The 203,078-nt window shown below is 40.8% G+C and overlaps 5 protein-coding genes, 2 long non-coding RNA genes and 1 other non-coding gene across 13 annotated transcripts; 4 read left to right on the top strand and 4 right to left on the bottom strand.

The window, feature by feature from the left end:
- Window positions 1–553: 553 nt before the first annotated feature.
- Window positions 554–17,192, top strand: SLC25A51 (solute carrier family 25 member 51). 4 transcript variants are annotated; one of them, XR_010382737.1, is made up of 4 exons: window positions 1,091–1,471; window positions 4,690–4,812; window positions 12,711–15,645; window positions 16,027–17,192. XR_010382737.1 is itself a non-coding variant. In XM_031450053.2 (3 exons), the coding sequence occupies exon 3, from the start codon at window positions 12,754–12,756 to the stop codon at window positions 13,645–13,647; it is 894 nt and encodes a 297-aa protein (XP_031305913.1). In that variant the 5' UTR covers window positions 554–852; window positions 4,690–4,812; window positions 12,711–12,753; the 3' UTR covers window positions 13,648–15,992. The 4 variants fall into 4 exon arrangements, 2 of the variants coding, with proteins under 2 accessions (XP_031305913.1, XP_010993842.1); XR_010382738.1 differs by lacking the exon at window positions 16,027–17,192 and having other exon boundaries at window positions 12,711–14,547; window positions 15,447–15,992; XM_031450053.2 differs by lacking the exons at window positions 1,091–1,471; window positions 16,027–17,192 and adding an exon at window positions 554–852 and having other exon boundaries at window positions 12,711–15,992.
- A 5,935-nt stretch (window positions 17,193–23,127) lies between these two features.
- Window positions 23,128–66,277, bottom strand: DCAF10 (DDB1 and CUL4 associated factor 10). Its single transcript, XM_010995541.3, has 7 exons — window positions 65,639–66,277; window positions 55,913–56,026; window positions 42,350–42,547; window positions 35,169–35,371; window positions 33,422–33,535; window positions 30,579–30,724; window positions 23,128–29,672 (listed from the first exon to the last, which is right to left on the bottom strand). The coding sequence occupies exons 1-7, from the start codon at window positions 66,187–66,189 to the stop codon at window positions 29,304–29,306; spliced, it is 1,695 nt and encodes a 564-aa protein (XP_010993843.2). The 5' UTR covers window positions 66,190–66,277; the 3' UTR covers window positions 23,128–29,303.
- LOC105102252 (uncharacterized) lies at window positions 65,658–77,253 on the top strand. The gene is made up of 3 exons (XR_838361.3): window positions 65,658–65,727; window positions 74,249–74,572; window positions 76,689–77,253. It is a non-coding gene; the product is annotated as an uncharacterized LOC105102252 (long non-coding RNA).
- LOC135322283 (uncharacterized) lies at window positions 67,689–74,329 on the bottom strand. The gene is made up of 4 exons (XR_010382739.1): window positions 74,264–74,329; window positions 72,247–72,346; window positions 70,391–70,521; window positions 67,689–68,756 (listed from the first exon to the last, which is right to left on the bottom strand). It is a non-coding gene; the product is annotated as an uncharacterized LOC135322283 (long non-coding RNA).
- Window positions 77,254–79,644: 2,391 nt separating the features above from the next.
- Window positions 79,645–84,791, top strand: EXOSC3 (exosome component 3). Of its 2 annotated transcripts, XM_031450054.2 has the most exons (4): window positions 79,665–80,223; window positions 81,151–81,300; window positions 83,097–83,248; window positions 84,332–84,791. In XM_031450054.2, exons 1-4 carry the CDS (start codon window positions 79,903–79,905, stop codon window positions 84,531–84,533), a joined length of 825 nt encoding a protein of 274 aa, XP_031305914.1. In that variant the 5' UTR covers window positions 79,665–79,902; the 3' UTR covers window positions 84,534–84,791. The 2 variants fall into 2 exon arrangements, with proteins under 2 accessions (XP_031305915.1, XP_031305914.1); XM_031450055.2 differs by lacking the exon at window positions 83,097–83,248 and having other exon boundaries at window positions 79,645–80,223; window positions 84,332–84,500.
- A 1,320-nt stretch (window positions 84,792–86,111) lies between these two features.
- Window positions 86,112–97,807, bottom strand: TRMT10B (tRNA methyltransferase 10B). Of its 2 annotated transcripts, XM_010995544.3 has the most exons (9): window positions 97,759–97,807; window positions 94,184–94,386; window positions 93,623–93,731; window positions 92,970–93,094; window positions 91,188–91,340; window positions 90,004–90,082; window positions 89,282–89,349; window positions 87,038–87,161; window positions 86,112–86,472 (listed from the first exon to the last, which is right to left on the bottom strand). In XM_010995544.3, exons 2-9 carry the CDS (start codon window positions 94,373–94,375, stop codon window positions 86,366–86,368), a joined length of 957 nt encoding a protein of 318 aa, XP_010993846.1. In that variant the 5' UTR covers window positions 94,376–94,386; window positions 97,759–97,807; the 3' UTR covers window positions 86,112–86,365. The 2 variants fall into 2 exon arrangements, with proteins under 2 accessions (XP_010993846.1, XP_010993848.1); XM_010995546.3 differs by lacking the exons at window positions 86,112–86,472; window positions 87,038–87,161 and adding an exon at window positions 87,168–88,995.
- Window positions 97,808–101,690: 3,883 nt separating this feature from the next.
- Window positions 101,691–178,964, bottom strand: FRMPD1 (FERM and PDZ domain containing 1). The gene is made up of 16 exons (XM_031450050.2): window positions 178,881–178,964; window positions 139,515–139,619; window positions 130,256–130,413; window positions 129,295–129,397; window positions 126,933–126,978; window positions 124,155–124,262; window positions 120,410–120,505; window positions 116,069–116,194; window positions 114,772–114,891; window positions 113,745–113,881; window positions 112,584–112,710; window positions 112,342–112,437; window positions 110,419–110,601; window positions 109,460–109,607; window positions 106,617–107,405; window positions 101,691–104,206 (listed from the first exon to the last, which is right to left on the bottom strand). Exons 2-16 carry the CDS (start codon window positions 139,613–139,615, stop codon window positions 101,826–101,828), a joined length of 4,719 nt encoding a protein of 1,572 aa, XP_031305910.1. The 5' UTR covers window positions 139,616–139,619; window positions 178,881–178,964; the 3' UTR covers window positions 101,691–101,825.
- Window positions 148,094–148,166, top strand: TRNAS-ACU (transfer RNA serine (anticodon ACU)). The gene has a single exon. It is a non-coding gene; the product is annotated as a tRNA-Ser (tRNA).
- Window positions 178,965–203,078: the final 24,114 nt, after the last annotated feature.

The raw sequence follows: 203,078 nt of genomic DNA, 5'->3' as shown, positions 1-203,078 counted from the left end.
TCTCCAGGATGACCTATCGGTTTGCTTCAACCCCTCACATCTGTGTGCCTTTCACTTTACAAGTTAGAGGCAGCCAGACAATTATTCCCAGTGATTCTTACAAGGGCCAAAGAATGCATGCAAGGCAGGCGTTACTTTTCAGACATCTGGGGCTCAGGGGCCAGAGACTTGTCCAAGGTCACTCCCAGGATGGGTCAGGGCTATGACTTGACCTAGGCCCCCTAACTCCCGGTGCAGTGAAATCCAAGTCCTGTAAGTTGTTTGAGGTTGAAGGGAAACAGGGTTTAAAAGTGATTTGTACAGTCCAAAGCATACAGGTGTTCTTCTGTGAACTGCAGTGTCAGTAGCTGACAAAATGCGACTCCGAAGGTTTGACGAAATCTAACCAAGGTTACAAAGGGGAGCTAGGCTGCGCCTTCTCAAGTCTTCTGCGCACGCGCTTGCCACCCACAACTGCCAATTCCCAAGGGTCCGCCCGCAGACAGCACTAGAGAACGCGTTGGCTGTTTATGGCAAGGCCGGGCCACCGTACGGCACCAAGGATACGGTATTCCTTATAGTGGAGCCCCATGGCTTTAAGACAGGTGTAATGAGTGACCCTACACCTGCCTTGCCGCGGCGAACCGCTGCCAGGAGTTGGTAGGCGTCTCCTGCTGCGGGTTTAGGGCGAGGCGGCGCGGCGGCGTCTGCCTCACGTGATCGGTCTCGGCGGCGTCGAGTGCGTCACGCTCCGCCTCGCGCTTCGGGGGTCGGTCAAGGTCTGCGCCTGCGCTGGCGCCGGCTCGCGGGCTCGCGGGCTCGCGAACCTGCGGGCGGCTACCGAGCGTGGAGCCGGGCGCCCGCGGCGATGGGGTGAGTGCGGGAGGCGGGCGAGAGGGAAGCACGGGGCTCCCCAAGCCTCTGCGTGGAGATAGTGGAAGCACGAAGGAGGGTCTGAGGAGGGCGCCTGTCCGGCCCTCTGGCGCGGCCGCTGGGGGCACATCCCTCTCCGCGCGCGCGCACTGCGCCCCCTCTGCGCTCCTCGTCGCTCCCGCGCGCGTTGTCCCGGGTGGGGCCCGCCTCCGCCGCCTCCTCCGCCGCCTCCGCCGCCTCCTCCGCCTCCTCCGCCGCAGGGGCTGGCGCTCGGCTCCCGGCTCTGCTGCCTGCCGCCGGGCTTCACTGGGCCGTGGGCGCCGTCCGGCTCCTGGAGCGAGCCTTTCCGGCTGAGCAGGCAGTGCGTTCATTTGGGCGCGCCCCAGGCGGGGAGGTGCCTCCTGGCGTTCACCAAGAACGGGGCGGGGAGGGGTCGGGGTTTCCTGCGCCCGGGGACCGTGGCGCTGGGACGGCGGAAGGGCCGCTGCCCGCTCGGGGTCTGGAATTTCGGGACCGTTGACTGGGTCGAATGTCAGAGACGGAAGGGGCCTTGGTGATCCCGTTCACCATACTCCCCTCCCCCTTACCACTGGTCTGGGAAATGGATGCCTGGAGAGCGGTAAGTTAAGCCACCTAGCCAGACAATGCTTTTTCTGCGACACCATGTTGCATCGCGTTGTAGGAAACTCGGTTGTTCAAGGCTTTGAGGAGGGTGGGGGCGGGCAGGGGGCCTAATTGTAAATCTCTGTACCAGTTATGTTGTATTAGGCTTATCTAGGTGGAATGTGTCGATGGCTCAGCTATATTTACTCCTTTACCCCCTCCCCTTTTTTTTGCCCCTTAACAGCTGTACGCAGCTGGTCAGCTTAACAGCTGGTCTTAATTCCCACCTTCTGTTTCTCTGCATATAAGCTGTGAAGCAGAAGTAGCTGTGCAGTAACCTTGCCAGTCTGAGCCTCCTCTGCCCTTGTTTTGAAAGGATTCCATAAAATCAGATGTTAGGACTGGTCGAGTTCGCTAGTGGTTCTAGAGCAAAGGTTAGGTGCTTTGGATTTGCAGTCATCTTCAGTGCATCTTGTGGAAAGATCACAAGCTGTTATCTTTAAGAGGAATGGACTTACTCTGTCTCTCCTTTGGTAGGTGAGGCCCAGAAAAGTGGATTTTTAAATTAAAGACATTGCTTTGTATTTATAGTAGCGAGATAGTGTCCTTCCTAGGACTAGAACCCAGATTAATCTTGTTTTGAATGCTGACTCAGACCTGCTGACTTGTGGGAGTTAATATCCTTTGAGAGTTAACCATGCCTTCTTCCCAGTTTTTGCACAAGACCTTTGTGCCGGGATCACATGTGGGTATTATCCATGTGGGATATAAATTGCAGTGGTAAGTATTTAGATTTTACACTGTTTTCTTAGGCTACAAAAGCTTGACTCTTGCGGTTGCTTGAAAGTCAGCTTAATTTTGCTTCCTAGTGTTGACATATGTTGGGTGTTTTGGTGGCAAACAAAGTAAAATTATGGTAAATAAATTTTGCAATAAATTACAAAGAATTACTATCCATGTTAAAGAGGTTAAATATAGAGATTTGTTTAGCAAAGAAATTTAGCCACGTTCACAGTGTAGCTAAACATGCAGAATTTTAAATTCCATTGCCACAGAAAACTGCACACTATCCTTCCTGCTATTGCTAAATTAAGAACCTATTCACACAGTTCTGGTGTGTAGGATGAGATGAAGGGGAAAGCTTTAAATTCTGTGAAGTCTGTGAGGGATTCATTACATTCCTTTTTTCTGTGTCCAGGCCTATTTTTAAAAATGTGCAACTCTAAATGTACAGTAATGTTCTTAAAATTTCTTAAAGTAGTTCAGTAAGTGACTGGCTGACTTCTGCTAGCCACAGTTTTCCATTTGTCTAATAACAGTCCCTGTTATTACAGACTTATGACAAAACTAGATGAAGTAACTTTAATTTGCAAAATTTTGGAAAGTAGTGCAAATACCATTTTAGTATAAATTAAAGGTGAACGTGGACAAAATTTTGTTGTTCAAGCCTGCAAATGACTTGGTTTGTGTTATCAAGGAACATATATTGTTAAAGAGCTTGTAGGTGATGGCTTTGGAATTTAAAATATTGGTATGTGTTCAGTATGTAAAAATGAAATTATTTTGTCAATTGTCACAATGTGTTGTACAATCACATACATAAATCTGAGTATTTTTATTGATCTTAACATTGTTTAGTTCTAAAACTCTGAAGAAGAGCAAAGCATTACATAGATACAAAGCATTTCTATGCTAACTTGTTTTTAAATGTTGATTAATCATAGATTGGCAAGTATGGTACTAGTAAGAGTTTTTAAACTCATGTCTGGCATCTGAAACAATATGAAGTGAGGATGTGGAAAACTAAATGATTAATAATCATCTAACTCTATACCCTGCCAAACTTCTCAAGCATCAGTAGAACAGTTTCTTTTTTTTCGTTTTAAGCTAGAGATGCCATTGGCTCCCTTAATTGGTTAAGAGCACAGAAGGTAACAGGCGGAAGGTCTGCTTTAAACAAATTAAAAAGCTGTTTTTTTCCCCCAATTCTCCCTAAGTCAGATTATGCACACCCACAAAGTGGTGTGTAAAGGACAGCTGTTGTGCACAAGTTGTTGTATCCTGAATTAAGGGGAACAGCTATTGAAACAAGAATTAGCACAATTATCAACAGGTTATCAAGTTTAAAAATTGAGTCTTCAAATGCTCCATGGCAGAATGTACTATATAAAGTACTTCGAGTATGAAGGAGGAAATCTGTACAGCTTTTAACAAAAATGCTTTTCCAGAAAATCAAAACAACGCAGTCAGGGTCAAGGAGGCTATAACAGCTAGGTATCAGAGCTACAGCTTCTTATATCTGCGCTGGAAAATCCTATTTATCATGAATGGATTAAAAGTTCAGAACAAAAAGAACATTTTAAACATTTCTCTCTTTATTCATTTTAAGATCTCAGTTTCTTTCCTCCTCACCCTGTATTTCAGCATGATCCAGCAGAAAGATGGCTACTTTTAGAAGTGGCTATTTTATTTTTCTTCCTGTGGCGAGACTGTTGTGGGGCATGGATACTTCAGGCTCGTATGTATCCATGACCAGCCTCCCACTGTGGTCAAAAAACTTAGCAGTGGACTTTGTGCACCCAGCTGCCTGCTGCTGCCTTGTCCTCCCACCAACAATGGTCAGCTTCAGGGTGTATTTATCATTGAACCTTTTGAGGCTAGAGGATAGTTGTCGAATATCAGAATCCATCCCTGTAGGATCTTTCCTGTGGGCCACGAGAAAGGTGCTCTGCTCCTAAGCATTCATTAAAGAAATGTGATGTGTGAAGCCCAAGCAGGCCTGGACTCTGGAAAGGGTACAGGTCATCCCAAATCAGAGCCACTGTGGCAAGGGCACAGGAGATGGTACAGATAGTGAGGTGACCGCCAGTTAGACCAAAATTCTCCATAGAATTTCTTAAAAGGTAATAGTGAAAGTTTTGCTTAAAGGAAAATACATAGACTTAAACACTCAAATTATGAAACAAAGAATAAATAAGAATTTTCTCTTCAAGAAATTGGAAGAAATGCAACCTAGACAAAGCAGGAGAAATGAGATAATAAAGAGGAAAAACAAATTTAAAAACTAAAAAACAGTAAAATTGGTAAATTCAAGAGCTGATTCTTCGCTGGGTTGGGAGGAATGTCAATTAGGTAAACTGGTGACCCTGCTCAAGAAAAGAGAATGTAAACACACAAAATTAGAAGTATATTTTAAGCAGCAAGTGCTTTATAAGACTTTTTTTTTTTTTTAAGGAAATCCAGTTGTCAAAATTGACTGCAGAAGAGAACCTAACAGACAAGTGAAAATGGAAGAAATTGAGAAAGTTATCAAAAAGCTGCCATCCCCCAGAACACCAGGTCCACATGGTGTTTCAGGTGAATTCTTTTAACTTTCAAGAAAAAGATAATTTTGGTAAGATTTAAATTGTTAAATAAAGAAGGAAAAATGAGAGATTCCTTGTACAAAGCCAGTGGAACATTGACACCTGAAAGTGATGTGAAGGTAGTGCTGAAATTGAAAACTTGGTGTGTTATGAGTAGTGATGTGAAATTAAAGAATAAAATATTAGCAAACTGTATTCAGTGATACATTAAAGGGGTATTTCACTGTGGCCAAGTAGGATTCATCCCTGTATTGCAAGGGTGAGTAGGTACCAAGAAATTTGCAAATGTATATGTGAAATAAATACATCCAAAAAGAACAGTAGTAATAGTTCATCCTTGCTGAGCCACCGACTGCTCTAGACTGCTCTCCTGGGTGCTTTACATGTATGAGGCTGGTGTATGAGGTAGGTAACATCGTTATTTAAAAAAAATTTTTTTTTGCAAGGGGTAGGTAATTGGGTTTATTTCTTTATTTTAGTGTTTTCAATGGAAGTACCTGGGTATTGAACCCAGGACCTCATGCATACTAAGCATGTGCTCTGCCACTTGAGCTATACCCTCCCCCCACAACATCCTTATTTTATAAATGAGGAAACTACGCCATTGAGTAACTTGGTGAAGGTCACACCATAACTATGTGGGGGAGCCAGAAGTTGAACCCAGTCAATTAGCTGTGTCTGTCAAATGTTACTCTGGCTCTATCTCTAGTATCCATACAGTCTTCTCAGTAGCTTTCTAAAAGCATCTGACCAAGGATAGATTCCTGATTTAGTGGTAGTGGGAAGGGGTGGAGGTGGTAGTAAAACAGGAATAAATACGTAGTCCCTTCCCATGTTTGAAAACTGTAATAAAAGGCCCTTATTATCAGTTGATCATTAGTCCCAGGAAAATGAAATCTATTTCTAATGGGAAACAATTTCCTAGTAAATAAGCAGGGGGTAGGGGCCTAACTTATAACTGCAGATATTCTAATTCTTAGGATGAATGCAGAATGAAATTTTGGAGATTATACTGTAATTCGTCAGATGAGATTATATGCCAGCACAGGGGAGGCACGCTTCACTTCATGTTTGCAGCACAGTCCTAAGATGGGCAGGGATCGATGTCAACAGGGAAGGTTACTTGAGTGGGAACAAATTTTATATGGGCCATTTGATCAGTGAGTATTTTGGTGTCACGATGGTTTGTCTCCTGGTGTAAACTTGAAACTGCTAGGACTTGGATTATGAGCACTCACATGACAGGAACTTCCTGTTTCTCAAACCAAAAGCCAATGTCATGCTTGACAGTTAATCCCTAGCAGAGTTTTCACAAATGTCAAGAACAATATAAGAATGTTCACTATTACCATAATTTAACTTTGTTCAGGAAGAATTTCTTAATCCAATAAGATAGAAGGAAGAAAGATACATACTATAAAGGAGAAGGCAAAATTATTTGTGATACTTTATATAGCAGAAACAAATAAGTCCACCAAAGATCTGAGAAACACAGGGCTTTGTAAGTTGGCTGTTTCTAACCTTAATGCATAGGAATTGGTAGCTTTTTCATACGCAGACAGAAAGCAGTTAGAAAATTAATTGGAGGGAGACAACCTACTCGTAATAAGGACTGTAAAGGAAAAAATCTAGACATAAGAAATATTCAAGGTCTGTATGAAAGAAATTCTAAATGTTACCAAGGTCTGTAAAAACAAGTAAATAGGAAGATACCACATCCTTGTATAGTAAGATTCAGTTTTAATAAAGTGACAGTTCCTTAAATTTGTCTATAAAGTCATTTCTGCTATAAAATACCAAAAAGATTTTTGGGAAGAATATGACAAAAATACACTAAAGTTTGCCTAGAAAAATGAGAGCCAGGAAAACTGGTACTTCTGATAAGAGTAAAAAGGAAAGTCCTACTAGATAATGAAATCTTTTCTGATGCTACGGTAGATTAAAACCGGTTGGTACTAGAGAAGAAATCCTAGGCCACTGCAGAATGGAATGGAGTGCAGAAATCAACGTACTTGCCTGTGAGTATTTAGATTATGCTAACCCGTGATGAAAAGTAAGCTCAGCAGTCAGTTTCTAGGCAAGCTCTTAACTTTGGTTCATTCCTTATAGTGAAACTCCAGAGAAATTACAATACAGATAGCAAATAAAATTGTAGAAGTTGTAGAAGGAAGCATGGATTACTTGTTTATAATTTTAGAACAGTGAAGGCCTTCTAAGGAGGACAGAAAACCTAGAAGCCAAGATCGATAGATTTAATATCCATGTTAAGAACCTTCAGGATCACAAAAAATGATGCAAAGTGGGGAAAGTATTTGCCATAATTGGATTAATACAATTAGGATTGGTGTTCTTCATATATAATGACATTTTACAAATCAAGAAAAAAATGAGTGCCTGTAGAAAAATGGGTAACCTGAAAATTTACAGTAAAAGAAACGCAGATGGTCAATAAAATTTTTTAAATGCTGAATTTGATTTAAAAAATATTAAATGACAAAACAAGATTCTTTTTTCTTCACCCATCAGATTGGTGGAAATTACAGTTTAATACCTGATGCTGGAAATGGTAGGGGAACACTGGTAAATTGTAGTCAGTTTTCTGGGGGCAGTGTGGAGTAGCTATTGAATTAAAGTATATTGCTGTTTGAGCCAGCTGTCCATTCTAAAGATTTACCCTACGGATAAACTTGTGAGAGTTCACCAGGTGTAGGTGCAAAGTTGCCCATTGCAATATTGTTTAAAAGAGAAAAAAGAAAAAAAAACCAAACCAAAACAAAAAACAGCAACCATAAATAGGAGATAGAATAAATTACATACAGTACATGCGTTTGATAGACTACTGTGTAACCATTCAAAACATTGGGGTATCTGCACTGTTGTACACCTTGCTTTTTCACTAAATAGTGTGTTCTTTTTATGTTTTTTTTTGAGGTATTGTCAGTTCACAGTGTTGTGTCAGTTTCTTTTTGTGTATTTTTTAAATGGTGGGTAGGTTGGTGAGGATGGAGTGGAGTGTGACTTGAGTCAGGCTGACTAGTAAAGAGGCTTTGGCACTGGTCAGACAGGAGATGAAGAGGACCCGGGCTGGGGCGGCAAGCCTAGAGGAGAGGATGTGTGCATATTTAATTGGTTTAATTGTATTTTTCTTTTAAAAAAAAATGCATGTCTTTTTAAAAAATGTGTATTTTAATATGTAATATGAACAAAGTAATATACATTTCTTTTGTGAATTTTTGTTTAAGTGAGTCATTTGTTGTTTTTTTGGATCTGCAAGCAGTCCAACTCCAAGGAATCTGGCCTCTTGGTCAAGCACACCAGTGACTTCCTAATCTAACTGCTTTAGTCCCTGACAAAATTAGGAATAATTCCTCTCTGTGAATCAGGCCTTTCCTTTGGTTATTTAAATTGCAGTGGAGCAAATTTTCAGAATGGCAGGGGACACTTTTTACTGGCCCTCTATTCCCCATCATGGTAGTGCTAAGCAGCATTCAGATGTAAGTCCTGCTCCTCCAGCCTCTGCCAAAGGTGAGGTCTCTTCAAGTGAACGAAGCATTATGGCCCCCAGGGTGGTGTGGCTGCCCTGGTCGTAGGGGTGGGCAGTGAATGATTGGAGCCTTGGTATCGTCTAGCTCTATAGGTGTGAGCAGGTGGCAGCGAGGAGAAGAGTTTCCTGACCCCTTTGATTACCTTCTGGAGGGCAGGCTTTGGTCCTGCAGTGATTTCCAGTCATGATTCTTCTCAACTGAGGGTACATTTGTCTTTTCTAATAGAAATGTGGTAGCAAGTCCGCTCCAGCTGCAGACAGAGAGGCTTTGGGCCAAAGTGTATAGATGTTACATTTTCTTAATATAGTCTGTCTTCTGGGAAAAGGGCATACAGGGACCTTGGTGTAACATGCTTAAGTTGAAAATAGTTTGTTTCCAATTGTACACGTGAAAAAGGGAAAAAATAGTATATAGTAGCTTCAGAGGGTCTTGGGATTATCCTGAGGGTCTCAGATGCCAGTCCTAGCCTGCTTCTCCATCCTTGTCTCCCACCCATCTGTCTCCCATTAAGCTCCAGCAGGATACACTCCTCATGAGTGTGATGCTGCTGCTGCATTGACACAGGGCCAGCACCTTAGCCTGTGCTGCCTTTGGCTAAAATGTGCTTCACCTTTAGGTACATCCGAGTCCTACTCGGCTTTCAGAGCCCTGCCCGTACCTGTCATTCCCTCCAGACAGCTAGTTAATGACCCCTACCTCTGTGGGGCCTCGTACGCATTTCTGTGGCTGCATTTATCACTCTCTAGTCTAACGATTTGCTTGTCTTATCTCCAGTGAGGTGAGGGTCCTTATTTATCTCTACTCTCTGACACCTAGGGGAGTGCCTGAAACTCTAGAGGAGCTGAGTAAGTTGGTCGAATTAAAAATCTCTTAGTATACTGAGGGGCCAGTGTAAGAGCAGGCAAAGAAGAAGAAATCCCCAACGAAAGTAAATGAAAGTCTTCTTGACAGTGCCATCCTGTGAGTCTCAAAGAAGCAAATACAAAAACATTTTTATTTAAAAGAAATCAGGGAGGAAGGAAACAGCTGCGTAGGCTGACACATGCTGAGTGGACTCTGCAGTGCTCAGCGTGTCCCCAGCGCGGTGCTGGGGCCTGATGCACCATACTCTTCAGCTGACTTCCACTCCAGCCTGCAGGTTGGGTGGCATTGGCCGGTTGTGAGTGTGGAAACAGTCTCAGGGAGGTATAGCAATTTGCCTTCAGTCACTTAGGAACTTGGTCTCACCCTGTCACTGTTGGCCTTTTGTTGTCTGGGTGAGACCTTCATTACTGTGACTGTCTCCAACTTCTGAATGCAGAGTTCAGTAGATTGAGAAAATTCAAGTTGAAAAATGTAGAAAAGGAAATAATGGCATTATTATAAAATTAGAAAATATAAACTGCTCACTTTGGCTTTTTGTATGTATATTGATAGAAACAGGATTGTGCCATGTCAATAAAAGTATTCTTAATTTTTTTTTCTGTAACACTTTATTGATCAAAAAAAAATGACTCACTGCTATCTAAAACTTCATTAACACCATTAAAAATTCAAAATTAGTATACTGAACCTTAAATACTCTTATTTTTAATACCCATATGATATCCCATCAGGTGGATACATCTCCATTTAGGCAGCAGGTCCTTTACTGTTAAGCATTTAATTTTTACTAAGTATTTCTGTTAAGAGCATTATTGTAGTTGTCCTGTAGTTGAGTTTTTGTGTAGTCTTTTGTTAATTATTTCCCTTGACTGTATTTCTAGAAGGAAAGTTATGGTCATGTATGTACATGTTCCATATTTTATGTTACAGACCTGTGGCTCCTGCACATACGAGCTTTGCAAGGACCGATGCTTTCTGATTCTTTTCTGTGCTTCACTCTGCTTCACCTTCACAGTGATGACATTTCTCCTTCACGTATTTTGTCCTGAGTGCTTAACGGTTCACAGCAGCATGTGTGGTATGGGGAGGAAAGAAACAGAAGGAACTTGGTTTGTTTACTTTTTGTCTTAGGTCAAAGACCTAGATGGTTTATCTGACTTTTTTTTTTTTTTTTTTTTACTTATTTATAATTGAAACCCTTACATATAGTCTTTTTGTGTGTATGTGTGTGTGTTTTTAAAAAGATCTTAAGATTTATCATCTTAACCAATTTTAAGTATGTAGTTCAATAAAGTTTAAATGTATTTACATTGTTATAAAACAGATCTCCAGAAATTTTTCATCTGACAGGATTGAAACTATACCCATTAAACAGTAATTCTGTTTCCACCTCCCCTAGCGCTTGGTAACCATCATTCTACTTTCTGTCTGTGAATTTGACTGCTTTAAGTACCTCATATAAGTGGAATTGCACAGTATCTGTCCTGCTGTGACTTGCTTATTTCACTTGTCCTCAAGGTTCATCCATGTTGTAGCATGTGATAAGATTTCCTTCCTTTTTAAGGTCACATAATATTCCATTGTATGTATATACTCTGTTTTGTTTATCTGTTCATTCATTAGTGGACACTTGGGTTGCTTCCACCTTTTGGCTATTTGTGAATAGTTCTGCTGTGAACATGGATGTGCAGGTATCTCTGGAGATCCTGCATTCAGTTCTTTTGGTTATATACCTAGAAATGGGATTGATGGATCATATGGTAGTTCTATTTTTCATTTTTGAAGAATCGCCATACTGTTATCCATAATGGTTGCACTGTTTAGCATCCCCACTAACACTTGTTATTTTCTGGGCTTTTTAAATGGTAGCTGTCCCAGTGGGTATGAGGTGATACCTCATTGTGGCTTTGATTTGCATTTCTGTGATAATAAGTGATGTTGACCATCTTTTTACATGCCTGTTGGCATTTTGTATATCTACTTTGGAGAAATGTCTGTTTGAGGCATTTGCTCATTTTTAAATCAAGTTATTTAATTTTTTTGTTGTTCTTAAATGTAGCTTCTTACTGTTGAGGAATAAGATCAATTTAAAAATATTTAGCCTGATATGTCTAAAATATAATAAAAAAATTACCATATATTCCCCAAATAAAGGTACTTTCTTGGCCTATTTCTAGGATGTGGGAATTGTTCTGGATGATCTGACTATTTGGATCCTTTTGGGGAAAGTCATACTTAGATGACTGGCAGTTTAGAAAGCAGATGTAGTCTAGGGATAGGACATTGCCCTCGTTCCACTCAGTGGGCTAAGCTCAAATCTTTTTCAGCACGGTCTGGTACAGCCACCCTTTGTCTCAGGGCAGCCTCTCAAAGTCAGTGCCATCTGTGGTGTGACAGCAGGAGCATGAACTCTGAAATCAGACTTCATTTCAAGATGTCAGCTCCACCAGTTACTAACTGTACCTTGGACAAAGGAGAGTATGGGTTTTTTTCATTTGTAAAACTGAGAAAATAATGTTTATGTTATGGAGTTGTTTTGAGAATGAAGTATGTGAAAATATAATGTATAGTACATACCTGCGGGCCTTCCTCGACCCTGTCCTCCCAGCCTCCACCTGCCAGAGTGCAGGCTCAGTGTCCCTTCCTGTGTGCCCACAGTGCGTATTTATCACAAATGGTTTTACACTGTGAGGTGATTGTTTGCCTTGGCAGCGTCTTCTGTTAGATTGCAGTTCCTCGTTTTTGACTCTCTAGCACTTAGCAGAGGGCCTAGTTCAGAGGAGACACTAAGAGTTAGTGAACAGAATGATGGAATGCATGTCTTGCTATTTTATTTCTCGTGGAAGGACTTTGAATCTGTTTCAGAAGGATAATAGTGTATACCATTATGTAATTGTAGGCATTACGTATGAACTAGTCCAGTGGTTCTCAAATTGTTTGGTTTCAGGACTGCTTCCTTTACACTTAAAATTTTTTGTGGGCCCCAGGAGCCTTTATTTGTATGGATTAATATGCATGGTCTTAGAAATTAAAATAAAAGTTTTAAATATTTATTAATTTACTTTAAAATAACAATGATAAACCCATTACATGTTAACATAACAATTTCATGGAAAGTATTTTCCAAAAAAAAAATTAATGAGAAGTGTGTTTTACAGTTTTGTAAGTCTCTTTAATGTCTAACTTAAAAGATAAGTGAAGTCTCATATGTGCTTCTGCACTTGGTCTGTTGTGATAAATTGTTTTGGTTGAAGTATATGCAGAAAATCCAGCCTCACATAGGTATGTAACTGGAGAAGAGAGGGCCTCCTAGATCCCTGAAAGGGCCTCAGGGACATTAAAAATACTTTTAAGAACTATTGATCTAACCTAAAAGGGAAAATGCAGTAAAGTCCAGAAATTGGAGAAAGGATTAGGAGGAAGTTTCATGTGTTTAGTACAGTATATAAAGGTTTACTTATTGTCATTTTATCATTTGTAGGTTAAAAAAACATCCTTCATGAAGAAAAAAGATCTTAAGCAACATGATGGATTCAGAAGCTCATGAAAAGAGGCCGCCCATCCTAGCATCTTCAAAACAAGATATATCACCTCATATTGCCAATGTTAGTGAAGTGAAGCATTACTTGTGTGGCTGCTGTGCAGCTTTCAACAATGTAGCCATCACGTTTCCCATTCAGAAGGTCCTCTTTAGGCAACAGCTGTATGGCATCAAAACCCGGGATGCTGTACTTCAGTTGAGGAGGGATGGATTTCGAAACTTGTATCGCGGAATCCTTCCCCCATTAATGCAGAAGACAACCACACTGGCACTTATGTTTGGTCTTTATGAGGACTTATCTTGCCTTCTCCGTAAGCATGTCAGTACCCCGGAGTTTGCAACCCGTAGCATGGCAGCAGCACTCGCAGGGACAACAGAAGCAATCTTCACTCCATTGGAAAGAGTTCAGACATTGCTTCAAGACCACAAGCATCATGACAAATTTACAAACACTTACCAGGCTTTCAAGGCACTGAAATGCCATGGAATTAGAGAGTATTATCGAGGCTTGGTGCCCATTCTTTTCCGTAACGGATTCAGCAATGTCCTTTTTTTTGGCCTTCGAGGTCCCATCAAGGAGCACCTGCCCACGGCGACAACTCACAGTGCTCATTTGGTCAATGATTTTATCTGCGGAGGCCTTTTGGGTGCCATGTTGGGAATCTTGTTTTTTCCAGTTAATGTTGTAAAAACTCGCATGCAGTCTCAGATTGGTGGGGAATTTCAGTCTTTCCCCAAGGTTTTCCAAAAAATCTGGCTTGAAAGGGACAGGAAATTGACAAATCTTTTCAGAGGTGCCCATCTGAATTACCATCGGTCCCTCATCTCTTGGGGCATAATTAATGCGACTTATGAATTCCTGTTAAAGATTATATGAAAGAAATTAGTTGAGTGCCATTTATCAACTGAATAGACCTAAAAAGAATTCAGTTTGGCATCGTTCCTAATTGGCCAAGTACAAGTTGGTGTCGTAAGTTCAGGGCACAATGAATTATGGGCAAAGCTGTTTTCCTTAAGCACCAACAAATGCAGAATAAAAGGTTTCAGTAGGAAATTTTAAAGGTTTTTTTGGGTTTGTTTCTATTTTTAAAAAATCATTATCTGAGAACTTTAGGCTAATTGCCAGATTAATAGCTGTCTAGTTGATGGCTTTTGACAAGGAAACTAACAGACAAGATATGATTCTTTTTTCCAGAAGTCTTCTGTGTCTAAACATAAGTGGCCATGACCAGCCAGAGAAAAGACTCTTAGAGTCCCATGAATTCTCAGGCTTACTTCTATTACTCCATTTCTTGCTTCTCTGCTCTTAGGAGGAGTTGCAAAGGCAGTTTTTGTTCACTTAAGCATATCCGTGGTAGGACAGAGGGACAGAATAGAGATGAAAAACAGATGATTATTTGTAGGCTTTTCGTGATAAGTTGTGTTTGTTTTGAAACTGAGCACCTGCTGGGATGGTCATTATCCAAGCAACTAATGAAATCTCCCAAATGGAGAGGTTTTGCTTTCTAGGGTTGAAAGTTTTCTCTGTAGTTCTAAATGTGACCGTGAACCTTTCCAAAATATTTTTATGTTAATTTCTCTCATTGCATTGCCAAAAGATGGCGGGACTTAAATTTTGTTAATGGTGTTTCATCCCACTAGGAGGTTTTGTGTTACAGGTATCTCCCACTTTTCCAGTTTCCTTTATGCCACTTCACTTTTACAAAAGACCTATATCAGTACCTGTCTTCACTAACTGAAAGAAATCCAAAGAGGATTTTTGCTTTTACGAAAAAAGGTAATTGCTTCTCACTCTACCCCATTTCGGCTTATGAAAGGTTCCACAGGAATATGTGGGAAACCTGTAATTGCATACAGGTCCAACTCTGTTTAGCTCTGTGTCTTTGAATTATTGTTGCCAACTTAGTTAAGAGCTTTGGAGTTGGTTTTTTTTTTTCCTTTGAGTAATAGTTTGTCCTATTCAAATGTCCTATTTGCGTGAAATTCCCTTGAGGAAAAAAACAACAAAAATGCTGCTATAAAGTTTTATTTTGGAAGTCTCTTAATAGGATCTCAGTTTTTTTGGTTTCTAAATGTTACTTGGAAGGGAAAAAAGATCTCAGGATAGCTTTCACCCCACAGTGTTAGCTTTTTAAATGAATTTTATTCATGGGAATAGACTTCTATTAGGATTTTTACATTTTGGAAACCCAATTTTAACCATTTCATCATTTAAACAATAAAACAGTTTGGGAGGGTAAGACCTAAATAAAAATAATCGGAAGGGTTAGTTTGAAATTCTGGAAATTGGTAATTATTGGATAGCATACCTGTCCCTCACCTAACAGACAAAAACTTACTTGTCAAAGGGATCAGATTTTAAAATAATTTTTTCCAGATAAATAAGGCAGAATGACTCCTACACCAATTGAATGAATAACTAATATATGACATCCTAGAAAAGTGGTTTATCAATCTTTACGTAATCCACATCTGTATATACTATGTAGTTAAACTTGTGTCCCAGCATCTGACACGGCAGAGCACGTAGGTTTCTTAATACCAGTCTTTCAGCGTTCTGGGTAATTGCATGTGAATACGTGCACATGCTGACCAAAATAAAACCAGGATCTCAATTGGTAGTTTACTCAGTTTCTGGACAGACAGTCCAAAAAAGATGTTTACCTCTCAATGCAGGGTGGCTGGTCAGATGGCACGAGTGTCCTTCCAGCTGCAGAGGATTCGGAGGCGTGGACAAGAGTTTGCCAGGCGGTAATGAGGCGCAGTAGCTTTACAGCGGTTCTGTTTGACAGCGTTGTGCTGGGAATGGCAGTTTATTCTGGAAACCAAGGTGCAGATGTCAGGATTTGAGAAAACAATTTGACACCAAATAAATGTGAGTAGCATCCTTTGGCCTATTGAATAGAGTCAGAACTTGAAGCGGGTTGAGTTTCAGAAATGAGTGGCAAAGGCCCGGCGCTGCCTGACCCCTCGTTCCTGTGTATGTCCCCGAGCACCTTAGCCTGGGGTCGTGCCTGGCCCTGGGAGTGGGCTCTGTGGACCTTCAGATCCACGGGGCTTCCTTTTGTCTGTACACTCCATGTAGGTGTTAGAAATCTAAGTTCTAAAGCACTTCTGTGAAATACAAGTGAAGTGAGAATTTGAAGGTGGGTGCTTTGCTTTCTGCTGTCTCAAACGTGGCATTTAAAAACAATAAATATTTTTAATGATTTTAACTCATAATATTTTGGGATTTTTTTTTTGTCACTTTTTATAGCTTTTGAAGACCAAACTGCAAATGCATTACCAGGAATGGTTTTGTGTTGTCCTGTGGATTTCTTAATTTGACAGAAAACTCAACAGAACTTATGGTAGCCAACAGCTTTGTCTGAACTCTGAAATAAGTAAAAATGTGTTATTAGTAAGAGATTCTAACTATTGCTTTCACCTTCAGTGTGAACTAGTGTGGTAGTAATTTTGAAAAGACAAACATTATTGAATAACTTTATCTGGAAAGCTTTAAAAGTGGCCTTTCTGTTATATACGTGGCACTGACGGCTCGTGAGTGCAGGGCACTTCTTTCTGGTCTTGCCTCCACTACTTCAGGTCTGATGCCACCAGAAATCTGTTATGGATTCTACATTTAACACACTTAGAGTGGTACAGACCCCCAGGACTGCACCATAGAGTAAACACAACCTCCATATGGTGGCAAGCATGTGTGTCTTTGTTTCGTTTGTGGTTGAAGACAAAGTTGATGTTTTTATCTCAATAGTCGATATTCATCTTACTTTATGGTTCTTTATATAATCACCTGCTGTATATTGTGAACTGTGCAATAAGTCAGAATTGTATATATAATCATCTTTGGAGACCTGAAATCCCCTGCTTGAGTACAGTGGTAATACTCAGTTACAAGGCTGTGCAGACGTGTAAGGGGGTAATAACGGGTGGTGCTAGTGGGCCTCATGGTGGGCCGGTCTTGTTGACCAGCACTGGTTCATTGTGGGTGAAGTACTGCTGTCAAAGGGGGTGCAGTCAGGATGGAGTTGAGACAGGAGATCACATTTAAAGAAAGTGTAAGCACTCAGACTTGATCTCTCTTAAAATAATCTTTGTTTTCTCACGTGTTTATAAATACATATCAAAGACTTGAACAGGTGTTCTTAAATTTGAGGATTTTTAGTTTTTAATGCTGTCTTTTTGCCTGATATTGAATATTTGCTTGCCTGAATGGCTCCCAAATTGTGGGGAGTCTCTACATGTTTCCTTTTTTAAAGTTTCATTATTAGAAGTGGTTAAGCACACAAAGCTGTTTTTGTTTGATATTTTGAGTTTATTGTGACTGTATGAGTTTAAATGCCATCTGTTAAATGTTCTAGAATTAACATGCTTTTGGTAATTCTGTCTGGAATAAAGTTTTTTGTTTGTTTTTTTTTTTAAGTGCATTCATGTTGGTCTTCTCTTGCCGTTGGGTTAGGGTTACCAGCGCTTCCCTTTTTGTGGTAGATTAGTCTGTTAGTCTTTTTGCTGATGGAACATTTAGCACACAACTTTGACTCTTAGTAACTTCACCTGATAAGTTTGTAGGCAGGAAAATTCTGCATTTATCCATCTTGTTTGCTCAAGAGAAGTTCCAGATAAGTTAATTTTCTAGATAGCTTAACTGCAAAGCATTTTGTTTTGTTTTGTTTTTAAAGGTTTTGCTTAAATGTAATAAACTTCTCCCCACTGGGTGTAAACGGTCTTGGTAAATTCAGCTTTATCAGTACTTGCTGTTGTAACAGTGTGCCTTCAGCTCATGCCTTCCCCCAAGCTAAATGGTCTGGATGTTTGTGCTTTCTGAGTTTTTTTATATCTGTTTTTGACTTCATAGCTGTTCGTTTCTGTTAGGAGACTGTGAAATCATATTAGGAAACTGTTGGTTTACACATTAAATTGTAAGGTGCCCGTGACCTGGGATTGTTGAGGTTGCCTAATGAGGACCGCCAAGTAAGGGAGCAGTTAACCATACAATACTTCTAAAGCACTCTAGTTTTAGAAGTATTTTAGAAATTCATTATAAAAGTGAGTATCCTGAACTCCAGAATTGATAAAAGGGGCATTTTACATATCATCTAATGAAATGTTGCTGTCTCCTTCCGTAGCAGTCTGTTCTCCTGGGAGTGAGGGGGCCATTGATGGGTAATTGACCGGGATGGGGGAGCTGTACTCCAGTCTCCAGACCCTGGTCCCAACTCAGTTGTTTCAGCATCTCGTTTCCAGAAGTGAGCTTTCTCTCCAGATAAGCATATCTGATTTTGAAGTAAAATTGAGGCTAAAATAGAACTTACCCAAATTCTCATCTGCCTTCAATCCATTCTTCATGTTCCTCTGAGTAATTTTTTTGGGTTTTCAGATCGGCCCTGTCCCCCTTATTGTCATGTCCAGCTAGACCGCCCTGCCCAGCCACTGCTGCCAGGACTTGAGTGCTCTAACCTCCCGCCTCACCCCCGCCAGGTCCCGCCACTGAACAGCTCCTTCTCCCTGGCTCACTTGGTAACTCCTCCTGAGGCCTTCAGATCTCAGCTCAAATGTCACTTCCTCGGGGAAGCAGGCTCCCACTTTCCAGGCCAAGTCAGGTTCCCCTCTTAGATACTCTTGTGCTGTTTTCACAGCACTTGCCTATCTTAATTATAGGTAATCATAAATATTTGATGCCTTTTGCCCTTTCAAATGTTAGCTCCATAAAATGGGACTCTGCTCTCCTTTTCACAGTTTCAGGTGCCTGGCACAGTGCCTGACACCTGTAGATGTCTGATAAATGTCTTTAAGAATCAAGAGTAAAGGGACACGTGGAAACTCAGGATCACAGCATTCTGGAGTCTCCTGTCTGACTCATCCCTGATGGGTCATGGAGGTTGTTTCAGAAAAAAATTTTAACACTGCTCAGGCCACCATAGATTAAATGTCTCGAACAACAGACATTTCTCACAGTTGCAGACACCAGGAAGTCCAAGATCCAGGTGCTGGCAGATCTGGTTCCTGGTGAGAGGCCTCTTGGCGTGCAGACTCCTCACTGTGTGTTCACGTGGCCGAGAGACAACCTCCTGAGCTCATCTAAACCTGATCACACAAACATTGAGCCCCTAACATATATGAGCCAGAAGGTGCGACTGTTCTTTCCTCTCCTCCTTTACTCAGAAATACCCGGCCAACTTGATATAGAAAGTCTCTACATGAGTCAGGATTCGAATGTACAGGCACTCTATTTTTCTTACTCTTCCTTGCACTGTTTGTTAAATTGTGGAACGCAGCCAAAGAGCTGACTGAGAAGGGCAAGGAGAAAGTGTTCCTTAAAATAAACAGTGTGTCGTTGATGGCCGCCTTGGTCCTGTTGTGCCACGAAGGCAGTGTTTGTTTAGAGCAGTCTGCCTCAGTAGTTGCTCTGCCTTTCACATCAGCATTTAGTCAGGTTCTCCTGTCAGTCAGCAGTTACTTGCTCCTGACAGAGAGCACAGCAGAGAGGGGAGTGCATTCAGTTCCACCAAGATGCTCTATGCCTTTTTGTTTCAGATGATAATAGGAAAGAGAAACTAATTTCTTTCAAGGGTCATCACATCTCTAGTAATAGGTGGCTCCTGGTGTATAGATTTCTCCTTTCCTTTTGGCAAAATGAAGCTTCAAAAAGCTTCCTTTACCCCTCTCATACTTTGCTGGGGAAAGAGTGATTAAACAAATTTGGGGGTTTTCTTGAGTGTTGCACACCTCACTCCCCACTGAAAAAAACAGCCATAGAGTTTTGAAGACAGTAGGGAAAAGTGGGTATATATGGGAACCAGTACTTTTCATTTATAATTTGTGTGTAAAATATGAAGATAACGAGTGAAGAAGTTAGGGGGTGAGGGCCTGAACTGGGAGATGTAATTGGTGTGATAAGCCTTGAGAAAGCTCAGGTGAAGTCCGACAACGTTGAAAGCTTTGCTGTTGCAGTTTGACACCCTTCAAAGCTTCTGTCACGTGTGGTCCAGGAACAAAAAAGCATGTTGTTTTTATGTTTGGGAGCAATACTAAATATACCTAAGGTGATATCAACTCAAACTAGAGAAAAACAGGATCCCTTATTTCAACTTGTGCCTTTTATAGTTTCTTCTTTATGCTGTTCAGCAGATTTACCTTACATCTGCTCAGTACTGTAAAACTGCCCTTTTAAGGGCAAATCATTTTGAGTTAGAAGACTCTAGACTTGTGGATAATATAGAGCATCGGCTGCCCGAGACAAGTTCCAAAGTAGAACTTTAAATTTCCCTTGATTCCTGCTGGCTCCCAGGCTGGATTAGGTCTCTGGTGGCATGGGATCACCGCCTCAGCCCTGGCTCTCTGGCCACAATGTTTGTGCTGTATGTGTGAACACCTTGAGGACAGTGACTGTCTTTCTGAGCTTTGCATCCACAGACTAGAGGTTCTCATAGTAAATATCTATTTAGTGAATGAATCATAGTCTGATCCCAGATGTCTTTACCACTGTTACTCTCCCTGTTTCAGAGACACTTTGAATTTCTTAGGAATTTATCTTTTAAAAATTATCAAGGGGGAACACATAATGTGTGATTCCACTTATATGAAGTTCTAGAAGTGGCAAATCTACGGTGGAAAGAGAAAACAGTGATTGCCTCTGGGAAGGAGCATGAAGGAACTTTCTGGGGTGATGGTAGTAATCTATCTTGTTAGGCATCTAGGTTACGTTTGCCTAACAGCAAACGTGCCATTAATATTTGTGCACTTTATTATATGGGACTTTTACAACAAAAAGAGAAAATACTGAACTTCAGTTAGTTAATGGTATGTATTGCTGAGGATTTTTAGAAGGATGGGTATAGATACCTGCAATTTATTCATCAAAATACGTTGAAAATTAAGATGGATTAATGGATAGAGTATTAGATAATTGATAAAACAAGCTTAGTAAAATGTTAATGGTAGAATCTTGGTAAATAGATGTTCCCTGTAAAATTCTTTCAACTTTGCTGTGTCTTTGAACATTTCATAATAAAATGTTCAGAAAAATCATTAGGGTGTTTATCACAATATTTGGTGTCAGCAGTATTTGACTCAGTTTAGTTCTTTTAGTATGCTTGTTCTCAGAATGCCACTGAGCCTTAGGACGCTGCAGAAATGCCTGCTGCAGGGAAGGACAAGCCTAGGCATGTTATTCGCTTATCCTCCCCACTAGCCCTGATGGCCCAGTGATGTGGCAGCCACCTCCCTCTCCTTAAGCCCAGAATACCCCCCAGATTGTGACAGGGCTGGTGGGTAAAACAGGCTAATCAACTGAAGGGTTTTTTTTTTTTTGAGACTGCCTCAAAAGTGAGTGGTCTTCTCACCCCCTGAAGGGACCATGATTTTCCTGCCAGTACTCTGCAACTTTCATTAAAGGCCAGGAAATCCTTTTTCATACATTTATTAAGTACACACACAAAAACCTCTTCAGGTAGTAACTGTTTAAGAATAAATACAGTGTATTCAGAACAGATTCTATACCCTGTATTTAACTTTTATAAAGTAATACTTTCACAATGAAATTTGGATCCTTCATTTTATCCAGACAAAAATTAATCTTTTATAGTGACGGGCTTTTGCAAGTTAATGTAAACACTGTGGTCTCGTATACCCATAATTTAAATGGCTTTCAATGGAGAGAGCTATTTCCCACCCCAAAAGGGATTAAAAGCTGTTCTGAGTGGCCTGTGCCCTGGTTGGCGCTTCTGTTCCTGTTCTGGATTTGTCCACGAGTTGCAGGCTGTTTGGCGCTCACACCAGTGTTTCTGTAGCAGCTCCCCTTGTAGAGTTAGAAGATAAGCCACACAGCACCCGGTCTGTCTGTTCCTGAGAAGATAAGATGATCTTAGTGTAATTTACTGCTCAGTAACTTAAATGCCATGTTAAAACGGGAGCCTCGGCTCTGGCTGGAGAAGGATGGCGCAGCTGGTGGGATGCATGGTGGTTCATCTGTCAACCTCCAAGGTTAAGATGTTCTCTGAACTGGCTTCTTTGATCTACACAGAGATCCATGGAGCTGTCATCCATGAAAAATCTAACCCCTCATTACATTTTTCTATATCCCTAGTTCTCAAACTGTGGTCCCCAGACCTACAGCATCAACTAAAAACTGGTTAGAAATACAAAATGGGGGCTCCCACCCTAGACCTGTGAAATCAGCTCCGGATGTTAACCCAGCAGTCTCTGTTTTAACAAGCCCTCTGGGTGATTCTAGTGCCTGCTAGATCTTGCGCACCACTTTTCATGTCTTCTGCCAGAGAGAAGGGCCTGGGAGGAAAACTCATTGGACACAAATTTGTGTTGTTTTAACCATTAAGATAGGTAATTTGTTACATCAGTAATAGGAAACTAATATAAGTCATTAATTAATCAGTATTAATGCATGGCAAATCATTTCCTTTTAAATAAAAAAATATTTTTAATAGCCCAAAATATGTCAGTTATATTTCAGAAATAACTGAAATAGTGATAATTAGTGCTATGGTTTGTTAAATTAGTTTATCTATATGACTAATTTCACAAAATAATCTGAATTGAAAGGGATTCACCCTATTTTCCTCTTCGATGTCTTACCAAAAAAATTAGCATTCCAAGTATCATACTCATTTTTCTAGTAAATTTAAAATAGTATGGCAAAATGAACCCTTAATCACACTGTTAAATAATACAAGAAAATGTCATTCTAGGGAACAATGTGAAAAATAGCATGTTCTAAATTTATCCATATGAGAACCAATCCCAGTGTACAGCTTGACAAACAAAAATTTATCTTTTCTTCCTATTGGTATGAATAATTTTCACTCAATAAATAAATAATTTATAAAGCTCTACACACATAATTCATATTGAATAAACTTGCAAATGGCTAGAACATTAGTCAACAGATGTGAATGCTTCATATCTTAATGTGTTTTCAGTGTAGAGGGGGAGAGTACAGCTCAGTGGTGGAGTGCGTGCTTAGCATGCATGAGGTCCTGGGTTCAATCCCCAGTACCTCCATTAAGAGAAGAAAAAAAAAAGTGTTTTCAGTGAAAAATACCAATTCTGTGTTTTAGAACAGCAGCCTTCACAAAATGAAGTGTACATGTACCAGTGGAAGGACACAGTGATCCCTTGAAGTACAGGAGGTAATGTAGAAGTTTGATTTTTTAAAAATCTTATTCTTTAAATTTTCCTTCTTTCTCTCTATATGTTTTATAATGTACATGATAGATCAGTATGATAATATGTATATAATTTATAAATAATCAAAACTTGGAATGTATTCTCTAATTTTTTCTGATAAGAGTTATGTGATCGAAAAAGTTTAGAGTATCACTAACAAGAATCACCAGGCCACTGCCTCTGTCACAGCGTTATGCTTTATTCTGGTCTAAAAATGAACACCAAGATGATTTAAACAAAAATTTTCAAACTACTACTAAATGCAAGTTTGCCATCAACCTTTTAAATAGGTTAACCACACTCAGAGTGTGTCAGATGTTTCAAAGTAGCATTTATTTTTTTAAAAGCACATTATGAGGTAAACTTATACCAAAATACTCAGTGCATATATTAATAAAAGGTTTATTAAAATCTTAAAGTTGTATGTAGGTGTATATGTAGATAAAATAAATTCACCTACAATTCTGTCATCCATTTGAAAAGCAAAACAACTCAGTTGAAAAAGTGAAGTCAATTACATGTTTAGAAAGCTTTTCTAATTCTGAAATGAATAACATTTGATCTATTAAAAAATTTGCGGGAGGGAAGTAGTTTTGTTTTAGATTTTAGATTTTAGGGGTTATTTTACTAAATCATTCACTTTATGGCTAGTTTTCAGTGGATGTGAATATCTTTGCTAGGAAGTAGGTAAAAGATGACTATAATGCTTATTATTGTTTCCACCATGTCAAAATGATAATATCCAAGCAGGATCAGCTACATCATTTGTGAGCCGAGTGCAGAATAAAAATGCGGGCCCCTTGTTCAGAAAATTAAGAATTTCAAGATGGCTTCAGCAAAGCATTAAACCAAGCACAGGATTTTTCTCAGAGCAAGGCCCTTGTATGACTGCATAGGTCACACACCCATGAAGCCAGCCCTGCATCTAAGTCTATCTCAACTGCAGCTGTAGAAATACCAAAACCTTATTTATCTTTGTCCCTTGAGCTCTAGTACTGGACTAGGCATTTATAATAGGGATTCAAATGTTTGTTTCTTGCAGTTTCCCAAATTAGTGAGAAATGCTTTCTGACCTATGGTCAGAAAAAAAATCTTATTCTGATGAATATAGTCCATTCATTATAATAAATGATGGATTCCTCTAGTAGTGAATAATTTGCACATCACATTCTGGCTTCATGGAAACTCGGGGCCACGTATCGTGAAGATTTATTTGATTCATTCAGTAAAAATTTATTGATCCTGCTGGGCCCTGGAAATACAAGAATAAATAAGACACTCCCTGCCCTCAAGGAGCTTACAGTCTAGCATAAGAATTTACAGCACCTCAGAATCTAATGAGAAATCTTTTTGGTGTCTAGTATGTGGAACACTCCAGATTTCCTGAAAAGGAGAATCTAAAATTTATCAGAAAACACAGTTCGGAAATGAAAGATGCAGTGAAATTTTGAAGGAAATTCAAATATTCAACCTTTAATGTAAAAACCATGAAATCTAAATGAGGAAGAAACAGAAAAGCTGAAAATTCTATCTATTTTAAATACTTGGGACCAGATTTAAATTTTAAAAATTATTTTATTATCTTTGGGTGACATTTTCACTTATAGTGACATTATATACACATACCTACAGGAGGTGTATGCATGTGAGATGTATTCCTTGGAGTTTTTGATAAAAACCCATTTTTCTATCACTAATTCATTTACAACTAAAGAAAGCAGGATACATGCAAATTTGAGACTTTTTGATAATCATTTCCATTTGAATGGGAGAAATTCTTCAGAATTGTTTTTAGGGTATAAATTTCAGTACAGTCTTATTGTGCACTGAGACTGAACTGTGTCTTTGTACAATATGTGATAATTTAAGCATATATTTTAATAGTTATTGACAAAGTTTAATGGCATCAAAAATACTCAAGTCTGTCTGGAATTTATTTTCATTGTTTTTTCCCCCACACTCTTCTTTTTTTCTTAAAACCATGAAAGACCCCTGTGCGAACACAGAGCCTTTGTTGTTGCTTCCCTGTCCTTTGGTTCATTGCTGTTCCTTAGTCTAGCAGCATCCTTAGTTTGTAGTATTTTACTTAGTGGCAACTGAAAAAATCACTAGCCTGGGCTTTAACTGGGAAGTTCTGTTATCCTGACGGTTATTGTGAACCTGTCAGGAAGGTGGTAAGCAACCAAAACATCTGTCTCACAGACGGTGCACACAGAGCTCTTCAGCTCTTTAGACACTAAGCAGGCTTGGTTTTCTCATGTCCCAGCTCATAACAGATGAATCAGCACATTAGAAGGAAGTGGGGAGCCTGTTAGAGGCAGGCATACTGATAGTGTGGTAGGGAGACCACCCTGTAAGCAAAACAAATTGCTTAGCAGATATAAAATTTTTAAATTAAAAAAAAAAAAAAAACACACACCAGGATTCTGAGGCCAATGATTATATATACCTCAGGGCTGAGGGAATCACTTTATAATAATTGATATTATCTATATGTTATGTAGCCCTTAAAATTTTATGAAGTATTTTACATACATCAGAGCTCATTGGATATTTGTAATAACACACGACTATAACGTTTTCTTTTCATCATGGAAAAATGAATTGTACTGAACATGCTGTTTAAGAAGGCAGGTAGGTATACTAACATATCTGAAAGACTTGCATCAAAAATAATTATGAGTTTAAATTTTTGGCACTTAAGATATATGCATTAATTATCCGAAAATTAATATACATGCTTTCCTTCATGACCAACACAAGGTGTTACTGAATTTTCACAGCTCTCAGTGACTGCTGGTCATTAAATGGGGATGATTGTCATCAGTAAGTTATCAGAATATTTCTCCTGTTAAACACAAGCTTAACAGGTATTTATGGATGCCAATATCATATATTCTAATATGGGAAACACTAGGCTTCTAATAGATTCTCAAGAGTGTTTTTCCTATATTGCACTTTTTAGAAAACAAAGCTTTAACAATGATATAATGTGATCTTGGCTCAAGACATAGGAGCAGGGAACATGTGATTTAGTTTTTCCTTGCTTGTTTTCCTAAAATTTGGTATAACCTCTTCTTGGGGGTGTTAACAAGGAGAAATAACAAAATATACACGTTCTTTGGGCTTCTGAGGAAAAAGACCACCCACATTTTCAAAAGATTAAAATAGAAGCCTCTTCTGCATTAGCCACTTCATTTTCACAACTAAAAATAAGGAACTACTGTATATTTGATGTTCCTAAACTCAATTAACATAGCTTTGCCATAAATAAACCGTTCCGTCAAAAGCTCTTTAAAATAGAAGTACAATTTATACTATACTTACCAACAGTTATACTGTATTATCGGTTATACATTTACCAATTATCATGAATAAAAATGACTAAATAAAAGTTAGCGCTAAAAGCACGAGATTAGATTTTATACTCGAAGTGAAATGGGATGGTAAAATTTTAACTAATTTCCTCCAGTAGTATAGAATTCCTCATGCCCTTTAATTCCTTTATCCGCAGTATTGAGCAGATGACTTTTTAATTATGAGCATACCTCATAGAGGACAAAGATTTTGTTGAACTTACTGGTGGTTAATTTTTAATTCTAATCTATGTGGCTCTGTTTTTATACAAGGCTATTTATCCTCCATTTTTCTATGTCTTACAGCTGCTTATCCTGCTGGAGGTTTTTTTAGTTAGGAATGGACTGTATATATGCCCTGCAATTTATGGTATCCTAATGGAAATTGTCAATCTTGTAATTGTTCTTTTACGTGGTACAGAAGATAAGCCAACTCGAACTTGCAGAGGATGCTAAACAAGTAAATTAACAGGCTAGTTCACCACCCTTTACAAAATGGTAGAGTAGTAAAGCACAGGCTTGGGACTAAAACAGACCTGGGTTTGAATCCCAGTGCTGCTAACCAGTGCCAGCTCTGCGATCTAAGACAAATCACTTAAATTTTCTGACCCTCCATCTCTTCAAAAGTCAATTGATGCTCATGCCACCTATCTTACAGTTTTTGTGAAGGTTTGTAGTAAAGTATGTACATTATTTGACACGTGATAGGTTTTCTACAGTGGTTAAAGAATCGTGGACTGAAATTTAGAGTCGGGCAACATTTGGGCCCAGCATCTGACACGGAGCTCTCTCCAAAAGAGAGGCAGTATATGGAACCTTCTTTTGATTATCAATACAATCATTGTACTTAGTAGCTTATTTTGAATGTCAACATTAGGTATTTTTGTCTCTAAAACTTTGCTTTCTTTTAAATATGTGTTTTTAAAAGTTTATGGCAAACTTGTGTTTTCACCGTGGTAATTTTTTTTTTGATGACTAAAAAACTTTGAATTTTTTAAAATATCCATGATAAAATGATCTAAGTTTTAAAAAAATCTGTCCTAGAGATAACATTGTTCCAAGTGAGATGTAACCTCTAGACACATGTGTGAATGGCTGTCTGATAGGTCCTACAAAGAAATGTCATTTTTATTCATGTAGTTGGGTTGTCTAAATATTTCTATAAGATTTCACTTTTCTTCTTATGACATCTTGAATTCTCAGCATCTTGATACTCCCACACTTTCCTTTTCAGTCTACTGGCCAGTTTAAGGGTATTCACAATAATACAACTTAAAGACAGAATAAAAGTGTTCATAAGTCATTGTTTTAACAGCCAGCATAATACAGTAGAAATTGCCCTGAGCAAGGAATTAAGAGACTTGAATTCAAGTCCTGGCTCTGCCACTAATTTTGCAGGATGACTTTAGGCAAGTCACTTAACTTCTCTTATTCATCAAATAATGAGATTGAGTCCATTTTGTTACTTTCTACTGGTAAAATTACTTTCATTTACTTATTTTTTTTTAAATAATCAGAACATCTTCTGGGATTGGGTTAAGCACCTGATGGGTACTATTTACTGATGTTTAAGGTAGTATGTTCCAAGCTGTGATCCAGGAACCACCTGAGTAAAGATTACTTGGGGTTCTTGTTAAAAATACAGGAACCTGTCCTCTCCCTGGCTGAATGAGAATCTCCTAAGGTGAGGGCCAAGTTTCTGTATTTTTCACAAGCTCTTCAATAGTTATAATGCACCCTAATGTTTGAGAACCACTGGCCGAAGAGAATGTGATCTAAGAGGGAAAGAGCTAGCCTGTGGCTCGAATTACTTCAGCCTCTGGCAAATCCCTTCTAAAGGACTCCACCATTCAAAGTAAGAAAGCTGCTTACTTCAGAGCAGTCAGCCTTGTGCTTGGCCCCTGCTTAAGGCTTTTTACTTGCTGTGTTCCATAACAAAACACAACAGAAGGGCTTAGTCTTGACATCCAAGTCACTGACCACCACAGTTACGAAAGCAGCCTGAAGACAGCTGCAGTTCTCCTGTCATTAATGGTATGAGAGTTGAGCTGAAGGAAAAAAGATGAGAAAAACACAGCCTCTTTACTCTTGAGTCTCCCTCCACCCATCATCCTGTGTGCTTCAAATAATCTGGCAGAGAAAACAGAAAATGTAAGCCATATTGCTCTCATCACTCTGTGGCCAGAGAGTGTACTAATCTAATAAATAAATCCTCTTCCATACAATAGAAATGACCAAAGCCCATTCCATCTCCTCTTTTCCTTTCTAATGCTGTTGACAGGAACAAAATATCAAGTAAGGACACATGCTAGGAATTTTTAAATTCATACAAGTAAATTACAAAGAGAGGAGGTAATATTTTTTCTAGAATTTCACAACAAAATCCATCTCACAGTGAAAAAATATGTATAATTTTAACAGGAAACTTAAAAGACATTTTGTTGCAAGACTGTAACAGTTATAAGAATAATGCCAGTATCTGTGCTCATTGTAGAGGAACATAACACCAACTTTAAAAAACCAAGTATACTGATAAGTGAAGATGAAATTTCTTTTCAGCAACCAGTATGCCAACATCAAACTGCTGGATTTTATTCAACCCTAGCGTTACGAGTTTCTCCTAACCCAACCAAAACTCCTGCCAAATGTCCACAAAACTCACACCAAAATCAAAAAACAGAAAAGAGAATTAAAAGAAAGAAACTTGACAAGAGCTACCATGCAAAAAACCAGCAGAACTGGAGTTCAGTGGCACAGATAAGCAGGAGCAGAGAGGAATGCTGCAAAAGATGATGCCGCCTGGAGTCTAACTTGGCGATGCCCCTGTGATGCTGGACAATCAAGTACACAGGTCACAGGTGGTGTTCATGGACCCATAAGAACCAGGATCTTGACCCAAACGTTTAAGATCTTCTAAAAAGAAAATACTTCACCTAAATTGAAGTAATATGTAAGTCAAACACCAGAAGAGTTCCTTATTTGATGTAAGTTGTGCCTAAAACTTTGGCTGATACAAAGAAACCCGTCCACTAAGGCACCCAGAGGCGATCTGACAATGTGTGGGAGAGAACTTTGTTGTCAGTACCACATCATTATGAGAGTACAGAGAACGGATCACCCGCAGGGGACTGGCTTCTTTGGGCAAACAGTCAATAAGTTCACTGCACTGTTTGTCAAATCCCAACAAGCGAATCCCATAGCCATGTGGGGAAGAAATCATTCGCCCATCAGGACTGAAGCAAAGTTCTTTGATATAACCTCTGCCTACATTGGCTTCTTCAATGTAATGAGTCAGTCGTAGAGAACAGCGAGGTGAGACAGGCCGCACGGGAGCTCCTTCTTGGAATTCATACACACAAGTCCACTAGGGGAGAGGAGAGAGACAAAGTTATAGAGCACTGTAAATGAAGTATAACCTTTAAAAATTATGAATAACTATATTGTACACCTGTAACATAATACTGTTGTACAGCAACTATACTTAAATTTTTAAAAATTAAAAACCCTATTATAGAGCTCCAAACAGTGCTATAATCCTTTAAAAAAAAAAAAGCTCAGCAGAATGCCAAAGGTGCAGAATTGTTACAAGAAATCATTCAGATGAATGCTACTCCTCTTCCAGCTAACAAAACTTGTAGGCCCCATACCATCTTATCTTCATTCATATCAAGGTTATTCTGTACTATGGCACTTTAAAGACTTTTATTCCCTGAGGCCACTGTGACTTTTGTAGTAATAATTCCCTTTTCTGAGAGTAACAACAATCTTGATATTTGCAAAATTCTAGGGTTAAGACATCCACTAGAATATCTCCTACACACTTCAAAGGCTCTTCTGTCCTATTCGTTGTGGCTTCTAGAGCTAGTGAGATCCTTGGAAGACTCCTGCTTTCCAGAGTAATGAGAATTATAAGGTCCTATAAGACCTTTTCCCCTCATCAGTTCGGTCCCTGCCTTTCCCAAAGCTTCCCCTGGTTTTTAACAAGATAAAATCATAATAAGTTGGCTTAGCAAAACCTCCCAGTTAGCCAACTTAGCTGAAACATCTCAGTCCTATCTTTTCTATATAAGGGATTTTTTACTATGAGATAAAGGAGGCAAGAATTAAAAAGCTGTGCACAGTGTGAACTGATGACTGCTTTAAGGTAATTCCCTGCTTGCCACACCCAGGGCAGAGAGGAGGAAAACGGCTTTCAAAGGAAGAAGACACCATGAGCACACATGGCAGTGGAAATCTGTTCAGTCAGCCCTGGTGAGGGTGCTGCCCGTACCTCCTGATCATCAGTGTTGCTTGAGCACCGAAGAAGAGTGGCCCAGCCTTTTGGGTGCAGCTGTAAGGATGTGATGCAGTTTCCACGGTCTCTCTCCCCAGGAACTTCAGGGGTTAAGACTTCAAGACTATTTCGTGGTGAAACTCCTGACATACAAGAAAATTAGGATGTAGAATTTGTATTATCAAAGGACTAAGGCAGCTCATCAAAGCTTTGATTTCTGGCAGCCACCCTCATGTCTTCCTCCATCTGTCCTTTATGCTACCACATAAAATCATGGTGCCCCTCAATGTATGGGGTGTGAGTGTGTCTGTGGGGTGGGGGTAGGGGGAAAGGGTGTGATTAGAACTAAAGAATCCAAGTTTCTGCAGCAGGAATCAACCAATGACCCTTTAAGGCAAAGGCATTAAAGCTAATGAGGACTCCTTTCGATTTGGACCTAACATCTCAGAAAGCTCTTTATTTAAGTAACAAAGTTACGTGACATGAAAAGAATCTGGAAAAATAAAAGATAACAATTCTCATCTCAGAGGACCTGGCGCTCTCTAGTCCAGAGAAGGAAATACTTGGAAGCCATGAGGATTGCTATTTTGTGTGCAAGGAGCAGGACTTATGACCCCTAAGGACAATACTATCAATAAGTCAACCTATAATTTTCGAGGCTAAGGGAGCACAACTCACACAGAGACATGTGAACACAAGTGGTGGGAGACACTGCCAATGGTAAGTATTCCTGGTACTCTGCTGTAGCCAGTCATTTCTTTCTACCTCGCCCCAGTGAAAGTGACTGCAACCGTGAACCATAGTTACTAATGGGAGTGTGTCATATCCCTCAAGTATGTGGAGAACCACTTTCATAGACATTGTGAGGAAGCAGCTTAGACATTTACTATCCAGAGAAATATTTCGACACTTCTCTGCCTGTGGAAGTAGTTGCTTTCAAGATAATAAGCTCCCTCTGTCAGACCATTTGTGAATTATTTCTTGCTTAGATGTATCTTTTAAAAGATTCCCTTTAGATTAGTACAGCATTAACAGAAACCAGTGAAGTTCTAAGTTACACTGTTACAACCAAATTATACCCAAATAACTATTTCACATATGATTGAACTTTAATAACAATTTTAGGGGGAAAAACCCTATTACAAGAATTAATTTTGAAAATCTATAAAAGAAAGCAGAAAGGAAACTCATTCTGAGTAAGTAAGTAGTGGTTTTTGAGCTGTGCTCCTTGGCGGTTCCTCAAAAGCTGGGAAAGGGGAGGAAACATATGGGGCCAGGGTGGAGATGGGGTGTGGAAGACTGGAGGGTCAAGGGCCTCCCTAATTTCACTTGAACAGTTACTCCACTTTTACTTACGCTACATCCCTAAGAATCCACAGCAGATTTCATGTCAAAAATAGAGTTTGAATCCTGAAATGAATTTGAAAGCCTCTGCTCTATACAGCTATTATATCTGCAAAGTAGGGTGCTAACATAATCTGACACCTGAAGATCCAGGATTTCCAACGTTCAGTGCAGCTTTACTTATAAGCGCCACCTTCTCTTTCCAAGCCCCAATTTGCTTCCTCTCTCTGCCCAAGCTCCCCATACATCATCTTTTCTCCCATTCCCAACTCTCTATAGCATGAAACTGCTGTATAGTTTTGGTTTGGGGTTTACCACTGCAACGAGTAAGCATGTTAACTGTTCTTAAATTAAGTTTCTTTTTCTCATTGGTGGTTTAATTAATTGATGAAGATTTTTCTCAATGATTATTAAGACCCTTGGCTTGTTTCCTATAGTCAACGTAGGAGGAGGAGAACAGGTAAATCTGTAAGAAGTGTCTGCTACACATCAAGGGAGAAATGTTACACATTCAGGCAAAAATCTCCAAGAGGAGGAAATTTAACCTTAAGGTGAGACATCACAGTCTTCAACATTCAGAGGACAGGATGGGGCATAGGCTATAGGTTAGGTTAGGAAGGGCTCTCGAACCATTCTACTAACCCAAGTAGTCATGCAGAATAATCAAATATGCATTTACTGAGCATTTACCAGGTGAGGCCACTCAGGGAAAACATTAATTAAAAGTGTAACGTATAGTCCTCGCTTTAAATATCTGGGTAGGAGATATGTTTATTTCCAATAGGTGATACAAAATTATAAAAAAAAAAAACTATTTGGCCATCAGTCCACAAAGAGTAGAACAAACAAAAAGTGCTGTAAGAGCTTAGATGTGGATTAGTAATGAGAGGGATGGTGGGTGAAATTTGCATACATGGAAAGCATTTCAATTAGTGGGTAGAAGGAATAGTTTAAGCAACTAGTTCTACCACAGTGGCTGGGGGAAAACTGGCAAGCAACTAGTTCTACCACAGTGGCTGGGGGAAAACTGGCAAAAGCAGAATGGGGCCAGGTCGTAGTGTACTTTATCCCACAACCCCTCTGAGGCTGCCAGGCATTGCTGAGATAAGGAAGGCAGAGCAAAAAGCCTTCTGGGCTGGAACCAGGAGACTTTCACAAGCACCTGATAAACTCATCCCCTTATATTTACATAGCAGTCACATGCATAATCTCATTTAATTTCCATAATAACCTTGATTGGAGTCTGCATTTCCCAACTACTCCCTCTCAGACTAAACCAAACTAAATCTAGGAAATAAAACCAAAATTAAAATTCCAACAAAGATTTAAGCCCAAGATATTCAGCCCCAGAGACTCTGATTAGCTTTTTGAAAATGATGACTGAGGGGCAAGGAATAGCCTCATCTCTTTATTTTTATGGATTAAAACCAAACCAAAGAAAGCTATTTTGGTAGAATTTTTTGTTGCAAGATTATAAAATCTAACTTTCAACCTACCTTCTCTTTGAGAGGCCCGTGACATATGTTTCTCAGAAGATGAATTAGAATCACTGTGATGACAAGGTGAATTAGAAACTCTAGGACCAGATGAACTCGACGAAGTGGTAAGATCTTGAAAATACAAAACATTCCGACAGTAAACTCTGGGAGTGCCCCTTAACATCTATTTGAACCATACTGTTAAAATCCATCTGAAACATGGCAAGTACATATCCACTTAAAGTTGGCCTATAACTAACACTGAGGCGGGCAGGATAGCTCTTTGGAGTGTTCTAAGGCCTAGCTCCTTTCTAAAACCCTTTAGACCAATGACTTCCTTAAGTGAAATAAAAATGAAAAACTGAATAAACATAGGAGCATCTCTGGTTTCCCATCATTTCTGTAGTGAAATGGAACAGGAAAATTCAGCAATGAAAACTGGGCTGTTCAGCTGTTGTTGAATGTTAGAATAGCATCTAAACAACAGGCCCATTATTGAGAACACAAACAGATCCTTAAAGCATACCAACAACTTTTATCATTCCTACTGAAATTATGTGACTACTATCTCTGAAATGCAATACAAGCTTAACATTGAAATCTGTGGGAAAGTAAAATGAATATGAGATAGTCGAGTCTGATGTATTACTCCAAATAGCAGTCTCTATTCCACACTTTTCTGTGGGCCCACACTTCTATGGGGACTTCTTATTAACCTAATTCCCTTTGATGGTATTAAGTAACAGACCACCCTTAGAAGACAGAAAACCTTGGTTTTTAAGCAAAGCATGACTACTAGACCTTCTAAATCACTACTTATCACTGAGCTAAGGTTCATTATTAATGTTCAATTTTTTTTAATTCTGAAATTAAAAGGACTATACTTGGATATTTATGAAATCCCTTTCTTGCAAATAACTTGGTAAAACTTAAATTTCTACTTTTAGTGGTGAAGTTGGGCAACCACAGTACAATGAGGCCTGCAGACTCCCAAAGAGGTCTTCAGAAGTGGCCCTGTGTATAAAGGAGAAAGATTCCAACCATTTGAAGCTGATTTTTAATACCAATTTATGAACATTAGGTGTTCCAGATACCTAAGTCTTTTTTATTCGGATCTTGTTCATAAACACAGTATTATAAACAATGGATATGTTTCTGTATCAGCTCTTTTTCCTAAAGGTAGATAAAGTATCACATAATGTAGTGCATAATTTCTCCTGAGCCACAATTTCACTTAAGTCTAATGGAACTGGCAACAGGAAAAGGAACAGGGCTTTAGCAAGAGGATGTTTAAGGGTCATGAGATAAGATGGCACCAGCCACCTGTGTCTGAACATCTGAAAGTCTAGGATGCAGTATAGACTTAAAGCTAAAGTTCTATATAGACTATAATTTAAAAGCTCTGCTGGGTTCCAGAAGGACTTAAAAAGACTGACACTACCTTGGCCCTTCACTAATTTTTGAGATAATGACAATTTACAAATACTGATGAAAGATCTTCTGGCTGGCGGAGAGCTGAAAAAAAGTATTTTTAGAGTTAGCAGTTACTCTTACTAGATCATTTGTGATACAGAGGCACAAATTAATGCTATGTTAAGAGATACACACAGATCATTATACTTCCTTGGGATAAAACTCTGACTAAGCTTTCTAAAGAATGCCTTTTAATTTTCTTTCCTTCTTGCTGTCATTCTTAGATAGAAATGTACCATCCCTATATCTGAGATTCTTTGGAAAACTCTTTAATCAAAAAAGGAAAGCTTACCTGAACTTGATGTAGTTCTTCTTGCTCTCAAAATGGGATAGCTGCCTACTTCTAAAGACTTGGTTAAGTCAAGATCATGCAAAATCAAAAGATATCCGGAGGACGTTGAGATCAACATTTTGGAACAATCTGGTGTTAATCTCATTCGCATGAGAAAACGTGTGTGAAAGAATTTCTTATGCGGACACCCATCTTCTGTACACCTACCGAAGAAATCAACAAAACCTAGTTATCATAAATAAAAGTACTCGATGATAGTCATATTTTTGCCCTTCAAACTAGAATTGATACTCAAGGTGTACTCAAAGACAAGAAATTATTTTGCTTACCATTCCTTCTTTCATCTTAAACTTTTTTTTTAGATTATTCTTTCTGAAGTATATTAAGTAAGACTTTGTTGAGGTAAACTCCCATTTTTTTATTCTGAAAATCTTTCACTCTTTTTGATTAAAGGCTTAACTGAGCCTATAACTTTAGATTTCTTTCTGAATGTTGAGAATAGTATTCCAGAGCTCTGGCTTCCATTGTTGCTATTTTTATGTCTAATTGTTACTTTGAATAATTTTTTTCCCTTGGCTGATCTTTGTCTTTGGAGTATTGCAGTTTCAGTCTGAAATGTGTAAACTTGGATTTGTCTGCACTGGGATTCATTTGACTTTCTAAATCCTAAGATTCATATCATTCTTATTTCTGGAAAATTCTCCATCATTATCCCAGTATTGCCTCTTGCCTATTTTCTCTATTCTTTTGGAGCTCCAGAAAGACATCTGAAACATTCCCATTTGACTCTCTTTGTCTTATAACTGCCCTTTGATGTTTTCTATTCCTCATTTCTTTATGTTGCATTCTGGGTAATTTTTCAATATCTATCTTAATCTATTTTTTTAAGCTGTGTCTAATCTGCTACTTGACCAGTCCTATGTTTTTATAAATTTCCATAGTTGTATTTTTTCACTTTGCTAAGTTCTGTTTGGCTTTTTCAAATATGTCGGTCTTTTGGATAGATTTTTATTCCTTGCCTATGTTTTTTATTCCTCATTTTATTTCCTTTTTTGTAATTATTTTTAAATGGTGAAACATATCATACCTACAGAAAAGTACATAAATAAGACATACGTATAAAGAAAAATGAACACCTGTGGTGCATCATCCATGTTAAGAAGTAGAACAGTAGCAGTACTTTAATAAAAGTGCCTTGCTTCTCTCCTGTTGCATCCTTCCGTCAGCATGCAGTGCTTCAAGTATTTGACAGTGTCTTTTTTTTTGATCTCTCTGAGGCTATTGATAGGTTTTTTTTAATTTCAAGTTTTCTTCTCCCTATGTAGTCTCTACTTTTTCCAAAATATCCCCCCATTTGTGTAGGTCTTTATATTAGAAGCTTTTATCAACTGTTTGATTACCTTTGGCTGTCTGCTCATAATTAAGAGTGGAGAACTAAAAGTTGACTGGGAAGGGTGAGTGCAAGGGTAGGGCTTGAGCTTCACTAAAGAGAATGAAGCTATTTTTTGAGGAACTCCTAATGTCAGTATCTTTTGTTCTTTAACCAGAAGGCTAAAGATCTCTGAATTCAGTATTCAGTGTGCTATGGTCACTCAAATTCCCTGATTTTGGTAAGGTACCCAAGCCTTCAACTGTGTCTGGCATCCTTTTATACAGAGATTTTCTGTTTTACTCTTTAGAGAATAATATTCAAATCTTTATATATTACAGTCCTTAGTTATTTTACTGTACCAGCTTGGACCCTACCTCCCTCCACCCCAAAACAATAGTGAACAGCAATAGTGATAGAGTACGTTCTCCTCCGTATTTATAGAGAAAACTTCTAAAGTTTCACCATTTAAAAATGTGCTATCGGTTTTAGTGCAAACTTTTGATGAGTTTCCTTCTATCTAGTTAATTAACAGTTTGGTTTTTCTAAAACAGTTTTATTGAGGTATAATTTACATAAAATAAATTCACTAATTTTAAGTGTACAGTTAAATGATTTTTAGTAAATTTACAAAGTTGTGCAGTCATCAACACAATCCAATTTTAGAACATTTTTGTCACTCTAAAAAAATCCCTCCTGCCCATTAGCAGTCACTCCCCTTCTTACTCCCAGCCACAGGCAACCACTACTTTCTGTCTCTATAGATCTGCCTATTGTTGACATTTCATATAAACAGAATCATGTAAGAAGTTGTCTGTTGGTTTGGCTTTTTCACTTAGCTTAATTTTCTTTGAGTTTCATCCATGTTGTAGCACATAAATAGTACTTTGTTCTTTTTCACTACCACATAGTATTCTCTTGGATAGGTATATCACAGTTTGTTTATTCATTTACCAGTTGATAAATATTTGGATTGGTTCTATTTTTTGCTATTATGAGTACTACTCCTATAAGCATTCTTTGTGTGGACATGTATGTTCATTTCTCTTGGGTAGATATCTATAAGTAGAATTGCTGGGACATATGGCAATTCTATGTTTAACATTTTAAGAAGCTACCAAACTATTTTCTAAAGTGGCTGTACCATTTTACATTCCTACCAGCAATATATGAGGTTCCAGTTTCTCCATACTCTTGCCAATATTTGTTGCTGTCTTAGTAGGTGTCAAGTGGTGTCTTATTTGGGTTTTCATTTGCATTTCCGTTAAGACTAATGATGTCAAACATTTTCTTATGTGCTTATTAATCATTTGTATATCTCCCTCCAGGAAATTTCTATGTAAATTTTGGTCATTTTAAAATTGGGTTTTTGTGTTATGTGTAAGTGTGATTTTTATATATTAATTTTGTATCTCTTATGACCTTGATGAACTTACTAGTTCTAGTAGTTTTGTGAATTCAAGATTTTTTCTATATAAGGTCATATCTTCTACATAAGAAAATAGTTTTACTTCTTTCTTTCCAATCTGTTATTTTTCTTGACGGATTGTACTTCCAGTGCAATTGCCCCTCCATCCAGTACAATGTTAAATAAAAGTGGTGAGAGCAGACATCCTTGCCTTGTTCCCAGTCTTAGGGGGAATGTATTTAGTCTTTCAACATTAAGTATGATTTTAACTGTAGGTTTTTCATAGATGCCCTTTATCAGGTTGAGGAAGTTTCCTGTTCCTAGTTTTATTCAAATGGGTATTGGATTTTGTCAAGTGCTTTTCCTGCCTTTATTGAGATGATATATTTATAGACTTTATTAATGTGATATATTAATTGATTTTTAGATGTTAAACCAAACTTGCCTGTATTCCTGGGATAAATTCGACTTTGTTGTGACATACGATCCTTTCTATATGTTGCTAGGTTTGATTTGCTAGTATTTTGTTGAGGATTTTTATCGATTTTTTTTGAGGGATATTGGGCTGTAGTTTCCTTTTCTTATTATGTTTGTCTGGTTTGGTATCATAGTAATTACTAGCCGCAAAAAATGATTTGGGAATTGTTCTCCCCTCTCTTTTCTGTAAGAGTTTGTGAAGGACTGATATTATTTATTCTGTAAATGGTAAAATTCACCAGTGGAGCCTTTTGGGCCTGGGTTTTTTATTGTGGGAAGATTTTTAAATTACCAGTTCAGTTTCTTTATTTGCTATAGATCTGTAGGTCTACAGATTTTATATTTGCTCTTGAGTCAGTTTAAGTAATTTGTATTTGTTTATCTAAGTTGTCTAATTTGTTGCCATAAAGTTGTTCATTATATTCCTTTGTAATCCTTTTAATTCCTATAAGGTTGATATTGTCTCCTCAACACCACTTTTTGATGGGGGAAGTAATTAGATTGACTTATTTACTTTTAGAGGTGGTACTGGGGATTGAACCCAGGACCTTGTGCACAAGACCTTGTGCATGCTAAGCTTGCACTCTACCGTTTGAGCTATACCCTCCCCCTCCCTTTTTTTGTTTTTAATTATGATTGAATGTTGAATTTTATTCTTCAGTTGAGACGTCATATGGATTTATCTATTTAAGCTGTTAATGTGATAAATTAATAGAATTTCTATTAATAAATACTTTCATTCCTAGAATAAACCCAACTTGGTCATGATCTTTTAATTAATATCTTACAGGATCCAATTGCCCTTTTTCAGACTATTCACGTCTCCATTCATATTACACAGATTGACCTTTCAAATTTAGGCATCAAGCTTCATATCTGAGGTAATGAGAATTCCATTTTTCTGGAATCTAAACAATTTAATAAAATTGTAATGTTCTTTTTCTTGTAATATTTGGTAGAAGTCACCTGTAAAACTGATAGCTGCTATTTTATTAATAGATAGGTTTTAATTGGTATTTTTCATTTCTCTAATGGCTAAAGCAGAGGTGATATTCAGAATATTTAAATAACCAGCGCTGCATGAAAACTAGTCAGTCAGAGTTGATGCAGGTGGCAGTGCTGGAACTGGGTTCTGGAATTACTCTACTATGTAAGGGGGACTGTAGCTACTAGATCATAGGGACATCTTGAGGGAGGTATCCCTAGCAGAGGGGCCTGGGTAGCTAGAAGGTGCCATGATATGGCACCTGGGGGTGATTCAGGATAGTGACTGTTCATCAGTTAGTATGGAAGAAGTTCAATCTTAACAACCGTTTCAGCTGAACTAGTGCATAATGGTTAAATATCAGTCCTGGTAACAGGTCTACTTCAGGTTTTTTATTTCTTCCTTGATCAGTTTTGCAAAGGTGTATTTTTTTGAGTAAACTATCCATTTCATCCAAGTTTTCAAGTATTTTGACATAAAGCTGATCTTGTTATCTTTCTCTATATTTTTTGTCTCCTTTCTCATTGCTAAGATTATTTATTTGCATCCTCTCTTTCTTCTCTTGATGTCTCTTACCAGAGAATTGCATATTCAATTAGCTTTTCAAAGAACAGGCTTTAAAAAAATCTTTATTGTACTTTCATTTTCTATTTCATTAATTTCTGCTTTGATCATTTTCATACATTTACTTTCAATGGGTTTACCCTTCTTTATCTTTTTCCAATTTTTTAAGTAAGATGTTTAGTTCATTAATTTTCAGTTTATCACTATGATTTTTTTCTTAATGGTCGCCCAACATGGGAATTTTTTTTACCTGTGGTTAAATTATACTAAAGTCAGGGAAAATGGTTTGTCTGATAATTCTTTGATATTGGTTGAGACTTACTTTGTAGTCCAATACATGCTCAATTTTTGTACATGTTCAAAGTTTGCTTCAGAGGATGTATTCACTATTTGGGAACAGAATTCTACATATGCTTACTAGATCAAGCTTATTAATAAAATTAAAATTTTCTAATAGACTTACTAATTTTTAGTCTATTTTATCTATTAGTAAGTGAAACAATGGTGTTAATATTTTCAAGAGAGATGGAGATTTTTTTTCTTGTCCATTTGTGCTTTTTATGGTTTGAGGCTGTTATTAGATACATATAAGAAAAGAATTTTTATGTTCTAGTGAAATAAACCTTTTAATATAATACCTTTATCACTAATAATGCTTTATGCCTTAAACTCTATTTTGTCTGCTATTAATGTAGATAAAACTTTTTCCTTGCTTGGATATGCTTCTTACAAAGAGCATATAGTCTGTTTTTGTTTTTCAGTCCAATCTAATACTATCTATTAACTAGGTACATTAATCTATATACACTTACTATAATAATTATTGATATTTGGATTATCTGCCTACCATATTTTTGTGCTTCCTAATTTACCTTTTTGTTGTTGTTGTTGTTGAAGTATAGTTGATTTACAGTGTTGTGTTTGTTAGTTTCAGGTGTACAGCAAAGTGACTCAATTATATATAAAATTATTTTTCAGATTCTTTTCCATTATAGATTACATTATATATTACAAGGTCATATTGAGTATAGTTCCCTGTGCTATATAGTAGTTTCTTGTTGCTTGTTTTTTGTTGTTGTTGTTTTTTTGCCAGCAGACATTATCTATATTTATTTTTGCTCTTTCCATTGTTCTTTCTTCCCTCTTAATGTTCCAAGAGTGCTGCTTTTATCATTTTTGTTTAGGAAACTTACTTCAGTCATTTTTTAAAAAGGCTGGCATCTAATTCTCTTAGTTGTCTTTCATCTGAAAATGACTTGATTCCCTTTCATTCCTGAAAGATGTTACCACAAGATACAGTATTCTGGGTCAATAGTTCTTTTCTCTCACTACTTGAAAAATGTGTGTCACTTCTTTCTGGCATCCATGGTTTCTGATGAGAGCTTTTTTTTTTTTTTAATTTAAAAAAAAAATTAAAGTATAGCTGATTTAGACAACTTGTTTATTGATCTTTTTCTTTTTAGATTTTATCCTTCTACTAATTTGGAAGTTATCACTTGTAATCTTACTAAGTTTTATTTCTAACTAAAAATAATTAGCTCTAAATATGAACAGTTATGCTTGTCTTAGTTTAAAGATAATCAGTAGTTCTATGCTTTGCTCAAACAATATGATAGCTAGAAACCTTTAAGACTGTCCCCTCTATTTTTACATATAAGCTCTAAAAAGAATATTTCAGAAATGATCTTGGTGTATTACTGTATCATCATTTCACCAAAGCTAGCAACAGGAATATTTCAATTATTTCTCAAACTTCAACTCTTTAGATTCTATATAAGGAGATATTCTGTTGATGTGTTTCACAACACAGGCATTACTGACATTTTCAATGGGATGACTAGTCAGTCCACTGGGCAAACTGTTCCATGCACTGCAGGATGTTTAGAAACTCTGGATCCCTGTTGACTAAATACCGGCAGAAATCCTCTCTTCTCTTGTAGTGACAACTAAAACTGCACCAAACATTCCCCTAAGGATCAGTACCACTCCAACTGAGAAACTACTCTTTTAATGCATGAAAACAAAGTGCCAAAATTACAAAATAAACAGATTTAGAATTAAAGGGCCAAAGACTGCAAAACATTTCAGTTCCACAAAGGAAACAAAAATATTTTTCCTTAAATTCAGGAAACTCATAAACCAGTTTTCATCATTAATTATACTACTTGATCCCCTTTCCACATAATTTTTTTCAAATATTTTAGTCACAATATATGACTAAGTGCAAGTAACAACATGGAATCACTTCCTGGTTGTTTTCCCAAAGCCAGTTTTTCTCCTAAAGAGATATGAGAGATAAAACAGAATGCTGAATTTGTTTACCATCTTAAAAAATTTTTTTGTTGTTCATAATCCAACATGGTTTCCTATTCACAAACCTGTTGGTGTCCCAAATAATGACATTTCCATCAAATCCTGACGTTACTAAGAGTCTTGTATTAGTATCATATTCGATGTTCTTCACCCAGCTAGTGTGACCATGTAAAGTGCATACTTTGGTGTTCAATTTTCTCAGATCCCATAGTGCTATTGTAGTGTCATCAGAGCAGGTAGCAAACAGCCGGTTATCAAGAAATCTACAAAGCAGAAAAGAAAAACTAGTTTATTTAATATCTTATTAAAGAAAACTTGAGAAACAGTCTCTGTATTACCTAATGAAGAAAACAAACCAAAAAAGGACTGTAAACTCACTGTATAAACCCAGCAATTCTGATATATAATAAATAGTAAGTATAATTCACATAATCATAGAGGATACTATGATTTAATGAGGGCCACGTTGCAGTTTTACCCATTTGCTTTACATTATTGATTTTTATTTGAAACTGGAGATAGGGGTGGGTGTTTGGAGAACAGTGCTAGAGAGAAGGAATTTTAGAATCTGTATAGGAAACAAATGATGAGAAACAATTTAATAGGAGACAAGAGATTTTGAAGACTTAATTGCCATGGGAGACATGTTAAACATAAAGTTATGAGAAATATTTACTCTGCTACAAATAGCATCTCTTTCAATTTAGAGTACATTTCTATATAGAATACAATTATGTAGAAAACTTGCTATTAAAATGCCATAATTTTTAATCTATTAATTCAAAGGCATTCCCCAATCTCACTTCTAGGACAACCTAGAAGAAAGTGACAAATTCTTAGAAAGTACAATCTCTCAAGACCGAACCAGGGAGAAATAGAAAATATAAACAGACCAATTGCCAGTGATGAAAGTGAATCAGTAATTTTAAAACTCCCAACAAACAAAAGTCCAGGACCAGATGGCTTCACAGGTGAATTCTACTAAACATTTAGAGAAGAGTTGACACCTATCCTTTTTTAACTATTCCAAAATATTGGAGAGGAAGAAACACTTCCAAACTCTTTCTATGAGGCCAGCAACACCCTAATATCAAAATCAGACAAAGCTATCACAACAAAGAAAAGTAAAGGCCAATATCTCTGATGAACATAGATGCAAAAATCCAACAAGATATTAGCAAACTAAATCTAACTGTACATTAAAACAATCAAATATGATCAAGTGGGATTTATCCTAGGGATACAAGGATTTTTCAGTATTCGCAAATCAATCAATATTATGCACCACATTAACAAACTGAAGACTAAAGACCATATGATCATCTCAATAGATGCAGAAAAAGCTTTTGATAAAGTTCAAATCCATTTATGATTAAAAACTCTTCAGAAAGTGGGCACAGAGGGAACATACCTCAACATAATAAAGGCCATGTATGACAAATCCACAACTAACATCAAACTTAATGGTGAAAAGCATTTCAAGAAGCATTTTAAGAAGACAAGGATGCCCTCTCTTGCCACTTTTATTCAACATAGTATTGGAAGTCCTAGCCACAGCAGAGAAGAAAAAGAAGTAAAAGGAAGTCAAACTGTCACTGTTTGCAGAGGATGTGATACTATGCATAGAAAATCCTAGATACTACCAGAAGACCACTAGAGCTCATCAATGAACTCCATAAAATTGCAGGATACAAAATTAATATACATTGCTATACACTAACAATGAACTATCAGAAATTAAGGGAACAGTCCCATTTGTCATCACATCAAAAAGAATAAAACACCTAGTAATGTATCTGCCTAAGGAGGCAAAAGACCTGCACTCAGAAAACTATAAGACACCAATGAAAGAAATTAATGACACAAACAGATGGAAAGATACACCATGTTCTCAGACTAGAATAATTAATACTGTTAAAGTGACCATACTACCTAATGCAATCTACAGATTCAATGCAATCTCTATCAAAATACCAATGGCATTTTTCATAGAACTAGAACAAATAATTTCAAAATTTGTATGGAAACACAAAAGACCCCAAATAGCCAAAACAATCTTGAGAAAAAAAATAACAGAGCTGGAGGAATCACACTCTGACTTCACGCTATACTACAAAGCTACAGAAAACTGGCACTCGTACTGGCACAAAAAACAGACATAAATATCAGTGGAACAGAATGGAGAGCCCAGAAATAAACCCACACACTTATTGTCAGTTAATCATGACAAAGGAGGCAAGAATATACAATGGAGAAAAGACAGTCTCTTCAATAAGTGGTGCTGGGGAAACTGGGCAGATACATGTAAAAGAATGAAGTTAGAACATTCTCTAACATCATATACAAAACTATACGCAAAATGGATTAAAAATCTAAATGTAAGACTGGATACTATAAAACTCCTAGAGGAAAACATAGGCAGAACATTCTTTGACATAAATCGCAGCAGAACTTTTCTGGATGTTTCATAAATCAAGGGAAACAAAAGCAAAAGTAAACAAATGGGACCTAACTAAACTTAACAGCTTTTACACAGTAAAGGGAACCATTAATAAAATGAAAACACAACCTACTGAATAGAAGAAGATATTTGCAAATGGTATGACTGATAAGAGGTTAACATCCAACATATATAAACAGCTGATATAACTCAACATCAAAAAAGAAAAAAACCACACGTACACAACCTGATTAAAAAAATGGGCAGAACTGAATAGAAATTTTTCCAAAGAGGAAATGCAGATGGTCAACAGGTACATGAAAAGATGTTCAACACTGCTAATCATCAGGGAAATGTAAATCAAAACCACAGTGAGATATCACTTCACACCAGTCAGAATGGCTATCATCAAAAAGAACACAACGATTGCTGGCAAGGATGTGAAGAAAAGGGAACCTTCATACACTGTTGGTCGGAATGTAAACTGGTGTAGCCACTATGGAAAACAGTATAGAGGTTTCTCAAAAAACTAAAAATAGAACTACCATATGACCCAGCAATTCCCCTCCTGGATATAAATCCAAGAAAACCAAAAACATTAATTTGAAAAGATACATGCACCCCAACGTTCATAGCAGCATTATTTACAATTGCCAAGATATGGAAGCAACCTAAGTGTCCATCAACAGATGAATGGATAAAGATGTGACATATACATACACACACACACACACACACACACACACACACACACAATGGAATACTACACAGCCGTAAAAAGAATGAAATTTTGCCATTTGCAGCAACATGGATGGACTCAGAGGGCATTAAGCTAAGTGCAATAAGTCAGACACAGAAAGACAAACAGTATATGATATCACTTATATGTGGAATCTAAAAAATACAACAAACTAGTGAACGAAACAAAAAAGCAGACTCAGATATAGAAAACAAACTAGTGATTATCAGTGGGGGAAGGGGAAGGGACAATACAGGAGGGAAAAATGGAGTTCTTATGAAATCATCTGTGTGAAGCTTTTGAAAGTTGTAAGGCACTACAGAATTTAAAGAACTTTTCATTCTATTTTTTAGAAAGGAAAAAAGTCATCATTTCTAATCTACTAATTCAGAAGAGTTATTCCCCAAATAATCTCACTTAACGTTTTATTAGGACCACTCAAGATTACAAAATAGACACAATTAAAATACTCTATAGTTCAGATTTTTATTTTACACTAATTTCTCAATCCTAGTGAAAATATATTTTTATACAAATACTAAAAAAAAAATAACAACCTACCTATCACATTTTAATTTCTGCCTAAATCAACATTAGCATGCCTTCTCTAACATATGCTGTTATATATAACTTCCTAATCTCTTGCAGATTAAATGAATTCTGGAGCTTCTTCCAAGATAAAATTATATGTAGTTATTTTCTATCAGAAATCAGTCTCAGTATGCACAAACACCAAACATCATGGCCTTCCTGAAACTTAACGTGATTTTAAAATTCCAGGCTTCTTGACCTGGATAACACTTCCATTCTTTTTAATAGTGAGCTATTATCCACTCCCGGTAGCCTTCTCTCTCTGTCCAGCCTGGGCCAGATTTGCCAATTTTCTAATCTCCCAGAGCACTCTACACTTCTATCGTAACACCTAATATTATAGTGTAAGGAATAACTTTACAATGCTATAAACTCCTTGAAGGTAGGGGGAACCTATCTGCATAGTTCAGGATTAGATCTGCAGTACTCAATGCATGCACTGCAAATCACAAATATTTATTAAATTAATGAATGAGGTAGGAGTTCACTGACTAGTGGAGAAGACATTATAAATACAGTTAGACAAAATAAATGTGTGGAATAAACAAAGAAAAGAGGATGATTAGGAAAGACTTCACGGTGTTGTCATTTGAACTGAATTTAAAAGATGAGCAAGAACTTCCTAAGTGGCCAAGGGGTAAGCAAAGTTACAGAGATACGTATGGGGATGGTGCACTTTGAGAGTCAACAGTAGTCAGAAGTGCTGTGTGTGGAAAAGTAGAGATAAGCAGAGAATATATCATGAAATTTTTTTTATAGTGATGCCCAATAACTACTTCTTAATTACAAATACATGCCCACTGAAAATATTTTTTAACAGAAAAAAATCCACCACCAAAAACAACCATAGTTTTGATACTTAGCCTAATTCCTGTATTTCAAGCCTAAAATTATTTCATAAATATTTTGCCATGTCATTAAAGATTAACAAAATAATTCTTAAGGGCCGAATAGCATTCACTGTATGAATGAACCATAATCTTTTTTCTTTTTTAAACCAACATACAATTATTAGATGTTTAGATTGCTTCCAATTTATTACTATTAAAAAACACTATGATGAACATCCTAACAGCCAAATATTAATCATATTCCTAGTTATTTTTCTAAGTACATTTCCAGAAAAATATATTGCTAAGTAAAAAATTTTTTTAAATGTAAGGCTTTTGATACATATAGCCAAATTGTCCTCAAAAGAACATACCAATATCAAGTTCCACCAGCAGTTAGGAGAGTGTCCATTTCTCCAGACCCTTGCCACACAGGTATTTTTTTTAATTCTGCTAAGTGCTAGGAAAAAAATATCATCTTGTGTTAGGTTGAAACTTCTATTTTTAGTAAAGTTGCACCATTTCATATGAATTGGAGTATTATATTTCTTTTGGGAATTGCTATTCATGTTCCGTGTTGATTTTCTTGCAGTATTATTTTTATTATTGAATTACAAAATCCTTTTATAGTGAGTATAATATACTTTAGTTTTTCAAATACAGTATTTTGAATATGTTTTCTATACATTTCTTTCAATTCGGTTTATATATTTTCTTACCATACAAAAAAAATTTAATTATTGTATTGTCACATCCATTTTTTTCCCTTACAGTTTTACGTTTACTGATGAGGCTTTTTAAAGTAAAAATATTTCAGTGACTTCCACATCTGACAGGAACTATACGATTGAAAAAAATACAAAATGACAAAAGGCTACTGGAAAGTCAGTCCAACTTTTAAAATAAATTGATCATCATAAGAACATCTTTATACATTGAGTAATTCAGGAAAAAATAACTAAGATATTTATTTAGTATACAAAAATACTTAATGCACATATGGATTCAAAACCCCAATGGTTCACCCTGAAAAGTTTTAAGCAAGAGAGTGACATGATTGGTTAAGAATTTCAGAAGGCTCTCTGACCTGGGTTCCAAAACTCTCAGATTCTCATAAAAAATGAAGTGGAGGATCACTTAAAAATTATAAAAATTTCAAAAATTTTTGTCAATAAGGCCACTGAAAACAATTACCATTGTTGTATGAAAGGATATTTTAATACCAGTAATGTAGAAAATATAATGGAGCAAAAGCTAATAGATTTGAATTGGATTAGTTTAATGAAAAATTCAATATTTTGACTTTAGTTTTCTCATTTGTGCCTTAAAGTATTACCTGTTAAAAATTTTGGTATTGGAGAATCACTGGTAAAAAGAGTAGAGTAGATAAATTATAGAAAATTAAGAATGTAGACTAGGAGACCAGTTAAAGCACCTACAACAATTCTTATCCCAAAGTAAGAAGACACTGAAAATGTAGTGTTAAGTCCTTAGAGTTCTGGCCCAGTCCTCTCAAATTAAAATTTAGTCTAGCCTAATAATAATTATTAAGTATTTTTAACTCTATAGTCTCCAATAAGCAGGAGACTCTCCACACACTGATATCTATGAGTTTCTGAATTATAGGCCTTTTCTATATGTCCCCCATTAAACCCCAACATATGACTATAACAGCTCTGGATAAATTGACATCTGGATGAATTCAGGTCTTCATTATCAAAGGATGATTGGTAAAGGATAATAGCAATTGAAATTGAATTTTCTTAAAACAGGTACCAACATTTCATTGTACTAGGGAAAGAAAGTGTTGAATCTTAAAAAATAAAACCTTAAAAATCATGAAAATAAGCCTTTTCATATTTATTTAACTATATGCAAATCTCAGAATAAGAATAAAGTGTGTGGGTTTTTTGCATAATCTTTCCAATGAAATTATGACAGCAGAATACCACATCCTTACTTCATATCTGAATTTTGTATTATAATAAAAAAGGCCATTTCTGTATAATATTCAGGGTCTTTATCAATTTTCCCAAAGCCCTTTCCTTAGTCCTATAAGAAAACCATCTAATTCTTTGAAGTTTCTATCATGTCATCATTTCTGTCATTTTCTTCTAATTGATAACTAGTCTAACTCTATCAGATCCTCATTTGCCAATGATTTTATATGTAATTGACCAGTTCTCTAACATCACTCTCAGGGCTTTACAAAATTTTACATCGTTTGAAACATCAGAAATTTCATGTTCCCTGTGATAAGCACTGTACTTATGTTATATTGTTTGAAATATAACAATCAGGAAAAGACCAACAAAGACAGTGGGGGGAAGGCAGATCCTGGAATATTTAAATAGGCACTAATTTTTAAACTGCCATATCGCTAAGAAAATATTCTTACGACAACAGCAGTTACCCCTGTAACCTCACAACCAGGGGACCTGGATTATTAAATGGATTCTTGAATCCTCATACAGAGTCCTCATGAATGAGAAGTAAGCCTGTATAATGGGCTTAAGAATTTAAATTGTATATATTTTTCCTTTTATATGAAGCAACAGAAAACACTCTCCATAACTATCAAGATAAGCAAATCTCAAAACTGAGAAATGAACTAGAAGACTTATACTAAGTACGTGCAAAATTACTATCTGGAACAAAACCAGGAAATGCATGTCTACATCTCTGAACAGTGAAGCAAGGTGGTCTAATGAAACTGAGTATGAATTCCAGTTCTACAACTTACTATATATAAGACCCTGAGCATATCTTTTTATCTGAGTTGCAGTTTCTTCATTCCTTATAATGGGTACAATACCTGTCTCATATCTGGATACTGTAAGGATTAAACAACATAATGTATTAAAAGTGCTTTGCAAAAGGTTTGGCACGTGGTAGGCACTCAAAAAATGAAAGTTAGTATTATTAATAAGTAATGCACACTGAAGCTCATGTCGGAGGACCCTTGAGATCCTCACTCAAAACACTTAAGTGACATGTACTTTTAAATAGCTTCAAAATCTGTTCTTCTAACCAACAGATAAGCAAATTCAAATTTGTAGGTGTTGGGTAGTAGGGCAGGCACACTGATAGCAGCAAATGAGAGCTGATATTGATAAAGAACACAAATTCTAACAACAGATTAGTCAGAGATCATTTTGATTAGGGGTAAACCTTTGACATGTCTTTTTAAGGTAAGAAAATTTTAGATTGTAAAATATTAGAAACATAAAGAAAATTATGAAGAATATAACAAACACCTGTGATACCCACCACCCAGCTTTATCAAATTTTAACATTTGGTTATCTTTCAGATTTTTTCTGAACATTACAAACACAATTGAAGTACCCTGTATATCCCTCCCCAATCCCATTCCCCTCCCTCCCTCCCTCTCCAGAGGGAACCACTATCCAATTGTTGTCACTCCCCTTGCAAGTTTTTAATACTATGAATTCATAAATATGTATCCATAAACAATTTATAGTTTTGTTTTGCATTCAATTTATTCTGTAAATATTTAATAAGCACCCACTACATGGCATAGTTCTAGGTGCTGGGGATAGAGCAGAGAACAAACAAATACAGGCCCTCATCAAGTTTATGTTTATATATTTTAAAATTTTATATAAATGGTATCACACTGTACAGCTTATTCTGTAGTTTCCTTTTCTGGCTCGACCCTGAATTTCTGAGATGCATCTCAGATACTGATGCTTCTAGTTCATTTATTTTAACTGATGTATAGTATTCCATTGTGTGAGTATATAATTTATCTTCCCCTTAATGGAGATTTGTTTCCAGCTTCTGTTACTAACAATGCTATAATGAACATTCTTTACACATCTCCTTGTTCACATGTGCTTTATTTCTTTTAAACAACTGTTTTCAGTTTTACCAGATATTGCTAAATTGCTCAAAATAATTTTACCAATTTATACTCCATAATAATGCCTAAGAGTTTCTATTTCTCAACATTTTCACCAATACTTTATATTTCTTGTTATTTTTATTTGCATTTCCATGATAACTAGTAAGCTTGAAAAATCTTTCCATATTTATTGCTCATTTTAGTTTCTCTTATGTAACTCTCTGCCTATTTTGCTCCAGGGTAATTGTTTTATATATTCTGGATACGAATTCTTTTTTTGGCTATGAGCATTGAAATGATCTTCTCCCACTAGTCTATAGCTTATCTTCTCACACTGTTATGTCTATAGTTACAATGAAGTTTTAAATTTTAACGCCGTTGAACTTACCAACTCTTAATGGTTTATGCTTTTCGCGTCTTAAAAAATCCTTTCTCATACTTAGAACATAAATATATTCTCTTTCTTCTAAAACTTTAAAGATTTGCTTTCATAATTAGGTCTTTAAGTGGCAGTTATTTTTAGCTATGGTATGAGACAGAAATCTGATTTTCTTTTCTTTTTTCATATACATAGAACCAATTCTCTTTTCCATTTCTCCACACTGGTTTGTAATGCCCCTGCTGTCATATAGCAAATTTTCATATATGCATGGGTCTGTTTCTGGAAGCTCTATTCCATTCTATCAGTCACTTAATCTATCCCTGTCCTAAGACTATATTTGATATCTGGAGAAGTGAGTACTCCTATCACCTTAGTCATCTTCAAAATTGTCTCAGATATTCTTGGCACTTTGCTGTTCTATATGAATTTTAAAATCAAGTTTTTAAAAAAAATGTTGGTATTCTGATAAAAACTACACTAAATTCATAGACTAATTTGGGAAGAACTGACTTCTTTATAATACTGAGTTTTCTCCTCTCAGGGAAGATTTGCATTTGTTTTTGCAGGTACCTGGCAGCACTACCAACCTGGATCTAACTTAAAATTGCTGGCTGGAGGGTTTTGGACCATATGGTATTGTGAAGCTGCATGAAGGCTGGCTTGTGGTTGGTAATTCAGAGATTTTCTGACATCCCTCTATCCAATGCCAGTCTAGATGAACAAGGTAGTTTATTACTAGATCATCTTTATGCTGAAAGTACATACAGCCCTCTGGAGTCCTCAGCCTTATTCACAGTTTTCTACTAGACTTTTCCTCACTAGAATTAAGTCTCCTGTTCTTTGTACTCCCCATACCTGTCAAAACAAACTCAAGAGTCACCAGCATTTGGCAGATGCCTCCAGGGTAAAGCCAGCTGAGTACGTGTTTACTTCTTTGCATTCCTGCTTCCACTTCATTTTTGCCCCTAGGATTGATTCGTTTCTATCAGCTCAACTATAGATTAAAAAAACTTTTTAAAATTTATCCACCATTTCTATTTTTAGTAGAAAGGTTGTTCAAGATATTTTAATATCTTCTACAGCCTAATTTTTATCTGCTAGATTTACTAGTTTTGGACAGAACTGTATTAAAATCTCTTACTATGATTATAGACATGTAATTCCTTATTAGTCTCTTTTTGTTTTATATATTTCAAGTTGCATACAAGTTCAAGATTATATTTTCTTGGTGGATTTTTCCTTTGTTAATATGTACTATTGTACTTTATCCTTATTAAAGCCTTTGGTCTTCCATCTGTCCAGTAATGATAATCTACATCAGTTCTCTTTTCCCATTTCTAGGTAGTTTTATTTTTGCTATACTCTATAAAGAGTATATAGGTGATTTTGTTTTTTATTCAGATTGTCATCTCTGTGTCTTTTAATAAAGATCAATCCATTTATACTGTGAGCTATTAATATATTTGGAACTATTTCTACTTCTTGTTTTCTGTTTATCATCCCTTTCTTTTGCTTTTAAAATTTTTTAAGCTTTCCCATTAATCAAGTTTTCAGTATTCTCTTATCACACACACCCGCCCCCTGCTTTGCTAATGTGGAAGCTATAAACTGTATTTTTATTATTTTATTTTAGTGAGAATTTTTTTTGGGGGGGTAATTAGGTTTATTTTTTTTTAATGAAGGTATTGGAGATTGAACCCAGGACCTCATGCATGCTAAGAAGCATACAGTCTGCCACTGAGCTATACCCTCCCACCTATTTTACTTCAGTTTTTTTTCATCATATATATTTATTATACATTGTTCTGAAAGAGTCTGAAATTACTTAATATTTCTATTCTCTCCCTGAACATGATATGGACTTTAAATGTTACACCTTTTCACTGAACAAAACGCCCCCATAGATACAACCTATTTGTTGTTACTATCCATAGCTACACTGTGCAGTTTGGTAACCATTAGCCACATGTGGCTTTCAAGTCCTTAATATTTGGCCATTCTGCATAGAAATGTGCTCTAAGTGTAAAATACACACTGGATTTTGAAGATTTAGCATGAAAAAAATGAAAGTAAAATATTTCAATATTTTTATCCTCATTACATGTTGAAATGATAACATTTTAGACATACTGGAGTAAATAAAATACATTATTAAAAATTAATTTCATGTGTTTCTTTTTTAATGTGACTACTAGCAAATTTAAAATTTTAAATCATAATTATATTGGATAGTGCTAGAGTTTTCATCTTAACTTTGTTTTAAATGTACCCTCCCCGCCAAAAATTCTAAATTATTATCTTTTTGCTATAACATTTACCATTTCACCTAATTAAAATTCTTTATTTTAGAATAACAATTTACCTGGATATGAAATGGTACTGAACATTACTTTACCTTAGTATTTAAGATATTACTCCATTTTCTCCTAACATCAACTGTTGTTGATAAGAAATCTGTTACTTTAATTATCATACCTCTGTAAGTAATCTGGCTTCTAACTTTGGTAGCTTTTAAGATTTTCTCTTTATCTTTGATATTCTAGAGTTTCATCACAACCTGTCTAGATGTGGATTTATCTTTGTTTAACCCATAGGACATTCTAGAGTTTACTTTCGATTCAAGGATTCAGGTCCTTCTTTAATGCTAAAACTTCTCAAACTTTGTGTCTTTAAAATTTAGTTCTCCTCCAATCTCTGCACTTCTTTTTTCTGTATCTCAATTAATCTGGGTAATTTTTTTAGTAATATTTTCCAACCCATTCTCTCATCAGTGGTGTAATGGGTAATATTCATCCCATCTTTTAAGTTTTTTTTTAAATATACCAACTACATTTTTAATTTACAAGAGTTCTAGTTGATTCTTTTCTACAATAACCTATTCTTGTTTCCATCTCTTTGTTTCATAATTTTAAGCTCTCTATAAATGGAAAGTATCCCTTATTTCTTTGAGCATCCTAAAAATGCTTTAAAGTTTCTTCCAATCAATGGAATACTATGCAGCCGTTAAAAAGAATAAAATTATCCCATGGGTATGAATATGGAACAATCTCTAAATATGTCATTAAGTGAAAAGGTCAAGGCATATGTGTAGAATGCTACCATTTATATAAAAGTGTATGTATATGTGTATATGCTTGTACATGCATAAACTATCTCAGCATAGTAAGAAACTGGTAATAGTGGTTGCCTCTGGGGAGGGGAACTGGGTGGCTAGGGGACAGAGGTGGGAGATAGACTTACTTTTCACTGTTTACCCTTTTGTACCTTTGAATTTTGTACCACGTGCATGTATTACCTAGTCAAAAAAAATAAATAAAAGAATTCATTTTTAAAAATAAAGTCTTTGTTGGACTACTCCATAAAATTAATTTCATCCAGAGAAAATACCTATTCTAGTTACTGATTTTGTTATGATATTAATATCAGATGTCTTCATGAGTTTGGAAATTTTGGTTATAGGCTTACTTTGAGTAAGAAAGATTTTTAATTTCTCTCTCTCTTTTCCTATTTATGAGTTTATGGTTGCCCTCATTTTGATTTCTGGACCCCTAATCCACTACTAGATCTTTTAATGACATTAAGGCCTCCAGTTTCATGATGATACTGGAGCTATCACATACATACATTCAATCACTGACTCAGCAATGGCTTCATTCAATTCCTGGTCATGAGGCTGTGTATCAGCTAAAACCTATATCCCCAGGTAATTAATGGCTTTTTCCTTTTTTTAGCTTTTCACAAGTGAGACAGACATTCCAACCAAATCCCTGGCTTCATGTAGTAATTCGGGCTCTGGTTCCTGCACTTAGCATTTTTGATTCCTGACAGAAGCTAAACTACCACATGGCAGTGCCAGACTGAAAACCTAGAGGGCTTGTGGTTTCAACACTAACAGCTTTGTGTCCGTGTTCTGGTCTGGCCCGTAAAGATGTTTATGTTGTTTCAGAGCCTAGATATATTTTTTTGTGCTATTTAAACTACTGTTCTATATGTTTGGGGCATAGAGATTATATCAAAATTCAGTATGTCACCTTGACTAGAAGAAATTCCCTTATTTCTTTTTTTTGAACATTAAAAGTAATCACTATAAAATATAATCTCATTACATAAAATTTAGAAAATAGAAAATTACTAATAATCCATCCATTCTAACTTGTTCACTGTTAGCATTTTAAAATGTTTCCTTCTAAGCTTTTTCTTCTGCATCATATTTATACAATTTTTATCATGATTTTCACCTGTATTATCCCAAGCATTTGTTCATGTTGATATGTAGTCTCTGTGACCATCGTTTTAATGACTGCATATTAGTCCACCAAGCTGTTCAACTGTTACTTACTTCCCACATTATTGAGAACTTAAGGAGCTTCTAACAATGCTATAAAGAAGTTTTCTATGCATATGTGTTTTTTCCCCTCAATAGTTTGGATTTGAGGGCCAGTGGTGAAGGAGGTGAAGCAATGGGATGGCCATAATTCTATACAGATTATTAGCCCAAAGGTATTACAGGATTATCATGATACATGGCTGAGGTTCATAATGATGACCCTAATACATGAAGAGAAAAGGTAAAATCATATGGAAGTGAAAATGCATTTCAGAAAGATTCCAATCCAAAATGGTTAACAGTAAGTTTTGTAATTAAAGGGATAAGTTTCACAATTCACAAATGTATATCATCTAGCACTGCTGGACAAGGCGTTATAGATTTTCACTAACTTCCAAAACAGAGTATTTTGGGTCACACTAATCAAGTTCACTTTTTCACTATAATACTAACCTTATATTATTTACACAGTCTTCATGAGCTTCAGAAAGTGTTTTTATGTGCTTTGAAGATATAGGATCAAAAAGAAGAACTTCAGTCTGTTCACAAGCAACTGTCAGCACTGACCTGAAAGCAAATGACACATTTCTCTTATTTAGTTTTTGAGCATTCTCTGGTTATTGATATTTATCTATTTGTAATTACATAAACTATAGATGAATAACCTCCTTTTGTCCATGTTAGTAACAAATATTTAAAAGTTCGACACTATTTGCTGTTGGAAGTAGTAGTAGGGAATGGTACTCTCATACGTTATGGTGGAGGGTAAGCCAGTGTGGTTTGTTTGAAGAGTACCATTATCTATCAAAATTTAAACATGCCTACCTTTCAACTCAGCAGTTTTTTTCTGGGAATTCAATCTAGAGAAATAATCATTTCTAAATACAAAGAAGCATATATAAAGAGATACTTCATTTTAAGGAGAAATGGAAAGTAACCTAAATGTACATGAAAGAAGGAATGACATTATATAGTATATAATACTTTGCAATATGGTACTTTAAAAAGAAAGGGATGTTACATGGATATGAAGAATTCTAAAACATATTTTTAAATGAGAAAAGCTGGTTGCAGAAAAACATGCATAGATGAGGCAACTTAGGAAAAAAATCATATGCAACAAAATTACGTATTTCTTCATCAGTATCTATTAAAATGCTTGGAAGAGGTCTAGCGTATATCCTACTAAATTGGCTAGATATAGTCAAGCAGTCTTTTCCTTTATGGATTTTTAGTTTTGTCTCTTGTTTCAGAACTTCCCTATTATGAAGTGTTTATATATATATTTAATGTGAACAAGTATCAAAACTTTTATTCAATTAAATTAAATGGTGAGGGAGCCAGTAAGATTTAATAACTGACTCCAAGGAGAGTTCAAAGAACAGACACGTATACAGGCAATCAAGAATGTTGAAATGAATTTGCTGAAACGATGCAAAACTGGTCAATAGCCAGAGGCAATCACTGACAATCACTCATCCCCCGCGACAATCACAGACATTACTATCATTTTTCTACAACTTACAGAGTTGGAAATTAGTTCAAGAACAATCAATAAAAGAAAATTCCTGGGAGAGAGCACCAGTGAGAATACTGTGATTATATTTTTACCATTTCCAATGCCTCTCAATGCGCCCATTACAAAAGGCTGAGTAAATCTATTAAAAGGGGTCAATCACCAAAGGTAATGTTTGATAAATTGTTACAAAAAGGGGCTATATTTTTATAAACCTTTTACAAATTCTATTTTGATTTCTGAAAATCTGTTGTCTTTTACTTATTTTGTTAAGTGTTAGTTTTCTGTGGGCACTGATCTTTCAAATTCATATCTAGCAAATGAAATGCTGAGTCTTTAAAACTGTAGGTCTTCCCAATTTATAGGCATTTTTACACTTTAAGATGAAAGTGCATAAGATAGAATTTTAAATAGCCAAACTTTTCTATTCAGAACAAAGTTTTAAGATAAAGTGCGACAGGGAGCTTTATTCAGTATCTTGTAATATTAATGAAAAAGAATATGAATACAAATATGTGTGTGTGTGTTTGTGTGTATATATATATATATATATATATATATATACACATTGTGCATTATGTACATTATGCTGTACACCAGAAATTGACACATTATAGCTGACTATACGCACTATACTTCGACTATACTTCAGTTAAAAAAAATAATAATGCAGGGAAGGAAAAAATCTAGTAAATTGAAATCCTTTCCGTATTTAGTAATCACGAAATTATCCTTTAAAGGGTATCTGCATAAACCCTTTTGTGAGATATCTGGACTTCAAAAATTTAATATCTGAAGGATTTTTGTGTTGACTATCGTGAGTAAAGGTATTCAAATTAATATCTGTAATTTTAGAAGATATATTAATTATTATTTCTGTCTCTCAGAAAAGTCATGAAATGAACTTTTCTCCTTTTTGTGCATAAAAGTAAATGAATCAGTGATTCTGGGAGAGTCAATCTTAAACACTGTAAACAAGAGAACTATAAGACAGATAGGCTTTTTTAAAAATTTAATTCAATTACAATCTATTTTTGTACATGGCATGATCTGTAACGTTTTAAAATGGCTATCATTTATGCCAGCATCAAAGACTACACTTCTCACGTTGGTTTGAAATGCCATCTTTATCATATATAAGTTTTTTGGGGGGACTCTTCTGTTTTTTTCTCTGTAATACTACTACACTATTTTAATTTCTAAAAGGTTTGACATGTGGCAAAGTGAGATCCCCTCACTGCTCTATAAACATTTTTTGGGGGTACTAATATCATACTTTCTCTTCCAAATGAATTTTAGATATAGCATATCAGGTCCTATTAAAAATCTTGTTGGTTTTTTTTATTGGGATGCAGTGACTTTACAAATTAATTTGGTAGAATTTATATCATACAATATTGAATCATTCCAACAGTAATATGCATACTTTCCCACATATTCAAGATTTTCTTAGAGTATTGTAACAACCCTTGGACCTTTGAACATCCTTATACATTTATAGTCAACTTATCAAGTTATGTATACACACACACTCACACACATAGAGCCACCTGTGGATTTTGAGACTGTAATAGAGCTATAGAAAAGTTTGCATAGAATTGACATCTTTACAATATGGAGTCTTTCAATCCTTGAACATTGCATATCTCCATTTACAATGGAGATTTTCTCCACATAGGTCATGCTTGTCTTTTGTTTGATTTATTCTTGGGTACTTGGGATTTTTTTTCATGCTTTTGTAAATGTTCTTTTAAAAAATTTATTTCATTTGTTGCTGGTGTACAGAAGGGCAACTGATTTTTTAAATATTTATCCATCAATCTTGCTATTTACTTTATCTGTAGGTTATTTTTGATTTTCTTTGTCGATAATCTTATCTACAAACAATTGCTTTGCTCTTTTTAAAAACTTTTTGTCCTTTGCTGCACTGGCTAGGACTTTCAGTACAACGCTGAATAGAAATGTTAATATAGCAGGCATTCTTATCTTGTTCCTGATCTTCAAGAATACATTTACCATTTCATTGTTAAGCACAATGTTTACTGTAGTTTTTTTGGTAGATTCCTACTATTAGATTAAGAAAGTTCTCTTCTACTTCAAACTTGCTAAGTTTTTTTTTCCATTAAATTAAATATATAAAACATTTCCTAACATTTATTGAAATTATCCTGTATTTTTCATTCAATGTTAATGAGTGATTTACATCCATTTATTTTCTAATCTCAAATCAACCTTTCATTTCTACCAGATTCCTAGATTCAGTTGGCTAAAATGAAGGGTTCATATCTCTGGCCTCCCTCCTTCTGCAGATCTTAGCCCTGCAATTTCCTCATAGCCTCAATTATCCTATCCCTTCAAACAAAATTTTTTTTACATCTTACATTAGATATTTATATTTTCTCTAGCTTTTCTAATTACTTTCAGTTGAAGGGCTGGTCAAAATCACCTACTCTGCTACTTCTGGAGAGGTACAATCTTCACTTCTTGCATCTGAACTTATGTCCCCCTTTTATTCTGAATATTGTCTATTTGAGTATTCTCTTGATCAATCTAATGAATGTTTTTTATTTTTATCTTTTCAAAGATAAATCTGTTGAGTATTTCTACTGAAGTTTTAGAACTTCACTAATTTTACTCTTCAAGGCTGAATTTCCTTCCTTCTGCTTTCTTCAGATTTACTTTGTTGTAACTTCACTATTCTTTTACTCGTTCTTGAGATGGATACTTAGGTAATTAAGTTTGTCTTCCTTTCTGGTTTATTAAAAACTAGAATTTTCCTACTAAGTGCTGATTTACTTATATCACACAACTTTTGAGACATGTGGTACTTTCATTATATTTAGTTCTAAATATTTCTAGTTTCCATTATCATTTCTCCTTTGGCCTATGAGTCATTTATAAATGTTTGTTAACTTTAAAATACATGAGGTTTTTCTAGTTATCTTTTTGTTATTAATTTCTAGCAATCACAGTGTACTGAGAAACTATTTGATAATCTTTTAAAATATATGGCCTTGTAAGACAAAAATTTTTAACTCTTCCTTGTGTGTTTGAAAAAAACAGGCATGAGGCAGCTGTTATATATAGTGAAGTGTGGTATTCAAAAATATTAAACATTTAATAGTAATATAAACTAACATAAGAATAAAAATTTTAGAAAACATTTTAAAAATAAAATAACCTATAGGTTATAAAAATGCTAGCCAACTGGTATTAGTTCCAAATCAAATTGTTCATCAAATTATTCTGGTAATTTCCAATCATTTATTAAATGCTGGAAATGGTAGCCATAATCACTTTTTAACCTAGATGCTCTTATCTGAACCATGAACTACCATAGGAAACTGCATAAAGCCCCTCTAAGAATTTCCACATTAAATAGGGAGGCATTTATAAAAAAACATATGGTTACCAAAGGGAGAAGGGAAGGAAGGAGGGATAAATTAAGAGTATGGGATTAACAGATACAAACTACTATATATAAAATAGATAAAATAAAGCAATAAGGATTTACTGTATAGCCCAAGGAATTACATTCAATATTTTGAATAACCTATGATGGAAATAATCTGAAAAAAATTATATATAACAATCACTTTGCTGTACACCTGAAACTAACACAATACTTAAATCAACTATACTTCAATTTTTAAAAATTCCTAATAGGTAGTCATCAAGTAACCTGTAATCTTGATAAGTAAAAAAATTACTCTTATCAGCAACAAAGTGGTTCATGGGACTGAATCGTCTTTTTAGCTTTTGCTGCAGTAAGTATATAAAAGTTTCTCTAGCCTTTATAATGCTTGCTGTTTATTTTTTATATTCAATTATATTAATAAGTCACAAAATAATTTACTGATACATCATATTTAATGATATCAAACCTAACCACTCAGCCCAGAATGTAATAAGCCAGGGTACAAATCCTTTGTGTTTAATGACCTTTCTGCTTTTCAGTTCCCTCAACTAAATATGCCTAGTATAGAGAAGACTATGTTGGTGGTCATTTTCATTAATAAAATTAGTGTTATTAATGCCCATGGTGGGCACGTCTTCAGTGGTTTTGGTAAACTTATCCCACTAAATAACGGTGAATTTCAACAAGAAAGATGAAATTAGGTCTCTGCATCCCACAAGTCATTCATCCATAAACCATCCCCATAGGCCTCATTCATCTGTCATGTATTCTATCCTGCCATGGGTGTGCACCCTTTGCCAAGAGAATTAGTGTTTGGATGGGTAGTGCCATTACTCTCATCTGACTGCCCTTTTCATCTCTCTGGACCTCCCTAGAGGCTGCTGAGAATGACTGGGAGACTGCCTGAGAAAGGCCACAGCCCCACACTACGGGGAACCAAATGGTCACTGGGCATTTGCCTATGGCTTTTGGAGGTGGGGAGGGTACCTGGCATAGGTGAGGGGAGATTAGAACAGACGCTAAAGCTGTCTAGTGAGATGTTTGATGGCAGCTTGCTGGGCCAGTTCTTAATTCTTTAGTTGCTATATATTGGGTTACTCTGGGAGATCCCATGGGAGATGCTGAAGCACTAGGAGGGCACTCAGTGGGCTTGGGGCAGTAACTACTCAACCACTATGGACATATATTAATATTTCAACAATTGGCATATTTGAATGAACGTGTACTAGCTGAATATGAGGCCTGAATGCAGTATTCTATATATGCCCTTTAAAGCAAGATTTTAAGTGGTGGTATTTCTATATTGTGTACCCTTCTTATGTTTGTATCTGCCTGATTAACTGAGGTATGCTATGATGTATATTAAAATCATCCCCTGTGATAATAAGGTTTTCTATTTTCTCCTCGAAGTTATCAATTTTTGATGTATATAAATTAAAAAACTCATTCAAGTTAGAACTGTTTTATCTTCCAGGTGAACTGCGCTCTTATCATTATGAAGTGACTTTCTATCTCTAGTAATTTTTTTTTGCCTTAAAGCCTATTTTATATGATACTAATATAGCTCACCAGCTTTCCTTTGTTTAGAATTTTTTTGATGTTTTCCTCTATCCTTTTAGAATGTGTTTGATATACCCTATCTTATGTACAAGAAGTATATTTAGTACTTTTATAATTAGTAATATTTGGATTTATTTTCAGCCATTCTTTGTATTTTTTGTTAAAACTTTCTACTTTCCCCCCTTTCCTTTTCTTGTCTTCTAAAAATTTCTCATTCCAAATTTTTTTCCTCTACTAATTTGGAAATAATATATTTACTTGTCTTTTGGTGGTGACCCTGCAAGTTTTAATATGCATATATTAAAGCCTAAAGTTAATATATCACAATTCTCCCTCAAAGAAAAAGGAATTTAAAGTAACCTTTCATAATTTACATGCTATTGTTGTCTTCTATTTTAGCTCCATCTTTGCTAATCCCAAAAGACAAAATTAAATTTAGTTTTACATACAAATTTTCTAACTTCTTTGTTCTTTATTCCTTCTAGTATCTCAGACCTTACAGTTAAAGACACTTTCTTCTCTCTGAACTTAGAGTTCCATTCAGTGGTAAACTCACTGAATTTTGATTGGGTGCATATGTATTTATTTCATCTTCGTTTTGACCAGAACAAAGAACCCATCTTGCTGGGTATAGACATTTAGATTGGCAGTTTTTTCCAGCATACTAAAAAATAATCACCACTGTCCTCTAATGTACACTATTATTGATGGCTAATTGGCTTTCACCCTCATAGTCACTTCTTTGAAGGTCTTTTTTCTCTAGCTTTTATATTTGTTGTCCTGTAATTTCACTATATGGCTAGGGAGAATTCCTGCTTGGGGTATGCTGGGCTTCTTAAATCATGGTTTGGTACCTTTCTTTAATTCTGGAAAGCTCTCAGCTAGTACTGCTTCAAATTTGTTTTACCCCATTATCTACCTCATTTTCTTCAGTAACTGACCAAATACATGGTATGCTCTATGCTCCATGTCACTAAACCTCTTTCATATTTTCAATCTCTCTGTCTCCCTTGTCTGTATTCTGACTTCTTCACTTCTATTTTCCAGTATACTAATTCTCCCTACAGCAGTGCCTAATGTGTTCTCATAGAGGATAGGTTAAGAAGGTCCCATATTATCTAGTCTATTAACATGATCAAATTTCCTTTTTCAAAAGGTCACTTTAGGAGGTGATACACTTATTTTAACAAAGTTGCTATTGCCTAAAACATTTTTGGAAGTTTTTAGAAATTATCTTCTAGTCCATGTATCCTTTTATCTCTTTTTTAGTGCCTAATTCTTTCTAGGCTGGTCTCTATCAAATTCACAATTTTAATTCTTACCTTCTGTATCACCTCTCCTTTCTGTACTGAGAAGTCCTTGTGACAGTGGTTACAGTATCCAGTATGCTGATTTAATGCATTTGCAACTGAAGGATATGAGAAATTATCTCATTTAATACAGATTTGTCATTTTATATACAACTATTTTAAGTCCTATAAAAATTGGGGGCATATTGGTAGATGTATTAAGAAAAATAAAAAATTAAAACACAACTATTTTCACCTGTCACCTTGACATAAATGAAAAAAGAATGGCAATGTGCAATACTGGCAAGGGTATGGGAAGACAAGCACTTTCACAAGGAACTGATAGGAATGAGAACTGGTACAGCCTTCACAGAGGGCAATTTAATAATAAGTACCCAAAATCTTCATAATCTTTGACCCATTCTAGGGATTTACTATAAGGACTTAAACCAAAAATATTTGTTTAAAGAGGTTTTATTTAAACTAATGAAAGATTTTAAATAATGTTGCAGAAATATATTCATGAACCTAGATAATTTGCAATATATTGTATGACAAAAGGCAGGCTACAAAATAGTAGATTCCATCTTTATGTTAAAAGAAAAAGTTTCCTTATCCATTCAATCTCTGGGATCATAAGTGATGTTTAGCTTCTTTTAGTTCATTTATTGCCTAGGTTTTCTATGATAAGTACATATTAATTGCATAATTACATATTACTGAATTATTTTAAGTACTAGAGTACCTAACCACCTTTTACAAAAATGTTACTATGGGAAAATGTAGTCCTACCAGTGATATACTACTCACTTAATAGCACTGGCAATGAGAATTCCTTCTTCATAACTCATTCTATCCCTCTCACCCTCTACCTAAAATCTCACTTCCAAAGAGTAGAAACAGCTACTCTTGAAGGCCTGACAGAACAGATAGAAGTTTGGGAGGAGAGGAGCTGGGATATATTGAAGAAGGAACTGAAGGTTTATGAGAAACAGACTCCTGGTATTTTGGGAGAAGCTTTAGGAATAGGGCTTGGTTGGAGGAAGGAGTAGGGAGAAGAGATTCCATGGATAAACTTCTGCAAAAATAGTTTCTTCTCTCACCAGTTCTCCTTGTATTCAGGTGCACATTCACTGCTACAAGTTCCACCCAACTGCTATAGGGAGAAACTCCAGAGATCTCAGCACCGAGTCTGATTAGGAATAAACATCTGCAACAGTGAAATGGAATAAGGTGTACCTGCTCACAGTAATTCCAGATTTTATGTCTTTCTTCAGTAATTTTTTTTTGTTAACCTATCATTTTTCACCTTCTCTAAAATGGCACGCTGCCCCTCCAACCTCTGACATATCAGTTCCTCTCTCTGAAATATTTCTATCCCCTTCCCAACCCTATCTTGACTAATTCATCTTCTAATCATTTTTCTATCTTGGTTAAGTGTCACTTTCTCAGGGAAACCTTGAACACCCTAGTCCACAGCAGGTTCTTTCAAGCCTTTATCTCAATTTGAAAATATGCATTATGAAATTATTTAGAATGGTTATTAACATCTAGTTGCACCAACTGGCCCCAAAACCAATGAAAATGGTGCCATTAGCTATGGTGCTCCCCACTGCCACCTCTGTATCTGGAACATAGCAGATGCTCAACAAATATCTGCTGAATAAGAGGATGAATGAATGAACAACTAAGCAATGACTAGGAATCCAGAGACCTTGATCAGGGGAGTTGTATTATCTATATCCTCTCATGGTAGAACTGTATGTACATTTCTTCCTTTGATTGTTGTTGAACTTGTTCGTGTACTCATAAAACAAAGCATATCTATCTATCTACCTATCTCACTCTGAAAAGGCTGGATAACTTTATCCAGCCTGGGAACTTCACAGATGCCCCACATCACAAGATGTCTCTCTGCAGCGTCTTACTGGACCAAAGGCAGAAAGGAACGCACACTTGTCCCTTCAGGGCAAGTGAGGCACAGGGCACAGGGAGTGTGCAAGCTCCCTATCCCTGACCAAGCTTAGGTGGGAAAAATACAAGCCTACGGTGACAGAGAAAGCCTACGGTGACAGGGTATTTATTCAAAGTGTATTTATTGAGCATCTAAAGGGTACCAGAAAATTCTAGCTCTGGACTAGCTCTGACAGACCTGCCAGGGAGCTTCTGGCACAGAGCTCCGTGTCCTGAAGGTGAGCAAATGAGTCCCGGGCCCGCCAGCCTCCAAGGGCCGGGCGGGGCCTCCAACAGTGACAGAGCGCTTCACAAAAAGCCAGGGGCATGAAGGCCGGCCGCCCCAAACGGACTCGCAAACCCCGGTACGGACCGAGCGAGCGGGCCCTGGGCAGCCGCGCCAGGCGGAGGCGGCTTCCCGCCCTCCGAGGGGCCGCGCTTACCCGTCGGGCGAGTACTCGAGGTTGAAGACGGCCCCGTGGGTGCGAGTGCTGAGGTACACCGAGTCCGCAGGATGGATGGAACCATAGAGGTTAGTCATGGTGCGGAAATTGTCCCGCGCCGGGTCCACGAACAGCCCGCGGCCCAAGCTGCGCTCTCTTAGCCACCCGAACAGCCCGGCGCCAGGGCCGCCCAGGCCGGCGCTAAGGCCGTGCCAGCCCCGGCTCCCGACCCGGCCGTCTGGCCCCTGTAGCCAGAGCGGCGGGGAGGGCGGTGGCGACTCTCCCTTGGGCGAAGCGACTGAGGATTCTAGAGCCCCGGGCGACCCGAGCGCCCCCGAGCGCCCGGCGGGGGGCAGCGATTGGGCGCGCGGGCGTCTAGGGCTCCCGCAGGGCGACGGGGGAGGGGCTGCGTCAGCCTCGGGCTGTGGCTGCGCCGGCGGGGAAGGGAGCGGCCCAGCGGCTGCTTCCTGCCCTTCGTGGAGTGCCGGCTCCTCAGCCCGGGCTCCGGCCGCCCCTTCCCCTCCGGGGCTACGGGGCCCGAAGGGAAACATCACCAACGCCCCCGCCCCCCGCTCCGGGCCGCTGCCCCGCCGGCCGACACCTCAGCGGTCCCGCTCCAGCCGCCACTTCCGGCGTGCGGCGGCCTAACCCCGCCGGCTGGGAAACCCGCGCCGCCCCTCGGCCGTCATCCGCCGGGGACCAAGAAAGTGGGGACACCGCCCGACTCGGGTGCAGCCGCAGCCTGGGGAGTTGGAGGTCGGGAGTTACTAAGATGTATTTGTGCGCAACTGAGGATGCTCACGGTCTGGGCTGCATAGGGTGGTGGCATCTGGGCACCGCGTGCGACATTGTCAGTATGTGGTTGTCACTGACCGGACTGTGTCCTTGGGGATGACAGGGCCTGACTAGTCAGTCTAAGAGGCTGGGTATGATTATGTGCTGTTTACATAATCATCCCTACTTTACACTGAGCTCAGAAAAAGGAGACATGACCATATTACGTGCTGCTCACACACAGTAAATTGCATGGTGTACTGCCTACTCGGCCTGGGAATCTAGGGACTCATCAACTTATGCGCTAAAAAACCCTGGTTTGTACAGTGCCTGGAAAATTGGCCTACTGGTGCCTTGGATATCTGCCCAACTCCCTAACCTGACCTACTGGCCAAAGCCGTCCTCTACGCACGAAGGAGCATGTATCCAGCCAGGAGTCACAGAAGGTAGCTGGAGATGTGAGTTAATCCAACCATACAAACAACAGAGTCGAGGGTCAATCCTGCTTATGTCTGCCAAGCAGGGTATGGAGCGCATAACAGATGCAAGGCCCCCAAGGGCCTCAAAAGGTTAACTGGAACTGGGATGTTTCTTGATGAGGGAAGGAGTCTTCTGTGAAGGGAAGTTTGAGGTACAAGAAGAGGCAGATATAAGAACTGACAACTCTTCTAGGCCTTGATCAAGAAATAAGTTGAAAAGCTCCCATCTGGTGACTGTCCAGGATAGATCTGAAGGATCTCTGGAAGAAAGGAATGGGATTCAGAGAGAGCTCAACTTTCAGCAGGTCCTCCCACCAGCAAAGTTATTAGTTATTCTGCTCTCCTGTCCACCAGCTGACTGAAAAAAGGGCAAGAAGCAAGCATCCTGTGTTCAGAGAACATCGAGGTAGCCATTCCTCTAGAGATATTCCCCATGTAAGAGGCAGAGGTTTGTTTTATGACCTTAGTGACCCACAACTTTTGACTGCAGCAAATGCTTAATAAACACCCTCTGCTTGATTCCCAAGTTATGGTCAATGGCTAAAATTTTTTTGGTTTATAAAACCTTGACTGTGATAGTTTTACCAATGTTATTAACTTTCTCAATAAGTAAAATAAAACTCAGTTTTAAAAGGCTACATATTCCAAGGAATTTAAGATATGATTCCACAGAAAAACACACTCTGTAACAAAAGTTTGTGCTATCTCAAGATAATCAGATTTCACCATTCAGGCAACTCAGAATTAACACACTAGAGCCCCCAAACTGATTAAGAACTTAGCAATTTACAGAATCTAAAGAAGCTAAGTGGGAGCCAAAACATTTTGTAGGTTTGCAAGTACCTCTATCAGTTAGATAATGAAAATGATTCTTGAAAAGTTAAGATAGCCACAAACTTCAGGCAGTGGTGGTTGTCACACACAGAACAAGTCATTTAGTAATGTCAGGGGTTTTTTTTTCTTATGCTTCTACTTAAAATGTGCGTGCTCTCTTGTTCCAAATATTTTTACTAAAACCTAAAATAAGAATAAACTGAATAAGGACTAAGATTCTATTGAGATGACTATGATAGAACCCTTCAGTTAAAAAAAAATCACTGGAGGTTAACGAAAAAGGCATTAAAGATAGAACAACTTTGCACCTGCTTCTATTTACCCACTGCCTGTGAGAGCCTTTAAGTACAACCATGTTAACAAGGAATTGATTTCAAACCAGTCTATATAGACCAATATTTATGAAACATTATTTTTGAAAGCTAAAAAATTTTCAACCTCAGTTGCTGAAATTCACAGATATCAGTTCATCAGAAATGCCCAAAGCATTCTCTGAACTCCTTTGCCCCCTGATGCTCCTTCCAGATCACAGCAAGAGTGAAATATTGGCAAAGGTTTCCCCTAGGCCCAAGTATCACATGCATGTCCCTTAGGATCTATCTCATCAAGCAAGCAGGGAATAAATTTATTTACTTTTTTCCCTATCCATTGACTAAACATTTTTAAATTTAACTCCCAACTGATATCTTATAATGCAATGGTCCTGAATGTAAACACGGGCCTTTCTGTCCAGGCTTTTATACTTTGGGAGCAGCAGGTTCACTCCTTATGTCTCTGACATTATTGGTTCTACCCATCAAATAGAATTCTTTTTGGGGGAACAAGATTGACAAACTGAGCAAGACAGTTTGACATGGCATAAAAAGCTGAAATTGCAGCTATATCCCAGGCATCTTCTGGTTGAAGCCATGCATCGTGAGCTTTTTGGAATGATCATCTGTTATTTCATCAGCTCAGGAAACAGCAAGTGCAAACTCCAGCATCGCCTTTTCCCGGGCAGGGAGGTCAGACTTTCTCCAGTTCACACAGACCTCCAAGAAAACACACAGTCAGAAGCAGAATCTCTGTTCATTACAATGCAGCCAATGAAACACAAGGCCTAACGAAATAGGCATTAATGAAAAAACCCAAGGTTAGAGTAAAGGGGCAAAGTCAAGCCAATATAAACTTTCTAGACAGATAAGTATCTTGGTCAAGTCCAGTGTAATACAAACCTGAATTCTAGCTCAACACCACCTCTACCAGGAAATCTTTGCTCACTCAGACTACAAGCACTTCTCTCTCCTCCAAACACCTGTGGCATCAAAATCCTCAGAACCAAGACTCAGAGACTCTTAATACATAAGGACCCCAAATCCCAGCCTTTTCATATTAGAAAAGGGAAGTTCAGATAATTATCCCTTTGTCCTCACTTAATCCCAAATAAGACACAGTATTTGCAAAATTAATAGCTGACACTTAAGCAATTACTATGTGCCAAGAATGTGTTCAGTGCTTCATATTCATTATCTTATGTAATTCTTGTAAAATCCTAGGAAGTAGTACTTTTATTGTCACCCCCAATTTTATTGGCAAAGAAACTGAAGCTTGGAGAGGTGAAATGACTTACCCAAGGTTACAAAGCTAGAGAGTGGCAGAGGTGGGATCTGAATCCAAGTGTACTGGATTCCAATGACTATACTAATAATCATTACCCTTGCTGAAGCAAAATACTGGAAACCACTAACCACCTAAAAACAGGAAGAACAGTTCCAGCAAACCATGGTGTAACAGCACATCCTATGGTCACAAGGGAGACAATGCCGGAGAGACTGATCCTGGGTGAGGCCTGGTGGCTAGGCAGGAGGCTCTCAGCAGGCCAAGGAGATGATGTACCTGTCTTGTTTTGCTTCAGGCTGGCAAAGGAAGCCCTCAGGGAATAATTTTCAAGGGCTCCATTCAGGTGGGGTCAGGAGGGAAGATGACCCTCCCTCAGGAATAAGTGCAGAGAACAGATGTTTCTGTTCTTTGGCCCAGAGGATCAGGAATTTCACAGTAGGGATCAGTAGGATTTTGTAAGCATGGTGACAAACCCACATTTGCTGCGTCTTTATCTTCAGTCCATTCTCTGGGAAGAATTAGCATGACCTCTGGCACCCAAAGAGCCTGACTTTGGATGAAACAAAGAGAGGGTAAGCTGTTGGCTTGGGGACTGAGACCCATTTCACTACCAGTCTTGTTGGGAAAGGGTTGGTAGAGGCAGCTCCAGAATGGGAGGCTGACTGGGCCAGGCCTGGGCAACCCAGCAGTAAGAAATAAAAGGAATCCTAAGAAACTGGTTTGGGCCCATTAGGAATAAGTAGTGGATAGACTATAAATTCACACTGGGAAATGCAAACAGTATAATGTAGCAGAAAGAGTGTAAGCTTTGAAAAGGGACTCGGCCACATTCTAGTTGTATGCCCCACATTAAGCTCCAGCTCTGCACCTGCAAGGTAAAATGCTTGTAATAAGGCTCAACTTAGACAGGGAGTTGGGTGCATTCAAGAGAACGTCTGCCGAGTATCCAATACCAGGTCTGGCATGAAGCTGCAGCTTAGCTAACCACTGGTCCTAACTATCAGGTACACACAGAAGCAGGTGGGCACAGGGATGGGAAACTGGCAGAGGAGAGGTAGACACTCACCTGGTCAGAGAGCACTGGGTTCTTTAAGAAGACCCTGTACCGAGCACTGTGGACAGCCACGCTGTATGGACACCTATTGGCTAGGCTGGTCTTCACAATGATGAGTTCTTTGTCAGCTCTGCTGAGCTGGCCTGGGAAGGGAGAGGAGAGGAGAGGAGAGCTGCCATAAGCCCTGGACAGCAGCTCAGAAGAACCTAGACAGGCGCCACCATATTTTAGCAGGTTGCCCATCCACCTATGCACCCACCCATTCACTCATGCATTCATTCCCAGTCCCTTGCTCCTAGCTACCCTGTTTTACTTTCTTCATGATACTTAACACTTTCTGAAGTCAACTTATCCTTTTATCTTATTTGGTTGTTCACTGTTTTCTTCTCTCTAGGATATGTTTGAAAGTCTAGGCGTTTTCTGACTTGTTCACCACTATCTCCCCAGAGGAATGCCTGACATATAGTGGTTGCTCAGAAAAATATGTGCTAAATGAATGACTAAATTCAAGAAATATTTTCTGAGGCCCATCAGGTACTGGACTAACACTTTTTTAAAAGGTCCTAACCTCAGGGGACCTGCTCCTTAGGGGTCAGCAGAGGCAGAGAAGAAGGGAATCCACGTTGGTACCTGGCACCATTCTGGGAACTTTACATAATCCTCACCCCAGCTCTGCAGAGTGAGTATTAATGCCATTTTACTAGTAAGAAAACCAAGGCTTTGGGACATTTACATACTTTGCTGAAGTTCACGTGCATGATTTATGGCAGCATCAGATTTGAACACAGGACCCGTCTCTTCCCACTGAGATGGAGAAGCTGTGGCAGCTGGGGAAAGGTAAAGCAGTGGGCACTCAGCATGCCACTGAAGAAGGACAGATGAAGGAGGCTGTGGAGTTCAGTGGAGGAAGAGGCCCTTGTAAGTGAAGGCAGATGAGATGGACTTTGGAGGAAAGTTCAGATTCACAAAGCGTGGACAGGATAAAAGGCATCCCAGAGGCACAGTGAAGTGTGAGCCAAGTTAAAGAGGGGCGATATCATGAGACCTGAGTGCTCTGAAGAGTAAAATGTAGCTCACCTTGACTGGTCAGAACATAAAGAGGGGCTAGAGGAAATGAGACTGGGAAGGCAAGCTGGTGTTAGGCCATGGAGAATCATTGTGACAGATATCTCCCAGTCCCTGCTTCCCCCTCTTCTTTTAATAATAGAATCCCTTAATTTTAGCTGGGCACGTGACCACACAGCTTCCCTGACAGCTAGATGTAATGAAGTTCTAGCTAATGGGATGTAAATGGAAGTGATGAGTGTGACCTCCATGTCATGACCTTAAAGGGAAGGAATGTGTGCCCACAAGTGTCCATCTGTCTCTTTCTGCTGGTGGCAGTAGTGAGCCAGCATGAACATGTAACCAAGAGCAATCTCAGACAGCAAACAACACTGTGATGCCCCTCAACAGCTCACACAGGACTATAGGTGAGAGAGAGGAAAAAAACATCTTATTTAAACCAATGTGTCTTTGGATCTGGCTAACAGCAGCCTAACCTGAACCCTAAGTAAGAAATGCATTATTGCCAGTCTAAAATCCCTGAACTTTATTATCTAGGGGGGTGTAGGGAGCCAGAGGGATTTTTAGAACAAAATTAGAAAGATGAGCCAGAGTTATTACCAAACTTATTTCAGTTCCATACATATAACCGTAAAGTTGCATTCAGACCCCAGCCTCAGAATCTGGAGGCTGTCTCAGCCAACTACAGTCTTTCTGGGCTTCTTCCTAGCTCCACAGTGATCTGGGACTATGTGGGAAGGACCTCTAGCAAGCAGGCCCCTGAATCTTATCCAAGAATGATTTAGCACTGTTTTTCCACTAACCTGTTTCTTTGTTGCAGATGGCATTGTAATAAGAAAAGAAGGCTCTGAATTCCAATGGCCGATAAGGCAACACTTGAAATATATTTGGTAAAAACCCTGTCTGCAGAGAAGAAAAAAACAAGGAAAGATAAAATGACAGCTTAGAGCAGGATAGGCAAACAATAACTGGTAGTTCCCATACTGTCTGCTGAATGCCAGATGCAATCTTAGGAAGCCACAGCCTTGTGAAAAGCACAGTCCACACATATGTTCACCTTTTAGGGTATTTTAAGTGTTACTTCTAAAGGTGATTTCTTTTTGGTAAGTCATTTTATAAAACTTAGAGAGTGAATTTGTAAGTAAACCAAATGACGCTTCTTAGAATTTAGATTTTACTGATTTCCTCCCTTTTCACAGAGGGGTTGGTGGTGCTTGTTTATTTCTAAGAATTAAATCAGTAACAAGTCTTGATATTAGTAAAGTACTTTGTAAAGTTCTTTCATACATCCAATCTCATTCTTCCTTCTCCACAACTCTGTAAGGTAGTAAGGCAGGTATCATTATCCCCAGTTTATAGATAAGAAAACTGAGGCCTGGAGAGGTTCAGTGACTTGCCCTAGGCCATACCAAATGTAAGAGGCAGCCTTGGGAGTTTGACATTGGGTTTTCAGTATGTTTTCTAATGGGATGTTATGGCAGATGTTATGTTGGCTGCTACCCAGCAGCCATTTCTTCCCTTTTCCCTTGACAACTGAACCTGGCTGTTGTTCAGATATCAGATTGCCATGGGCCCCAGGGAAGGCCAAGCCCTTTCCCAACTCTAGTGGGTGAATCCTGATTGGTCTAAACCAACTATAGTGATTCTATTCTACTTGTCAGTGATTGGCCTAGGAATGGGCATGTGATACCATTGTGCCCAATGAGAAACAGGGAAATCAGCTAGGAGCCTTCTCTCTCCAAAAGGAATATGAGAAAAGGGTGTAGCCTCCATGTCCCTTCCATTACATCCAGGGGTTGTGCAGGGATGTAATGTTTGCTGCTGCTATAGCCATGGAGAGACCAGGAGGTCCCAAGTCTGAGCACAGAGTCATCACATTAAGGAAGACAGAGCCAAAAAATGCAAAGAACTTGATCTTTGACTGTATCACTGAGCCACTGGATTCACTCTGTGTCTGGACCTGCTGTTATGTGAGACTCTGAATTGTCCTTACTGTTATACCAACTGAATTGGATTTTCTCTTACTTGTAGCTGAAAGTGCCCTGATAATAGATGGTACAGGTTCATTACTGGTCTAGAACACATGGTAGAAAGAATCATTTATATCAGCCATAGCAGGGGCTGGGGAGGAGGTGAGGAAGTGAGGAGGTGTGGACAGGTACTGAGAAAGAGGCTGAGGGTTCCAAACCTTTCCCATCAGACCATTTGGGTTTTTATCTTTTCTTCTTCATCTTCTTTTTTTTAAATGGAGGTACTGGGGATTGAACCCAGGACCTTGTGCATGCTAAGCAGGCACTCTACCACTGAGCTATATCCTCTCTTCTATCTTTTCTATATAATGGATTTCTACACAAGATTTTGTTTGGAAAAAATCCACAAAGTACCAGCACCAAGGTTGAAAAACAAAAGTTTAAAGCAAACATCTGTGTTCAAAGAAGGGTTTTATAATTTGGCAATATAAAGCACCAGCTTTAAAAAGTACCCTCAAGAAATAATTCAGGGATGTTCAAAAAGATATACGCATAAACATGTTACAAGTCCTTAATTTCCAAGATTGGGAGATTGCTGAAATAAATTAAAATATCTCTATTAGCAATGCTATATCATGCAGTCACTAAACATCACATTGACCTAGAAAAATCTTCATACCATGATCTCATTAAAAAAAAAGTTACATGTATATTTATACAAAGAAAATAGGGAAGAAAAATGCTAGCAGTGGCTGACTTTGGTGGAATGAGGTAATTTTTATTTTTTAATTTTCTGCTTATTTAATTTTTCTAATTTTTCAACATGTAATTGCAGGAAAGAGCAAGGTACCTCTCACACTTGTTGAAGCAGCTGGCACGTATCTCATGGGTCTATCTTCACACCATGCTATGGTGCCAAAGGGAACTACAGCACCCACCTCAGTGAGCAGAGAACTGAGTGACAAAGAGGAGTCTCAGAACTTAACAAGCCGTGCCTAAGAAAGAGGAAAAAAATGCACGTCCGTCTGACTGGGATACAACTGGATCCCAAAGGAAGGGTTCATCCACAGGAGGAACTTGGGCAGACTGGGACAACCAGTTCCAGGGATTTATACTCTAGCAGACAAAGGTCTGCACTGGCTGTGACTCCCTGCATAAGGTGAGTGTCTCACATTCTTTTCTATCTCCTCCATGAGCTCTACAATGTCAAAAGATAGGTCCTTTTTGTAGGGAGTAGGGTAATGGCTGATGGGTTTGGACTTCTCTTCCTGCTGAGTCTCATAAAGGTGCAAGTTCAGGGTCACCACAGGTAACTTTTTCCAAAATCTACTTGTCACAAGGTGAAGAAGACACTGAAAGGAAACAAAGACAGGTTTGGATGGGCTACCAAAGGAATGGCCTGGATAGCTAGTTTGTATATCTGGGCTTAAATGAAAGATGGTACCTCCTGGTCCAACTCCCACTGATTACAAGTCCCCTTGAGCAATCATGAAAAGGATTCTGGGCTCAACAAGAAACAAAAAAAGTACTTAAAATTATTTTTTAAAAACCTGTGGGACAAATACACACAAAAACTTCTACAAGCTGTTAGCTTGCATCTGCTAGCTTAAAAAGCCAGTTGATGAAACCATCTGAGGTATGTACCCAGGCACAGGGCTTGACGTTAGGTGAGTGTATAAATGACAGTTACTATTGGCCAACTAGAGTTTAAAATTTTTTGTTTTGTTTTGTAGAAATACCAGACACTTCATGATTTTGAAATACACAGACTGGGTTCCACCACCAGTCTTCATACTACAGCACAATCCAAAAAAACTTTTCACACTGAACATTATCAAAATTAGAAACATGCTTCAAAAGATACCATTATGAAAATGGAAAGACAGTTCACAGACTCATAAAAAATATTTGCAAATCATATACCTCATAAAGAATTTATATCCAGAATACATTTTAAAACATTTTATAACTCAATAAGAAGACAACATACTTTAAAAATGGGTAAAATATCTAAACAGACATTTCACCAAATTAGACATACAGATGGCCATTAAGTACATGCAAAGATGCTCAACATCACTCTTAGGGAAATTCAAATTAAAACCACAATGAGATAACACTTCACACTTGGTGTAATAAAAAAGACAATAACAAGTATTGGTGAGGATGTAGAGAAACTGGAACCTTTATGGTGGTGGAAATGTAAAGTGGTGCTGCAACTTTAGAAAAGTTTGGCAGTTTCTTGAAAAGTTAAATATAAATTTATCACAGAGCCCAGCAGTTCTTTCCCAGAGAAATGAACTCATACATCCACAAAAAGACTTGTATGCAATTGTTAATTGCATTGTTCACAGGAGCCAAAAAGTGAAAACCTGAATGGATAAACAAAATGTAGTGTATCCATACAACAGAATACTACTCAGAAATAAAAAGTAATGAGCTTCTAATGCATGCTACAAACATAGATGAATTTTAAAAACATCAAGGTAAGTGAACGAAGCCAGAACAAAAACACTATAAGTTGTATGATTCCATCTGTATGGAATGTCCAGAAAAGGCTTATAGCCTATGAGACAGAAAGTAGATTAGTGGTTATGTGGAGCTGGGGTGGGAACGGGAGTTGATTGCAAATGGGCATGAGGGATCTTTTTAGGGTCACTAAAGTGTTCTAAAACTGGATTTTGGTGATGGTTGCACAATTAATAAGTTTACCAAAAATAACTATATTTGAAGTGTCTGAAATATATAGTGTGTAAAGCAGTTTTTAAAATGCTGCATGTATGGGGGGGTAAAGTATCATTTTTGGTTTTAGAGTGAGATTTGGGGTAGGTTTCAGAAGCATGAAGAAGAGCTAACCTCTACCCTGTCACAGTTGTTTTAAGACTGACAACTAAGTGATGCCTAGAGCCTGACCCAGGTGTATGGAAGATACTGAGTTTTTTTTCCTATGATATCTTTGCTTTTGATATCAGGTTAATACTGGCCTCAAAGAATGAGTTGGGATATGCTCCCTCCTCTCCTATTTTTTAGGAAGAGTTTGTGAAGAAGGGGTATTAATTCTTTAAATATTTGGTGCAATTAGTCAGTGAAGACACCTGGGCCTGGGCAGACTCTACCCTACTGCTGTTACTGATGAATTTGTTGATCTTACAACCTCATACGACCTTGGGCCAGTTATCAGTGTACTGCCATTCAGCTCTAAACTCACCCTTCACTGCCTACTCTGAGAAAATAGATCTTGGTGTTAAAAATATTTTTCCTTTGTTATCTATCAGGAAGACAAGCTGTGTAGATAGAAAGCCCTGCAGAGGCACTGAAAGAGGAGAGTTTTGCTTCGTGGTTCCAGTGCGCTATCTAGTATACTTCTGCAGCACCACACCTTCTCCAGCACCTGCTCCTGCTTTGTTTGGGGGCCAGAAGCACCCAGCAGCCAACAGTTCTCCCTAGCACCTACGGGGCTGTTTTGTAACAGAGGCTTCCAGGAGACATTTCCGCAGGAATAGCTTTCCCCAGCACCCTAGAAGTGCCAGCAGGTTCTGTAGGGTGGATTTCTAGCAAGTTCCACTACCACAGATTCCCACTGACTTCTTGCCATTTAATGAGCCATGACTGTGTCCTTCCTCTCTATCAAGGTCTCAATCAGTCCTGGCCAGTGGAGAGAGGCTTTTCCTTGGGTGAGCTAAGTACTAGGGGTAATGGCAGTTCCTTATATCTGCTTTTCTTATACCCTTTAAAGTGCTCTAGTTCTTACTAGCCATGATCATTTGTAATTAAAAACATCTGTACCAAGTGGACTCTCACTTGTGCAGTGATAATCGTGAGTATTTTCATTAAAGATATTAACACTTCCATGGATTCTTTTACTATTAATTTCTGTTTATAAATCAGCATGCAGTTCATTTGTACTTTTTAGAAACCAGTGAACTAAGAAATTTTAAAGGTTCAGTCAAATACTACCTCTTTTGGGACACCTAACCTGACTCCTACCTTCCTCCCACATAGAAGTAACCATTTCGTCCTTTGTACTCCCCGGGGCTGACCTTCTAATCAGACAGGTTGTTACAAACAAGATAACATTTGGTATTTTCATATGGCAACAGTGAATTCCCCTAGCGCAGGGACCATGATTCAGCTAACTACCTGGCTCAATTACCCAGCTCAATTCCTGGCTCACAGCAAATGCTCAACTAGTTTCGTTAATTGAAAGCTACAAAAACGCCCAACTTCACCAGTCAACAAAGAAAAGCAACCCCGAGATGCCACTTTTCCAACTTCTCAAGTAGAAAAGATTTCGAAAGAGGAAGTCTGGGGAAACAGTCCAGAAGGCCGCGGTCTGGTCCAACCTTTCCGAAGGGCAATGTCATTTCCCCAAGGGAAATACTGAAGCATGAGGAGATGTATCCCAGAGGCAGTCGAGGGCAGCATCGCCCCTACTGCGCTGGCTCTAGGCCGGCAAGACCCCTAAAGAAGAGGTCTAATCTACCCGGACTGATCCCCCAGGATCCCCCACGCGCAGGCCGAAATCAAGGCATGTTCTCGACATAGGTGCGCCGCCGACTGCTCGCCCAGGCCTCCTCTGCAATCCCCAGTCGCCCTCGGCCACTTTCACACCCAGAAAAAGCTGCACGACCCGTTCAGAAAAGTGAATTTCGCAACCGCGACCCAACCGGACTCCAACGCCGCCTTAGTCCAGGTCCGCGGCTCAGAGCCGGGCCCCGCACGCTCGCTTGCGGTCTTAGTTTCCCACCCACCCGCACGCGGCGGACCTCCGCGTCCCCTGGTCAGCCAGCCGCCCGACCCCGGCAGTATGTGCGCACTTACCAGCTGTCGCACGACGCCGAGCCCGCGAACCACAGAAGTAGCGGCACGCGGCGCAGCGGCCAGGCAGCATTCCCGCGCGCCGCGTCCCCTGGGCCCGCCCCTCGGGGCGTGCCGCATAGGGCTCCGCCCGCGAGGTGCTTTCGACCCCGCCCCTGCAGGCCTGAGTTTCCGGTCTCAGGTGGCTGCTCTTCTCCAGGCGTCCGCCATAGTCTGTGGACTTGGGAATGAGCCAGACGGATGCCCATGTGTCGCCCCCACAGGAAAGTGTCCTTGATAGGCCTCCTCAGCCAGGTTTGGGCCGAGTTTCTGAGGAGACTCCTCTACCCACGTCGGGGTAATACAGGAATCATTTCCCGACCTCTCACTCTGCCTGGCCGGGACCCTAGGTCATTGAGCACCATTCAGGCATGGCCTTGGGCCAGCCACGATCGAGGTAGTCTTGGTCATCGAATACCTATTGGTTCCAGGCCCTCTGGAATGGGGTTGGAGTGGGGAGGAGAGAAAAAGAATCTACACCATCTCTTCTGCAAAGGTAACCGGCCAAGAACAGTTCTTAAAACAATGACTGCAAAACAACAAAACTTACATTTCATTTGGCCTCTGTTATCTTACTCAGTTGGCTCACCAGCACTTGGCAAAATTTGAAGGGTATCTTAGAGCTAGTCTGTCTTAAACAGCCTAAAAATCTGAAAATTCAGGTTGGATGTAGATGCCTTAAAGAAGTGGGCAGTAGAAATGGAGGACGGCTAAAAGCCAAGCCTTCTCAGTACCCAGGAGCTTTGATTCCTACTGGCGCTAGCTGGATGTGCCAGTTGACAGAGGAAACTGATTTCAAGTGAGAGCCCCAAAACTCAGAAGAGCATACCTGGCGTGATATTGATTTGGAATTCAGCTGCTTCTCACATGGGCAACTAAATGCTCCAGGGGAAGCAGTAGCAAGGATTTAACTGCAGTTACTGATTTTCCCGGGCCACGTAGTATCGATAGCTCAATTTTGTCGAGCTGTTCATGTGATATGTATATATTTGCAGGGGGGAAAAAGCCAGGGACACCTATGCACACCAAAATGTTAACATTCATTACCTATTTCGTGTCAGAACCTACACTACAAAGAATGAGAACTAGCTGACAGCCTAGCAAGTGAGACAACGGGGTAAGGGAGAAGACTAGTAAGTTTTATTATCTTTTAGTCTTCTCTGTTTTCCACTGTGTGGACAGACATCTTCTCTAGCAACAACCAAAAAGGTTTCACATTGTAAAAGAAAATACTTTTTCTGGTAAAAGGTCAGCCGTCCTTTTGAGGGCGGAGTCAGAAGAGAGAGCCAACTCCTGAAGGCCCTCTGTTTAGTTCTCAAGGTTCCCACGGAACGAAAAGTGGCGGCGTCACGTATCCCAGCGTGCGACCCGAGACACCGGCAGTGGAAGCACCGCTACTGACGGAAGCTGGGCGTTTCTCCTGCCGATCCGCGGACAGACTGCAGGGTAGAAGGCCGGCTAGAGACACAATCATAGCCACCCTCGGGGAATCCGCCTACCCACAGCTGTTAGGCTTCACAGGCGAGAGGTTCAAGTCCCACACACCGGTGCTGCCGGAAACGGAAAGCCTTGGGCGAGCAGGCGATTGGACACAGAACCGGAAGTCGGAAACTGTGTGTGGCGGCGTCCGCGATGGCTGAGGCGGCGGGTGTTGCAGCGGAATTCTTTGCGAGCAACAGGGCCCGGGCGGCGCGCGCGGTTCTAGATCAGGTGGTGTTACCGGGTGAAGAGCTGCTGCTGCCGGAGCAGGAGGACGGAGAAGGCCCAGGGGGTGCAGGGGAGCGACCGCTGCGTCTGAACGCCGGGGCGCGCTCCCGTGTGCGCGTGGTTTGCGGCCCAGGCTTGCGGCGCTGTGGCGACCGGCTGCTGGTCACCAAGTGCGGCCGCCTCCGTCACAGAGAGCCCGGCGGCGGCGGTGGTGGCGTTTACTGGGTGGACTCGCAGCAGAAGCGGGTGAGCTGGAACTTCGGAGGGGTGGTACGGCCGGGAGAAGTCTGGGGAGATTCCTCGAAAGAAGCAGCGAAGGGGCCCAGGAGCTCTCCTTTCTTAAGGCTAGCCTAGAGCCCCCGCAGCCTTGAGCTTACCTCTGCATCTCCTTTAGAGGGACTGTGAACAACTGGAACGTGGCCCGAGATGGGCGATCAGGAGAGAAAGGAGCCCTGAAATCATGGCATATAAGGAGATAAGGACTGTGAGACATGGCCAGTCTTCAAAACCCCAAAGGTCAGGGAGCAGCAGAGTTGTCTTTCAGGGTCTCAAAGAACTAGGCTTTATCAGTAGATGTCACAGGGAGTTAAATTTCTCTTAGAATAAATAAGAACTCATGTAGGAAAAGGTTGCCCAACAATGGAATGGCCTTCCTTGGTTGTGAGGACCCCCTGTGCCACTGGACTCATGCAAACAGAAGTTAGGGAGTTCCTGATAAGGATACAGAAGAGGTATGGGATACTGACTTAAATGAACAGACTATTGGAAGCTGCAAATCTGAGAGTTTATCATGTGATTGTTTTTTCTTTTACTGAAAGTGGCATATGACCAAGTTTGTTGTAAGATTTGTATTGATTTGGGGTAGAGTATAGCCCAAGTGGTAGAGCGACTGCTTAGCATGCACAAGGTCCTGGGTTTGATCCCTGGTACCTCCTCAAAAAATAAACAAAATAAATTGCCTCCCCTGGCAAAAAGGAAAAAAAAGTAAATAAGTAAAAATAACTTTAATTACATCCCCCCCCAATTTGTATTGATTTGTACACTTGGATTTCAAAATATTTTCTAAATATCTCTACTGACAAACATAATAAAGTAACCGCTAAGGGCTTGCTGAAGATGTCTTCAGAATGACTGTCATTTATGGTTGTTCTCTCATTCTGTTTTCTTTTGTAGTATGTCCCAGTGAAAGGAGACCATGTGATTGGCATAGTGACAGCTAAGTCTGGAGATATTTTCAAAGTTGATGTTGGAGGGAGTGAGCCAGCTTCTTTGTCTTACTTGGCATTTGAAGGTGCAACTAAAAGAAACAGACCAAATGTGCAGGTAATGACAGAACCTTTGGTTTCAAAAGTAAGAAAAATATCCATTCCCTAAATACTCAAATATCCAGAAGGCTACTTAAATTGTCCTATTTTCCCAGTTCTATAGGATGATCTTGGGGCATCTGTGTAATCACTCCAGGCTTCAAGAGTTCCTTCCGCTGTTCCAGCTCTGGGACCAGAGTCTGTACTTATTTTACATTTGCTGTGTTGGGGGATGTTTTCATCTTTACTGAGTTGAAAGGTTATATCTGTTCTCTCCATTGTTATTTGTTATGCCTGTATACACTGGACAAGGAAGGAAGCCATAGGCTCAGGGAGGAAGGAGGGAAAAGCAGTGCAAATTGCTGTTTTATCAGCCATCCATCTACTCTGGATGTGGGTCCCAGGACTGGCATCTCACAGCTTCAGTCACATCACTGTTTGCCAACAATCCAGCTGACAGGAGCAGTCTTGTTACCCCAAGTTTTTAATTTGGACTTTTTAGGTAGCATGGCCACACTCTTCCTATCCATCCAGACCAGAAATTCGTTTGTTTCTTTGCCCTTGCTCACTCACCTTTCTTGTGTCTTTAGTTGCTTAATCTTATTAATCCTTTTTGAGTCTCTCTCTGATCTTCCACATGTCCACCCTTTTATCTCCACTTTGCAAGTTCAGGCTTTAGCTATTTCTTGACTGGATTTAGTCAGTGACCTCCTTATTAACGTCCTGCCTGTACACTTTTGCTCTTCATCCAGGCTTTTACGAGCTGACATCCTCACACTCTCCTTCCTCGAAAAAATTCCTTCAAAGCCTACATATGTTCTTGGTATTTATACTCCAGAGGTTTTCCCTCATCCATAATTACAGCCTCCATATGGCCCTGCCTAAACCACACCAAACTATTTAACAGCACTACTGAATTCATAATTTCTTTCCCTTGTACTCTTGTTCCCTCTGTCTGGATTGCTCTATCCCCTTCTCAACCTGTGGAACACATGGTCATCCTTTAAGACCCAGGCTGAACACCACCACTTCTGTAAAAACATCCCTGATTTTCAGTCACTTTACTTACTAGATTCAGCCTTGAATGAAGTTTGTTGTCTATATATATATCTCCATTGCCCTCCGAGACCAAATGCTTCTAAAAGGCAGGGAATGTTTTGTTCCTCTCTAGTTCCTATAGTCACCAACAAATAGGAGGTACTTAATGGAATAAGTTTACTCTCCATTTCCTTAGTTTCATCATTTTGAAGTTCAACTCTTTGAGGTTTTTAAGGTAAATCTTGCACGGAGAGGTGTCAACGAATTACCAGTATTCCATTTTGCTTTGTATAATTTGCACGTCAGGAGTTTCTGTAATTCCCTAGAGCAGTGCTGTCCAATAAGACTTTCTGTGGTGACGCTCATGTTTCATATATGCACTGACTAGTATGGTAGCCACTAGACACACGTGGCTGTTGAGCACTTGAAATGTGGATAGTGCAAATGAGAAACTGAATTTTACATATATAACTTTAATTAATTTAAATATAAGTTTAACTACATGTGGGTAGTGGCTACCATATTGGACAGTGCAATCCTAGAAGGTTTTCTCTGGCTTTGAGATGACTCCCAGTTTTAGGATTTTCTGGTGGGTGAAGGGTAACAGTATATGTACTAATTTTGCCATCTTTTAAGATTCAGCTCCAGAGTGTGGGAATCCTGGAGTGTAGTCAGTCCCTGAGCCACAGAACTGTAGATGGCTGGAGAGAATCAGTAGCAGCACCTATAGCATGGTTTGCTGAGAGGAAATGACCTATCTTTCAATTATCATCGTAGGTTGGCGATCTCATCTATGGCCAATTTGTAGTTGCTAATAAAGATATGGAACCAGAGATGGTCTGTATTGACAGCTGTGGACGAGCCAACGGAATGGGTGTGATTGGACAGGATGGTCTGCTTTTTAAAGTGACTTTGGGCTTAATTAGAAAGTAAGTCCTGATGCCTTCTGGCTTGCCTGTCGTCTTTTATAGTATGCCTTCCTAGAAAGCTGACCAATCTTTGGGATCTGGATTCTTCACAACGTCTTTATCTCCTCAAAGTTAAAAATCAGTATCTCTTTAGCACACTTGTAAACTCACACACTTAGCCCCTCCTCCCAGTGTGAATACATCAAGTTCAGATGTATTTGGCATTACAGTTTGTGTTGATGTGGAGTCTGGCTTCTCTGCCGGAAGGCCTGCTGTTCCTTAGAGCTGATATATTCAGCCTAAATGTGAAAACTGGCCTTCCCCCTTTCTAAGTCACTTGAATACAAATGCAATTTACAATCATACAAAATCACCAAATTTCTCTTATAATGGGAGTTAAATGTAATTAGGCTGATGTCATCCTTATGCAGACATTCACAGAAAGCTCCTGCTTTTCTGTCCTGGTAGATTTAAGTTCCCAGAGGCATATTCTTTCTCTGTTAGGTGTTTAGACCTTTACTTTCCCAAAGCTGTGCCCTATTAAAGTGCTTTACTCCTAGAGTCACTGAGGTTCAGAGCTATTTTGCATGTCTCTTTTTTCTACTTATTCTGCAGATTTGGAGAATTCAAGATGTTAAAGAAGCATGTTACTAACCAAGCAGCACACTCTTTGTGCTTTGACAGTCAATGCTCCTCTCCAAGTATTGAATTTAATACCAGGGAAAAACTTATGTGGTCAGGAAAATAAGTTTAAAGTGTTCTTTTAGCACCACAGATAATTAAAAAGCTACAGTTCTAAAGTCTAGAATTAAGGTGCTCTGATAATGTCAAGGAAGAACTTCATACATTTTTTGTAAAGTTGACCCAAGGAGTTTGATTTCTTTGTAGAGGATAGCCAATTGTTGTTACTTCTGGTATATCTATTAGTGTAAAGCTTCTTGGAAGAAGCAGGCAGCAAATATTGTCATGTGCCTTGTTCTTGGGATGATGTTGGTTGAGCTTTGAATAACTGTGGAGAACTGCCCAGAAAAGGAGTCTCCTAAAGGAAAGTCAGGTCACACCCCACCACTTTAAGTTTTAATATTCTTTCTTCTTCCTTACCAGGCTGCTAGCTCCAGACTGTGAAATCCTACAAGAAGTGGGAAAACTCTACCCACTGGAGATAGTATTTGGAATGAATGGGAGAATATGGGTTAAGGCAAAAACCATTCAGCAGACTTTGATTTTGGCAAACATTTTAGAAGCTTGTGAACACATGACAGCAGATCAAAGAAAACAGATCTTCTCCAGATTGGCAGAAAGTTGATCTTTGTGGGCATTTTTATGTGTCAGTTGAGCCAAGAGACAATGGGTTTTCTAGGGGAAATGTTTCTCAGGTGAACCTCTCTCCATTAAATCTTCAGAAGACAAGATGTGAATGTACGTATTGTCTTATGAGTCCTAAATAAAATATTTTTATAAAAAAGTTACTGGTTGCCACCCATGTTCTTGTGAGTGGGAAAGTCATTATAAAATAATGATGTGGTTTTTTGTTTTTTACAGTGAAGTTTACTAAAAGTTACTATTTGATGTTAACTCCCTTAGTTACGCTAGAGTACAGCTTCTATAATAAACTGGAGGTGACCATTAAAATAATTAATTTTCTGATGACAGTAAAACATGTTCACTAAAGAAAATGTAGAATACATAAAAAATAGCAAACACAAACCACCTGTAATCCCACTGTTTAGTGGGTGAGTATGTAATAGCCAACAATTACCGTGTGCATTATGTTGTTCAATAAGTAACTATGATGAAGATCTCTGATTCCAAGTCCAACCAAATCTTATTTTGTTAGTATCATTTCCTAGAAGCCAAACAAAAGACTACCTGCCTAGGTTCTGAAAAATCAGCAGAGGTTTGTGATGGAATTTGAGAGGAAATTTGCATTTTTAAGCAAAGTGTTTAAAGGTGAAAATGGACCCTGGCTGATGATGATCCACGTCAGTGGTTCTGGGGTCAGAGACCTCCCTGAGAATGTAAGAAAGAGCTACAGACCCCTGAAGCCTATCCATAGGAGGCCCTTTGGGATGACAGATTATAGAACTCATTCAATATGTTGTTAAAGACCAAGGAGCATTTTGTATTCCTAAAGATGTTTCCTGAAGACTGGGTCATTTTTAAGTAGTAAAAAGACACACATAACTTATCAAGCAATCATAGCTCTTGAGGGATTAAATTGTGAAGGAGAGGGGACAGAACACAGAAGTAATCTTTTGGTTCTTTTGAGATATAGAACACATTTTCTGAATTTGCTAGCAGCTTAGTTATCAAGTTTACTAACCCAAACTGGCCAGAGTAACTGAAGCAACTCCACCTGACTAGGACATGACAAAAGGGTCACTGAGGTTTTAGGTTATAACATGCTCATGTCAGATGCAATGTATTTTCTGGATATTTTCAAGTTAGGCTTAATACTGTGTTTCTGCTTTTCAGTTTGATCTGTTAATTGCAAGTATATATGAAGACTCTAGTTTGCACAAGGCTCAGAAGGATATAGAGATACTCCCACAAATTATTAGGAGGCTCCAGCTAGGAAGAGAGAAGCCCACCATGCCCATACTCAGAACAGGGGAGACAGAGTAGGAGTCACAGATGGGAACAAAGTGCTGCTGGGCTTAAAGTAGGGCTAAGTTAGGACAGGCTGATCCTGCAAAGCATACATACAGCTTACTACTGAGTAGGGGAAAATCAGCATGATCGAAGTGGCTGGAGAAAGTCAACTTTATGATGCTGGTGTAGTGAAAATTAAACTCTTGATATAACAATAACTGAGTATTTAAGCTATCTCTATCATCTTCATAAGTAAGTGTACAAAACATGAATTAACACATCCAAAGCCATGTAGTTTTAGGGCTAATTCATTGTTATGTAAACTTTTTACTTAGCATATATCTGGGCACTTCCTGTGAGCCAGGCACTATGGGAGATACAAAAGAGCACAAAATGTGGTTGGTCCCTGTTAGTAACTCCTATCCTAGTGAAGAGTCCAGATGTCAAGTAAAGGCAAGTGAATGCCGCCAACATCCTCTGCTCTGCTCTTTGGTCAAGGCACCTGCAACAACTTCGCCTCCTGCAGCTGCAACCTTAGGCTGTCCATCATTCCACTGAGTTCTGAAGAACATAGCCTTTTCTGGAAGAAACTCCTTTCTTCAATGCTTCAGGCCAGTTTTGAGTATCAAAGTAAGTGGATAGGATATCAAATACTGTTAGAAAGGTAAACAAAACAGAGTTACCATAAAGAAGAAAAAGAACTAGCAAATGAGGAAAAAGGTGTTCTGGAATATTTCATTCAACAGATTTACTCTGTACCACACAAGTTACTAGATCCCTGCTTGCCTACAAAGGACCTCAGTTTACACTGAGAGATACAGGCTTGTGAATGAACAGTGCTGCAACCGAAAGGAACACAGTACAATGGGAACACAACAGAGGGGCCCTGATGTGGCCTGGGATGGGGAAGGGAGCAGCCAAGATGCCTGGAAACTGAATCCCGAAGGACAAAGCCAGTGATGGGTTGAAGGCATGGCAGTTAGGACAAGGGAACAATTTCAATTATCTTTAACGTAATTGTGAACCAGGAAGAAAATGAAAAATGCCTGAGAGGAAGAAAATGAAAAGTGCTTGAGAGGCCAGAATACATGCATACAATAAAGTCCAAGCACATCAGTCACATGGGAGACTGCTTCAAGAGCCTTTTATACTTAAACACTATGCAAAGCAGCAGCACCAGAACTAACACATATTAAGTGTGGGCCGTGTGAGGAGTACCTTGATTGATGGCCAAGATCTCTGAATGATAGTTTTTCTCATTCTGGCGTCTGACCATGTATTCCTGGATTGGCAAGCGGGCGGTCTTGACTGAATGTTCTTGGGCCTTTTGAAATGTCACCTTCTGTAAATCACAGTTACATATTATTCTTATAAAAATAATACATGAAGATATTCTCATTGTAATATGCAGAGTAAATTGTGAGAATCCTCATTTACTGCCTCAATTTCCATCTGTAATCATAATTAAATGATAAGTATATTAAAATTAAGTAGCCTATGGTAGAGTGGAAGAAACTATAGATAATGAAGAGTATTTACTTGTGGCAAGTAAGAAATGGCTTGTGCAGCAACACCTCACTCATCTATCCACTAGCTTTCACTCACTACTACTTAACAATCAAGAAGGAAATAAGTAAAAAGAAGCATATCTGCAGCCACAGTCTGCATCCAAAAATCCAAGTCTAATCAATCAGTGGAGAATACTCCTGGCCCTAACTCAGTAAGACCCAATTCTGGAGTTTTCAGTCACATTGAACTGGTAGCAGCAAATTAGAAATAAGGGAGACAGGATTCGAGTCAGATACACCACCAGCAATAAGACAGCATTAATGTATGAGAGCATACAGCTCAAAGGAAGGGAAAGGCTCTGAAAACCACAAAAAGGAGACAGAATTCAAGAAGTCCAACAATCTGAGGCCATGTAGTGTCAGAGTACAGTAACTAACGTTCCTTTAAAGATAACCCTGAGTCATGGACTGATGTTTAAATTATGTTCACTACCTCGTAAGAAGCTCTGGGAAGGTCAACTACCTGCTTCAAAAAAAAGGATGTCACTGTGCTGTGGGAGACGGCATTTGGCTCTTACGTCTTATTAATCTCTTTTAATCTAAAATAGTCCCTGTGACTATTTCCGTTTTCATTACATTGACTTTTTTCAAAGTCTGGCCCAGTTGTCTTGCAGAATGTCCCATACGGATCTGTTTATGATTAAATTCAGTTTAAACATTTTCTAGCAAGAATACTTCACAGGTGAGAGTCCATCACATTGGGAGGCACACTGGTGATTCTAAGTTTGATCATTTGTCAAGATGCTGACCTCCAGATCATTTCATTGTAATGGTACATTTTTGCCTTTGTAATCTGTGGGGTGGTACTTTAGGACCACATGAATAGTCAGTTCCCTCACAATCTTTCATTCAGTTCCCTGAGTCAGTTATTACCCTGGGAGTGACAAAATGAAAATTTTAAAATTCTATCATGCATTTCTTATTTATTAGCTGACATTCTTTAGAGCTCCCCATGCACCCCCCTGCTAATGTTTTAGTTTATCACTATGGAGTCATGGAACACTGACTTTTTTAGAATAAATGCAATTCAGTTAAGTATCACCTGTATTCAATATGTGTATATATCTCATATATATATATATATATGAAAAAGATATACTCACATACATGAAAAAAAATATATAAAATATACCCATAAACATATACTGTGTGATCACAGAATATATCAAGAAGGATACATAAGAAAATCATGGTTGCCATAGGCAGCAGACACTAGGAGACAAGGATGAGGGAGACTTACTTTTCACTGTACTCCTTTTTATACATTTTAACTATATGTGTGTGTATATATACATATATATATACACACACACACACATATATATATAATTGTCTATACAATGTTATTTAGTAAATATAAACAAGGTTATCTCAACTAATATTTATATAATAGAAACCTATTTCAAAATGCCAATTTTTCCAATAAAATTCCAATTCAACAAAAGAAATCTGGACAGTCCTATTGAGGCTGAGATTATGGGGTAAGACGTCTGTTAATAGGGAAGATGACCTAAGAAGGAACAAGCTACTCTTTCACAAAGAACAAATAGCTGGTAAGAATGTTGAGTCAAAGCTCCCTTGGTCAAAATCAGAGTTATTCCTGCAGACCTGAAGAGAATAGAGAAAAAAGGAAATCAATAATGGCTGTTTATATAATTACCAAATACTCCCCATTCCAGCTCCTGACTGGATTCCATCAGGTCAGGGTTGCTGACACTGCTGAGGAGAGAGGGAACCCCGCCTGTGGGAGGGCCAACCTAGGCAGAAAAGGTTCCTTCTTCCTATTCCCTCCTAGTTTTTAGGCCTTTTGGGTAAGATTATGACAGGGCAGGTGCCTCTAAAAGTAAGCACCACTTTTCAAAATGTAGTTGTTGGACCTAAAATGTGCACTTACCTTCTGAACACTCTCATCCACAAGTCCACCAAGGATGTAAACTTTGTTTAGATCAACATCTTCAAGAGCTAATGAAAAAATGAAAGCCATTGAGATCAATCTATTTTATCATTTCTAAATCCAAAGAATATAAAAAGAAAGAATTATTAATGATAGAAGTAGAAATTTAATGACATAGAAAACAAAAAAATAGTAGACTTGCTAACTCTCTGAAAAGACCAATTAAATAGATAACCTTTAGCATATCTTGTCATGAAAAAAAGGTAGCAGATTCAAATCATCATTAGAATTCAGAAAAGAGACAAAATCTGAGAGGAATGTAAAATAACTAGAAGAGCATACTGAGATCAACTTAATACAACAAAATTGAAAACTATGTGAAACAGATGATTTTCTGGGGAAAAAAATATATATATATCTAACACTGATCCAAAAAGGGTCAATGTGGAGAGGTGACTAGGGAAACCGAGAAGGTTTACCAAGTACCTCATAAGGTCCTTCTGAAGATGGGAGACTCTAAATCTGTGCAGCTGTGTGCACACAGTAGGACAAATACTAAGTATCCAGTGAGGTCTCTGTCCATAAGAGGTGTGCAATTAATGTCCATTCCTTTTTTTTCTTGGATACACCTTGGGTGGCTTTAACAAATTCTGATACTGGGAATAATGAAATAAAGGGCTAGAAGCAATGTTCTACATGAATGCATGCAGTAAAGTACATACCATGTTCTGAGTCTGGAGTCAGGTACACAAGGGTTTCCAGAGGAAATAAGCTAAAGCAGTCTTCTTCTGTTATGTCTAGCTAAAAAATGTAAATAATCCAACGTAGCATGAACTAGGTTAAGACATAGCCCACACTACAGCAACCAGTTACGGGGCACCTAGCTTCTATCAGGCATGGCTCCAGGTGCATCAAGGGGAAGTATGTCAGACAACCTGTTCTCAGAAAGTGCTGAGTTGGGGACGAGAAGCAGAAAGGTACAGACATTCAGCCTGACAAAATGAGACAGAAAGTGATATGAGGCCCTAACAGATGTACAGGGATCATGCCCCACGACCACGGAGAGGGAATGACAACAGCAGGGACAACCTTCTAGTGAAGGGAATGCTGGGATTTGGTTTCTGAAGAGGCAAGATAGACACATACAAAAAGAAGTATTCAAAGTGGAGGGAATCACCTAAGAAAAGCATGAAGACAAGGGGACGGGACTACGTGGCCCTGAGAGTGGGTCTGTTTGGCTCACATATAGGAATCATAAAATGTGTACAGAACAGTAAAGCTAGAAATGGCTGCATTACAAGAGGGATTGTTCAGGTAACAGCAAACATGACTAACTGTGTGGCACTACACAGGGCGCTTTTCCACACTCCGTGTCAGCTACATAATGCAAACACACAAAGGTATTTTCAGTGGCATTTCTTAGGCAATGATCTGGATTCTTGCCTGTATATCAATCACTACATTTAAGAGATCCTAGGGAAAGTGCTGAAAGTAACTTAGTACTCCCTAAAACTCATCTTAAATCTGTATTACTCCCATAGGAATTCTCTCTTCCCCTCAAAACTCATGTTGCCTAACTCTGCGCTACTAAAAACAAGAAAGGAGTCATACCATTTCCCTAGAACACTGCTAGAGCACACAGTCTAGCATACAATACACTGGATACAAAATACAGTCCTAGTTGCCGGTAATGTTAGTTTGCCAGTGCAGTGGAAGGATGAAAATTAGAAAATATAAGAACTGATTAGAGGTTATAAATTCTTTAAGACTGTAATAGTGAAAACATATAATTTATATATAAATATATCTTTTTTACATCAAAATATGAAAAAGTTAAAAAAAAAACCTATTACCCACCCCAACCTACTTTTTAGATGGCAATTCAAATATATAAAATGAGGCTTACCAGATAACTAGAAAATCCATCATTCATCCTCAAACATTCTTCATACAGGGGACTGTCTGTGGTGAATCCAGTGAGGCAGATCCAAAATGGCCTGTCAGCTTTTTTATTTGAACCATACAACCTTCCGATCTGTCCAGCTAGTCTACTTAATTCCTTCAAAGAAGTAAGGACAACTTAGGGTGGAAACAGGCCCACTCTTTCTGGATGCATTATCAACAAATGGTTACTCAGGAAGTTCACTGAATACTACTCTGGGAAATCTCATGAACTAGAATGGCCCCTTTTACTCCAGGAGTACATGCATGTATGTGTGTATGTTACACCCCATGGCATCATACCTTATAGATGAAAGTTAAGGTAATGACACTAACCCAGAATTAGCAAGTTAATGGAAAAATTGAGACCTCTTCCTTCCTCTGGATCTGCTATAATTTTTCTTTTAGCTTTCATTCTAAAATCTTACCATGTGATGTTTACTATTAAAAAGAGGTTAGATTACTGTACAGACATTTTTATACTCCACCAGTTAAACTTGGCACTTTTCCCTAACTCCAGATGTCATAGGCTTGGAAGTTTTAACTTTCCATCCTAATTCAGAGACATCATCCTTATAGAAAGGTAGTTTCACAATCTGCCCTGATTTGGTTCAGTACAGGAAAAAAAAAAAAAAAGCTTTGGGTTTGTTTGAATCTGACATCGCAATACAAAGAATAGAAAATTCTTGGTTCATCTTTTCAAAGGGCTATAGTAGGTTCCATGTAAGAACTCTAGGTCTTCAGTTTTCCTAATTTCTCTGAAAAAAAAATACAAACACTAGCACATACAACAGGGATGTTGGAACATAAAGGTTTGTTTTGTGGTGTAAGGCTTAACATCAGGGACCAATACTGTGTGCTGCCTTGATATCTGGTGAAAACCAGGAAGGCCTTGAATGGCTTAACTGCAAGTTCCCCTCTCAATTCTGCTCCCACAGATAAGGTCCACTAGCTAAACAATCCTTTTAATCAAAGAGATTCCTTTGATAAAGCGTTCCTGCTTATCCCTAAATAGTAGGTTTCAATTCCCTGCCAGTCCACAGAAGTATTCCAAAAAACTAATCATGTCTCTTGCAGGAATTAGGAAGCACCCCACCTTGTTGTTATTACAAAGTCTGCTCCCCACAGCCCCTGCTTGTTCATTCTGTTCCCGACTGTAGCCCCATGTAGCCCTGCATAGCATGCAGTGTCATCCTCCCCTCGGCTGAGTACATGTGACTAATAAACTGCTATCAGTCTTAACTGCCCAGGGTTGAGTGCTGTGTGTTCAGTCATCGCCATATCTAGGGTGAAAAATCCCTCCTTCACTAATAGGGTCAGTGGGAGGCCTTTTAAAACACATTCTTTGCAGAAAGACCTCCCACCAGGTAATCTCCCCTCAGTACGCAACCAGGCAAATATTCCTTTCACCAGCAGAAGGCCAAAGATTTCATCTCTGGAGAATTAAATCCAAAAGGCTCCATCTAGACTGGGGACACCATGAACACAGAGGCAAAGAAAGGTATTGGGCTCAAAACAGAAGATAAGGTAAAAAATTTTAAACTAAACCAGAGGATGTACGTCTATTCTCATCATGATTCCTTCTAACAGTCATCTCAGAACTTACTAGCCACGTGTAGAAAACTAAATATATTTGCTGGTTTACAGGAGAATCACAGAAGCTGGAGCAGGTCATATTTTATGTGAAGCTGCTCCCCCTGGAACTCCCTCATGTGAGCAGGAACTCAGAATTTAATGGATGTTCTACCTTCTTAGACATGTGATTGGTCATACTCAAATCGATACAGAGTCTTGGTCCCGAGTGTTTGGCTTCCAAAAGTCTTTCCTTGGTTAAGGATTTCAGAAAACGTTTGCTGTGCTGGGGGCAGATGCCTAGAGTAGAAATATCAGAAAGGAATAAGCGGGAAAACAGAATAATATTCAGTAAGAAACAAATCTCCCCAGCCAGGTGAGAACTTTTTGCATATGAAGAGAAACTTGAAGCTCATGCCAGGCGTTCATTCATTATGCAGTCTAGGTATAGCAGAATGGTTAAGTGTGGGCTCTGAAGCGCACTGCTGGGACTAAATCAGAGTTCAATTTGTTCATTTACTACCTATATGACCTTGGGAATGTTATTCAATTTCTTTGAGCCTCAATCTCTTCACCTACAAAATGGGGATATTACAAGTACCAACCCCTTACAGTAATCCATGTAAAATTCTTAGCACTGAACCTAGCATGAAAGGTAGTCTTAAATTTGCTTTGACATTTTGATTCCCAATAAAATAGGACAATAGGTCCTACTTCCCAGATGTTTGTTTTTACTTAAGAACTATATTCCTATTCTCCTAGGAACATGCAGATACCAGTTTGCTAAGAAATAACTATAATTACACCAGCCATCTGATTTACTGTTACCTGAATTTTCTACACGATTAGCTTTTCTTCTTTCTTTTTCTTGTTTTCTTTTACTCTTCTTTGCTGCAACTGTCTTTTCCCAGCGTCTCTGTTTTCTTTGGACATTTTTCTTATGTTATCCAGAAAACAAAATTGTTTGAGAACTTCATAAGCACCAAAAAGGAAAATGAATATTAGAAATAGTTACTTAATTATTTTTTAAATTTAAACATAAAGTTAGGAGAGAAAAGGGAGACTAACCTTTAAAACAAAAATGGACTAGATTGTGTTTAGAGAAAGCAGTACCCCAGAAAACAAATGTGACATGCCCATGGTCATGGTAAATTTACTAGGGACAGAGTTGAGATTTCCTGACCCTTCTGATTCCTCTGGAACTTCATTTACTTTTTTTTTTGACTCAAATGGAAATGAAACCTCAAACCAGTTAACAGGAAATTCATCCCTTGGAATACACCAAACTCATTCCCAGTCTTTTTGTCACCAGTATCTGTCCTTAGAAGAGGGGTCTCTGGGACATTCCATCATCTGAAAGCCCATGACCAGACAACTCACTACACTCACCGAGCACCACACTGCATTGCCTGTGGGCAGGGTCTCCCCGTCCTGATGCTCACATTCCACATCAATCTGTAGAAGCTGGAAGCTTTCAGAGATACCATCTTCGCCTGTGCCCTCTAGGGTGACTTCTTGCTCCTGCAGCACATGTGACTCTGTTTTCTGAGCACTCCGTTCCAATTTCCAGTCCATGTACATAGTCCTCTGCCCTTTTCAACCAGATTAGGAAAAGTCACAATTATGTGAGATGTTACATTATTTCACTTGCAGGGGCATTTCCCTATATCCAAATGACAAAATAGTGTTATTGTGTTACTGAAGAAGTAGAAGTGTGTAAAATACTAACATAGACTTACTGAATGGATAAGCATGTGTATCTTCCAGAGAAATGAGTCAACACAGAAACATTTCATTAGTAAGGAAGCCGACTCCACTTCTTAGAATACAAGCACAACTCCTGACACCTCCAAGCAATCAGTGATTCTTCATTGCTCCAGTGACACAGATAAGCTCACTTACTGTGTTCTGTGAAATGCATGTATGACTTGAGAGTGAGATAGAGACGGCAAAATCCACCTATCTCATTATGCTTCCGTTTATTTTCAAAATCATTCCTTTAGCAAATATTTACTAAGCATCTACTCTATGCAAAGTCCTATACTAGAAACATCCTGGGAGGGTTAGAGCTAGCCAAAAATTATGGTAAAGAGTGGCCCCAAACCAACCAAGAACTCTAAGTTGCTAGTGATATATCAGAATTCATTTTTCCAAACTACCTATTCCCTCCCCTAACTCAGTTAAATAGCACTGAAGCAGAAAGCCATAGTCACAGTGAAAACGTTTAATATTCATCAGAAGTGCTGAGGTAGAAGAATATGAAGAACCACTGTTACAGCACACTTGACAAATGTCATAATTTCAAAGTGGTGTTCAAAATCTCTGAGGGAGATATGAGTAAGAAGTGCTCTAGTCTACAGTTAAGTGTCACAGAGAATGGTATTACCATTGCTCACGGCTGCTCCTCTGAGTCCAATGTGCTACCAACATCTTAGGAGAAGTACATCTTTGAGAAAGTAAATCTATGTAATATGATCCTTGCATGTGGTAAAAAGACCTATTTATAATGAAAAGTAATGATCCTCCCTCCCTTTCACCTCTAGAGGGGCAACCCTTGTTAACCAGGTATTTTCAGTTCTGGTAATTAACTTCTTAACCTGAAATCATATGCTTACACCATTACTTCTTAATTTCAATTTATTTTGGGAGGGGGGAGGTAACTAGGCTTATTCATTCATTTATATTTGGAGGAGGTACTGGGGATTGAACCCAGGACCCCGTGCATGTTAAGCAAACACTCTACCACATGAGCTATACCCTCCCCTACACTATTACTTCTTGATTCATCAACTTTCCCTATGAAACAATAAAATTCAGATCAGTTAAGGTAACCCTCTTATTTTGAATTCTTCTGTTAATTACTTTGACTTTAATTATTTCTGTTAATTAAGTTCTTTTGAGATATAATTTACACAAAGAAAATGCCAAGATTTTAAAGGTATAGCTCAGTGAGTTTGTGTGTGTGTGTGTGGCAGGTCAAGGGTAGGAATATATCAGCTCAATGAGTTTCTCACAAGCACACAGTGTTACCCACACCTCTATCAAGATACAGAACATTTCCATCACTCCAGAAAGTTCCCTTTCTTCTGCACTCTCCAAGTCAATCTCCATCCCATTCCCACTGCCTTCCAAAAGAAATGTGTTCTTTTTCTATAACCATAGATTAGTTGTGCTTTACAAAATGTTATTTAAATGGATTCAGTGTGTACTCTTTGAAAGTGACATTTTGCCCCACATGTTTTTGAGATTCATACATATTGCTTCATGTACCAGTCATTCGTTCTTTTTTATTGCTGAGCAGTATTCCATGCCTGAATATACCACAATTTTTTAAATTCCTCTGTTGACAGACATTTGAAATTTTTCCAGTTTGGGGCTATTAGGAATAAAGCTGCCAAGAAGAAGTGAAATTCTCATACAAGTGTTTTCGTGGACATATGCTTTAATATCTATTTGCCAAGTACTAACAGTAGAATTGTTGGGTCATAAGACGGATGCTATTTAACTCATAAGAAACCACCATCAGCTTCCCAGAGTAACTGCACCATTTTACACTGCTGTCAGCAGTGTTTAAGAGCTCTAGATGCTCTGTATCATCCCCAACATTTGCTGTTGTCAGGGTTCTTAATCTTAGCCATTTTTGTGTAGTGGAACCTCATTGGGTTTTAATTTGAATTTCTTTGATTATTAATGATATTCAGTTTTTTTATGCAACTTACAGGTAATTCATAATATATCTCTGTGAGATATCTGCTTAAGTTGATGACAAATTGAAATTATAATGGAGTATTTAATGTTCAGGCATACAAAAATGGAGTTGGGCAGCCACTGAACATCTGGTCTCAAAAATGTCTCTGCACCACTGAGAACCTCAACTCTCTCTGAGCTGTACCAGACCCAAGGACACCATCAGCCATATTCAGAACACCTGCCAGCTGCAACATTTCAGTCCCAAGGCCTCCCTATGTAACTATGCAGCCATTTCAGACGCCAACCAATCCTTGTTTAACAAGCACCCTTACTTCTTGCCAGCTCCAATTATAATTCTTGATAAATAACTCATGTAACTAACTATAACCTTGCAGTTTTTGCCTTTATAAGCCTCCCCTATTCTGCAGTCCAGTGGAATTCAAGTGCTTCTTGAATCTATGTCTCCCAGGCTATAATTCTCTGTTTGGCTCAGATAAAACCCCCTTCTATTTCTGTCATAGATTGTTTATTGATCCTTGTCTCAACACTTACAGTGGCCTATACTGATTATCCATCGTTCTCTATACTGTCTGGTCTGCTTGCTGTTGCTGGGTTTTTTTGTTTTTTGTTTTTTTGTTCTTAACATACCAAGGATATGCCCACCTTAGGACTTTTGCATTTGCTGTTCTCTTTACCGCCAACCTCCTCCCCCAGATAATTATGACTACCTTCATCACGTCATTCAGATTTTCACTATCCAACATGGCACACGTTTTACTCATTTTTTTGTCTGAACTTTCCCATTCCTGTAATGTAAGCAAGTGTTCTGATTGCTTTGTTCACTATATCCTCTATGTCTAGGAATGGGCTTGGTACATAACACACGCTCAATAAAGACTTGCTGAATTAATAAAGCCTCCTCCACCCACCCTCCTCAGAATTTTTCTAAGCTAAGTGATGAACCAAACTGTTTGCACGCTTCTCTCATCCCCTCATTCAAAGTTTTAGCCACAAGCTGGCTCCACTCCTCTGGGACCTTCAGCACTAGAACCCCCGACCCCTGGCTCGAGAGTTCCCCGCGAGTACCCGCCGTCTGGCCCACAGGCTGTGAGTGCGAGGGGAAGCAACAGTACTAAGAAGGTGGGGCACACGAGCCCATACGACTGCTGGGCAGGCGTCTGCTTCCCAGGTGTCTGTCCCGCCCGCGAACGAGGCGGTAGTCCCAGGGGTACTCCCCCAGTCCCTCCCCACCTCGGCAACAAGCCCCGGCGTACCTGAAAACTTCCCCTCACGCAGCGGCGGCAGCGTCCGACAGGCCCCGCCTCCGACCTCACTTCCGGTTCCTGCCCCTCTCAGAAAGGCATTCTGGGAGTTGCCGTTTTCCGCCTGGCCCGTCTGTGTGCACCGTCCAGGCGAGGCTTCGGCTTCGGCTCCCACGCTCCTCCGTGATACCAAGGAGCCGTGTCCCGCTGGAAGGTTGGCGCGCCTAGCTGAGCCTCCGTTTCCTCACATGTTAGCTGGGCATACAGTCTCAGCCGCTTGGCCACCGCAGAGGGCTGCTGCAGGTGACCAGGCGTCTTGATGGCTGTCAATGGCTAGAGACAGCGAAACTGGGCTGAAACTGGACTCAGACCGCCCCTCCTCTCTCATCCCGGGGGCTTTGCACTCCTCTGGGCTTCCCCACAACCAGCAGAGCCCACAAGCTGACACAGCACCCCTTACCACTACCTGGCCGTCAAGGATCATAACAGATATCCCGGCTTGGACAGGTCACGAGTGAGTCTAGAGTCTGGCCACTCTCCCTCCTCCATCTCGCCTCACATATCCACGGGGAAACTGAGTCTCAGGGAGCTGAAGAGACTTGCCCAAGCCTTGGCCTGATTAAAAAAAAAAAAAACAAAACCACTATCGGCCACTTTCCCTTTTATTCCTGCAGACCTACCAGTAATGAGCCTGAAATACCTCCTGCATCAGAAACCACAGCCTTGTTGGATCCGTCTTTGGCCTCACAATTTTCCCCCGGAGACTTTAATTTCCACAGCTTCTCCAGCACCTCCCACCTCGTCCCCAGTCCACGCTTAATCCATCCTTTACCTGCTACTGGAGCAGCTTGTAAAATACTAAAACTAAACATGCTTTCCTCCCCAGAAGGCTCAGAAGCTAGCCTCAGCTTCCCACTCAATAGGACTTGCAAAGTGGCTCAGATGGTCTTCAGTGACTCCCACCACACCTAACCAGTCCCTGCACCTCGCACTCAGCTGTACCGAATACCTCTCCTCCCTCTCTGTCACTTCTCCTTTGAATGAGCTCATGACCACTTCCCCACAGAAAAGGCCACTCAGCTGGTTTCACTGCCCACCCTTTGCCAGACCCCAACCATTTACCAGATGGTTATGTCTCTATTACTCCAACCTCTCAGTGGCTTCCCATTGCACTTGGATGTAAAATCTAACCTTCCCAAGGCCTTGCATGGGTGGTTCCTGGCTACCCCTCCGACCTCATCTATCACTCTTCTTCCAGCTTGCTGTATTCCAGTCACATCCGTCTTCTTGAAATGCTTTAAACACACCAAAAGCCTTTGCAGATACTGTTCCCTCTCCTCTCATTTTTACCCTGGGCTGTCTTCTTCTTACCCTGTAGGCTTCAGCTTAAACCTTCCCTCTTCAGAGCAGATTTTACTGACTACCTTAGGGAAGATTGGCTCATCCCAGTCCTATCCTGACACTGTTCATTTTCTTTATTTCACCTTCACCCATCAGTAATCTTTTTATGTGTGTGTCTTTCCTACCAATTATAAGTTCCTAGAGGGAGACTATATCTATTACATTGATGATTGTATTCCCAGTGCCACTGCACAGTAAATATTTGTCAAAGAATAAGCAAACATGTGATTTTTTTCCTTTTTTGAGAAACTTTCCTTCCCATCTACCAAAGCCTGGCCTGACACCCAGTAGCTACTCAATAAATACTTCTTGACATACTAGTTCTAATTAATGCTATCTCCTACCTTCCTGCCTTCCCTGATCACTCTTCCCCCCTGCCCAACACCCCCAAATTACTTCTTTTTGAGCTCTCACAGCACCTTATCTGTTCTCTTTGGTGGCCATGAGCATACCATGCTTTATATTGTCTTTCTCCATCTCTGTTATCTTATCTCTTGTATCAGGAGCCCTTGAAGACAAGATTCTCACCCAATTAATTATATCCATAATCCTACCTCAGGTGCTCTGGCATGGGTGTAAAATGAATGTTTGTTTAAAGAAATGAATCCACCAATGTGATAATGGGTGGGAAAGGAAGGAGTGTACATACATATCCAGTAGCTTCTCAGCCATTAAACAGTTGATTCTTGGGGAGTAGGCAGTCTCATCCTGCCTGTCTCATAGGGGGGGCTGTGTATCTCAGAGAAAGTGCCAAACATGGCAAACCCTCTGTACTTTAGCTTCTTAAAAAGCCATGAGGGGTTTCTCAGAACTTCCATGAGTATTCATGTCTCACAATAATGCTGAATGTATATTTTATAACAGTCTCTAACTGGGGGGTTATTGCGTTGATAAGAAAATGTATTCAAAGTATCTAAATAAGGCATCTGGCACACTGTAGGCCCTCTAAATGAGACTAGTGTTATTTCCTTTCATCATTTGAGGTCCAGAGATGTGCCTATAACAACACTGCCAGGATTCAAGCCCTGATTGTGTTGAAGTCCTGAGCTCCTTCCCTAACCTGGTGACCACACAGATTGTGTTCACATACGTAAGTTATGTAGCTCTTCATAGCTTTCTACTTGTAAAAGTATTCAAGTCCTGTGTAACATCCTATGATTTTTATTATTTAAGTGTCTTATTGTTCCTATTTTTCATTGCCATGAAATCACTTCAAATCTGTTTTCAAGAACCTTATTTCAATTTTATTCAAAATATTCTGTGAAAAGAAACAAGCCTCTAAGAAAATAAATCCCTTCCTGGCACAAGTAACTGGTAACAGGGGGTGGGAATGTTCTCTTCTCTTCTCCAAGTATTGCTTTCCTTCTGATCAGCAAGAACTTGGGTATGTGGCTTAACACCCTCCCCGTCGGCTCCTACTTTTGCTAAGTGAAGGAGAGGAATTAGGGGGTCTTGGAGGAGATGAACTGCAAACGAAGAACTAAGCCCACAACTGATCAGGAGCCCCAGAGGGAGAGAGGGACCCCTTGCATGAACTCTAATAGCCCAAAATGAGTGTCTAAGCCACCCCTGGCCTGGACAGAGAAGCCAGGGGGAAAAGGCATCCCAAGGGTATCTTGAAATCAGTCTTCCTGGAGTCTGAAAACAAAATGCAAGGAAGGGTTTCAGACTAGGAGAGGTGTCCATAAAGTTTGAGGATTATTACTAACTTTTATTGAGTATTTACTAGATTTCTACCCTACAAAGCAGGCACTATTAGTAACCTGAATATTCAGAAGAGAAGACCTAAGTCCTAAGAGGTTAAGTAGCTTGTCCAAGGTCCCACCAAGATCAATGGGGATTAACTGGCTCAAGTGGGATTAGTAAGAAAGGTACTGAATATATTTCTTTTGCTCTAATATTATTCTTAAAAAGGCAAATCTAGTCCAGGGCTTCAGTGTTTGCCTTTTTAGATAGGTAAAACGGATAGAAGGTGCAGGATTCAGGAAGTGCAGTCCATGTCAGAGAAAGCACAGAGCACACCTAGGGGCAGGGGAGCAAGACATGCAACTAAAAGGAGCTTACTGCCACCTAGTGGCAACCTATGCTTGTCTCAGCGAGGTCGCCAAGAATACCAGGCATCCAGGTGCAGGCGCTGCAAACCAAAACTTGTGAAGGGTAGAATCTATCAAATATCACATGTACTTACTCCTGTTTTCGAAGTTTATTTTCAAATCAGTGTGATATGAGAAGTGAAGACTGTTTTTCAGTGACCTCACCTTATCCCCTCATCCCTGCTTTTTTGGGACAGTTTGTGACTTCCTCTTGCTTCCACGCCCTCAGGGTATGCTCCTCCTAGGGTACACACATTACTGATGGCAATCTGCATATCTGTACCCACCCACAGGGGTTGTGAACATCCTGACTGGGCGCAGGGACTTGTCTTACTCATCTTTATGAATAAACTCCTAGCACAGGGCCTGGCCCAGAGTAGGTATCCAGTGAATGTTTATTGAACAAATACGAGTGAATGCTTTTGACCCGAACTTATCATCACTGTGTGATTCAGGCAAAGATTAAGCAGCAGTTTATTTGAATACTCTAAATAGTAAACATTTGAGAGGGGCGGGTGGAGGAATGGCAGGGGCTTCTCAGGGAAGTGTCCAGGGCAGGGCAGGGAGTCTGGGCAACTGGCCTGCTCACAAGGCAGTGGATGCCCGGAACTTCTGGGTCAAACAGAACACGGCGGCCGTAAGGGCCGTGCACTGACGGGCCAAGAGTTTCACACTCAGGTCGTGGTAGCCTCTCTCGCAGGTCAGCTTAGCGGCCTCCACAAACTGGTGATAGGTATACACCACATCCCTCAGGTTCCCCGCCGCTTCCCTGTGCCGGGTGGAGCAGCGACTGCAGTCTGTGAACTGGAAGCATAGGCCGGCCAGCTGAACCAAGTGCTGGAAGGTGTCGCGTATGGCACTCTGCATCTCGTCGGGGGACTGGTCCATCCTGATCACGTGCTGACAGCTCGACAGGAGCTTTTGGGAGCCCAAGCAGAGGCGGCTCCGGCTTTCAGAAAAGTGCCAGGTGCACTTCTCGGGGGGGTGTTTATTTCCATTTCCCCAGGAAGCTTCTAAGATGTCCTGTAATTCCAGCAAGCTCTCCATGAGTTGAATGAAGCCCTCAGGGTTGCTGGCAGGGGCAGCTTTCAGCTGTCTCAGAGCCCGGGAGCAGTACTCCGGCCAGATGTGGCTGTTCCTCGACAGGGGCTCTGTGCTGCAGCTGTGGGCCCGGGCGGGTCTCTGGGGCAGGGCCAGCCAGCTTCCGGGTGAGGGCGGTGAGGTGAGGGGGACTGTGGGGTATGCTTCCAAGTCCCTGTCTTCCTCCTCTGTCTCCGGCTGCAGGCCACGGAAGCACGTGGCATAGGAGAGCTGGCAGCTGCACTGCTCCATCCCAATCCTGGGGGCCACTGTCTCATTCACGCCTGCAAACCCCGAAGACGTGGCCAACCTGAGACTGGCAGAAACTTTAGGATGGCTTTCTGGGGCAAAGCACAGGAAAGACTTCTCAGCGGGAAGGCAGATGCTAGGGCTTTTGTCTTTACTTTCTGGCAGCAAACAATGGTTTGAACCTTCTAAGTAGGGCTCCTCTTGGGGACACGGTAGTGGCTCTGGCAGACAAGGCCCTGGATTCAAACAGACCTGCTCGGGAGTGTCCTGAGGGTCAGTGTCTTTCCCTATCACATGGTTAAGTGGCTCTGCCTTGACCTCCTCCAGAGGGAAGGCTGATGGAATGGTCTGGTCCCTAAGCAAGTAATCTGAGTCTAAATCCAGCTCTGCCAGTTTTTGTTCTTGGGCCTGATGGGCTTGGCCTGGGGTTTCTCTGCTGTGTCCTTGGGGGTCTGTGGGGGAATGTGGTGGGGTCTGCTCAGTCCCTGTTACAGGAGTCTCCAAGGAGAGGGAGGCTATTTTTTTACCTGCTGGGGGACTGACACCAGTAGTCTGTGGAACAGCATTTGGCACGTCACCCTTGGGGTCACCCGAATCCTTCCCAGACTCATCATGAAATAAACTGGTGCCGTTTTTGTCTGTAACTTCTCTATCATGCTCCAGAGAGAGCTGTCCTTGTTGCTCGTCCTTTGTAGGGAAAGCAGCCACCTTCTCTTCTGAGTTTATCCCATTTTCACCACTTCTAGGCCTGTCTCGAGGAGACAACGAAGGCTCTGTGTCCTGGGGGGCAGGTTCTTGCATATGATGTGTAAACAGGTGTCCCCATCCTGTTTCCAGCTGGACTCCTCCCAGCTCTCGTGTGTCTCCCCGAGAGACATCATGTGGCCCTGGGCTGATGGTCAGGCAGACTCTGTCTGGGTTTGGGTCAGCATTGAAGAGGCAGGGGGTGCTGTTCCCAAGCTCCATGGCAAGTTCTCTGGGGGCACTGCCAACAGAGTTTTGAAATGTAGATAAGGTTTGGGAGGGCCCTTCCTGAGCAGTATCTGGACCAGATGATCCTGGGTTGTGACAGTGAGCCGTGTTTCCTGGGGAACTGGCAACTGTGGTGGTCAGAGGGGCAATCCCAGAATTCTCTTTGTGGTTGGGGTCAATCCGGAGGCGAATGGCAGAAATAGAAGACACTCGAGAGTCGATGACTGACTTGGTTTCCATGGTCTCGGGCTCCATCTCCATGGCCCGGGAGGCTGGGTTTTTGCTCTGAGTCTCCCTCAGGGGAGCCAGCAGCCCCAGGGCCTTGGTCTCCAGGAGGCCAGGCTCACCTTGCACATCCTGCAGAGAGGACACAGTTGGGGAGGGTGCACCGAGGGCCAGGTAGGGCTCTCGGTTGTAGTAGCAAACGTCATCCACACTCTCCAGGGAGGCTGACGGCACCAGGGGAAATGAAACCTGACAGGTGTAGTCAGTCTGTAGGAAAGACCTTCTTTTCCTCAGGGTCTTGGCATACTTCTTCACTCCTCCCCTTCTGCTTGGCTCTCTCCCATCTGGCCCAGGATTCAAGCTGCCCTCAGGGCTGCAAGTGTTGCCCTTATTCTGCAAGCTTGTGGCACTGGGTTCTGCAGCAGAAGCTGCTCCAGGTCCTGAGAATCAACAAAGGAAAAAGTACATGAAAAGCAGGAAAAAAGGAACTCAGAGATCTTGGGCTCAGGACTCAGGGTTGCCTGGGTTCAAATCCCGGCAGAGCTGCGTCAACTTGGGCATGTTAAATCTTGATCTCCTCAATCTGAAAGATGACGATGATCATTGTGGCAGACAAGTTTTTATTCTTGTTTGCCCAAGATCCATTGCCTTGTCTTTTGGTTACAGTACCCCAACTTCCTTTCAGGGAATGACATCTCCCCAGTGGTTACAGTCTGCTGGACTTATTAACGAAGAGATCCAATCCATGTCAGCCAAGTGGTCAGATTTATGACCTAGGAAGTCAATCACAACATTTCCTAGAATTTCAAACTCAAACATATTGATTTAAAAAAAAAAGGAGAGCCCATTCTTTGCAGCCACAGTATCCTGACAGTACAATGAGGAATCCTGCTACTCAGCCTCCTGGTCTGGTTGCTGCCTGTGTCTGAACCCGGTCTTCACCTCTGCTGGCAATTCTCTAAGCTATTTTATATCCTTCTGACACTTTCTCTTTGTGTGTACGTTAACCCTAGTTATTCAGTACCAGTGGTGCCAATCAGCACTGCTGTGCTGGTTAGATGACTTAGTACATATCCAGTTCCTGGAACAAGGTCTGTGCCTAATGGGTGTTCACTAAAGGGAGCTGCCACAGCTGCTGGTATTATCATCACTATATGTGTGATGGTTCCAAAGGAGCTTTCATTTGACAAAAAAGTGGCTATGACTCTCAGTCACTGGTGTGAGGGGTCTGGTGCATAACAGGGCTGATCTTTCTGAGAGAAGAAACACTTTTGTGGTGCAGTCCCAGGAAGCAGCCAAAAGGAATTAGGATCATAGCCTAGCACTTGAGAATCAGCGGGCTCTTAGACTCAGATCAGTTTTTTCCCAACCTGGCTGTACCTTGTTAAAAACCTGATCAAGTCCTAGGCTGCTTCTCACACCTCCTGAATCAGAATCTGTGAGAGTGCAATCAAGGAATTTATAGATTTAAGCCAGGTTACTTAGGTGATTCTGATGCCTTGCTAAATTTTGAAGCTGATGTCCTAGGCCACCTTCAGCCACTGATCAAGGGTGTTTCTCAAGCCACAAACAGAGTGGCTCCCACAGTGAATCAGGGGCCAGGCTAGACCCCAGGCTCAAGAGTCCCAGGTCTGGGCTGTCTCCACAGCACCTCATTGGCTCATTGCAAAAAAGGGAGTGTCCAGTGTGGACCTTATATCCTTGACTGGACTATCATAAAGAAAGGCCTTGACTAATGATCAGCTGCACCCCCATTTTGCTCTCAGCACAAAGGCTGGTCCAGCAGGGCAAGGCTGGTGGCATGGATTGCAGTTGGCTGGGTTCTCTGGGGAGCAGGGCACAATCTGGCCATGGGTTTCTACTTAGGGGCACAGTCAGTTAATGAATTCAGGGTAGATGGTGGAGAATTCATTCATTCATTTGGGAACAAATGCCAGGCACTCTGTGCCAGAACACAGAGATGAGTGTGAATGCACAGTTCCTGCACTCAAAGGAGTTTTCGGTTTAGTGAAGGAGAGAAACATCAACGTAAAAGTTCCACAAATAAATATACAATTACAGGCAGTGCTAAGTGCCAGGCAGGAAGCACCCACAGTGCTGCAAGGCATGTGACAGGAATGGGGACACCTGGCCTAGTCTTGGTGGTCTGTTTAATATTCCCAGAAGTGAGTTTCCAGGTGGGGCCAGATGGATGAATGGGCATCAGCAGCCAAAGATCAGGGTGAGGAACGTTTCAGATGGAAAGAGCAGCATGTGCAAAGCCAGAGGTAGGAAAGAGCTGGGCACAATTAAAGAATGGCAAGGAGGCCTGTGTGGCAGGCATGCAGGGAGAAGGCTCAGGGGAAGGACAGTGACAGGCAGAGGACATGTCACAGAGGAATCTGGAAGAAATATGACCAGTGGATCCCCTGCCGCCTTATGTCAGAGTCCCTTAAGGGCCACCAACAGCCTGTCAGTTAGGTTCCCCTTGCTTCAAGGCCTCATTTAATGTAGCTTAAGGGTCAGTAATGATACGACCCCCTCCCTCTGCTGGGCACCCGTTAAACCCTTTTCTTTCTGTGTAAATTTTGTTCATCTCACAAAGCCTGGCCCAGGTGCCACCTCTTCTGGGAAGCCTTCCCTGATTCCCACTGTTGAATTAATGCCTCTTTTTTCTGCTTGCCCACAGTTCTCTGAACTTCCTTTGCAGCCCTGACTTGAAGTCACGACACGTATAATTTGGTCCACTGAGCCCAGGCGGCCCTCCACAGGAGAGGACAAGGACCCTGCTTTACTCATGTGTCTTCCTTCAATCCTGGCTCCTGTTCCTGGTGGGCACCGAGAAGCTGCCCGCACAGTACACAGGCTCACCTGAGAGGGTGTCTGGGGGTGTGAGCTTGTCAGCTGCATCATAGTATTCCTCATCCGAACTGCCATCCTCCAAGGCCAGGGCTTCCAGCGTGGAGCTGGGCTGTGCCTCAGTCCCGCCCCGCTGGTCCCAGGCTGCCACGCCCCCGCCCTGGCGGGAGGCTGCGCTGTCCGAGCTATCGCTCAGTCGGCTGGCCGGGGAGACACTGGAGCGCAGGCTGTAGTAGTCGGTCAGGCTGTCCTCGTACAGCCTGGGGTCCAGCCTGACTGTGCTCAGTTCTGGTCCCCAGCTGAAGGTCCCAGGAGCAGGACTCTCAGAAAACTCTGCCTTCTGGCACTGAGGGTTGGCTTTCTGGGTCAGGTCCAGGAGACAGAGGAGGCCACTGGTTTCCATACTGCTCCTGTCCTCTTGGCTGTCAGAATCAAGACTCTCTGGGAAGCCTGGTGAGCCCAAGTGGAAGAAGCCAGACCTGCCGGAGGAGCAGGCGTCCAGGTCGTCCTCTTCCAGGGCATCCATGGACTCGCTCGAGCCGCTGGTCCTGCAGCCTCGGCTCTCAGTGTTGGCCGAGTCAGACGCCTCGGACTCAGCACTGTCTGTCATGCTGTTGGTCCCACAAGTGCTAGGGCCTTTCCTGGCCACCTCTGGCGTGGTGCTGTCCTCAGGAGGCTGCTCTTCCTCTCCAAGTGGCCTGCAGGGGCCCAGCTTCAGCAGGCGTCTGTCAGAGAGAGGCTCCAGCACGCAGTCCACTTCAGAGGACTCCTCAGAGTCACTGCACGCCCTGGATTCGTAGCCTGCAACCCCGGAGACACCAAGAGTTACAAGACAGTATTCGGGGAATGTCAGATGCTTACGTGTCCTCTGGCCCCCACTCTGGACCCCACTGAGGTCCAAAAGGGTGACAGGCCCAGATCATGCTGCACTGACACAGGATCCAGATTCCATGTTCTCCCCACAATATCAAGTCTCCTATCCCATGTCTATCTGAGCCACCTAAAGGAGACAGGGTTACATCCATCTCCAAGGAGAGCTATCTGTTCACGGAAACGTGTGGGCATTTAGTTGGATTTCACTTTGCTGTGGGCAGCATCACCCAGATTTGCTAAGCCCCTCCTAAAAAACTCAGCTCTGTCCTGACTGGGCATCAAAATCAGATAGAGAATCATATTTAAAAAAAAATAAAACAGATCCTTGGATCTAGCCCTGATGTACTAAGTCTAATATTTAGGGAGTGGGGCCTGAGAATCTGTATTTTTAGTGACATTATGGGGGATTCTGGGGCTGCTAGGCTGGCATCATTCTGAAGCCTGGCCTAGGGACCTACTGGTGGTACAGAGCTTTTAGGAACATGAGAAGCCTCCACCAGTGGTACTCGAGAAGGATTCATGGTGAGAGGGTAGGGGGACAGGTCTCCAATCGCTCCTGCACCATTAGCCTGCAGGCATGATCTTCCTAAAAACTCTCTGATCACATCACAGAGATTAAACCCTTTGATGGTTTCTTTTGCCTACAGGGAAGAGCCTGAGCTCTCCTACTAAGGTTAGGACTTCTCCCAGGATGGCCCTGACCCCTCAGCAGCCTGGTCACCCTCCCCCAGGATGGCCCTGACCCCTCAGCAGCCGGGTCACCCTCTCCCAGGATGGCCCTGACTCCTCAGGAGCCTGGTCACCTGCTGCAGCCTTCCCGCGCTCCAGCCACTACAGAGAGCTTCTCACAGATCACGACCTTCCTTCCCTTTTGTGTCACGCTTCCACTGTGTCCCCTCTGCTTCAAATGATCTCTCCTCCCTTCCTTGCCTGGTTAACTCCAGCATGTTCTTCACTGCCCATCTCAAATACCTCCGCTCCGGAGGCCCCCTCTGACCACGGCCGCCTGCCCTGGCAGAGGCTGCACCCCATCCCAGGCCTCCACAGCAGCCCGCTCCCCTGGGCGCTGTCTCCCTGACCAGACTCCCGGGTATCAGCCCTTGTTCATAAATTGTGTTAAAGACAAAGGTAACAAATACGTAAGACTCAACACTTCCAATTATTTCACTTTAGTTTACTGTCATGTACTCTCTTGAGGGTGCTTGCGCCGATGTTATCCCTCTGGAGGAAACGCCACATGGCGGAGTGCTGCTCGCCTCACCTCCACGTTCAGGGACAGCACGTCCATAGCTTGAAGCTAGCCATGGTGGGAGTGTTTATACCATGGACGTAGGCAACTGCTTTAAATTAGGGTTCTGTTTTGTTTTGCTTTTTCCCTGCAGAGACAGTTGTTAGATATTTTTCAGTAAACCACTGGGACAGCACTGCATCAGTAGTGCTGAAGCAAAAGCCTGGTAGAACTGGGGAGATGGCCTGGTAAAACATTCCCCTCATCCGGCCTCCTGCTTCATTCCTTACATCATATGATTCTGAGTCCCTTCTACCTCCATGTACCTCTTTCTTCTAAACATGTAGGGTTGAGAAGTTTTATCATAATTCAAGAGAATGCAAAAGAGTACATAGGTATGGGATGAGAAGCTAGGTCATCTGGACTTTCTGAACAAATATGTGGCATCTCGTTTTCCTAGCAAAGAAAGATAAAATACAGTGGATCTTAGAGATGATTTTAGGAAATACTACAGGGAATCAGAGATCTTGAATAGCATGCCTTTGCTTTAGGGGACTTTCAGGTACAAAGAAACTTCTCTATTTAGGATTTTGGAAAGGTCAACTGTTTACCAGGAAATAGATGGAGAAACGGCTCTCATCCACCTGAGTGGAAGCCTCAGCTCCACTCAGTGCACCACGTCCTTTTGGACTGCCCTGACCTACAGGGCAGTGACGTGAGCCTGTCCCTACTGGGGCATGTCCCGGTGCCTCACCTTCTTCAGCAGATACCCGGTGCACCTGTTGTTTGTTTCCCGGCCAGAGGAAAATGGAGGTAACTGGGTCAACAAACAGCCTGTAGTACCCAGCAATCAGGCAGGCTAGGTCTTTTGCACTGTTGGATTCCAGCAGCAAAGTCAGAACCTTTGAAGGTAAAGAGAGCTCTTATGATTATAAAGGGCTAAGGGATAGTCTGAAGACTGGCAGCAAGGCCATGTGAGGCCAATAAAAGTTTCCGGGAAAATCCAGTGATGGTCCACAGGCAGGCCCCCTGGTGTCCCATATTCTCACCTACAAGACTTGAAATGAGTGAGCACGCGTGGACACACACACAACTATACATGTATGCACACGTACTCACACATGCACGGTGGGTTCCTCCCGTCAAATCTCCACAGGGTCTTCTGACCCTCTTCCCTCAACCTCAGCCCCCATCCCAACCACCCAACCCTGCTCATTCATACAACAGGGCCCCTCCAAGATCTGACCTAGAAGAGGGAAAGGAGCAGGAGTCAGTGGAGAAGGAGGGAGTCGGGGATAAGAAGAAGGAAGCACCATCCCTGAGCATGTTGGGATTAAATCAAAGAAAGGCAGGACAAATGGAGACCTTCCAGAGAGGCTCAGGAAGTACCCTGCATCATTTACCCATTTTCATTGCTGCCACTCAAAATCTTGGGCAGCCAGTCTGGTCCCATGCATGTGACAAACCCTCTGGTGCTTTCATCTAAGCTTCTGAACCCATCAGGAAAGTACATAGTCCAGCTCAGCTTTTCCTAGGACCTGCCTAGGAAAATGCATCCTGCTCATCATTTTCCCTTTGATGGGACAGGATGGATGATTCAGTCTCTTAAGCAATGTTGGCCTTGTTAATGTCCAAACTCATATAAACTACCCTAGAATAATTTAGCCCCAAATTCCAGAAGCTGGATTCAAAAATCTCTTCCCTGTGTGTTACCTTGATGTCCTGAAGATACACTTTGACCACGCTCACTTTCTCAGACTCTTCCATCAGTTCTACACGGCTGATGCTTGCAAACTCTGCCAACGTGGACGTGATGTTGAGTTTGCTATTGATAATTTGGCTAATGCCATACTTGGCTCCAACCAGAAGGGCAATACAGGATTCTCTATCCTGTAACTGCAGAAGAGTGAATGGGGAATTAGTTTCCATTCATGAGCTCATGAAAATACATTGCACATGTGATGTGATACTCTCTCTGCAAACCCCTTGATTCCTACTTCAGGTCCTCACCACCACTCCCCTAGACTATCAAGTTAGGCAACAACCTAAGCTGGGCCTCATCTACAGAGAAATTAAGTATAAATGTATCTCCCGTAAGACCCTTCACAATAGAGAATCAACCCACAGGACTGTTAACCTATTCCGTAAACACAACCTGTACTTTCACAACTATGTGCCTGTGCTCATGCTATGCCCTCCTTTTGGAATCCCTTGCCTGCCAACGTTACCTACTGAAACACCGAACCTTCTTTAAAAGCTTCCATCAAAACCTACTGCCTACAGAAAACATCTGCCTGATCTGTCTCCTCAAACTAGAACAGTCCTTTTCCTCTGCGTTCTTCCCACACCACTTCGTCTGTACTTCTCTGATAGCACTGAACTAGGGCTTTTATCATTTGTATTCCAGTCTCATGTTCCACGTGAAGATCCCTGACAACAGGGTCTGTATGTTCCTACATGTGTAACCCCCAGTGCCCAGCAAGCACCCTGAGCCAGTTCACTGTGGCTGGTTTCTTCTCCCATTACCAGTTCTTTCCTTAGGGAGGAAAGGTAAAGAGGGACTGGGGGTGAGAACTAGACAGTTGGCAGAGGGCAGGTTTAACCCTTGGGAAAAGCGGGATGTTTTTCTTGTACCGTCAAGTTTTCCTTTCCATGATCGAGTCTCTTTTTCACCCTTTAGTCATCTACTTGTACAAAGACTGAATGTATTTCTCCTTCCCCTAACTATGTGATGCTCTTCCTTTCTCTCGAAACATTGATTCTCTTTTTCCATGTACATTGTTAGGTTCGCAGTCTTATGAAATTGACCCACTGCTGTAAATGACTGAGCAGCACACCAAATCCACTGAAAGGAGCGTTGCTATTATTTTTTTTAAAAAAAGTCTCTAACTGCTAAATTGTCTGGCTTTGTGCTGGAGAGCTCTGGGGCTGACTGAGGGGTCCGAGAGCTCCCTTAAGCCACACTCCCAATCACTGACTGCTGCAAAGCACAATGCTCTAGGCCCAGGCTCCAAAAAGCAAGCCAGAGGAGGAATGGGTAACAGAGCAGAAGGCTCTTTTTTTTCTCTTTTCCCTTCTTAAGCCCACCCCTCACTACCTCCTTTCTAAACAATCAGGGCCTGGCAGTTAGTCTAACATTCTTCTCTTTCCTTCATGATTTCCAGTTTCTCCTCTTCACCTTCATACACCCAAAGCTCCAGGGTAAACTGCTTATGGTGTGCTGCCCTCAGAATGCCTTTACTTTGGACTGAAATCTGGCCAAATTCAACCTTCTCACCTTTCCTTCATCCCTTCTCCTTCCACACTCAACCTGAAGCCAGCAGCGGTGGCCTTCAAACCCCCAGCAATGGCCCTGTGCCTCTCGTGGCTTTGCTCTGTCTTGCTGGGTGCCCTGTTTCAGTATCTGAGGGTGGGAGTCATGTCTTATTCAGCTCTGCCTCCCCCAGCATCCGTTAGAGGGCTGGCACCAAGGAACAGCATGATGGACACTCCCCGATGGCGTAATATTTATTTTCCCAAACAAGTTCTAGTACATGACAGAATCATCAGGGACTCTAGGCTAAACGATATACTGATCTTCAGAGGACCTCTAGCGTCCCTTATAAGAGCAGGACCCGATAGTTCTTTACTACATACCATTAAAGTAGCATTAAAGATTTTCCCACCATACGTCTTGAGTTCTCCAAGGATCTGCAGATAATTTAAACGTAGCTGGGCAGCAGAAATAAGTTGCTTAAATTAGGGAGAAAGAAAAAAAGAAAAAGACCATTGAAGTCAGAGTTATTCATTTGCCTAAAATGCAGGCAGTGTTGAAAATTCTTTCCCTGAGGTTTTACAACAAACAGCTATGTGGTCAGCAGGGGCCATGGTTACATTACCTTCTGTCGGGGTTCCAGCAAATTCTGGTTCCTCTTCATGTGGAAGCTAATGGCTTTCTTGATGTCTTTTCCTTTCATGTTCCGTAGTAAAGTTGGAGATATGAAGTTCTCTATTCCCCAGTCCTTCCTGCCATGAGATATTGGAGACAAGGAGTCCCATTTTTACAGTGCGCTTGACTCTAATGAAGGACATAATTACACTTGACTCAGTACTTAGTGTTCTGAGAATACTGCAATTATGACCCTCTTTCTCAACAGGAAAAAATACACACACAGCTGGTTTTGTGGAGCATGTGTAAATATATTTATGGTGTGCGTTAGTATAAAACACAAACACACACACACACACACTGTCTCTCTCCACAAAAACCAGCCATTCAGGAATTAAACCCCATGATCATTCTAGAAGCTCCCTATTCATCACACATGGACAGCCCACTCACATGGGGCAACGCACAGACAGCACCTGTCAGTTCCTGAGGCCATGCTTCAGGATGGTGCCAGCCTAACAGCCTCAAAGTCTCTCAACAAACTAGGTAAAAGCATAGATTCTCAGATCCTACTCCCAAGAGATTTGACCCAGTATATCAGGGGTAAGGCCAAGGATTTTTTTTTATTTTCTAAAAATATAATTCCTCATCTGGTTTTGATGCCCAGGCAAAACAGAGCTGAGATTTGGTGAGCAGGTGAGCAAATCTGGATGATACTGCCCAGAGAAAAGTGAAATTTTAAGCTAAGAGTCAGGAGGTGTCTGAATCCCAGGACTTGAAACTACTCTAATAGGAATGTGATGCAGCACAATTTTGTTCACACCAAATTTATTTCTGAGGGATTCCCACCCTCAGAAGAGCTTTATGCTAAAGCTGTCGACTGATTTCCCGAGACATCATCCCAGGAACTGGGAATTTACAAAGGGATCCGGTGTCATTCCATCTGGAATTGGCTTCTGCCCCAGAGGGCGCAGCTAGGTTCTGACATCTGGGAAAGCCAGGCTGGGACAGAGATGGTGGGGAGGGACGTGAATGGAGAGACAAGGGACAGATGGGCAGGTAGATGAATATCAGCTTTCTGTGGAATCTGGCCCTCCTGGCCCAGGGTCAGTCAAGTTATAAATGCAAAGCAGCTGCTGCTGGTGGGACACAGACGTCCCCTGCCACTCACTCTATGTACTTCAGAGAGATCTTCTGCGGCTGGGCACATGCATAGATCCGCTCCTGGATGTGCAGGGCTGCGAGCCGGAGCGCAGAGCTGCATTTCATTTCTACAGCAAAGCGCTCCTGGAGCACGTCGCTGCAGCTCTGGAAGAGATTAGATGAGAGGAACTGGGAAACAAGAACGGGTGGATTGTGTTCCTAGTTCTCTCAGGCAAAAGGCAGCAAGACCAGGAGCTCAGCTTTGAGACCTGGCTCTGCCACTTCTTGCTTTTGTGATTTTGGGTCCTTTTTACTAAGACTCTCTGAACACTGGTACTGCCCCTCGCTAAATGAGGAAAGGCAAGACTACCTGACGTGGTTTCTGTGAGGTTTAAATGAGAGGATGCGTTTGAAAGCAGTACAGAGACACGCTGTTACACAAAAATAAACCACTGCTGCTGTTAGACTTGTTATTTGCTGCTACCATTTTTGTAAGACTTTGGGCTGGGCTAGTCAATACACCTAGTTGGAGTGATCTCATCTGTAAAATGGTGATGTCTCCCAAATGATTTTTTTTTTCCAAATGATTTTTTTATCAGAATAAAAATGACATAATAAGCCTCACCCAAGGAGGTAAAGTCACGGGAGCACCAGGCTAGGAGGTCAAGGAATCTATTTTTGGCTCCCCCACCAAATGCGTGACCCAGGCAAATTATGTGACCTTTCCAAGACTCAGTATCATCATTTCTGAAATAAGGCTTTGAAGCACTAATGTCCTTTTTAGCAACAAACACTGTAACTCTAAAGATCCTAAATGGCATTAGAAAATTTATCGTCTACATCGAGGACTAAGCCTTAATTTCATTAATACATTGCAAATCTCCTAACACAGCAACTCAGTGACATTAAAAGGAATAATCAGGCCCATTCTCCCTCAGATAAAGATAATCCCTACCAGGGAGTTGCTTAATTGCCTTGAGCTCATGTTCAAAATAACCCAATGTGCCATCTTTGAGAACAATCACTGTTATTTTAGGAAGGGCAGACTGGGTCACCTGCAGATAGAGATATTCAAAGGCCACAGGGTCTTCTTTCAGGAGGTCCAGGGGGTCCTTGGGAACAAAACACACCCTGAAGAGGCAGCGGTAGTCATGTGACTCCTCCCTTTCTACCACCTGTGATGGGTAAGAGAGATACAATTCATCTTCTGCCTTTGTTCTCACAGTTATTCCACAAAACAACTTTAAAAAAAGACACTGATGTGGGGAGAAGCAAATGCAATTTATTGTAACATATTTAAAAAAGACAATGAAAGACAAGCCCCGGAGATTTCAGTTTTAGTGCTTCCCAAGACAGCACAGACCTTTGCCCCTAACTTGCCTTTCCCATGGGTATAAGATGTAAAAGGCTCAAAAGAGCAACCTTCCCATTGATCCCATCAACCTGTTCCCTCTTCCAGAAGAAATCTCTGCATCTGGTTTCTTATTTGCCTTTCCAGAGACAGTCTATCTATATCCATGATCCTATAAATCTACATTCTTTTCTTTTCCACAAATAATAGTATAGTATATATTATACATCTATATATATTCTGCACCTTACTTTTTCTTTTACTTCAACTATCTTAGCGATTTAATTTGATTTCTTTTTCCAATGCTAACAGAGTAGAAGTGATAAAAAAAAAAAAAAGTTTGCAAGCAGCAGTACTAGAAGGTGAGTGACCCGGGTAAGAATTCATCTGTAATGAGGAAGGCTGAGAGCAGCTTCCACAACCTCATGCCTTGCTCATGCTGTTCCTCTTAAAAGCCCCTTCTCCTTTTCCAGTTGTTGAAATCCTGCTCATCTTTGTAATAGTACACACTCAACAAGGATTTCTTGAACTGACCTGTGTTTGGCTTTAAAAAGCTGGTACAACAAATCACTGAATGGAGGGAAGATTGAGTGGTACAGACGGACTGACTGTGTTAGCCCTGTCCTGTCGCCAGGGACCAGATCGGGGCAAGTCTCACAAAAAGGCCTTAGGCGCAGCAACATATGCTTTCCTGACATCTCAGAGGCAGCAGTTTCAGGGGAAGATCACCAGGGCTGGAAGCAAAAGTTGGGGTGCTATGGGCTGTGTTACCTTGAGGAAGCTCCTTACCCTCTAAGCCTCCGTCTCCTTGTCTGCAAAATGGGGGCCTGCCTACCTGCCTACCTCATACAAATACCAGGCTGTGTGAGCTGTGCGCCTTCTGGCCACAAACAAGTGCATCCAACCTGCAGACGCACCGAGCCCTACCCCCAAACGTTCCAGCTGAGGCGTGCAGTCTGCCCAACCCAGATCTCCTAATCAGGAGCAGAAGCAGGTGATACCTGCTGGATGAGTTCCTCCTCGTGCAGCAGGTGCAGCCGTGAGATGCTGTACTGCTCCTCCAGGACCAGTGCGAAGTACTCCATGCTTCGGATGGACAGCTTCTCCTTCACCGTGAGGATGATGTCCTGCGGGCACAGAGAGGTATAAGGGTCACCGAGGAGCAGGCCAGCCCTCACGTTCAGGCACAGAGCAGGGAGGACCTCCCCGACTTTCACTCTGTTCCTAAGTGCCACCAGGGAGAGAAAGGCCTGTGCTGACTGGGTCAACTGCCAACTCCGGCAGCTGGATCTTGATGGGCCACGTGTGAGACTTCTCATCACCCCGCACGGCCCTACACCCACTGCTGCCCCCTCCTCAGGGTTCCAGCGCCATCCATACGGACACCCTCTCTTGCTTTACTTGGAAGGTGGAAGCCACCCCTTGGGGCCTAATGCCTCTCTTCAAGGTCCCCAGAGTCATCCTTTCTTTGGAGTCTGCATCATCAACTGCTTACCAGACAGAATCCTGCCACCTACCCTCTATGCACCTGTGGGAAATCAACCTGACGTTTCTGAACCTCATTTCGTCCCTGAAAAACGGGAGGATAATGATGCTTATTTAGAGGGGCTGATAGGATGAAATGACAATTAAAACTGTGCCATTGGAGTTGCCATGCCACATTCTTCTCATTCACTACAGTGGCCCTTTGTCATCACAAGGTCTCTGCTGCCTTGGTGTATTTGCACATGCTATCCCCTCTGCCTGGCACACTTTCCCCGTTCTCTTCAAAAGGCTGTTTCTTTCTCTTCAGAGAGGCCTTCTCTGGTCACTGAATCTACATGTGATTGCCCCTGTTATTCCCTCTCCCAGGGTCCTGCTGATTTCTTTCATCACTATTGGATATGATCTTCTTCCATGGCTGCTATGTCCATTAGTAAGAGACAGTACAGTCAAGTTAAGTGAGGGGGTTCTAGACCCAAACTACTACTCATTAGCTGTGTGTCTCTGGGTAAAGTGCTTACTCTCTCTGTGCCTCAGTATTTTCATCTGTAAAATGGTCATAATATCCACACCTCTCTCAAGGGTTGTTGCGTGCATTAAAATAATTTCCCCATATACAGCATTTAGAATAGCATCTGGCAGGTGGCAAGTGTTCAATACATGCCAGCTGCTATCTGTTTTCTTGCTTATTGTCATTTATGCCACTAGATGCTAAACTCGCCCAGAATGTGAACTTTGTTTGTCTTGTGTTCCATTATATCCCCAAAGCTTGGCACTCAGTGATGCTCCATAAATTTCACTTGATGAATAAATAACCATCATAGACTCATCATAGATGTCCTGCCAGAACCTCAGATTTAGTAAGTGCCAAACCATCAGGTGCTACCTGCTCCCCATGACTCCCAATTCTGAATCCTCTTTCCACTTGCGCCATCACCCTCCATAACTAACTACTAAGTCCTGAAAAGTCTGCTTCTGTAACTCAGCAACATTAATGCAATGCCCACTGTGTGCTGGCCATGACACAGAGCCCCTCTCCAGACTCTGTCCCCTCTCTCCATTTGGCCTGAGTTCAACATTTCTCCTGGCTTTGTTGAGTGGTGCCCTAAGGACCCCCCTGTGACCCAGCTGACCTCCACCTCATATCTAGAGCAGGGGCTGGCAAACCATAGCCTGTGGGCCAAATCTGGTCCACTGCTTGTTTTTGTAATTAAAGTTACATGGGAACATGGCTGCACCCATTCTCTACAGCAGCAGACTTGAGCATCCAGGACGGAAACCCCATGGCCTGCAAAAAAAAAACCCTAAAATATTCACTATCTGGCTCTTTACAGAAAAAGTTCACTGACCCCTGATCTAGAGGAACTTGTCTAAGCCTTGTAGTGCTCATGCTCTCTCTTGTTCAAGAATATTCAGTGGCTCCCCAGAGCCTACTAGCCTAGGTCCAAATTCCTCAGCTTAACGTTCGAGGCTCTCAAGTATCAGGTGCCAACCCCTCTCTCCCGCTTCACTGTCTGCTGCTTCTTCCAGTGCACCCTGCTCACAAGCCCCATACACTTGCCAGGCTTTCCCATCACTGGTTCTTTGTTGATGTCATTCTCCAAGCCTGGGAAGCCATCTTCCCATATCACTCCTGGCCCATTCTTGTCAAAGGCCTGGCCATCTTTCCAAGTCAGCCACCTGGGGGCCCTTCCTTGCCACCCAGCTGGAAGCTCTCTCTCCCTGGAGCCCACACCACACCGTTTTCATGTCCTGCTTTCCTGGTTCTGAGCACACTGCACTGCCCATCGTTGCCTAGTGAGTTATCCCCAGGTCTCATCTCCTCACGCCAGTCCTGCCCCGAGACTCTGGGCTCCCTAAGAGAGTGACCCTGGGTAATTTATTTCTGTATCACCAATAGCTTTGCTGGCATACAAAAAGTGTCACTAAATATTCACTGGATCAAATGAAATATTTTCCTTGATTTAGAGAAAGAGGGTTTTTTTTAATATAAGAACTTTGCTTCTCTTGGTGAGGGAGTAGGGATGAGAAGTCACTGATGAACTGATGGTTTTTCCCTTTTGTTCCATAGGATTTGTTCTTATCCCCATCTCTTTCTCTGTCATAAGGAGCTAAAAGATTTGTTTTAAAAATTTGGCTACTACAGATAAGCAATATTAACCAGGATCATACCAGCGAAGTCCTTGCTCATTTCCCCAACTCCATCTGTCATTTTGGCTTTAATTCCCTTGCAGTGTGTGCTTTTATTACAAATCATCTCAAAGTTTCTTTAGCCACCAAAGGGGGACTCCCTTTAATCAAATCATCCCTTCCATGCCAATGCACTTTGCTCAGATGACAGAAGTAGAAACTTTGTGTAATGCATTTGCAAAACTTCTATGCAGATGGCAGCCTGGCAAGTGCCAACGCAGGGTTCAGAAACAGCAGACCAAGTTGGAAGCCAGTTATGAGCTAGCTGACCTGGACAAGTTTTGGATCTCTTAGGCCAGTGTTCTCATCTGAAAAGTGGGTTAACATTTGTTACTTCACAAGGTTACTGGGGAAATTAAATCAGATAGTAGGCAAGGAAGTGCCCAGGAGAGTGCCAGGCATGCACTGAACACTGAACAAATCTCTCCCTCCCCTTCCTCCTCTGGGCTTGGGCTTCCCAGGTTCGGAGAGACCTTCTCCAGCTTCAGTCGTGCTGAGGTAAGAATGGGATAGGGCATTTGGGGCAGCCCTAGGAATTGCCAAAGGAAGATGCCCGGGAACACTGGCCATGTGCCCGTGTGTGTGTGCATTGTGTGTGTGTGTGTGTGCGCACATGTGTGCGCACACGTGCATGTGCATATATGTGAATGAACGTGTGTGTGTCTTGGCTACTGTCAGTTACCTATGGCTGCACCTGCGCACCTGAACCTGCTCTTCCCCAGTGTCAGAAGAGCTGGGCTCAGTGTTGACTCTTACACAAAGTTTAATGTTTGAACAACTCCTGTGTTTGCTTCTTCCCTGAAGCCTCCCTCTAAGACTATTTGCTACCTTGTTCAGAAACTGTAGTGCCATCCCTTATTGTCTATGGATAAAATCTGAACTCCATTGCCTGTCCCCTTACTGGCTCTCTGCCTTAGTCCATGGGATTCTCTCAGACTGATGTGCACCCACCAACCCTCAACAGCCCTGTCCCCACCTGCCCTTGTTGAATTTTTAGTCACCCTCCAAAGCTCAGCTCAGGTCCCGCTTCTACCCAGAGCCTTCTCTTAGGTTCTGACAGGACGGAACAGATGGTGCTCTTTCCCTCGCATGCAAAGCACTTCCCTGTCCCTCTCTTGACAGCCCTTACTTCATCCTGCCCTGGACTATTGGGAGCTCCTTGAATGTCCATCCTCCATCAACTAGACTGCAAACTCCTGGGAGACAGAGATCACTTTTCACCTCAGTCTGTACCACCTGTATCAGAGCATCTCCCAGGGGGAACTGGATAAATGTAAGATGAACTGACTTTAACCTAGAGCAGAATATGCAGGGGCCTGGACCTGCCCTGACACCTTGCCTGGTATTTAGTGGCTCTAGTCTTTTGGGTAGCAGGTGAAGTCACATACCAGAGGCAGGGAAGTCCAGTGGTTAAGGGTGAGGCTTATGAGTTATATTATGACCTTGACTACTTCATCTCGCTGAGCCCTGACTTCCTCCCCTGCAAGATGATAATAAAAATACCATCTTGCTGGGTGTTGGTACTACTGAGGTAACAGAGTGATTGGCTTACTGCAGGTGCTTAGACCATGGTGTCTGTGAGACCACCAAGGCAGCTACAGGCAAGATGCCTAGGGATACTGGGAGCCAGCAAATTCTCTGGGAAAGAGATTCAGGTTTCCTCTGAATACCTTTACAGTCGTGTGTGCCTCAAACTTGAACGCTTTGGTCTGTCCATTCTCCAAGTACACCTTGAGCACGTTGGGCATACACAGCAGAGAATTACCCTGGAAAACACAAGAGTGGTGTTAAAACTGGCCATTCTGTCCCCAGGTATGACAGATCCACAGCTTCCCTGGCCCTTTCTGATGTGGAGAGCAGGATTCTCTCCAACATCCACATCAAGTCGTAAGTTGCTTCTTGGGCAGATTTTTTTAAATGGAGGTACTTTGGATTGAATCCAGGACCTTGTGCATGCTAAGCATGTGCTCTACCACTGAGCTATATCCTCCTCTAACTCTATGATTCTTGACATTCAGAGAGTTCAGTGGATGAGGTCTATGCCACACAGATACAGGTATGCTTTGTTCCAGGGAACTGCTAGACAGGAGAGATGATGGTGAAGAATGAGCCCCGCCATGAGCACATCGAAAGCACTGAACAAGCCTGAACGATGTAACGCAGCTGTCAGCTGATACTTCACAGTTGGCTGCCCACCTTATGGTATGCAGTCTGGCAAGTCAGATGACAAGCATGCCATTGTCCCAAATGGGCCTTTCTGAGATTCTTGCACTGTGCCTTGTGGGGTTGGGTGGAATGAGGGGTAGGATGCTCCTTCAACATTGTACTGCTGCATTCTCTGTAGTGAAGCATCACCAAAGGGCAGAGGGCTGCTCTCCACCTCCACTCATCCCAACCATCACCCTGGATTTGCAGGATGGCCTAAGGGACTCTGCTACTCTTGGAGGGCTTTTGGGGAAGGAGGCACAAGACTGGTCTGTGTTATGTGATGCACGGCCAGCCAGAATTTCATGGGGTGGAACAATTCCCTTTAGGTTTGGAGAATCCCCCCAAGGCCAGCTCTCATAAAAAGTGACCTCTGAGTGTTTAGTTGCAGATAAAGAAGGCCCTTGGGGCTGGCATCCTCCAGAACCTGTGAGAGCGTCTAGAGTTCCCAGGATTTGAGCTAGAACCACGTCCAGCTCTAATCTCTGCAAAGAGTTTGGGTATGGAGCCCACTTGGGTTAGAAGCGTGCCATCTTTTTTCAAAAACCAGATAGCCTTTTCAAATGAGAATTCTGTGATATCATATCTTCTAAATATAAGGGCAGTTGTATCTTTTAAGCAAGATGCACATTCATCACTCTCTATAACTTTTTTTTTTAAAGCTACAGTACTTTTACAAAAGAGAAAGGAGTATGTTCACACGCCAGTGCCACCTCACACTCAGTCAGGGAGGAGGGATTTCAAACTGCTCCTCTGCTGTCATCTCACTTCTCTGGTTTCGGGTGTTTAGAAATCTTCATCTTTGGACTTCCCAAGTGCAAAATGTTTTCCTTGGGACCTTATTATTCGTGATTTACAAAAAAATACATCCCTAATAACATTATATAACTAATGCCATATACTCCCAATTTTTATTTCTACCTGGAAATAATTTTTAGAAAGTTGTTCTCATAAAACATGTACAATTCTATATGCATTTTTACTCAACACATAGACACTTCTTCATGTGGCTTTAACATTTATAATTTTAAGGGACTTATTAATATTGTATTGAGTTGAAATATTAGAATTTATTTAACCATTCCCCTGCCCTAGGTATTTAACATTTTTTTCAAATTTTTTGCAATTTATATATTGGTATTAGAGATATCTTTAAACACACAGATTTTTGCATTGAAATTATTTTATAGGCTAAATTAATAAGAATGTGATCCTTGGACCACTTTTATGGCATTCATTAAGTTTTGTTTTTTTTCTACTCCCGAAGATTAAATCAACTGACAAAGCCGCCAAGCCACCAATTAGTATGAGTGTAGCTACTTTCTCAATTTCAGCGCTTACATTTTTCTTTATTTGTGCTCATTTACTAAGTATAAAGTGGCACTTCTTAATGTTTTCCTTTGCATTTCTTTAATGGTTAGCAAAGTTAAGCATGTTTCAATTGTTGGTTTCCTTAAGTGAGACAAAGACAAATACTGTATGATGTCACTTATAGGTGAAATCTAAAAAAAATGAGACAAATTTGTGAATATAATAAGATAGAAACAGACTTACAGTTACAGAGAATGGACTAAGTGGTTACCAGTGGGTAAAGGGAGGAGGGGAGGAACAAAATTTGGGTAGAGGATTAGGAGGTACAAATTACTATGTATAAAATTGATAAGCTACAAGGATATATTGTACAGCACAGAGAATATAGCCAAAATTTTTAAATAACTATAAACGGAGTGTACAACTTTTAAAAATTGTGAATCACTATGTTGTACCCCTGAAACTTATGTAATATTATATATCAACTCTACCTCAGAAAAAAAATCCCCAAATGTTCATTTCCTGTTTCAGATCCTTCTAAGGTCTTAGTATGTTTCAAGCGAGAAAGCTTAGCAACTGACTTTATCATCTTTTAAACACTTGAGAGGCTGAAGGGCTCGGTCACAAGGATTAGCTCTCACTGGCTCAGCTGTCTCTGCCTTATGCAGCTGATAGAGACGTGGTACCCTGAGCTGCAAGTCTCCCCAGGGGATCTGATCACATCTACAGAACCCTTATTCTCTACCAGGCCTGTTAGTTGGGTCTAGACCCTCTTTCTCATTACTGTGCACTATCTTCAAAACACTCATTGAATAAAAATTTAACTTGCTAAAGAGATTTGATCTATTTTCACAAACATGAAAACAGAGAGACTCAATAGATTGCTGATCTTTTGTGATTAATGCACTATGCCTCCCACTAGCCCCTTCCTAAAACAAATTCACCTTTTACTCTCAAGTCTAACTGAAGGTGGGGTCTGTTAAGTAGCAGGACAAGAAGAAAATAAGGGCTCTCCAGACGTGAACCAGATCACCTGGCTCCTGTGTTAAAATGGCCATGACTCCCCATTAGATGGGCCTCTACAGTGAGAAGACCAGATAAGGACAAGCTCTGATTTGGAAGTTTCAAAGTATAATATTGATCACTGAATTCAGAATGGCAATAGTTATAGACCATCAGGGGAAAAATATTTAAATAATGAATATGTAAGTCTTTTATCCAGCAGTCACATTAAAAACATCAAATTCTAGCTAACATTTTCCCTTTACAAATTTGTCTTCTGAAACCCCATATCAAACCATACCAACCCTGGGTATTTCCATACCAAAAAGGATACCACAGTAGAAAAGAGAAGAACTAAAGTCACATCTGTGCCCCTGTATTTTCTAGCTCTGTGATCTCAGAGGTTAAGTTAATTCTCTTAACCTCTCCAAGCCTCTGCCTCCTCTTTTGTTAAAATACCTCCCTTGTAGGGTATTGTGATGACTAAGTATTATGTACCCAACATGTTTAGGGTCACATAATAGAGGTTCAATAGCTAAGAGGCTCTTTTAAAAAGAAAGCAACCCCACCACCACTGCCATCACTACTGTCAACGCACCAACTTCAGAGGGAATACTAAATCTGAAGATTCAGAATGAGAAATGAATAATTGGAATCTGTGGAAATTTCAAGGGCAGGAAAATGGAGTCACAGGATGACAGAGAGCCAAACCCAGTGTTTCTCTCCCCATCCATGGTTTGCAGGTGCCTTACTAAGGGTACGCAGAGCCTCCAGCAAGCCCAATGCACTCCCCCTGCGTCCTCTCCACGCTGCGGATTCCAGAGTCCCTGGGAGACAAGTGCAGGAGGCAGCTTGCCTGCTTCATGCAGTCATTTAATCCCTTGACCAGGGACACACCTGGCTGTGTCCGCTGACAAGCACTTCCTCCGCAAAGTGCACCTTCACGGGGTTGGTCTTCAGCCTCGCCCTCTTCTCCTCCGTCAGGAAGGAGGACTTGGGGACTCCCTGCAAAATATTAACAGGACACAATTTAGAACAGGACTTTCAGACAAGCATCTTCTCATTTCTCAAAAAACAAAAGCAAAAACTCTGACAGCTGTTGAGAATTCAATTAAAACCCACAGAGAATGATGGCATCCTACTAAAGACCACTTTTCATAAAATCCATGGCTCTCAACATAGACTTGTCTGAGAACAACTGAACATTCAATATGGTGGCCAAAGGCTGTGGTATGAGGAAGACAAAGAAAACTGGCCTGTGAACAAGCAGACCTGAATTCCAACACAAGTTCTGCTACTCAACAGTTGCGAGAACTACTTCAAATGCAAATTCTTATGGAAGTAAACCAATTGTGTGTGTGTGTGTGTATGTGTGTGTACATTGCCTCTCTTTGGCTTTCAGTCTTCTCTTATGCACAATATGGGGGTTGGACCAGAACATCCCCACAGGGCTCTCTGAAGCTCTGACTCCTCTGATTTATCCTTGGCCCTTCTTTGCTCTGCTCATCTTTTGGGTGGTGCCCTCTTTCTCCACAGGTAAAAAGAGTTATCACAGGTTGGTATGAGTCTGTGGTGAAGCCCTTGGCCTCGACCATATCAGGCTAAATTGTGACACTTAACGAATAGCAACTTGCATGATTTAGACCAACAGGATGTGATCTTCCTGGAAATCCTGATATGCTATTTCTAAGCCTGGCATCCTATGTTTCCTTGGTCTGGATAGTCCTTCAGGCCAGCCTCTAGAATGTTTACATGTATAACAGCCCCAGGATGGAGCTCTGAGCCACAATCTGTGTGGCTGAAGAAAGAGAAACACAACAGAAGTCAAAGAAACTGCTGGAAAAAATGCTCATAGACTCAGATAACACCAGGCCCCTGCCATGAAGAACATGAAGTAAACAAGTTACCTTGAGATTTTAACTCAAGAAGATAAATGTGATTTGTGGGTAACTGGAACCTTGGTGTGACAGAGGTCATGACTATGATTTAGTATCTCAAATACATAGTTTGCTTTAAAAAATTTAGTAGAAGGAGAGGGGGAAATAGCAGTGTTTCCGGAGAAGTAACGTGTGTGGTAATCCCTCCACTGGAGAAATTACTTAACCTCAATTTGCTTTCTTTTTCAATCAATCAGAAGAGATTGATGGAATAAGGCAAAGAGAAAGTTACAACCTAAAATTAAGCAATGAGACTATCAGACTGCTTTGAATGAGTTCAAAACTCATACCTGTGAATCGAGGGGGCTGATGGGCCTATTATATGAAACAATTGGCATCATCCACAGAACAGAGAATGGAGGAAATACTAGGAGACTAAAGATGATTAAGTATAAATTTCCCAGAAAATGAATATAGAAGAGTCAGGAAAACACATATGGGTATGTTTGTCTTTAATTCTTGGCAAAATCCAAGACAAGATAGGGTCAGAAAGCTTTCAGACACTGATCACTAATAACCAACATAAAGGGAGGGTATAGCTCAGTGACAGAGCACATGCTTAGCGTGCATGAGGTCCCGGGTTCAATTCCCAGTACTTTAACTGAAAAAAATAAAAATAAATTTAAAAATTTTAAAAACTAATATGGAATTACTAAGATTTTAGATTTTAAGTTTTATCATTTTCTTTATTCTGCTTTATGTTTGTGTTATTAGCCTTTCTTTCCTACTTCTTGCACTGACTGGACCTATTTCCTTATTAAATAATAAAATCACTTTTAAGGCTATGAATTTTACTCAGAGTATAGTTTCAACTGCATATAATAAGTTCTAAGAAGTAGAGTTCTAAATTTTAATTATTTTCTAACCAGTCTATTATAATATTTTTGCTTTTCTATTTGACTCCATCTTTAGTTAGATAGCATTTTTATTCCAAATGGGTAGTTTTAATTACATTTTTGATAGTTATCAATTTGTATTTTATTATATTCTGGGAAAGGGAATTATAGAGTTGCTTATCTAAGGAATTTATTGAGTTTTTATTTTGGTAGCCGGGGATGCGGTCAATTAGATTAAACTGTTAAATGCATTATTAAAATTCTCCAAACCCCTATTTATTTTTTTGTCTATTTGTGGCTAAGGCTAAGAGGTACGTACTAAAGTCTCTCAGAAAGAATTTTCTGTCAACTTTCCCTCCTTGGTAGTCTTCTCTTACAGTTTGATTATGTATAGTTCCTTGTATCACACAGAAAGGACACCCAGGCCTGTGGTGGTTCAGGATGGCTGTGGCCTCCCTGTGCATCATCTCTGCCACACTTTGCCATGTGCTGAACCTCACAGCTGATCAGACACGTTCATGTCCAGCACCTTGCTCATAACAACCCATTAGATACACAAGGCAGTTATTGTTGCCATCCCTGTTTTACAGATGACTTCTCCACAGTGACACCACTCAGATCTGTCTTGAAACTCCTAGTTTGGTACCCTGGTCATCCCACTCTGCATAATCACGAGTCTGTCTCCTTAGCTGGACCATGAGTTCTTGAAGCCTGGACCCACATCTGTTTCCTCCACAACACTGGCACAGAGGCGGTCCTCAGGCAACACCGACTGCCCCGGCAGCTGTCCCCTGTGCCCTTTGCCTTCCCCGTTTATTCTATGACAGATATTCCACTAGGGGTACAGAGTCTTGGGGCCAAGGAGGGTGAAACTAACACACAGGAAATAGAAAGAGATTTACCGACGTGCAGCGAACAACTGTGATTGAAAGAGAATCTTCAGCTTCCCTGAAAAAAAGAATAAAGACAAAAAAAGTCATTCTGGGTGATACATCTGTGTGTGTGTGTGTGTGTGTGTGTGTTAGGGTCAAAAAGACTGGCAGAATTACAAAGCAGCGTCTCTTGCCTCAGCTTTTTTTGACTCAGCAAAATTGAGAAGGATGTTGAGAAAGAAGGACCTGATCTGTGAAGGAACATGAGCTGTCCTGAGTGCCGCTTCTTCCTGGAGAAAATCTTCAGATACTTGCCTCTGTCATCTAGTCTATACCTACAGCCACTAAATTAAGTCACTTAGCCTTAATTTAGTCTATATGATGGAAAACTCATCCAGTTGCTATGACCCCGAGCTAGGTTTATGTCCAAAAAAAATTTTTTAAGAGAAAACATAGCAATAATACAGATCAGGGAAATATGCTACTTCAGAAAACAGACTAAACATTCACTAAATAGAATGAATGAATGTGCATAACATTTATCAGAAAAAAGCCAACCATTTTCTGGTGTTTGGGCACAAAGTCAGTATCATGAGCCCAACCATGTAATCAAATATTAGGCATTTTCATTTTCTTATCATTTCCTAGATTCCCAGAGCGATCAAATCAACCAGATAAGTGCCAAACTTCCACTTCGTATTAGAAGATAGAACTGAAATATTGATTTGTATACTCCTTTTTCTTTGCCACTGCTACACAGAGAAGCAGTGTGCAAAATAATTTCATTTGACTTCTCACAATATGAACATTTAGGCCAATTGCTGCCAGTGTGTTACTTCCTCAAACAGATAAACTCAACACAAGATTTCTAAGTGTCTGGGGATCACCTCTTTTCCATTTTACAGAAGAACAGACCTCTTCCAAGAGAATTCACAACAAACCAATATCCAGGTGCTCTCAAATGGACAGCCTGGCCTCACAGAGAGTTGGAGGAATTAGAGACATTTTATTGGGTTTTTTGTTTTGCTTGGTCTTAGAAGTGGTGATGACACTGGGAACTAAGCTAAAAAAATAAGCAGTCCCAGCATTTCCACACGCGGCTTATGGCAGAGAGCACAGATTCAAGACTCAAACTGGCTAGCAAGTCTTTAATGGCTCACCCTTCCAGGAGGAGAATAACCCCTGAACTTACCGTGTCAGCACCAAGACCCTCCATCATCTGGGCCTCACTTCCCATAGGCATCGATGCCTTACACAAATTGAAGTGCTCAGCGCCTGCTACTCCCCTCCCAGTCACTCCTGCTTATCACTTTGCCTGGACCACTCTCTACCTCCATCTTTGTGGGCCAAATTCTACTCAGCATTAAAGGGACATCTGAAATACTTCTGGACTCTTCTCTGGTTTTTTTGTTTGTTTGTTTGTTTTATGGGAGAGAGGTCATCAAGGTTTATTTACTTATTAATGGAGGTTCTGGGGATTGAACCCAGGACCTTGTGCATGCTAGGCATGCGCTCTACTACTGAGCTATACCCTCCTCTCAGACTATTCTCTGTTTTGTCAAACCACAACTTCCTCACAAGTTGGGGAATCGCCAGTGTTTACAGCCCCTGTCCTCTGTTTCTCCTGATGCACTGTCTCCCCTCAATCTCAGTGGGGTGTGCACCAGCTGTAGCTGCACCTCTAGCCTGTACAAGTCCAGGAAGTGGAGTCCCTTGGCACCACAGGGTTCCTTGCCCAGAGAAGGTGCTTAATGAAGAGATCAGGGTTCACGTTCCCTAGACACCCCAATTCTGGTCTACTGCTTTTAATTGTAAAGACTTTTGCTCATTAGTCAGAGTTGGATCTAGCCTGACAGAGATATTAGTAGCAGTGAAAATCTAAAATTCGTTTGCTGGAATTGATCATCTTTGAGAAAATCACCTAATAATTTGGACAGTAAACTGCATGATTTCCATAACCATATTTCATTTTTGTAAAATAAAATCACCACGTCCTTTCCTAGCTGCCCCACCCAACCACCCACCTTATTCTCTGGCAGTCCTGAAGCGAGATTAGGTGTGGTTGAGAGGATTCTATTTTCTACACTCTGATGGATTCTCTGCAATCTTGAGCTGTATGTGTGTGTGTGTGTGTGTGTGTGTGTGTGTGTGTGTGTGTCACTGCAAGGGACTGATAAATATAGCACCTGTGCCTCCCAATCACGTCTGTAGGCAGGTGAGAGAGAGCAGATAGTAACCAAGATGGAATTCTAAAATGAGGCTGTTGCTACTGCTTTAAAGGAGACTGGATCTTACTTAAATCACAGGGAGATCAGTTAAGGCATTTCTGTCACCCATCTTTGCTCTACAATAATCTGTGCAACTCTGTGGATGATGGAAGACAATTTAGTACCTCAGAATATCGACTGCTCGTTCACAGGAAAGGTCTTCGGCGGGCTCATCGTTCATTTGGAGGATCTGATCACCAGGGAAAAGCTTGCCGTGAGCGGAACCTCCTGTTGGACAGAAAAGAAGTCACTGGTGCTTGTGCCAGGGGGGCCCAGGCCCCACGTGTCACTGCAGCACACCTAAATGGCAGCCTGATCCAGTCTCCAGGGCACCAGCTCGCCCTACCCCTAGTCAGGCTTGGGCTCACGGGGATCTCAGTTTTCCCGTTTACAAATCACGGATAATGTACTACAATCCATCACCTTCAAGGGATTGTTAGGAGACTGTCTGGGGAAAGAAGACTAGCAGAAACCCTCTGAATCAACAGAGCTGGCCAGCAAATCCACTACATTCATCTCTAAAGAACTCTCGGATGTGTGTGTGTGTGTGTGTGTGTGTGTGTGTGTGTGTGTGAGTGCACATTTAAATTAATAGATTTTTAACTAGTCCCAGATATAACATCAATACACAGCTGAAGCATGAAAACAAACACTAGACCCTTCCAGTCTGCTCCTCTTCACCCTGATGCAGCCTAAATTTTAGAGACTCAAGTGAAAACAAATCAATAATTTCTATTACTGTCTGACCAGAAACTCTCCCCAGCTCAGAGCATGCAGGGTTCAGAGAGGAGAGCCTGATGATCCAAATACTGTCACCATCCCTGAGACTGGCTGGGGGCGGCACGGGTGGGCAAAGCCCTGGCTGAAGCTGTGGAGCAGGGGTGCAAACAGCAAGTGGGCCCCTCCCTCCCAGCACCATAGGAAGGTGCAAAGTCCAAGAGAATTAGGTCAAAATTACTGCCCTTTCTAACCTTTTTAGGGTAGCATTTTCTGCATTATGTTAAAGCACAGAGAGATGGGAAGAGAACCGGGGCTATTTCCCCACAAGAAGCCAGAATCCTTTCTTGTTTCCCAGGCAGCCCCTACCTGCTGTGACGGCCACCACTGTTAGGGGAAGGGTCTCAGAAATGTGAAATCCATAGTCTTGGAGGAGGGCATCTTTGTCTATTTTTACTGTGTGTTTGACAGGGATGAGGGTCTGGGTTGGGATCCCGGGCGGCCCATCAGCTGCAGCAACTTTAGCCCTGGAAGAGAAGGAGAATGTAAAAAAAGACAGAGAGAGGATTCTAGTTGGTGGCCACAAACTGGGTCAGCCCCTCCTCCTGGAGAAGGAAGATGCAGAGCTAGCTGAGTGGGCACCAGCTCTTCTCTTGGGAGAGAGAAGACACAAACACCAGTAGATAAAATAGTAGGACACAGCACCATGCTCTAAATAAAAGAGAAGTCATGAAGTGCAATGGGTACTCAGAGAAAGCAGAGAGCAGTTTTAACTTTGTTGGGGAGGGGAGAAGGAATCAGGGAAGCATTTGCTACCTGGAAGAGGTGGCAGCTGAGAGATGCTGAGGGTATACCTACATAGCCCAAATCCTGGCACACAGAAGATATTCAGTAATTGCTGATGAGTCAATGTATGCATAGATGTATAGATGGGTAGGTGGATGGATGCACACATGATAGATGGATGGATGCATGGATTCATAGATGGATAGATGCATGGATGGAGGCATGGGTGTTTGCATAGATGGATAGATGCATGGATACATGGATGCATGGATGGATGGATGGGTGGGTACATGGATGGCTAGATGGGTGGATGAATGGATAGATGGACAGGCATTCCAGGCAGAAGGCACTGCTTCAGCAGAGGTATAGAAGAGGAAACACATGGACTGTGAATGAAAACCAGGAGTTGCTCAGTTTGGATGTCTGATGATGATTAATTTTATAGGTAGATGATTTCTTTGGTGATTTTTTTCTGTTTTTCTTTATGATGAAAGTTGCTTCCCCTTCAACTTTGTAACTGTGAGCATTCCAATATAAAATCCCAGATAGCAAGAACTTCCTCTGTATTAATTGTTAAAAACATGGATGTTCTCTCTATATATAAAAGCAGGTAACTTGAAAGTTGTATTTTCTATCTCTCAACACCACATAGTGAATTTACGAGCTAGGTTTCATTTATCTGTAGCAAATGATTTTTACCCCCATAAGAGTCAGTGGTTCTTTCTAAGGAAGGTCAAATAGTGATGGGATAAGGTGTTTACTGTCCTTATAAACAACAGATGTGGAGGAGTAACAGCACCCTCTGCATTCTGCAGTTAAGGTCTTTTATTCTCATCCATTTACCAAACACTGTCAGGAACTCTGCCTAATGCATTAGGACCCCACTTATCTGAAAATCACCTCTCTGTCATTTATAATAATCTCAAGTTTCAACAAGGACCAGGAAATATTTTAAAAAACTGCTTCATGGAGCCAAAATGCAAGTGACAAGTCCAAGTACAAAGCCTCATGCATGTTATCCATCAAGGAGCTCCCTTAGGAGCAAGGACAGGATTTCTTCTAGGCAAGAACATGGGTAATACTGAGAAGAGCTGGAAGACAGACCTAACAAGAGGGAAAAAGCAGAAAATTCTGAAAATTTATACTGAATAAAACCCATAGGTATTCCTGATTTAAAAAAAAAAACTATAAAGCTCTGAAAGGAACTTTCTAAATATAATAAATAATATATTACACTGAAGGGCAAAAATCAACATTTGCATTCTTTCATAAAAAGCAACAGGAAGGATACCCTAGACATTACTCCTATTTACTGTAGCAGGAAAAATGCCTGGAATAGTTACCAGAGAAGGAAAAATGATGAGGAATAATAAGCATAGGAAATGGAAAAGTACTACCTTTTATTTTTCAAACAGATGATGATCTACATCTAGAAAATGATCACAAAGAGAATTACTAGTGCTTAAAAAAATAAACTTAGTGGAGCTGCAGGATAAACACACAAAACATAGCCAGAAAAAGCATCCAACAGTTCATTAAAAACAGAGTAGCTGAATGTGTATTAGGCGCTAGGCGCTCTTAATGAGCTGATGCAATAAAGGAAGACGCACGTAAAACTGATGCTGGATTTCTGGTTGGGAAGATTACATGAAAAGAAGTCCTGAACAAAAATACAGATTTGATGGAAATCCAGATTAAAAAAACAAAAACAAAAAACTTGGTAATAGCAGCAGTAACAACAACAATAATCATTAATGGCATTTACTGAGCACTAACCATGTACTGGGGGGTGATCTCACTTACTTTCATAGCTCACTTGACCCTCATAACAAACCTGTGAGACAGGGATGATTATTACCCCTATTTTATAGATGAGGCTGAATCTTGCTTTGAGAGACTTTAACTTGCTTAAAGTCACATAGCTGGGGAGGGAGTTTCAAAGTGGGGAGATTTTCTTCGAGGGTAGTGTAGCACCACTTCTGGAGCAGTGCTGATCAAATGAAGGATAATACAAGCCACATTTGTAAGCGTAAGTTTTCTAACAGCCACCTGAAAACTGGGGTGGAGGAGGGGGAAGCAAGTGATTTTTAATACATTTTTATTTAACCCAATGTATCCAAAATACTATCCTTTCAACATGTAATCAATAAAAATAAAAATCATTGATGAGATATTTTGCACCCTTTTTTTCATATTAAGTCTTCAAAATCCAGCGTGTATTTTATACTTTCAAAATGTATCAAGTGAATTAAGTCAGAGAAAGGCAAATACCACTTCTCCTTCCAGTGGGGAGGGTACAGCTCAGTGGTAGAGTGCCTGCTTAGCATGCATGAGGTCCTGCGTTAAATCCCTAGTACCTCCAAAAATAACCAAAAACCAAAAAACAAAACAAAAAAACTCTTCCAGAGCATCTTCTAAACTGTGGTTCAAACTCCTTCCTAAGGAAGAATTCAGATTATTCTGCCCCAACAGCTCCCCATTACCCTCAGGATAAGAAGTTTAACTCCTCAACCTTATCCTCATGGCCCTATGTCTTTAGGTCTCAGGCCCTGGCCAACATTCCCCACCACTCCCCTTCCCAGGCCTTCACACCAGCCTAATCTTACCTGCTGCACCAGTTTTACATCTGGACCTCAGTTCATGCAGCTGCCTCACAGGAAAATATGAGGCCGATCAAAGCCTAGCTCAAGTGCCACCACTTCCAAAAAGCCTTCTCTGATTTCCAAGCCAGATACAAGTTCTCTCATCTCAGAGCTCCAACTCTCTCTTATGGCTCAGAGCACCTCAGCCTTCAGTAATAGCTATCTGATTCCATGTACCACTGCCTCTAATAGACTGTAAATTCTTGGAATGCAGGAACCATTTTTATCCACCTTTGTATTTCTCAGAGTGCTGAGTGAAGCGCTTTGCCCACAGAAAGCATCTGTGCTTATTAGGTGAATACATGAGTAATACGCTGTATAAAGGGAGCATGATATAAATTAGCACCTCTAATATGATTAGCAAAGGTGGAAAATGTATATATAACCACTAATAAACAGCAGACGATTTGCATATTTGAATTTAAGTAAGAGTTCAATGTTTGCCATTTGTCAAGTTTGCTTAATTTGATATGCAGCTCAGCCTTATGACCATCGTCCTAATCAGGACCATCTTCTCCATGTCCCAGAGCTCAGTAAATTGTATCAGGAAGATAATGCTCAGTTTCTCAAGCCAGACTCCTGGGAGTCATCCTTGACTTTACCCTGCTCTCACCCCTAATATCCTATCAGTCACTACTCCAAAAGATCTCCAAAGATGTCCATTTCTCTCTCTCTCCATGGCCACCATTCTATTTCAGGACCCTGCCTCCTGTCCTGAAGACAGATTTCTGCAACAGTCTCCTACCTGGTCTCCCCACTTTTCATTCTTATCTCACCTGAATGATTCTCCATCCAGCAGCCAGACTGATTTCATAAACACAACCCTGCTCACATGTCTGCCCTGACTGAATGACCTAATCCCAAATCCTTACCATGGCTTAATACACCCCTGCCCACTACTCTAGCCTCTACAACCAAGACATTTGTTCTCTCAGTATTTTTGTTCCAGCCAAACAAGTCTCCTTTGAGTGCTTCAAGTACACAAGCTCTTCCCTATGCTGAGAACATCCCCCAATCCCTGACCTTCACACTCTCTAGAGATTTCCCAAAACACCCAACCATACGCTTTACCTGCCCAACTCTACTCTATCTTCTGGTTTTGGCAGACATCTCTCTGTCTCTGTGATGAACACACCCACAAAACCTATGCATCCCTTTTTGAAATATACATCATATTTGTAATGACCAGTGTGAAGTCTCTTACCCTCTCTAGACTAAAGCTCATATGGCAAAAAACATGTCTTTCTTGCCCCGTGTGCTGAACTCAATGCTAGGCATAGAGTAAGGCTTAACAAGTGTTTGGAGAACAAAAGAAAAACACAAACCTTACCCCATGGTTAAGACAGAGTCCATGTGGATGCTTTTCAAATGGGTAGGCTTCATTTGTCTGACTTGTCCATCTGGAAGGGTTTGTTCCTCAACAGTGGTAGACAAACGAGGCCCCACTGTGTTGACTAATCTCTGGACAGTGTCAGCAGCTTTGGCCCAAAGTCTGGATTTGACATTTTCCCCAAAGGCCACATTTCAGCTTTTGTTTGGAAAAGGATTGCTTAAGAACAGGAGGCCTCTCCTCACAAAGAATGTTCAATATTTGACAAGGAACTGAAGGAAATGATCTCTGTAGCAAAATTTCCTCCTCTGTAGAATCTTATAAATATCAAACTAAGTGCTGACAATCCAAAAACCTATGTCTGCTGCCTTTGTAATGGTTTCAAATCACAAATCTCAGGTCATTCCTTTGACTTTACATTGGCTCAGTATAAGACCTGCGGCTACACTAATGGAATTTCTGTCAGATATGTGGATCAAGCCCAAGGTAGAACTAAGAAAAATGTTAAATTTATCATGAAAATAGCCTTGTGTAGACTAATTCTATATTTTATGGGTCATAAGTTCATATTGAGATTAATAACATTGAAAAAGAAAAATACCAGATGGAGATAGATTATGCTTCATTCTTTATCTGCTCTCTGATAGGCTGGAAAATATATTTTTGCTTCTATCTTGTAACAACAAAGAATTCACTTTTGCATTCCAGCAGGATGTGGAGAAACTATTTTGAATCTATGTTTAAACACTGTATTATGTTTAGCTTAAGTGATTTTAAAAGCTAAAGTCTGATATAAGCTGGATTTTTAATCTAAAGTTTATTCAGTGAAAGAAGAAATAGAAGTGGCAGTCTGTACCAGAAAGAAATGTATCATGTAGTCATAATCACAGGACTATGCTCGTGGCTGTGACAGTCTCTAGGGGACCACTGAATGTGCATATTGTGAGCAGAGCACTACTGGGCGAAGGCCTACGGTTGAAAGGAGGAGAAATCATTCCATTATTACTTTAAAAAGGAGGTTTAGAAGACAATGGCAACTCTGCAGATGCAGTGAAGGAGGCTTCTAACCTGTTCTCCTCGAATCTTTCCACTTTTGCCCACCAGTTGAAAAGCAATAAAATAACTGGTACCAGAAATGGTCTTTTTAGATCATTAGGAGTATTAGAAAGATCAAAATACCATTCCTATTATTTTTTTTTATTTTTTAATCAAAGTATAGTCAGTTTACAATGTTGCATCAATTTTTGATGTACGGCATAATCATTCCTATAATTAGTAAAGAGTATTTATGGTTGAAATAAACAAGTCAATTTAGAAAGAGTGTAAAATCAATAGCGAGGGCTTCTGACACCGAGATGCCATGATGCATGTGTGTGCGCATGTGCACAGTGTGCATAGGTATGCCTATGAGTACATCTATGGGTGTGTGCATGTGTGTGCAGACACGTGCATGTGTGCTCATTAGTATTAAGAGTCAAGATAAATTGAAAGAAATCTTTTTAAGCCCTTTAAAACCAAGCACCAAGAAGAAGGCATCAAATTCATTAAGTTCTTTATGTTTCTTTAAATCTTGCTCTATAAAACCAACACTTCCAGATTAAGAATAAGAGAATTCAGTAAATCTTATGTAGAACTGTTTTAATAACACAATAAAATCATTATAAAGTTCAAATGGAAGAAAAGGCAGGTAAGAGTGAAAAAATGGAAAATGAAGAGTAATAAAAGTCTAGTTTAATAGATAATAAATGTAGTTTTAATACAAATGTTTTAAAACAGGCAATTAGATCAATGGAATAAAATAGCTAGCCTAGGAAGAGATACAATTTCTCACTCACAGACATATGAATTTCATATATGATCAAAGAAGGGTCGTAAGTCAGTGAAGAAAGGAAAGCTCACAGTTAATGGTAATGCAAATAGCACTTATTATTTTGGAAAAAATCAAGTTAGAGTTATAGTATATTTATATTTATATTATATTGTATATAATATATTATCTACATAGTATATTGTCTATAATATATTATATTGTCTATATAATATATTTAATTATATATTATACTTAATTATATATATATCATGTTGTATGTATTATATTTACATATAACAAAATATTATAATATATTATAATGTATTTATATTAAATATTAAATATCTTAAACTATCAAATTGAAAATTAATTAATTAAATTAATTACTAAGTGAGGATTTTCTAAGCTTAGAAGCAATCAATCACCAAGAGAATAAAAATAGAAACTTGTAGGAGAGAAAAAAATGGTATAATTAAGTGAGAAAGTATTCTATAATGTGTCTTTGTCATTTTATCACCTCCCTAGTTATACAAAGCTGTTAAGAAGATGACAATTTAGCTCCAAGCAAAATGGTTAAAAATTAGTTCATAACATAATGTCACTTTGTTGCAACTTTTATTAAGTAGTTTGTATTACATTCTTTATACAGAAATTCAAAACATGTCACAGAGACCTTTTGGGGAGTTAGCTATTTCTAAAAGAGCGCTGATATTGTAAATGTTATTTTTATACTGGAATGCAAAATTAAGTGGTGAGAGAGTAGTCATTTTAATAATCTGAGTAATGTTGCATTTCTACAATTAGAGGTTATCACTAGGCTTGTAACCTACCTAAGCGCACGCACACACACAAGCACATTCAAACTGAGTACCATTATCTGAATTTGACTAGTGATTATAGCAATAACCACCCACTGAAAATTTATTTAAAATTCAAGAAATCAAAGCAACTTTGAAAGTTGACACTCCTCCCCAGAAAAACACCCATTTTAAGATGCATTATAAAGCTCTAACATTACCCAGGTTCATAAAAGTTATCAATATGTTTAATAACGTTTGGAAATGAAAATCATCATTTTTGACTACTTGGCTCCTAGACAATTCAATTCGTGTCACAGATAAAATTTAACTTTTATGGAAAAAATGACAATTACAAGTAAAGTAAGTATAGCTGGCTGAAATGACTGGAAGCTCTTAACAGTCTAAAAGAAATAATAGGATTGCTAAAAGATGCATGTAAAATTCTATGACTGCAGATTAACTTCTATGTTTCCTTTTTCTGGACTATAGAAGAACATTTCAATGTACTTTTTCATTTCTTGACCTGGCTATCAGGGAACTCAGAGACAATGCTGATACTCAAATGCTAAATCCTACATCTAATTTTTGGCAACCTATTTACAGAATTTCAAGAGAGAAGATAGATATTAGAGAGTTCTAAGGTCAAATGTTCAGGCAAAGTCAAGTTAAAGTTACACGGATCTCTTTTCTGCAGGACTTCTCAGAGCCTTTAATGTGCTAAAATGCACTGAGTCATCAAGAGTGGGTGGGTAGGAGTGAGACATCGGCTGCATCACTTCCTAAACTTATGTGGCCATGGAGCCTTTTTAGTAGAGCAGCATCACACAGGACTAGGTTTTACAGAACCCATTTTAGGAAACAATGTGCCTAGAATTTTTCCCGTTCGTTTCCCAAGAACTACCCAATCACTTGCAATCTCCTGGAACTCAATCACCTCTGGGCTATGAGATGAGGCTGATATCTGAGCTCATAGAGCCTGTGGTCTAGAAGAAAAAGGGATGTGCTCAAATGTAAGCGGAACACACCAAAAGAAGCACAGTGCTGATGCTACAAACCAAATACTATGGGATCTCTTGGGAGAGGTTAATTCTGACTGTGGGCTGAGGAACACTTCATAGATGATTGAGCGTTTCAGCCAGAATTTGAACCATGCGTGGGTTCTGGACACATGGAGATGGAAAGGAAGTGATCTGGCACAGGAACCCAGTCTAGGGGATGAGAGTAGAAGAGGGGTGCTTATAATAGCAGTGAGTAGGTCATTTTAGGGGGAGTCTGTTGTGAATGAGGCAAAACAGTAAGACAAATAGCTGTAAAGGATTGTGGGTCAATCATGGAAAGCCTTAAATGTCAAACAAAAATGTTTCAACTCATCCTATAAGAGAGGAGGACCCATCAAAGGTTTTGGAGCAGGGAGTGGGGATGGTCCTAAACAAGTCATTCTCGGAGCCTCGGGTTTTCAACTGTAAAATGGGGCTAATTCTCCCAGCCTTGTCTTATCGCAGTATGTGAGGATCGGAGCACTTGTCTGCAGGGCAGTGCAACCCTGAGCAAGGTTTATTGCTCAGCAGTAGAACAGCTATTTCCAGTTCCTTCAGAAGAATGTGTGTCTCAGAAACACCTGACATGTGATATTTCATCTCTGCGTCAGGGCCAGACGGGAAATCTGAGATGGAAAATGAGTGCTTCACAACAAAACATAATTTAAGTTCTCTTGTAGCAGTCAAATCAGATCTGTATTTGATTTCATTTCATTTTGTTTAGAATGAAACAGGGACTGTAAGGAACAGCTGCTGGAAACAAAGACAGGGAAAGAGTATAAACAGCAGATTGCCTGACACTGAGTACTAAGACAAGGGGTTGTGTGAGACAGAGAGAAACTGAGAGAGAAACTTATGTGAGGTGTGTTCAAAAGAGTATATGTGTGAGTGTGTGTTCCAGAGAGCGTACAAGCTCACGTGTGCAAGTATGTGGGTACGAGTTTGTCTGTGTGTATGTCTGTGTGTGAATGTGTGTATCTCTGTAAAGCATGTATGACTTTGGTGTGAGTGTGTCTGTGGGCGCCCACTGAAGGACGCAGAGGGAGGAGCTGGAAGGGGACAGAGATAAAGGCACTCCAGCAAAACTGCTGACCCATTTACACTTCTCCCATCACAGGGTGTAAGAACAGTGATCCCCAGGCACTGCCAAGACTGCAAAATCTCCTCCCACGGGGACACTGAACCCTTGCAGCCAGAAATCCCTGCCAGCCCAGGAGCCTTACCGGGCCGAGCTGTCCCGGGAGCGCCGGAGCCATCTTGCCACCATTTGTTCTATTCTGTGTGCTTTCCGTGTCTGGAATAAACTGCTCTCCAGCTCTTCCATTTACCTAAAAGGAAGAAGAGTTCTTTTAAGAAGCTTACCAAAATATTTATTTGGAAGAGCATTTTGACAAATCACTATGATGCTGCCTGTATTTGCCAATTTTAGGATAAGCTGATCAAATAACTAGGTCTCTCTTTTTATCTGAAATTAACATAAACAGGTGCTCAGTGTCCATAGAGGGAACAACTATAGCAGCCTGCTGCCTGAAGGAGTCCACAGTCTTGTGGTAAAAAGACTGGCTTTATGTCTTAAATGGTTAAACGTAGGATTAGGGAATGAAATAGATAAGGCTTCTCAAACTGTGACTGTGACCCACTGGCAGAGACACCCCTTGCTGCGTGATACTGCCCCCCCGCCCCACCCCCCGCAACTATGTGCACATCCCTGGATAGCAAAGCTCAGCTTTGCCTGCATCAGGAACCACATGGACATGGAATCATTCTCGTCAAACTGTGCCTGTTCTTCTGAGTGCTGCTTCTCTTGTTCAATGTCTTATATCTAATTTTTTGAATAGGTAATTCAAATTTTTGAATAGGTAATTTTGAATTTGTATAATCCAAACCCTAGATTGTAAAAAAAAAAAAAAAGGAAGAAAAAGGATATACAGTTACTGTATTGTGCACTTACAAATTGTTAAGAGGGAAGATCTCATGTTAAGTGTGTTCTTACCATAATTTAAAAAATAATATACAGTGAAAGGTCTTTCCTCTAACCTTACCTGTCCCTATCTACCTACTTCCCTCATGCATACATAATCATCTCTCTCCTTGAGATATTTGTCTTTCCAGAGTTTTTGTATGTCTATACAAACAAATGCAAATATTTTATATACCCTCTTCTTAACACAAAGGACAGCACATCATATACACTCTTCTGCACCAGGCTTTCTTCTCCCTAGAATATATACCCTTGATATTTTTCCACATAAATACATAGAATGCCTCTTTATTCTGTTTGACAACTACTGAGTATTACACTATATGAATGTACTGTAATTTAAAAAATAGTCCTCCCTTGATTGACATTTGATAGCCAATCTTTTGCTATTACAAATAATACTGCAATGAGTTATGTTGCACATGTATCAATTCTGCATATATGCAATTATATATTTGGATAAGCTTCCAGACATTGAATCTCTAGGTCAGAACTTATATGCGTTTGTGCTTTGAAAGATATTATCAGGTTACCAAGAAAAATAGTATATGTGTTTGAGATTAAAATTTCATAAAATAATTTATATTTTTCTATTCTAGTCTATTTCACTTCTAAAAATACTGTTCTCAATTCACCAAATTAACTTCACAACCTAAAAAATAATGACACAAAATAAGACATGACATTGGCAAATAACCATGGATACAGAGAAAATAAAAAAGAATTATAAGAGATTATGTTGTTTAACATTACACAAACACATTTGAAAACCTGAAGGATATGGATGGGTTTCAAGGAAAATATGAGTAAGATGACCCTAGAAGATGTAGAAAATCTAAAAAGACAATTACCATAGAAGAGAAAGTTATTAAACAGCTACTACCCCCCGCCTCAAAAAATTCCAGGTACAGATAGGTTCAAAGATAAATTCTCACAAATTTATAAGATGTAGCCCACCCAGACAATTTTTGTTTTAAATATAAACTTTTAATTTTTGAATAATTTTAGGTGTATAAAAAGGTTACAAAGATAATACAGAGAGTTCCAATATACCATCCATCCAGCTTTCCTTGATAGCATGTTACAAAATCATTGTACCCTTGTCAAAACTAAGAAATTAACACTGGTGCAGTCTTGCTAGCTAAACTGCAAATTTTATTCAGATTTCATCAGTTCTTCCACTAATGCTCCTTTTCTGTTCCAGGATCCAACCCAGGATATCGTGTTGCTCTTAGCCAGCTTAGTTTACTTCCCCCCAATGCTATTTCAGCTGTTCTAGAGCATAAAGAAGGAAAGCTTCCAAATTCTTTTCAAGCAGCCAGTATAGCATTGATACTGATTCTGATAAAAATAATACAGTAAAGCAGAGATACAATCTCTCTTATGAATGTCAAAATAAATATCCCAAATAAAATATTAGCAAATAGAATCTATCAGTAATCAACAGAATAACAGGGAGATCTATACTACAGTACGCTAACCATTTTCATACAAAAATGAAAGTGGGGCACCCAAACTCATCACTTTGGAAAACTAGAGACTTAAGTTTTTCATCAAATGGTAGCCACATACAAATTAATGGTGTAAAACATAGGCTTCAACCAAAAATAAATTCTATTTAGATCAAGGGATGTGTCAATCTAGCTTTTTTCTATCATGGGAACAGCAGGCCTGAACACTGTCTTCAGTTCTACATGGCTCACTTTTTAAAACTATAAAAATGAGGGAGAGTAGATTTCTGGTTAAACATGGTGAATTGAAATAATGTGAATCGAAATAATAATTGCCTCTCTTTCCTAAATAAACCTTATAAATTACAGTAAAGAAATAAAAAGGGGATAAACCCATTGGATAAAGAGAAGAGAGAAGACAGTGGATGAGAGATGTTGACAGTGTTTGAAAGATAGAAACTGTTTTGAGGAGAGAGAACTGAGCAGAGCAAAGGAAACAGAAACCTACGTGCTTGCAGAAGGAGACACTGACAAAAATGAGCTGATGTGCCCTATGATGGCTCAGGAATTAGAGGCAGTAGGTTCAGGAGAAAGCAGGGATGAGGCATAGGGCTGAAAAAATGGAAACAGGTCTCTATAAAGCAGCAATTATATTCACAGGCCCCTTCCCACTACACCTGCCCACCTAGACAACCATCCCTTCCCCATCCTCCTGGAGACAAGAGGCTTATTCTTTACAGAATCAAACAAGAGAGGCTGGAGACTTAGGGAGACTGGGTACAAAAGGGTATAGGAATGAAAACAGAAGGATTAAGAAAAACTCATTTTACTAAAGGTCAAGACCTCCTTTGCCCAGTTCCCAGAATACTGGCAGTTAGGAATTTATGTGCAAAGTAAGAGTTTAGAGAATCCTTTTCTGGGGAATTAAATAGCACCTGAGAAAAGACCTTCAAATATTGAAACTTCTGGCAACTTACTTCCAGGTTATCCTGCTCTGAAATCTACTAGTCAGTGAGCCCCATCCACTGTACAAAGCTTCCAGCCATTTGTTTTAGTGCCTCACTCTTACACATGAATGGATATTTGAGGAAAACCTATATTATGAGAAACAGATTAAAACAAACAGAACTCAGAAGAAACAGAGACAATGCAGGAAACAGAAGAAAAAAGTGTTACTCTATAATTCAGACTCTCAAAAAGATAATACATCCATGAAATAAGAAAAGAATTTTCTTTGAAAAAGAACAGAGAATAAGAATGAACACTCGGAAATTAAAAATAAGATAACTGGAATAAAAATTCAATTAAAACGTTGAGAAATGTAGTCAATGAACTATTACAGAAAGAGTAACCAAAAGCCAAAGTTGGGATAACAGAAAAAAGTTAGAAATGTATAGTTATCAACTCAGGAGGTCCAATATTCATCCAGCATGAGGTCTATGAAGAGAGAGCAAAGGAAATGGAGGTAAGGAAATTGTTAAATAAGTCAATAAAGTTTCCCTGAAAAACCTAAGTTTCCAGATTAAGAACATCTGCTAATTATCCAGAATAATTAATGAAAGAAGACCCAAACCAAGAAATAACATCTTAAAATTTCAGAAACTAGAAACAGAGTATCTTCAAAGCTTTGAGAGAAAAAAAAAAAACAGATCACAAACGAATAATTGAGAATAAAAATGGCATTAGACGTCTCAGTATCAACAATGGAAGCCTGAAGACATTGAAGCCATGCTTTCAAATTTCTGAACAAAAATAATTTTCAATCTAGAATTGCATATCAACCCAAACTACCAATCAAATAGTAGACATTTTCAAATGTTTAGGTCTCAAAAAATTTACCTGTCATATACCCTTTCTCAGAATGCTACTAGAGTATGTACCCCAGCAAAATAAGGAAGTAAATAAATAAAGATGAGATCTAGGAAATTGGGGACAAAATACAGACAAGAGACAAAGAGAACATCGAGGATGACCATGAAGGAGTATAATATGCTAATGCCCGTATATAAGAACTAGGGAACCTGTACAGACTGGTGCATGAAGACACAGATCTTAGGGGAAACACATAAGAGTGGATAGATTTTCTAATGTGTTTGTGCAGAAAATTTCACTGAGAAGTTTGGAAAGTATTAGCAATAAGTACATGGAAAACTAAGCAAATCAAAGACAAGGAGAATGTTGTATAAGAAAGGAAACAAAATTATAGTTCATTACTTGGCTCAACAATGAACAATATTTACACTGCAGTAATTGTAATGTAAACACTGAAAAATGATTTCTCAAAAGAGTGATATAACAATGTCAGGAGAACATGGTGAAGGAAAACTAGTGTAGTGGTACAAGAGCTAAATCCTCACCTACCAAAATAATTCGATAATGTACAAAACTATTTAATAAGTTAAGAAATAGTAACTCAAGCATATTTCTCAGAAATATGGAAGAATAAAACAGAGGAAACAGAGGAAAATTGAAAGTTGCTTCTAAGATAAGAAATTAGAGGCTGAGAAGGAGCGGGGCCAGGACTGCTGATTCTACTATAAGCCCTTAGTACTATTTTTTAAAACTTTTTAACTACTTTTAATTATTTAATTTAAAGAATTGAATATATGCATATAGTAAAACACACAGAAAAATATATAAGTAAAATCACCTGTAATCCTACCTGTCAGAGTTATCAATTGTTAATTTTCATTCTTTTTCTATATTATGCTATATATATTTATTAAAATGAGATATTATACATTTCCCACTTAATATTTCATGAACAATATCCCATATTAATATTTAAGCATTTATAGCATTTAAAACTGCTATGTAGTATCATTTTCTTTGGTCATATCATAATTTATTCAATAAATCTATCATTGGATATTTGTGCTGTTTCCAAGTTTTCACTATTATAAAAGCTTTACAATGAACATCCTTATTCATGGTATATGGCTACTTCCCAGGTATTTTCTTGGGATAAATTCCTAGAAATAAAATTACTGGATTTAAGCATATGTTCATTTTTAAGAATTTGGATATGTATGATTAAATTGCTTCCAAGGTACCAATTTGCACTCGTGCCAGGACAGACCTTTGTAAATACTGAACATTACCATTTAAAAAATACTTGCTAACAGAATGGAAAATGGTGCCTAATTATGATTTAAATGTTTATATTTTGAAAAATACAGAAGACAAAAATAAGTAAAATGCACGTTTGCATAAATACTGTGTATTATTTAAAAATATTTGCTAATGGAATGGAAAGTAGCATTTAATTATGAGGTTAAAATACATTTTTTGAAAAATATAGGAAATTAAGTAAATGTCATATATAATTCCATCACATTACAATTATATAAATTGAATATCTTTCTTGAAACATCCAGTCCAGTCCCTCAGAAGTTAACAATTTAATGGGTATTCACGCTAACTTTGCCCTAAATCTACAGAGACCTATATTATTTATATTAAAATATATAGGCCAAAAAAATAGGATCATGCTATACTCAATGGTCTGCACCTTGTATTTTCAACTGGTGAATATACCCTGGACATCTTTACACATCAGAAATCATTACAGTTTTGATTTGAAGTTATTTGATTACTTGTACATCTGAACATTTTTCATGCGCTATCGCCATTTATATTTCTTTTTTTGGTACTTTCCTATTTCTGTTTTTTCCTTATCTTTCCACTAGAATGTCTACCTTCTTGTTATTTTAAAAGCTCTTATAATAAGAATTATTTAATGTCCCCTTGCCAAGGACACAAAACCACATCATATTTCTGTGGGGACTTACTATGGAGTGTTAAGAATGTGGGTTCTAGTGTCTTGACAACACAGAAACTAATCACAAGGACAGGAGAACAAACATCCAGCAAAGCCCACAGGATATAGTTTCCAAATATCAATTGCCTCAGTCAGGCCCTTAACAGGAGTGAGTAGTTGCCATTTCTAGGATATGGATATTAACTTGATTTGTCCTATGTCTGAGCATCACACTCTTAGCACCTTTCTATAGGGATCTAGGATGGTAAAGCGACTTAAAATCAGGCCATATGAAGAATCATTAAAAAAAATCAAAGCATGTTTATTCAACAAAGACTTGGATGTGGCATATGTGATTATGGTTTACAAACGGTCAAAAGGCCACCAGGTACAAGAGACATATGCCACATGATTTTGGGGTGCAGAGCCAAGATTAATGGGGGAATGCTACAGAGAGCGAGACACCAGGTCAGGCTAAAGCTAGGCCTCCCTAGTGGTTCCTAGGGATCCAAGGATGGAATGAATTTTCTCAAGAATTAGCAAGATCCTGGTCACTGAAGGCAGTCAAGCAGAGGCTGAATGAATAACTAACACTGCATGGACATGGAAGGGACATTACAATAGAACACAGGGACTGGATGACTTCTGCAGTTCCTTCCTTCCATGCAACCTGAGGTCTCTACTAGATCTAAGAAGCAGGCAAGATGATATTTACTGTGCTCTGTCTCAAAATTCAAAGACCCACATCCCCTGGAGTAGCTGGAAATCCTGAAGTCACCACAGGACTGGAAGATACAAAATCTCTGACCACTATGTTGTTTCAGTCTCCAAATGACTGCAGAGTTGTCAGGGATCTCAAGCTCATCCATGATGACATTCCATTCCTTTCAAAGGTCATCAAACTGCTGTGGTTACTTGCAGGGGACTGTTACAAAACCTCTGCCAAATACAAATTAGCTAACTGATTTATATAAATATATATAGCTCTAATTAAAATAATTAACTTGCATTATATATCTGGACTGTGAGTAGGCACATGTCTTCAGCCAGGGATTCCCCAAAGACCAAATAAATGACATCAACCAAGCCACTGAAAGTGTTCCCTGACTGAGCAAAGCCTTAACAGGAAAGTTTAAAATCAAGAAAATGACCTGCTAATGTTTTTAATATTAGCCTCTGGACTTCTGGGTCAACGGAAGAAAATAAGAGCCCAGGAAATTCCCAAACATTTGAATCTTCTCTACAGTCCCATTGCCAAGAAGTCATCTTGCCTCTAATTGTTCTGTCATTCACTGTTGGACCTATCTTATTGCTAGAAAATTTCTTTACATAAAGCTGAATTCTACCTCTCCAGAGCTTCGGTCCTCCGCAGTAGTGCTGCCCTCAGAGCACCGTCCCTTGCCCCACACTATCACACCATTCAGAATAAATCAGCCCTCCTTCTATATATCAGCTTTTCTGGACCTGAATATAGCAATCTTAACTCCTCTGCCCCAGACCAAACATCCTCATTTCCTTCAACAGATCTTCATATGACAGGTTCACTTTAGATCACCCTCCTATGAGCACACACCAATTTAGCAAAATCCCTTAAAGGGCATGAATCTCGAAACAACACATTTCTGGTTGTCTGGAACAAGGTACCATGAAAGGACAAATTCTCTCAAAATATTTTGCAAATGGAAAAGAAGACTAAATATATCAGAGTGATAACTATCTTACAAAGTAAATAGACAAGGATATAAACCCTTCAAAAGGAATATAAGAAGTGACGATAAATTTTAGGAAACTATTAACTGCTAATGAGAAATGAAAAATATAGAAGGAGGCAGCAATGGATAGAAGAGGAACTGAAGAGCTAAAAATCACTTATACTAAATTGAAATTTGAAAATAAAACTAGATAGGAATTCAAGTGAGACTGTCATACCAAGAATCAGACTGAGGAGATTCAACTTGCAGATAATAGGAGCTAGCGGAGAAAAGAGAAAAGGAATGCACAAAATTGTAATCAAAGAAAGAGTTAATGGTACATTTCTTGAGCTGGAAAATATGTTTCAAATATATAGTGCACAAAAAGCAATTCTCAGATATATGCCTCAAGGAAGGCTCCTTACACATCAGCTCAAGTTCTTAAATGTCAAATATTAAAGAATCATCCTTAAAATCTGTTTTAAAAGAGGAAAAGAATACGATCATTTGAAAAAGAAAAGATTAGGCTCATACATTTTGCAGCATATTATTTAGGTATAGACATAGACTCAGTTCATTATTTCTCTCTCTGAGGAAGGTAAAAGCTTTACAAGTGATATTCGAGACTCTGTTCTTGAAAGATATCACTGGGAGTCATTCTGTGATTTTTTTAAAACCTGCTAGTGAAGGTCTTCTGTTAGGTTTTGTGGGTTTTTTTCTTTCACTATTTCTTTTCTTATTACACTGTCAGCAACTTGAGCATAGAGAACCAGTCTTACCCCTTTTTATTTTCTTTCAGGACCTGTCACATAGGCTCAATAAATGTTTGTTGAATGACTGGATGAACAAAATTAAAATAAAAGTAGGAATAACATGGAAAATTAGACTAACATTCCACTTAATAAAGACAGAGCTGGGGGGAGGGTATACCTCAATGGTAGAGTGCATGCTTACTCTGCATGACGTCCTGGGTTCAATCCCCAGTACCTCCAATAAGTAAGTAAATAAATAAATGAATCTAATTACCTCCCCCACCAAAAAAAAAAAAAAAAAAAAAGACAAAGTTAATGTGGGTTCTTAAAGATTCACAAAACCAATAAACCACTGGTACAAGTTATTATTAACAAAATGAGAAATGAGTAAAGACAAACATTAGTGGGAAAAAAACACTACAGAGTGCTATACATGTTATACACAAGCAATTTAGCTAAGCTAAGTAATACGGATGGATTTGGTGGATTTTGGAAGATAAATTAGGGATATATCTTTCTAGAGTCTTCCTGGTAAGTCCTTTAATTTTCCTGAGCAGGTAGACTCATCGGTAACAAGGTCAGCCTCACAGAATAGTGTCTCCCAAGATCTCCATATCAACCCTTTGGTATGTATGTACATTCTTACCTGTGAAGGGATTTCGTGGGCATAGTGGAAGAAATACTCTCCATGTAGGGTATTAAAAGGAGAAGACTCTAAGACCTATACTGGAGGATGAAAATAAGTTCTCACTAATAAAACACCCTGGTAGCCTCTGGGGACCCAAGATGTTGGTCTTTCCTGGATGTGCTGAAGATATCATTTATTTAAAAAGAAATCCAATTCATCAAACACTCACTGAAAAAACACTCACTGCAAGTAACCAAGAATGAGAGATGAGTAAGATGCAGCCCCTGCTTCAGGAAAGGGTCAGCCTTCTTTCTGTTCTCTATCTGGTGGTAAGAGATGCTTGGCAAGGTGGTCAGTGTATTTGGTTCATTTATCCTATGGTATCCATGAATTACTTTTCTCTTCAGCTACCCTAAGGCTGATCAACTTCATGAAACTTAAATACTTTAACACCTTTATCCCACAAAGCAGAGAACCAGAACCAAATAAATAAATAAATAAATAAATAAATAAATAAATAAATAAATAAATAAATAAATAAAGTAAATCTCTACCTGCAGAAGAAATTTAGAAAGTGAATTTTTTAACAATGTGTTTTAAAAATCCACATAGAACTCGGTGTGTTATTGTGTTTATCAAAGAATTACTTCAAACACTCTCTCAAAAATTAATAGACAATATTCTTCAACAGAGGAAAATGATGAAAGGCTACCAAGTTCTGCTACCAAGTTCTTCTAATAATGCAAAGATAGCCCTGAATTTAAAATCTGCCCAAGCTTACACTAAAATGGGACATAAACACCAATCTCACTCATGAAATACAAAATTCCTAAATAAAATCCTAGCCAGAAAATGTTAATAATTCTTGAAGCTAGGAGATGGGTATTTAAAGTTCATTTTACTATTCTCTATACTTTTGTATATATTTAAGATTCTTCTTAATAAACTTGTTTTTTGATTTTAAAAAAATTACCTCCAGCAAAATCCAGCAATAACATATTATAAGATAGCAGTACACTATAATCAAGTTGGATTTATCTTAAGAAAGAAAAGTTCAATTTAAGGAAAACTATTAATATATTTTAGCTCATAAATAGAAAAAAATAATAAAGTAGATGATCATAAGATGCTAGAAAATACTTTGTTCTATGTAATCTAATCTTCTTGTTTTGACTTTTTTAAAGCAGAAATACTAGGAAATTCAATATTATTTTAGAAAGAAAAATAAAAGCATTCCACTTAAAAAGAAGAAAATAAAATGACAATGTTCATTACATTAGAGTCATTGGCTAGTGTGATACAACATGAAAGAGAAATGAGAAATAAATACAGCAAAGGAACTTAAACCACCAGGTCCTACAGGTGGCATGACTGCATATGGGCCTCAATTTCAAAGTATCAGAGATAATAAATAACCTGAGCAAAACTATTCAGTTGTGAAGACTTAGGAAACCTTACGAACAATCACAAGTATTGGATTGGACTATAGGTGTAAAAGGACTCTAAACTTGTTCTGAATGGTCCTGAAGTAACAATTTATCTAAGCTCAAGAAGACAAATTTGATTCAATATAAACACTTTTTCTCTTTAATTTTTCTTAAGGAAATTTTGAAGCATACACAAAAGTAGACAAAATAGAATCATGAACCTCTGTGCACCCATGGAGTTAGCTTTAACATGTATCCATTTTGCCTATCTTAAAAAAATTTTTCATTATCAGAGCTGTCAAAATGGCACTGGACCACCCAGGTGGAGAGAGAGCTTTTCATCACCAAGGTGTGCAAGAAATCAAAAGATACCAGCAGGTCAGGGATCCTATAAGAGACAGTCGAAATTGGATGAGGATTAGATCAACATGTGCCTTCCCAGCTTGAGAGCCTATGATTTAGGAGGTGGGATGAATTCAAATTGTGCACTGGTCTGAGCCAGATCATAAACAACTTGAAAGCAGGGCTTTTTCTCTTAGTCATCTTTGTATCTCCAGTTCCCAACATAAGTAGACATTCAATAAATTCAATAATTGTTTGTTAAATGAATTAATGACAAATGAATGAACACAAAATGCAGTGGTGGAACTGCTACGTACCAGTAATAAACTATATATATCTTCTTGTAATACCTAATCTCCAATATTCACAAGGTCCAAGGGTATAAACCAACTTATGACACAAGAAAAAACACAAACAAGAAACCACTAATGGATATTGAAAATAAAAGTGACATGACTAGGATTACATTATGTCATTTTGGCAGCCATAGCAAACATCCAGCCTTTTAAATAATGAGAGAAATAAATTAACCAAACTAGCAAACTACCAAACAGAAATGTTAAAACTCCTTGACCCTCCTTCTTTGGCTCCTTTGACACCTGCTCCTCGTTTTCCTCCAGCCTCTCAGACTACACCTACTCACGTGTTCCCCTTCCCTCTGTCATATAATTCTAGGTTCTGGTTCTCTGCTCCCTTCTCATCTAAATAAATGGTACCTATCATTTCTAAACCAGTGGTTCCCAAACTTTGTGACACATTAGAATCACCTAGGCGGCTTTTAACAATCCCAGGTCATACCCTAGACCAATTAAATCAAAATGTTTGAGGGGACAAGCCCAACATTGGTCGTTTTTAAAGACCCTCCTTGGCCCCTGCCCCAGTGATTCCAAGATACAACAAAGCTTCAGGCTCACTGCTCTAAACACTCTCCACGGTTGATGTCATTTACTCCCCGAGTTTCAGCTGCTTTGAGAATCAACTGTCTTTTTAGCATCTCTACCAAAATGTCCCATAAAGCACTTGAGCCAGTTCTATCTGAAACAGAATTCGCTATTTTTCTTTGCTCCACTCCTCAAATCCTTTCCTCCAAGGTAGGACATCTTGAAGGAGACTACTGTTTAACTTTGTAACTTCCCAAGTCAAAAGTCATTCTTGAGCTTCCCCACCTGTTTCATGCCCCACAGTGAGCCAGTCACCAAGTGCTATTGACTTTGCTCTCAATTAATCTCCTTAATCTCTCACCTCTTCTCCTTTCTTGGTGCTACAGCCACTGTTGAAACTTTGATCCTGTCTGAAATACTGTAATAATCTCCCAGCCGGTCTCCAGGTTTCTAGATTTACCCTCCATGAATCTATCCTCCATAAAGCTGCCAAAATGATAGAACATAATTCTAATCATGTCACTTTTATTTTCACAGTCCTTCAGTGGATCCCTTTCATCTTTAGGATAACGTCTGAGCTCAAGAATTACAATAATATTAATAACACAACCACATTAACATACTACCATTTATTATGTGCCAGGCACTGTTATTTAATGCTTACCACAATCTTCACTTATAAAAAGAAATCGAGGCATGAAGAAGTTAAGTAATTTGGCCAAAAGCAAATAGCAAGGAAGTGGCAGAACTGGAATTCCAAATCAGATTAGCTTGTTCGTCTCTGGAGCTGGACCCAACCGTCCATCCCACTGCCTCCCCTCCTGGCCTTGGAGCAGCAGTCAAAGCATTCTGAGATGTGGCCCCTGCCTCCCTGTCTGTCTCACCTCCCTCACACTGTACACTCCATCAGAACTGAAATACCACTGTCCTCCAGGCAGACTTCTCACACTGTCATGTCTTCTGAAGATGCTGTTTCCTCTGTTGAGTCCACATGCCCTGTCACCCACCAAATTCCTACCTGCACTTGAATGGGGCACAGCAGTACACTGGATAAGCACAAACACTTCCCTCTCTGGCTTGTTTTCTTGTCTGTAAGAACAATTACAATGATCCCTGACCAGCTATGTTCCACGGTTGGTTAAAGGTTTACATTCCATTATGTTGTGACAATTCTTTGAACACTCTAAAGTTCTATGCAAATGTGCCCAAGAGAAACCTCTTTTTCTGAGGTAAAGCTCAGTTGTATGACCAAACCTATCTGAGATAAAAGTTTGAAGTGTATCTCAGCCATAAAAAAGAATGAAGTCCTGATACACTCTACACATGGATGAACCTTGAACACATCATACAGAGTGGAAGAAGCCAGACACAAAAGGCCATGTATTATATGATTCCATTTATATGAAATGCCCAGAATGGGCAAATCCACAGAGACAGAATATTGATTAGTGGTTGCCAGGGGCTGTGGAAAAGGGAAAAGGAGGATATCCTAATGGATAAGGGGTGTATTTTGGGAGTGATAAATGTTCTGGAATTAGACAGTGGTGATGGTTGCATAACCTTGTGAATATACAAAAACCCACTGAATTATACACTTTAGAAGAGTGAATTTTATGGTACATGAGTTATATCTCAATTTTTTTTTAAAAAGAAGTTTCTCTCTGGCACCCAGCTTCACCCTTCTGTCCCCTTTCCCTTGGTGGTTAAGTGGTACCCCAACTCCCATAAGGAGTCAATCTTTCCTCATACCCTTCCCCGCTACTCTTTCTTAGTAAAACCGAGAACACTGGTTTCCTAAAAACATCAGAAGCATCTGGAGGGCTGGTTAGAACACAACTTGTTGGGGCCCCAGCGTTTCTGATTCAGTAAGTCTAGAGTAGGGCCCAAGAATCTGCATTTGTAACATCCCTCTAGATAAAACCCAGGGAATCTCAAAAAAGCACTGAACTAAAAGTCAAGAGACCTGGATTCTCTTCCTGACTTTGACTCTAATTAAGCCTGGAATTGCACAAGTCACCAAACCTCTGGTTATCTCTTTTATCTTAACATTGAACTTCTCTAAGAATCTGCCAATTCTAAAACTGTAATATCTCATCAGTTCCCTCCTTAAATCCTCCAAGGGCTTCCCATCCCTAATATCCAACTTCTGCCCAGATGTCCAACTCAATCTCCTACCACTGCTCTCCTGACAAATTTGGAGAAGGAAGGAAACTAACATATATATAACCTCTAGCATGTCATTTACTCCTCATGACAGCCCGTGTGGTGAGAATCCATAACTCCATTTTGAGGACAAGGAAGCTGTCTTGAAGAGGTTGAAGAACTTCCTTAAATACTACTCAGCCATAAAAAAGAATAAAATAATGCCATTTGCAGCAACATGGATGCACCTGGAGATTGTTATACAAAGTGAAGTAAGCCAGAAAGAGAAAGAAAAATACCACATGATATCACTCATATATGGAATCTTTTTTAAAAAATGACACAGATGAACTTATTTACAAAACAGAAACAGACTCACAGACAAAGAAAACAAACTTGTAGGTACCGTGGGGGAAAGGGGATGGGAAGGGATTAATTGGGAGTTCGAGATTTGCAGATACTAACTACTATATATAAAATAAATAAACGAGTTTCTACTGTATAGCACAGGGAATTATATCCAATATCTTGTAGTTACCTATAATGAAAAAGGATATGAAAACGAATACATGTATGTACATGTATGACTGAAACATTATGCTGTACACCAGAAATTGACACAACATTGTAAACTGACTACACTTCAATTAAAAAAAAAAAAAAAAAAAAGAACTTCCTTAAAGTGGCTGAAGGGACCCAAGGCCTCATCTTCCTTCAATCATGTAGTTCTCTGTTCCAACATTCTCCATCCCTCTAAACAGCCCTAGGTAGCCCCTCCTGTGCATTTGCTCATGATCTCCTCACTCCCTGAGCCTTACTCAAATCCTATCTAACCTTCAAAACCCAGCTCCAGCTCCACCACGTCCAGGATGGATTCTCGGCTACCAGTGCCCCCAACTGCTGAGTTGTTGTGTCTTACTCCTCTATCCAGCCCATGACCTCCTTGTCTATGCTCTTTTTCAGGGGGGCAGGAGAGGGAGGTAATTAGGTTATTTATTTGTTTATTTTTATTATTTTATTTTTAGAGGAGGTACTGGGAATTGAACCCAGGACCTTGGGCATGCTAAGCATGTGCTCTACCACTTGAGCTATACCCTCCCCTCTCCTTGTTTATGTTCTTGTCTTGTGTTTCCTAACTTCATATGGATTCATGTCTTGTATTTTGCTCCCTAGATTGTAAACTCCTTGAAAGCAGGAGAAAGGTGTCCTGTTTCCTTACAATCCCTGCAGGGTCCAGCAGAATGCCTTCAGCTCAACTGACATTTGCTGAATTAATAATGGCAGGTAATGGATGTCTGAAATGCTATGGTAAGCTCAGAACACTAGAGCAATAAGCAGCTTTAATTCTAGAAGTTCTAAGCCGAAAGAAAAAGTTATTTGCAAATATTTTAGGGAAACTCATTTTTATGTTTCTATGTCAATCATTTGATGTTGCCTTGTTTCATTACAGGGATCATAGCTCAGTGAGAGATCATGGGCTCGTGTCTCACACCTGCATTAATTTTCTAAAAGGAATTCAGATTAAGATGATGCTTTATCAGGAAAATGACAGCTCTGAGGAAGTGAGAAAGGCAGGGGGATCGTGTCAGCAAATTGCCAGACCACCACACCTGTTACATACACAGTCTGCATCAACAGGGTTCTATGGTATGGTGCTTCCTACTTTACCTTCATCCTAAATGATAATATTCATTAAATTTCAGGTCTGATCATACCAGATATGATTTTTTTCCTGGGACATATTAAAATAAATATACAACTATTTAAAGAAAAATGTTTGTTCACATATCACCTAAAACTATCTTGGGTGCCACATGGTACAAAAACAAGCCTTTGGAAAACATGGGTTCAGGGCATGGCCATGCCACTCAGATTTCACGTCTGCCTAACAGGATTAGACGTCTCTTAGGAAGGGCACAGCTTCTTATCTAGCTCAGTGCAGATGGCCACTACATGGCCCTCTGGGAGCGACAAGGCGGCAGCAGGAACAGTCAGCACGAAGGGGGCCCAGGCTGCACCTTTCTCTTGCTAGTGATCTGAGGGCCCAGGAGCCCAGGCGACCCCAAGCAGGAGACTGTAAACTGGTCACACAAGACATCTACTTTATCATATGGACAGTGAGCACAGGAGAGAAAATGGGGAAAAGCTGACACTAACAATGACGCTATCTGCACGGCCTCTCCTCACCACGGCTATGATTGAAGGGGCCCTGTAGGCACCCTCATAGGTGGATGGCTAAAATGACATTGCTGAGTTGGCTGTGGCCACTGAGCCTCTTGGCTACACCCTGGGCAGGAACAGAAGCACTGGACAGGGAGACAGGAGACAGTCAGGTTCCTACTTTGCTACTGGCAGGACACATGACCTAAGTCACGAACATTCCCTCTCTGAGTCTCAATTTCCCTGCTTGTAAAGTTACGGGCCAAGCATGGATGTACCTTGAAAACAATGTACCAAGTGAAAGGAGCCAGTCACCAAGGACGACATATTACATGGTTCCATCCATAAGAAAGTATAGGAGAGGCAAATCTATGGTGACAGAAAGGAATTAGTGCTTGCTGAGGTTGGCTGACTCGGGGAAAGAGGAATATAGCAAGACAGACAAAACTGATTACCTTCATGAAGCTTACATTCTACTGGAAACTCTCACTAGACAAGACATGGCAAACATAACTAAGGAAATTAATTAATAATGTTAAAAACTGCTAAGTGCTAGGGAGAAAAAGAGAGAATTAGATTATCAGTGCCATGAGCTAGAAGTCAGGAGTCAGGCTGAAGTTCATTCACTGTGAGATCTGGTTACAGGCTCTGCCACTCATATCTCCAGGAGGCCACCAAGTCCCTTTCTTTCTTTCCAATTCTCTAAGTCAAATTTCTCGTCAAGCTCTTGGCTGTGACTCACCTGCACGGATATCACCATGGCTCCTGTTTCCCTTTCTTCCTCTCTGACTCAATGCTAGCATTCACACGCATTCAAGAAACACTTACTGACCAGCAACAATGTGCCAGGTCGGGGGCTGAAGGGGACACTGAGACAAGCAAGCACAGTTCTCACCCTCAAGAAGTCTGTAATTCACCAGGAGAATCAGAGCTATAAACACCTAATTGTAATTCAGAGCAGAATGGAAGTAGCCATCTGCTGGAGAGACACAAGCAAAGTTTGCAAGGGTTTTACACCGTCCGTTGCAGTTTTCAAAGCACTCTCATGGCATGGATGATCTCAGGTCACATCCTGATCCCCTCCTTCCGTGCTCTGACAGCACTGCTGGGCTCAAGGCTCTTCTCCAGTGACCTCTCATGTCAAGTGCACAGGCCTGGACATGACCTGGCACCAATCCCAACTCTCACTAACCATGTACTACCACACATCTTTCGACAGGTACCTTAGCCTCCCTGAACCTGTGGTCTGTGAAGTGGGCCGACTTTACCTACCTCCCAGTAAATTAGATAATATATATGCACGGCACAAAGAAAGTCCTCAACAGAGGTAGTTATGATAATGTTGTTGTTAATTTCAGGTTATCCTTTTGTCTATATTGTTACTTATCTGTTTCATTGATGTCTTTTTTGTTCTCCTAACATAATTCCTAGACAGTATTTCTGTCCAACTGCCCTCAGTCCTAACTACTGGGCAACGCATTACTGAATAAATGAATCAATCACGTGGAATTGGAACAGGAAAGAGAAAAACGGCGCAGATAACTTGGGCTTCTGGTTTGGATGGCTGGAGAGGGTGGTCCTTTTCATCGAAGGAGAAAACACTGGGAGAAGAGCATGTTTGAGAGGAAAGATAGAGTTTGGCTGGGACCAGGTGAATATGAGGTACTTGAAGAATGAACATTCATGAGTATGTCCATTAGATAGGTGGAGCTGAAAATAAAAGGTCAACAGTCAGGTTGAAACCATAAGAATGAATGATTATCCTGAGAGAAGCTGCATGTCAAAATCACTGAGATACTTTAAATAACATCAGTGCCCAGGCTCCATCTATCCAGAGATGCTGATTTAACTGGTCTAGGGTGGGGCCTGGGCAGGGTTTGTTAAAGGAGCCCCTGTAATTGTAACGTACAGTGAGAGTTAAGCAAAAACAGGGTAGGATAAGTTGAGCTAGAAAAGGAATGAACAATCCTGGGTGGCGCTATCATTTCAGGGGCTGAAGACTCAGGGGTACCATGAAGGAAACTGAGCAGAAATGGTCAGAGAAGCCTGAGAGCAACCAGAGGAGCCTAGGGAGAAGAAAGATTCAAAACGGGCTGTGTAAACAGTCTGGTGATTCTTCAGTAAGTTCAACTTAGAATTACCATTAACTCAGCGATTCCACTCCCAGGTATGCACCCAAAAGAGCTGAAAGTAGATGTTCAAACAAAAGCTTGTACACAGATGTTCATAGCAACACTATGTACAACATCCAAAATATGGAAACAATCTGAAAGTTCACCACTGGATGAATCAAGAAACAAACTGTGGTATATCCATACAATGAAATATTATTCAGACATGAAAAAGAATAAAATACTGACACATACTACAACATGGATAAGCCTCAAAAACATTATGCTAAGTGAAAGAAGACAGACACAAAAGGTCACATGTTGTATGATTCCATTTATATGAAATATCCAGAATAGGTAAGTCTGTAGAGACAGAAAACAAATTAGTGGTTGCCAGGGGCTTATGGGAGGAGGGAATAGGTTGTATTTGTTTGATGGGTACAGGGTTTCCTTTTGGGGTGATGGAAATTCTGAAACTAGAAAGTAGTAATGGTAGCACAACATTCTGAATATACCTAATGCCACTGAATTGTGCACTTAAAAATGACTTTTTTTAAGGTAAATGTTATATTCTATATATTTTGCCCCCCAACACACACACACCAACCATTTCAAATACAGTCAAGATCGCCAAAAGATCCATCCTGAAAAGGGGCCAAAGACTTGGCTATTGGGACCTTCATGATAACACATTCTCCCTGGGGCCACCTGCTGCTACACAATATCCAGGTGCTGGACTGGAAGCCCATTAGGGCCTTTCCAGCTCAGAGATAATATGATCCTGAAGCCTTTAGTACCCCCATGACATTCAACATGAAGTTCTTTCCCTCTCCATGGACTTGTTGGTTATTACAAATGCCCTGAACCTGCTAAGAACCTTTAGACAACCATCTGGATATGATTCAACAAAATTGTGGAATGTAGGCTCAATGGCTAGATTTGTTATTTTTACTATCAAATGAGCCATCAAAAGTCATCACATGCCATCACATGCCAACTAATTTTCAGTAGCATCTGGGCATATTTGATACCACAGGACCAAAAATAAAACCCACAGCAAGTACAGTGCTTGGGAAGTTCAGACTGACCGAGGACTCCCAGAACTGCTCAAATGAAGCAGCCTGCCACCCTGATGGACTGAGATTTGGCTCCATATGTCTGTGTCTTGGGAAGGAAGGCAGCATTCCAAATCTGTCATGCTAAAAACAAAACAAAACAAAACAAAACAAGCAAACAAAAAAACAGTAACAATCACAACTACAGCACAAGAAACTAGGAATGGTTTCAAAAGCTGGGCCCGGGACATGCTTCCCAGAGCTCCTTCCCCATGACCTATGACATCAGGCTCTGTCCTGGCCAGAGAGATCGTGAGGTCTTCTCTAAAAGTCTCCACCCTTCCCATAGACTTGATACTGGCCACGAGCTTGTGGGCCCCCAAGTCCTTGCATTTCTCAAGTCTAGTTCCTGGGTCTTCAGATTCCTGTAGCCATTTCAGACCAAGGGATTTGGTCCAAAAATCAATGCCTTTCACTCAGTTCATATCAAGCACCCTCTTTCTGCTTGACCCTGTGCTGGCTGTGGTAGAGACTGAGGTTAGTCAGACACAGCCCCTGCCCTTGGAGAGTGCATTGTGCTATAGAGAGGATAAGACATGTAGATAAATAAGTCCTGACCAATGTGAGGCAGAGCTTGGGGCCCATGAGAGAGAGATGTCTAAATGCTCCAGGGAGTCTACAAAAGGGCTCCTACCAACCAGCGGGGCAGTGTGTGTCTCACTCATCTCTGCAGGGGGCTTGGGAACAGCTGATGGCTTGTCAGACAGCCAAGAACACCAGGTGCCACCTGCCAATCAGAACCCTGTATGAGGGGGTTCAAGCCAATGGGCCACTCTGACCATTTAATTAAGCCTTGATTAAGCATTCTGTCCAGAAACCTCCTCTTGCTCCTGTAGAATTGCCTGGTTTATAGCACACGATTCAGGGAATCGGGTCCGCTGTTCGGAGATGGCAGTCATTAGGAGCAGTGCCGACAACTGTGAATGGATGCCAAACTGATTCAGAGATCACTGAAGACAACGGTGGGGCCCAGAAACCTAGAAACTCAGCCCAAATTAAGGTCTGCCCCTGACCTCAGTAAAGTGTCCAGTTTGGGCCACCTCACTTGAAAAGGACATAGAGACCATCCTGGCTGGGAGCTTTGCCTGAGGGGAGAAGGATGCTCAGTGAGGCACTATCTCTAAGGAAGAAAAACAAAACAGCTGACAACAGAGAGTGGGTAAGTTACAGCACATCCTCTTTCTTGAATCCTTAAAAAATACTAACCAGAAACCATATAACATTCCAGGAAAAGCGATCGTTTTGATGTAAGGTGTAAACTCTAGGCTATAAAGCCATATCTATGCTTTGGATACAGCAGTGAAAGTGAAGCTGGGCAGAGGCAGGCAGGAGACAAAACAGCAAGTTTGAGTTGATGGATGCTGGGTTTGGGTTATAAACTTCTTTTCTGCTTTAATTTGAATTCCGATTATTACTGTTTGTGCACAATGATACCTCATTAAGGATCAGAGAGACAATTTCTGAGAAGAGATTCAAAGCTCTGAGGGATGGAACAAAGGTTTCCTGGGAAAGGGCAACGTGGCAACCAAACACCTAAGCATCAGCAGGGGCCCACCTCATTTTGTCCCTGCGCTGCCCTCTGTGGGACCTTCAGCAAGCCCTTTTTTCTTCCAGGACCTCCATTTCCACCTCTAGATCTAGAGGGATTTTAAGGCCCCTGACATCTCTGGTTCTGTGATTCTCTCTGGCAGAGAGGTCAGAGGTCTGAAGTCCTCCCATATGACAGACACCGGGAACCAGCCCACACTGGGGCCCCTCTGGCATGGACATCATAGGCACCATTAGCCCCCGATTCCCAATTTCCCAAGCCCAGAACCCCAGCATCCATCTGATGGTCTCTGTACTCTCCCACCAAACCCAGCCACCTTCCAACCCCTGTTGATGTGACCACCTAACTCTCCCTCTGAAGTCTCCACTTCTTTCCACCCCTACTAGCATCACGCATGCTCAGGCCCATTGCCATCGCACATGCTCAGGCTCACATGCTAGCTTACATGGATCACGCGGCATCTGCTGCCGCCACTTCAGTCTTGCTCTCCTTCCCATCCATTTTCCACACCACAGAGCAATCTCTTTCTAAAATCTAAATCTGCCCTTGTCACTCCCCTGCATAAAACTCTAATGTCACCCCATAACTTTTAGGATGATTTATTAGGATCTATTGTGTAAGCTCTGGAGCCAGCCCTCCTGGGCTCATAGTGCAGCTCTGTTACTTACTAAGTCTGTGACTGTGAGCCAGTTACTTAACCACTGGGTGTCTCAGTTTCCCGACTGGTAAAATGCAGGTAACAATAGTACCTGCCTCACAAGACTGATGTGAGGATTAATTAGTTAATGCACATAAGCAGCTTAGAACAGTGCCCGGCATATGATAAGGATTCCATAAATGGTAGCTGCTGTTTTTATAGATTTATAGTTTTTACAGAACTTCAGGGCCTTACCCGTTCAGGCCCCACTCAGCTCTCCAGCCACTTAATTTCCCTCTGTCCCACTGCTCTCCACCTCCCAGGGAGTCCAGCCCTACCAGCCTCTCCCACTTTGCTCTTGCCGCTGAGCCTTTGCACATGTCACTTCATTGCCAGGTACGCACTTCCCACTCCTGGCTTGTCTGGTTGATTTTTTTAACAGCTTTATTGAGATGTAATTCACATACCATAAAATTCATTCACTTGAAGCGTACAAGTCAGTAGTTTTCGTAGATTCAGGGAGTTGTGCAACCATCACCACAACCAATTTTACAGCATTTTCATCATCCCCAAAAGGAATCCCATACCCACTAGCAGTTACTCCTCATTTTCCCCTCAACAATCCCTACCTAGCCCTAGGCAACCACTGGTCTACCCCAATTGATTTTTTTTAGGTCTCAATTTACACCCTACTTATTAAATTTTCTCTGACCTCCAACTCTGGGTTGGGTATTTCCATATGCCCATAGTTTCTCTCTCTCAGAACTGTATATTTATATATATCTCCCTTGCTAGAACATAAGTTCCATGTGAGCCTGGCCATGGTTGTCTGAGTGACTATGATTCTCCAGGGCTTAACAGATATTCAGTAAATATTGGTTGAATGATTGAAACTGATGGTGCTAACCAGCCAAAGCCCAGGCCCTCTAAAGATAGCCCTACTGGAAAAAATCAACAGTAAGAGAGTCTTCTCAAAACTACAAACACTAGAAGTAACAACACATTAAACATTTATGACATTCAAGTTTCCTACAAGTATTCCCACTAGAGCCACCAGTGGAATAGGCAGATCCTTGTAAAATGAGTTTGGCTCAGGTGCTTTAACAAAGTAAATCCATGAGTGAGAGGGAAAACAGCTTTGGAGTCTGAGTAAGAAGAAGCAAGAAAGACCCACAATTTAGGAATTCAATTTACAGAATTTATGTGACCTGGCATTACCAGGTCATAACTGAGTAAAATGAATACAAACACTTTTTTGTTTAAAAGAAAATGTTAGGCAAGAAAACCAAGAAGGAAGGAAGGAGTTCTGGAAGTTTTCTATAAAGCCATTCTGTTAAGCAATTTCTATTTTCTTGCACATTCCTCATTATAAAATTAGAGCTGTGTTCCCTTGGACAGTAATCTATGCTCTGGAAGCTTATTTCAAAATCCAATGACCATCAAAAGAAAAGCAATTACTTCCTAAATAAACATTAAGATGATTTTTCTCATATATCAACATACTGCTGCTGAACAGTTACAACATAAAAACAAAAGCCTCCCCTACTCCGTCTCACACACTTCAATCTACTTCATACACTGGTGGCAGATTAATCTTACTAAAAGTACAGCTCTGGTCACACCTTGCCCTCATTCAAAACCCTTCAATGGTTCCCCATTGCCTTCAGGATAAAGAACAAACTCTAAGTTGGTGTTTGAAGATCCTTCTCCTTTTGGCACTGACCTACTTGTATGACCTCATTTCCTCCTAATCACCTTCAAATAACCCCTAATCCAAACAGAATGCACTGAGAGCCCCTGCCATGCCTTTATCTTTTTTCTACCTCTGCCTAGAATGTTCTTTACCAACCCCCAAACTCCCCATGTCAAAAGCCTGCTTACTTTTAACAGTCACTCAAATGCTCCTTCCTCCATGAAGTCTTCGGTGATGTTCTCCTGCGTAACACATGCTCTCTACCACCTCCAGGCTTCCACAGCCCTTTTATTGGAGATGATCCTCATGTTATTTATCCATGGCTGGCTTATATTACAGTTGTTTCTAAACATAGTCTTTACTTCCTGATAAACTATAAACTCAAATACCTTTTCCCCTCACACTTGACATATGCCATGCAAATAGAAGGTACTGAAATATTTGCTGAATGAATGAATAAAATTACAAATGATATAAAACATAGCACAATACAGTCAGCACCAGTCTAATTTATCACTGTCCTTAGAGAGGTAGCAAGTCTTGAAACTTAAGAAATATACCTCAGTGGTTGGAATGTTTTGTCTATCTGCAAACCTATTTCTATTGAAATCCCCTATTTACTTTTATTATTTGTCCACAGATATTTCACTCCTGCTAGATGTATATGTATGTGTATGTGTGTGTGTGTGTGTGTGTGTGTGTGTGTGTGTGTGTGTGATGTATGTGATAAAGCAAAGTAGAGTGAAGAAAGGAAATTATTATTAAAAATTGGTAAAAGAGAAGCTCTTTCTGTGGTAGAGAAAGCTCAAAATCTACAAAAGAGCCAAAGTGTGTCACTGCCCTGGCTGTCTAACACGGGTATGGGGAGTATGACTTAAGCCCTGTCAGGCAGGGGTTCTCTGACTTTACTGACTATGGGATCACGAGAAGGCTTGTAAAAAAGACAGGTGGGCTCCACTGCCGAGTTTCTGTGTCTGTGGGTCTGGACTGGGGTGGGGCTGAGATTTTGCATTTCTAACAAGCTCCAGGTAATGCTGATAGGGACCTCACTCTAAGGATCAACTGTGCAGACTGGAAAATGAACCAAAGGATTCAAGGTAACAGGATCAGCTATGGTACATGGTTAGAAAATTCATTTTTAATTAGATTAAAACACACAGAAAAATTAGATCAGAGAGTGATTTCTCCTTCTCACTTGTAATTCTGAAGCTAAATTTTATGGGCTAAACCAGGGAGTTATTTTGTAGGGAGTTAAGAGACTTGGGTTCAAGTTCTGACTCTGTCACTAGCTAGCTGTGTAACCAAAGACCATTCATTACCCTCTCAGACATCACTACACCATGTGAAACAGAGATATACAACCTACAAACCTCTAGTGTGAGCTCTTACATCCTATGATCTCACAATTTTGAAAACCTGTTGGCAATTTAGTTCTAAAAGTATTTAATGATCATCCCATCTATATATAAAATGATTAAAGATACTACAATTTGAAAACAAAACACGTGAAATAATTACAAGTTAAATTTGAGAAGAACTTGTAACAAATAAATTGCAATTATCAAGCCCGAAAGAACTTTTACTTAAACAGGTTTCACGCATAATAATAAGTGATCAAGAGCAAATATACCGTGGAAACAGACTTAAAATATACAGCAAAGATATTACAATTAAAAGAAAAAACAACCTACCATTCCCTTTCAGAGAACAGTCGAGAGAAAACAGGACAGGTTACAGAATGAAAAATCATCAACTCACCAGTCGAGCAGAGCTGAAGGGAGTCCTCCAAGGAAAGAAATCTGCCCCTCTTCCCAATGCTGGCGCCTCCCTTCCATACCAAGACTCTGCTCCTGGGCTTCCCAGCACACAGCTATTTTTAAAGACAAAAGGCCACATTCCCAAGATTGTGGCCACAAGAATGTGAATATCAAATGACCTTCCCATAGCTTGTCAATGAGCCCAAGTAAAACTGATTGCAGGCCCATATGGGCAAAGTTGGATGGTCTCTGTGGCACGGGTCCTACTCATCTACTGATACTGGGCAGCTGCAGCTTTGCCCTCAACATGAGTCTGGCCTCTCTCCTTTCAGCTCGACAAGCCCAGAAGTCCTCCAGATGCCATTCTCATCCTCAAGGCCTCAGCCACTTGAGCTAGCCGAGAGAGGAAACCCTAGAGGTTCCTGAATAGCAAACCGGCCTCCTCTGTGCCAAGGGCAACACAGAAGGTGACGCCCAAGGTCTCATGAGGTGTCCACTTGATGGTTGTAGAGTTTATTCTGTGCCTGGTCTCCCACCAGTTCTGTCCAGCTGCCTTCCGTTCAGGTTAACAGCAACGGCATTAAGTCGGTAAGCCTCACAGCATCCCAGGGAGGTAGGTCACCCTCAAGCACATTATCCCCCCTTAACAGATGGGGAAATGACGCCAAGGGAAGATTAAATAACCTGCCCGGTCTCAACAGCCTGCCACAGGTGGAGCACTAGACGATCCCAGCCCCCATGCCAGCTTGTGAATGGAGACGCTCTAGACGAAGCCCTTTGAAGTTCCAGGGTTCCAGGCAGCATGGATGATTTGCACAACAGAGGACAAAAAAGAAGTAAGCACAGAGGTAACCTTCTTAAAACCATTCCAATTGTCTTTCTCTTTCTGTGTCTCCCCAGAAGGCCATGAGAGAAGGATGATTTTTAATACATAAGTATTAGATGAAAGATGGTGTGGGTGCAACGAAAGGACAGAACAGGCCTGTAGGCAGCGAGGAGCCACTGGGATAGGATCAAAGGAGGGGTCAGGCTAAGCAGGGTTCTATCAATGACCCCTGTCCTCTGCACCACACAGGGCCCTGCACAAACTAGTGAACGCTGGCATGAAATTATGCCTGTTTCATTCCCTGAAACAACAATTACTTGCACATCTAACGTGGGCAAGTCACTGAGAGAGACACAAAGATGAATCAAATCATCCCTGCAGTCAAGAAGCTTGAAATGTCACCAAGGAGTGTGCATAAATCACCAAAATACAGAGTAGAAATTAGGAAGGACCACAACAGAAAAGCTTGTAGGAAGTCTGGGTTTGATGGTGGGAGATCACATTCAGCTGTGGATACAGCAGGATGAGATCAGGGCAGGCTTAGTGGAAGAGGTGACCAGGCTGTGGAGGACAGGAGAGGGAGACCTGCAGGGGTAGGGAGAAGGGCACTGGGGGCAGTGGCTGGAGGAGAGCATGGAAAGTGCATAGAAGGGAGATGGCACAGGGCTACCTGGATGTGGGGGACAAAGGGTGTATGAAGTAGGGTTGGGGGATTTAGGGTAGGAATGGCAGGTAGAAACCATCTCATAAAAGGCCTTAAGTGTGGGATTAAGGAGGTTAAATTTCACTGCTAGCCACAGTTCTCAGCACTGTTCCTTGCTCACAGCAGGCATCCAATAGATATTGGTGGAACAAAATGCAAGAAGGCAATTAAATCCATGGAAGACACAGGGCAACTGTGAAAGAAGATGCCAAAAAAATTGCCTCAATTTTTTTTTACATCAACTGATATCTAGTCAGGACAACTCCTAAGTTTAACTATCTAAAACATATGCTATATTCTGCCCCAAATGGAGACCACAGTACCTGCCATCAGCTTCTCACTCAAGAACACTATGAAAATTAATTATGAGGTAATGTCTGTGAAGTGCTCAAAGCTCTTTGGAGATGTGTGGAAAAGGCATCACTACAATTAATATTTAAAGAGAGTCTACTCAGCTCTGATCTCTTTTTCTGCAGGCTACTGTTACGTCCACAGGATAAGGTAATGCCAGATTGGCCTCTAAATAAACCTTTCCAACAGACAGCACCCAACACAGGTGTCTCCTCCCGAGTCCCTTACCTGTAGCTGATGGCGCCCATGGTCACAAGGTGAGGGTGGTTTCCAACTTGGTTATACCAGGTTACCCAGGGTTATCCAAGGATGTGGGGGCGAAAGGCGGTCTTTCTTGGGACCCCATTTTTTAAGCATGAGAGACAGTGTAATGAAGATTTCAAGGGGGATCATTTTAGCAAAACCCACATCCTAAGCCAGTTAACATTTTTAGATCTAACGCAGTGCCCAGGAAAGGAAGAAATAAGAATAGCTCCCTGGGCTCAATTACAAATGGAGTGGAAACAATAATTTCAAAAGTTCAAGGGGAAAAAAAATCAATCTATTTCCTTCCCCCCAAGCTTTCACTTCTATAAATACACTCACACAAATGGACCTAAGACCACTCTTCCTTATGAAAACACTACCTGTCTGGAATTTGCAAGATAAACGATGTGCTGGTCTTGCTTTCAGCCCACTGAAGCTCAAATGTTCTCCAAAAGCTTCTCTCTTCTTCTTAAGTAACGTTCATTTTCACCCTCTGATTATAAAAGCGAAATGTATCTGGTAGAAAATTTTGAAATTTTTCTTGTTTGGAGAGAAGAAAATAAAAAATATCCACTATAATCTATAACTTGCTCATTACCCTCCAGCCTTTTTGTGTGAGAATACACATTTTTGACATATTGAGAACTTACTGTATATACTGGTTTATAGCTTGATTTTCCTCTTAGAACAATACACTATAAATATTTGCATGTCTCTTTATTATTCTATTCTTTTTTTGATGTCCTATAAATAGCAGCACCATTTGTAAAGCTAATCCCCTATTGCTGGACACTTGGTTTATCTTAGCAAGGTCTGTGTTACAAATAATGTTGAGATAAATATCTTTGCATAATACATCTCTAGTTAGTCTTTTAGGATAAATTCTCAGGAGCAGTGTTGCTGGGTGAAAGATCATGGGCAAGTTTGTAAGGCTTTAAATGCAGCCACCAGGTTGTCCTCCAGAAAGGTTATTCCAGTCTCACTCCTGTCAGCTCACTGATCCCTAACTGAATACATTTATAAAGGGAGTGTTGTTGCTTTTATTTGCAGTCCTTTGAATACTCTGAAGGCAGATTTTTCCCAAAGGTTTTGTGTTTACAGTATCTTTTCAGAGTATTTTTTAACTGTCTACTTCTATTCATCAGAAAGCCAATGTTCTACTCCCTCTCCAAAGGGTGTTTCCCTCATCCCATCTCCAAGGGCATCCTTGTGGTCTCCTTGCTCAGCATCTGCCACCCACATTTTCTCCTGGCTGCCCTTTACTCCATTTTCAACAAACATTTCACAATTTCAGCAATAAGTCAGACTAAGAACCCAATAATCAGTCATTTATTCCCTCATCCATCTATTCATCGGCTATCTGTTGGGGGTCTGAATGCTCCAGGAACCACACTGAGAGAGAAGTAGAAACAAAACACTCTGAGAAGTCAGGAAAGGGAAAGTCAACGAGGCCCCAAAAGCAGAAGTACACTTGAAGTGAAAGACAACTCATAGTTTTACTGGTAGGGGAGGGGACAGAAGAGGCTAGGAAAAGGGAATGGCACAAGCAAAGGTCCTGAGGCACGCTAAAGCATCACATGTTGAAGGGATTTTTTCATTTAAGGCATGAGAATGATGGGCTGAGGACGAAACTGAAAAGTTAGCTTCTGCTGAATTCACCTGCTGAACTGCTCTCTTCCCTGCATCGTGACTCTGCTTGTAATTCCTGGCCCATCTCCAATGAAGACAGACTCCTTCAAAAGCCTTCTTGAGAACCATCTTCACCATCCATCTCTCCACACTCTCTGCCTGGGGCAGGAATCCTGGCACTCACAGCAGTCTCCTCAGCAATCCCCAATGAATAGATGACTCTGTTCGCTAATTCCTGAGCATAAGCCTTATCATTCCAGCTAGAAAGAACCTTCTGAATAATAATATATTCTCTAGTACCCCTAGCCTCTCAATATGAGCTTAACTTATAATAGGCAATCAATAAAAACTTACAGACTCTAACCAAAGTAAACTGGGCAGAGTAAATACCAGAGAAGGGATGAGAGTGTACATGTTGCAGGCATCTAACTATAATCCAGACAGCCGGGAAAATTGAAATTGTCTTTGGAAATTAGCTTCTGGACACAACTATGGCAAAAGATGGATTAATTCTCTTCAGGACTGTAATTCTGCATCTACCTAGACATTTCTCAGGCACACAAATGGTACTTGTTAAACTGTGCTGCCTATTCCAAGAGCTTCTGTGCATAAAGGTCAATATATTCTGGAGATCCGAGGTTTTTTTTCTTTGCAGGGAGGCAGGAGGAGAAGAGAGAAAAGAAGGCTCCCACTACAGGCCATCTCTGCTGGGATTTTCCATACTGATCATTCCGATTCAAAGTGAAAATTCTAATGCCACCTGGTAGGAACCAGTCTCCATCATTCACGTGGGCAGCATTTCTAGACAATTCTTCCATGAAGGCAAAGAACCCACACATCCCTCAATGGCTGGTCTCTCCCTGTTCTGGTTCAGAGTCCCCCAGCTCTGGATTCATCTCCATACAGCATTCATCACACTGCTTTCCTTGTTTGTCCCCACAATGGGCCATGACCTCTACGAGGCTGATGACTGTTTTTCCATCCCTATGTGCCCAGGGGCCTAGAACATCACTCTCCATACAGTAGGCAATCAATCTTTGTCGTGGGATTAAATGATGTGCCAGGGCTAGAAAGGACCTTAGAAAGAACCCAGGCCACATATGGGAAATGGAGGCCCAGACAGGGGAAGGAACTTCTCCAAATACACACAGAAAGCTGTTGGTATTTAGGAGGTGAACGAGAGAAAGAAATCAAAGATGTCAGCAATGCTTGAGGAGGAATTAGGAGGCTGAGGGGCTTGATGGACCTTGGAAAGGATGATGACTTGGGGGAAAACTGAGTTTGGTTTTGGACATCCTCTAACACTCAGAACAAGTCTTATCTCTTTCTCCATGACAGCCCTTCAGATAACAGAAAAAGGAAATTAACATTTATTGAATAGTTCCCATGTGTCAGTGGAAAACAGCAATCCTGTCCTTCCTGTGTCTTCATTTCCTCTAAGTTTTACACTCACAGATAATTGAGTAAATAAACAAGTAAATTATGTGCCTCATGTCATGCAGCTAGTAAACCCAAGTCTGACTGAGTCAAAAACCCAGGTGCTTTCTCCTGAACCCCACTGCCTCTCGGACCCTAGCCCTGAGGCTACAAGGTACCACGGAAGAGCCGGACAGAGTGAGTTCACAGGTAGGCTTGGCCATATCCCAGGACACCAGGCAGCAGCTTCAGAAGCTGAATGCTAGCTCTGCTGCCTCTCCACCCACACCGCCCCTCGCTAGCACTTGGCTGACAGGCTAGACCCACTGCGGGACCATGCGTAAGACAGAGAAATACAGAGGCCCACATTTGCCCTTGACTTAGCTAGGATACTGCTGGTGACTGTGAAAGTAAGGAGAGCAGCTAGGAGCCAGCTACCAGTCAGTCAGTCATCATAATCACAGTCCATTTCATCGTCAACACTGTAAGCCAAGCCTCTGCCTAGGACCGCACCCCTTCTTGGCTCTGGATTGAACCAGGCTTGTCCCTGCCTGGGAGAAGCTCACAGTCCAGTAGAGCAGGTTACATGGAAACACCCCATTACCATATAGTCTGGGGAGTGTTATCTTGGAGGGATAACAGGCCGGAGGAGGCGGGGGGGCTCTCCCAACCTGGAAAGGATTCCCAGACAAAGCAGACATTTTGATGTGGGGATATTTCCAATTGGCTATATCAAATAAGACTTGTCAAAGTGGGAAATTACTATTCTTTAAACCCAGCAAAAAAAAAAAAAAAAAAAAGAGAAACAGAAATCTCCGAATTGCTCTCCCTCCCCTTCCCTTAGGGCTCCAAGCAGTGCAGTTGGAATATCTGCTTTATTAGATACTAAAGTCCCTTTCAAATCTGAGGTTCTTCCAGCTCAGGTCTGGTGGGATGAGCAGGAAGGGGGCAGTCTGAGGCACTAGTGGGGATACAACTAAGGGCACTTTGGGGTGTACTGCTCTATCTGTCTTTCCCCTAAGGGCTCAGTTCAAATGCCAGTCCCTCCTGAAAGCCTTCCTGGATCTCACTCAAGGCATGGCCAGCCCTCTGCTGGGCTCTGCTGAGTCTCTGTAGCACCCTGCCCCACACCGACTTGCTGCAGGCCGGGCAGGGACTATCTGACCTGTCTCCTCCCTCCTCCCCTCCCACTCCTGCCTGCATCCCTGCACAGTCCTTTCTTAGGAAAGCACACTGAACTGAGTGGAGCAGTGGTCCAGGAGGATGCTTTGGGCAGGTGTGAGGTGGTAATCCTGGAGCAGCCATGAGCAGAGCATCTGGAGCTGCTCAGTGCCAGGTCCCCCCAGGCCACTCTCTTCCCTCTGCTTCCTCTCAGCTCCACCACCCGTTTCAGCAGACCCAACACTCTCACTTGCCCTAGGCCTTTCTGGCACTCTGGAATGTCAAGTGCAAACAAAGTCATGCACACTCTTTTTGGAGAAAAGCATATTTTGCTGTGCCTTACATTTGGAAAGCCCATTAGCCAGCAGCTGATGGAAGACCCCGCTTAAAAGACCGTGGAACCTCATCTAGCTGAAGGGCAAGAAGATGACACTACAATGCACTTGCAAGGCTGCAAAGTAGCATTTCCTGATTTTTTACAGAAAGAGATATGTACTTGGGCACTGAGAATATAAATTATTTCCCTCAAGTTCAATGAGCCAATCTCATACTAAATTAGAGAGGAAATGCAGGGACATTAAGTCTTCCTGTATGTGTCTCTTCTCTACCCAGAGCACGTTAGTTCACTGTGGGAACTCCTCTAAGTCTAAGAACTGGTAATGAATATTTTAACAGGCACAGCTTCTCCTTCCCATTGATAAAAACTCCACCGACTAGCCAGAGCACGCTGGGGAACATGAGGGAGTGGACCAGAAACACCTGCGTTTTCCTGGGCAGCCTAATCCCTGAGCCCCTCCCATATCTGTGGGCCACGGATGATTTGAGCAGCCTTGGCATCCTCAGAGCAGCAGCCACGATGCTGAAGGAAGGAAGAAACATGAAACATGCAGAATAAAGACCCGAGGCTGGTGACCCTGGAGAGCTGGGTGGGTCCAAATATAATTGAGAGAAAAGACAGTTACGTAAGTAAAACAAGTAGAGAGCCAAAGACTGAATGGTGGCCTGCCAAAAAAATATGTCCACGCCCTAACTTGGAAACCTGGAAATATTACCTGATTTGGAAAAAGGGTCTTTGCAGATGGAGTTAAATTAAGGATCTTATCCTGGGTTATCCAGATGAGCCTTGAATACAATGACAAGCGTCCTTATAAGAGTGAGGCAGAGGAAGATTTGACAGACAAAAGTGAAGGAAGCAATGTGACTAAGGAAGCAGAGACTGGAGTGATGCCAACTGACCCAGAGCCATTCCACATCAGCCACTGTCTGGGACACTCCTCCACAGCCCACCAGGTCTGACAGCAACAGGCATGCAGCTCCCCAGTGGCCCAGTGTAGAGCCCAGAAGAGGAAGCTGATAGCAAACTCTGAGAGACCCCTAGAGAGCCTAGCTGGGCCTCAGGCGTGCTGATGTTAGGACAGACTCTGAAGTAAGGCTGCTGTGTTTCACTCTGGGCTGGTCAGACTCCACCTGCACAACTGCATCCAGTTTTTAACTCCATCCTTTCCTGGGGACATTCTGACTAAAGAAGTGAAGACTCGGGGACCTGATCCCTGTCTTTCAATGTCCAAATGGCTTAAATGGCTGTCACAGGGAAGAAGAAATAGATTTTTGTGTGAGGCTTCAAAGGGCAGAATCAAGGTCGATGGAGCAGCCATTGCCTGGAGGAAGAGTTTGGTTCATCATAATGAAGAACCTTCTAATAATCAGAGCCAACTGACAATGGTCTAGGAGTGCCTCGGGGATGGGCAGGTCCGAGCAGAGGCTGGGTGTGCTAGGGAAATTCCTGCACCAGACAAAGGCTGCATTTGATCTTCTCCAAAGTTGGCAACGCTGTCTGAAGGTCTGCGACTGTTGGCTAAAATATCCTGTAAAATATCCTATGTGAATCTAGGTTTTCGGCATATAGACAGGGAATGCTCTCACTAAAACTTATTACACAGCTTTTGTGAAGAACTAAGTACTGCAACTACTTAGGAATGAGCTCAGAAAATAGTCAATTCTTCCTGTTCCTCTATACAAAATGACCCCAACCCCCAGGGAGGAAGGAAGAGGAAAAGCATATATCTCCATGAGGACGTCAGCCTCTAAGTTGACCAGGAGCCAGCAGCACATGCACCGGTACTGGGGAGCCCTGGACAGCCTGGGCTTGAGTCTGGCTCCAGAAAGAAACAGAGAACAGAGACTCCAGCTACCAACTGAATTATTTTCATAAGCACCAATAAATGGCACCCTCATCTTTATTATAATAATTGCTTTTCCTTTTGCATCCTTCTGAATTCTACATGTGGAACAAAGTGAACAACAAAGCAGTAACTCAAAGCTTAACCGTTTGATGCTCACAAGTTAGCCGTGGAGAGGTATTTTTTTGAGGGGATGGGTGGCAGTTGGTATTATTACCTCTGGTTGTAACAGCTCTAGCCTACATTCTGGATACTCGGAGTTCAGGAAGTGCAGCATTTCACATCTGCCCACACATCTGTCTTCTTTTAAGTCAAGATCTCAGCACTGTTGCATCCGGATGAATTCCTCTGAAGCTCTTTCCGTTCAGGATTTTGAAAGTTTGCCATGTTACCCTTTCACTGAAATGGCTGAGCTGCTCAGATCATTCCTCCAGAGAGGTCAAAAGAACATTCTTTCATACTTTTAGATTTACCAGTATACCTTTTCTAGCCCGTAATTAGTGGGGTTTTTTTCTTTTTTTCCCAAAAGAACCAGTGTTAGGCACGTATCATTTAGCAGCCAGCTTGTCAAATGACTGGAAGCCTGAACCATTTCTAACGAGTGGCAAAAAGGTCTGCAAACATCAAGTGGGTCCCTGAAAATACCGTTTCACTCCAGTGAACATAATGGCTACTACCCTCATCAATTGGCCAAACACCAAATCAGGCTTCCCATTGTCCTTCAGGCAGATAGGCAATTAAAAAAAAAATCCTCATATTTGCAGAGCTGCATGATATAATCTGTAGCTACCAAAACAAATTTAAGACTGTGTTATCCTGCTTCCACGAATGTGTGTTAAGACTGGTGTATATCTTCGACTACAGGAGAAGTACAGCTACAATAACTGTGCATAAATCAAAATTTTATATACTGACTGGTGTTAAGTACACAGGCATGCTTGGCATTTTTGAACGCTTTCCATACCAAATCTTTTGGTACGGGGCAAAATCCTTCTGTAACATGTAAAATTATTGCCAAGTCTGTCTAGCTTGAAGATTCTAATTTTACATAGCATATTTATTGGAATCAGCCATACTGAACAGCTAAATTCGAAATTTAGACACATCTCTAAGGTTACATCAACTCTTCATCAAATGAAGGACCAACATTTCAAGGCATCTGAATGCCACAAGTGAGTTCAGCTGAGGACCACAACCCCTATGCATCAGCACTGTTTCTGGCCTGATTCAAACCATTTCAGATCTCAGAAAAATCACCGGCTTCTTTCAATCTAGTGCAGCAAATGCATATCACTAGGGCTGAGCTCTGTGAGAAGGGCTGTGGGGTGGAGGTAAGAGGGATGTTATGCCCGCCCTCCCAGGGACTTCTCAAGGCTGTGGTCACATACACAAGTGGCTGCACACAGAATCCCTCAAGGTTGACAGCATAATTCTCCATGAGAGCTACTGGGTGCAGAGGTGGGAGGTCAGGGGAAGATGAAGGCCCTGGGACACTGAGATCTGGAAGACAGCTCCTGGGGCAAAGAGAATTTGAGCTGGGCCTTCAGGCATGGGCAAGATCACAAGGGCTGAAGCGCATGCCAGGGAGAGGGGCCAGATGGAGGAGCAAAGCCCTAGAGACCTGGGGGGTGGGAGGGATTAAGTGTGGAGGACAGGATGGGGGGGGAGGGGGGCTGAGAGATGGTGTGGAGACAACCCACCATGTCTGCCAGGCTGAGGACCCTGTACTTCATTGTCCATACACGAGGGACCCACTGAAAATCTCTGGGCCACATGTTAGGAAAAAAACAAGAGAATGGAAAGAGGAAGATATGTTTGAGAGAGATTTTGGAAGTAAAAATGACAGGACTTGATGAGTGACTAGATTTCAGGAAGGGGGGATCAAGGGAGAGGAAAGGTCACAGATAACGATGCTCCCCCGCTGTCGAGTTCCCATCCTGGAGTGGGAGGAGATGCTGGCCATCGGTATCTCACAGCAAGGGGGCAAGGCTAGCTTCGGTGGCACCAAGGGCTCGGCCCCACTCAAGCTTCCCCTCTGCACATCAGTGAGCACCTCCAGGGACACTACTCTTCAGGGTTGCAGTGAGAGAGAGAGGATGAGGGAAAGGCGGATGGGGAGGGAGGAAAGGAAGAGAGGAAAGGAGGAGGGGACAGGAAAGGGTGGGAGAGGGAGAGAGGGATTTTTCTTTCTTTCTTTTTTTTTTTGAGGTGAACTGTCATCAACTTGAATAGACTTGGATTGTGTCTACCAAAGCAGACTCACTTTGGGATGCCTGAGGGCTCCAACTTCTGTAGTATACCGTGGCCAGCTCTCTTGGACCAATTCTTGCCTTGCCTGCAGAAGTGGCTCTACAGTGAAATGTGCCCAAAGCAGCAGTGGCGGCTGCGGCAGTAGCTCACGGCACCACTCTGGGCCTGACCTCACAGGTGAGAGTGCTGTGGCTGGGGTTCCTCTTTTCAATACTCTGAAAATGTAGTTTTATCCAGAAGGGGCAGAGCACCTGCTCCAGAGTCTCTTCAACATCCGTGGGGAGGACACCTGTACAGACAGCCCATCTGGTCCTAGAACACACCACGCCCTTTCAAGCCTCCAGGCCTTTGCATTTGCTGTTCCCTCTGCCTGGAATAGTCCCTTCCCCCAAGCTCATTCCCCTTAATTTAACCTTTATTCAGTGCTGGCCACTTACCTGCCACTATTCTAAGTACTTCACATACAGCAACTCACTCAATCCTTGCCACAACCAGGTAGGGTTATTATCCCGTTTACAAACAAAGAAATTGAATCCCAGAAGACTAAATAGCTGACCGTGGAATATATATTTAGTTGACGGAGGGACCAGGATTTAAATCCAGGCAGTGTGGCCCCAGGATACACAAAGCTACCCAGCCTCTTGCAGAGCGGGGCTGCCCTCCCTCACTCCAGTCCTGACTGGTTCCCTGGCTCACACAGGCCTTCCCCCACACCCTCAAGCGGCACACCCCCCATGACCTTCTCTCACATGACCCTGCTTCTTTCCTTCCCAGTCCTTAGCACAACCTGTAATTATCTGATTTATGTATTTACTTGTTTATTATGTTTCTCAACTAGAATATACACTCCAGGAAGGCAGGGATCTTGCATTTCCAGTATATTCCTGGGGCACCTAGAATAGTTCTCTGGCACAAAGTAGAAGTTCTCTGAATAACTGCTGAATGAACAAAGGGAGGGCAGTACTGTGGATGCAGCATGGCGCTACACGGGAACATAAGGTGTTGCAATGTTGTTCTTTACCCTCCTGCTCTGTTCTCCTTCCTTGGCTACTACAAATCCCCCTGCCTGCATTAAGGCAGACGGGAGCCAGCACCCAATTCCCAGTATATATGGACAAGGCTGATCTATTTTTATCTATGTCTGTCAACTCCAGAGACCAGGGTCCTTGAGCACTAATGATAAGCTTGTGGGCGGCAGGGATTCCATCTTCCAATTAACCCCTCTGTGGCCTCCCACCGGCTAACAGTATTTACAGGGCACTAGCTGCTGTGGATGACAGTGTCCGATCTGAGCACCTTCCAAATAACAAAAAGAGCCGGCCCCTTGAATCATGAGGCACCTTGAATACAAATCACACTGTCCCAGGAACTCCATCCTGATGGTCAGGTTCCAAGTCAACACACAGGCTAAAACAAAAAGTACTGTTTATATATTCCAGTGGTGTCCAGCAACATTTAGGGAGCTTGCCTGTGAGCTCGCTAATAAAAGGAACTAACTTATCAAACACCCACTGTATGCAAACACTCTGTGAGGAACTTTTACACATGATCCCATTTAACCCTGCGAGTTTAGAATAATTATTTTTCCCCTTTTACAAATGAGAAAAGTGTGATTTACAGATCCAATATCCCCAAACCAGTGTGGGTTCATGCACAGGATCAGAGCTTCCCAACCCTCTTTCTACTGCCCTCTCTCTGCTCTGAAGCACTCTGACTTCTCTTGCACTTCCTCCAGACTCTTCTCTATCTGGGCCCTGTGCTTTCCCACCTCTGTACCTTTGCTTGTTCAACTTCTGTGACCTAAAATGGCTTTTCCACCACCTGTTGAATCCTCTTCTTCCTACCACTTTTCATGGCACAGACTTCACCATGTCCCCAGTTAGAATTCGTCCTCCTCAGAGTTCCCAGAGGTCCCAAAGTTTAGCCCCCAGAATGCTCAATGGTATAATCCTCTTTCTTCCTCGCTAGAATCTGAGCTCCTTGAGGGTAGAGCCTGGCTATTTTCCCTATTTGTTGCCTCCTGAATGAATTGAACTGCTGAAGAATGAAGAGGGGAAAGACTGGAGGCATTCGAATGCATCTGGGAGATCAAAGGTTCTGGACAAATTAGCTTCAACTAGAGAGTATTGTTCAGGGAAAGGCAAACTTACGTACCACAGTTCTGCTGTTTTCCTGCTCTAGTCACAAAACACACTCTCACTAGTCCTCTGATTTCATAAAGCTTGAAACTTAAAACCAGGAAGTCTAGGAAGGAAATAAAATAATAAAATCACTTCCATAAGAACCCTTTCATAGTAATGGATTTCACCCACACACGGGGGAGATGCTAATTGCAGCACAAGGGGGATAAGAGATTGGGCAAAAGCACAAAGTTCATCTTCTAGGATATCACAGTTAACTCCCTCCTGCTTGTTCTGCTGTGGCTGCACCAGAATTCACTTGTTCTGCAAAATATGCACTTGCTGAACGGTTGGCCTCTCTAAGCACAGCTAGGTTGAACACCCACAAAGGAAGGCCTGACCTGTAAGTGACTTTAAATCGTCTTTATTTCAAAATATCTCAACCTCGTCACTTTAGACTAGAAACAAGTAGATGCTGGCCTCTGAGTAGGACCCCTAGATCAGTGCATTATTTTTCCCAAACAACTATTTTGAGGTTTTTACGAAAATAACCGACTCACAAACAGAAATGCTTCCTGACCTATACAGCACTTTGAAAACAAATCATTATGCCTTTGAATATTTTATGATGGGCCAAAGCACTGAAGGAGGGAAGGCAAGCATTCACCAATCCTTGCCATGTCTATTTTGAGACTTCCAAAGCAAACTGCAAATGCCTCCTTTATTTTCTAAGCGCCCGTTTGCAAGTGCCGGGTGGCTTCTCCGTGAAATATTGCCTCCACCCAAACTGACACCAAATGCAGAGACCCAGAAATTCCACTTCTCCAGGTTTACAGCAGAAGAATCTCAATAATTATCTAGTGCACACTCCCTACCTCGCCCCCCCCCCATTTTATAGGCGGTAAAACCAGTGGGGGTACTTGCCCAAGGTCACACAGTCAGTGGATGGCAGAGGAGCCACTAGGAGCCAGGGCCCCGACTCCCAGCCCTGGGAGCATCCTTTATTCCCAAAGGCTGACTCAGTACCCCTCCTAAAGCTCAGCCAAAGCTGCTGCAGGTAAGCGACGTGACCCGCGAGACTGACTTCTGTAGGTTCTAAGATTCCTGTCACCCCCAAGGAGCTGTGGAACTGAGACACTCAGGGGTGCCCCTCGACTCGCCAACTGGGAATACAGGCATGGCGCTTCAGGTGATCGTCTCTGGAGAACCCCTCCCAGTCCAGGAGTGGCCGTAGAGACAGGGCAGGGCGAGCTGGTCGGAGGTCACTTACAAAGTTGGCGCCAGTCGTAACCACACCTGAACCCAGGTCTCTCACCTCCCAGTTTGCCGCTCTTTGCACCACACCATGCAGACCTCGAAAACTTAAGCAATTCATGGATACTGTGTGAAGATTTAACTGTTGCAGGCCCTAAGCGAGCCCGCGGACGCGCCGCCCGCCCGGAGAGGGGACAAGAAGACTGGAGGCGGGCGCGGGTCACCAGGAGCCGGTGGTGCAAACGGGAGCGCACCGCGGAGGGCGGCGCGGAGGAAGCCGCGGGGCAGGCAGTATGCAGCTCCCGGAGGCGCAGGCCCGGGGCGCAGGGACCGGCAGTCCCCCCAAAACTTTACGGCGCCGGGTCCTCGCCCTTACCTGCAAGGAGGCGCCGCCCGCGCGGACGCGGACCTGGCAGGCTGACGCTCTCGGCGAGGGGCGGCCCCGCCCGGCGGCGGGCACGGACGCGGGCAGGGTTCGGCCAGCGGCTCGGCTCGGGCTCGGCTCGGGCTCCGCCTCCCGCGCCGCGGCTGCAGCCGGAGGAGGGGTGCACGGCCGGGCTGCGCCCGCCCGCGCCGTCTGACCGCGGCAGGTGCTGAGGCTGCAGCTGCGGGGCTGCCAGCTGCCGGCGCCACGACCCCCGCCCCGGGGGGAGGAGCCCCGCGCGCCGCCTCCGCGGGTCCCGGAGGTCCCGGCCCGCCGCAGTGGGCGGTCCCGCTCCCACCCGGGCCCTGCCTCCGCCCGCCTTCCCCAGCTCCCGCCTGGGCACGCAGCGTCAGCGGGGTACCCATGGGGAGACTGAGGCCAGGAGAGGAAGGAGCTCCCCAAAGGTCACTCGGACCGGCGGCGGTGGCCCCAGAACTGGAATCCAGAAGAGTCCCAAGGAACGACTCCCTTCCACGCCTCCCTTCCCTCGGATCTCGCTCTCAAAACTCCAAGGCCTTTTGAAGAGCTCCAGCTACACAGGACTCTGAGGCACACATAAGATCCCGACTGCCCCCACCCACCCACACACACACTGGCCCTCGGGCTGAGGAGAGGTGGAAGAGGGGGTTCACGTTTGACACTACGCACCACCTCCCCTGCCTCTGCAAACTCCTTTGGCTCTGGGACGCTGGGACGCTGGGACGCTTGGACTCTTGGCTCTGTCGGCTTTCCTCTGATTTCTCTAACCACTCCTTTCTAGTCTCCTTGAGAGCTCCTCAAATCCAAAGCCGTAAAATGTTGGGGTGCCGTAAGGACTCTACACACAGCCCTCTTTTGACTCCTCGGGCCATCTCACCCACTCCTCTGGCTCCGGTCCTACCACCTCTCTACCCATCATACCCAAGTGCATGCCTCTGTTCGAGAATTCTTTCTTGCCGAAATATCTACTGGACGCCTACTAGATCCCTACACTGTGTTAGACACTGGAGATACAGCCGCGAATAAAACACAGTTCCTGCTCTCACAGAATGTACTGTCTCCCAGACTGTTAATACAGTGCAGTTCCCGTTAACAGTGTGATCCCAGGGCACCGAGGGCCGCATTTAAGGAGGGAAGAAGGCCTCCTGGAGATGCCCTCTAAACAGAAACCTAAAAGGCCTATGGGTTGCCAGTGAAACGGAGGAGTGTGGAGAGAGCCTGCTAGGCAGAGACTGAAGGAGCAAAGACCCCCAAGGTGAGAGAGCCCAGCAGGGAGGGGCAGGAGAACAGAGCTGAAGCAGCAGAGTCAGCAGGAGCCAGGGGAGGAGTTTTGAGAAGGGCAGGGGCACCATCAGGTTGGCATGTTAGATCATTTTGGTGATGGATGAATGGAGCACAAATTTAAGTTTACAAGTGGACCCTTCATCCTTCCCCACCAACAAAACAAAGCAAAACAAAACCCAGCAGCATTGCAGCAGTTGGAGCTGGAGCCCACCTGGCCTGGATGAAGAAAGGCCCTCCTGCACCTACGTCCTCTCATCCTTCATTCCCAAATCCAGACGTCTACCCCAAAACTCTCTCTCCTGAGAGGCTCTGTCTTTAAAAGTTCTCCTAGATACCTCCACCCAAAACTCCCTTTTCTCTCAGTGCCCCAGCCTCTCTGCACGCAGATCCATGCACTTCACTCCCTGGGGTCTGCTTCCCTCACCTGTCTCCCTTCTATTCATAGTGTACAGAGTTCTTCCCCACAATAAGCACCATTAGGGGAAGAGGACAAAAGCAGAAAATTCCAAAGCCGTGGTGGAAATAAAGTAAGCTTCTAAAAATTTAAATGTTGTACCTCTCCATATTATTGCTTATAACTGCGTGCGAATCTACCATTGTCTTTAAAGTTAAATTTTTAAAATTATGTGTTGTGGATAAAGGTTAATAAACAAATTACTCTCCCTAATGCACATCGAAGATGGAAATGGGCAGTTGTCAGAAAGGAAAATAAAAACTCAACCCTCTTGTCCAGTGAGTACAAATATTGTCCATGGAATTTTGTCCTGTCCCTCTCAATTTCCTAGCTGTGCAAGCCAGAAGAATCTGCATCATCAGGTGCTTAAATGGATATTTGTGTAAACAGTTTCAATTTTGGCCCTTGGGTCCCCACTCTGTCCAGGTTCCCATTCTGGTCGCTCTTCCCTCTCAGCCTTCCTTGTCTGCCTGCTGCTTAAATGCCAAGGCTGCTCCTGTCCCCTCTTGGTCTCTTTACTCCCTTCACCCTCAGTGAGAAATCTGATCACCTGCATAGCTTCAGCCCAGACCTTCTGCTCTAAACCCAGAGACACAACTGGCTGCTGCATATCTCCTGAATCCCTTCAGGTTCTCCAGTCTCAACAGAGCCAAAACCAAACTCACACCATGCCCCTAAAAATACCCCTTCTGCATTGCTTCCATATCTCAACTGGTAGTGGGACTTAAACCAGAAACCAAAAGAACATTCTAGACTCTTCCTTCTTCCTGCCCCTCATATCCTACTGGTTACTAAATCCAGTCAACTCTGTCTTAGTAACATCTCTTGTACACATCTCCTCTTCATCCTGCTGCCCTTGCCTTAGTTGGAGCCTCACTATTTCTTGGTGAAGCTGTAGTTCACGCCTCCAGTCTTCTCTCTTTACAGTTCATCTGCCACATGCTGCCAGTGACCTTTTTCAATCAGAAATCTGACAAGTCACTCTCCTGCTGAAGATACCTCTGTTGTTCCTTCCTGACCTCACAATAAATCCTAACTCCTTAGCATGACACGAAGCCCTCGCAATCTGACCTGTTACCGCTGCAGTCCCATCTCCACCTCACCCCACACCTGCACAACAAATGCCTCATGTTCCTCCGGCACATAGTGTTTACAATACTAAAAATGCTCTAACTTATTAACTTACTGCTATGCGTCAGACACTATGTTAAGTGCTCTGCATACAGTATCTCAGGTAGTAAACGGCATAGAACACAGTGCTAAAACGGTCTCAAGCCGAACTGCCTGGGTTCAGCTCCCAACGCAGCCACTTGTTAACTTATGTAATCTTGGGAAAGTTCCATAAGCTCTCGGTTCTGGGTTTCTTCCTCTGGAAAGGGAGCATGATAAGAATACTCGCAACCTAGGCATGTTCAAAAAAAAGTTATTAGAGATGAACAGCGTTCATTACCTACTAACCAGCACTGTTAGTCATGCTTATTATCAGTATATGCAGTAATGATTACTATGCTCTTTTAACTGGGAAGGAAACTGAGGCTCCAAGAAGTAACCCCCTACTTACTTAGGATTCCACAGCTGCACTGGGATTCATCTGGGACTCAAAATCCCATACTGCTAAACACTTTGTGTAAGCTACTGCCTCGCTGTGGGAGGCTTGCTCATTTCCCCACCTTTACCACAGCCTGCCAGACACTCTTCTTCCTCCTTTAAATCCTGGTCAAAAGTATCTTCTCTTCTAGGAGGTCTTCCCAGTTCCTCCTTTGTGCCTGTGCTGTACTTGGTATATTCTTCAGATAAAGTACCAAGCACACCTCACTATAATGATTTATTTACCTGTCGTCTTCTTGAGACCTCCTTGTAAAAGACATTATTTATTTTTGTCTTCCAAGAACTCCATAGATATTTGCTGAATGAATGAATAAATCAATGAGTAAACTATACATAAGATTCTCAAAAGAGTTTTACCCTAATAACTGTCATTTCAATATAGATCACTTTTAATCTCTGCTTTTGTCACTCTGACTTCATTTTTGGTGAGAGGATAGGATCAAATGACTCAACATTAATAAAAAGCAAGATATAGCAGGACTGAAATTTCTCATATTGCTATTTGGTTGTGCCTTGTCCCTTTCCAATGTCTCTCCTTTTTTTAGTGACACTATGTAATAACCCATAATGAGAAGTTGTGTTGCATCCTAATGAGACTTCCTGACTAAAACATCTGAGGTTTGAATTTATTTCCCATAAGTAACATTTCAGCTAAAAGTTTGCTTTCTCTATGGCATGAAAGTGCCATTTGTCATCTGCTAAGTGCCCATACCTTCCCCTTATCTGTATTAATCTGCTTTGCATTTAAATACTTTGGAGAGGTGACCTAATAGTAAGCTTTTCTATACAATTTCCTTCTTTGAATGCCTAACTCTTCCTGACTTTATATCTATTGTTCCCCAAATAGAATAGTTTACTGCTTCAAATTTCAGCTTTACTGTCTGCAGTGATTTAGGACAAGTTTATGCTCTTCCTCAGAATGATCAAATTCCATATGTTAAAAGAAAAACAAACCTGACCCTGTCACTTTGTATGGAAAGTGTTTTAAAATATGTTAGAAACACTTTTTTGTATACCAGAACACAAGTAAATTGATCATTTTAATGCCTTTGTATCAAATTAGTGAAAAGTTGTACAGGTAGAAATAAAGAATACTGGTCTGGTGGCAGGGGTGGTGTAGCTCAGTGGTAGAATGCATGCTTAGTCTGCACGAGGTCCTGGGTTCAATCCCCAATACTTTCATTAAAAAAAAAAAAAAAAAGAGGAAGAAGAATACTGGCCTGGGAAACAGGGGGAAAAAAAAGGAGGTGATTCTAGTACTATTCTGCCACTTGCCCAAATCCTCTCACTCTTCATGCTACCAGGGAAAGAAGGAGTGGGACAGAATGACCCTCAAGGTCTCTTTCAGATCCAAAATGAGATGATTCCTTAGTGAGCCTCCCAGTCAGTGGTCATTCATTCAGCATTGTTGAGTACCCTCCTACGATCTTATACCTTTTGAAGCGTAGTGATTTCAACATAAACCCAGACTGGATGGGGAACAGAATGTTTTGCTTAAGACAGTGTTATTACTACATAAACTGATGACATGTTTTTAATATTTAAGATCTAGTTAATAGTGAACTATTAACTATAAGCTTCACTGAGACTTTGGTGAGCCAAGACTCATGGCGTTGGAGTGTTACAGCAGGACCATGAGGAACAGCCACGCCCACATTTGTGGTCAGCTACTTGTAGAAAAGCAATGTCCTAGAGTTCTAGAATCTAGGTCTGTCCTTAACCCTGCCACGTGGCTATGGGAAAGTCACAATACCTCTCTGGCCTGCAGTTTACTCTTCTGTAAAAGGAGGGAATGATATCCTGTGACAGCCAAGGTCTCTTAAGCACTAAACTGAATGATTCTTTGAGATTAAGGAAGCTGAAGTATTATCAAGTCAAAGAGAGGTTCTGCTGTTGTCTGCAAAAGAGAGTGGGTGCTTATCAGGAGGATTATTACCTTTTGAGGAGAGGTATATTGTTGCCCTTCAGAGAGGAATGATGACATAAAAACAACATGTTCTTACTCCCAAGGTTCTAGGACACAGAGGCAAACAGTCACTGCTCACTTCTTAAAAATGAACTGTCCAGTTCACTGTAAAACATGAAGAATTGGGAGTTAGGCTAGAAAGTCCGTTATCTGCGTATTGGTGAAGAGAGATCAGTCTCCCAGTACTTTCCAAACCTTATGTGATCACCTACCATAGTCGTTTTCCCAAAGATAACCTGTGTTCCCTTTTGGGGGAGGGGTTGAGGGTGAAGTTGTAGAAAATACATTTCCTTTCTGGATTGCTTCCTTAGCTCTCATAGAAGCCTTGCCTGCTTAAATTTCTTTTCTTGTTCCTAATCACATTCTCTGCTCCTTGATAAAACCAGTATTCTAATCTATTGCTAATGCAATGGACTTAATGCGTTGGCTGGGAACAGTGGGAAAGGATGGGATATTTGCATAGGGTTGGGAATGGTTATCATAATTTAATAAATATTCAAGATTTTTATGTCTCCTGTCAGATAAGTTTTTATCTCGTTTCTTGGATGATAAATCTTTCAGTGTTCTGAGGGACAGCTTTGAACATATGAGTGGCTTTAGCATCTTTTGTTCTTTCCATTTTATCTCTTTTCCTCTGCTAGTTTAGCTTTTGGAAGATTAGCTCCAAAGAAGAAGGCATGCCCTTGAGCCTGTGGCCAGTGTCTAGCATGGCCCTACTCTGGTCTTGCCAACAGTATCTGCTCCAATTCCCATAAGTTTGATCCTACTCTGAATCTACTGGGCGAATGCAACTTCCCACTACCGTTCTGCTCCCTGTGGCCCCAGGGGCAGATGCCACCATATCTCTGTCACCACTTTCTTCATCTGCTTTACCTTTTCATTGCACTTTACAGTTTGTAAAGCATTGGGCAGAGCAATCATCTCATTTTTTTCTCTTGATAGTTCCTTGAATTATGCAAGACAAACATGACCTCCATTTTACAGACAAAGAAACTGAGACAAGCTCAGAAAAGTCAAATGACTTGTATGAGATCACAGAGCTGGTAAACAGGATTTAAGCTCAGGTTTAACTGGGTAATAAAGCTCTATCCTAGTGGGGGGAAAGATGATTGCAACAGAATTATAATATGGAAAGTTTTCCTAAATAATCTTAGGATGACTCTCCAAGGGGATTCTCTAAAGATGGGGACTTGCATCCTACAGCTGACAGTCTCTCTCCCACCCAGGTTTCTGTAGAAGTGACTTAAGCTGTGAGACATGGAGTGAACAGAGAGGCTAGGGTGCTAGGGCCTAGAGCTGGAGCCTAAAGGAAACTTCACACATCCCAGGGAGACCAAGCCAGTGCAGGACTGGTGAAGGATGGTGTCTCTGCCACACTGTTTAAAAATTTCAGGGAGGACCAAGGCCCAGAAGCCTGGGAAATACCTGCTTCACTAGTGAGCCTGCAGCAAAGGCTTTTAATTCCAGAGCTACCTGAGGGGCCTAGCTGGCCCCAACCGAGTGGGACCCCTTAGCAGGTGAGGAGGAACTGTCCCTGCCCATTTCCCGCACATAGCCTTAGATAAAGACCTCTGATTCTGTTGAGACTTGCCTCCCTAGAGGAGAATGTCACAGGTGGGCCAAACTACCCCTCCCAGGGCCACTACTGGCCTGTACAGCATCTTAACATGGATTAGAAAAAGGCATCCCTCTCAGACGCTTTTGTGCCAGTGAGTAAGTAATGTTTCCTTCTTTCAGGCAGATGCAGCTCCACACACAGTAAACAGCTCAGCAAGTGGATTTTAGCTCCTACTTCTCTTCTCAACCAGGTACCCTTGTGCAGTAAACAACCTACACAATGGCACACAGCAGCCCAACCCTTCCGCATTCATACTGGGAGTGTCCAAAGATCCTAGAAGCCTCTCTCACCACCTCATCTCAGCCTGGTGGACCCAGGTGACCAGCCTTGTTCACCACGAGGCCACTGGAAAAGAGGCATCTTTCTCTCCTTTTATGATTCTGAACTATTGTTACTCAAGAGGCCACAAGAGCCTGACCTGCCCAAGTGCGGATGTGAGTAGCCAAAGCAGATCAGAGATCATTTAAGGGGACGCAATAGCTTGAAGGAGAAAGACTGTAACTAGAAGAGAGGCCTCATTCAGATAGATTTAATATAAGAAAAATTATGTTTTTAGAAGAATATTTTAAAGGAGATTCAAGTAGACATTGGGGGAAAAGTGATAAGAATGAAGAAAAATGGTTTTCAGAGGTTAAAAAAATTCTAAATTTAAACACTTCAGTTGTGGAAGCGAAAAATAGAATGAACACCACTGAAAATTGACTTAATGATCTGAAAGGTGAAAAAGGAGAACAATCCCACAGTACCAAGCCAAAAACACAAAGAAATGGAAATCATGAGGAAAGAGATTTTTTTTAAACATGAAGTATCTAGGAGATATGCAAATAACAGGAGTACCAAATGGAGCAAAAATAAGGAGGGAACAATGCAATAACTAAAGAAATAACAGAATTTACAGACTTTAAGAAAATTGAATTTTCAGATAGAAAAGATTCACTAAACGCTACACAGTAGTAATTTAAAAACACATACCTAGGGCTTCCAGTTCTGGACAAGACGGAGAAGATACATTTCTCCCTATTCCTCCTGCTGAGTGCATCTAAAACCCCCAGACATAGTGTATAAAACAAACATGAAAAAACTCTGAATGATGGAGAAAGAAGGCAGACCAGCTAGGGACCTCAGAACTCAATGAACAACATGACAATGAATTCCCTAGGTTTTCTTTTTGCCTCCTATATGTCCCAGACTGGGCACTAGAAAAGTCCACAAGTAGAAAATGCCAATAAGTACAGATTTTTAAAAAGCCTCAAGAAAAGTTTGATTTCCATTATCAAAGGAACAGGAAAGAGCATCCTAATAAGGCAGAAGCCTTTGTGATAATACCAACCCTATTCCAGCTGAACATCACAGAAAAAATGACACACAACACTCCCACTCTCCTACCCCTGATTAGTAGAGGCTAAATGAAGAACATAGACTTCCCCCCCTGCTCAGACCTCCCACCACACTCCAGGGTGGTGCCAGAACAGTCTGAGTGGGGAACTTGGACTTCCATCCCTGCCCATGGGTAATGAGACAGTGTTCCCTTTCCCTACCAGTACAGTGTCAGTTGAGGCTTGCTAAAATAGAAGGTGCAAATAAGATCTAGAATCCATAACATGATACTTAAAATGTCCAGGATGCAATTTAAAAATCACTCATCACACCAAGAACCAGAAAAATTGCACCTAGAATGAGAAAAAGACAATCGACAGTTGTTAAAATGGAGAAGCTACAGATTTTGGAATCATGACAATGCTTTTAAAGCAGCCACCATAAAAATGCTTAAACAAGCAATTATGAATTCTCTTGAAACAAATGAAACCATAGAAACTATCAGCAAATAATAGGTTATAAAAATAATCAAATGGATATTACATAACTGGAAAGTAGAATAAAAGAAGTGGAAAACTCACTGGATGGCTCAGTAGAAGAGTGGAGATAACAGAGGTTAAAATCAGTGAACTTAAAGGAAGATTAACAGAATTTAACCAGTCTGGACAACAGAACAAACATAGTAGGGGAAAAATAAAAAGAACAAAATTAAGCTAACATTCATATCATCAGAGTCCCAGAAGGAGAGGAGAGAGAAGGGGAAGGGGAGAGAGGGACTGAAAAAGTAGTTGAAGAAACAGTCTCTAAGAATCCCCCAAATTTGGCAAACAGCATAAGCCTAGACTGAAGAAGCTGCACAAACCCCAGAAGGGATAAACTCAAAGAAACTTTTAAAAATCCACAGACTGAAATCCTAACATTTCAATAATTACCAGGCGTATAATTATACTTCTAAAAACTGAAGACAAAAAGAGTCTTGATGGCAGAGAGAAATGACACATGACTTAGAAAGGAACAGCAATTCCAATGACAACAGAGTTATCATTTGAAATCATGGAGGCCAGAAGGAAGTGGTGTGATATTTTTCAAGTACTGAATGAAAATTGCTGTCAACTCAGAATTCTACATTCAATAAAAATATCTTTCAGGAATGAAAGTGAAAAACTAAGATGGAGAAAAATTAATATAGCTTCTGACCAATATGACTACCCTAAAAGGATGGCTATAGGAAACTCTTCAAACAGAAAGGAAATGATAAAACAAGGAAACTTAGAATATCAGCAATGAAGAAGGAATAACAGAAAAGGTAAAACTATTGATTAATGTAATAGATTATTATTTTCCTCTTAAGGTTTTAGACTTACGTTTGGTGGGAACAAAAATTATAATATTGTCAGACGTTTTCAATGTATATAGAGGTAATATTTAAGACAATTACATTTAAAAGCAGAGAGGGTACATAAAGAGACCTAAATGCACATTTTACTTGAAGTGGTAAAATGTCAACACCAGTAGTCACTGACAAGTTATACATGTATAGTCTGATACTTGACTAACAACTAAAAAACTACACAAAGAGATACACTCAAAAACACTATGGATAAATCAAACTGAAATTCTGAAAACCTCCCAAGTAATCACAGTGAGGCAGGAAAAATAAAAGAGAGGAAGGAAAAATGGGAAACAAACAGAAAATAAGTAATAAAATGTGAGACTTAACATTTCGACAATTACATTAGATGTAAGTAGTCTAAATATACTAATTAAAAGACAGAGATTGGCAGAGTAGATTTTTTAAAAACATATCTTGGTAAATTTTCTGAACTCCAGGAATAAAGTACAAATAAGCTTCTAGACAATGTAAATGGACTATTTATGAAGGAAAGAGAGCCCTCCAAAATTATCTTGTAGAGCCCACAAACTGTCCTTGTTAAAACTTACTGAGACCTAGTATTTGTTAATCACTGTTCTAAGCAGTTTATGTTATGTCATTTTAACATAATTCTATGAGGTATATTTTACTAGTACTCTCATCTTATAGATAAGAAAACTAATGCTAACTTTCCCAAGGTCACTTATTTAGTAAGTGGCAGAGTTTACATTCAAACCCAGGGAGTCTAATGAAAGAAAATAGAAATAAGTACAGATTAGCTACCTGGGGAGGAAAAAGAAGACAGAGCTCCCAGGCAGAGAGAACAGCCTATAAGAAGAAGGTTCGGAGGATGGGAAGGAAAACCTACTATATGCAAAGTGTTTTAAATATAATATTAATAATCGCAAAACTCCAATAGCAAATATTTGGGTGTCTGTTTTGCAGATGAAGAGACTCAGCAAGGTTGAGTAACTTGCTCAAAATAATCCAGCTAGTAAGCAATGGAGCCAGAATTTAAATGTGGATCCGCCACCATCCCCTATTTGGTCAACAAGCTGGAAACGCTCTTGTAACATATTTCCCATGGTGATAGTCTTTGTCACCCCAATAGTTTCCTTATAGTAACCCAGCAATTAAAACATTTAAGAGGAAAGGATCTGTCCCACCTTTCTGGGTGATTTTGGTCAAAGCTGCTGTGGGTCTGAGAGTCTTCATCTATGAAAGAGAATCAGGCTACATCAGTGTTTTTCTAGCTTTGTCAGAGGAGAGACAGTAGAATCCTTTATTCAGTGCACATCTTATTAAATAGAGCCCAATATGAAGACAGGTAAAGCAGAGGAAACCTGACTGAAGGGACAGACGGTACTAGCCTGGACCCTCTTCAGTTAAAACTCTCCTTCACAACCCTAAGTTCTGGAAACGGTGCATAGAGAGGCTCCAGGCACAGGGGAGAGTCTTGGAAGCATTCTCTTCCATCCTTAGTGTAGGATAGGGAGGGTGATGGATGACCTAGATTTTCTTTAAAACAAGGCGTTATTCATGTTTTGTTACTATGTGCTGTGTACTGTGACATTGTATTTCAGTCTGTTTTGAATCACAGGGATATTCTGGGAAGGTTGTGTGGTGGAGTCAGATGTGGCTTGAATCCCAGTTTCTATCCCTTGCTACTTTGTGACCTCGGACAACTAATGTAGCCTTCCAGTTTTCTCATCACAGCAAAGAGATAATACTGACCTTGAAGGGTGCTGTGAGGATTAAATTAAATAATAAGGACAAAGTACCTAGCATATGATCAGGGGTGTTGTTGACATTAGGTAAAAGGCAGCTATTATTATGCATTTTGAAATCCTGATACTTTGTCTTCCCTGGAGCTTGGGTCTGTCTTTTTTTTTTCTTCCTTTTTTTTAATGAAGATTGATTTATACAAAAAGAGATGATACTTTTTACAAAGGAACGCTGAAAGTATTGTAAATTCAAGGTGGTGAATTATGAAAAACTGCATATGTGTTAATAACACTGAAGATATGGTATGTTTTCATAATCTGGACCCTGAGTAATGACTGTTACACATGCTGAAACCAAACAGCAAGAGTATTCACAAAATAATCCATTATTAAAACATACATCTTTTTAAAAAAATAAAAGATTTTTATACCCCTAGAATTGACAGACAAGAATAACCTGACTTTATAGAACTTCTGTCTAAAAATAAATGATGTCCTAAGCATCATCATGTAGTCGGGGGCATAGCCTGACCTCCTAGAGCCTAGGAGATCTAGGCGTGTGTTTTACTAGAGGCTAAAGCCATGGCAGATCTCCTATAATGGACCATGAATTCCTGCCATTTCCCATGAAGCTTAATTGGGGAACATTTCAGAGCATATGGTGCTTTGTCAACTGATACTAATGTGTCCATTAGTGTGGCTCCAGAGGGAATTTCAGTTTATGCTCAGAGAATGAACACTTGGGAAACAGAAATAGCTACTTCTAGCCCCTACCTTCCCCACAGTTCTGTCCTCTGTTTAGCAACCCCCCCCCCTCACCATTTCTTTCAGTCCTACCAGGAAGAGATATATAATAGGGGTGTGCCATTAATGGTATCTCCACTATCCGAACTTGACTCATAATCCCTTAAGGCACACAACCCTGACGTCCTTCAGAGCTGTTATGAAGACAGTATCTCATTTGACCTTCACAGTACTCCTCTGAGCTATGTGTTGTTATCCCATTTCACAGACAAGAAAAACAGAAGCTCACAACAGTTAAACTGTGCTCAGAGATCAGACCTAATGCTCAGTCCACTGTAATAGCCCATTCCTGTGCTGGATGTGCAGAGGTATATACTTGGCCTGACTGGGTTCTACAAATTGCTCACCTGAATCATATGTGGTCCAAATTAAGTATAAGCAAATTAATTCATTTATTCAGGTAATATTAACTGGGAGCCTTTGGGTAAGGCACTATGCTAGGTGAGGGTGAGTAGTGTCCTGGGAAGTGTAAGGGCTTTGGAGTCATTCAGCACAAGGATGTATGGACATCCTCGCCCTAGAAAGTGCTCACTGAGTGCTAGTTACTATTAGTGAGCAGCACTATGGAGGACAGAGAGTTGAATCAGATATGATCCTGACCCTCAAGAGGCTATAAAGTTTAAATAAATTTTATGACCATCTGAAAAAAATTTAAAAAACCAGATTCCCTGTCTTACTTCATATACCTTACTCTTTATTCCTAAATAAAACCCAAATGAATCAAATATTTAAATGCTGAAACCATAAAAATACTAGAAGAAAATATGGGAATGGTCATAAGCATTCAACAGAAGATGAATACATATTATTATATAGAAATTTTAAATCCTGCATGGGGGAAAACACTATAAACATATTCAAAAGATAAATGAAAAATTAGTAAAAACACTTGCAATACACATGACAAACAAGAGGTTAATATCCTTGTTATATATCAAGTTTCTAAACATCAATACTGAAAAGACCAACAACCCAGTAGAAAAATAGGAAAAGATAGGAATAATTTATGGTAAAGCAATTATAAATGGCTCTAGCATTGATAGAAATGCTCAACCTTACTCGTAAGAGAAATTCAAATAAAGGCAACACTGAGATGTTATATGTTACTTACCATAATGGCAAAGACAAAATATTTTCATAATATACTGTGTTGCTGAAATACGGAGAAACAAACTTTATTGGCAAAAGTATAAATTGGTACAATCTCTGTGAAGAGCAATTTGACAATATCCATGAATAATTTTTAAATGTGTACCAAAACATTTTAAACAACCTAAATGTCCATCATAAAGGACAGCTGAGTTATGGCGTACCCATTTAGTAGAATGCCACGTAACCATAAAAAAAGAGAAAGAAAGCTCTTTCATACTACTGACTGAGAACAATTTTCATGATATATTGCTAATTTTCTAAAGCAAGGCACAGAATCATGAATATAATATGCAACCATATGTATATAAAAAAGGAAAGATATTTAAGAATAGATATGAAACTGATAACACTGGTTGACTCAGGGAATAGAACTAGAAGGCTGAGCACAGAAATGAAAGTTAGGCTTTTCACGTATACCCTTTGCACCTTCTGAATTTTGAACTGTGTAATGGTTTTAAATATTTTTTTAAGTTTTAATATTGAAAACATCTTTTTAAAAAAAATCTTTTAATTCAGCAATTCCAATTCTAGGAACTAATTCTACAGATGTATTTACACATGTGTTCCATATGTGTTGTCTATATACAAAGAGATTCGCTGCAGTGTATTACTTAATGGCCAAAGACTGGGGACATCCTGAATGCTGGCTAGTAGAAGAGGGTGTAATAAATTATAGTACAGTCATCCAAAGAGTTGCATGCATTCATTAAAAAGAATAAGGGAAAAAAGGAACTTGGAAGCACTACATAGACTGATAGAGAATAATCTTAAACAGTTTTGAATGAAAAATGACTATATATGGAATCATCTATATCATCTGCTTATGATATGTTTGTGTGTGCATAGACTGTTTCTGGAAGAATATACAAAAAAACTGCTAATCTTGGTTGCTGGGGAAGGGGACTGAGTGGCTGAAGGACAGACATGGGAAGACAAATTTATTTTCACTGTATATCTCTTTGTAGTTTTCGAATATTTCACCACAGCAAATACAACCTAATCAACAGAAAATGTTTAAACACATTACATTCAAAAATAGGGAATTGTTTGCATAGAGTTGAATCTGGCCTGTAGGTTCTGCCTGTTGATTCAGATTCTATCATTAGCATCACATGTAGACTAACTTTAACCCCTCTCCTGCTAAATGCTCTTGAGATACCTGAAAACCCTGAGTCTTCACGTCTCTGGCCGGGCTCCCTCAGAGTCCCAAACGGTTTGTTCTACGAGAGGTCCTTCCTCATCCTGGTCTCCATCTTGGGACTCTCTCAGGTCCCAGGGCTTCTTGGAAAGAGCATTACCAAAACCGAGCACTACTCTTCACCCAAGGTCGTGGGCTGCCACCACCCTCCATCCCTGCCGTGACCTTCTCCCTTTGGGGTTTCTGCCTTTGGTCAGGGAAGTTAAGCCAGCGGGAAATGGCAGGAACACATCTTCTTCCCCTGAGGTGCCCCTGTGTCTGAACAAGGCTAGCCAGATGCTTTTCCTTTCTTTCAGGAGTGGGCAGTGGTTATCTTGCAGTTGATGACTATTACCTGCAGCAGAATCTGGATTCAGAGTGCCTGCAGGCAGGGCCAGTTTAGAACACAGGGTGACTTGTGTGAAAACATGAATTCATGAAACATTTAAGAATGTAAGAAATGCCACAGTGGTTCAGTAGTGAGGAACTGAGTTCGTGAAACAGTCCCCAGAGTGCCGGGGAAGAGCAAGGTGAATATAACTGGCTAAGGATGTGTTCACTGGTACCAAACTTTCCTCGCCCTCTGTGACTCTGCAGCATCATAAGGAAGTCTTTGAGCTGCTCTGAGAAGGGCAAGGTGGACCTCGCTGGCCTCTCCAAGTACTTCTACTCTCAGTACCATCATGAATTTACCTTAGCCCTTCTTGGGTCTTTTCTTTTTAGATATAATGCTTATTTTTTCTGATTATAAAAATACTACCCATCCATGATATCAAATTTAGAAAATACAGAAAAGTTTAGAAAAAGACACCCATTCTCTTACCACGTACCACCATTTTTCTCCTACTTTTATTTATTTTGTTTCTTACAAAATTGATTGTCTGACATACAAGTTTGTATGTTATTCTTTTGACTTAACATTATAAACTAACATTTTTCCATGTTAACTGTTTTCAAAAACATGATTAGTAATGCTTCAAAATGTTCTTTCATGAAGATACACTATAATTTATTTAATCATTCACCTGTTTTTAGACATTTTCTTTCCAATTTTTTCCTGAATAAGGCTATGATGAACATCTTAGTATACAAATTGGCATCTGCCTCCTTGATTATGTTTTAGAATAAATTTCTAAAAGTGGATTTCCTGAATCAAAGAGTTCTTGACACATACTGTTAAATTACATTCCAGGAAGAACATACCAATTTACTGTGCATACGCAGGTACCCATTTCATCTCACCTTTGCCAAGCAGGGCATTATCATGAAAACTTTTTTTTTAAATAATTTTGAAGGTAACAGAACGGACATCTCAATACTTTTAAAAAGACTTCAATTGCCTTCCTTTATCTTCCAAGAGACTAACTGAGCCTAAAAAGATCCTGATATAGAATATCAGCATTACAAAAAATGAATCCCACGTTTAGTAGAGAGTGCTCTTTGTAGTAATCAGAATAATTGTTTTACATGGTCCTGAAAAGACAAGGAAGGATTCTTTCTACTTCACTGTGTGCGTGTGTAAGACCAGGCGAGGAGGCCAGAGGCACACACTCAGCCCTGGGCTGGGAGTTGGAATGCCTGACTCCTATTCTTGGCCAATCTCACTCTACCCTCACCCATCCTGGATCTTGAAACAGGTCCTGGATATCTTTAGGTCACCCACTCAGCCTACAGATAATGAAACTGAGGTTCTGGGGGCAGAAGACTCTTAGCCAATGTTATGAATTTCTTTTCTGTGGGAAACAACTGTTTTGAGAAGGGGGAAGAAGGGGCTATTTGGCCTATATGACTGGTTAGAGCAGCTGGTATACTAGGACAACGCTAGATATAACTATGCATCATTTGCTCACCCGCAGAGCACCCTGATGATCCCTGCGGCTTCTTCCAAGCTGATACTCTGTAAGTCATTATTGGGAAGGTTATCTTTGGATCCCAAGCATGGTCTGAGTCCCAGTCCTGGATAAAATATTTCACAGACTATTGTCTCTAGGAGGAACTAGTCTGTGGATGGCTGGATACAGCAACTCACCAATACCAGAAAAACAGATGAACATTTCTGCTTGTCTCATGGTGTGCCACCCTCACAGTGTGCAGTAAGCACTTTTAGATTACTCATAGGCTGCCCTGCAATTTAAAAACTGGATCCACATCAGCAAATGGAGCCTGTCCAGCAAACCCAGAAAAGTATGGGGCTCATCTTCCATGGGCCTTCAGCTTCTGCAGCGGCTGCTGCCAACATTAGCACCCTCCATTTATGAGGATGTGCTCCTAGGAGGTATGTAGAGTGGCAGCTCTATATTGAAGCCTGAAGAGGCTGTTCCACTCTGTAGTGAACAACTGCACGTGTCCTCTGTTACAGAGAGGCATTATTTCAGTCAGAGGGGAAAACTCAGAACTATGAGGGAAGATGATGGCTGTTTTCAACTTTCTGGAAGCCCGTATGGTACAAGAGAAATTAGATTTGTTCTGTGAGCCTCACGGGGCAGAGCCACAACCAATGGGAGGAGATTTGAAAGCAGAGTTAGAATCAATGGATGGAAGACCTTAGGAGTTAAATCAGGTTTCTATGTTCCCTAGAGCCTGTTCCTTGATGGGGCACATAGAGATGGCCACATCTTGCCTCTTGGGCCTCAAGCTTAGGCACGAATGGCAAGGCTCTGAGAGTAGGGGCGATGCTAGGGTTTCTCCTCTCCTAGACTTGCAGGTGGCGGTACCTGACTTTTCAACCAATGAAAGCAAAACTGGGCTCCATCAAATGCAGTGCTGGTAGATACAACACAGTGTCATCTGTAGAGGGGAGCAACTTGATCTGCATCCACCCCTACTCAAAACCTGAGTTCCCAGGAATCCTTGACTCTAATTTTCTTGCGTTACAAGGAAAACTGATGATGTGTGAGGTCCCTCTGGGCCAATTCTCAGTCTATAATTCTGTGTATTTGTAGCTGCACCATCCATCCCCACCCACAGACAGATCACTCTATTGCTCTAATACTGTTGCATTCCTGAATCACTTGAACAATACCACTCTAATAATCTTTGTCCAAATTATTCAAAGAATCTCTCTTGCCTCACATTTTTTGACGACAAAATACAGATCATTGTAGGAGATGGGGAGCGTGGGTGTAGAATATTGTACTATATCCTAAAGCCAGACGGAGAGCTTTGTTCAATTCACTTCTGTTAGATTTCAACACTGAATTTTCTTCACAACATAAAAATGTGTTTTTGAAAGGATCAGAAATGTAACAGAGAATTTTTCTTGAGGAACAAAGTTTGCTGGTTTGTCTTTAAATTATTAAGAAGACAGAGAGAGTAAAGGTTTTTTTTAATATATATACTTAGAACTCTCAAACTGCCTTAGATGCTGTCCAGTCCAATTCCCTGCTTTTTCAGATGAGGTCTGAAGAGAGAAAGCAAGGAAACAACTGCTCATTGTTTGGCATGGATACCTACTCAGTATCCATCCTGTGCTTCCTCTTTAGTAGCAAAGTCTTGGGTATTGTGCCCAACCAAAACTTTACATTTCCTAGCCTGCACCTCAAATAAAGGTGCCCATTAGGATTTAAGAAGTCATAGGAAGAGATTTCCAGGAAAGCTCTTTAATGGAATGCTCCCTTTTGCCTTTCCCCCTTTTCTCCTTCCTGTTGCCTGGGATGTGGATATGATAGGTGGTATTCTAGGAGCCACTGGGACCATGAGGTGACCTTGAAGATGGAAACCTATGCTAAAGACTGTGGAACAAAAAGACAAAAGAAGTCTGGATCTATAAGAAGTCGAAGTTATATACTGTAACCTCTAGGGTAGCCACTAAAATCAAAGAATGTATAATTAGGAAGTTCAAAGAGGGAAAAAGTGGAAAAATAAAAAATAGTTGATTAATCCAAAATAAGGTAAAGAAGAATAGGAAAAAGAATATAAAACAGGTGGGACCAATGGCAAATGAACAGTAAAAAGGTGGCAATAAACGCAAGTAAATCACAAGCCTGAATGGCTGCTGAAACCCCACCTAACACACCCACACATTGGCCCAAGATGGGATAACCTGAGCCTCCATAAGGATAATAAAAGCACTAGGTTGAAACTCATTCAGTATGCTTAAATCCATGAATTTATAATATGTTTTGTTTGTTTGTTTGTTTCACATTTTTTTAAATTGAAGTATAGTTACAATGTGTCAATTTCTGGTGTACAACACAATATCCCAGTCATGCATATACATATATTTATTCTTTTGATATTCTTTTTCATTAAAAGTTGTTACAAGATACTGAATATGGTTTCCCGTGCTAGACAGAAGAAATTTGTTTTTCATCTGTTTTTATACATAGTGGTCATAATGATATGTTTGAAAAACCTACTTGGTCACCTTTGGAGGATGCTAGGGTAAATAAAGAGGAAGAATCAAGTATTTATCCTAGCTGTCCTGCATGAACTATACCCAGTTATATGCTGGTAAAGGTTTAACAACTAGCTCTCTCAGGGGGAAGAGCCCTAATTTGCATCATTTTCCAATTTCCACAGTGTAAACACTACCATGGCCAATTTCAAGCTAGCAATGTGACGTCAGTGAACATGGGGTTGGGAAGAGATTGCAGTCGGCTCTCACAAGCTGGATGACTATGTCTCCAAGTTAACAAAACAGCCAGTGAAGGGAAACATCTCTCTATCAAACATATTCCAACTTATAAATGAAAAAGAAATGCTGGGGTTAGAACATCACTATTTCCCAACTTCCAGTGAAGTAGTGGATCTTGGCATTTGGCACCCACAGCTGCTAACATCACGCTAGGAGACATAACTGAACATTATGTGCCTCCTGATGAAAGAAGCTCACACCACCTAGGGTCTTGCCAGTGGGAATGAGCCCAAGTCTGCCGAGCTTCTGGATGGCAAGTTACTTCCTGCATACCTCAAGGAAAAGCAAGGAGAAAGGCAGGGCAGGATGGAGAACTTTAAATACCCTAAACTTTGAAAAGGTTATATAGTGCCCACCATGTCCCCATCAGTGCTCTGAAAATTAAAAAAAAAAAAAAAAACACTAAACAATGAACTATCATGAGGTCTAATAGTGTTCTGACTTTTTTCCTATTGAGGATTATGTACTTTAATGTTTTTTGGAAAATAACATTGGTGGGTGGCCTTGCTTTGCTAGTGCCCTGGGCATGCACTTAGTGTGCCTGCGATGGGCTGTCTGGCACTGAAGGAAGGAAACGATGTGGCCATAACTCATACAGAGCAGCCCCACTACATTCCCTGACCAAGCAGCTGTGCGTAGGCCTGGAACATGGACCGCCCTGGAACATGGAAGGGCGGACCACACTTGAGCTTCAGTTGCCTCTGCTTTGCGTGTGCTTCAGTGACTGCACTTACAGAAACACAGGATTAGTCCAGTGGGTCTCAAACTCGAGCATGCATCAGAGTCACCCGGCCTTGTTAAAACACCTAGCTGGGCCCCATCCCAGAGTTTCCAATGCAGCAGGAATTTGCATTTCTAGCAAGTTCCCAGGTGATGCCAGTGTTGCTGGTTCAGACCACACATTTAGAACGACTGGCCTGGTCTAAACTACTCATTTTACACAGAATAAACTGGAGCATTGAGAAGGGAAAGGGCTTGCCAAGGATCACACACTAAGATCATGGTAAAGCCAGGCCTGGACCTAAGGCCCTTCTCCTCATTATGCTAACGTTGTGTGGCCTCCCCTCACGTAGCTCCATTAGTTGCCAACCCAGAGGTTGAAAGGGTCTGATAAGCACTTTGTATTTACAAAATTTGTTTTATATTTAAATTTTTAATATAGTTGCTAATAATCAAATGAGACTCCTGTGTCATTAGGTTTATTAGTGAAACAAATGCATCCAATCTAAGCCATTATTTCTGTTTGCTTTTAAAACTTTGTCTCCTGCCTTGTCTTTTCTTTTTCTCTGTCCTTTTTCTCTCTGTCTACATTCTTCAGAGCAATTTGCAGTAAGATTTCCCTAAAGACTAGTATGTTTACAAGTTCTCTTTTGTCTACATTCCAAGTGTCTCCTTCACATTTTCCAGTAAAACTCCATCCTGCCACTGCGCCGTCCATTATCACAGAAGCAGAAGGAAGACAACCTGGACTGGAAGTAACAGTGCACACAGCCTTGCCACGTACAGCACTACGAAAACCGTTCTGTCGAAACACAGATCCATAGCAATAGGTGAGAAGACATACTTAATTAAAAGCACGTTAGTCTGAAAATTACTTTCTTTGTTTAACAAAGATTTTTCTTAAGTGTCGACTATGTGCAAAAGAGCAAGCTGCATTAGTAATTGGCATCCACCAGGATTAGGTTTCCCTTTTTGTCTGAGCCTTATCCTGCTTTTAACCTTGCTGTATGTCATGGCCCTATTCCTGAGCACCTGATAATATACATCCTGTTCATGGTTTAGGCTGTTAATAAAATGTCTGTTGAATTGAGTTGAGCTTAAGCCTGGTTGGATCTTGCTGGTAACTCTTACAAACCTCCCATTCTTCCCATTACTTTGTAGCCAGAATAGGCTATATATTTTCCCATCCCAAATCTGGCAACTTCATCATAGTGCCTGAGTACATATCCTCCTCCACCCAGTATCCCAAAACTAGAGAGATTATAAGTCACCCACTTTGGGGGAAGGCATGATGAAATAAAATGAGCTGTTTAAAAAGGAAATGATGACTGGAGATGAAAGAAGAGGACCCTGAATCTTAAAACTATTGTGGACAGTGAAGTGGGAAGATGCCACCAATATAAAAAGTAAGAAATAAAATTTTGTCGGGAGAGTTATTATTTCAGAAACCAAAGAAGGTAGAATACAAAAGAAAAACTTAAAAGAGGAGGATCAAAGGGTCTCTAAGGGATTTAATGCGCTCTTGAGCCAGGAAGCAGAAAGACCAGGGAAATTCGGAAACTCGGGGAATTGAGATAAAGGGATTGGGCTTGAATTCAGTGGGTCTTGGACTGCAGTTTCAGCTGGGGTTGAAAGAGTGGAGAGTAAAAGAACTATGCTTCTTTGGGACCATTAGAGCTGAAATAAATAATACGTAAGAAAAACTGAATTAGCAAAGTTGGCCTGGGAAAATGGAAGAACTGACAATGACAGAAAGAAAAAAAGAAAGCCAGATTCCATGTGAATCTCTCTTACGCTAAAGGGAATGAAGACAAACACAGTCACCTCTCTGCATTAGATTTTACCCTCAAGAGCTTCAAGCTCTTGGGCAAAGCAGTATCTGTACCCTCAACCAGTGCTTCTCAAACTTCAAAGTGTACACAAAACCCCTAGGGGCCTTGCTAACACACAAATTTCAGGGCCCTGTCCCCCAGGGATTCTGATTCAGTAGGTCTGTGGGGAAGCGCGTAATCTGCATTTCTAACAAGCTCCAAGGTGGTGCTGGTGGTGCTGATGGAAGGGCGGACCACACTTGAGCAGCACTGCTCACACAGCCAGCTTAGGGGGTGGAGCGCTCTGGGTACAGAGGGGCTACGCTGCGGGCACAAGAACGTGTCCTCTTGTGGGCAGACAGCCCCTTCACTCCCTGAGACGGCTGCTGGGTGAAAACCACATCACACCTCCACCCAGTTATGTCACGTTCATGCTCCACACCTGCAGTTCCTTTAGCTACTTACACGTCTTCTCCAGGTCCTTCAGCTCTGGAAGCAGTGATATCAACAGGCCCCGCGACAGGCCTGTGGCCAGTTCCTAAGCATTTAGGGACTGCCCAGGGCTCAGGAGAGATTCACCCAAGCTGATGTCTGGGACCAGCAATGGGGAGCACTCCTCAGAGTGCAGGGGTCTCCCTGTGCTTGCTGCCTCAAGAAGGGCGCAAGACTTCCCTCAAATGACTTCCCAGCAGGAAGCTCCCTGCCTGCATTTCATCTCACAAACTTCAGCAGAATCAGAGCTCTGAATGCAAAATCATAAGTACTGGAGAGGGAACCAGCCTAACATCTCATTTAGGGCCTATCCCTGAAGGCCAGACTAAGAAAAGCAATTACAGTCCAAGAACAGTCTTTTTTCATGGGACTGAGAGATTTCATACAGCTTTCATACGGCTTTTCATCTTTTAGACTCTACATCCCCCAAATCACAGTGTGTGCAGCAGTTTTAGGCTGTGAGAGGAAACTAGTAAATTCAGGTAAGGAGTCCCACGTCCAGACCCGGGATCCTTGGTCAAAGCTACTAACGATGTCTCACTCTAAGAACATACGGAGGAACTTTACCTTGATGGAGTGTAGTTTAGCATTTTCCAATTACTTTAATTCTGTTGGGTTATTAAAGGGATAGAAAATGTTGAAGAAAGTAAAAAGTCCCACAGTGACAAAGCTGACTGAAAGAGACTGTGCATGAATCAAGGGAGGAAGGGTGTATGTTCAGAATTCAATTTAATTCAATGCCACAAATGTTAATGGAACGGCTCCCTGGGCCAGACACTGTGCTGGTAGGGTGGAGTGCACCAAGACGAAAAAGGAATGATCCCAGATGATAAGAACTATCCTTCACATCTTTCTAGTGATTTATGTCAAAAATTAATTTAACAAACACTTTTTACAAGCTTTATCTCACTTTATTTTCATAATGACCTTAGAGAGCAGACACAGCACGAATTAATATCATTGTTCTCCAGATAAACTGAGATTCGACGGTTATATTATGTGCCCAAGCCTGGCACTTATCTTTCATTATTTTGATGTTATTACTAGGTTTTCTTATCAAGTGTGTGGTAATGATCATATTGGAATCAGGTTTCATGGTGAAACCCCTGTTTGAAATTCCCAGGATTTAAGGAACTCCAGGACACTCAATATCACCTAACATACAGCACAATTTAACACTGTATGTTGGTTACTCTCCGTTTGTTCCCCCCACCCTCTCCCCTACCATTACTTCTGCCCATGTTTCCCCCTGCTCTGTGCCCTGAGAAGCCCACCCCTATAACTGCATTACCTGGTCATCTTTTCAGTTCAGTTTAGCCAATGAAAGGAACCAGCAGACCAAAGGGCAGCAATGGACAGAGGTAAGGGTATTTCTTCCCTGCTCCCTTGTTTTTCCTTCCTAGATCACAGCACCTCCACGACTTCAGCTGTCGTTGGAACCTAGTAACACTATTTCCTCCTGTTGCCCCTGAGGGGTGCTAAAGCTTCCCACTCTTGCTAATCTCTGGGTGCCTCACCACCTCCAGTTGGTTCCCTGAATCCTACCCACATCTCTGCAAGTAGTGCCTTCATTAAAATCTCTTGAACCACCTCAGTCAGATTCTGTTTCCCGCTGGGACCCTGAACCATACACACCTCTCCCACATAGCCCTAACCTGTAAAAATCAATCTAAAGCCCAGAGGAACACAGTGAGCCTAAAACATCCAGTCACGGACTCATTGATTTTTCTCTTTTAATAATTCATGTTTGTTTCTCCAGTGCTCATTCGCCACAATCCTACCTTAAGCCCCCTTTTCTTTATCTCTGGCCTGAACTTTTTTGTTTTGTTTTGTTTTGGAGGGAGGTACTTAGGTTTATTTATTTATTTGAATGGAGGTACTGGGGATTGAACCCAAAATCTCATGCGCGCTAAGCACACGCTCTACCACTAAGCTGTACCCTCCCCACCGAACTTTTTAAAAAAAATTTTTGGAGTATAGTTGATTTAAAATGTTGTGTTAGTTTCTGGTGTACAGCATAGTGATTCAGTTATACA

The sequence above is a fragment of the Camelus dromedarius genome, chromosome 10, assembly GCF_036321535.1.
Source record: "Camelus dromedarius isolate mCamDro1 chromosome 10, mCamDro1.pat, whole genome shotgun sequence".
Classification (NCBI taxonomy): Eukaryota; Metazoa; Chordata; class Mammalia; order Artiodactyla; family Camelidae; genus Camelus; species Camelus dromedarius.
This window is presented reverse-complemented; position numbering and strand designations above follow the sequence as displayed.

What these genes read in the sequence shown, in the direction of transcription:
- SLC25A51 (XM_031450053.2), top strand. Translation starts at nt 12,754, where the DNA reads ATGATGGATTCAGAAGCTCATGAAAAGAGGCCGCCCATCCTAGCATCT.
- TRMT10B (XM_010995544.3), bottom strand. Translation starts at nt 94,375, where the DNA reads ATGTACATGGACTGGAAATTGGAACGGAGTGCTCAGAAAACAGAGTCA. An exon ending in GCAATGCAGTGTGGTGCTCG is followed by an intron (nt 93,732 to 94,183) that starts GTGAGTGTAGTG and finishes GGATAACATAAG; the next exon opens with AAAAATGTCCAAAGAAAACA. An exon ending in TAATCGTGTAGAAAATTCAG is followed by an intron (nt 93,095 to 93,622) that starts GTAACAGTAAAT and finishes TTTCTACTCTAG; the next exon opens with GCATCTGCCCCCAGCACAGC.
- FRMPD1 (XM_031450050.2), bottom strand. Translation starts at nt 139,615, where the DNA reads ATGGAAGAGCTGGAGAGCAGTTTATTCCAGACACGGAAAGCACACAGA. An exon ending in AGTGGTGGCCGTCACAGCAG is followed by an intron (nt 129,398 to 130,255) that starts GTAGGGGCTGCC and finishes TCTGTCCAACAG; the next exon opens with GAGGTTCCGCTCACGGCAAG. An exon ending in AGGAGGAACTCATCCAGCAG is followed by an intron (nt 114,892 to 116,068) that starts GTATCACCTGCT and finishes TACCCATCACAG; the next exon opens with GTGGTAGAAAGGGAGGAGTC.
- DCAF10 (XM_010995541.3), bottom strand. Translation starts at nt 66,189, where the DNA reads ATGTTTCCCTTCGGGCCCCGTAGCCCCGGAGGGGAAGGGGCGGCCGGA. An exon ending in GACTGTGTAAATAATATAAG is followed by an intron (nt 42,548 to 55,912) that starts GTTAGTATTATA and finishes TCTGCTTTGTAG; the next exon opens with ATTTCTTGATAACCGGCTGT. An exon ending in GCAACACTGATGATCAGGAG is followed by an intron (nt 29,673 to 30,578) that starts GTACGGGCAGCA and finishes CCTCTCCCCTAG; the next exon opens with TGGACTTGTGTGTATGAATT.
- EXOSC3 (XM_031450054.2), top strand. Translation starts at nt 79,903, where the DNA reads ATGGCTGAGGCGGCGGGTGTTGCAGCGGAATTCTTTGCGAGCAACAGG. An exon ending in TGGACTCGCAGCAGAAGCGG is followed by an intron (nt 80,224 to 81,150) that starts GTGAGCTGGAAC and finishes TTTCTTTTGTAG; the next exon opens with TATGTCCCAGTGAAAGGAGA. An exon ending in ACTTTGGGCTTAATTAGAAA is followed by an intron (nt 83,249 to 84,331) that starts GTAAGTCCTGAT and finishes CTTCCTTACCAG; the next exon opens with GCTGCTAGCTCCAGACTGTG.